Source organism: Bubalus bubalis, chromosome 19 (genome assembly GCF_019923935.1).
Source record: "Bubalus bubalis isolate 160015118507 breed Murrah chromosome 19, NDDB_SH_1, whole genome shotgun sequence".
NCBI lineage: Eukaryota > Metazoa > Chordata > Mammalia > Artiodactyla > Bovidae > Bubalus > Bubalus bubalis.
This window is the reverse complement of record NC_059175.1, coordinates 46,341,428-46,629,785: the sequence shown is the minus strand read 5'-3', so window position 1 is coordinate 46,629,785 and position 288,358 is coordinate 46,341,428. Positions and strand designations below refer to the sequence as shown.

The 288,358-nt window shown below is 35.6% G+C and overlaps 1 protein-coding gene across 1 annotated transcript; it reads right to left on the bottom strand.

The window, feature by feature from the left end:
- Window positions 1-50,870: 50,870 nt before the first annotated feature.
- Window positions 50,871-190,090, bottom strand: CDH9 (cadherin 9). The gene is made up of 12 exons (XM_006073952.4): window positions 189,831-190,090; window positions 136,172-136,448; window positions 85,700-85,994; window positions 77,601-77,720; window positions 76,816-76,983; window positions 73,935-74,122; window positions 72,721-72,974; window positions 59,200-59,336; window positions 58,601-58,722; window positions 56,858-56,975; window positions 56,519-56,770; window positions 50,871-51,845 (listed from the first exon to the last, which is right to left on the bottom strand). The coding sequence occupies exons 2-12, from the start codon at window positions 136,397-136,399 to the stop codon at window positions 51,358-51,360; spliced, it is 2,370 nt and encodes a 789-aa protein (XP_006074014.3). The 5' UTR covers window positions 136,400-136,448; window positions 189,831-190,090; the 3' UTR covers window positions 50,871-51,357.
- Between the last annotated feature and the right edge of the window lie 98,268 nt (window positions 190,091-288,358).

The following is a 288,358-nucleotide window of genomic DNA, read 5'->3' as shown; positions in this document are numbered from 1 at the left end:
TGTAGACAAAGATTTAAAACACCCTCTAAATTATGAAGATGTAAGGCAAATATGCAGTCCTTGCCAGTGAAGATTTGTGTGTAGGTATAGGTATGGAAGATGTGTGTTTATCATTTAACAACATTTGCATATGGCCCACTGCCATCTTGAACTGAGTGTCCCAGAGCTGAGGTGATGGGCACAGCTATTTGGCAGTAGGAACTCTGGCCTGAAGTGCCGGGAAAAGTCCTCTGTAACCAGCACCCCATGAGCAAGTGAGAATGCAAGCACAAAGGAAAATAAAAAAATTAGGCTTTATTTTATTACCCAGATTCTATTTTAAGCTCCTAATAATTGTTAATGGGTTTGCTTGGGATGATGTTCCAGAGGGAGTGTTTCCTCAAAAAAGTTGGATTGCTAAAGAAGTTGGGTTGGTGTTAATAAAACTGAATTTGGTCCACAAAAATACCAAGTAGCCTTTGCCCATTATAGTAACATTCTGAACAGAGGAACCACATTTCCTGGAGTAGAGAAGGTGTTCATCTCCATTGACTGAATGGTCTCAGTTGCCATTTAGTGACATTTGTTTTATCTTGAACAAAGGTTCCTCAGATTTCTCTCCTCCCTGCAAGTTACTGAATTTTAACTTCTCCTAAATTTAAGCAAGAGCTGAAAGCTCATCTGGGGAACTGACTGACTGCAGAGAGAGTGGAGCCTTCAGGCTCCACTGATCATTTCCCCTTGCTTGCACAACTTTCTGCTATAAGATTTTACTGATTTTTGTTGCCCCTTTGGTAAAGAATGTGCCTACAATGCAGGAGACCCCGGTTCACTTCCTGGGGCAGGGAGATCCCCTGGAGAAGGAAAAGGCTACCTACTCCAGTAGTCTTGGACTTCCCTTGTGGCTTAGCTGGTAAAGAATCCACCTGCAATGCGAGAGACCTGGGTTTGATCCCTGGGTTGGAAGATCCCCTGGAGAAAGGAAAGGCTACCCACTTTAGTATTTCAGCCTGGAGAATTCCATGGACTGTATAGTCCATGGGGTCTATACAAAGAGTCGGATACGACTGAGTGACTTTCACTTTCACTTTTCCTCACCACATAAAAGTTCTTTTTTCATTTGATTTTGAGATGCTTGTATATTTCAGAGATCCAGGAATTCTCCCTTTGTAGTAGTTTTACTGAGAAAAGTATTTCCATATTTCTGTTCAAATTTATATGTATTTGACACTACACTGTAACTTGAATTAGAAAGCAAAAAGGGGCAGAATCAGCTCAGTTTAGTTCAGTCACTCAGTCGTGTCTGATGCTTTGTGACCCCATGAATGGCAGCACATCAGGCCTCTCTGTCCATCACCAACTCTCAGAGTTCACTGAAACTCATGTCCATCAAGTTGGTGATGCCATCCAGCCATCCTATCCTCTGTCGTCACTTTCTCCTCCTGCCCCCAATCCCTCCCAGCATCAGGGTCTTTTCCAATGAGTCAACAATCGAAACAAATGTTTATTCTGAGAAAAAAACCCAAGCTCATTTCCACAGACATTTCCCTGTCCCTTATTTATGATACATCCTGCCCTGGGCCTAGAATGCTGGGCCAGGTGGAGAACTGCTTGGATTCCTCTCCATATTAGCAATTGAGTTAGGAACCATTTAACACTGAAAAGTTGTGGAAAAGTCTTAGGCAAAACTTCGATTTCTTTTTTTTTTTTTCTTTATTTTTACTGTGGTCTCCACCGTCTTGGATAAAAAGATAAAAAAGCTATTTCTATCTAACTATTGATCTTCATAAACAGAGGCATTGAAGAGGAACGAAAACAACTACTACAACAGAATAGTTTGTATCACATCTGAATCTATTAATTTGTGAGGACAGGGAGATTCATATCACTCTTGGGAGAGTTCAGCGATTCCCTCTGTGTTGTGTAGGTGCTTGATTTACGCAAAACAAACATTTACTTGCAAACATGATAGGATTCCCCAAACATTTTTTGATTGGTTGCTAAAAGAAACCTAAAAATTTCTCTTTTGACTGATCATTTTCATCATGACATTATTTGGGTGGGTATTAAACTGGTGGGTATTAAATAAGGGCTCCCCCTGTGACTCAGCTGGTAAAGAATCCACCTGAAACTCAGGAGACCTGGCTTCGATCCCTGGGTTGGGAAGATTCCCTGGAGAAGGGAAAGGCTGCCCATTTCAGTATTCTGGCCTGGAGAATTCCAAGAACTCTATGGTCCATGGGGTTGCAAAGAGTTGAACACAATTGAGCAACTTTCGCACAAGCTGGGGATCAATTCTTAACAAGCTGTGGAATGGCTGAAAAGTCATGCAGGCATATAGACATGTAAAGATTTAAGTAGGGGATTCCTTTATAGTGGTCAACAATATGTTTCTTAGATATTAATCTCTAAGGCAGGAGGTGAAAAATGTACTGGTATTAAATCTCCATCTCATAATGGTAGAATGTATGTTAGGAAAGTGTTATGTTATTAAAGCCCAGGAAACATTCATGTTTCCCATGAAATCTTAAAAGGAAATGTATGTTTATGTTAACATAGACCAATGAATAGAAGTCAAACAGACTTGGATTAAGGTCTTAAAGTTTTCTCAGGCCTTAAACTCAAACCCTCACCTTAATATTTAATTAGTATGCTAAAGCTAAAAAAGTAACAAAGTACCACTAACTGGGTTGTTGTTCAGTGGCTAAGCCATGTCCTACTTTTTGTGACCTCATGGACTGAAGCTCACCAGGCTTCCCTGTCCTTCACTATCTCCTAGAGCTTGCTCAAACTCATGTCCATCGAATCAGTGATGTCATTCAATCATCTCATTTTCTGTTGCCCCTTTCTCTTCCTGAACTCAATCTTTCCCAGCATCAGGATCTTTTCCAATGAATCGTCTCTTTACATCAGGTGGCCAAAGTATTGGAGCTTCAGCTTCAGCCCATTCAATGATTATTGAGCTGATTTCCTTCAGGATTGACTGTTTTGATATCCTTGTAGTCCAAGGAACTCTCAAGAGTCTTTTTCAAAACCACAATTTGAAAGCACCAGTTCTCCAGGGCTTAGCCTTCTTTATGGTCCAGCTCTCACATCTGTACATGACTACTGGAAAACCACAGCTTTGACTATATGTACCTTTGTTAGCAGAGCAATGTCTCTGCTTTTTTAATATGCTGTCTAGGTTTGTCGTAGCTTTTCTTTCAAGGAGCAAATGTCCTTTAGTCCTGTATCTGTAGTAACTGTCCACGATGATTTGGGAGCCCAGGAAAATAAAATCTGCCACTGTCTCCACTTTTACTCCATCTATTTGCCATGAAGTGATGGGACTGGGTACCATGATCTTAGTTTTTTGAATATTGAATTTTAAGCCAGCTCTTTCACTCACCCTCATTAAGAGTCTCTTTAGTTCCTGTTTCCTTTCTTCCATTAGTGTGGTATCATCTGAATATCTGAGCTTGTTGATATGTCTCCCTGCAAATAACTGGATGGATTAAGCAACAGATATTTCCTGTTTCAAATTTGTAGAAGTTAGAATAGAAAATCAAAATGTTGATTTTCCTTTTTCCACATTCATTTCCTTCTGAGGAATGTGAAATACTAGGGAAAATATAATTAAAAGCAAAATATTCCCCCCCCCCAAAAAAAAAGAAAACATATAGGTTATTAGACAAATAAAATATTTTTATTATTTATTTCTTTTTGGCTGTGCTTGGGTCTTCGTTCCTCCCTGGGTTTCCTCTAGTGGTAGTGAGCGGGGTCTGCTCTTTGTTTCACTGTGCATGCAGACTTCTCACTGTAGTGGCTTCTCTTGCCGTTGACACAGGCTCTGGAGTGCCAGTAGCTGTGGTGCAGGGGCTTAGTTGCTTCATCGCACGTGGCATCTTCCCAGATCACGGATAGAGGCCATGTTCCCTGTTGGCAGATGATTAATATCCACTGCAACACCAGTTCCTACTTTTACTACTGAATAAGCACTCCAATACTTTGGCCACCTGATGCGAAGAGCTGACTCATTTGAAAAGACCCTGATGCTGGGAAAGATTGAGGGCGGGAGGAGAAAGGGACGACAGAGGATGAGATGGTTGGATGGCATCACCGACTCAATGGACATGGGTTTGGGTAGATTCCGGCAGTTGGTGATGGACAGGGAGGCCTAGCATGCTGCGGTTCATGGGGTGGCAAAGAGCTGGACATGACTGAGCGACTGAACTGATACCGATAATGAAGCATCAAAGTACAATATGATGCTCAACAGGTAATCCCCTCAGATGTTGCAAAGACAAAATTAAAAAAAAAAATCATTTGATGCAATCAAGCAGAAATAACCCATTACATACATGTTCTCAAGGTGAACAATAATTAGTCCTGAAGTAAGAGTATTGACAGCACCATTTTTCACACATAGTTTATTCCAGGCTCATCTGGTAAGATCAGGTGTTATCTAACTGGTGTTATGAAGACAAAAACAAACTTCTCATATTGCTGTAACATGAGACAGCTTTGTAATTTAGAAAAAAGTATCCAGTGCACCAGCCCCAAGCTTCCTGTATCCTGCATCGAACCATGGTATGGGGAGGGAGGTGGGAGGGGGGTTCAGAATGGAGAACACGTGTACATCTGTGGCAGATGCATGTTGATGTATGGCAAAACCAATACAATATTGTAAAGTAAAATTAATAATAATAATAAAAAAAAGAAAAAAGTATCCATAGAGGTTAAGCTCCTACCTTACCAAAAAATCTGGGATGTTGCAGTACTATCTCTTTAGAGGTATAGATTTCAGAGAGATGGCTCCCAGGTTTGAAAAAAGATATTCCTGGGTCATAGAGCTGACAAAAGGCTCATTTAGTTTCTGAAAATATTTACAACAATTTTAAGAGACAGTGAAAGAACTTATACTTGCAGGTTTTCTAAAGTAAATGATCTAAGAAGAGGACAGTAGAGGAAAAGTCTCCATCCTTCTTTATAAAGCAGAATTAAACTCTATTTGTTCTTACAGAGGGAGCATTCTGCTCCAAGGCTCTGCCTGCTTTGCAGATGACCATCATTGTTCTGTGTTTCTTCATAATCTTCCTTCATCCTTGTCTGTTTCTGTTTCCAAATTCCTGTTTTTTTATAAGGACAGCAGTTGTGCTGAATTAGAACCCAAACTAATAACCTTTTTTAATTCGATTACTTTTATACAGATTCCATCTTTAAATAAGGCCACACATGTAGTTTCTACAGTTTAGGATATATGTATAAAAGCCTTTGACTGTGTGGATCACAATAAACTGTGGAAAATTCTGAAAGAGATGGGAATAGCAGACCACCTGTTCTGCCTCTTGAAAAATTTGTATGCAGGTCAGGAAGCAACAGTTAGAACTGGACATGGAACAACAGACTGGTTCCAAATAGGAAAAGGAGTACGTCAAGGCTGTATATAGTCACCCTGTTTATTTAACTTCTATGCAGAGTACATCATGAGAAATGCTGGACTGGAAGAAACACAAGATGGAATCAAGATTGCCAGGAGAAATATCAATAACCTCAGATATGCAGATGACACCACCCTCATGGCAGAAAGTGAAGAGGAACAAAGAGCCTCGTGATGAAAGTGAAAGTGGAGAGTGAAAAAGTTGCTTAAAGCTCAACATTCAGAAAACGAAGATCATGGCATCCGGTCCCATCATTTCATGGGAAATAGATGGGGAAACAGTGGAAAGAGTGTCAGACTTTATTTTTCGGGGCTCCAAAATCACTGCAGATGGTGACTGCAGCCATGAAATTAAAAGACGCTTACTCCTTGGAAGGAAAGTTATGACCAACCTAGATAGCATATTGAAAAGCAGAGACATTACTTTGCCAACAAAGGTTCGTCTAGTCAAGGCTATGGTTTTTCCTGTGGTCATGTATGGATGTGAGAGTTGGACTGTGAAAAAGGCTGAGTGCCGAAGAATTGATGCTTTTAAACTGTGGTGTTGGAAAAGACTCTTGAGAGTCCCTTGGACTGCAAGGAGATCCAACCAGTCCATTCTGAAGGAGATCAGCCCTGGGATTTCTTTGGAAGGAATGATGCTAAAGCTGAAACTCCAGTACTTTGGCCACCTCATGCGAAGAGTTGACTCATTGGAAAAGACTCTGATGCTGGGAGGGATTGGGGGCAAGAGAAGTAGGGGATGACAGAGGATGAGGTGGTTGGATGGCATCACTGACTTGATGGATGTGAGTCTGAGTGAACTCCAGGAGTTGGTGATGGACAGGGAGGCTTGGTGTGCTGCGATTCATGGGGTCACAAAGAGTCGGACACGACTGAGGGACTGATCTCATCTGATATGTGTATATATATATATATATACATACATACACACACACACATACACAAATGTGGTTGCTCTTTAGTCATAAAGTTGTGTCCGACTCTTTTGTGATCCCATGGACTGTTGCCCACCAGCTTCTTCTGTCCATGGGATTCCCCAGGGAAAATTACTGAAGTGGGTTGCCATTTCCTTCTCCAGGGAATCTTCCCTACCTGGGGAATGAACCTACATCTGCTACATTGGCAAGCGGATTCTTTACTGTCTGAGCCACCTAGGAAGCCTCTCTCTCATATATATATATATATATATATATATATATATATATATATATTTGGGGAGGGGGGCAGAGTTAAGGCAATGGCACCTCACTCCAGTACTCTTGCCTGGAAAATCCCATAGATGGAGGAGCCCGGTGGGCTGCAGTCCATGGGGTCACTAAGAGTCGGACACGACTGAGCGACTTCACTTTCACTTTTCACTTTCATGCATTGGAGAAGGAAATGGCAACCCACTCCAGTGTTCTTGCCTGGAGAATCCCAGGGACAGGGGAGCCTGGTGGGCTGCCATCTATGGGGTCGTACAGAGTCGGACACAACTGAAGCCACTTAGCAGCAGCAGAGTTAAATCCATTACAGCATCATACAACCACCTGCAAAGATAAGAGACTGAAGAAATTAGCATTACACAAAGAGAAAGAAGAAACTGGTTGCTGGCTGGAAGTTCTGATCCAGCAGTAAAAGGAAAATTTTGTAGCCCATTTCGTCAGCAATAGGAAGTACAGAAAGATGAAAAGAGAGAGAAGGAAACAATTTCAGTGCTATTTACAAAAGAACTGGCACTTTTCTCATTCCTGCTACAGGAAAAGTGGAAGAAAAGAAGGGTTCTTGATCTTTCAGCTCAATGTTATCAATTAGTATAAGTAGCTTAAATAGAGATAAACTTTCGAATTTGCACCTAAAGCCTGGAAAGATCTGCAGTTCTTTCTGTAGATTGTCTCAAAATTGCAGCCAAAAACTTAGTTGATGAAATGTAATTAAGAATCAATTCTCTTACCCCAGAGTCCTGTGAAAACTATTCTGCCCTGAGGTAAGTGACCACTTGTTAGGGACAAGTATATTATAATCTTCTAAGGAGAGGATTTTTACTCATTACAAGATTGTAAATCTCCTTGTTTGATAAAACATAAATAAGGAAATTTGCCAACTTTTTATCAACCACAAACCAAGAGTTCTGTGTTTTCATATTGATATGTTATGGAGATACAATATGATGTGAAGAAATGTGAGGAATATCAATTAAATTTGCTATCCTATCTGCCAGTCCCTGGTGATTAAAAGAGTATCAGAATGGAATATTTTAAATCTACTGGAAGTACAGTTATATCACCTGAATTTTGAGTTAAGCCACAAATCATAGACCATTTGAATTAGATGCAGGGAGTGAGAATGGTGAACAGCCAAGTCTCCATTTCTTACAGCCAATTCTTGCAAGAACCATGACAAATTGTCACGTTAATTCCCTGCATATGAAATCTGGAGTTTTCAGTAGCCAATGCTTTTATGTTGTTCCAAAACCTTGAGTAGAATAATTCCCACTCAAGTTCTTATGGGAATGTCAAAATTGTGGATCAAATAAAGCTATGAATGCACTGGAAAGACAAAGTAAACATAAGTAAGAATGAGGGTCAGGATAACGGATAAATTAGAGGAGAAAGAAGAAGGATATGCAAGCACTAAAAGTGTTGAGATGTGAAAACCAAAGATTAAGAGCAAAAAAAGCAGATGAAGAGCAAACCAAAACCATAATAATTCCTAAAAGAAGTTATTTCAATCAAAGTTCAAATGGAAAGAAATGCATGTGCTTGAGTTATGTATTTATTTATTAAAAAAACAATATTTCCCAATTACTACAGTTTTTATGGACTAAATTTAAATAATCTGGAGTAGAACACTAAATAACATATTTTATTTTGGATTAAATTAAGTGCATTAACATTATATATTAATTTTATCATTGAAAAATACTTTTGAATCTAAATTAATTAACTATAAGTTCTCAGGTATCTCACAAAAAGAATAGAATTAACTATTAATATATGCAGTGTACAGTTTGATATGCTATTGTATAGAATGTAACTATTATACTAAAACAAACTGCCTGCTCTGTTTCAGATTCTTTTTTCTGGTATGTACTCCAAGTATAAAATGGTATAATATATGAGAAAGACATAAATTCAGAACAAAACAATTGACATCAAAGCATGACACAGTTCATTGTATGATTAATTAAAAAAAAATGATGGATCAGCAGAACTCAACAATCTGGTACATACAGTGTACAAAAAATACATATAGTATACAAAAACATGTTGAATAATAGGTTACCTGATGATAGTGTTTCCAAGCATATAATTAAAACATAAACTCCTCATAAAGAATAATTAGCTATTTAAAAGAGTAAGTTAGTTCTTCATTAATTTATTTGAATAGGTATATGTGATTCATCATTACCTAGAGGAAGTGTGTCAGAGGGCAATTTTATTAAACAATACATGCTCTGGCTTTGTAATATGTGTATGTAGATAAACACATACATACATGTATGGATCCACATACATATGAATGTATAATTTATACCTGGCTTGCTACATAAACTTAACTTTTCAAATTAAAAAACGTATTTACTTTCTAAATAAATTAATATGTATAAAAAGGCAACATGTTCGAGTTTTAAATAAATGAGATGGTGATTTTTGTTAGCCTTCACTTCCCTGCAAAGAACTTTTTTAAAATGGTTTCTGAGGAAAGATAATGATGCAGTATCCCTAAGTGAGTATCTCATCTTGAGAGAGCACAAGATTATAGTTTTTAAATGATAATGTGTTTGAATTAAATTTTGGCACAGTAATGAGTTTACACCATTCCACTCTTTGGCCTTGCTTCTTTCTCTGTTTTGTAAAGGAGGTATAAGGCTGTTAACAGCTAATATTGTCAGAGCAAATAATGGTAATAGAGACATCTTTTCTGAGGGATTTTGACAGAATCTGTACCATGGAAACAATCTCTCAGCAACAAAATCTAAATTGGGAAATAATCCCCAGGTCTACTTACCCTTTTTGCTTCTACTTTTGTGATTTTCTTTAAGCTCTTCTAATTCCCCACATTAAAGAAACTCCAGGGATAAAAATCTATGACTACATTAATGCGGTATTCTATTTGAATTAGAAAATCAAACTGCAGAATCAGGGCTTTGAATGTTCCCTTAGAAATAATCAAGAGTAGCACATTCATCCGAGATATGAGGAAACAAGTTCTAAGATGCCAGTGTGCATTGCCCAAGGCCAAGTAGCTAGTGAGTGGCAGAGCTTCCAGGGAAATGCAATTGTCCCTATTCCTTTGCAAAGACTATTGTACTTAAGCTGTAACAAAAACAGAATAAAAAATGAAGGAGTTATCCATACAATTAGGGATGAAGCATATTTTACAAAAATTGTATTAATTTTTAGAAAGCTTGATTCTTTAAAATATTTGCTTTATGAAACTTTTCCATTAATACTATTTAAAATTCATGTGATTAGAAATGTGATACTTAATTTAATAAACTTTAATGTGTAGTAAATTGAGTTTTTCAATATTACATTATGTATGTTATTTGTTGTAAAACACAGTAGAATTCCTTATATATAAGGAAATAATTATATTGTTCTCTATTGTAAAAGGAACTTGTTTTGAATTAGACCAAGACAATTTGAAAATTGAGCAATGATTTATGAGCAATCATTGGAATAAGTGTTTCCTCTATAGATAGATATACCATTAACCTAAATATATTTTGTTATTTAATTTTAATTTGCTTTATTTATTTATTTTTATATAACATCTATTTTCTTATATGAACAGCTGCCATCTGTTCAAACAAAAAAATGTTTGCAGAATCCTCTTTTAGCTTGTGCAATTCTGCACAATTGATTTCAGAATTGCTTCTGGCACCTTGCTTCTGTAGAGAAAAAGGAAGAAAAAAAAGCATGTTTTTGTTAGTCTAAAACCGGAATGTTTCTAATAAGTCTATAATGACTCTGTCTTTGGGACGTTATTATATATTCTATGGAGCATTATTGCTCTACATAAGTGTATCTGTGTACTTTTATTTAGCTATCCTCTCAGCACTATTTAATGGACATTCTATGAGCTCATTTTCAAGTGGACCTTACTAAAATAGGTTCTTCCCTGGTGGTTCAGACGGTAAAAGCCTCTGCCTACAATGCGGGAGACCCACGTACGATCCCTGGGTTGGGAAGATCCCCTGGAGAAGGAAAGGCAACCCACTCCAGTGTTCTTGCCTGGAAAATCCCATGGACGGAGGAGCCTGGTAGGCTACAGTCCACGGGGTCACAAAGAGTTGGACACGACTGAGTGACTTTACTCATTTACACTACTAAAATAATTGTGAACAAAGTACACTGCTGCTGCTGCTGCTAAGTCGCTTCAGTCGTGTCCTACTCTGTGCGACCCCATAGTTGGCAGTTCACAGGGTCTGCTGAAACTTGTGGAGTCCCTGTCTAATGAGATATCAAGTAATCAAGCAGATATTCACAAAATATGCAAATATATGTAAAATACCATAGCTCTGGTGAAAACAGTACATGTAACACTGAATCCATATGAAATAAATAAATAATGGACTTTGAATGTAGCGCTAGTAATAAAAAGCCCGACTGCCAGCACAGGAGATGTAAGGGACGTAGGTTCGATCCCTGGATCGGGAAGATTCCCTGGAGAAGGGCATGACAACCCACTCCGGTATTCTTGCCCGGAGAATCCCAAGGACAGAGGAGCCGTGTGGATAAACAGTTATTAAAACTGTGTTCGTCCCAACCAAATTTAATTCAACCACACTCTAAAATCCCCTTTCAAATATGACTCTTATGAGAATGAGTAATATGTCCATACATAAAAAAGAGTCAAACACACATGCAACTTTGAAATGGTGCAAAAGGAGCAGTTCTTTCAGAGAGACCAGGAAAATCTTCTCTGGAGATGTGACTTTTATGCTAAATTGGAAGGAAAAATATAATTTGACAAAGTGGAATAATGTGTGAGGCAAAGTTATCAGTGTCCCAGGCAATGAAGACAACTAAGTGCCTTTGAACGGAAGCACGTCATATTTGCAAAAATATAACAAGGACAAAATGGCTAATATTCAGAGAGAATGGGGAGTGTATCTGAGTCAAAACTGGAAAGGCATATAAGAGCCGGATCTTCTGTGTCATGTTAAATAATTTGAGAACAATGGGAATGCACTGATCTTTATTTTTAATTTAATTTAATTTTTAATTTTTGGGGATATGGAATAACATAAATAAGATTTAAACTTTGTGTAACTATTCCTGAATACAGAATAAATAAAATGGTTTGAAAGAGGCCAAGATGCTTGGAGGCAAATTAAAAGGCTATTGTAGAAATCCAAGCAAGATTTGGCAGTATTTTGGAAAAACAATGTAGTTTTGCATTTGGTAAAAAAAAAAAAAAAAAGGAGACACATTTAAACAGTGTTTAGCAGAAAGCAAAACTGACAGAAATGTGGCGATGGATTAATTAAGGAAGAATGCAGGAAAATATGATATTGTGGCTTCTGGCTTGTATCATTGTTGGGTTCAGTTGTCATTTACTAAGACAGGGAATGCTGGAAGATAATCATTTTTGATCGTAGAAAGATGGTGACTTATTTTGGTCTTGTTCAGTTTAATTTGTCTTTGAGTCAGCCAGGAAGTGATTCAAGCAGGCATGTGGATTGTAGGTCTATGGCTAAGAGTATTTTATGATAAAGAGTTTTATATATGGAAGTAGATTTGGCTAGAAGTAATTTTTAAAGTAATTTTGGCTGACAATATAGAACAGTTATTAAAACTGTGTTCGTCCCAACCAAATTTAATTTAATCACACTCTAAAATCCACTTTCAAATATGACTCTTATGAGAATGAGTAATATGTCCTCTATTCTGAAATTAGTGCTGATCTTTAAACTATTTAGGAACATATTTAAATTTTAAGTGAAAATTCCAATCTATTCGGGCACAAAACACAAGGTATCTGAATGGAATACTTCTATATACCTATATATTCAAGTATAGGCCAAAATAAAGTCCCTACTCAAGAGGAGAATGTGTGATTGATTTGCTTCATTAGTGAAGATTTAGGCTTGGGAAGCACCAAAGACATTTAAGTACTTCAAGTAGATTTTTAAAGACACTTCTGCTGAAACCCTAGATATCTGTAACTGTGTAAATAGTGCAATTTGGAATATTTCTTAGATATCACGCTGTGGGAACTGTCTGATATTTAAACTTATGATGAAGGCTTCAAATTGTATCTCTTAATACTTCATCATTGTATGAAATATCATTTGTCCCTTTAATGAAATATATAATAAGAGAATATTATGTGCAAAGCACTGGGCATACCATGAACTATAAGACCAGTGTTATAACCTTTGAATCACTTAGTCTATCAGAGTGAGACCAAGATAAAACTAATGTGCCAGAGAGTGTTACAGGAGGAGAACAAAATTCAGAGTCAAGTAACCTAAAAGAAAGGTAACCAAAAACAAAGAGTGGTAAATTCTACCTGGGGTCAATTCTACTCTACCAGTGCTTAGAGTCTTAAAAGGGTAAAAGGGAGCACATGCATGAGTGCATGCCTGCATGCTAAGTCGCTTCAGTCTTGTCCAACTCTTTGTGATCCCATGGACCATAGCCCGCCAGGCTCCTCTGTCCATGGGATTCTCCAGGTAAGAATAATGGAGTGGGTTGCCTTTCCATCCTCCAGGGGAACTTCCTGGAGGGAAAACTCCTCCAGGGATTGAACCTAGGTCTCTCACTTGTCTTACATTGACAAGCAGGTTCTTTACTACTAGTACCAGCTGGGAAGCCCCAAAAGAGAGTAAGTGGTCTTATTTTGGAAAAAAATTAATTTAATTCGATTTCAGAGATGCACTCTTAGATACCTATGTCACACCTTCTCTTCTATCCTTTATCATTTAAGACTTTTGTTTCCTTGTTTCAACATAACTTTAGCTCTCTTCCACTGAAAAAAATGGAACCACTGAGAAGAAAAATTCTACCTGCATTTACCACCAAAACTATCAAATCTATCTGAATCTGTTCTTTGTTTTCCTTCTTATGACAATGGATCACTGTTTTCAGTCTTTCTTAAGGCAAAAATATCCACTTGTGGTTTGTATCCCTTCCCTTCTTTATCATCACTTCAGAACTTATCTCTGCTTTCTACTTCCTCTATTAGCAAGCTTTTGTTCTTCTGAATCATTTTTATCAACAAATACTTGGCTTTAATATCTCCCAACTTCAAGACTCTCCTTTGACTCTGAACACCTTCCAATTAACATAAATTTTGTTGACTTGTCACTTAGAGAAAATGATTTAAATTTGATTTTTTTTAAATTTTCTGGTTTAGTTTTCCCTTTCTCTTGCAAAACCCATTCATTCATGCTTCATTCCCCCATGATTCCACTGACATGCTCTTGAAATCATGAATAGACCCTGGATGCCAAATTCAATGGACAGTTTGAAAACTTCATCTTTCTCAACCATCAGCAGTGTCTGACAAACTGATCTTTATTTAGATAATCATATTCAGTCTCTACAATTTTAAAATGGTCTATACACTGATGAGCTGCAAAGTCATATCTCCAGCCTGAAGTCTACTCATTAACTCCATGAAAGTATGTCCTTATGTCTTAAGGACTTGTAGTTAGATGCCTAAAAAACACTTTAAGCTTAATGTGCAAAAAATGTAACTTTTCATCATCTCTCAATAAACTAATACCTTCTACAGTATTCCAATTTCATGAAAATGACACTTCTACTTGCCCAGATCAAATGTGGCAAATCATCCTCAAGCCATCTCCATCATATTTCATACCAATACATCAATGACATTGATGTCCATTGAAATGTACACCTTGTCTGACCACTTCTTCCCACCTTCACTGCAGCCATCCTTGTCTTTAACACCTAACTTGATTCTTCGAAAATACATTGCACAATATTGCTCAAAAATTTCCAGGGTTTCCTAATGCTACTCAGACTAAAATCTAAATTCCATGTGGCACTCTTTCAGCATGTATGGATCTGAGCCACGGCTATGCTTATAACCTTATCTCTTAACTCTTCCTCTTTGTCACTTTCATTTTGACACACTGGATTTCTTGTTATTCCAGAGATCATGCCATACAAATTCCTGTTTTGGTGACTTTGCATTGGTTTTTCTCTCTGCCTGGGAAACATTCCTCTGGGATTTTCAAGCATTTTTTTTCCTCTCATTTTTTTAATCTAATGTCTGTCTGCTCTAATATTACCACATCAGAGGGACTTTTACTAATACCCTTATATAAAATAATACACATTTACCAAAAAAAATACTTTTCTTGCTTAATTTGATTTATTTTCTTCAATCAACCTTCCATTATACTCCTCAATATCTATATATTTGTTTTTATCTATTGATTAGAATAGAAGCTGCATACACTAGATTATGACCATGGTAAAGTTGTTCATTTTTATTCATAGCTGTATTAATGATACATAAATTTGAGTGTAGCACATATTAATCCCACACTATTTTCCAAATAAATAATTGACTGAAAAAACAAATGGATGAATAATAAATGAAAGGAACAATGTGATTCATTTCAGAGGTTATAGAAAACCCAAGTATGTCTAGAAATATGCAAACATTAAAATACGATTTCAGAATATAATTAAAATGTGTTTGCACAGGAACAATTTAGCATGGATAATCATTGTTTTTCCAGATAAGGAATCAATTACTGTTTTTCTATGTTCATTTATAAAATCTTAAAACTCAATTTTATTCAAGGTTTCTTGATATAAATGAGTAGTTCTGAGTGTCTGTCATATGTTTGGCATCACAGTAAGTAATTGGTATACAAAAATCAATGAAGACTACATATCGTTGACTAGGGAAAACAACCATCATACAAGTTTCTATATAGAAAAATAAGTCCTATGATTGGAGAGAGTAGCTTTAAAGTAGACTTAATAATCATTTCACATGGTCTTTATTGTAGGCTTTGCAGACTTAGCCATTAGATAAACTATTTACTTAAATCTTTTTTTTTTTTAAAGCATTAAAAATTTTGATACCTAAAAGGGCCCCCAAGCAGTTCTAACACTGCCTCAATGGTCTTGTTTCTTCAAGTGGCACAGATTGGAAAAGTCTTTAGCTACAATTTTCAAAGCATAAGCCTATATCTTTAATCTTATTAACAAAAATTCAGTATAAGAGTCTTTTGTTTAATGCCTGTGACTACATTTATCTAAAAACTGTGCACTACTGAATGCTGAGACATCTGCCAATGCAAATCTTAGATTATGCTGGACCATTTAAATCTTCATGGGGTGAATCATATAAAGTGAAAAGTGGAAGTATTCTTATTGTGTTTCCCTCCTTCCCTGAATCTAAGCATGTCTTTGATCTTGCTCAGGAGCTATAATTGGGACACTTTAGAATTAGTTGACCAGGAGTTTCATTGACAGGGGAGTAATTTTGTTTCCTGAAATTCTGATCATCCTTTTGTCAAAATCATCCTATTTTTCAAAGCATCATTTTTTTTTTAATCCAAATATAACGAATGGAGTCCTAAGGAAAATACATAGTGTTCTTACTGTGTAAAAAGGGGTAAAGTAACCATACTCCAAAATAAAGTAACAAAGGGATCACAGTACACTTGAGAATATCTATTTTTCATTGGTATTATTACATAAAGTAAGATGAAGATATAAGAACAAAAGTTCACAATAAGTGAGAGAAGCAAAATCTTCAAAAAGCAAAAAGAAAGCATGAAAAAGAAAGAGCAAGGGACATACAGTGTTTATAAATTTTCTCAGTAAGTGAAATGAAAATTTAATGAAGCTAATCAGTTTTACACACTGAATCATTTCAGAGAAATCTTTTGCTTACAAAGTATAGAGAAATGGGCAAAAGTCAGACCAGGAAAGGAATACAATTTGATTGAAGATGGCTCAGAAAGAAGAAAGAAACTTACTGAAATCATTCCAAGCATCTTTTCTGACCACAATGCAGTAAGATTAGATGTCAATTACAGGAGAAAAACTATTGAAAATCCCAGCATATGGAGGCTAAACAATACCCTGCTGAAAAACCAACAAATCACAGAAGAAATCAAAAAAGAAATCAAAATATGCATAGAAACAAATTAAAACACAACAAGCCAAAACCTACTGGACCCTGTAAAAGCAGTACTAAGGGGAAGGTTCATAGCAATACAGGCTTACCTCAAGAAACAAGAAAAAAGTCAAATAAATAACCTAAGTCTATACCTAAAGCAACTTGAAAAGGAAGAAATGAAGAACCCCAGGGTTAGTAGAAGGAAAGAAATCTTAAAAATTAGGGCAGAAATAAATGCAAATGAAACAAAAGAGACCATATAAAAAATCAACAAAACCAAAAGCTGGTTCTTTGAGAAGATAAATCAAATTGACAAACCATTAGCCAGACTCATCAAGAAACTGAGGGAGAAAAATCAAGTCTACAAAATTAGAAATAAAAATGGAGAGATCATAACAGAAATGCAGAGAGATCACAACACAGAAATGCAAAGGATCATAAGAGACTATTATCAGCAACTATATGCAAATAAAATGGACAACTTGGAAGAAATGGACAAATTCTTAAAAAAGTGCATCTTTTCAAAGTTGAACCAGGAAGAAATAGAAAATCTTAACAGACCCATCACAAGCACAGAAATTGAAACTGTAATCAGAAATCTTCCAACAAATAAAAGCCCAGGACCATATGGATTCACAGCTGAATTCTACCAAAAATTTAGAGATGAACTAGCACCTATCCTACTCAAACTCTTTCAGAAAATTGCAGAGGAAGGTAAACTTCCAAACTCATTCTATGAGGCCACCATCAACCTAATACCAAAACCTGAAAAAGATGCCACACAAAAAGAAAATTATAGGCCAGTATCACTGATGAACATAGATGCAAAAATCCTTAACAAAATTATAGCAAGCAGAATCCAACAACATTTTAAAAAGATCATACATCATGACCAAGTGGGCTTTATCCCAGGGATGCAAGGATTCTTCAATATCTGCAAATCAATCAGTGCAATACACTACATTAACAAATTGAAAAATAAAAAACATATGATTATCTCAATAGATACAGAGAAAGACTTTGACAAAATTCAACATTCATTTATGATAAAAACTCTACATAAAGCAGGAATAGAAGGAACATACCTCAACATAATAAAAGCTATATATGACAAACCCACAACAAACATTATCCTCAATGGTGAAAAATTGAAAGCATTTCCCCTAAAGTCAGGAACAAGACAAGGGTTCCCACTTTCACCACTACTATTCAACATAGTTTTGGAAGTTTTGGCCACAGCAAACAGAGCAGAAAAAGAAATGAAAGGAATCCAGATTGGAAAAGAAGAAGTAAAACTCTCACTGTTTGCAGATGACATGATCCTCTACATATAAAACCCTAAAGACTCCACCAGAAAATTACTAGAGCTAATAAATGAATACAGTAAAGTTACAGGATATAAAATCAACACAGAAAAATCCCTTGCATTCCTATACACTAACAATGAGAAAACAGAAAGAGAAATTAAGGAAACAATTCCATTCACCATTGCAACAAAAATAATAAAATACTTAGGAATATATCTACCTAAAGAAACAAAAGACATCATATATATATATATATAAACTATAAAACACTGGTGAAAGAAATCAAAGAGGACACAAATAGATGGAGAAATATACCGTGTTCATAGATCAGAAGAATCAGTATAGTGAAAATGAGTATAATACCCTAAGCAATATATAGATTCAATGCAATCCCTATCAAGCTACCAATGGTAGTTTTCAGAGAACTAGATCAAATAATTTCACAATTTGTATGGAAATACATAAAACCTCGAATAGCCAAAGCAATCTTGAGAAAGAAGAATGGAACTGGAGGAATCAACCTGCCTGACTTCAGTCTCTACTACAAAGCCACAGTCATCAAGACAGTATGGTACTGGCACAAAGGCAGAATTATAGATCAATGGAACAAAATAGAAAGCCCAGAGATAAATCCACACACCTATGGACACCTTATCTTTGACAAAGGAGGCAAGAATATACAATGGAGAAAAGACAATCTCTTTAACAAGTGGTGCTGGGAAAACTGGTCAACCACTTGTAAAAGAATGAAACTAGAGTACCTTCTAATGCCATACACAAAAATAAACTCAAAATGGATTAAAGATCTAAATGTAAGACAAGAAACTATTAAACTCCTAGAGGAAAACAGGCAAAACACTCTCTGACATACATCACAGCAGGATCCTCTATGTCCCACCCCCCAGAATATTGAAAATAAAAGCAAAAATAAACAAATGGGACCTAATTAAACTTAAAAGCTTCTGCACAACAAAATAAATTATAAGCAAGGTGAAAAGACAGCCTTCAGAATAGGAGAAAATAATAGCAAATGAAGCAACTGACAAAGAACTAATCTCAAAAATATACAAGCAACTCCTGCAGCTGAATTCAAGAAAAATAAAAGACCCAATCAAAAAGTGGGCCAAAGAACTAAAACAGACATTTCTCCAAAGAAGACATACAGATGGCTAACAAACACATGAAATGATGCTCAACATCACTCATTATCAGAGAAATGCAAATCAAATTCACAATGAGGTACCATTTCATGCCAGTCAGAATGGCTACTATCCAAAAGTCTACAAGCAATAAATGCTGGAGAGGGTGTGGAGAAAAGGGAACCCCCTTATGCTATTGGTGGGAATGCAAACTAGTACAGCCATTATGGAGAACAGTGTGGAGATTCCTTAAAAAACTGGAAATAGAACTGCCATATGACCCAGAAATCCCACTATTGGGCATCACACTGAGGAAACCAGAATCGAAAGACACGTGTACGCACCACAATGTTCATTGCAGCACTGTTTATAATAGCCAGGACATGGAAGCAACCTAGATGTCCATCAGCAGATGAATGGATAAGAAAAAAATGGACCAAAGAACTAAATAGACATTTCTCCAAAGAAGACATACAGATGGCTAACAAACACATGAAAAGATGCTCAACATCACTCATTATCAGAGAAATGCAAATCAAAACCTCAATGAGGTACCATTTCACGCCTGTCAGAATGGCTGTGATCCAAAAGTCTACAAGCAATAAATGCTGGAGAGGGTGTGGAGAAAAGGGAACCCTCTTACACTGTTAGTGGGAATGCAAACTAGTACAGCCACTATGGAGAACAGTGTGGATATTCCGTGTGGGGAGGAAGGTGGGAAGGGGGGTTCAGGATTGGGAACACATGTACACCCGTGGTGGATTCATGTTGATGTATGGCAAAACCAATACAATATTGTAAAGTAAAAAAAAGAAAAAAAAAAGATGCTAATAAAAACTAGCATGTAGGTGAAAAAAGAAAAGAAAAAAAAGAGCTGCCTTATGACCCAGAAATCCCACTGCTGGGCATACACACTGAGGAAACAAGAACTGAAAGAGACACGTGTACCCCAATGTTCATCGCAGCACTGTTTATAATAGCCAGGACGTGGAAGCAACCTAGATGTCCATCAGCAGATGAATGGATAAGAAAGCTATGGTACATATACACAATGGAGTATTACTCAGCCATTAAAAAGAATACATTTGAATCAGTTCTAATGAGGTGGATGAAACTGGAGCCTATTATACAGAGTGAAGTAAGCCAGAAAGAAAAACACCAATACAGTATACTAACGCATACATATGGAATTTATAAAGATGGTAACAATAACCCTGTGTACGAGACAGCAAAAGAGACACTGATGTATAGAACAGTCTTTTGAACTCTGTGGGAGAGGGCGAGGGTGGCATGATATAGGAAAATGGCATTGAAATATGTAAAATTTGTTTGAAACAAATCACCAGTCCAGGTTTGATGCATGATACAGGGTGCTCAGGGCTGATGCACTGGGATGACCCAGAGGGATGGGGAACATATGTACATCCGTGGTGGATGAAAGTCAATGTATGGCAAAACCAATACAATATTGTAAAATAAAATTAATTAATTAATTAATTAAAAAATACATCTCAAAAGAAAGAGTTTTACAAACTATCCAGGGAATACCTTGAAACAAAATTGAATATCTACACTTTTGCTATGATATATTTTTTAATTTATGTAGAATATATAGTATTTAATATAAAGACTTGATACATTTGAACATATATTTAACCATAAACTAAGTTCTTCATATTATATTCTATATTGGGTAAATAATATAGTATATTTTGGTTGGCTTAAACTGGGAACTTATGTCAATTAAAATAAGCTGAGCAAATAAATTTATTTTATTATTTTCCTATTGTCCATGGTAATCTGCATATTTGGGTTATTGATATTTCTCCCGGCAATCTTGATTCCAGCTTGTGTTTCTTCCAGTCCAGCGTTTCTCATGATGTACTCTGCATATAAGTTAAATAAGCAGGGTGACAATATACAGCCTTGATGTACTCCTTTCCCGATCTGAAACCAGTCTGTGGTTGCATTTTCAGTTCTAAATGTTGATTCCTGACCTGCATGCAGATTTCTCAAGAGGCATGTCAGGTGGTCTGGTATTCCCATCTGTTTCAGAATTTTCCATAGTTTATTGTGATCTACACAGTCAAAGGCTTTGGCATAGTCAATGAAGCAGAAATAGATGTTTTTCTGGAACCCTCTTGCTTTTTTGATGATTCAGCGAATGCTATCAATTTGATCTCTGGTTCCTCTGCCTTTTCTAAAACCAGCTTGAACATCTAAAAGCTTATGGGTCACATATTGTTGAAGCCTGACTTGGAGAATTTTGAGCATCGCTTTGCTAGCATGTGAGATGAGTGCAATTGTGTGGTAGCTGGAGCATTTTTTGGCATTGCCTTTCTTTGGTATTGGGATGAAAACTGACCTTTACCAGCCCCATGGCCACTGCTGACTTTTCTAAATTTGCTGGCATGTTGAGTGCAGCACTCTCCCAGCATCATCTTTTAGGATTTGAGAGAGCTCAACTGGAATTCCATCACCTCCATTATCTTTGTTCCTGGTGATGTTTCCTAAAGCACATTTGACTTTGCATTCCAGGATGTCTGGCTCTAAGTGAGTAGTGATCACACCACTGTCATTATCTGGGTCATGAGGATCTTTTTTGTACAGTTCTTCTGTGTATTTTTGCCACCTCATCTTAATATCTTCTGCTTGTGTTAGGCCCATACCATTTGTGTCCTTTATCGAGCCCATCTTTGCATGAAATGTTCCCTTGGTATCCCTAATTTTATTGAAAAGATCTCTAGTCTTTCCCATTCCATTATTTTCCTCTATTTCTCTTCACTGATCACTGAGGAAGGGTTTCTTATCTCTCCTTGCTATTCTTTGGAACTCTGCATTCAAATGGGTATATCTTTACTTATCTCCATTTCTTTTTGCTTCTCTTCTTTTCACAGCTATTAGTAAGGCTGTGAAATGAATAGTTCTGAGTGTCTCTTTGCTTTTTTGCATTTCTTTTTCTTGGGGATGGTCTTTCTTCCTGTCTCCTGTATAATGTCATGAACCTCTGTCCATAGTTCATCAGTCACTCTATCATATCTAGTCCCTTAAATCTATTTCTCACTTCCACTGTATAATCATTAGGGGTTTGATTTAGGTCATACCTGAATGACCTAGTGGTTTTCCCTACTTTCTTCAATTTAAGTCTGAATTTGGTAATAAGGAGTTCATGATCTGAGCTGCAGTCAGCTCTTGGTCTTGTTTTTGCTGACTGTATAGAGCTTCTCCATCTTTGACTGCAAAGAATATAATCAATCTGATTTCAGTGTTGACCACCGGTGATGTCCACGTGTGAAGTCTTCTCTTGTGTTGTTGCAAGACGGTGTTTGCTATGACCAGTAAGTTCTATTGGCATAATTCTATTTGCCTTTGCCCAGCTTCATTCTGCACTCCAAGGCCAAATTTGCCTTTTACTCCAATGCAGATGACACCACCCTTATGGCAGAAAGTGAAGAACTAAATAGCCTCTTGATGAAAGTGAAAGAGGAGAGTGAAAAAGTTGGCTTAAAGCTCAACATTCAGAAAACAAAGATCATGACATCTGGTCCCATCACTTTATGGCAAATAGATGGAGAAACAGTGGAAACAGTGGCAGGCTTTATTTTGGGGGACTTCAAAATCACTGCAGATGGTGAGTGCAGCCATGAAATTAAAAGATGCTTGCTCCTGGGAAGAAAAGTTATGAGTAACTTAGACAGCATATTAAAAAGCAGAGACATTACTTTGCCAACAAAGGTCTGTCTAGTCACGGCTATGGTTTTTCCAGTAGTCATGTATGAATGTGAGAGTTGGACTATAAAGAAAGCTGAGTGCCAAAGAATTGATGCTTTTGAACTGTGGTGTTGGAGAAGATTCTTGAGAGTCCCTTGAACTGCAAGGAGATCCAACCAGCCCATTCTAAAGTAAATTAGCCCTGAATATTCATTAGAAGGACTGATGTTGAAGCTGAAACTCCAATATTTTGTCCACCTGTTGCAAAGAGCTGACTCATTTAAAAAGATCCTGATGCTGGGGAAAATTGAAGGTGGGAGGAGAAGGGGATGACAGTGGATGAGATGATTGGATGGCATCACCGACTCAATGGGCATGAATTTGAGTAAACTCTGGGAGTTAGTGATGTACAAGGAGTCCTGGTGTGCTGCAGTCCATGGGCTTGCAAAGAGTCAGACATGACTGAGCGACTGAGCTGATCTGAACTGAACTAAATTGCCTATAGTTGTCATGGAATAAACCCTTTATGATGAATAACAACTTAGTTTCACTTTGGAGAATTTTTCAGGCCTGGAATTGGTGATTAATTAAATCAATATGCATTTTCTTATTTTTTCTATGAATTTTAAGTTAGTAATTTTAAATAATTATTTCATGTGCACAGATTGTCAGAGAGCCATCTGAAAAGGTGAAAGTAGACTTTTGTTGTCAATTAATGCAAGTGTTTTACTGTGAACCTGACTCACATTTATAGTGTTAGTTGATATATGATATACGTCTAAGAATTCAGAACAAGTCAGTCAGAATTTCAGGTGAAAATATCAAGAGAAATATTACAGAGCCCCACATTTACTTCTGAGGCAGATATTTGTCTTAATGATAATGATATTATGAAAAATGTTTATGGGTTAATGCAAAAAGTCTGATTTTACATGAGATAGGAAATGATTCTATTAAGCTGATATATGCAGTAACTTATGCATACTTTGGGGAAAACTTTTCTTTCAACTGAACTTGCAGAATCCTTTTGTCTTCTTAAATAAATACATTGGAACCCTTCCTTAAATAAATAGCAATAAAATCCCGTGAACCTCAAAGGATTTTACTTTTGGCCCTCACTCTGAAGTGTAATGGGCCAATCATTTTGCCCTGGACTTCTGATAAATTCACCACATGGGAAAAGAGTAAATTTATTTGAATCAGATCTAGGAAAAATATGACTATGGCTTTTAGTGTTCAGAGGTAAGTACATATCTCTTAGGTGCTGGAAAACAGTCTTGCCCTTACCATAACCTCTATATATTTTTTCTTCCTGCAGTATGATCTGACAGCAAAACTGAAATTGATTCAGTCCACAATCATATGCATATCCATTCAGCTTGATCACTTAAAATCATTGTGTTTGATGGTATATATCTAAAGAGAGAACAAATTGAATGGACATTGTCTGCTTTTTTTCTTTATTACTTTAAGAACGTTGTAATAATTACTAGCTCTTGAGAAAATGTATTAGGACTATCCTCTCATGTGTCTTATATTGAATTAATAAATTCAACATTATTTAAATAAATATAGTCAAAGAAAGCTATAGTTTTTAAATGAGTAGATTAAATGTTGGGTGACATGTCCATTCTCAGCACTGAAATCTTGACCTTATAATATGCTGGCATAGTGTGCATATCTTCATTGAATATGCACATAATTCTTCCTACACTGACCACAGACTATTTGCAATGGGTCTATGAATAGATATTTCATGAAATATATACTTTGAGATGTTCTGGAATGAACTATTTCAAAGTTTCATAATTTTCTCCAAAGTTTCCATTTCAGCCCTTCCCATGTAATACTCAGTAGAAAACATAAGCCTAGAACTAGACACTCACTCAAGTTCTTCTGAGAAATCTAGTAGGACTGCTGAATTTGCATGATTTAGTTTCATTCTCTCCAACCTTAAGAAACACTTCCAGATATGCTTGGAGCTCCATTGTGTCTCATCTTCTCAGAATTTTCTCCAATCTCAGTTCTTTCCTGTGCTTTAACTCTCAAATCTTACTCACTTTTATTCTTGTTCTCTAAGAGTTTACTCTTCTCTAAGATGTTAAACTGGAAACCCTACCAGAGGCATGGTGATATGAATAATGGTGTGATATCAACCCCAAGTACAAATTGATAAATTGTCAGAATTGTTGCCCTAACAGTCTGACATCAGTCTGAATTCCCTTAGATAGAAACTTCATGCTAAAACTTATGCAATGAACTTGCAAAGAAAAGTTAATAGCAATGATTTTTCTGGAGACAAATTGTTGTGCTTTATCCAAAATTTCAGTATGAAAAGGCAAAAAGATAGGACACTGAAAGATGAACTCCCCAGGTCGGTAGGTGCACTATATGCTACTGGAGAACACTGGCCCATGAAAAAGAAATGCAAAAAGGCAAAATGGCTGTCTGAGGAGGCCTTACAAATAACTGAGAAAAGAAAAGAAACTAAAGGCAAAGAAAAAAGGAAAGATATACCCATTTGAATGCAGAGTTCCAAAGAATAGCAAGGAGCGATAAGAAAGACTTCCTCAGGGATCAATGCAAAGAAATAGAGGAAAATGATAGAATGGGAAAGACTAGAGATCTCTTCAAGAAAATTAGGGATACCAAGGGAATATTTCATGCAATGATGGGCTCAATAAAGGACACAGATGGTATGGAGCTAACAGAAGCAGAAGATATTAAGAAGAGACAGTGAGAATACACAGAAGAACTATACAAAAAAGATCTTCATGACCCAAATAACCATGATGGTGTGATCACTCACCTAGAGCCAGACATCCTGGAATGCAAAGTCAAGTGGGCCTTAGGAAGCAGCACTATGAACAAAGCTAGTGGAGGTGATGGATTTCCAATTGTGCTATTTCAAATCCTAAAGATAATGTGAAAGTGCTGGACTCAATATACTATTAAATTTGGAAAACTCAGCAGTGGCCACAGGACTGGAAAAGGTCAGTTCTCATTCCAATTCCAAAGAAAGGCAATACCAAAGAATGTTCAAAACCCACACAATTGCACTCATCTCACACTCTAGTAAAGTAATGCTCAAAATTCTCCAAGTCAGGGTTCAACAGTATGTGAAGTATGAACTTCCAGATGTTCAACCTGGACTTAGAAAAGGCAGAGGACCCAAAGATCAAGTTACCATATCTGCTGGCTCATCGAAAAAGCAAGAGATTCCAGAAAAAAATATCTACTTCTACTTTATTGACTATGCCAAAGCCTTTGACTGTGTAAATTACAAGAAACTATGGAAAATTCTACAAGAGATCAGAATACCAGATCACCTTACCTATCTTATGAGAAATTTGTATGCAGGTTAAGAAGCAACATTTAGAAGTAAACATGCAACAGCAGACTGGTTCCAAGTCAGGAAAGAAGTACGTCAAGGCTGTATATTGTCACCATGCTTATTTAACTTATATGCAGAGTACATCATATGAGATGCTGGGATGGATGAAGCACAAGCTGGAATTGAGATTGCCAGGGAGAAATATCAATAACCTCAGATATGCAGATGACACCACCCTTATGGCAGAAAGTGAAGAAGAACTAAGGAACCTCTTGATGAAAGTGAAAGAAGAGAGTGAAAAAGCTGGCTTAAAACTCAACATTCAGAAAACTAAGGTCATTGCATTTGGTCCCATCACTTCATGGCAAATACATGGGGAAGCAATCAAAACAGTGACAAAATATTTTGGGGGGCTCTAAAAGCACTGCAGATGGTGTCTGCAACAATGAAATTAAAAGATGCTTGTTCATTAGGAGAAAAGCTATGATCAACCTAAACATATTAAAACATATTAACCTAAGCATATTAAAAAGTAGAGACATCACTTTGCCAACAAAGGTCTGTCTAGTCAAAGCTATGGTTTTTCCAGTAGTCATGTATGGATATGAGAGTTGGACTATAAAGAAAGCTGAGTGCCAAAGAACTGACACTTTTGAACTGTGGTGCTGGAGAAAACTCTTGATAGTCCCTTGGACTGCAAGGAGATCCAATCTGTCAATCCTAAAGGAAATTAGTACTGAGTATTCATTGGGCAGACCAATGTTGAAGCTGAAACTCCAATACTTTGGCCACCTGATGTGAAGAGGTGACTCATTGGAAAAGACCCTGATGCTGGTTAAGACTGAAGGCAGGAGGAGAAGGGGACAACAGGGGGTGAGGTGGTTGGATGGCATCACCTACTCATTGGACATGTATTTGAGTAAACTCCAGGAGTTGGTGATGGACAGGGAGGCCTGGCCTGCTGCAGTCCATGGGGTCACAAAGAGTCAGACACAGCTGAGCGACTAAGTTGAACTGATCCAAAATTTCATCAAAAATATTTAGAAAAGAAGCAGGATGGAAAAGTCTCTTTTACAAAGTAGGTCTAGATCGAAGGACTAAGTGGGACCTTTAGAAGAGACTGGGAGGTATCCATGAAATTTCTTAGACACTGTGGTCTGAACTTTGTTCAGAGAATAGCTATTATTTTGGCTACTGATTCACTAAAATCATTTATCTTTCTCCCTAAAATTATATCTAGATGCAGTTGCCAACTTCCTTTACACATGGCTGTTTGTTTACATTCTGGGCACCACAGTGTGGACAGGAGTTAGATAAAATACTTTCACACATTTCCCCAAAAGTTCCTCCTCTCTCTTTCTTTGTCTGTCTCTGCTTCCTGTCCAAGTGCAAAGGTTACTATAACTGTAAAATAAAATGGCCTGATTTATTTCATTTAATGGCTGTATGGAAAATCACCTTCAGTATAACCACTTTGAACTGATGAGCATTAAATGAACTTCACTTGTTAAGCCATTGGGATATGAAGACTCTTTCTTCCTTGTTAACAGAAGTAATTTTTGCCTAAGAAATTCAGAGGGCATAAGATTTATACTGATGAGATACTTTGAAAAAGCTGTATTGGGGAAGCCTTTTGCTACATCTGGAAAACAAATATTTGTGGGCAAAGTTCAAAGTGTATGTGTGTTTGTTTACATGTACCAGATGTGAACCACACAGAGAAAGAGCTTTTTATAGCAATCTTCTTACCTCCAATTTTCTTAACTTTTTATCATCCAAACATGGAAAGGTCAGGACTACTAGCTACCCACTGAGGGAGGAAATGAGAAATATGATGGGACTAAACTCTATAACAAATGATCAATCCACAGCATTCTGCCTTGACCAGTTGAGAGTATTTGGTGTTAAAATGAGTTCATAGTTTCAATAACTGTGAGGAATAGAACATTCCAAAAACCTATATCTGAATTGTCATTGTTGTTTACCCATTAAGATATATACAACTCTTTTGAGACCCCATGGACTATAGCCTGCCAGGCTCCTCTGTCCATGGGATTTCACAAGCAAGAATAATGGAGTGGGTTGCTATGCCATTCTCCAGGGGATCTTCCCAACCTAGGGACTGAACCCGTATCTCCCACACTGGCAACTTAATTCTTTACCACTGAGCCACCAGGGAATTGTCACCATATTTTCAATGTTTATTCAGCTCAGTTCAGTTCAGTTCAGTTCGGTCACTCAGTCAAGTCCGACTCTTTGTGACCCCATGAATCGCAGCATGCCAGGCCTTCCTGTCCATCACCATCTGCCAGAGTTCACTCAAACTCACATCCATTGAGTCGGTGATGCCATCCAGCCATCTCATCCTCTGTCATCCCCTTTTCCTCCTGCCCCCAATCCCTCCCAGCATCAGAGTCTTTTCCAATGAGTCAACTCTTCGCATCAGGTGGCCAAAGTACTGGAGTTTCAGCTTTAGCATCATTCCTTCCAAAGAACACCCAGGGCTGATCTCCTTCAGAATGGACTGGTTGGATCTCTTTGTAGTCCAAGGGACACCACAGTTCAAAAGCATCAATTATTCAGTGCTCAGCTGTCTTCACAGTCCAACTCTTGCATCCATACATGACCACTGGAAAAACCATAGCCTTGACTAGATGAACCTTTGTTGGCAAAGTAATGTCTCTGCTTTTGAATATGCTATCTAGGTTGGTCATAACTTTTCTTCCAAGGAGTAAGGGTCTTTTAATTTCATGGCTGCAATCACTATCTGCAGTGATTTTGGAGCCCAAAAAAATAAAGTCTGACACTGTTTCCACTGTTTCCCCATCTATTTCCCATGAAGTGATGAGGCCAGATGCCATGATCTTCGTTTTCTGAATGTTGAACTTTAAGCCAACTTTTTCACTCTCCTCTTTCACTTTCATCAAGAGGCCTTTTAGTTCCTATTATCTTGTGGCAAATATTTACAAGATAGAAATCGATCTCTTTATCATATAAAGTCTGAACTAGTATATTGATTTGTAATTTACACTTAAATATATATTTCTAGTTTTCCTGCATTAAATCCAGTGGAAAAAGCAGAGTATCATTCCAGAGGCTAACCACAGGAATCCTGCTCACATTCAAATGGTTGGTGTCAGTAATTTGGCCACACTTAACTGCAAGAAACACAGAAATATGACAGTCATTGTTCATTACCATTTGTTAAGCAAAAGATTACTACATTGGAGATAGACAGTAATAGATATTAGACAAAAAACAGTAGTTACAACCATATTTTACTACATTAATTTAAAAAAAAGCAATTGCATTTATATTATATACCATGACTCACCTTTCTTTAATATACCAACTAAATAAATAGAATAAAAAGATCCATTGTTTATCAATTCTCAAATTTTTATATGGAATATTTTGTCTTTCTCTTTACCTTTCATATTTTGAATCATAGTAACATGGTTCTACTGATACTATTGCACTGATTTGTTGTTGTTCAGTCACTAAGTCCTACTCTTTGTGACCTCATGGACTACCATATGCCAGACTTCTCTGTCTTTTGCTATCTCCCTGAGATAGCTCAGGAGCAATTGATTGCTCAAATTTGTGGCATCACCAACTCAATGGACATGAGTTGGTGATGGACAGGGAGGCCTGGCATGGGGTTGCAAAGAGTTGGACATGACTGAGTGACTGAACTGAACTGAACTGAACTGAGTCAGTGATACCATCCAACCATCTCATTCTTTGTTGCTCTCTTCTCCTCCTGTCTTCAATCTTTCCCAACATCAGGGTCTTTTCCAATGAGTCAGTTCTTTACATTAGGTGGGCAAAATACTGGAGCTTCATCTTCAGCATCAGTCCTTCCAATGAATATTCATGGTTGATTTCTTTTAGGATTGACTGATTTGATCTCCTTGCTATTCAAGAGACTCTCAAGAGTCTTCTCCAGCACCACAGTTTGAAAGCATAAATTCCTCATAAAGTACTCAGATATTTTTATGGTCCTACTCTCACATTTGTACATGACTACTAGAAAAACCATAGCTTTGACTATGCAGACCTCTCTCAGCAAAGTGCTATCTCTGCTTTTTAATACACTGTCTAAGTTTGTCAGAGATTTTATTCACACTCATAATAACAAAACAAAATCTCCTGTTTTCAGCTCTTGCTCCTTATAATCTTCCTGTGTTATAGCTCTATTGAGTACAGTTGTCAAGGTGACAAACAGAAACTGAATATAAGCTAGGCATTTGTTCATTTGTTGGTGTGTGTGTATGTGTGTGTCTGCATGTGTGCATGTTAGTGAGAGTGTGTGATGAATAGGATACTAAAGCTGGATTTCCAAAAAGAATTTACAAGTATGTGGCATTTCATATAAATTGTATGAGGATTGCAGTGTCACTGAGAATAAAATTTAGTAAATGTCTGAAAGTTAAAATTACTCCTAGTCTATATTTGAAGCATAATAAATAGATACTGTTAATCATATCCTTTTCTATAAATTGCAAAGAATTGAACTAAATTATTTAATAGTTCTGTTTCTTGGTCATAGTGAAGTGAGGCTGTAACAGAGAGATACAACAATAATTTAGTTACTTAAAATATAGCGATTTCTTTCTCTTTCATATTATAAATCAAGGTCAGTATTACAGTCAGTTGATAGTGCTGCCCCACAAAGGCATGGCACTTATTCTTTATGATCTCCAGCTCCATGAATTCTGGCTTATATATGCGGCTAGAATATCTTCATAATATAAATGATAATATTTAACTTATTCAAGAATGGTTTTCATCTTTAGATTCCATTATTTTATTTATTCTTAATGAAGCAGGTTTCGGGGTTGACCACAGCAAGCAGTTTAGAAATTATGATAGCTAGCTGGTAAGCTTTCCCTGGGTTATTATACAGTAGCTACATCTGAAAAATTTAGGGGCAAACTTACTGGAGAAGAATTCCAACTTAATTATTTATTAACTGTGAGAACCAAAGCAAATTATCTAATTTGTGTCTGCTTGCTTATACCAGAAATGCATGTCCTAGCTCAATGATAGATTGAATCAATTAATAGATTTAAAAAGCTGAAAAGAGTAGCAAAGCCATAGTCAATATTCAATAAGTATTATTGACTATATTGTCCACTAAAATAATAAACACCTTGAGGTAGGGTAACAAATAAGGTAAGGTGTCATCTTTTTTGTTTACTATTCTATCTCCAATGCCCAAAGTTGCTGGTATGGAGTAAGCACTAAGATATTTCTTGAGTTAGTAACTTTTCAGGTATTACACTAAAATATCTTTCATCACTTATATATTTGTGAGCACAATGAATTCAAAACTTAAAATATGATTTAATCTCATTGTTATAGCATGAAATTTATAAGCTAACAGAGTAGGATGAATTTAATTAGAATGCTGTATCTGCCATTCCTTATAGTTTTATAATGTGTGAGTCTCATTTATCTTACTAAGAAAATAGGATTAATACAAGCACATGTCTCTAATATTATCTGTAGGATCGTATAATATGATATACCTAAAGTGTTTAAGATGATGCTTCAAAAATGATGTAAACATTACTAGCAGTATTGTTACTAGTATCATCATGTACCTTTGGGATCATCATTAGATGTGCAGGGGTTCTCTTTATGCTATAGTTGCTATGTTAACATTCACCCGGCCTACTTTATACTTACGTTGTTTTGTCTTTCATTAACTTTTAAAATGCTTGTTTCCTCAGTAGACATCTTTCATACCATTTTATATTCCATCTGCTCTCACTGGTATATGACTGCAATGAATGCCAACTGGTGATTCATCCTAGTGATTTAGAGAAACAATGTTCTTTAGATATAAAATCAAGTAAGTGTTTTGTCTGTGATGAATGACTCATGTCTTACTTCCTTAAAAGTGATATTATTTAACAGGGCTGCCACTCAGTAACCTCTCAGAAATCTGGTCTCCTCCAAATATCCTCTTCATTTAAATGAATTATTTTTTGTCATCATGTCTTAGAATAGCAATACTTCTCTCAGGCTTTTGTTCACTGATCCTGTAAGCACAGTTGCTAGAAGTTTTCAAAGATTATTTTGCAGTTATTGTCTTTTTGTTGATTCTCTTGCTGACAAAGGATAAGTCAGTGAGTTTGACTTTATTATTATTATTTAGTATATCCTTTTAGTGGAGGCAATCCTTTGGAAAGATCTGTGTCTGCCATTTAAGTTTCTCTCTACAAAATCACTTTGAATACCCTCTTAATTTTAAGAGGTAAGGTTTTTCTAGTTTGTTCTACCCTTTGAGAACAAGGAACATTCATACCAAACATTTTCATTCAGATAACCAATAAATGTATATAAACTAATTCCGGACTCTTGGTATGTACTATGTGCTAAAGATAAGCAAATGAGGATTTTATCTGTGTTCTCCTGTAGCCTCCACAATGGTGTAGTAGATGGCCATAGAAAAATAAAATGTAGCTAGTACCTTCAAAGCTTATATGAAAAGGATCTAATTTATTAAATTTTTAAAACCAAAAGGAAATATATACATCTCACCTGGGATATGAATTCAGTTTAATTTTGAACTTCATGAATGTACCATATTTTTCTGTCTGTATTTTAAGATAGCCTATTACCAAGAAATACGAGTTGTTTATTTTAGATATATAGGATCATTCTCTCATATTTTCTACTGAAATGGTGCAATGATGAATAAAGTACTATATCGCACTAAATTATCAAAATACAATATTTTTTGAGAATATATTAACTTCAGACTCTAGGAATATAATAATCCTTACATTTGTTTTACAAATTTACTAATATCAGTGTTATTTTTAGTTTTTTAGATGCCTCCAGGCTGTTCTCCATAGTGGCTGTATCAATTTATATTCCCACCAACAGTCCAAGAGGGATCATTTTCACCACACCTTCTCTAGCATTTATTGTTTGCAGATTTTATAATGATGGCTGTTCTGACAGGTGTGAGGTAATACCTCATTGTAGTTTTGATTTGCATTTACCTAATAATTGGCAATGGAGAAGGCAATGGCAACCCACTCCAGTACTCCTGCCTGGAAAATCCCATGGATGGAGGAGCCTGGTAGGCTTCAGTCCATGGGGTCGCGAAGAGTCAGACATGACTGAGTGACTTCACTTTTACTTTTCACTTTCATGCACTGGAGAAGGAAATGGCAACCCACTCCAGTGTTCTTGCCTGGAGAATCCCAGGGACGGCAGAGCCTGGTGTGCTGCCATCTATGGGGTCGCACAGAGTCGGACATGACTGAAGTGACTTAGCAGTAGCAGTAGCAATAATGGGCAAAATTCTCCATTCCAAGCTTCAACAGTACTTGAACCGATAACTTCCAGATATTCAAGCTGGATTTAGAAAAGGCGGAAGAACCAGAGATCAAATTATCAACATATATTGGATCATAGAAAAAGCAAGAGAATTCCAGAAAAAGCATCTACTTCTGCTTCACTGACTATGCTAAAATCTTTGACTAGGTAGATCACAGCAAACTGTGGAAAATTCTTCAAGAGATGGGAATAAAAGACTATCTTACCTGCCTCCTGAGAAACCTGGATGCAGTAAAAGAAGCAACAGTTAGTACTGGGCATGGAACAACAGAGGGTTCCAAATTGGGAAAAGACTACATCAAGGGTGTATATTGCAACCTGCTTATTTAACTTACATGCAGAGTACATCATGCAAAATGCCGGGTTGGATGAAGTACAAGCCAGAATCAAGATTGTTGTGAGAAATATCAGTGCAGATGACACCCCACCCTTATGACAGAAACCAAAGTGGAACTAAATAGTATCTTGATGAAGGTGAAAAGGAGAGTGAAAAAGCTGGCTTAAAACTCAACATTCAAAAAACTAAGATGATAACATCTGGTCCCATCACTCCATGGCAAATAAAAGGGGAAACAATGGAAACAGTGACAGAATTTATTTTGCGGGGGGCTCCAAAATTACTGCAGATGATGACTGCAACCATGAAATTAAAGGACACTTGCTCCTTTGAAGAAAACTGACTAATATGACTAACCCAGACATCATATTAAAAAGCAGAGGAATTAATTTGCTCACAAATGTCCATATAGTCAAAGCTATGTTTTTCTAGTAGTCATGATGTGAGATTTGAACTCTAGAAAAGGTTGAGTGCTGAAGAATTGATTCTTTTGAACTGTGGTGTTGGAGAAGACTCTTGATACTCCCTTGGATTGAAAGGAGGTCAAATAAGTCAATCATAAAAGGAAATCAATCCTGAATATTCATTGGAAGGACTGATGCTGAAGCTCCAATACTTTTGTCACCGGATGCCAAGAGCTGACTCATTAGAAAAGATCCTGCTGCTGGGAAAGATTGAGGATAGCAGGAGAAGGGGATGATAGAGGAACAAGATGGTTCGATGGCATCACTGACTCAATGGACATGAGTTTGAGCAAGCTCCTGGAGATGGTAAAGGACATGGAAGCCTGGCATGCTGCAGTCTATGGGGTCACAAAGAGTTGATCATGACTGAGCAACTGAATAACAACAACAATAATGGACAATATTGAGCATCTTTTCCTGTGTTTGTTTGCCATCATATATATGCACTGTATAAAATATAGATAGCTAGTGAGGAATCGGAGAAGGCAATGGCACCCCACTCCAGTACTCTTGCCTGGAAAATCCCATGGACGGAGGAGCCTGGTGGGCTGCAGTCCATGGGGTCACTAGGAGTCAGACATGACTGAGCGACTTCACTTTCACTTTTCACTTTCACGCACTGGAGAAGGAAATGGCAACCCACTCCAGTGTTCTTGCCTGGAGAATCCAAGGGACAGAGGAGCCTGGTGGGCTGCCGTCTGTGGGGTCGCACAGAGGCGGACACGACTGAAGCCACTTAGCAGCAGTAGCAGCAGCAGTGAGGAATCACTGTCTATATATAGCTCTCCACTGTATATAGCACAGGGAGCTCAGCTCAGTTACTCTGTGATTACCTAAAGGGATGAGATAGGAGGGTAGAAGGGAGTCTCAAGAAGGTGGGGATACATGTATACAGGTAGCTGATTCACTTTGTTGTACAACAGAAACTAACACAACTATTGTAAAGCAATATACTCCAATTAAACAAAATGTTATTGCTCTAACACTAAGATCTAATACTTCTAGTTTCAGGTTTAAAAATAAAATAAATTAAAAAAATAAAAAATAAAAAAATAAAAATAAATAAAATGACTTTTTTTGGTGTAGAATTTTTTTTTGAGTATAGAATAATTACTTAATCTTAGTTGGAACTTAACAGTGTTTTACAATGATAGGCTTCTATACATGTAGGATAATTTTTTTTTCTTAGATCTCTTTTATTATTCAGAATGTTATTATACCTGATATGGAAGTTTTTAATGCCATCCCAGACATATGGATATGCTCAGTAGCTCAATTGTGTCCAACTTTTTGTGGCCCTATGGACTGTAGCCCTCCATGGCTCCTCTGCCCATGGAATGTTCCAGGCAAGAATACTTGAGTGGGATGTGATTTTTTATTCCAAAGATCTTCCTGACCCAGGGATCAAACCAGCATCTCTTGTCCCTCCTGCATTAACAGTGGATTCTTTACCACTAATGCCACCTGGGAAGTCGCTTCCCAAACATATAGAATTGAAAATAAATTGCCAACTTTATTATAGAAACTGAAATCATAAGATTAATATGGATTGACTATTCTGGTAATATGGTTTTTCAAAAATAATTTGAAATTGTCTTCTCTTCAGATTATCATTTGATTTATAACTTATATGACAATTTCTTTTAAACTCACTGAAGCAAAGTACAATCTATTAAGTAATGCATTCAGGTTCATAGGAGATAATCTGCCTTGGGTTATGACAATGCTCACCATGATTGGGTCCTTTGAAATGGGTTGACACATTCGGTATTCAGCTTGTGAAGAATCCCTTTAGGAGATTCGTGTGACACCTGTTTAGGCCAATTGACTCAGTGACCTGCTGACTGAACAGTTACTAGGTATGTATTGAACAAGTTTTATTTTTTTTCCTTTTTTTAATTTAAATTTATTTATTTTAATTAGAGGCTAATTACTTTACAATATTGTATTGTTTTGCCATATGTATGCGAGACAGCAAAAGAGACACAGATGAACAAGTTTTAGAGTAAAGCACTGTGTTAGAGTTTTCTGCCAGATGTTAGCAGAGAATTCTTATGGAATCTCAGAGATAGAATGAGCATATCTATCTCTTCCAAGGACTGAGCATGTTTATATGGGTAACCCATGTCTGAATCTGCTCAATATTTGTGGGTAATGGGTATAAAGTGCTTATATTTCTAGATATTTAGGTTCCTTTGAAAACCTCTTTAACTTCTGCTAATTAATTTCAGTGGTGCCTTTCATCTCTAGCTTTCCAAGGCTGTCAGCATTACTTATTTTGCCAGTAATGATAATGTAAAATCTTTTGAAAGCAATGCAAAGAAGTGAATAAATCATATATTCTGGACTCAGGATGCATTTTGTTTGAATCCTCAATCTTATTCCTTTTAATCTCTGTGATTCTGAAAAAATAGCTCTCTGGATTTTGGTTTCCATAAGTGAGGAACAGGGATAATAATAATACTAATCTCATAATGTTTTCAAGAGGAATAATTGCATACATAGACATAAAACAGCACTATGCCTAGCACATAAGTTTATCCAGGAAACATTGTTTTGTTTTTTAAAATGTTTTAAAAGGTATTTATTTCTTTGGTTACACTGGGTCTTAGGTGTGGCATGGGGGACATTTCATTTTGTTGAGGTATGAGGACTTCTCTCTAGTTGTAGCATATAGGGCTTCACTTGTGAAACAGGGGCTCTAGAATGTGGGCTCCATAGTTGTGGTGCATGGGCTTAATTGCCCTGCAACTTGTGAGATTTTAGTTCCCTGACAAGGGATCAAACCTGTGTCCCCTACATTGGAAGGCAGATGCTTAACCATTGGACCACCAGAGAAGTTCCTAGAATTTTATCTTGACCTATAAATAGGGAGGAAAGGAAAATATAGGATAATGATAAGGCTTTAGCTATTTCTATTACATTTTATTTATTTAAAATACAAAAAGAGAGCTGAAGAAATAAGTTCAAATATTAACTTCAGGTCAATCTTTTTTTTTTTTAATTTTATTGCTTTTCTAACTTTTCATTTGTATTGGAATATAGCGAGTTATTAATTTATATGTATAGAGTGTCATTTATATTAGATGGAACTTGCACAAAGGTCTCATAATAGACCTTTTTTATTGTCTTTCCAGATAAATTTTCCAAATTTCTTTGATCTGCTGTGTTGACCTGTTCTGTTTTTCAGGATGCTAAAATCTAGTAGTGTGTGACTGCATCATTGGGCTTCCGTGTCTTTTAGCTGCTGAGGGTTTAACCAATGGAAAGCACCTGGAATAGCTAAGAAGGGAGAGATGCCAAAATATTGTTGCCCCTTTCCCCTTGACATAGGTGTGGTAATAGACAAATTTCTCTACCCACAGGTACTGACTAGGAATGCTATTCTAAATTCTGTTCCTGTCACATTGTTTTCCTCCTTATTCTCTTTTGAAATGGTAGAGGGTCTACTCATTGTCATTGGTCACTGGGCACTTCATTCTCTCTTATCAGTCTTCTAATTATGTCCACTCTCACATATAACCACTTTCTTCAGTTAAACATATTTAGTATATTGGGTGTGACATCTTTTTTGATAAATTAGATATAAAAGGAGGACAAAAATGTGTCATTAAATATTAATACCTCTGTGATGCTAAGAGACTCATAAAATGTCTTTACTCTTCAATCACCAAGCGCATATTCTTGATGTAGCTCTATGTGCTTAAGATTCCAGGGAAGCAGAGGGATGACATGAGATTTCAGAGGTTACAGAGGATCTTCTTTATGAAAAATTGATATTTTAGCTTGCCTCCTCAATGTGCAGGGTAGGAGATAAATTCTCCTTAGTGCCTCTGATTTTTTTTTTTTATATATATAATAAGCCACTCTAAAACTTAGCACTATAAAACAAAAGCATTTCATTTAGATCACTATCCCATGGGTTGTCAATCTGGCCTAAGTTCAGTGTGTGGGCATTTTCATATAGGCCTTGATATCGTTTTCTGGACCTGGTCCCAATACTGGGGTATTTGCTGGAATAGCCGGATGCTCTGTTCCTATGAGTGTGACCTCTTACCCTCCAGAAGGTGAGCCAGGCTTGTTCAAGCGGGGGAGGTGTAGTTCTCAGGGAGAAGGCAGAGCTCCAAGTTCTCCCTCTCGAGGAATAGGCTTGAAAGTTGTACTAATCCCTTCTTTTACATCTATTAGATTAAGTTGAAAGTCCGCTTTCAAGACATGGGGACACAGATGAAAACTCTGGTTTGAAAAGATGTAGAGAATCTATGTCCAATTTTTTTTTTCAGTCTATCATAGTCCTACCTCCCACAGTCAGATGAAGTGTTACTTCAAGAGAATCAAGTAAAATTCACACAAACAGGTTGGAGATATCTTTTTTTTTTTTTTTTTTGAGTTTTGTTAAATTGTCTTTATTTTTTTTTTTAATTTTATTTTATTTTTAAACTTTACATAACTGTATTAGTTTTGCCAAATATCAAAATGAATCCACCACAGGTATACATGTGTTCCCCATCCTGAACCCTCCTTCCTCCTCCCTCCCCATTCCATCCCTCTGGGTCGTCCCAGTGCACCAGCCCCAAGCATCCAGTATCGTGCATCAAACCTGGACTGGAGATATCTTTTAAAAAGACAATCTGGCTTCCTTTGACTCCTTCATTGGATGCTTTCTCAGCTTCTGAACAAGAGATTTGCTCTAGTGCTGTTGTTATCAAGGCAGAATAGAAAAAAATGGGCCAAGAGACTTTTTAGGGAATATCCAACATGTATCTCCTGATTTTGAATGGTGAGAAAAATTCTGGAGGCTCTTTCTACTACTGCTTATATTTTTAAGGCTATGATACTGAAATAGCCCATGATGGTGGGAAAAGAACAAAGTTTGGGATAACTATGCCTGTGGAAAAGATGGTGGCTGCCTCTCAGTTTCTCAATCCCACTGCCTTCCCCACTTTCTCCATGACCTTCACAGGGCAAAGAAGGTTATCTCAGAATTTTTGAAATACCATATGAAGGAGCACAGAAAGCACAGAGAATTTGCCTGAATTGAAATGACTAATATCCTTAGAAAAGGAGATCATTAGATTTGTGAGTATGAAGACAGTTGGTCAAGTCACTAAACAATTCTAACATAATTGCCAGATAAGAAGATGATTTGATGATAAATTTTTTTATGTTGTCTTGAGTTTTTTAATTCCTTTAGATGTGATATTAAACTTTTAATATTTAAAATTGTCTCAGCACAAAAATGTGACCATCATTGTCTTAGTGGGAATATATTTTGTATTAGACACAAAGTTATGGAGGTTTGAACCCTATTGTTATGTGCTTGCTTCTAAAACACATGTGCATGATAAAGTCCATCTTGAACGTCTACATCTTGGTATAGTATGAATTTTAGTTAATGGTCTTAATAATAACTTTTGTAATGCTTATATTTTTAAAGTATTTGTTTTTATTTTCCCTTGAAACTCCATATGAGATGCTAATGTGAGTATGATAAAATGCATAGTCTGATATATATCAGATATATATGCTTATACTTTATCTATTTGCCATTTGAAATTTTATAGTTGCTCCAAGGAAGTAAATTTCTAAGAAGTTTCATCAGGATTTTGATTCCAGAATTTATTTTGCCCCCTTATACTTGAAAGAGTTATAATATATACACAAGCATGTTCCTTTTCATTACATACATTTTCAGAGCTGAAGATTTCTCCTTTGGCTATGTATATTACTGAGTAAGCTAATGACGATAGACACTTAACAAATATAAAAAAAAAAGACATAGTAAAAAACATAATTTAAATAAGAGAAGCAAGGTAAACCAAGGGAAGGAGGCATGTTCTTTCTTATTTACTGTCTCCTTGCCTACTTATTTCTCTTCTGTCAATACACATTGATAGGCTTCATTTTCACAAAGAACATTTGTCTAGAAAGATGGTGAATGCTGTAAGAGAACATGAGAACTTTTATATGCGCATCAGTTCAGGTCAGTCTCACAGTCATGTCTGACTGTTTGCGACGCCGTGGTCTGCAGCACGCCAGGCTTCCCTGTCCATCACATACTCTCAGAGCTTGCTCAAATCCATGTCCATTGAGTTGGTGATGCCATCCAACCATCTCAACCTCTGTTGTCCCCTTCTCCTCCTGCTTTCAATCTTTCCCAGCATCAGGGTCTTTTCCAATGAGTCAGTTCTTCGCATCAGGAGACCAAAGTATTGGAGTTTCAGCTTCAGCATATTATTACCTAAATTGTTGTCATCTTGGTTCTCTGTGGATTCATACTTATTTTTCCAAAGTTGATTTTCTTTTAATTGGAATTTGATTTTAAGTTAAAATATAATGAGGTAATTTCCCTTTCCTCATAACTGAAGCATAAGGATAAGCTTTCTCCCTTTCATCTCAAAACAGTATTCTAGTCTTAAAAAAAATTCTGAAAATAATTAACATTTGAGGTTAGCCACGTATTTTTTAGCTTGGGGCTTTTCTTTTTGATCACTTACATTTACTGCTTTTCTTCTTGGAACCTTATGTGAATCTGCAAAAAGAGCTTTTCCTTCAAAGAGGAGCAGAATTTTCTCATAATCTTAAATTCACATCCTTCATCCCAATTCACATAGATGTTTTGCCACATATGCAGAAATATATCAACAATAGATGCCTAAAATTATGTACACATTTGCTTTTCTTCTGAAATAGTATTTTATTTACAGGCTTCTATTGCCTGATGACGTGCATATTTATTCTTAAAAGGAAGATGAATAGACTATTTAGAGAATAAATAGAACATATTTTTTGTTACGCTGCTGAAAATAGCAAATCACACTAATTAATTAATTTGTCATAAATGAACTCACAGCAAGAAGTTTAGCTCTACTAGTTTCAACTGAATTAGAGTCAGTTTTTAAATCAAAATTTTCGGGAATTCAGATCACTCTTCCATTTAACATAGATTTGCATTTAAATATCTTTCAACATTGTTTCTAAATTATTTGTTATTCAGTGAGAAAAACTGATGGTTATTGCACTAAAGTTTTAATGAATAAGGTTGAGAATATTTAATATAATTTTGGTGATAATAAGTATAAATAGATTATTAACAACAAATGCAGAATATGATTTTTCACAGTTGCTGGAAGGTTAAAGAATTCATTTTACAGACCATGAAATGGAAATAACTTCCCCAATATTTTATTAACTAATGCTTAGATTTGTATAATCAACTCCATTTTTCAGAGCATGTCTCTTTTCTTAGTGACACTAGATCGACATTTCCATCTGTTCATTAGGTTAATTCAATAAATAATACCCAGGTAAGAACTAGATCATACGATGATTAGTTCTTGATAAGATGCCTTATTTCATTAAGCAAATACATCAACATCTCTGAAACTGGAACAAGTGTGAATCTGTTTGCTTTATTTTTTTATAAGTTAGATAGTTTATTAGCATGATGGCATCAATACAGGAAAACAAGGGGATATTTAGAGAAGTCTAGCTTCACAAATAGCTGTTCCCCATTGATTAGACAGTTGTACTTTAAAGTATGCTTTTTCCTATGAATATTTAAATCTGAGTATACAAACACACTCAGATAATGTATGAGCAGTCCCGTACATTTTCTAAATATTCCATTATATAGATGCCAACAATGACTTGGAATCAATATGTGAGCTTCTGATAATTTAGCACAATATTATTTTAGCTTTACCCTTGGCAACATTTGGAACTTTGCATCAGTGGAAAGCTGTCTCAGCACTTGAGAAATATTTGGATTTAGACAGATTTAAAACATGCTGGGAATATGGGTGTAGGTGGTCCAGAAGGGAGGGCCATCAAGGGCTACCCTGGCTTACCTCAGTGATTTAGATGACTACACATAGCAATAAAATAGATAAATGAAAACATATAATTTATCCAGCAACCAGAGAAAGAGGTATGCACCTAGTGTCAGCATTATCCATTTCTCTTCTTTCATCCTAGTAGGAGGTGCTTAAGTTTCAGATTGCCCTCTTTAGAATTAGTATGGCTAAAGGCAGAAATGATGTACAACAACCATTCCTGGAGTTGGATTTAATTGTTTATAAGCCCCATATTTGGTTGTTCCACAGATTAACTCAGAGTGGTCTTTCAAATATTTCAAAGCATCATGTCGAAATTTAAAAGGTAAGGGCTCACTCTGACCTCAAATCCTTGTTCTTTCATTGTGTTTTCTCTGCCCAAATCCTGTGCAAGGAAACAGAACAAACTTCCCACTCTTACCTGCCTTCAAGTTCCTTTTAACAGAAGATTCAAAATAAACTATTTTAGCTTTTAAGGAAAAGTAGAACAGATATAAAAGAATTCTATACACATTTCCATATTACTTACTGTCAAAGGCAAAGTAATAACAGAACATACATAATTCTGCATGTTCTGATTGGAATTTCTCCCATCACATGTAATTTTCCCACTTGAGAAATGAACAGCAGAGATACTGTTCACATTTTCGCATCTTAGTTTTGCTCTCTGTGAGTTTTTGAACATTATCCTAGCATTTTGCTACCTTTAAATAATTAATGGAATATGTATTGACTTATTTAATTATTTTTATAAAGTAGAGATTATAATATATATTGTTACTTAATAGTAAACTTCCCAATGATGAAAGTTTCAATTGCTCCATCCACCTATCCTTGATGTTCATGCCATTAAAGAATGATAATGAAGCACGAAGACCCACTATAATTGCAAAATAAATGTTTGTTGTATGTACTCTACTGAACTGATTGTTTTATACTGTAACAGACTATACATTTTTAATATTTTGCTTTAATATATCGCAGTTTTGCTTTACTTTGCTTTTGTCAGATTTAGATGGCTTCAGTTTCAATATTATCATTATCTAGAACTTCTCTGTGTAATTTTAGACACCTCCAAGTTTCAAAACCTTAACAGACCACTTTGAATATATATATATACACACACACACACATATATACATATTACTCAGAATATTATTCAGACATAAAAATGAATAAAATCTTCCTAACTACAACAAATGGATGGACCTAGAGAGTATTAGGCTAAGTGAAATGTTGGAACGAGAAAGATAAATACTATATAGTTTGACTTTTATGCGGAATCTAAAAAATGTAAAAACAAATGAATAAATATAACAGCACAGAGTCATAGATACAGAGAACAAAAAGGTCATTGCCAGAGGGGAGAGGTTTGGCTTGGTGAGTAAAAACATAGTTGAGAGAGAATGAAGTACAAGTTTCCAGTTGTAAAATAAATGCATCATCGGTATAAAGTCTACAGTGTAGGGAATATAGTCAATAATTACATAATATTTTCATTTGGTGATAGGTAATAGACTTATCAAGGTGATCATTTTTAAATATTGAATCATTATTTTGTGTTATAGAAACTAATATAGTGTTACAAGTCAATTATACTTCAAAAACAAAAAAATGAAGAGATCAGATTGTGATTATCAGAGGCAGGAGGTAGGAAATGTGGAACTGGATGGAAGAAATGGCAACCCACTCCAGTGTTCTTGCCTGGAGAATCTCAGGGACAGGGGAGCCTGGTGGGCTGCCATCTATGGGGTCACACAGAGTCGGAACAAAACTGACATGACTTAGCAGCAGCAGCAGCAGTCAAAAAGTACAAATTTTCAATTATAAGATAAGTGCTCATGATACAATGTACAATACGATAAATATAATTAACACTGCTGTACATTACATATAAGGGACCTTGTGCATGGCCAGGCCAGCGCCAGAGCGAATGGGGAGTGAGGAGCAAAAAAGAAGTGACACCAATTTCTGGGGTTGCAAAGGGTGGGACACGACTGAGTGACTGAACAACAACAACATTACACATAAAAATTAAGGGACTAAATTTTAAGAATTCTCATATCAAAAAAGTGTTTTTTTTCTATTTATTTAATTTTGTATCTATATAAGATGACAGATGTTCACTAAAATTATTGTGGTAATAATTTCATAAAGTATGCAAGTCAAATCAGTATTCTGCACATCTTAAATGTATACAGTACTGTATGTTAATTAATCTCAATAAAATTGGAAGAAAATATAATGGAACTATAATATAGATATAATTAAGCGATGTCATCACTAGGTAGATATATTGGCCAAATTACTTTAAATGTGCTGAGAAGGAGCAAGGAAAGCAAACTAACATGGCATATAAGAATCAGGACTTAACTGTGAAGAATATATCCTTGAATGACCAGTTTGATCAAGAGAGAGGGTACCTAGATACACTTAGTGCACAGGACAATCAATCCACCCCAATGGAGTGGTTTAGTGACAGAAGGTGGAGAAGGCAATGGCACCCCACTCCAGTACTCTTGCCTGGAAAATCCCATGGATGGAGGAGCCTGGAAGGCTGCAGTCCACAGGGTCGCTGATTGTCGGACACGACTGAGTGTCTTCACTTTCACTTTTCACTTTCATGCATTGGAGGAAATGGCAACCGACTCCAGTGTTCTTGCCTGGAGAATCCCAAGGACGGGGAAGCCTGGTGGGCGACTGTCTATGCGGTCGCACAGAGTCGGACACGACTGAAGCGACTTAGCAGTAGCAGTAGCAGTGACAGAAGGAAAGATTTCTTCAAGGACTAAAGTTGGTCCCCTACTTTTTGTGCTTAAACTATTGACACAGAATTTGGAGTTAAACTAGCAATACAGACACACAGAAAACCAAGAAAAATAGCAAGGAAACTATAAATCATACCATACACTGTTTTGAGTATATTGAAATAAATTACAGTGAAAACAGAAGCCACATTTTTGTGAAAGTATATTTATAATATATATTATTTAAAACTTATTGCTATCAAAATTATATATATATATATAATTTTGATAGCATGAACTGGCAATTTCTGAAATGAACTGGTAATAAACATTAACTCACATAAACATTAGAGCAAGAATACTTAATTTCACTACTAAATTATTCAAGAAAATTTAGAGGAAATAATTGAAAGTATCTAGAATTTTAAATGCTGGCAGTAATATGGTGATTTTTATTCATGCTTTCAACCTAAGTTAACTAGCAATATCCCATCAAACAACAGCAACAAAGAGTGCTAATCAGATGTTGGTGCATTGCTATTTTGAAAATACAGATTTAAATAATTTGTGTTTCTATTCCATATAAATTGCCTTCAAGTGGTGGTTCTTCAAAAATATTATTACTAAGTTTATACATATTTAAATCAGAGAATGTTTTCTTAGATTTAGTCAGTTACTTTCACCTTCACTGTACTACTGAGGTGCCAGAAAATAGTCATCTGAGAACAGTATAGTGATTAGGAGATTGCAAAAATAATTAAAACAGAAGAAGAGAAATGTATTTACTCCTTTGCGTTGGCTTCTGTTTTGATTGGCACATTTGGTACTGATGGCCTAAAATCTAGTAAAATCTCACTACAAATTTCTTTGAGAAGCAAAGATCATTGCATGTAATTTTAGTTCATTGCAAAGCTTTTTAAAAGCAAAAGTGCTGTCCATCAGCAGATGAATGGATAAGAAAGCTGTGGTACATATACACAATGGAGTATTACCCAGCCATTAAAAAGAATACATTTGAATCAGTTCTAATGAGGTGGATGAAACTGGAGCCTATTATACAGAGTGAAGTAAGTCAGAAAGAAAAACACCAATACAGTATACTAACGCATATATATGGAATTTAGAAAGATGGTAACAATAACCCTGTGTACGAGACAGCAAAAGAGACACTGATGTATAGAACAGACTTATGGACTCTGTGGGAGAGGGAGAGGGTGGGAAGATTTGGGAGAATGGCATTGAAACAAGTAAAATATCATGTATGAAACGAGTTGCCAGTCCAGGTTCAACGCACGATACTGGATGCTTGGGGCTGGTGCACTGGGACAACCCAGAGGGATGGTATGGGGAGGGAGGAGGGAGGAGGGTTCAGGATGGGGAACACATGTATACCTGTGGCGGATTCATTTTGATATTTGGCAAAACTAATACAATTTTGTAAAGTTTAAAAATAAAATAAAATTGTAGTTGGAGAAAAAAAAGCAAAAGTGGAAAAATTATTAATTTTTTAAAAATAATTTTTAAAAGGTCTTTTCAAATAGTGACTGATGATGATCAAATGAAATTCAGTAAACAGTACTTAGATTTAAAACTCTAGGCTATAATCAATGTCATGTTGAAGGCATACACACTGTCATAAATTTGAGTATAATCATTTTTGTTTACATTTGTTTTATTTTAATCTTCTATGCATTTATATTATTTTATGCAATTAGATATCACATCTAAACATCTGACATTCCACATTTGTAAAATATTTGCTGCTTTTCAACAAAGTATAAGATACTAATCTAGACACATGGGATATTTTATTGAATATAATATATGAAATACCTTTGTTACCCAAAGGTACCAGTCATTGCTGGAGGAGGTTATCAAGAGGATGTGACTGCAGGTTGACCTGCACACTGGACTGGGCAATTGGAGGCTCTACATATATTCTACACCCTTGGAAAGCACCTTCCGCTCACCATCCCACATCAAGATGCTGTCTTAAAAACACAGCTTTGAGAGAGTAAGATATGTTGATACCATCTGGAGTGAATACATGACTAGACCCAGGTAAGTCTTCTATAGCAATGTCTAAGATTTTGGTGGGAGAGTGAGGAGATCTACTTATCTTACAACTGCAAAGGGAGATCTCATACATAAAATCCTTGGTTATTAAAACTGCCACCTATTAATCTGGACTTGCTTGCCTCTTTATTCAGTATCTCCTTGTCTTACATGCTATGAACTAAAAAAATAATTCTAGTGGAAATGAGCAGACAACAGTTAGATGACAAACAAATTGGGTATAATGTTGAACATTCGTATTTGCTGAGAAAATGTTAACTTTAACATAAGTGTGGAAAGAAGAAATGGGTTAGAAGGACTGCAGTTTTAAATACTAATAGATTGTTTAACAAGAGCTTCCCTCATAGCTCAGTCAGTGAAGAATCTGCCTGCAATGCAGGAGACCCCGGTTTGAGATTGTTTAATATAGTCCTCATCTAGAAAGTGGCATCTGACCACTTAAAGGAAGTTACTCTGTTAACTTCATCTATATCTGGGGAAAGATTGTTCTAAAAGAGTGATCAGTCAGTTCAAAGGGAAAGAGCTTAGCATTTTTAAGGCATAACAAGAAGCCCAGAATAACTAAAGTGACATGAATTAGGGAAATAGAGAAGAATAAGATCAAAGAGATAACATGGTTCTCAAATGATATATCATTTGGGAGGACTGACTCTCACTTTGAAGAGCAGTTGATAAATTTTGAATCAAGAGATGAGATGCTCACACTTACCTAATTGAAACAAATAAGCAAAAGTAAAAAGAAATGCAATCCATTTTGACTTTCAAAGTAGATGGCAGGAGCAAAACCACTTAGAAGCATATTGCAGTAGTCTAGGTAAAACTTTTGTTGTTGTTCAGTCGTTCAGCCGTGTCTGACTCTTTGTGACCCCATGAACTGCAAGATATCAGTCTTCCTTTTCCTTCACTATTTCCCAGAGTTTGCTCAAACTCATGTTCATTGTGTCTAAAAGATAAGACTTTTATACCAGGATTTTATCAGGAAGTGTGATGAAAAGTCATTATATTTTAAGTAAATTTGAAGGTATATTCAATAGGATTTTCTAAAATATTGAATATGAATGAGAGGGATGAAGGATCACTATAAGGTTTTGGCCTGGGCAAGTAGATGGATCAATTGCCATCAACTTGCATAAAAGAGGTAGAGAATAGGACAGATTTAGGAGTGGAAACTATAAGTTAAAATATGGACATACCTCACTTAATTAAATGCACAAGTGGAAATTTATAATAGCTTTATATATATATATTTGGATTATAAAAGAAGAGTTAAAGATAAGTGGAAATTTGGAAATTTTCCATTTATATTTGTAATTATTGATACATCTATATCAAGATAGAGATATGTATTTTATCCTTAGAAAAGAACATCAACATTTAAATAGAGGGGAAAAAAGGTTCAGGCTTGGATTACTCCTAAATACAGAGTTAGAAAGAACGAAAAGAGTAAAGTATTAAGAAAGCCCCAAATAATGAAGAATCTTGGGAGCTAATTGTGGTACTTTATCCAGAATAAAGGGAATAATCGACTGGGACCATTTCAACCCTGGCTAAGGTAAGATGCTGTTACTTTTTTTTTTTTCTTATTTATTAGCTTGTTTTTGTTGTTAATGATATTTTCTTTACTAAGCTTGATTTTTAAGCCATTGCATTCTATTTCCTTTGTCAGATAACAGGATTGAATGTGAAAGCATTCAGATTGTGTTAAAGTTCTAACAATGTAGATGGGTTCCCCTCAATGAAAAATATTCAGATATGAATATAGACAGATATTATATTTTTCTGAAAATTATTGAACATTAAAATAAAACAATGATTAAGCTTTATATTTGGAAAATGGTTATTCAAGTGGATTTTAATTTAATTCTACCTCAAGAGTAATTAATTATTTTTTTGAAAAGTAAGCACATGTTGTGTTAATTTTCTTCAAATAATACCAATGCCACCATCCAAGAGAATCAAGTAATGGAAACTAATATTATCAAATTTAATGTGTGCATTTAGTGAAATCAAATTAACCAAATTCAATAGGGTAAATATTATCAATATTTTCTTATAGAAGTTAGAAAATTTTTTACTTGTCAGTTTGGAAATTATAAAATCTGATCTGACTCTCAAAGGCATTATTTACACTGTAGGAATTTTAAGGATTACTGGAAAATTGTAGTAAGAATTAATATTACACAGACCTGGTAATTTCTTTGATTGAATCTGACCCTCTAATTTATAGCAGACACAATCATATGTCTATTTAAAATATGAAGTCTGTAGCTCTGTCCTTATAAAGACTCCAGTAATTTATCCGTGATTTTCAGATCAAGGAAAGGAAGAACCCTAAAACTGAATTCATTATTTAATTGCTGAAAAATGTAGTCAAATTAACAATTATTTGTAATAGAGCTTAAAAATTCAATATGTCTTTTCTATTATCATTATGGTTTTCTCACAGCAATTATAGATCACAACTCAAGCTTGGTTTATTGTGGTTTTCTTAGTATTTATAGCATGTAAAACCAGGCAGCGAATATAACTGCCTAGTCCTCTGGTTCTGATCTCACATAATCTCTTCTCTCTGAAGCAGACGTTACTCATACTGTAATTATGGCTCTCCTTAGAATATGTTTGCTTATTGTCACTTATCCTTCTAGTGATTATAGAATAAAGTGATTATGAGGCATTAATAGATATCAAATTCATTTTTTCTGACTACCTTAAGCCACTTATATAATCCTCCTCAAATATTTGTCTGATTTATGCTGGAAAATCTCTAGCAATAGGGAAAGGAATTATTTTTAAGTGAAAACTAATACTTTCTGAACTAAAAGTTTTCTGTTTTCTGGGCAATTCCAATGATAAGAAAATTTTCTCATATTATTTAAAGACCCAGTATATTTTTGTTTTCTTAGCATTAAATTAAATATTTAATACGTGTTAGCTATTGGTGGTAAAGTTATTGAAATAGTCTTTGTCTTTAATATTTTTCAATATAGTAACATAATAGAATACATAAGGATCTGTTTATAATTTAAATGTAAGCTATTTTATAAGACTTGGTAACAGACTAGTCAAAGCCAAACTTTTATATAAATTCCACCTAGGAAACACCCTGTGCATGACATTTGCTCTTCAAAGGAGTAATACAAAAGAAAGAAAAGGGAAATTCATGACACAGAAACTGGGTATCATGTAATCTCCTCATGAAGGTTGTTTTAGTTTGGGTTTTATTCTCCAGCCTAAACTAGGGCAAGTTTTCTGAATTGCAGTCTTTCAAAATTTGCAAATGATTATTACACACAAATTTCCCTCTCTATTTCCCATGCCTTAGGGTGTCCATATTCTGTTTTCTGGACAATCCCAATTATTAGCAAAATTTTACATTACTTAAGTTTTCTTATCTCCAATCTACATGTCACTCATTTTAAGATTTCCTCAAGTACAATGGCTTCCAACCTCCACAATAAAATTATCAGCCAAAAAACACCAATAATTTATTAATACACATTTTAAATATTACCCATATAATTAATATATTCCATGAATTATCTAATCATAAAAAGGAAAGTCAGAACTATAATTTCTCATTCTGAGAAATATACTATTGTTGAAGGAAGGTTTAGATGTTTTTAGGATCAACACATTACTGACACATACTTTACTCTCAGATAAAATTCACTGGTTGATCCCATAGGAAAAAAATATACAAAACTTTAGTTAATTATTCACAGATATATTTATAATATTTTATATTCCAAATGTCTCACATCCTAATCAATGGGTAGACATCAGTGGCTAGATAAACACTTGTCCATATTTGAGAACTGGAAGCAGAAAAATCACAATTTGTACCAAAGTTTTTTATAGTCCCATGATATTCTAGTTCTAAATTACATGCAACAATTTAGCTGCTTTTTCCCTGAGTAAATCATGTTTTATTTTTAAAGATGTTTAAAAAATGTTAAAAGCAATATCAGAAATACTAATAGGAATCAAATAAAATGAAATTTATTTTTATAAAGACTATTTTATTTCATAAAAATACAAAAATATAAATATACATTTATAAAAATATGAATGAATTAACACAAAGACATTCTTCAACTAAATAAATATGGCAGTAATAGTCATTCCTATTTCTTTAGGGATATATTTTTTATATTAATTTACAAAGCAGTTGCACAATGTTTCATTTAATAGTAAAGGTGACTGCAAGTCAGTTAAGAAAACATTATTTATAAAGTTCTTATATCTAAGAAAAGGCACAAAAAGCCTTTTATGTATATTTTATTGATTATTGATGTGATATACTTTTCTTCAGAGATTGTTAGGCAAAGAGGGTGAACTGATTATTATTACTTTTTAAAATCTATGTCATTCATATTCATTCACAGAAACTTACTGATTAAGCAAACTCTTACTAAGACAACACCTACGTATTGTTTGTAATTTTAACTTTTTAAACATTTCCTCCAAGGAAGAGAATGCAGGCCACTCCATCTAGTAGCAAAGAGAGTACTTCCACTGACATCCATGAAGTCATGCCATAATCAATCTCGGTCACTATCATCACCCCCATACATATCAGCAAGTTTTTTAAAACGAGGCCCCCAGTCGCTGAGGTAATCATAATCTTGGTTGCAATCTACTGTAAGAGATTCCAGAGAACTGAGGGAATCCGCTATGGAATCATTCCCTTCATAGGCGTAAGTTGCCAGTGAATCATAAGGAGGTGCACTTGGATCTGAGTCATTTTCTTTTAGTCTTCGATGGATAAAATCTTGTACGTCAATATTTTCCCACAGAGGTACAGTCCTCCTTATCTGAAAAATTGTTTCAGGCATTACATCCCTTCTAAGTTTATTATCTTCTCTTGCTTCTGGATTCCTTAAAGTGCCGATGTCAAAAGCTTGGGTATCTTCTTCCCCACCGCCTTCATCGTTATAGGTCACGATGTTGTCCCGGACATCGTCTTTTGAAATTATCAGAGGTTCCTTTTTTCTTTGCCTCTTCAGTGCAGCAAAAAGCACAACTAAAACTATTAACAAAAACCAAATATAACAAAGAGAGAGAAAATTGTGAGTTTCCATAATTCAGGCTTAAATACAGCATGCTCCTATGTTTGTGACCTTGATGTGGTGAAAGAGGTGTTAAGTTCATTTGGATATAAAGACTAACTACCCTGTACAAATACAGCATGATTTAGGCCAAAAACTGGATGTACTATATTGATAAAACAAAACAAAAAAGCAGATAATACAGTGCATTTTACTTGCTTTTGAGACTCAGTCTTCTATAGGGCTCAGGCATTGAAAAACTTTAATTATGGCTAATGCATTTAGCCAAATGAGTATATAATATCTGACTTTTCCTCAATGCACATTTGTCTCAAAATATTAAAATTCTAAAACTACAATCATTATTATTACAAGAGAAATTGAGCATAAATTTTATGTTTTCTTAATGACTCAAGGGGATATATGTAAAACATTCAAATGTATGCATATATATACATAAATGCCTTATATGCATATATGTGTCATATGTATGTATATACATGTAAATATGACACAGGTAAATGTGTGTCATATGTATTGTATATACATAGGTATACACACATTATAGATATGTGTATGTATATACATGTAAATATGACACATGTACTGGGACGACCCAGAGGGATGGAATGGGGAGGGAGGAGGGAGGAGGGTTCAGGATCGGGAACACATGTATACCTGTGGCAGATTCATTTTGATATTTGGCAAAACTAATACAATTATGTAAAGTTTAAAAATAAAATTAAAAAAAAATTTTTAAGTAAAAAAAAAATGACACATGTAAGTATATGTCATGTGTATTGTATATACATATGTATATACACATTATAGATATGTAAATGGCACTCCAGTACTCTTGCCTGCAAAATCCCATGGACAGAGGAGCCTGGAAGGCTGCAGTCCATGGGGTCGCTAAGGGTCGGACACGACTGAGCGACTTCACTTTCTCTTTTCACTTTCATGCATTGGAGAAGGAAATGGCAACCCACTCCAGTGTTCTTGCCTGGAGAATCCCAGGGACAGAGGAGCCTGGTGGGCGACCGTCTATGGGGTCGTACAGAGTCGGATATGACTGAAGTGACTTAGCATAGCATACACACACATCTATCATGGTTTCATCCATTCCCGTTATTGACCTGGTTTTGAAAGCCTGCTTAAAATCTGAAATATAATTCTATATGCTACAATATTAAATTCAAACTTACACTCATCCTTACCTTCTATTCATCTTACAGAAATTATCTTGTTTCTAAGGACTTTCTTGACTTATACAGTTGTATTCAAGCTTCGAGGCTGATATGTAAATTGTGGCCCCTCTGCATACACTATGAACCCTCTCCACATATGATATGCCTTCTTATTTCTTTTATACTAGTGAAATTTAAACTATTATGCATATATTTGACAACAAACATTTGCAAGATAAATACATTTATAAACTAAAAATTACATTTAAATATGTAAGACAGACTATTTGATTTCCAACAAAGTATGTTTTCCATTGAAATGGATAAAGTCCATAATTTTATATATAAGAAAAGTTAAAATTATATAAAGAAAAATTTCCCAAAGCATACGTATACATTGCTGGGGAGAAATAAGAGAAAATTTTCTCTCACTTTAGGAAAGTTCAAGTGTTTTTTTGGTATTACTGATGTTTCACTGAAAAATAAGAAAAGTGTTGGCTCAAATTCTTTCATTTTTTTCAATCTTTTTTTGAGATTATAGAAACTGATTTTCATTAAGACTGCACTTCACCATGGCCCTGATGCCCCTGTAACTCACCCTTAAGGCCTGTCCAATGCTATTGTTCTATTGACCAATGCACTTTCCTCAGCTTCTACTAATTGGTAGAAAGAATACAAAAAATCATTAGAAATATCTTAACTAACCTGCACCAAGCAGGCTTTTGGTGTTGAGCCATATTCAGAGTCATGCTGGACACATAAAAAAAAAAATCCATTAAAAATGAGACATATCTTTATTCTCTCCTATTAAAGGATGAGCATGTTAATTAAATCCAATATAGGTCTGAAATCCACCAATCTATTGAGCTATGAATTAGAAAAAGAGGGGTTCTTTCCAAGTTTAATATTGAATGAATTAATTTACATGTGTGTACTCAGTCACTCCGTCGTAGCCAACTCTTTTTAACCCTATAGACTGAAGCCTACCAAGGTCCTCTGTCTGGGATTCTCCAGGCAAGAATATGGGAGTGGGTTGCCCTGCCCTCCTCCAGGGGATCTTCCTGACCTGGGGATTGAACCCATATCTCTTACATCTCCTGGATTGGCAGATGAGTTCTCTACCACTAGCACAACCTGGGGAGCCCAAACTAATTTATAAATTTTCTATATGTGTAGCACAACTGTATCGTCAAATTGCTTTAAGGGTTTCTTAGGTAATGTTTATGCATTTTCACAAACAGCCTTTAGAATCTGCTCTGAGTATTTTCTCCTTTGCCAGGTCAAAATTACCTGCTTCTTTTCCCAACTGAGGTTATTAATCTGGGGTATGTGAATGCAATTCAGAGAAGCTAGGATAAGGAATAGAAAAAAAAAAAATGCATCGTTATTTTTACTAATTTGTAAACTGAATGTAGCACTTCCTGTCATAAATATCAGCATAAATTATAGTGATGGTAAGTACAGTGACTATCAAACTAGTAGAAATCATAGATACTTTATGTTAGGACATATCACAAATAATCATTAGACTTGCACTAACACAAAGCATATAAAGGCACATTTTGCTTTATGTTTTTTGTTTAATTTGGATAAATATATTTCCTTTTGTATTACATGTTTTATTTAATAAGTTTAAATTATTATTCTAAAATGGTCCATAAGTTTCATTTTCACTACCAAAGGTGTTCAAGGAACCAAAGGGGTTAAGAAGTCCTGCCCTAGGTTTTAACCCCTGCCTTGTGTCATGGATATAAACAAAGAACTACATTTCTTCAAACTGTGAAAGGATAGGCCTAAAATATCATGGCCCTTGTTATATCACCACCTTGCAGAGCCAACTCTCCTAACTACAGAAATATAGCAACTATATGCAGCCATTAGTATAAGGCTTGAAATAATGGCAAGTGCTTAAGAAACTTTAAAATAAAACCTTATGAATTACAACACATTCTGACTAAAAATAATAGAAAATAATTCCATGTTTAGATAATAATTGAAAGGTAAAATATAAGAAATGTGTGCCCTCCATATTGCCCAGGTCAGAAAGATGGCAAACTTTTCTGAATAAAAGAGCCTTCTAGAATTTCTGCATAGAGATTTAGTTAGTGTTATGATATCTAAACTTACTTTGGCAGATTAATATTATTCTCTCATATGCATGTCTTTTTGTGCGTATGTATTATATTAATATTGAAATTAAAAAAAACTCAAAATGTACATATTTCCATCTTGTCCTAAACTAGAGAAGTAGAACTATTTTAGCAAATAAAACAGCATGATATCAGTAGCACTGAGCTGAAAGGGTAAGCCAAAATTTAATCTCCATAGGGATACAAAAATATTTTACAGAGGAGTTGAAATTTCTAACAGCACGTGGACATGCAGACTGCTGCTGCTGATGGTAGTAGTGTGTATGTTCAACATCACTCTGATAAATTGTTTTTCTAAATAGTTGGACCATCATAACTGGGACAAATGTTTTGCCCTCATTTGAATCAGTTCCCTGCTGAAGTCCTGCAAGAATATCTGGCCAAAGGGATTTCATCCAGATAGGTTGAAGGGATTTGCAGTGAAAAGGAGCCAACACATAGGAGCATTGGAACATAAATTTGGCTAGCGCTCTTGCCCTAAGGATTCATTTTGGATGAGTATTTAATGGAAACAAGTTTGGGGGGAATGTTTTATAGTGGAACAACCGTTTAATTGAATTAAATTGTTGTCCTGTTAGGGCATACTCAAATAAAGCATTTGCAATTGGAAGCATGACTTTATTTAGAAAATATTGCTGAACTAGGTAGGTATGGCCACAATATCATAGTGATATTTTAAAAAATGAACTTAAACATTTTCTTTGGTGGATTGAAACTACATATAACAAATTTTATGAAAAAATGTCTATACTATTGTCACAACTTAAAATGTGCTGGTTAATTCCATATGTGAAATACATGGTAATATTAGGAATATTATTTGTAAAATAGTCTTTTGTTTTGAGGACAATGGTTCGAAAGGTGAATTCTAACAAAGAATAACCTGGGTTTGAATGATAGTTAGAACACTTTCTGAATGAGTGACTTTCTGTAAGTTATCTAACCTTCTGTACAAGAATGAAAGTATCTTATAGAGTTGACATAAAAATTTAATTAATTATTAAATGAAATACCCTTTGAAATGTGACAATATTAGTTCACACTAAACTCTATACATATATAAAATGTACTTTAAAATATCTGTATATATCATGTTATTATATCCTTGTTTTTTGGTCTCTTGTAAGCTAGACCTAGCCTTCATCAAAAATTCATTTTTTTTTAATTGGAAGAACTATTTTAATAAAAAGCTCAAATTTTCCCTCTTTAGCTATAAAGAAGAGTGTTTTTCAGTCCACAATCACTGGATAAGGAAGAAGAGAATTCCTTGAATTGAATGAGTATATCTCAGGGGCACATCACTCTGGGCACACTTACCAAGCAGTATGATGACACAGAGAAGGATAGCAATGAGAGCCCCAGTGCTCAGCCCAGCAGAGAGGACCAAGGCTTCGGCATTGCAGGACTGCATGTTTCCTTGATTATCACAAGCACACACACGAATGGTGAGTGTGCCAGTGCTGCTTTGAATCGGATAATCATTGTCAAAAATTAAAATTGGCAGCAAATATGTGCTCATTTTGTTGCGGCTATACCCATCTTTTCGAGTCATGATTCCTGCTGTATTATCTGTTAAAAAAAAAAAAAAGTCAGATCAGTCTTTTAAATTTTGCCTCTTAATGTTCCGTAATATTTGTCTTTAAAAATGCTCTGTACCTTTATTGTCTACAATGGTGAAGTTTGGATTGAGGGGGAATTCTGGCACTGGTTCAAAAAAGAATTTGTGGCCTCGGGGAGGATCATCTTTGTCCATGACACTGACAGTCTGAATCAACTAAAACCGAATAAAAATCAATTAAATAGAGCACAAAAAGCAACTCTTGTTATTAGAAGACATTTAAAATCAGCGTTTGGGCTTTAAATATATCACTGAAACTAAACCCAAAAAATTCCATTTTGAGAAAAATTTCCAGAGTTTTTTATAGCTCTGTCTAATGCAACTTATTTAATGAGGAATAAAAAATGTCAATCAAGTCTCAGTTTGCAGAGCACCTTTATGAATCATTGTCTGCTTCCTGGCCACTATTGTATCCAAGAAAAGAAATCCAAAATTAGACCTTTTGACTTGTTAATATATACTACCAGTCCATTTTATTATCGATTTGTTACCAACATCTTGCCTCCACTAGACAATGATTGTTTCAAAAGCCAAGAACATAACAGATGGATTTTTTTTAAAGTGATTATCACAACCACTCCTAGAGATTAAGGAAACTATAAATATAGTTTTGGAAAAATGAGCAATATGCCATATAATACCAGGAAGCAGAAGATTTTAAAGCTTTGGGGTGCCTTAATTACAATAAGATTGCATACTTTATTCAAAATGTTTGCTCTTCTTTTTAATGGTAGCTGCAAAATTTAGAATATATGAAAAGCTTTCTAAAGTTTTGTAATACACTGTTGAATTTGAGAAATTATAGCACCTCTCAGCTGTGCTCCCTGTAGGTCAGAGGTGTGCCACTGTGGGAAGATGGAACAGCAAATGACAGGTTGGGCAGTGAAATGCTAAGTGAGCATTTTATCGTGGATAAAATACAAAGCCACACATCGGGGTGCCTGTTTTCCAGTCCTGGGTCTGCCATCTGTGTGATTTGTAATCACAGTCATTTAATTACCATTACTTTCAAATCCTCTTCTACAAAAACAAATAGTTTCACCACTTCCAGGTATCACAGTCCAAAATTCTGTAATGAAGAATTAGCAGTGCTTTGCAGTAGTTTAATGTATCCTTCATTGCGGTTATTGTGTATTCTCTAAGTCCATACCAGGGGGCTCAGTGATAAAATACTATATTAATGTAAAAAGTGAACATATTTAGCATTTTCATAAAATTACTTTAGTGATGTCTCAAATATTGCTTTCTAAGATGACCTGGTAACTCTTGTACAATCTTTTTTATCTCACTAATATTAAAGCTGAAAAAACTGACAAAATATAACTAATTTCAAACCAAAATGACCTGATTGAGCAACTGAAAGTGGCAAATATAATCAGCAAGAAATTATTATGATTTCCTTTATATTAACACAGGTCAATTTTATTTTCTTACTTCATGTTTTGTTTAATAATATATTTTCATCCCATTCATGATTATATATCACTACCAGTATAATTATGAATCCAGGTAGGAACTTTTTATATATGTGATATCTATTATGTACCTGGTATATAAATTAAAGCATATATTCTAATTTTCCTATTATATCATGGATTATATAAAATATTTTAAAATTCATATTTTTAAGATTATTGTGAGTTGTTTTGTATGGGAGATAAAGAACTGACAAAGTGAATTGACAATAGTTTTCATGGAAAAAACAAAGCCCAAGTAAATTAATGCAATGTCATTTGCCTTGGTGAAGAGGAAACATTTTTTTTAAGTTTATAATAACTTACCTGCCCAGGTTTTGCATTTTCACAAACATATGTTTCATAATACATGGCAAATTCTGGAGCGTGGTCATTTATATCTAGAATTCTGATGAAGACAGGAATGTGGCTACTTTGTTTTGAGTTATCTGCAGTGAGAACATGTGTAAGATTTTAGTCTCATTTACAGAGTAGCAGTGGTATTGTTTGCCCCATTTGTAACTTAGCAACACATCATTTCTAGGGTATTCATTTTTTGATTGGATTGCTGATGTATATCTCAGCTTTCTTACATCGTTCAGATGAAAAGCATGATAGAATGAAGAGAATATAATTGAGAGTGAATATTATTGGTAAGATACTCTTTTCTTAGACTGATTATTTTATGATTAGATCATGTTTTATTCTAGATGTAAAAGAATGTAAAAGATGTAAAAGAAAACCAAGTTTAAAATGAATGAATATTTGGTAATCCTTAAAATAACTTAAAAATCCAACACACTCTAAGTAATTTCTCTCAGTTCAAATAATAAAAACATCCCACTCAGGAAAAAGTTTATTTAATGCTATTATTTTAAGACTTTGGTGAAAAATAATGTGTTCAGATGGATGTATTTCCAACTTACTTATTTCTGTAGCTGTGACGGTTATATTATGCCAAGGAGTAGATTCCCTGTCTAGAGGCTTCAAAGTGAAAATAGAGCCATTTTCTGAGTGAATACTGAAAATCCGGTCCATGTCAGTATGCCGATCAACAGAGTACCTAGCAGGAAAGAGACTCATCATTCCAGGCACTGTTTTAAGATTACAGCTCATCTACCATTTCATAAAGTTAGAGGCAATTCACGCAATGGTCTGATAAAGGAGACAAGTGAAATACTGATGATTTTCTTGAATTTTTATTTAGTGCAATTTTCATTTAGACAATTTGATACATTTGACTGATTTCATTATTACTATTCTATGATTATGTGTGCTTCAGAGTCATTATTGACATTTGTGAGTCCTTGTGGCAGCTTTTAAGTGAGTTTTTAATAGCCACTTGATTTATTTATCCTATCATAAACCTATTACAGTACTTGAGACATATTAAACAGCCATATTAAATTTGATAGAATCAATTCCATTAGATAAATTGAAATTAAGTTGCAAATAACACATGAAAATGTGTGTCCACAGAGTCCTTATAAGTGGATATTCAGAGGCTATTGTAAAATACATGGGTCTTGAATGGATCTCTTCAAGGATTATTTCAGCTGAATCAAATGTCCTCCTCTACTCTCTCCCTGTAACTTACTTCAAATAAAAACTGAAATGACAAAGGACCACAGAATTACATGACTCTCTCTCATCAGGTATGTATGTAAGATGTCAATCTAAACTTTGTATTATTTGGTGACTGGCAAAACAATGCCCACCCTCCTCTAATGGATGTCTATCGCCTAATCCCTGGAAGCTGTACATAATTTACTTTACATGGTAAAAGTAACTTTTCAGGTGTGATTAAGGTTAAAGACATTGAGATGGGAGATTAAACTTGATTATTTGTGTGTGTTAGTCACTCATTCTGATTCTTTGCAACCCCATGGATTGTAGCCTACCAGGCTTCTCTGTCCATGGAATTATTCAGGCAAGTATACTGCAGTGTATTGTCATTCCCTTCTCCAGAGGATCTTCCTGACCCAGGGATTGAACCCTGGTCTCCCTCATTGCAGGCAGATTCTTTGCTGTCTGAGCTACAAATTAATCCTATGAACCCTTAAAAGTTGAAGAAGAAGGCAGAAAAGTAAAATTCTAGCTTACATGAAAATCCTTTAGTTACATCAAGCCATGTTAGACTGTACTAGTTATCATTTTTGCATATTTTAAATTTCTGTTGTTGAATGTTTAATTGAACCATGTAAGAACCTAAATGCATCTCACATGTTAATGGAAATCTTTGTAGAACAGATTCTGATTCAGTAGATCTAGAGTGTGAACAGTTATTCTGCAATTCCAACAAGCTTAGGTGAATGCAGGTTGTAAGTCCATTGACAAGGTTTTGTATAACAAGGTTATAGACCATGAGATAAACTGGTCAGAATAAGGACAGCTAAGAGAAGAACAACAGCAGAGAACTAACAGACAAATCAGCATCAAGTGGCATCCTGATTTTTCTAGGTTTCTATTAAAGACACTTAGCAAAATGAACTCCCTTTTAATCTGGTGAATTTGTGAATTAACAACTCCGATTATGATTCTATAATATATCCATTATTGGGCACTTACCTTGACAAAAATTAGTAATAGATATTTAGGTTTCTAACATTGTGAAACATTGGTAATTTTTGACATATTGGATGGAAATGGATTTATGTAAAGGCTATGTTTTTATGTTTGGATTGTTATAATAAAATACACATAACAGTCTACTTTTATAAGAAATATGGTTAACTTAAGGGATCCATTAATAAATTCAGATTTCAAAAATAATTTTAACTATATAGTATGTGATGGTGCTTATGTCATTTATTTTCTGCTAAATTTTATAAATTTATTATTTCAAATCACAAATACATTTCAAAGTGAGTATTTGGGCATGGGGACATATACCTATTAATGTATATATATTGGATTTCATCTTAAGATAGAATAACTAAAAGCTTTGTATACTTGTTCTCAGATTTCTTTCTGTACTTCACTTCCCAGATATGAAACCACGTCAGTCACCTCCTTGTTATCCTTTGGACATGTTGTGCAATGGACAGTAGAACTATATGGAAATGGTAGTATCCCATTATTTTTGCAAATGGAGTAGGAAATGGCAACCTATGCAAATATTATTGCTTGAAAAATCCATGGACAGAGGAGCTTGGTGGGCTGCAGTATGTGTGTGGGTCACAGAGTTGAACATGACTGGACCGACTGAGCGACTGAACTGAACTGAACTGAAGCGACTGAGGACATTTTTACAATAATTATGATTGTAATTTTTATACATAGTTGTGTATGTATACATGTATGTGTGTGTATATATATATATATTATATATTTATATTTCTTAGAGACGAAAGTTATGTTGGGTTATAACTAAGAATTCATTGTCAGCAAAGGATCTGAGATAGCTCGTTTTTTTTTAAATAAACATCAGTATATTAAAATCAAGACTAAAAGTCATACGAAAAGTTTTCTTTTTAATTTTTATTGCTTGGTGGTGGCTGTGGTTTAGTTGCTAAGTCAGGTTCAACTCTTGTGACATCATGGTCTGTAGCCCACCAGGCTTTTCCATCCATGGGATTTTCCAGGGAAAAATACTGGAGTCAGTTGCCATTTCCTCCTCCAGGGGATCTTCCAGAGCCAGGGATTTACATGGAGTCTCCTGCTTTGCAGGCAGATTCTTTACTGTTGAGCCATCAGGGAAGGTCTTTTATTGCTTAAGTACTGTTAGAGTGAAGCAAGATAGAGTGTTTTCTATCTCTAGGTTTCAATTTTCCTAAAATTTAGCCCTTAATGTAGCCTGAGAGTTACTGGAACATTAAAAAAAAAAAAATGTTTTTCCTAAAATACTTGGACCAAATTTTACTTATCAATACAAACAATCCTAAAAGAAACACAAATAAAGTAAATAAAAGAGCACAACCCATCTAATCTATGTGTTGAATGAAACTCAGTTCATAATATTCACTTTTATATTTTTATCCCCATCATTGGAAAGTTCAGTAGCTAACTGTAATCTGCTTATTGCTGAATAGATCTCTGATTTCTTCCTATCATTTACATGAGAGATCAAGAGGAAAATAAAAATTTCTTCGTTCCCATTGTTACTTGCCCTAGAGATTTGTGTGAGAGTTTCTGTGATTGTGGAATAATTAATAATTCTTATATTACATAAATCTAGCTTTGACTTGGCACTTGTGTGGTATCAAAATAAGTCCGTGTTTCTGGCTGCCCCACTCTTAGGTTCAACCCTGAAAGGTACCATCTTCAAGTTAAGAATTCATGAAGAAGAATCACTTTGATGATTTATAAATAGTTCACTTTAATATTAACACTGCAAACTTCTGGGTATGTATTTATAAGTTTGCCCCATTGCAAATTTTGTCTTGCAATTTTTCAAAACCCAGAGATAATTTTCATTTATTTAGCAACCAATGTTCTATTTTGAACACAGAATGTGATGTTCTGGTTTACCTATTAATAATAAATACACCAGATTACAACAAACGACCAAAAGGAGTCTGATAAACAATGTGAGACAAAACTGTCTCTATGCCTCAGCAGATGGTTTAATAAAACACATTTTTTATTGTCTCTTTATATTGAATTTTTAATAATAAGTTTAGAAAATCATTGGCATGATTTTTTGAATGAATATCTTATGCAGAAACAGGAGCCAATCATACAAGCAGCAAAAATAACAAGGTCAAAAGGTCACAAAAAAGCTGAGACTGTGGAACCTAAGACCTAGTTCTAGTTCTAGCTTGTTTTCTTTGTTGTTGCTGTTGTTTGTTTGTTTGTTTTTCAAGTACTACAATTAAGGATCAAACACATACATGTATATGCATGGCTGAGTCCCTTTGCTGTTCACCTGAACCTACCATAACATTATTAATCAGCTATATCCCAACATAAAATAAAAAGTTTAAAAATAAATAAAATAGATAACAAATAAAGACCTATAGTTGTCACAGGGAATTCTATTTATATTCTGTAATGACCTAAATGGGAAAACATGAAAAAGAATCGATATATTTATAGGTAGAAGAAAATGTGCTTCCCTGGTGGCTCAGACTATAAAGAATTCTCTTGCAATGCTGGAGACCTGGGTTTGCCCCCTGGGTTGGGAAGATCTCCTAGAGGAGGGCACAGCAAACCACTCCAGTATCCTTGCCTGAAGAATCCCCATGGACAGAAGAGTCTGGCAGGTGACAGCCCATGGGGTTACAAAGAGTCAGACAGGATTGAGTGACTAAGCACATCATCACTCTTCCATACACCTGAAACTAATACAACATTGTTAATACTCCAACGTAAAAAAAAAAAAAATAAAAAAAAAATTCTTAAAAAGAAGCAAACACATAGAAGATCCTTGTATTTTCACCTACTACAAAAATGTCAGTTAAATTACAGATACCAGAACAAATCAACAAATCAGAAACATGCAGAAATATGTCAGGGATAGCATTCCTTTCCCTTTTCTGTATCCCAGGTACATCTTCCATTAAGTCAATATACTTAGGCTGTGAGTTTGCTAATCATTTTTTCAGCTACTGCTTTCCAGAAATGTGCCTTCCAGCTACAAATTGAAACCTTCCTTGAGAATGTGGCTATACTGCTTGAACAAATAATTCATAACATTTTTTGGAAATACCAGTGATGTAATTTTGAAATTATCATTATTTTACTTTCAGTAATGAAATCAAATATTATGAAAATACTAATATATATGAGGGCACCTAATCCAGTTTATGGTGGAATCATGTACCTTACTGTGATATAACTAAATTTCTCACCAGCAAGTTTGTTTTGTACTTCTCTGCATGACTGCTGTAGAGCTGAGTTTTTCTAAAATTTGTTGAATTTTAAATATGTTGAGCATAAAATAGGTGTGAAATGAGACAACATACTCTTTCAGAAACTGTAAAGCTATAATCAACCTTAAAACTAGGAAATCCAGAATAACTAATGAGGTGACACAGAGTTGACAACAGCTGCTAATTGTAACCAGAATCTTATGTTGCAAGTGGCAGCTGTATTTCAGAAAATATGTTTCACGGACAGATTTACTGTGGGTGGTAAATTACTTCCCAAACTCTCCCTGGTAAATGTTTCTCAATGATGTTTATCATAGCCTATTCAGGCTCTAGGGATCTGTCATCCTTCTCAAGGATTCAGACAAACAAAAGAGTCAAATATTACAATGTTGTCTTCTGGTTTTAATTACTGATCGTTTTTCACACTGTAATTGAATATCTAAAGCTTTTTTTATGTACATTTTTATGCTAACAAGATGAGTTTAATATTATATTTTCAGGCATGGCCCTATATTTTATCAGATTTGGCAGCATAATTTTAGAAGCATAATTTCAAGTTCATTTGTTCCCCAAATATTTTTCTTCCCTTTGTCACAATTCTTGAGATTTTACAGGTAAAACTACTGCTCATTGTTTTTTTAAGATGTAAGTACCCTATAAAAGTAAATATTTCTGGTAGAACTATGAATTTAAAAATATATCAGCTACTTTTATGTATCATAATAAAGGTTGCAAGTTTTACTATCAGTCTCTGACCAAGAATTTTTTCTCCTGAAATTGTATCATGTGGAAATTATCAGATATAATGTGTGAGATATAGACTCACACACTATGAGTCAGATATGACTGAGTGACTTTCACTTCACTGCATATATATGTGTATATATATACACATATATATAGACAATAGAAGTTTATTAAGAACGGTAATTACATTAGCAAATATTTACAATTAGTAAAATGTATAAATCCATAAATGTTATAGTACTTCTACTCAATAATAAATAATTAGGAGATTGATAATTTGTTTGAAAGATGAAATACTTGATGGAAATAGAATAAATAGCACTGGTGTATCTACCTAGGGGATAATTATAGACATCTTATTTGCTGTAAAATTATCTGTGCAATACATTTTTCTAAAATGAATGGCTATAATTATATAATCTTGAAAACTTGAAAGCTTGAAAAGATATGAATGTTCTCACATATAAAATAACAGGGACTATATTTACCACCTGTTTCCACACTAAAAGCCAGATGAAATATACGAAACAATTATTTTTGAAGTATTAGATACCAGGAGACAGAGAGGCTAGTTCCTGGGCAAAGAGGAAGAAATGATGCAATCCTCCAAAGTGGCTTTGGCCTGGGAGGGTTTCTAGGTAATAACGCAGGAAGTGGGAGCCCAGGTGGAGCCTGTTAATCCCTTGAGTTCAAGAGATGATTCTGAGGGTCCAAGGAGACTAATGTGGGCTACAATTTTCTGGGTAGAGGATTTCAGGGGATAGAATTTCACAGAGAACCACATAAATATGAAAAGAATCCCACTCAACTCTTCAGCTGAGTACTGGTCAGAATACACATGAGAACAAGTAAAATCTATGGCTTCTAAAGATGTAACCAATTATAAGGTCTGGCGGGAGCAAAATTGAACTGGCATGTGTCTGGAAATAATTCTCGTTCCCACCAGCCAAAGTGGAAAATTCATCATTCATGGGGCTTTGTTGGACTACTCAGAAATGTCTTACCTGATTTATGGGGCAAAACCAGTTATAGACAAAGGGCTGCTGAAGCAAAAGCTAAAAGGTTTAAGCTATTTCCAGTAACTTAGCCACACATCTGAATACAGTTCAAGAGTATTTATAAAAATGTAAAGCTGTCACACACTAAACACAGTATAAACACAATATTTTTTGTGCAATCATAAATCACAGGTAAGTATGGAATGGGAAATGTGACCGCAAACAAAAATTTGTCAACTAAAACTAACCTGGATATTACACAGTTGACAGAATTAGCTGACAATGATATTTTAACAGTTATTTTAAATGCATTCTGAATATTTAACTTGGAGAAGGAAATGGCAACCCATCCCAATATTCTTGTCCAGAGTATGCTATGACAGAAGAGTCTGGTAGGTAATAGTCTGTATAATCACAAAGAGATGAAAGAATAAGGATACACACACACACACACACACACATACACATATAATATATATATATATATATATATATATCCTTCATAAAGCTTCTAGAAAAGAAACTAAAGCCTGTGAGTTGAAAATCATCCTATGATGGAATTAAAGCAGGTTAGGTATTGCAAAAAAAAAAAAAAAAAAGAATTAGTAAACTTTAATAGAAGAATGAATAGGAACTATTTAAAATGACTAAGGTGAGGGAGATTAAAAAATTAGAGCACCAGTGAGCTGTGTTGCACTTTAAAGAGACCTAACATAATTAAAATTAAATGATCTGAAAGAGAGGAAGGTAGGGCAAAATTATTGAAGAAACAGTGGTTGAAAAGTTTTCCAAGTTTGACAAAAGCCATAAACTCACAGATCCAAGAAGCATAATAAACTTCAAGTACAAAATATATGAAGCATATTATAGAAAGTCACATCATAATCAAATTGCTTAAAGCTTTTGACAAAATTTGAATGCATCCTAAGAAACAACTAAGTTATTAAGACAAACTAAACATACAGACATTTAAAAATATTTACGTTAGGATCTAGAAAAAAGCAACAACTACCCTCAATCTAAAATTCTATACCAGCAAGAAAAGAATGATAAGATTAAAAAAGGAAATATTGAAGAATTCAAAATAAAGCACAGTATTAATCCAAACAAGGCAGAAAATAGGAATGATGAAACAAAGAAAAGATAGAGCAATTAGAAAACAAACAGAAAACAAGCATGAGGTATATAATAACTGAGATAAAAAATACACCAGAAGGAATCAACAGGTTATGTGATACAGAGGAATTGACCAGCAATCTGGAAGATAGAGTAGTGGAAATCATTGAAGATAAATAGGAAAAAGGAAAAAATATATATAAAAATAAAGAAGGAAAACTTGCAAGACTTCTAGTATAACATCAAGCACCATAAGATTCATATTTTGTGGTCCAGAAGAAGAGAAACAGAGAAACAGGAAGAGAGCATATTTGAAGACATGATAGCAGAAAAATTTCCTAACCCAAAAAGGAAACAGGCATCCAGGCCAGGAAGCACAGCGTCCAAAACAGGACCAATCCAAAGAGGACCACACCAAGACATATTGTAATGAAATCAGAAAATTAAAGAGAGGCTATTAAAAGCTGGAAGGGAAAAGCAACAAGATATATATAAGGGAATGCCAATAGGCTATCAGTCAACTTTTCAACAGTTACTACACAGGACAGAAGAGAGTGACACAGTATATTTAACGTGATGAGAGGAAAAGCCTACAAGCAATAATATGCTCCCTGGCAAGATTTCACTGAGATCTGATGGAGACATCAAAGGTTTTATAGACAAGCAAAAACTAAAGAGTTCAGAACCATAACACCAACTTTAAAAAAAAATTTAAAGGGATTTCTCTGAGTAAAAATGAACAGCAGAGCTAGAAATGTATAAAAAAAATCTCATTTATAAAGGCAACTATACAGTAGAGGTGGTGAATCAATGATGTATGACATTAGTAGAAAGGTTGAAAGACCAAAGTGGTAAAATAAAGCATATATGCAACGTAGTTAAGGGACACATAAAACAAAGTGACGTAAAATATGATGTCAAAAACATTAAAAGTAGAGAGGATTTGTGGAGTAAAAATGCAGTGCTGGCTGTTAAAATCTGTTTGAACTTAAGACATATGCAGCTTAAAATTTATATATATATATATGAATCTATAAAAATTTATATATATATATGAACTGATATATATATATATATATATATATATAAACCTCATGGTAACCACAACCTCATGATAACTCCCAACAAACAAAAATTCAGGAACAGATGTCTTCATAGCTGAATTCTACCAAACATTTGTAGGAATTAAAACCTATCCTTTTTAAACTATTACATAAAATTTTAAAGGAATGGATAACTCTGAATGCATACTAAGAGGACAGCATCATCTTGAACCACTCAAATATCCGTAACAGATACACTCATGCAAAAGAGAAAGGAATCCAAACCAAAGACTGAAGGCAAACATAAAATCAGAAAGCAGAAGAGAAAAGGATGAAGAAAGGAACAAAACAGCACTACAAAACAACCCCAAAACCATTAATAAAGTGACAGTAAGTACATAGCTATCAATAATTACCTTAAAGGCAAATGGACCAAATGAAAACAAAAACATAACAATACAAAACCTTTGGGACACAGTAAAAGCAGATCCAGAGGGAAGTTTATAGCAATGCAGGCTTATCTCAGTAAACAAGAAGAATCTCAGAGATAACCTAATTTTACACCTAAAGTAACTAAGAAAAGAAGAAAAAATAAAATCCAAAGTTAGTAGAAGAAAAGCAGTTATAAGAAGCAGCAATACATGAAATAGACACTAAAAAACAAGCAAACAAAGAAACAATAGGAAAGATCAACAAAACTAGGAATTAAGTCTTTGTAAAAATAAACAAAACTGATATACTTTTAGCCAGAGTAATTGAGAAAAAAGAGAGTGGGTCCAAATTAATAAAATTAGAAATGAAAAAGATAAGTTACAACCCACAACACAGTCCTCGATAAAACTAGAAGAAAAAAAAAAAATTCCTTATTATGGACAATGGAAAAGACAAGGAAAAACTAAACCAAATTCTGAGGGACAAAAGCCATGGGTTGCTTTTTGTACAAGTTCATCCTTGAGGCTCTGCTATGTACTACTGAATTCAGTTATATTAGTTTATGAATGTGAAACCTTGTTAATTATCTCTAAAAACCAGGCCTAGAAAGCAGAATATATAGGTTAAAGAATTGGCTGTGCATTCAGATCAACAATAGTTTGAATCCTCAGCCTGCCAGTTATTTGTATAGGGTCCTTGGTAAAGCTCCTTAAACTCTTTGCATCTCTATCTCTATTTATTTTTAATAATATAGATGTACATGTCAATCCTGAACTCCCGATCTATCTCTCCTCTTAGGCTTCCCCTCGAGAAACCACAAATTTATTCTCTAAGTCTGTGAGCTTCTCTGATGGCTCAGGAAGGAAAGAATCACTTGCAGTGCATGAGACACTGGAGAAGCGAGTTCAATCCCTGGGTTGGGATGATCCCCTGGAGAAGGAAATGCCAACCCGCTCCAGGTTTCTTGGAGAATTCCATGAAAGGAGGAACCTGGTGGGATATAGTCCATGGGGTCGCAGAGTTGGACGTGACTGAGCGACTAACACACACACACACATACATATGCATAACTGAATCACTTTGTTGTACACCTGGAATTAATACAATATTGTTAATCAACTATGTTCTAATATAAAATAGTTTATTTAAACAATATAGGTGATCATGATGTACTTGCCTTATACTGTTGTGATGAGATTTAAATGATCTGATACTTTGGATAGTTCCCAGTTTATAGCAAGGGCACAATAAATAACAATTACTTTATAGAGAAAAAGATAGACAAATATTTGAGTTTCATATCATGAATCTGATGCCACCATTTGAATAGAAAAGCATTTTGTTGCTTATCACTTGATTCAATGAAAAGATTAAAACCTTTGTGTAGAAAGGGGTGTTAAAATGATTAAACTTAATACAATCCTTGATGTTATCTAAATAAATAAACAAATATCCTTGGCAACATGGAAAATCAGCTTGCCTTTCTCAAGTTAATCAACATTCATTGAATTCCTATATGCAAGATATACCAAATGAAAGAGAAAGATTATTAAGAGGCTGTCTCCTTTATACTGCAGAATATCAGCAGCAGGGGAATTCAGTTCAGTTCAGTTCAGTCCCTCAGTCGTGTCCGACTTTTTGCCACCCCATGAATCGCAGCACGCCAGGCCTCCCTGTCCATCACCAACTCCCGGAGTTCACTTAAACTCACGTCCATTGAGTCGGTGATGCCATCCACTCATCTCATCCTCTGTCATCCCCTTTTCCTCCTGCCCCCAATCCCTCCCAGCATCAGAGTCTTTTCCAAGTAGGGCAATAAATTGTTCTTAATCTAAAACAGTCAATATCCTGTCACTTGTCTAAAATTTTCTAACAGGGGGTATTGTTAACTGACAAAAGGTGAAATCAATGACTGTTAAAAACATAAATGTGGAATTTTAAGCATAAATATTTGGTATCACAAATACTAGGTCTAAATGAAGGCACATCTAACACTGACTACTATGTTTTTGGAAACTGCAAAATCTATCAAGAATAGATATTTATCGAGCATTTATAGCTATTGGTATCTACAGTCCCTTATGCAATTTTTCCCCTTATGCATTTTTATATACATGGTGAATTATTTCTATTTCAATACTGCAAAGAACACAAAAACACTCTGAACTTCCTTTTGTTACTTAAAAAAATAAATTCACATATAAGAGATGCCAAAGCCAATCAGCCACACTCAATTTCAATAAAAAATAAATAAACATAATTTTGAATGTAAACCTGCTGGGACATACGTGTAGACCACTGGAAAACTAGATTACTTATTTCATTTTAAAAGGTTTGTTTTATACAACATGATAATATAAAATTAATACTCTTTATGCATGATGATATAAAAGTACAAATAATCTTTCATTCATTGGTATTATGTTTTAAAATTAATGTTGAATAATATACAAATATATGATTTGAACCTGAACGAGAGAAAGTTACATAAATTCTTTTCTAATTAACCTGAAACTAGACAAATTGTTCAAGCTAAACTCTGAGTACTAAGTATGGATTAAAATTTCATGAATTGTTTCTTTATTTTAAAAATATATTAATTAACCAACAAATTAAACTCAGTGTATATTTAGTGCAAAAAATGTTGCTTTGTAAATTAACATGAATAGTTATTACATCTAAATGTAATGCCTATATATTTAGAGTTGCTTTCATTGATTTTCTATGTATGATATATGACATGAATTGTAGGAAATTTGGGCATTCCAATACATATTTAATTATTTAGTTTCCTTAATTAATATTAAAATGTAAAAATTGTATGAATATAGTTCATTTTACAATGTGGTGTTAGTCTCTGGCAAACAGCAAAATAGTTCAGTTTATACTACATGTCAATATATATATTCTTCTTACACATTCCCATCCATTATAGATTATTACAAGATATTGAGTATAGTTCCCTATGCTACATGGTAGGTACTTGTTAGGTAAAAAAATTAAATTTTAAGTAAAGTATAATTTTAGGTATTTTATTATCCTAGTCACACATTAACAAACAATATAGTATTTGTTCCTTTAGTCTTCTTTGTCTTCATCAGCATACCTACCCATCTTCATCCACCCATCCTATTTATCAGTTAATATCACAATTACATTTATATTCTCCTTAAGCATAACTTGAGCTTCCCTGGTGTCTCAGATGGTAAAGTATCCACCTGCAATGTGGGTTCGATTCCTGAGTTGGGAAGATCCCCTGGAGAAGGGAACGGCTACCCACACCAGTATACTGTCGTAGAGAATTCCATGGATAGAGTAGCCTGGCAGGCTATACACTCCACAGGATTACAAAGAGTCGGACATGACTGAGTGATTTTCACTACATTTCACTTAAGCATAATTTATGGCACATTCGAAAGCTTTGAAATGGTTAATACAATCTTCAGATTTTGAGAAATTATTACACTATTCTGCACAAATAATATTAATTTTTAATAGTTTCACTGTTCTCAAATATCACTACTGTCTTTACCAATCCTGTGTGTTTTTAATAGAATATAGTTGATGTTTTGTTTCCCAAAAATTTTTATGTAAAGTGTGCCTAGGGACTAATTTCATCAATTTTCCAGTTATCTCTTAATAACTTTTCTAGAACATTTTTATAGAAAATTTTATTTAGATCTCTTATTATTTGAACTATGATTTATCTAAGAAGGACAGTGAGATAAGGATTACTTCAATAACTAATGGATTAAAACATGGACACAGGAGCCAGATAGCCTGAACCTCAAACCAGCTTTTCCAGTGACTAATTTTTTAGCATGCTATTTAAATGTTCAGTACTATAGTCTTATCATCTGCAGAAAGATAAAATAATAGGAGCTGCATTTTAAGTGTGATGTGCGTGTTTAGTTGCTCGGTCGTGTCCGACTCTCTGCGACCCCATGGACTGTAGACAGCCAGGCTTCTCTCTCCCTGGAGATTCTCCAGGCAGAAATACTGGAGTGGGTTGCCATGCCTTTCTCCAGGGGATCTTCTCAACTCGGGTCAAACCCAGGTACCCTGCATTGCAGGCAGATTCTTTACCATCTGAGCCACCAGGGAAGCCCAAAGTGTGATGAGTCAAAGGAATCAATATATCCAGAGCACTTAAAAGGCAGCACAGCTGAGTCTTTGTTATGGAAGCATTTGGTCTTATTACTGTACTTGATCACATAGTGTACATTTTTTTCACACAACTTGTAAATAGTGAGTGATTGTTATATATCTTCAAACTTATATTTTCTCAAAACACTTACTTTATTAAATTGTTCATGGCATCTGGGTCATATGCTGTCACCTGTCCAATGATGCTGCCTTCCTTTACATCTTCATCTACTTCTATCAAATAATAGACTTTACTGAACACAGGAGGCTCATCTATATCTTCCACAGATATTTTAACCACAGCTGTGTCTTTGAAAGGCCCCAGGTGTAAGAATCGTGGATCAGGGTGAGTGTTACTTGCATCCACTTTTAAAGTGTATAGCATCTTGTTTTCAAAATCTAAATTCTAAAGTGAAATGAAGTAAGAAAAATTAGTATAACATAGCAGACATAACAAGCAGAGAAAATATCAAAATGTAATAAACACCCCTCCAGTAGTTCTAGTAATTTTGGTTAAATAAGTTTCCCAATTATTGCTTCATGGGTATATCAAATGTTAGTACATTTTTAATTTTGCCTTACATGTTTATAAAGAGTAGTTAATGTAACAGTATAACATTAATATTTATTTGCACTTATTAATACATTTTATATTTTGGTGGTCACAGGTAAATGAAATATCTAATAAATAAACAGGCTATTTATTTATTACTATATTATGTATTATTATTTTAAAGTTATAAACATTTGAAATCAGCAGAAATATAAAGTTGAGATTTAGCAGGCTATTCATATAAGTTGCTTACATTTGTAAATGTACATGAAATAATAGTGTTGTTGTTGTTGTTTAGTCGCTAAGTCCTGTGTGACTTTTTGCGCCCCGTGGAACGCAACACACCAGGCTTCTCTGTCCTTCACTATCTCCCAGAGTTCACTCAAATTCATGCCCATTGAGTCAGTGATACTATCTAACCATCTCATCCTCTGCTGCCCTCTTCTCCTTTTGCCTTCAATCTTCTCCAGCATCAAAGTCTTTTCCAATGAGTCAGCTTTTCATGTGAGGTGGCCAGAGTATCACCATGGCAAAATAATGTCACGGAGAAATATAAAAATGACTTTTGAGATTACTTGATCCTAGTTGTACTTTTTGTTTACTCTAAGCAAGAGCTGTTGAAGTTTTATAGCAATTTTAAGTGTCAGTGATAAAGATGCTTAACTCACTTGAAGAAAAATCACAACTATTCCCATTTATGTGAAGGACAGAAGCATATAAAAGATGGAAGAAATAATCCTAGGCTTTCTTACCTAAAAAGCAAGAATAAACCATAAAATGCTCAATGAAAAAATGAAGACAGCAAGAAGAAACCTGTTTGACAGTTATAATCCCTTCCTGTGTATCCTTGTCAGTGAAGATATCGAACATGTCTGCTCCATCTCCTTCGGCAATGCTGTATTCCACCTCAGCATTTTCCCCCACGTCAGGGTCATTGGCTTTTATCCTTCCAAGAGGAGTTCCAAGAGGTACAGACTCAGGAGAATGAAATTGATACGTACCTGAAAATTAAATCAAAGCTGTTTCATCTTTAGATAACAAAAACTTTCATTTCCTCTGCTCTTTTTATTAAATTAATTTTAAGTTAGGAGAATTTTTCATCATATTGAATTGTAAGCTGTCAAAAATTTATAGATTTATTAAGTAGGGAAAATAATTTATAAAGGCAGAACTCTCTCATTTTGTAAATGAGAAATCTGTTCCAGAAAGAATAAATGGATATCTCAAGGTTATTTAGATAATAGATGGTAGTTCTGATATTAGAATCCAGAACTTTTTGACTTAAGAGGGGAGGAAAGCAATTGTTTACTGCTTATTTGAAGTGTTCGGTATTATCATTACACATTATTCATTTGCTAAATTATTTAGAACATACATTCATTCTTATATTCTAACTCAAGGACAGAAAAAAATAAATCCTTTCATGACAAGTTCACAAGGAGATCCAACCAGTCCATTCTAAAGGAGATCAGTCCTGGGTGTTCACTGGAAGGACTGATGCTAAAGCTGAAACTCCAATAATTTGGCCACCTTATGAGAAGAGTTGACTCACTGAAAAAGACTCTGATGCTGGGAGGGATTGGGGGCAGGAGGAGAAGGGGACGACAGAGGATGAGATGGCTGGATGGCATCACCGACTCGATGGACATGAGTTTGAATAAACTCCTGGAGTTGGTGCTGGACAGGAAGGCCTGGCGTGCTGCAATTCATGGGGTTGCAAAGAGTTGGACATGACTGAGCAACTGAACTGAACTGAAATTATTTAGAACATATATTTATTCTTATATTCTAACTCAAGGATAAAAAAAAATAAATCCTTTCATGACAAGTTCTTTCTTTATTTCCTTTTCTTTTTTGCTTGTTAATGTCTTTTATTGGGATATGAATGTTTCTGTCTCCTGAAATGTTTACATTGTGTTGTCCCCAAAAGCATTTAAGTTTGTGAGGGTTTATTTAAGAGATAATTGGAAAATATCACAATAAATATTAATGAAAGTTAGAAATGTTTTTAAACATTTAATATGTGTTGATGTCTATATAAGGCCAAAGGCCTCTATGTTAATTCATTTAATTCTAACATTCATCCTCATAGAATGAAGGCAGGTAATATTGTCCTCAGAGATAAGGCTCAAGGAAATCACCCTGTAAAATTGGGAAATGCAGAAGGCAAAACTAAGTCTCTCTAACTTCAAAGTCTGTTCTCTTTCCAATTTGCTTGGTTCTTAAGAAGAGAGACTTCTAAATCCAGCTACCGTGAATTTGAATTCTCATCACTGGGCAAGTTAGTTAAATTCTTTAACCCTTAATTTCCACATCTATAAAATCGAGATGATGATAGCAATTAACTCCTATGTTTGTTAAGTAGATTACATGAAATTATGTCATTAAGATGCTTAGTTCATTTCTTAGTTCAAGATCATTTCCACTATTACTATTACAGTTCCAAACCTTATGCTAAGAATTATAGAGTGGGAAGTCATTTGAGAATTCATCAGATCATACCCTTTCAGTTTATATTTAAGGAAACTGAATTCAAAGTTTAGATTTATGTTAATTAAGCTTATAATTCATATTCTCAGTGAAGTTTATTTTTTAACATTTATCGTATGTATATGTCCACCATCCAGAGCTGTATTATTAAGTATTCAAATTTGATTAGCTTGAAAAAATGCTTTATTGCATTGGAATCAATGTCAGAAATTGAATTGTCAGGGTCCTTAGTAGAGCATTTCAAGAAAGGGCCCCTTATGTTTTTATTTACTGCCAAATGGAAATATTTGCAGCAGAGAATCAGTCTATATTTATAGGTTCTCATGGCTTACAAAGAATCTATAGTTTAACATGCATACCTAAAAATGGCTACAACTGAAAGGCTATAGACTGGTGTAATTATTCACAAGTAGGTAACAGATACCAGAAAATGTTTAACATAGCTCAGATGTCATCACAACCAAGGTATTCCATAAGGCTATGGGCGAATAAAAAAGAAAAATGTGGCCAATTAAACTAACTTACATTGATTTTAATATAGTATTTGATTTCAGAGACATTTAAACATCAACAAACCTGTTTTATAATTGGATAAAAAAGGAATTATAGTTTTTATGTACAAACAAGAGAACTGAGGCCAATTACAGACATGGATTTGAAACCAAGTGGTCAGCCTTGAGAGTCCATACACATAAGCAGGGAAAAGATAATCACAAGAACTAGATTATCATAGAAATGTTGGGAAAGCTAGGCTGGAAAATTTTATAACTCTTCAAAAGGTAGGAAAGGATAATTAAAGTTGCCAAAAAGAACCTCATTTCCTTGTTGTCTCCATTAACTACTCAATGATAAAAATGATCGTAGTCACTTTGAAGTGATGCAGTATTAACAGCTCAGACGTGTCTGAATCTTTGCATCCTATGGACGGTAGACCACCAAGCTCCTCTGTCTATGGGATTTCCCAGGCAAGAATATCGGAATGGGTTGCCATTTCCTCCTCTAGATTGTCTCGCAACCCAAGGATCAAACCTGCATCCCCTGCATTGCAGGTGGATTCTTCACTTTAATATGAGGGAAATTGTGACATTCTGTTGAAGGAGGGTTTGTGGATTCATCTGTATGCATAAACTAGGAGCAAAAACATTTAACTGTTCACAGTGTGTTTGAGAAACTTTCCACACGATATCACTGAAAACTCTCTTACTCTGGGGAAATCGAGGAGGATTGTTGTTGACATCTGTCAGAGTGATGTTGACTGTGGTGGTCCCAGAAAGTCCTCCCATCTGGCCTCCCATGTCTTTGGCTTGTATAACCACTTGGTACTGCTCTCTGTTTTCTCTGCTCATATCTGGTAATGCAGTTTTTATTACACCTTTTGGAAAAAGTAGACACATATTTTGCAATTCAATCGAGTTTTAAAATTAAGCCATGCAAGATCCATTTTACAGAAATTAATCAGAACATGCAGATGATAACATGTCAGTGGACCTAGATAAATCTTTCAATCCATAACCAATTTAACATTAGTCACAGAACAGGCAAAAATTCTTCCATGGACAATTGTTTAGGAAACAGGTTTTGCTAAATCAATTTAATTACTGTTTTGATAAATCAATTTAATTACCATTTTGATTAAAAAAAAACTAACTTGAGCCAAAAACTTTAGATGAGTCAGCTTGTTTAATATTGATGATTGTCACATTTTTTAGGTTTTTGTAATTTCTAAGACACATAATGTGTTCAATCTCTACGAAATTCTATATTTTACATCATAAATTTAAACTCAATTAATATTAGTCTCAAGGGCTAAGGATTCAAATCTTTTTCAAAAATAGGAAATCCGCTTCTGTTTTCATGGAGTAAGTATCAGGAATAAATAAAAACGCAATACGTAAAAGATTGATTTTAAGTATATAAAAATCTAAAAATTAACTGTGCATCCAGATGTATTACATAATAAGAAAAAGGCCAAGTATTAAATGTTATTACCTGATTCTGGATCCACTGAAAAATATGGCTGTCCTTGCAATATGCTATAGACCACTTTGGCACTATTTCCGTAGTTGGCGTCATCTGCATCTGTTGCAGTCACTTGTATAACAGATGTACCTACATGAATTCCCACCCAAACACAGATACTTAAATACCTGGAAATTTGAAGCTATCTTTATGAAAACATATTACTGGGAATATGGTATCTTAGACCATGGTGCATTTTTCAAGATATTTGTTTAAATTATGCTGCTAAAATCACTCATCTTACATTTTTTTAAATTTTAATATTCCTGAATAATATTGTTATTGGGCTATCTAAACAATCAAAAGCAAAATTTATCATAAAGGTGACTATGCACTGTTTGGTTGAAAATTTTATGACAAAAAACAATTTTTCACTAAATACAGTGCTCATGCAATTCTCAATTAATACTTTTATTGCTAACTGGAAGTGTGGACTCAAAGATAAATCCAACAATGAAAGCACTCTTGCTGCTTTTATTCTAATAAATTAAATATATATGGTAAATTTAATGAAAATAAAGGGGCCCTTTTTTCATGAAGAAAGAAACAAAAGACATAAAATTGCCAACATTTTTGGTATGCAAGATTTATATGTGCGTTGTGTCTGTGTTTCTTTTTAAAATGTAGTTAACATTGTCATATATAATCATACCTATTGATATGCTTTGTATTATTTTCTACACATATGTAAATCAGTAGATATATCCTTCCAGAGTTAAGAAAGTGTATAATTGTCTCATATATAATACTATAATCTACCATTACTCTTGGTTACATTTTATTTTGTAAAATTTCAATTATTTTCTCTTAACTTCATCACACGTCATTATTTTTAAAAGATAAAAGAACTTTAAGGGAGCTAGTTTCAGGAGCTAAATATAATGTAATATATTGATGGACTTTTTCTCTATTTTCTAGAACTCTATAGAGATTCAAGGCATGATTCTAAAACTACCATTAAATAAATCCTACATGTATTCCTTGAGCAAAATGAGTTTGTAGAGCATTTTCTAGTATATTACATGCAGTTTTTCAAACTGTTGACTCTGATTCTTACATAGATTTTGAAATTCTTTAGAAAAAGTGAGTTCCATGTTGGTTCTGTCACCTACTTTAATATCCCACATACATTACACAGGCAGAGCTTGTGTAATGAGTTGTAGTGAATGCTTCTCAAAATTTGTGTGTATATGCAGACTATAGAAACTAATATATTGCACATTAAGATTGTACTAACAACTTTATTTTTCATCAATATATCTGAATGCATGAATTTAGCAAATATTTTTATATTTTCTCAAAACTAATTAACATGAGAACTTGATCTCTTCCTCTTAAAGCCTCTGTTTTCCTCCGCTGCAATGGAATTTGCATATCTTGTGAGAGGACACATTGTAACTTAGTCCTGCTGCTAAGTCGCTTCAGTCCTGTCCGACTCTGTTGGACCCTATAGACAGCAGCCCACCAGGCTCCCCTGTCCCTGGGATTCTCCAGGCAAGAACACTGGAGTGGGTTGCCATTTCCTTCTCTAATGCATGAAAGTGAAAAGTGAAAGGGAAGTTGCTCAGTCATGTCCGACTTTTAGTGACCAGGTGTACTCTTTTATCACTTAAAAAGCATCCTCTTATATTTGAGTTAGACCAAAGCAGAAATCTTTAAAGTGATTTCCACCCACAAGAACATTCAAAAGTTCAATTAGAGCTGTTTTCTGATTTATGTTTATTTTTATATAATCTTTTGTGCATATATGTTAGATTATTGTTTCCATACTTAAGGATTATTTGAAATATGAATTATTAAACATAACCAAGATGCTAAATTCAAATTGTTACTTCACTGGTTTCATAAATTTCTTTTCCTAGTAGATTCATTTTGACTGTGGTTATCATTTCATAATAAGTAAAAACACACCTCTATACTTTTGTGACACTTTTAGTATTTTTTGTTGTTAAGTTTGGTTCTGATCATTTGTTCTTTATCATGGGTATGTGATCTTTGAATCTACCCAAAACTATTTAACCTAAAAGCATTAAATAAATTAAGGAATGGAAATAAATGTGGTTAAATGCCACAAACACCCGTACAAAATATTGTTCCCCTTCTCAGAAGGAAACAGCAACCCACTCCAGTATTCTTGCCTGGAGAATCCCAGGGACAGAGGAGCCTGGTGGGCTACAGTCCATGGGGTCCCAAACAGTCAGACACGACTGAGCGACTTCACTTTCACTTTCTCAGAATCATAGTAATATTTAGAATGTTGTTAAACACTAATGAATACTAAGAGCATATCGCTAATATATTACTTATACTAGAAAAATGAACAAATGAGAAATATATAGTGTTCCAAACTTTAGGGAAAGGTCAGCTTTTTTTCTGGTTTGTTTGTTTTCTATTTCCATAAATGTAAGACTATTTCACAATTCATATTATTTAGTAATAAAATTAGTTGTTTATCTGCTTTTGTCCTAATTTTATAAATATTAGTTTATAAAAGACTAAAAGGGACTACATGGATTTTTACAGCCCTCTAGATTTTTGCAGCTATATGTTTCATTTATTCTCAAATAATTTAAAATAAATATTTACTTTTTTATTAAACAAACATTAAGTAAAATGTAATGAAACCTGAATGACAAATTCATGTCATTTGTTGCTTGTAGGTTTTTTCCTGTGTGATGTAAAATATCCTAAGGCAAGGACTTTTGTCTGCTTTTGTTCAATATTTTATCTCTAAAGCCCAACAGAGTTCCTAGTACAAAGTCATAACAAGATCTAACATTTACAAAATGCTTAATGTAGACTAGGCAGAGTTCTCAGTGCTTCATTTATGTTATTATTTTATCCTCATGATAAACTTGGGATGTAGACCTTGGGCATATTGAGGTTCCTCATGATCACATAGCTAGTAGGTGATAGGATGGGATTTGAGCTAGCCAGTCTGAAGAAGCTTCAGTCTAAACACTGTACTTACTAAATGGCCTGTCCGGTCATATAATTGAACACATTATTGAATCTACAGGCAGTGTAGATAGAAAAGATAGAGCCCTAGATTAGGACATGAAGCATCCATTGATGAGTTAATTGAGTGATCTGTGAAAAGCTACCAATACTTTCTTTGTTGGGGGTGATGGTGTGGGAGGTAAACTGGATAAGTTTTTGAGGGACCAGTTGGGGGAAATACCCAGTCATGAGAAGCCTCCAAATTTACACAGTAGGAATTTGCCTTGATGGAGATGAATGCATGCAAATATAGAAAGTTGATAGATAATCTTTAACCAAAGTATAATGGTCACAAAAAATGGAAAACATAAAATATAGGAATCTGCTACAAATATCTAAATCAAAGTGTATCCCATTTTCCTTCACTATATAGCCTCATGTATTACCCAGATTAGTGTTCTGATTAGAAGATGCTAATGTGTTTCAGATTTCAAGAGTTAATTGAAATCATTTGGAATTAATTGGAATCATTTGAATTTAGCTAATAACAAAATGTTTTGTGCAGATATGTTAGATTATTAATTGTTTTCATACTTAAGGATTATTTGAAATATGAATTATTAAACATAACCAAGATGCTAAATTCAAATTGTTAATTCACTGATTTCATAAGATTTATTTTGCTACCAGATTCATTTTATTTTGAGGTACATGATTCTGAGAACAAAAGTGAAATATGGCTTATGATTTTGACAGAAAGAAGAGGCAGAGGGAAAAAGCATGCAGAGGATTTGGTGAGAGAGAAAAAGAAAAGACAAATGTATGAAGAAATAACAAATAATCCAATAGAAGGGAACACTCTAAAGGAGAACATTGGGCTACAACATTGGAAAGAAAGATAAAATGAGAATAAAGAATTTATATACTTTATTATCTTAGGTTTGTGGCTGCTAAGTCACTTCAGTCATGTCCGACTCTGTGTGACCCCATAGATGGCAGCCCACCAGGCTCCGTCGTCCCTGGAATTCTCCAGGCAAGAACACTGGAGTGGGTTGCCATTTCCTTCTCCAATGCATGAAAATGAAAAGAGAAAGGGAAGTCGCTCAGTCGCGTCAGACTCTTAGTGACCCCACAGACTGCAGCCTACCAGGCTCCTCCGTTCATGGGATTTTCCAAGCTGGGAAATCTGGAGTGGGGTGCCATTGCCTTCTCTGATCTTAGGTTTAAGTTGCCATAAAAGTTAATAGCAGATTTTCAATTTTGGGGTTTAAATTAAAATCATTAATATAGTGAAAATAAGCTTACAATTAATAATAAGTTTATAATTAAATAATTATGAATTACTTCATTTAGAGAGAAGGCATTCTTTCTTATGTGATTGTATTTAGGCTTTAGCTGTTAACATATGGGCTACACATAACCTGACAAAGTTTCTAAATATCACCCTTTATATTTCTCCGTAAATGATAATTTGTATAGGTAAAAGCAGAGAAAATCACATCTATAAACCTATAATGAGTTAATCTTTATTTTCCTTTAAATCAGGTAGAAGAATTGCAAAGGAAAAGCACAAAAATATATACATATATACAAGAAATATATATATACATATATAGATAAATAGATCTAAATTCTTATTGTAAAATACAGTTTCTCCTTACCTTATTTAGATTTAATTTTTTGAGAAATTTGAATTAAAATAATAAGAAAAAAAATTCTACTTTCAAAGAGTCAACCTAATAAAATTAGAAGTTTTCCAAAGTACATTTTGCATAATATTCATAACTATTTTATAGTAGAGAAAAATAGGAAGGTATTTAAATTATCCAGCTATTTCTTCATTTTATTAACTTTTTTTTCCTTTTAAAAGATAGTGTAGTAACAATTTGTCTCTGTATTTTTTTGAGCAAGTCAGTTTAATTCTTTTAGACTCATTTTTACTCATTGAGTGGTAATTAAACCAAGTAAGTATCTTCCACACATATATATATATATATGATATTTATAATATGCACATTTCTGTTTAAAAATGCATACACATACAAGTCTATGAGTGGGGCAAGGAAGAATCAATTAGTGCAATAATGTCAATATTAGTAATAAAGAATAATAACTATCCTCTATAAAGGGGCAGGTTTCCCTGGTTAGCTCAAATGGTAAAGAATCTGCCTAATGCAGGAAACCTGGGTTCCATCCCTGGGTTGGGAACATCCCCTGGAGAAGGGCATGGCAATCCATTGCAGTATTCTTGTCTGGAGAATTACATAGGCAGAGGAGCCTGACGGGCTACAGTCATGGAATCACAAAGAATCTGACACGACTGAATGACTAACACTACTCCTCTCTCTATAAATGGGATCAAGTTTCACCTGTAGTTCTTAAATCTTTGTTTATCAGTACCAAAATCTGCAATTGGAGCCATACAGCCACCACCTATACACTTTTCTCAGTTTTGTTGTAATTGTAGACATGCAGGTAATGTTATTGGCAATGACCCAAATTCTTGTATTTAAGGTTTACAGTAATTAGAGATTGTACTGCCCATAATTTAAAGCTTATATAAAAGACATACAGATTGCTTTACATGAAGGGCTTTTTGGACAAGATAATCTGCAAGCCTTCTCATATGTATAAACTTATATATTCTATATTTTAATATAGGTTTGAACAAGTGAAAGTTTTGTGAAAAATAAATTAGAGAGGCACTTAGTCTAGTTCTGATCTTATCACACACTTGATAATATTAATAGAATCTAGATGATATTAGCATTTCATCTAATACTGATGAATTAGTATTTCATCTAATTCTAATGAATTTCATCAAGTTCAAAGATAGTCTTTGAATTTGAATTTGGTAGATAGATTATAAAAACATATTGAGTAGAAGATAATATCCCATTAAATAATCTAAAATAATATAGGAGAAAATACAGGTTGAGTTTAAATATAAAGAGTTTCTGATAAGTAAATATTCTGTTTTTAAAGATGAAATAATAGTGTGGAAATTTAAAAAGTCTTTTGGTTTTAAGTCAATTATCCAAATTTATTACATTTAAATACCTCTATCATATTAATTATACTTTTTACTTCTATGAAAGTGAAAGTGTTTATTGTTCAGTTGTGTCCAACTCTTTGCTACCCCATGGACTAGAGCCGGCCAGGTTCCTCTGTCCATGGAATTCTCTAAACAAGAATACGGGAGTGGGTTGCTAGGCCCATCTCCAGATGTTCCTGACCCAGGGATCAAATCTGAGTCTCCTGCATTGCAGACAGATTCTTCACTGTCTCAGCCGCTAGGGAATAGACTGCTATTGAAATGGCACTCAGGTTCAGTGTATTTTTGCTTGAAATGAAAGGAATGGTGTCAGCAGTTTTAGACATCTTTGCTTGCATGATTTTGCATAATCGCATATCCTATAGGTATATAAAATCTTTCTGGAGAAAAACAAGACATGAAAGTTTTTGTACTATTGGAGCTTCCCTGGTGGCTCAGACAGTACAGAATTTGTCTGCAATGCAGGAGACCCAAGTTTGGTCTCTTGGTGGGGAAGATCCCATAGAGAAGGGAATGGCAACCCACTCCAGTATTATTGCCTGGAGAATTCCATGGACAGAGGAGTCTGACAGGCTGCAGTCCATGGGGTTGCAAAGAGTCAGACACAACTGAGAAACTAACAGTTTCACTTTTTGTATTATTATGTGTCAAAACATCTGACAAAATAGCATACATACAAAAAAAAAAAAAGAAAAAAGTTTTACAATTGTTGAAGGGTATTAATCAGAAAACCGAACTGTAGAGCATACATCAATAGAAAGCTGAAATGGAAAACATCATTTTAGATGTATCTTTACCTCAAATATAAGCCTACAAAGAAACATGCTGTATATCTACATTAGCCCACTGGTCAACTTTTATGGACCAACCCAGTACTTTCCATGTAACCAAACCAAGCTAACAGATATTTTAAAATCTTACAAGAAAATACAACCACTCATATTTCATCCTAGGCTTTATGATTTCACAGGACTCCTTTCCAATTTGATTAGTGCTTTTCATTTATTGGAATTTATACCTGAAAAGGCAGATTTTTCCCCTCCTCAGGTGAGATTTCACCTCAGTTTAGAAAAAATAAAAACTTCTTTACAAACTTTTGGTTATTCTGGCTAGATGACACACATAATTAAAAAATATTTAACATCAATCACTCAGCAAAGGTGTACATAAGTTTGTTTTTCTTCTTTTATTTAAGACTGACCTAGATATTAATTACAACAATGTCAAAATTATATACGTGATTTTGAAATAATATTCAATTAAATATCAAAATTTGAAAATCAATCTCATGTTTTTCAGTGTTTTTATTAGAAATATGATTTGAGTCAGCTTTTACCATCTCATTAATAAATTTAACCTTACATATAAATATAGCTAAATGTAGTGACCTTTACAGATAAAAATATTGCATAATAACAAAAGGCATTTAAAATTATGGGCAGCCTTAAAGAATGAAATGATGAGTTTCAGTTTTTAGGACTAATCATGCTGTGTGGAATATAGCTAAAATAACATGAAAAAGGATTAGAATATTGTTGATATGCTGCCAGGTTATTTGATCTTAATTCATTTACTTAATCTTTCTGAATCCAAGGTTCCTAATTAACAGAATGGGGATTTAAAATTCTATTTCTCATGCCTATCACATGAAGTTGTTTCAATGATCAAATGAGACTATCAAAAGAAATTTGTCAAATGCAAGCATTTGTTGTTATTATGCAAAATAATGCAAGCAAAACTTTCTAAAACTGCTGACACTGTTCTTTTCATTTCAGGCAAAAATACACTGAATCTAAGTGCCATTTGAATGGCAGTTGAGTAGAGGTAAAGATTTGGTTGAAATTCAGTGGAATAATTGTTCTCCGTAATCATCTTAAATATCAGTTACAAAATAGCAGGAAATGTTAAGAAACACAACTGAAAATCATTAGAAGTGAGTTAGCTAACACTAATTAGTAGTTTCAGTTATAGCTCTTATCTTGAAAGAGATCACATCTCATAACTGTATGTCTGTAATAACTACCTTAGCAAAAAATAAAAACAACTTACTTTACATGAATTAGCATATACCTACCGACTCCAGACATTTCAGGAACACTGGCAGTGTACAAGTCTTTTGTGAATTTTGGTTCATTGTCATTGATATCATGAATTTTAATTATAAATTCAGATTCAGGCTCCACCTGCCGCCCGGTCTTTCTGTCTATAGCCTTGGCACGAAGAACGTAAAGGGACTTTTCTTCTCTGTCTAGTTTCTTTGCTGCATGAATATCTCCTGTGTTTTCATCTATGACGAACAGACTGCCAGCCCCATCTCCTGTTAGTATGTATTTTAAATTTCCATCTCCTTTATCTTGGTCAGTGTGAAGCTTCAGGGAGGTAGAAAGGAAGAGTCTATAAATATACGCATTGTTATTACAGAAAAAATAATTTTGGCAAATATCAATTTATCTCCACATAACATCACTAGAACAATGATTGAGGTGGTTATCTTAATTTTCACTGTGGAGAAATTAAACATTTTAATTTTATCATTCTCAAAAACACACATATATTAATTTGAAATAAAGTAAAATGTATCTTCAAAACACAGTGCTCATACAATTTTTTTTTTAATTGAATACCACCAAGATTTAAATGCCTGGCACATTAACAAGAAAATAATCTATTAGTCTAGATCTTAAGTGTAAAATATTAATATACTCTTGATTACACTTAAAATCACTGAACTCAAAGAGATAATGTGAGGAATTTCAAATCTTATTATGATAAGGTTAGGCTATATGCCATAATTTTAAACAATGTAACTTCTCTCAGTATAATATTGCTTCCAGATACACAGGCTCTGTCATCAGAGACTGACCAGAGATAGAATATTAATCTTAACCTCACAGATTTTTCTCTATATGACTTTAGAAGAGTACTCTTTCTACCAGAATGTTCTCATTTTTTTGGAAATGACAAATTTTAAGGACATTTGAAATTTCAAGGGATATAAAACTCACAGAGCTTTTCCATTGGCCATCTTAATAATCTTATGTATCTTCATTCTATTCTTTCTGATCTTAAAAGTAAACTTCTTAGTATAGATGGTTTTTCATCAAGTGTTTAAAACAGACACATGAATCGTGTATCAATATTTACAGAAACTTTCAGTTGGAAAAATTCCTAATGGTTTTGCAAAAGTGAAAGAGTTAGTCTCTCAGTCGGGTCTGACTCTGAGAGCCCAAAGACTGTGACCCCAAAGCCTGTCAGGCTCTTCTGTCCATGGAATTCTCCAGGCAAGGATACTGGAGTGGGTAGCCATTCCCTTCTCCAGAGGGTCTTCTGCACCCAGCGATCAGACCCAGGTCTCCTGCATTACAGGTGGATTCTTTACCATCTGAGCCACAGGGAAACAATGGTTTTTCAAACCTAACACTATTCTGTACCTTGAGTAATTTCCAGCCTATCCCCTGCTCTATTGTCCTCCATCATTTAGTTTGCAATTCCCAGTACATTCTTATTCCACCTATCTTTGGTATCTTATTACATCTTTGAACTATTTGAGCACTTGAATCTATTTTTTATGGTAGCAAAAATTACAGACTTGGGATTCATACTTTACTCCTTCTTTACTTTTAAGCCCAACATTAAAATAAATATATGCAGACTTTTCTTCTCTGAAATATCTCCCCGCCTATTCATCTGTCTCCATCTCTATGGCTACCACCCTGCACTGGTCTTATCTGGACCAATGCAGCAGTCTTCGGATTGATGACTACTTCCCTCTCATTCTACTCCAAACAATTTTCTGTACTAAAGAAGTTGATTTTTCTACATCACAAATGTAGTCATACTACTTTGTAGCAAAAAAATCTCCAACCAGGTACAGTACCTAAGAAATATAAATGTAAAATCTTAGAAATCAGGCTTAGTCTAATGCAAATTTCTGTTATATTAGGCAAATTTTCTGTATGTATGTGTATGTGTGTGTTTAGTCTAAGGCACTTCTATTAAAAGGGGATAATATTCTTTTATAATAATCTTTACTTTTATTGTTATTCTATTTGCTTGGACTCTATAGCCTTATTTATGCATTAATCATAATCTTGTTTCGTCTCCAGATGTGCTTCTGTCACCTTAATCCACTTTGCTATACATTCTATACATATCAATTGCTTTGTTTTACCTTGTTTTGTTTTCTTCATTTCTCAGAAGGCTTGTTCTAGCTTTTATACCTGATGCTTGCAGATGTTTCTCTCACCCTTTAACACCCTTCCTCTTCTCTACATTTTCCCCTAATTAAATGTTTATCAAATTTCATTTATAATTTTTATTCTTAGGGATGCTTTCCTTAACTCTCTGTTCTAAAGAGTCTAGTCTAGACAGTTAAGACACTTTGTGCTTAATCACTCAGTCGTGTCCAACTCTTTGCAACCCCATGGATTGTAGCCCATCATTCTTCTGTCCATGGGGATTCTCCAGGCAAGAAACTAGAGTGGGTTTCCATGCCCTCCTCCAGGAGATCATCCCAACCTAGGGATCGAACCCAGGTCTCCTGAATTGCAGGTAGATTTCTTACTGTCTGAGCCACCAGGGCAGCCCAATACACATTTATACACAGCAAAAAACAAATTTGAGATATTGTTCAATTATCAATATTGTCAAATATATTCTCAGGCTGAAACAAAGGTAACCCAGGGATAATGCTACAATTTATTGAAAATTGTGGAATATTAAATACTGTAGTGTAAATATTGTGCACTATGTCAGGGACCCCATCCCATGTTTATATTATGGAAATTATTAATAAGTAGCCAAAATAAAAAGCAGGAACGGGTTTATAGTATAAACTTTCAGTAGAAATTTTACATATGTATATACAAATGAAAATTAATTTTGATTTTTCTAAATTCTTCCTACTATTTTCCATACATTTAACATAAATAGAATAATACTATAATAAATATGGTGTTATACCTTTATTTTTTGCATTTAATAAATGTTTAACATTCTGTTGTGGTTATTAAAATGTGTAGGAAAATGAACCTGTATCTATCACACTGAATTATATATGAATCTACATCTTAGATTCAATCATTTATGGGAACAATTTACTCTTCAAAGATTTTATACTCATTCAAAATATTTTGAAGTCTAGAAAACAATTTATGTTGGATAGAAGCTATATATATTTTTTATATGATACTATATTCAATTTTTAAATTTTCAAGGAAAATGCTGTATTATATCATGCTGTTTGGACTACCAAAGGGAAATTAAAATATTCATGGAAATACAAAACTATCAGAATAGGTATTTTGTCTGAAAATATTAAATTTTAGTTACAAAATAAATATTTGCAATAAAACATATGATTATTTTAGTCATTCATATATTGAAATCATTACATTCAATTATGTAATAAATCATTGAAATAATTTTATTATTCTATTCCTACCTGTTCTAATCCGTTCCAATATTTCATAATATTCCTTATTCTGTTAATTTAAAATTCCACTTTAAAAGAATTATTTTACACAAAATCAAACACATTTTAATGGCTTTAATTCACAATTTCATTTTAAAAATGAAAATTTTCAAAAGTTATTCTCTGGTGAAATATAACAGAAACAAAAACCACTAAATTAAATTTTTCTTTATGTACATTATTAATTTTTAATTATATATTTAGAATTGATATAAATCAATAATAAAATGTATTCTACCATAGCTTAAATATAAATGACAAAAATAAACTTCAAAATTAGCATTTTTAGGATCATGACAAAATAGAAAATTTAAAAATATTTTTTATCTATTATAAAGCAAAGCCAACATAAAATGCCTTAAGAAATGAGTGCCAAATGTAATTATTTTCTCCAGACATCAACAAACCAAGTAGTCCTCACTTCTTCATCATACCTTTCTTGCCTCTTCTAGACTTAAATAAATACACTGAAAGCAAAATAAATTGTGGATAAATATCTCAAATGCTATTTTTTCCCAATAGTATTAGTTTTTCTCTGCTACAATATTTTTTACTTTCAAAAATTTGAAGAAATTAAACATACACATGCAAAATAGGCTAAAATTTTAGACTGATAATTACTTTTATAAATCAATTTAAATATTTGGTTTAACATAATTCTGAATGTATCTATGAGGATACTTCTGGAAGACATTAACAACTCAATCTGTAAACAGACTAAAGTAGATTGTCCTTTCCTTTTTTTTTTTTTAGATTGTCCTTTCCTAAGTGGTGTCCTCATCTAAAGCTGAATAAGGGACAATTACTGTTTCTGTGTGTTGTCTTCTATTCAGATTGGAAGTTACACCATTGATTCTGGTTTTCAAGTATTTGGAATTGGACTTAAACCAGTACATCAACATTCTAAGTCTCCAGTTTGCCAACTGCAAATCTTAGGACTTTTCAGGCTCCATAATCATGGGAGCCAATTTTTACATATATATGTTTATATGATAATATAATACAAATACATATTTGTCTATAATATATATATATGTTTATAATATAATAAAATAATAAATATATATATTTCCAGAGAAAGAATTGCTGCTACTGCTAAGTCGCTTCAGTCATGTCCGACTCTGTGCGACCCCATAGATGGCAGCCCACCAGGCTCCCCCATCCCTGGGATTCTCCAGGCAAGAATACTGGAGTGGGTTGCTATTTCCTTCAATGCGTGAAAGTGAAGTCGCTCTTAGCCACCCCATGGACTGCAGCCTACCAGGCTCCTCCATCCATGGGATTTTCCAGTCAAGAGTACTTGAGTGGGGTGCCATTGCCTTCTCCATATATACATTATGTATATATAAATTATATTTTATGTAAATAAAATCTGTATTTGTCTGGGTTTTCCTGAGGAAAATAAAGGGAGAATAGTCTTAAGGGAGATTGGAATGTTAGAGTAGCTTTGTTATTTAACATCTACTCACCCACACTGAAAGGGTACAGAAAACATCTTTCATCAGTATTGTGGGATACAAACCTATGAGGTAGCCCAGTCATCCTTGAAGAGCTTTGTTATCACTGTTTTCTGTGATACAATGGACCTGCTATCACTGAACTGGGAAACCTAAGTGCTGTGGGAATAATTGGATCCCAGAGTGACAGAGGTTAAGTGCACTCACCTGGCAAAAGATAGGTGGCAGGCTTATCATAGTGGTCAGCTGAGTCAAACAGCAGAATAGTTTGACTCATATAGATCTATGGCATTGGTTAACTGATTACAGTGTTCCTAAAAGTGGATAGGAGGGCTACTAAATTCACACTTAACCTATAAAAGCCAAAAAGTTCAAGGTCAAGAGAGCAAAGCACCAACATGAATCATAAAAACAGAATCAATCAGTTCCCAGGCTTGAGCCAACTTACAGACCCAGAATCCCTTGAACAAAAGGATGCCAAGTCTTCTTGAGGAAGGATCCCAGTATAAACCAAACATTTCTTATTCTTTCTCCAAGTCTTCCCCAAAAAAACCCTATGCCTTTTTTTTTTAAGGAGAACTGTACACTGGGGATGGAGAAGGCAATGGCTCCCCACTCCAGTACTTTGCCTGGAAAATCCCATAGATGGAGGAGCCTGGTAGGCTGCAGTCCATGGGGTTGCTAAGAGTCGGACACGACTGAGCGACTTCACTTTCACTTTTCACTTTCATGCATTGGAGAAGGAAATGGCAACCCACTCCAGTGTTCTTGCCTGGAGAATCCCAGGGATGGGGGAGCCTGGTGGCTGCCGTCTATGGGGTCACACAGAGTTGGACATGACTGAAGTGACTTAGCAGCAGCAGTGCACTGGGGATAAGAAAATAACTGAACAGTTTGGTATTATTAGACATTGAACTGATATCAACTCCAGGAGAAGCAAAGTATCAGTGTGATCTGCCAACCCAAATAGAGGAGTATGAAACTCTGGTGACCAATAGAGTTTTGCCTGCAGTTCATCTCATACTGTACCCCATGTGTCCCCAAACCCATCTTGTGGTAAATAACACATTGTCACTTCTGGCCCATCCTACAACCAAAAAAATAGCACAGTGGGTTAGTGGGCCTCTTCAGATTTTGGAGGCAGCATATTTCTCATTTGGGTGTTCTCTCCAAATCCATTTACCAAGTCACCTGAAAAACTGCTGGCTTTGACTGTGATAGGTCTGGGCTGGTTTGCAAGCTACTCCATCACTTTGGCCGTATAACCCTATAGATCCAGAAGTTCTTAAAGTAGCAGTGGCAGGTAGAGATTTTGGTTGGAGCCTGTGATAGGTGAATTGCATTACAGACCCTCCTGATTTTGGAACAAGGCCCTGCCATCCTCTGTGGATAACTAGTCTCCCTTTGAGAAAAACCTCTTGGCTTACTACGGAGGCTTACAAACTAATTTCTTAACCCATGGAGTACCAAGTGACCATGCAGTCCGAGAGGCTCTTCACAAACTGTGTGTTATCTGACCTATCGAGCCATAAAGGTGAGTGTGCATGACAGCATTCTATCCTCAAATGGAACTGGTTCATATGTGATTAGGCCTGGACATACCCCCAAAACTCAAGTAAAGGGACAGAAAGAAGTGACCCAAATGCCCATGGTCCCCACTTCTGCTACACTGACTTCTCTACCCAGCCTGCATTTATAGCCTCATAAGTTCCTTCTTCAGGTGACAGAAGAAAAATCTTGGGTCTGGTTTAAAATGTTTTCTTCATGATTTTCAGGAATCACTGAAAGTCGGACTGTAACACTACAATCATTTTCTGAGACATCCTTGTAGGATAGTGTTGAAAAGAAATACTCCCAGTGGACAGAACTTCAAGCAGTGTGTGTATGTGTGTGTGTCTGTGTATGTGCCACACACACGTATATAACCTATATAACATGTTATATGTTTTCTGTTTCTCTGAAGAACTCAGAATAATACAACATTTCGAAGCAAAGTTTGCAAAATCAAAGCAAATTCACTTATAATCACCTTTCCTTTAAAAATTAAAAATAAAGGTCTATTAATTGTTTGCTCACTTAATTTTTTGTTGAAAGTGCTTCTAAATGCAAAAGTAGGCCATATTGACCAACTCTTATAAATAATACTTATACATCCTTAAAATTATATTTGGAATTTTCTAACATTCTGCTCAAACTTTAGTGAGGAAAGCCAAAGAGCTCTTCCTGAGAGTTGCTAAAAAATAATTAATAACAACTACAATATATCTCTGATATTTTAATAATGTTAAAATACATCTTCAAAAACAGTACATTGTGTGTCAGTCTTAACAGTGGCTTTTTGCATATTTCTTTCAGATAAAACAACTTTTTAAATTTACTTATATTAGGTATTGGCTTCATGACTTTATGTTAATATCCAGTTCTATAATAAATAAAACCTAAATAGAAAGCCACTGATATGCAATATATTTACACCATAAAGATTTCTAGCTTAAGCTAAAATACATTAGTTGGACTTATACTCTCATAGTAAGCAAGTAAAAATCTGGACAAAATATATGAAGTTTCTGATTATAAGAACTGAAGAGCAGAGGGGAAGCAACAGAATAAGATATAGATTCACTCTAGCATTTGTTTGGGAAGAGCTTTATTGTAGGAATGTGTAGCCTGTATACAGAGACTAGCAATACTGCAGAAAAAACAGAGATCAGAATCCAGAGCTGCTATTGTGGCATGAATTTCCTGGAGAGGATACACAGAGGAGAGAACCAGAGAACCACAGAAGGGCCTAACCAAGGTAACTTTGTAAGATTCCTGCTAAAATTTATAGTAGAATCTTAATCTGTACATATACAGGGAGGAAGGCCCAGAAAAAGACATTTCTGGGAATCTAAGATTTTAACAGATAATGTCAGCCACTGCAAAGAATGGGAAGAGACAGGAGTTTGGACACAACTAGAATAATTCATCTTAAGTGAGTATCTTGGGCATTAAGACTTGAGAAAACCCATGCCTCAGGAGAAAGGAATGTGTTCTATGAATAAAAAAGCACATTCTAAGAAGAAAAGACTAACAAAGACCCATTCAAATAGTTTCTAGAATCAAAACAACAAGACAGTGTATCATCTATAATACCCACAATATAGTAATTTAAATTAATTAGTAAAGTAAAAGAAAAAAAAAATATATATATATATATACACACACACACACACACACACACATAATATTACATGGATAGATAGATATAAATAGATAGATAGATAGTGGCTCTCCAATTGGCTCAGCAGTAAAGAATCCACTGCCAAGCAGGAGAAGCAGGTTTGGTCCCTGGGTCAGGAAGATCCCCAGAAGAAAGAAATGGCAATCCATTCTAATATTCTTATCTGGGAACTCCCATGGACAGAGGATCCTGGCAGGTTATGATCCATGAGGTGGCAAAGAGTCGGACACGACTGAGGAGATGAGCAACAACAAAATCAGGGGAAAAATGTTATATATACATACACATATATATGTGTGTCTGTTTGTATCTCCATCTCAATGGGAGGAAACAACTCAGACATGTGAACTAACAAAAGTATATGTACTTAGAGAACCAATTAATATACATGTAGTTAAAAAGACAGGAAAAAGTATGGCAGAGAATAATTTTTAAAAGAGATAATGGTGATCATTCTCCAAGTTAGTGATGGGCATTGAGCCATATATCCAATTTCAGTGAATTTCAATGAAAATAATTACAAAAAATGTAAATGGGGGCACACGAAGGTTAATCAATGAAAACTAAGTTTTAGAAAATAAATTGATGTTTCTTAATTTTTATGATTTCCTCTTCAGTTATTGAGAAGTGTATTATTAATTTGCAAATGTTTTCTTATTATTTTTATCACTTTTAATCTGATTCTATTGTGAATAAAGAGATCTTTAAAGCATCCAAAAAAATAAACATATGCTCAGGGAATTAGAATTATTGAAATGCAAAATTGTTGAGTAAAATAACTTTCCAAAATAAAGAAATAATAACATTTCAGAGAAAAATGCTGAGAGAACTAACTATAATAGGACTTTCATTGCAAAAAATACTAAGTGGGTATCGTTAGGCTGTATAGAAATAATACTAGGTTGAATCCTTGACATAAGAAATGAGGAGCCTTGGAAAGGGAAAAACAGTTGGTAAATATGAGAATTTAGACATATTCCTTAAAAATAATTGATTGTTTAAATCTAGGATAATAGCAATGTATTATGAGGTTTCTGCTGCTGCTGCCAAGTCGCTTCAGTCGTGTCCGACTCTGTGCGACCCCATAGACGGCAGCACACCAGGCTTCCCCGTCCCTGGGATTCTCCAGGCAAGAACACTGGAGTGGGTTGCCATTTCCTTCTCCAATGCATGAAAGTGAAAAGTGAAAGTGAAGTTGCTCAGTCATGTCCGACTCTAGCGACCCCATGGACTGCAGCCTACCAGGCTCCTCCATCCATGGGATTTTCCAGGCAAGAGTACCGGAGTGGGGTGCCATTGCCTTCTCCATGAGGTTTCTACAGCACAGTAAAAGTAAATTATATAGAAATAATCGCCTAGTGTGTAAAAAGTAACTGGAATTGCACTTTTACAAAGTTACAATGTTTTGTAATAAGGCCATCATATTCTATTTGGATATAAATTAAGGATGGATACTTATCTTTATCTTTTAATTGTTCTATAATCCTTAGCACAACCACTATATACTATAAGAAGATAAAGCTGAAAATATCAGAGTGAAATTTAAACTATAGGGGAGAAAAAAGGGAAAAGAGAGACAGGAACACTGTTTCATAAACAAAGACAAGAAACAAAGAAGGAGTTAAAAAAAAGAATAAGTAGAACAAATATAATACAAATAGATCAGAACATATTAATAGACTAAAACCTCAAGTAATAAAGAGATTATGAGAATCCACTAAAAAATACTTAACTATTCGTATATTCCAACAGCCATTATTTCAATTTAATAGTACAAATACATTTGGAGTAAAGAAATAAAAGCATAAGAAATAATAATTTTAGGGGTATATGTGGGGCTATATTAATACTAAACAATATAAACTTTGAGAGATGATAATGAGGAATATTTTATAATGATAATAGGGAATTATCTTAAAAATATGTAACAATAACTATTGTGAATGGAACTAAAAGAAATTTTAGAACTACACAAAGGTAAAAGTCTCTCAGTCATGTCTGACCCTTTGTAACCCCATGGACTATACAGTCCATGGAATTGTCCAGGCCAGAATACTGGAGTGGGTAACCATGGCCTTCTCCAGGGGATCGTCCCAACCCAGAGATTGAAACTAGGTCTCCCGCATTGCAGGAGGATTCTTTACCAGCTGAGCCACCAGAAAAGTTCAAAATACATGAAGTGCATTTCATAAAACTTAAAGTCGTAGACAAATTGAAATCACAGTTGAATTTTATTATGGGAATGATCAGGTTTTATTTCTTCTATATATAATCGAAATTGTGACATTTTAGAATAGATGATCCCATTGAGTCATTATGCTGTCCACATATAATTAAAACAGCAAATAACAATTTAGGCACAAAGAATAGGTAGTTCACTTAATGCTGTACACTCATATTAATACAGAAAGTTCCCTACATACAAACAAGTTCCATTCAGACTGTGTTCTTAAGTCCTTCAAGTAGGTGAAGCATGAGTCCCACCCTTTAAATGTTGATAGAACATAGTGGCTTTCTCCCAAGAACACACTAAGGAAAGGGAAAAAATAGAGTATCTTTACAGAGGAGACACTGTACAAACACTAAGTCAACTAAGTTAACATTGACAGTAATACATCATTTTAAAATAATACCCTTGACATGATGTGATGAAAAGGCACTTTACCCCGCTTTACCCCTGTGGTCTTTTTCCCCAAACCACAGTCCTAGTATAATCTTGAAAAAGAATATGGAATACATCCTATTAGAGGAACATATTACTAAAGACATAACATGGACTCCTCAAATCTTTGGAGGTAATAAAAAATGAAAAGAGTCTGAGAAACAATCACACAACATAGAGAAGCCTAAGGACTATGAGGACTAAATGCAGTGTGGAAAAGACAAAAGATACTAGGTAAAAAATTCAGTTTGGTTCAGTCACTCAGTCGTGTCTGACTCTTTGCAAGCCCATGAACTGCAGCACGCCAGGCCTCCCAGTCCATCACCAACTCCCGGAGTTCACTCAAATTCACATCCATTGAGTCGGTGATGCCATCCGGCCATCTCATCCTCTGTCGACCCCTTCTCCTCCTGCCCCCAATCCCTCCCAGCATCAGAGTCTCTTCCAATGAGTCAACTCTTCACATGAGGTGGCCAAAGTACTGGAGTTTCAGCTTTAGCATCAGTCCTTCCAAAGAACACCCAGGACTGATCTCCTTCAGAATGGACTGGTTGGATCTCCTTGCAGTCCAAGGGACTCTCAAGAGCCTTCTCCAACACCACAGTTCAAAAGCATCAATTCTTCAGGGCTCCAAATAAAATGTAGACTTTAGTCAATAATAATTTGTCAATATTGGTTCATTAATTGTAGGAACTATGCTATAGGAGTGTAAGAGGTTAATAAAAGAGAAACTGGGGGTAAGGTATTTGGGAACTAACTGCTGTATCTTTGTATCTTTCCTGTAAATTAAAAACATATTCTAAAAATATTACAGGAAGTCCACTACATATGAACCTTCAATTTGTGAACTTTCAAAGATGAGAACCATTGATTCTATCCATGTCAAGCAAGAGTGAAATTGTAGCTTGTCCTCCATCTCCTATTGCTGATGATACTTCAGCTCTACAATCTCTCAACTGCTTTCCCTCCTCCTGTCAGTAACTCTTCTTGCCTGTTCGTTCAAAGTTGCTCCTGTTTGCCAGCTATTGTACTGCGCTGCTGTACTTTTCAAAGTACTATACTGTAGGATTAAAAAATGTTTTATTTATCTTTGTGTTTCTTGTGTATTACTTATGTGAAAAGTATTATAAGCCTGCATTGTACAGTACCATGAAATAAGGGGGCTTTCTGGATGACTCAGCAGTAAAGAATCCTCTTGCCAATGCAGAAGGCACCAGAAATGCTGGTTCAGTTTCAAGATCCCCCTGCAGGAGGAAATGGCAACATGGTCTGGTATTCTTACCTGGAGAACTCTATAGACAGAGGAATCTGGCAGGCGACAGTCAATGGGGTCGCAAAGAGTTGGACATGACTGAGCAACTGAGCAGGCATGCATGCACTATGAAACTAGCTGCATCTATATACAGTTTATTCTGAGATATATGTGTGTGTGTATATATATATATATATATATATATATATATATATACTTAGAGCCATAAAATTAAAAGATGCTTTCTCCTTGGAAGAAAACATAGACAACCTAGACAGCATATTAACAAGTAGAGACATTACTTTACTAACAAAAATCTGTCTAGTCAAAGCTATGGTTTTTCCAGTAGTTATGTAGAGATGTGTGGGCTGAATCATAAAGAAGGCTGAGTGTCGAAGAATTGATGGTTTTGAACTGTGGTGTTGGAGAAGACTCTTGAGAGTCCCTTGGACTGCAATGGACATGAGTTTGAGGAAGCTCTGGGAGTTGGTGATGGACAGGGAGGCCTGGCGTGCTGCAGTTCATGGAGTCGCAAAAAAATTGGACATGACTGAGAGACTGAACTATACTTGGATATTTTAAAATACTAATTTTAGCACTTAAAGAACAGAAAAACAAATACTAGTAAAGATATAAAACATTTGGACAGTGCTATTTACCAAATCAATAGCAATAATATTGTCCTAGAACAAAATCTAATATGTGCATAATATACATTTTTCAAGTGCACGTGGGGCATTCATCACATTTTGCTATGTACTACTGTGATGAGCTGGAATTAACCAACATCCCACAGCCTATTTATGTCTAATCTGTATTATATGATTCCTTCCCCTTCTCTGTATAATGTGGGCTTGCAAGGTGGTGCTAGTGGTAAAGAATGCAGGAAACATGAGAGACTAGGGTTCAGTCTCTCACTTGGGAATTTCCCCTGGAGTAGGAAATGGCTGCTGCTTCTACTGCTGCTGCTAAGTCACTTCAGTCGTGTCCGACTCTGTGCGACCCCATAGACGGCAGCCCACCAGGCTCCCCCATCCCTGGGATTCTCAAGGCAAAAACACTGGAGTGGGTTGCCATTTCCTTCTCCAATGCATGAAAGTGAAAAGTGAAAGTGAAGTTGTTCAGTTGTATCCGACTCTTCGCGACCCCATGGACTGCAACCTACCAGGCTCCTCCATCCATGGGATTTTCCAGGCAAGAGTACTGGAGTGGGGTGCTATAGTATTCTTGTCTGGAAAATTCCATGGACAGAGGAGCCTGGCAGGCTACATTCTATGGGACCAAAAAGAGTTGTAAACATACTATAAAGAGGCGATACTATCCATATCAAAATTCCAATAAGTATTTTTAATAACAAATTGACAACGAAATTTAAAATAAACATGAGAATGCAAAAAAAGTAGAGTAGCCTAGACAATTCTGAAAACAAAAGCAAAGAGAACTTATGTTACTATATTGCAAGATTTCCTACATAACTGTGATACTGAAACCAGTGAGGCATTAGAAAGACTAATAAGAACTATAGAAAATGTGGAAGTAAACTCACAGATATAGTCATTTGAGTTTAAAAAAAGGTGTCAATGCAATTTCATTGTGAAAGTATTTTCAATACATCCTGCTGTAGCAACTTGGTTATAATTATTTTAAAAAGATAAGAAACTCCATCTATATATCACATCATCCATAATAATTAATTTGAGATAAAGACATAAAAGAACTATACAAAAAAGATCTTGATGACCCAGATAACCACAAGGTATGATTACTCACCTAGAGCCAGACATCTTAGAGTGCAAAGTTAAGTGGGCCTTTGGAAGCAACACTACGAACAAAGCTACTGGAGATGATGGGATTTCAGTTGATCTGTTACAAATTTTAAAAGTGGATGCTGTTAAAGTGCTGTGCTCAATATGCCAACAAACGTGAAAAACTCAGCAGTGTCCCCAGGACCAGAAAAGACCATTTTCACTTCAATCCCAAAGAAGAGGGATTCTAAAGATACTCAAACTACTGCACAATTGCACTCATTTCACATGCTGGCAAAGTAATGCTCAAAATATTCCATGCTAGGCTTCAGTTCAGTTCAGTCAATTCAGTAGCTCTGTCATGTCTGACTCTTTGTGACCCCATGAACTGCAGCATGCCAGGCTTCCCTGTCCATCACCAGCTCCCAGAGTTTACACAAAATCACATCCTTTGAGTTGGTTATGCCATGTAACCATCTCATCCTCTGACATCCCCTTCTCTTCTTGCCTTCAATCTTTCCAGGCATCAGGGTCTTTTCAAATGAGTCAGTTCTTTGCATTAGGTGGCCAGAGTATTGCAGTTTCAGCTTCAGCATGAGACTTTCCAATGAATAGTCAGTACTGTTTTCCTTTAGGATTGACTGGTTGGATCTCCTTGCTGTCCAAGAGACTCTCAAGGTTCTCCAACATCACAGTTCAAAGGCATCAATTCTTTGGCACTCAGCTGTCATAAAGTCCAACTCTCACATCCATACATGACTACTGGAAAAACCATAGCTTTGACCAGACAGACTTTGACTTTGTTGGCAAAGTAATGTCTCTGCTTTTTAATATGCTGTCTAGGTTGGTCACAGCTTTTCTTCCAAGGAGCAAGCGTCTTTAAATTTCATGGCTGCAGTCACTATCTGCAGTGATTTTGGAGCCCAAAAAGTAAAGTCTGCCACTGTTTGCACTGTTTCCCCATCTATTTGCCATGATGTGATGGGACCAGATGCCATGATCTTCATTTTCTGAATGTTGAGTTTTAAACCAACTTTCACTCTCCCCTTTCACTTTCATCAAGAGGCTCTTTAGTTCTTCCTCGTTTTCTGCCATAAAGGTGGTGTCATCTGCATATCTGAAATTATTGATATTCCTCCCAGCAATCATGATTCCAGCTTGTGTTTTATCCAGGTCAGCATTTCTTATGATGTACTCTGCATATAAGTTCAATAAGCAGAGTGACAATATACAGACTTGACATACTCCATTCCCGATTTAGAACCAGTTTGCTGTTCCATGTCCAGTTATAATTGTTGCTTCCTGACTTGCATACAGATTTCTCAAGAGGCAGGTCAGGTGGTCTGGTATTCCTCTATCTTTAAGAATTTTCCACAGCTTATTGTGATCCAATATCAATAACCTCAGATATGCAGATGACACCACCCTTATGGCAGAAAGTGAAGAGGAACTAAAAAGCCTCTTGATGAAGGTAAAAGAAGAGAGTGAAAAAGTTGGCTTAAAACTCAACATTCAGAAAACTAAGATCATGACATCTGGTCCCATCACTTCATGGGAAATAGATGGGGAAACAGTGGAAACAGTGGCAGACTTTATTTTTGGGGGGGCTCCAAAATCACTGCAGATGGTGACTGCAGCCATGAAATTAAAAGACGCTTACCCCTTGCAAGGAAAGTTATGACCAACCTAGATAGCATATTGAAAAGCAGAGACATTTCTTTGCCAACAAAGGTCCATCTAGTCAAGGCTATGGTTTTTCCAGTGGTCATGTATGGATGTGAGAGTTGGACTGTGAAGAAAGCTGAGCGCCGAAAAATTGATGCTTTTGAACTGTGGTGTTGGAGAAGACTGTTGAGAGTCCCTTGGGCTGCAAGGAGATCCAACCAGTCCATTCTGAAGGAGATCAGCCCTGGGATTGCTTTGGAAGGAATGATGCTAAAGCTGAAACTCCAGTACTTTGGCCACCTGATGCGAAGAGTTGACTCATTGGAAAAGACTCTGATGCTGGGAGGGATTGGGGGCAGGAGGAGAAGGGGATGACAGAGGATGAGATGGCTGGATGGCATCACTCATTCGATGGACGTGAGTCTGAGTGAACTCCGGGAGTTGGTGATGGACAGGGAGGCCTGGTGTGCTGTGATTCATGGGGTCACAAAGAGTTGGACATGACTGAGCAACTGAACTGAACTGAACTGAACACAGTCAAAGGCTTTGCCATAGTCAATAAAGCAGATGTAGATGTTTTTCTGGAACTATCATGCTTTTTTGATAATCCAACAGATACTGACTATTTGATCTCTGGTTCCTCTGCTTTTTCTAAATCCAGCTTGAACATCTGGAAGTACACTGTTCACGTACTTCTGAAGCCTGGCTTGGAGAATTTTGAGCATTACTTTGCTAGCGTGTGAGATGAATGCAATTGTGTGGTAGTTTGAACACTGTTTGGCATTGCCTTTCTTTAGGATTGGAATGAAAACTGACCTTTTCCAGTCCTGTCACCACTGCTGAGTTTTCCAAATTTGCTGGCATACTGAGTGCAGCACTTTCAGAGCATCATCTTTTAGGATTTGAAATATGTCAACTGGAATCCCATTACTCTCACTGGCTTTGTTCATTGTGATGCTTCTTAAGGCCCACTTAACTTCGCATTCCAAGATGTCTGACTCTGGGTGAGTAATCACACCATTGTGATTATCTGGGTCATGTAGATCTTTTTTGTATAGTTCTTCTTTGTATTCTTGCCACCTCTTCTTGATATCTTCTGCTTCTGTTAGGTTCATACCATTTCTGTCCTTTATTGTGCCCATCTTTGCATGAAATTTCCTCTTGGTAAGTCTAATTTTCTTGAAGAGAACCTTGGCTTCAACAGTACATGAACTGAGAATCTCCAGGCATTCAAGCTGACTGTAGAAAAGGCAGATGAACCAGAGATAAAATTGCCAACCTCCACTGGATCATAGGTGAACCAAGAGGATTCCAGAAGAACATCAACTTCTGCTTCACTGAATATGCTAAAGCCTTCAGCTCTGTGTTTACAACAAACTGCAGAAAATTCTTAACAAGATGGAAATACCAGACCACCTTATCTGCCTTCTGAAAAATCTGTATGGAGATCAAGAATCAACAGTTAGGACCAGACATGGAATGATGGACTATTTTCCAATTGGAAAGCAGTATATCAAGGTTGTATACTGTCACCCTGCTTATTTAACTTATATCCAAAGTACCTCATGCCAAATGCTGGGCTGGATGAAGCACAAGATGGAATCAAGATTGCCAGGAGAAATATCAGGTATCTTGGTTATGCAGATGACACCACCCTTATGGTAGAAAGCGAAGAGGAACTGAAAAGTCTCATGATGAAAGTGAAACAGGTGTGTGAAAACCCTGGCTTAAGACTCAACATTCAGAAAACTAAGATCATGGCATCTGGTCCCACCACTTCATGGCAAATGCCTCTGGCAACAAGGGAAACACTGACAGACTTTATTTTCTTGGGCTCCAAAATCACTGCAGATGGTGAGTGCAGCCATGAAATTTAAAGATGCTTGCTCCTTGGAAGAAAAGCTGTGACAAACCTAGACAATGCATTAAAAAGTAAAGACATTAGTTTGCCAACTAAGGTCTGTTCAAAGCTATGGTTTTCCCAGTAGTCATGTATGGCTATGAGAGTTGGACCATAATTCCAAAGAATTGATGTGGTGTTGAGCTGTGGTGTTGGAGAAGACTCTTGAGTGTTCCTTGGACTACAAGATCAAACCAGTAAATCCTAAAGGAAATCAATCCTGAATATTCATTGGATGGACTGATGCTGAAGCTGAAGCTCCAATTTTGGCCACCTGATGAGAAGAGTTGATTCATTAGAAAAGACTCTGATGCTGGGAAAGACTGAAGGCAGGAGGAGAAGGGATTACAGAGGACAAGATGGATGCATGGCATCATCGACTCAATGGACATGAGTTTGAGCAGTCTCCAGGAGATGGTGAAGGATAGGGAAGTCTGGCTTGCTGCACTCCATGGGGTTGCAAAGAGTCGGACATGACTTTGCACTGAACAGCAACACAGACATGAATGTGATAAATGGAAAAACAAAAGAAGAATATTGGAAAAAGAAACCATGGCTTTATGACAAAAGGTAGGCAAATATTTCTTATAAAGAAACAATAGACCTCACCAATAAAGAAAATAAAACAATAGTTTTGATTTAGTAGATGCTAAAATATAGTCATCAAAAGACAATGTATTTTGATGTTATATGGTTAAGTGCATACACATTAACTATGGTTTTGTTTTCTTGGAGAACTGTCCTTTTTTTTCATTAAGTATTGTTCCTATTTATTCCTGATAAGAATATTGATCTGATATTTGCTGTGATTGAAATTGATATAGATAATTCAAAGTTTGATTACTACTAGCTTGGAATATATGTATCTCTTCACTTTAAACTTTTTGTATACTTATATTTAAAGTGAGTTCATTTTAAACAACATCTAGTGATATTTTGTATTTATTAATCATTCTCTATCAGTGGTATATTTAAGTCATTCAAACTTAGAAGTTTTATTGATATAGTTTGTTTAATATTTACCATATTCACAATTATTTCTACTCATATCCCTGGTTCTTTGTTTCTTTTCTTATATGTTTAATCTTTTTCTGCCCTTTCTGGTTATATTGAATATTTTCTGTATTTTCTCTCAACTCTGGAGAAATATATTATAATCCTTTAAAAAAGAAAGATAAACTGAAGTTTAAATTCATATTACTCAGTGAAACAAGGTAGTCTGAAAAGATTACACACTATATGATTTAAATATATTTTATTCTGTGAAAAGGCAAAACTTAAGAAATAAAAATATAGCAGAGGTGCCAGGGTCTCGGGAAAGTAAGGGATGAATTGTGGAAGTACGTAGGATTTTCAAATTCCACTGCTTTGTATGTCAAGGGTCTTCCCAGGTGGTGCTAGTGGTAAAGAACCTGCCTGTCAATGCAGGAGACATAAGAGATACGGGTTCCATATCTGGGTAAGGAAGATCCCCTGGAGGAGGGCATGGCAACCCACTCCAGTATTCTTGCAAGGAGAATCCTATAGACAGAGGAACCTGGCAGGCTACAGTCCATGGTGTCACAAAGAGTCAGACATACTGCAGCGACTTAGCAAGCACAACACACACTCTGTATGACACAGTAATGGTGGATTCTTGGATCCACCTGTCAAAACCTATAGAACTGTATGGTACAAAGAGTTAACTAATCTAAATGATGGGCTCTAGTTATATACAATGTTACAATATTTGTTACATCAATTTTAACAAATGTATGACACTATTGCATGATGTTAATAATAAGGTAAGCCATATGGAGTGAATGGAGAGGGAACTCTTTTTGATCCATTTTCAGTAAACACAAAAACTACTTTAAAAAATAAATTATTTTAATTAAAAACAAAACAACAAATACAAAGCCATAAAAAAATCAATGTAAAGAAAATAAAAATCAAGCTATAGACTGGAATAAAATATCTGCAGAATTACATACTTTAGGAAAGATATCATCTCTATAAAATGAAATACTAGGAATCAATAAACGAAAGACAAAGAATCTAACCAATACAAAATGGATAAAAGAACAACAGGCATTTCATAAAAGTAGTTGCTTGAACAGTTAAACATAAAAATATTTTCAACAATGTTATTCTTTATCAAAATGCTTCAATCTGGAACGCTTAATACTAAAATATTCCACAACACCTGAAATTGAAAGCTATATTGACAAAGATAAGCTATGCAAAACATTATCCATAATGAAGGGTAAATTATTTTATCAAAATGAGTCTGATAAACTCATTTTGCAGCTTTTAATAGAGTCAATTACATAGTTATCTAAAAACAGTATATGCACTCCTTGATATGTACCTGTGTATGATAATGTGCACTTAAACATTTGTTTAAAGTTTTTATACTGTATTCTTCATATTTATTTTATTTTATCAAATTGTTCAAAGATATTTTATTCAACATAATCTGATCATTAATAGGAGAATTGATAACAAATTACATATATCCATAAAATTGAACAGCACTCGGCATTTAACTACAAGATGCTGATGCATTCAGAAACATTTATGAAATGCAAATATAGTACAGTAACTAAAAAATGTCATATATGCAAATGAAACATACAAATGAACATCTTGTATGAATGCATTTATATAAAGTTCAAAATTAGGCAAAACTTACTTATGGTGATAGTAAATCAAAGCATCAGTAGGTTGATTGGAAAGATCAAAGTGGCACTTCCAGAAATGATAAGAACTCTATACTTTGTTCTGAGAAGTGGTCACAAATGTATGTGTGTGTGTGTGAGAGAGAGTACATGTAAACATATATGACATCACCAAGCTGTTAAGAATAGATAGTTGTTCTTATGTCTAACAGTTTTATTTTCATCGTATGTAAATTATGACTTAAAATCACTATGAAATGGTGTTCTTTAAACAAAACTGATAGAAAACAGAAGCTCAAGAAGGCAATGGAATGCTGGGGCAGTGCTCTAGGTAGATTTATGTGCTGTGCTTAGTCATTCAGTTGTGTCTGACTCTTTGTGATGCCATGGACTGCAGCACACCAGGCTTCTCTGTCCATGGGGATTTTCTGGGCAAGAATACTGGAGTGGGTTGCTATGCCTTCCTCCAGGGGATCTTCCCAACCCAGGGATTGAACCCAGGCTTCCCACATTGCAGGTGAATTCTTTACCAACTGAGCCACCAGGGAAGCCTAGTTAGATTTATAGAGCTAGTTATTTTGATTCACAAAATGAAAGGACATGTCAGGACTCAGTCAATCCCTGAAAGGTTGAGAGGTAACAAATTCCCGTAGCTCCCTACAAAATGTCTCATATGTCCAGAACTTCATCCAATATCAACTGAAAAGGAAGTGATTGAACATGGTTGTGGCTGAAGTTTCCAAGAATGAAGACATAGCTGATACCACACAACCTCTACTGGTAGCCCTAAGGGTTGCAAATATGAGTTATGCAGGCCTGACACCAGTTATTATTTCAGTTTTTCTAATCATGTAACAGACATACATCAGAGAATACAAGTCAAGCATTAGAACAGCAATTTTCCGTCAATGTGGCCTATATGGGTGTATTTCTTCTCTTCAAGCTACACAATTTTTACACTGTTACTACTGTACTGAAAGAGTCAGGGAGACATTTTATGAATCTATCAAAATACATATAACATGCAGAGATTTTCTCTAATCAATAGGCAATAGAAACGCTTGTTATTAAAAACAGGTGGCTAAAAAGACTATGGTTTGTCTTAATCATTCAAATGAACATGTCCTAACTTTGGGTATGAGAAGAAGTAATGCAAGATCCTCACTGAAATTGTTTGTAGAATCTAGTGGAATTGAAGGAATTGAAGGAATTGAAGGAATTGAAGAGTTAGGGACATTCAATTATAAAACACTCCAACTTTTCATCTAAGAAAAAATTTTCTTCCATTACTCCTCCAGTGATGCCAGACCCATTTTAAAATGTTGAATGTCTAAAGAATGCCTAAGATCTGATTTTGATGTTATTGAATTTACTGCACATATTTCTAAAGGTATTTTGGGATCAGTCATAATATCAACTCTTGTGGCCCAATTATGACTACCTATGAATGCAGTTCTATTACCAAGTAGCAAGGCTTGGCCTATATTCTCTACTTTTCAAATTCCTCATCTGCCTAGAGACAGGGATGAGAGTAACCAAGTGTTAATAAGACTGCTTTTATCACCAGCTCTATAGGTCCATAAGGAAACCTACTAAGCTTAAAAAATCATTCTTAGGTGGAAAGAAAAGTGATAAGTAGAAGCAGAAGACACAATAAATGAAAAGGTTTATCTATTAAAGGACTATAACACTAGAGAGTGATTCAAGTATGCAGTATCCAAATGAGCATCTCAGCACAGGGGAGGAATACTCTTAGTTATCCTCCTCCTGTCTAATGATGACCAAAGACAATAAGGGGAGAAACCTCAGGACTTGTTATCCCCACAGAAGAAAGACTGAACTCCTGCTCATTCCTTTGTGGTAACAACATATATGGTGACTTGATAAGCACCAGCCCCATTGTTTCAAATATTATGTGGGTGTGTTGGGATCTTGTTTGCAGAGTCTCAGTAGGATTGAAATAATAGCCCTAGAACATTGTCAGGATGATGAAAAAGCCTTTTTTTAACACCAATAAAGGCATTAGAAAAGCTATTTTCCAGGAGACCAGGAATGATTGGAAATTGGCCTCAAGAGAAAACAAAGCTCTAATTATATGGATTAATTTAATAATAACTTTAGCAAAGCTGCCGACAGTGGTGGCAGAGGGCTTATTCATTACAAGCACAGGGGATCAGATACAATCCCTGATGGGTTTAAAGGTCAGTGACTGTGTGTCTTACAGAACCAAGCAAAGGAAGTTCAATTGTGTGAATGCTATATTAAACTTTAGGGAATAGTGGTTCATCAGAAAGAAGTGTGGTATTTACCATTGCTTTCTAATACCCTGAATATCACAACTAAAATAATTGCAAGATTCAATTCATTGGGTTTGAATAAACAGAGGAGCAAAACTGTGCCATCCCTATTAGGTATATATAAACAGTGTAAAACACTGACACCTGGACACTGACATCCAAAACACTTTCCTATTATTGTTGGGGTACTGTTAAATTCCCAAATCAAGTGTATCCCAGAATTCACACCATAATGTTCTTCAGTTACCATCTCATCAGTCAAACAGTATGGTACATGGGGAAATTACTACATTAATCTCTATGACAAAGCTATACAAAGAACAAGTGCTTCAAAAATAGATTTATAGAATTAAAACCAGACTTGTGTAAATGATAATTCTTCAGAATGAGAAAAGATTTTTATGATCTTAATTGAAGCCACCACTTAACAAAGACCTGTGAAAACTTTGTCCAGAAAAGGAAGTAAAGTGGACCTTATAAAAATTAAACATTGAATAAAGGCTTACATCAGCATATATAAAAAACTCAAATGATTGTGTTCACTGAATGATAAGAGTAATTGCACTGACAAAAAATGTTAAAATAACTCTGAAGACATATGATGCTTAACAAGTTTCGCAAAGAAAATTCCTATTTATAAGTTAAAAAATCTCATTCATTGTCATGTTAGTAAGATTAATCTTTGTAGAAAATATAACACAAAATGTAAGACAGAAAATGAAAATGCGTCTATAAAACATACAGTGTGGAGATAATGACAGAGGACAGAAGATGACTAACAAATAGTTCACCTATAAAACGTTCTCTTTAATGAAGAAACACTCCTTAGGATGAAAGAACATGATCTAATCTCATTGCAAACTTGCTAAGAATAGATATCCTAAAAGCAAACTAATGGGGTTTAATAGGAGGAGAATACTTACCTTTAAAATGCTTTACTAGACTATACCTGGTTTAGTGTTGCCTTTGGTATTAAAGAATCTATGAATAATGTAACATACTCTCTGGAAAATACCATGTAAGCTATATAAGTATTAAATGGAAATGTTTCATAAACTAATTACACCATGTTTTATAAAACAAATGACTGTCCTTTTTACCTTGACCTATTCTTGAGAAGTAGGTTTGAGATGCATCTTTTAGGTATCTTGGAATCTTCACTAAGTGCCCTGCACCTTTCCATCTGTATTTTAGCATAGATTGTATGGTGTCCTTAAAACCATCAGTGATCGGACAATTCCCTATCTTAGCTTAGAAAGAGAAGACAATCATTTGTCATTTCTTAATCAGTGACATCCCAAGGCTATTCTCACAGATTCCATTTTTATTGATTCAAATATGCCTACAAAACTTTCATCTTCAATGAATAGGTTCAATTAAAAAAAAAAAAGAAAGAAAACAATTCCCCTTAAGACTAATGTTCAGGGAATTAACCCCAAATGTGTCCATTTCTTAAGGAATGAACAGATTAAGGAAAGAATAATTAAAGTTGAACAGTAAGGCAGTTTTCAAAATAATAAACTAAAATAAATTATGTAATTAGGAAGTGTGTTATATAATTGATATTCTATGGTATCTATACACTGCCTGCCAAGATTCTTCACCTTAACTTCAGTGTAACCTCAGTGTTTATAGAAGCTTTTATAATTCTGCTACACATTTCCTCATTTTTACTAAAAAACATTAAAATTCATACTCAGTAATATATCAAACATTCTTCCTTAGAAAACCTAATGAGACAGTAATTTGACACATATAGGCATTATATAGTTTTGATTCTATTATTGCAGATTAAATTTTAAAATTTGACTATCATTCTATTAAATTTTTTCTCTATTATACTTCAAAAATATTTTTAAAAGAAAACTTAGGCACCAGTGCACTGCAAGTGTGCTCATAAAGGATTTTCTCCTAGACATTGCCATGGATACTACCTGAAAGAATTTGTCATTATAATAAAAATGTCCATATCCCTGTTTTCTATTTATATTTTCTCCCGAAGTAGTTTACCTATTTGAATGTCTTTACATACCAATTTATGCAAATGGTATCACATGTGATATCTCCATGCTAAATTTTCCACTATCTTTTCAAACCTAGCATTGAAATGACTGCCTTTCATACCCATCAGTGTGACAAATAGGCCATTTAAAGCTTTATATGGCCCCATAGGAATTGTCTGTTTCTCTCTGAGTTATTCCCTCCTCATCCCCTCACTTTGCCTTTTCCAGTAGACTCCATTGTGGTCAATAGTGCAAGGGATCATGACAAAGGTATTTCCTCTCTTTTTCTCTTCCCCTTCATTCAATCTGTCTTAGTCCTATGGTGACTTTTTTTTTTTTTTCTTCTGTTAACATCTTAGTTCTGACCACTGCTGTTGATCGATCATCTGTAGTATTTCAGTGAATTGCTAATCAGTCTTTTTGAATCTCCTTCTCCTTTAGAACCCATGTTCCACACAAAAACCAGACCAATTCTTTTCAAAATAGAAGCAGTTATGTGAAAATCGCTTGGTTAAAGCACATTCATGTCTTTTCATCTTTTGATTGTGCTAAATTACACGTACACACACACACACAAATAAAGGCAAAAGGTTACCATGGCTTTCAAGAACCCACGTGACCTTGCTCTTTCTATCTCTCCAGATTTATCCAGGCATTATTTTCCTCCTTGCTCACTGTAACCGTACTTTCTTTATTCACCATGGATCTCAATATAATTGAGCACAACCCCTTCAATTTGGAGTGACAGATAAATTACTGTGTCCAAGGTCATGCTAACATTTTACTGCAGAATGTTATTTAAGCCACAATTTATTGACTCTTCATCATTGTTCACTCCTCTTACAAGTATGTAAATTTCAATTAACAACAACACTTTCCATGACTTTCTTCATTTCTGATTAATTAACAATTTTGAACATTAATTCTCACCCTAACTAGACTTAGAGAAATTTAGAGCTGAGAAGTTTAGAGCTTTTGTCTTTTTGGTAACTACCTAATTTTTCCCATTCTTGGAAAATTAAATCACCACTCTTTGGATCTTAAAAACCCACCTCCTGAGGTAAAGGTAGATAATTTTAATGTTATAAAGAATAATAAATGATAATTTTTAAATTATAATAACTTAAGCAAAGGTTCATGAAATCAAATGCTGACTGTATTATGTTTGTCATTATAAACTTCAAATTAAGTAACAAATTACAATGGGCTGTTAGCACATTACCATAACAAACACTTAAACACTTGTTATGGCTTCCCATGTGGTGCTAGTGGTAAAGAATCTAACTTTCAACGCAGGAGACACAAGAGATGTGAGTTTGATCCCTGGGTTGGGAGGATCTCCTGGAAAAGGAAATGGCAACGCACTCCACTATCCTTTCCCGGAGAACCCCATGGACAGAGGTGCCTAGTTTGCTACAGTCCATAGGGTCTCAGAGTCGGACATAACTGAAGGGACTTAGCATGTATGCAAACAGTCATTGTAAACTAAAACCAAACATCAGTAGTCTATCATTCAACTATTCTGTTCTGTTGCTGCTTTAACCATTTACCATAGTCTTAATGACATGAAGTAACACAAATTAATTATCTTCCAATTCTTACAGTTCTCTTAGTCAAAAGTCTAAAAGGTCTAGCTAGGTTAAAATCAAGATTCCATCAAGGCTGCATTCCTTCCTGGAACATAAAAGGGAGAATCCATTTTCTTGAGTTTTTAAGTTTCTTTTGCTTGCTTGATTCCTTGGCTTACAAGCTTTTCCTTCATCTTCAAAACTAGCAATGGCAAGTCAAATTATTTTCACATGGTATCTCTCTGAACTTTCTTTTGTGGTTGCATCTCTCTCTTTCTTTGTCCTTCCCTCTCCCTCTGACTATCAGAAGGATTCAAATTTTCTTTTGCCATATACTGTACAAAAATCACAGATTCTCAGCATTAGAATATAGGCAAATTTGGGACCATCATTCTACTTATCACATATTGTCAGGTACAGTTTATTACACTAATTATTCTACTGTATAATATATATATATATTATAGTATATATCTACTATATAAATATCTACTATATTATGTCCTACTATATTAGTAAATATACTATTTATATATCATACACTAAGCTGCACTAAGCATCAGTAGAGTGTAGTGAGTGGTTCAAAATATGTTCCTGAGAGGCAGACAGACTGGACCCAAATCCTAGATCTGCAAATTGGTATTGTGTGACCTTAGTAAGTGACTTAACATCTGCATCTCCATAAAATCATCCTAATACCAGCAATCACTTTTAGAATTGAAGAATAAATTCATTAAAATGTAGGAAAAACTTAGAAAATTTCCTAGACCATGGTTAGTGCTCAATGAAATATTAGACATAATCATAGGCATAATTCAATGAAGTTGTCCTTCCATGTCCTTTTTCTAATTTATCTGAATACATTTAATTAACTTTTTATTCTTAATCCATAGTTTTAAAATGTCCTTAAAATACTATAGTGGGATAAATTGAGTAATTTCTGTACATCTGATCCTTAAATTTCATTAATTTGTCCTTCAAAAATATCCTTTTATTTAACTGAATTTTAATATAACTTTTACATATATTTAGTGGATTTTAATATCAAATATAAAATTTTAAAAGGAGTAAACTTCTCTTTGAAATTTGTAGTCAGGTTTGCTGTAGGAGTGATATTGAGAACATTTTATATAGTATTGATGAGAAACTTTTACATATAAATGAGAAATGGTTCTTTAAATTTTTAAATATTTTTATTGAAATATTTGTAATGTTATGCCCATCTCTGTGGTACAGCAAAGTGAATCAGTTACACACATATAGATTTTTTTCAATATATTTTATACATTTTTATTGTGATTTATCACAGGATATTGAATAGAGTTCCCTGTGTTATCCATCCTGTTTGCATCTGCTAATCCTAAACTCCCAGTCCTTCCCTCTTCCACCTGCCTCCCCAATGGCAACTGCAAGCCTGTTCTCTATGTCTGTGAGTCTGTTGCTATTTGAAAAAATTGTCTTAAAAACATGTTGGGAATAATAAAGTCAACTTATTTTTGTTGTCAAATTGATATTCCCATAAATATTTGAAATTACTTAAATATGTTTTTCTTTGGTGGCATATTTAATGCACAAATACAGGCATGCTGAAGATTTCATGCTATACAAATTTATGCTTTCTCTACTTCAAATTAATTAATACATTCTGACACCTCTGATATTTTAAACAAAATACATTATTTTACATGTAGATTCTATTTAAAGATTATCTCAAAGTCATTTGGCTTCCCTAGTGATTCAGTTGGTAAAGAATCTGCCTGAAATGCAGGAGACCTGGGCTCGATCCCTGGGTTAGATCACCTGGAGAAGGAAATGGCAACCCACTTCAGTATTCTTGCCTGGAGAATTCCATGGACAGAGAGGCTGGCAGGCATGCGTAGTCCATGGGATGGCAAATAGGACATGACTGAGAGCCTAGACTGAGAGACTAACTTTCTTTTCACTTTCAAAGTCATTGAGACATTGAGTTTAAAAAGATAGATTACAGAAGCAAATTTAGTTTCTCATTCTTTCTCACAAGCCAAATGAAATATGAAAAAAAATACTCAAGTGAATGAATTTAGAGTAATATTGAGAACAAAGATGAATGCATTAGTTAATTCTAGCCAAGTCCTAGAGCAGAGCAAATAAGGGAAATTTACTAACATGATTCTGTAAAAAAAAAAAAGAGAGATCCAAAGAAAAACAAAAAGAACACTCTAGTGAGGAATGGAGAAGCTTGTTTAATTTTTGTTTCATACACACACACACACACACACACACACACACACTAAACCCTGAGATTAACAGAAAAGTGAAAATGAGAAGGTTGAATATTGAAAAACTTAATCAAATAATATTTTAGGCAATGGTATCATTGATTGGTTGATTTTAGTTACTCTTCTTCCCTAACCAACATGGGGGAAAGAGGCAGTTTACCTTTAGAATGAAACAAGAGATCTAAACAAGAGATTGAAACAAGGCTTTCTAAAAAAATCAGAACTATATCTTACACTAGTCTCCCTTGATTATTTAAGGAAGCAATGATCTCCTTGTTTGCCCTTATGATTCCCACAAGTGCCTCCTGAGATAAAGCCTGTTATTCTGTAGAGATCTTTCATATGCACAGAGGGAAAGATCACCTACAAATTCAGGAATAGTGGCTATAATAATATACATGAATGTGAACAGACAAAAATGCTAAGTTTGAAGAAAACTGGTGACTTAAAAGTAAGCAAATAAAGATTAGAAAACTGTACTCAGGAGATACTGTATCAGTACAGTGAAAACAAATTCACTTTTAAAAAATCTAAATTGTACGTTTACTATATTCAGAACTTACATACACCCTAGTAAAATATTTTACTATGAAAGTAGAACAATTAGAAATCCGGAAGTTATCTATTTAATAAGAACCTATGCAAAAATATTAATAAGAGTGACTGGACAAAAGTATGGGCAAAAGAGCATGGTGCCAAAAATTAGCTCAAGATTGATCAATGGCTTGAGTTTAAGAGCTAAAAATATAAAACTCTTAGATGAAAACATAGAGGTAAATCTCCATTACCTTGGATTTGGTTGTGGACTTTTATACAGGACACCCTTACAAGCAAAAAAAGAAGACTTAGATAAATTGAATCTCATAGGTAAATAAAAATAAGCAAATATAAGCTGTTGTGCATCAAAAGACACTATCAGAAAAGTAAAAAAAAAAGTAGCCTACATAATAGGAGCTTATGTTTTTCAAAACATATATTTGAGAGGTGTCCAGTATTCAGACTATGTAAAGAATTCTTGTACTTTAATACCAAAAGATGATACAATTAAAAATTGGGTAAAAGACTTGAACAAATTTTTAAATCAAAGATGATGTATGGAAGACCAACAAAATATGAAAAAGTTTTTGTAACAACCATAAGTTAAAAATATAATTTACCGTATGTCCAGAATTTTCACTCCTAATGGTATATCCTCCCAATCTGAAAGCACGTATTGAAACAAATACTTGTACCTAAATGTTCATAGCAACACTATTTACAATAGCAAAAAGTGGAACCAGATTCATTACTGGATGAATGGATAAACAAGATGGGGTATATTCATATAATGGAATATCACTCAATTAGAAAAATAAATTTAAACTGATCTCATCTACAGTGTGGTTGAACCTCAGAATTATTATTCCAAATTAAAGAAGCCAGAAATAAAAGAAGACATTGTATAGATTCCATTTATATGAGGTATCCAGAACAGGTTAGTGGTTGACAGGGCTGGAGGTGTGGGACTAGGTAGTGACTGCTTTGTGAATATAGGGTTTATATGGAGGGTAATACAATCGTTTTGAAACTAAATAGGAGTTATGGTGCACACTGAAGATGAAATAAATTCCACTGAAGTATATACTTCAAAATGATTGATTTTTATATTCACAATATTTCCAAAATGTTCTAAAACTGATAAAGTGATGAAACATAAGAATTAGGATCCTTTTACTTTTGATTTTCTTTCTCCTCTGTTATCATTAAATTTCATACCACTACATGAAGAAAAGATATCCTAAATGCTTCCAGTGAGGAGATCACCTGCTCAGGTATGTTCTCATCAACAACTTTGGACACTAAAAGATAAAGGAGTGATTGATGCTGTTCATGTTCCAGTTGAAGTTATTTTGAAAATAAATTATATACACAGTAAAGTTATTAAACAGAGGATAAAATCAAGAAAATTCATTCATAGACACAGAGTTTACCTTCCATATGTCATTATAAAACAATTAAAAAGTTTAGACATCACATTAGACTTTCCAATGGATAATATAGTTATGTGAGGCTTTATGTTGAGAAAGATATTGATGCATCTTTGTCAGTATAAAGAAGACAACCAATTACTTAAAAAAAAAAAAAGTAAGTTTCTGGAGAGTATTAGTAGTTCAATTACGAAACAGACTGAAACTAAAAGGTAGCATGATTTTAATGACTAGTACATATTAAGAGAAGTTTCCCTGGTAGCTCAGTTGGTAAAGAATATGCCTGCAATGCAGGAGACCCTGGTTCAATTCCTGGGTCAGGAAATTTTAAGAGAAGGAAATTCACATGATCTTGAAACTTTAAAGTTTATTCATTTGTTCTTTAGGTGACATACATTTTCAAACATACAGCTCCAGTTTTAAGCTGGGTATCAGCTGGTATCGTTTGATCTTTTGAAATTTTAGATAAAACTTCACTGGCCCCTTTTAATGTCTTCCGGAAATGCAAAGCCCTCTCCATTTAACTGAACACTTTTATCAAAGATGCCTATATTCTGTCGCTTTTACTCTTTCCCTCTTGTGTGTCTTCCAGATAATCCCATTTATAACACTTTGAAGTAAAAAAAGAGAAAATTAAATAAGAAAAAAATTTAATCCACTTAATTTCAACCCAAGCTAATTAATGAGCCAACCAATATTAAGTGAAACAGAAAACCAAATTCTGTTTGCGGAGCTGAATAAAGAATTTCACAAACTCTCAAACACACAGAGAAAGTTTATTTTAGAGGATAGAGATACAAAACTTCCAGCATAGACACTGAGAAGGGGTGAAATACCTGCAAAAGCAGTAATAAAAACAGTTTATATCTTTATTAGAATTGATCTGTTCATTTTTGTTTGGCTCAGAACCTGATGTACGTAATTTCTGACCAAGCAGTTAAATATCACAACATCCAGTTTATCATTTTTATGGCTTCTTTGGGTTTCCCGTTTCTCAGTTTCTCCAGACATTGAGTGCCAGCCCTCAACCCTTTCTCAAGACCCCAGACCATTATTTAGGGACCTGCTGCTGCTAAGTTGCTTCAGTCGTGTCTGACCCCATAGACGGCAGCCCACCAGGCTCCCCCATCCCTGGGATTCTCCAAGCAAGAACACTGGAGTGGCTTGCCATTTCCTTCTCCAATGCATGAAAGTGAAAAGTGAAGTCGCTCAGTCGTGTCCAACTCTTCGCGACCGCATGGACTACAGCCCACCAGTCTCCTCCGTCCATGGGATTTTCCAGGCAAGAGTACTGGAGTGGGGTGCCATTGCCTTCTCCATTTAGTGACCAGATGTATATTTAAAAGTTAATGATCCACCTTGAATTTTCCTCCTTGATAATTTGGACAGCAATTACCGATTGCTTTGTCCTGGATCTGGATGTTTTATGATCCTCAGACCAGAGCAGCATTCCTCTGAATGCCTAGATTGGAGCAACAAGTATAGCGTCAGGCTAATGGAGCAAAACGCTTATGTGAGAAAATGAGGTGAAATTTAAAAAAAAGAACTGAGGCCCCCAATCTTACACTGACTGCCTAATAATTCTACCTCATAACTACTAACAAATCCATACATAATTTTAACTTTGTTGTAGAAGATTATATTTATTGCGTGGAAGACCTAGCACAGAGTCACTCTGACCACTATACAGAAATTTAGTACTATGCGTTAATTATCTTAGAGTTCCTTTTGCTATCAAATGTAAGCTTTTGTTATGAACTTTTATTGACCTTTCATCAAAGCAGTTAGCCTTCTGTCACTAGTGGTCTCCTTACCTCTGTGCTCGACTGTTGTACTATTCACCAAAATGAGCAAAAAACTCCCAAACTTTCCTATTTCTAAAGCTTTTACTCCATATCTAATCTGTTTAACAATTTTTTCCAAACAAGAATTATTTTCTTAATATAAAAAACCCTCATAAAAACTAAGTCAATATGTTTCTACAAAAAAAAATCTGTTCTCTTTATACAAGTTAATCTGCAGTGATTTCATGAGAGCATAAAAGTAAAAATTTACCAATGTTATTATTTACAAATATAATCACTATGAGATATATATATATATATATATATGTACTGAATAAGAATTGATGATAGCTCAGTTAATCATATTAGAATTGATCATTTACAACGATCAGTAATAATATAATCTACAGCATTTTGACTTTTGTCCTTTTAAAGAAATAGTGCTTATTTTGCCTAGAGGAAAATGAGCATACAATAGAACCCAAATAATTTAAATCCCTTTGTAGGATAGCAGCTCATTGAGCCTCTGGCTCCAGTCCCCTTTGGAGTGCTCTCTGTTGGACTACTTTTAAGTCTATTTTGGAGAAATCACTTATATCTCAGACTCCCTCAAAATATATACAGAAAATAAGTCTAAGTACAAAGGCAGTGAATGTCAGTTCTGTCTTTTCTGGTTTGTGGTGACAGCAACTGTTCATTGCTGATATTTGAACCAAAACAGAGCATTACAGACCAATTATTACTTATAGATTGCTGCAAAGATGCGACATTAACACCAAATCAATCGTCACTCAGTCATTCAATCAAGAGCAACCATTAGCCTTCTTACAAATGTTTCTGAAATACAGAAACTGAGGAACTTTTACTTCATTATTGTATATATTATCCTAGAGTGATGGACACAAATGCAAGTTGAACTTTACCATGTATCATCTGATCATTACTGCATGTTGGTAATTACTCCTTTTAAAAATGATACAATATTTCACTGGACATTATGAAGTGATCCCTAGAGATCACTGGAATATATATATACATATATACATATACATATACATATATACATATATATATATATATATATACACATTCCAGGTCCCTAGAAGTGATCCCTAGAGATCACTGGAATATATATATATATACATATATATATATATATATATATATATATATATATATACATTCCAGGTATCTTTTTAGGCATTAGGAACCCAACAATGAAATACATGAATGAAAATGCCTACTGAAGGGAACCTACATACTAGTAAAGATAAATCATGAAACAGTGAATGATACTCAAATATGTATTCTAAACTACACCCAGCCTTTTAAATATCTATACTATTTCTTATATTCTTCTTTTATTTTTTCACTACATGCAAATTATAGACACTCTGTCTAGTCAAGGCTATGGTTTTTCCAGTGGTCATGTATGGATGTGAGAATTGGACTGTGAAGAAAGCTGAGCACTGAAGAATTGATGCTTTTAAACTGTAGTGTTGGAGAAAACTCTTGAGAGTCCCTTGGACTGCAAGGAGGTCCAACCCGTCCATCCTAAAGGAGATCAGTCTTGGGTGTTCATTGGAAGGACTGATGCTGAAGCTGAAACCCCAATACTTTGGCCACCTGATGCAAAGAGCTGACTCATTGGAAAACACCCTGATGCTGGGAGGGATTGGGGGCAGGAGGAGAAGGGGATGACAGAGGATGAGATGGCTGGATGGCATCACCGACTCGATGGACATGAGTTTGAGTGAACTCCAGGAGTTGGTGATGGACAGGGAGGTCTGGTGTGCTGCGATTCATGAGGTCGCAAAGAGACGGACACACAGAGCGACTAAACTGAACAGAACTGAACTGTGTGTCAGGATCTGTGTATTTACATTTTAGTGCAGTGTGAAACATACAAACAAAGGGAATATAAAATGATGTTATTGAAGTATATATAGAACTGTGTTGAGGGAAGAGGGGAGATTTGAGGAAACCTTTTCTGGAATTGGTGATGTATGAGGTAATTATGAAATATGAATAGGAGTTATATCCAGTTAATGGCAAACAAAAGAGATGGGAAATATTTCAGGACACTTAAAAAAGAACCAACCATTTACAAAACGCTGGAGGTATAGTTAGTTAAGTCGCTTAGTCATGTCCGACTCTTTGTCACCCGTGGACTGTAGCCCACCAGGCTCCTCCATTCATGGGATTCTCCAGGCAAGAATACTGGAGTGGGTTGCCATTTCCTTCTCCAGGGGATCTTCCCAACCCAGGGATCGAACCCAGGTCCTCCGCATTGCAGGCAGACGCTTTAACCTCTGAGGCAACAGGGAGGTATAAGAAGCATAATCTGATCTGAAGATAGTAAGGATTTTGGTATGACTAGTCAGTCCAATCTTTGGCAGGGGAAGCACCTAGAATTTAAAAAGAGTGATGGGGTCAAGTCTGGACAGGATCTCACATCAGGAAAAATTGGATACATGTTAGTACTTTTACTTACTATGAAATGAACATGTGATGATGATAAAGAATTAAGATAACCTGAAATGGCACCCCACTCCAGTACTCTTGCCTGGAAAATCCCATGGACGGAGGAGCCTGGTAGACTGCAGTCTGTGGGGTCGCTAGGAGTCAGACATGACTGTGTAACTTTCAAGTAGACAACCTGAGCGACTTCACTTTCACTTTTCACTTTCATGTTTTGGAGAAGGAAATGGCAAGCCACTCCAGTGTTCTTGCCTGGAGAATCCCAGGGATGGGGGAGCCTGGTGGGCTGCCATCTTTGGGGTCGCACAGAGTCGGACACGACTGGAGTGACTTAGCAGCAGCAGCAGCAAATATAAAAACAAAGTGAATATAAAGATAACATCTGTCCTCACCTTATTGATATGAAATATAGTCTAATATATCAAAGGTATAAATATGAAATATTAACTGGAGCTGTCTGTCCCCCTAAAACTTTATCTCCCATACTTTTCTTTCCTTTTTTTTTAATAGTAAATAATTTATCTCAGATAGCTTCTCATATAATTTAAAGTAGTTCCATATACTCATTTTACATTGTGGGGAAATTGTTCATTCTTATGTAAGCAACATTCAGTGAATGGATGTTCAGGTTGTTTTTGTTGTCATTGGCTATTGTATACAGTGGTATACTAAATGCCCATGTGCATATATCTTCAAATATTTCTGAGGTTGTATCTAATGGGTACATTTCTGGTGGGAGAATCACAGCATCAACTATTAACTACTATTTTGTCTTTTGCTATTTTTGGATACTGATAGCTGAAATACACTTCAAATCCCTTGCCAGGTCTCGAACTTTGTCATCTTTACAAGGCTCACTGGAGAACTATATTTAATAGTTGTTTTGATATTATTTTTATTATTGTGATTGAAGTGAAACTGTTCTTATGTTAATTGAACAGAAAAGATTTTAGGATGATGATCATTTAAAATTTTTAAAATAACAGTGTGACAAATTAGAGCAAGGAAGTAAGCAAAAGCAGAGATTCCAACAATGTTGTGAAAAACATTGAGCTTTTTCCCTTGGGTATATGCTTCTGATATCTATGTCACTGGACTATATGAATTAAGTAAACATTCATTGTAAACCTTAGGTGTCATACAGCATAGTGCTAGAACTAACAGATATCAATGCATAATTATAGAGTTCAATTATATTGTGTTAATACTTTAAAATTTAAAATTTCCTTTGCCTAATATATATTTTCTTATTTATTTTAATTCACTTTTTTCCTGTTTTATTGGCATATTTTAACACATATTTCCTGTTTTGCTGACATCAAGAATCTTAGATTTATATTTTTCTTGTCTTCTATTGATGGGTGGGATACAAATGTATATACATATATATGTATGTGAACACTAAATACATATACATCTTTTTCAAGGTAAGTCATAGTCTCAACTGTCTTCATAACAAAACCCATTTTAAAATTTAAGTATTTCTAATAACACTCAATAACCTCAGATATGCAGATGACACCACCCTTATGGCAGAAAGTGAAGAGGAACTAAAAAGCCTCTTGATGAAAGTGAAAGAGGAGAGTGAAAAAGTTGGCTTAAAGCTCAACATTCAGAAAACGAAGATCATGGCATCTGGTCCCATCACTTCATGGGAAATAGATGGGGAAACAGGGGAAACAGTGGCAGACTTTATTTTTGGGGGCTCCAAAATCACTGCAGATGGTGACTGCAGCCATGAAATTAAAAGACGCTTACTCCTTGGTAGGAAAGTTATGACCAACCTAGATAGCATATTCAAAAGCAGAGATATTACTTTGCCAACAAAGGTCCATCTAGTCAAGGCTATGGTTTTTCCTGTGGTCATGTATGGATGTGAGAGTTGAACTGTGAAGAAGGCTGAGCGCCGAAGAATTGATGCTTTTGAGCTGTGGTGTTGGAGAAGACTCTTGAGAGTCCCTTGGACTGCAAGGAGATCCAACCAGTCCATTCTAAAGGAGATCAGCCCTGGGTGTTCTTTGGAAGGAATGATGCTAAAGCTGAAACTCCAGTACTTGGGCCACCTCATGTGAAGAGTTGACTCATTGGAAAAGACTCTGATGCTGGGAGGGATTGGGGGCAGGAGGAGAAGGGGACGACAGAGGATGAGATGGCTGGATGGCATCACCAACTCAATGGACGTGAGTTTGAGTGAACTCCAGAAGATGGTGATGGACAGAGAGGCCTGATGTGCTGCAATTCATGGGGTCACAAAGAGTCGGACATGACTGAGCGATTGAACTGAACTGAACTGGATAACACTCTGAATTTTTAAATTAAAATATAGTTAGTAAATCTTTAATTTTTAATATTTTAAGAAATGTCAGGTTTTTGCTTCAAAAGAAATGTCACAAAATTAAGCAGTCACTGACTTTTTCTTTTTATGTATAATTGGAATTGTAGTTACAGACCTTAAATTACTGTTCAAACTTTTTCAAGTAGTCAGATGAGTAAGCAACCAAAAGACACAATATTTTACTGTAAAGAATAAGCATTATAGATTTATTTATAGTTCTTTTTTTAAACAAATTACCAAACCTAGAAATATATGAACAGTCTTATGGACTCTGTTGGAGAGGGAGAGGGTGGGAAGATTTGGGAGAATGGCATTGAAACGTGTGTAGTATCATGTATGAAACGAGTTGCCAGTCCAGGTTCAATGCACGATACTGGATGCTTGGGGCTGGTGCACTGGGACGACCCAGAGGGATGGTGTGGGGAGGGAGGAGGGAGGAGGGCTCAGGATGGGGAGCACATGTATACCTGAGGCGGATTCATTTTGATGTTTGGCAAAACTAATACAGTGTTTCAGGTTTAAAAAAAAAAAAAAAAAAAAAAAAAAAAAAAAAAAGAATTATATGAGAAAACGCAAACTCACCACACACACACACACACACACACACACACACACACAATATACATGACATATGTGGTTTCACATGCCATGTAAATGATTTTTCCAATATTGTATTGCTTGGATATTTATGACTAAGCTTCATTGTTCAAGTTATACCATATTTACTTGGCTTGTTAGCCTAAAATAAACAGAAAATAACTAAATCATTGCAACAACTCCAAAGCAGTATGACAGAATAATCGAGTACACTTTGAAGCTTTTTCATTAGTAATCTTCATTTTATGCATTCACTGAATTTTTCCATATATTTACATAGAATAAGCCTTATTTACTTCAGAAAAAAACTCACTTTTGCAAATTTGACCTTGTCTTGTATACCTGTATACATATAAATAAGATGATTTTTCTCATAAATGTTGCAAGTCCTACAGTAATTCAAATGTCTACTGTGAATATAATAAGAATGGTCCTCTTCACATATAATTCAAATTGAATACTGACATAAACTTTCATTTCCTCTACATTTTCTGATCCATAGCGAGGAAAAGAATGTTACCAAGTAAAAACCTCAAAAAATGCTTCTGACATAGAAGAGGCCATTCTTATCACAATTCACACATTTCAGCTACCTTTTATTCTATGAAATTCCTTGTGACATAAATGCAAACTCTGCTTCTTTTTAGGTTTACGCAAAGCTAAAAAGAGAGTCTCTATTTCTAGCCTTGACCGGAAAGTCAGAAAAGAGAATGTGTACTCTATGATTCCAGCATTATTCACCATAAAAATGGTCAAGATGAAGCACATAACCAGGAGTGAAATGACATGAGAGAAAATTAGGATTCACTCATCAGTCATATTATATCTCATAGAATACAAGTGAAGGTTATAGCCTTGAACACATCATTTTAAAGAGGCAATTTTTATACTCGGGGGAGTGTTAAATACAGCAATGTATTATCACTCTCACTATTTTATTCCAACTTTAGAGAAATACTTGTTTAGTAGGAACAACTTGAAACAGTATTATCCATTGTGCTCTCAGTGCATAAAATTCATTAAATATAAAAACCTGTGCGTCAAAAAGAAAGTTTAGATTGAATCATTGTTTTATATCATATTATTTGTATATGTTGCTAAATTCAACCACACACTTAAAATGCACTAACCACAGAATTCACTTTAGATTATTTGCTTACAAAGTTTAATATATTTACAAAGAAAGCTGTTCTTATTTCTCTAACACATGTGTGTGTTCATGTGTACATATGCCTGTACTATATTAAGATCATTGAAATTGAAAAGTAATTATTTTTTAACAGCCTGCACACAAATACATACACACAGAAAGAAATACAATTGTTCTATGATTTTAAAAAATGCTATAAAATATACAATAATATCAAAGGGAAAACAGTAACTTCTACATGGCAGATGGGTAAATCGATCATAAAGAGTGATATCAAATATAGACCTTTTAAATTGAATAAGATGATAAGCAGGGAATACAATGGAGAGTATAAATAAATTGCGGAGGGATGGATATTAAATGGAAAAATAAAGAGTGATTATGCCATGAATAATAGTGAATATTGGGCTCCCTAGTGGCTCAGTGGTAAAGAATTCACCAGCTAATGCAGGAAACAATCCCTGGATTGGGAAGATCCCCTGAAGAAGGAAATTGCAACCCACTCCAGTGTTCTTGCCTGGGAAATCCCATGGATAAGAAGAGCCCGGAGGGCTACAGTCCATGGGATTGCAAAAAAGTCAAAGTTGATTTAGCAATTAAACAACAACACAGTAGTGAATATTCAACTGTTAAGAGCTTTAAAAGAATGATGATCTCAACATGTGAGCATTTTTCCTAAGTAAGAACCATTTAAAATGTTTTGGAGAGGATAACATTGATACTCATAATTTAGAAAAAGTACTCTGATTAGGTATAGAAAAGTAAATTGTTAGAAAAAAAACCAATAGAGGGAGTAATCGGACTTTTTAGGAATTTAATAGTATAAGAAAGCTGACTAGAGACTTTTAAGAGACTGAATATTGACAGAAGCAACACATATGTCAACACACCTATGAATTTGGAAGATAAATCAATAGAACCAATTACACAAGAGAAATAAACAGAGGAGACATCAATGATAAACTCAATGCATTGACGTCCCTTGAATATATTTTGTATTCCTTTTCTACTGTATGCTTTTCCCTGTGAGGAAAAAATGTTAAAAGTATTCTTGCCAGGACTTGCAGCAACATGGCCAAACACTTAAAAATGTCTTCTGGCATGGCACTTGTGATGCAGGTGCAGGAAAAAGTAAACTACTAAGGAGTGAGAACGCTGAGTCTTATTCGTAGGACTGCTAACTGCAGCAAAGTAATATTATGCTATGCTATGCTAAGTCACTTCAGTCGTGTCCGACTCTGTGTGACCCCATAGACGGCAGCCCACCAGGCTCCCCCATCCCTGGGATTCTCCAGGCAAGAACACTGGAGTGGGTTGCCATTTCCTTCTCCAATGCATGAAAGTGAAAACTGAAAGTGAAGTCGCTCAGTCAAGTCGGACTCTTAGTGACCCCATGGACTGCAACCTACCAGGCTCCTCCGTCCATGGGATTTTCCAGGCAAGAGTACTGGAGTGGGGTGCTATTGCCTTCTGTAAAAGTAATATTAAGTGTATATATATATATATATATACACACACTTATATATACTTATATATTAAGTGTATATATATATATACTTATATATTAAGTGTGTGTGTATATATATATATATATATATATATAATCTAACTTTGAAATTATGTCTGCTCTCTATATTAACATATTTCATGATTTCAGGTAATGGTTTAAGAAATTGGAAAACCTAAGTTACCTGAATTAATGTGGAAGAATCTTTAGGTATCTGATTGCATAAATATATCATTTATTTTGTACTTTAGCTTATAGTCACTTTTATAACATCTATTTTAGATTTTACTCTTTTACTTAAAAAGTTCCTTGAAGATTAGCAGTGCAAGGCATATATATATATATGTATATACACACATATACATATATCCAGAGAAAGCAATGGCACCCCACTCCAGTACTCTTGCCTGGAAAATCCCATGGGCAGAGGAGCCTGATAGGCTGCAGTCCATGGGATGGCTAAAAGTCGGACACAACTGAGCGACTTCACTTTCACTTTTCACTTTCATGCATTGGAGAAGGAAATGGCAACCCACTCCAGTGTTCTTGCCTAGAGAATCCCAGTGACGGGGGAGCCTAGTGGGCTGCCGTCTATGGGGTCGCACAGAGTCGGACACAACTGAAGCGACTTAGCAGCAGCAGCAGCAGCATATATATATCAACTGTATTGATATACAGTTAAGAAAATTTAAACTCATCAAAAGCATATGATTATAGAACAATAACTATCAATTTCAACTTCTTTCATTACCAAAGTTTTGTAACAAGTTTCAGCGATCTGAGTGTGTCTCTCTACCTAATATACCTTCAATAACATGTTAAAATATTTATTTTGTGAACATTTTTTATTGTGATCTGATTTTCTGTTTTAATGTGTTTAACATGAATAAATTTAAGATTAAAACAATGCTTATAATGTATCTTTACTTTTTAAATTATGTTGAAAATTAACACAATAACATGTAAAGTTTATATTATTTCAGTTCAGTTCAGTTCAATCGCTCAGTTGTGTCCGACTCTTTGCGACCAAATGAATCACAGCTCGCCAGGCCTCCCTGTCTATCACCATCTCCCAGAGTTCACTCAAACTCACGTGCATTGAGTTGGTGATGCTATCCAGCCACTTCATCCTCTGTTGTTCCCTTTTCCTCCTCCCCTGAATCCCTCTGAGCATCAGAGTCTTTTCCAAAGAGTCAACTCTTTGCGTGAGGTAGACAAAGTACTGGAGTTTCAGCTTTAGCATCATTCCTTCCAAAGAACACCCAGGACTGATCTCGTTTAGAATGGAATGGTTGGATCTCCTTGCAGTCCAAGGGAGTCTCAGGAGTCTTCTCCAACACCACAGTTCAAAAGCATCAATTCTTCGGTGCTCAGCTTTCTTCACAGTTCAACTCTCACATCCATACATGACCACAGGAAAAACCATAGCCTTGACTAGATGGACCTTTGTTGGCAAAGTAATGTCTCTGCTTTTCAATATGCTATCTAGGTTGGTCATAACTTTTCTTCCAAGGAGTAAGTGTCTTTTAATTTCATGGCTGTAGTCACCATCTGCAGTGATTTTGGAGTCCGAAAAAATAAAGTCTGCCACTGTTTCCCCTGTTTCCCTATCTATTTCCCATGAAGTGATGGGACCAGATGCCATGATCTTCGTTTTCTGAATATTGAGATTTAAGCCAACTTTTCCACTCTCCTCTTTCACTTTCATCAAGAGGCTTTTTAGTTCCTCTCACTTTCTGTCATAAGGGTGGTGTCATCTGCATATCTGAGGTTATTGATATTCCTTCTGGCAATCTTGATTCCAGCTTGTGCTTCTTCCAGCCTAGTGTTTCAAATGATGTACTCTGCATATAAGTTAAATAAGCAGGGTGACAATATACAGCCTTGATATACTCCTTTTCCTATTTGGAACCAGTCTGTTGTTCCATGTCCAGTTCTAACTGTTGCTTCCTGACCTGCATATAGGTTTCTCAAGAGGCAGGTCAGGTGGTCTGGTATTCCCATCTCTTTCAGAATTTTCCACAGTTTATTGTGATCCACACAGTCAAAGGCTTTAGCATGGCTCAATTTTAACTATCTTGCATAATATATTTTAAAACTTAATTTTCTCCTTTTTTGCTCCATTTTGTTAAAATCATGTTTGATGTTAAGAAAAGGCCATCTTTAATGAGCTAAATAATGACTTATGTACCTATGAAAATGAATAAGTAAAAAGGCATGATATGTGATTTATTTTTCTTTTTGCAAAACTTCATTAATGACATTCAGTGGGTTTAGAAGCTATTCGCCTGTTCAACTTTAGCTCTATCTTGTGGTTAATCAGTGTAATGATTATAACAGCTGATGATACCCTTACAGTCCGGTGCTAAAAAACCTAGATTACTATCAACATGGAATTGAATGCTAATATATACCAGACACTGAACTAGCGGGGGTTGGGGGGAGGGGGAATCTATATTTTCAAGGACTAAACCAGCCTGAATAGATAAAATGGAACTATTTTTACAAAATGCAGTAAAACAAAATGGTAATATTTATGTTTATTTTACATAACTGTAACATACACAGTAGAAGAGTAAATAGTTTAAAAGATACAGGCTAACTATTGAAACTTGACTTTTGCCTGCATGCTCTCATTGATGTACTGGTAGATTGAGTGGAGCTGTTCAAAACTTCCCTGGAAAGAAAGGTCATTTATCACTTTTTCTTGTGGGGCATTTGATGTGTGAATGGAAAAGCAGAAATGTGACTCTAAAATAGACTTGCTGGTCCAGACAAGGCGTGAATAGAAAACACTTGCAAATGGTCATAGCAAATTTCCTTTCGAAGGTCTGAGTTCTTTTCCAGGAAGAAAACAGTGAGCCATCATGTTTCTTTACATGTCAGAGAACTTTAAAATGCCAAGGACTGTATTCTTTAAAGTGGCATATCACAGTAAGGAACTGATTCACACTATCACTTATGATGTAAAGCATTCTGACAGTCTTACCTAATATAATCAACCATGAAACAGAAATAATAAGTATACATTTGGGGAAAAGAGTTTACTTTGACTTAGAACATTTGAAACATTTTTAAGTCTTACAATATTATAATAAATCTTACTGGTTCATGAAACATGCATAGTCACATCATGAAGCATTTTCTCAAAATCAGTCTTGATATTTGGCATTTTATCCTCACAGGTAGCTGCACTGTACAAATATATCCACTAAGAATAATTATGAATGTATGACCCCAAGAAATATACAAACAGACAAAACTGCTTGATGACACAAACCACCAAGCAAAAGAGGTGGTACTGCAAAGCCTATGACTCTGAGTTAAATTTCTGTGGCCTAAACCACCACATTATTACCAGACTTTTCCTCTGAGGGCATTTTCCAGTGATAGAGTTAGGAATATTTAATTAGACCCCAGGAAGGAAGAAGTAATATCACTGGGCTGAGGAGACAGTGGTTGGAGTTTGGGTTTGCCAGAGTAGACAGAAACCGCAGAGCACAATCTTAAGGAGGAGATAGTAACAGAAAATGGAACCCTCAAGTCTCTGTCAACATCTCTAAGTTGATGTCTAAACTTCACATGAACAATATCTGACTTTAATAAACAGTAGAAAATGTCAGCAAGAAGGCTAAGGAGTTGTGGATTTCATCAGTAGGAAATGGAAGAGTTCAATATTGCCAAGTTATTTTGGATTTGCAACTACATCAAACCTCCTATAAAGCTCAAGAAGAGACAAATCCTAGAAGTAATGACAAACTGAAATGGTTCAGCCATACTATAAAGCAAATGAGTGATAAAACAAATTGGGTAAAGTAAAAACTTTCTTTTTCAAAATACTTGACCTCTATCTGATCATTTCATAGGCCCTTTTCCAGGAAGTATCTAACATCTTTTCCCATAATCTCATCTTCACTCTTTTGCTTTAAGTCCTACATCAGGTGCTTCCTCCTACATGAAGCCCATCTTCATTCTTCCCAGCTAGAATCTACTGTCAAAGTTATGAAGTCATCTATCAAAACTGTATTTATGGCAGAATTTTAATTATTTTTGTTTACTAGCTTATTTCCTATACACAATATGTGACCCTTGGGCTTTGAATTTGTGTTAGATTGTTTTTTTTTTATTTTCTCAAAGTATTTGACATCATATATTTACTCAAATTAACATTGAGGTGCTATCTCAATAGATTTTCATTGAGTGTTTATTAATCTGGGTCCTGAGAGATTGACACTATATATCACAAAAAGAGCAGAGAAAACATCAAAGAAATATACTTTATAATCACTTTTACTCCAAAATAATTACTACCTTATAAATTATACTGTAAATGGAATCAATATTATATATTTTATAATTGTTTACAACATGTTTATAATTAAAATAGCAATCTTACAACACTATAATCTCCCATGCCTGTAGGACTTTAGTTTTGTTATATATTTTCTTTCTGTATATATTGCAAATTGCTTTATACATTGCTATCATTTATTATTTAGGTATTTTATTACCAGTTTAAAAGCAAAAGATTTTTAAAAAATCATGTTATATTAAGTGATTCCCATTTCTAGCCATGCTTTTTATTTTCATGTGTAGACCTTAATTTCTGTATGTTGTCATTTCCCTTAAAACCAAAAACTTCCTTTAGCATTACTTCTAGTGTGTTTGCTGGAAGCAAAATTTTTTAGCTCTTTTTAATCTGAAAATGTCATTATTTCACTTTTATTTTTGAAAAAAAAATTTTTATTGAATATTGAAATATCAACTGATCTGAGGGGTGAAGGGTTGGGAGGTCCAACAGGGACAGAAGGGATGTATGTGTACAAATAGCTGATTCACTTTGTTATACAGCAGAAGCTAATACAACATTATAAAGCAACTATATCCTAATAAAAAAGAAAGAAATAGTGTGCAACAATTTCTGAGAATTAAACATTAAATTAAGTCAAGGGAAAAGTCTGTTTACTGCGGTGATAGCAGTGGTAGAGGGCTGGGGTATTCCAGTTCCGGTGGTGAGGGGACTGGTAGTCAGAAGGAAATGACAGCACTCTATTGTAAACGTAGAGTTGTATAGAATTCAGTATGAAATAAGCCTTTGTAGACTCTCCTGAGCACCTCATCTTAATGCTTAGTATTTTTCTCATATGTTCTCAGTTTTAAACAATGAATTTATAAAGAGCATTTTGGGATATAATGTGCCCATAGATCAGATGCAGTTGCTACCTGGACTGCATCATAAGTAATGACATTTTAAAACCTTTGTAAAGATCATTTATTTAGATTCAGAAAAAAACACTATAATGTTCTATAACCATTTATCAAATAGCCTTCAGGAAATTTCAGACTTTATTTCTGTCTCTGTACAAATCATACCGCCATCTCCTACCTAAAAGCCTAAGAGAAAATTGCCTACCCAAGAACACTATTTTATATTTTCTTGGGGGAAAGACACATATTTAGTGACCACATCAACCTGTAAAAGTGCCAAAGAGTTATTCCACCCCCTGATAAATGTAAATCAGATTCCTAACCATTTGACAATCGGTACTTCTGTTTTGCTTCATTTTTGTAAAAACCTACATCAATAGTATCCAGCTGTAACCAAGAGTTTCATGAATGTTAAAACTCTTTTCTAGTTTATAATTTTATGATTATATTTTGGATGATTTCAGCTATGGACTAGTACATGTTTTTGAATTAAACTATAAATAATTGAGAGCTATTTTGTAAAAAAGATAACTTGAATTTAGATGGTGACTATTAAAAGGCAGTTCAACAACTTCCCTGAGAAAAGTAAGCATAAATATTACATATCTTTGAATTAAAATATATTGGTCAATTAAGTTGATATATTAAAATTATTTTATGAATACTAAAATTTTGTTCAAAAATAATAATTGTCAATAATTGCTTTATCTGTAAATTTATCTCATCATGCAATAAATGTGTTCTAACAGCCAAATATTAAAATAATACAATTAACTTCTGCTCATTAAGTGTAGACATATGATCAATTGATTATTAATCCGTAAGTATGGATTTTTCGAGATCTAAACCTAATATATAAAAAATCAATTGTGTATGAAGTTTCTCTACAAGAATAGTAGGAACCTTTGCTATACTTTTTCTTAACTTTACTTTAATTATTCTCTTGAGCGATATTAGTACTGCCCAAGTATTTCAGTCACACATCTATTCACATTACTGAGAAATCACATGGCTATTGTTATGACTTTGTAATCTTCAAGAATAAGAAGCAAAGGTTTCCCTCATTGAAGAAAACAGAATCAGTAAACCTCAGCTTGCATTATTGTGGGAAAAAAAAATGCTTTTTATTTCAACATGTCTGACTTTTCTCTTGTATTACAAAGACATGAAATGACATAAGAAAATATTCTACAACATTTCCTTATAAAAGTATCCTCACAATGTATCCCTTAGTCCTCCACTACACCCTGACACTGAAAGCAAAATGATCATCCCAGAACTGTGCTCCACTCATGATGAATTTGTACACTAGTTCAACAGGGATTCACATCCCATGATGTATAAGAAAACATCACAGCATTGAATTTTCAGCATTTCATAGTAGTGGTCTAATTTCACCCTACTAAACTAGCTTTTATTTAGGGGTGTGTGTGTGTGTGTTTGTTTCTTGCTGTATGCAATCCCAACCCTTAGATTTATCCACATGAAATTTTAAAAATTTGTATTAGCACTTCCTAGCTACAGACTCAGCTCCCTTCCTCCACAATCCTAGAAAACAACAGGAATTTGGAGTTAAGAAATCTTAATGACATTTTAATTTAACCTAACAAGAATCTGAAGTTTGGGAAAGTTAGCTGACTTACAACTTTTGCACTGTTACTGAATGGCACAATCAGGACTGAATCTTGTAAGCTTTATGTTTGGTGTGTGTACACTTGTATATTTATTAAATTCCACAGCTGCCATTTTGTTTGTTCTAAGACTGCTGCTGCTGCTAGGTCACTTCAGTCGTGTCCGACTCTGTGCGACCCCATAGACAGCAGCCCACCAGGCTCCCCCATCCCTAGGATTCTCGAGGCAAGAACACTGGAGTGGGTTGCCATTTCCTTCTCCAATGCATGAAAGTGAAGAGTGAAAGTGAAATCACTCAGTCGTGTCCGACTCTTAGCAAACCTCATGGACTGCAGCCTACCAGGCTGCTCTATCCATGGGATTTTCCAGGCAAGAGTAATTGAACCCTAGATTTTACATCCAAGGATCAGATACACTTCTAAATTTCTATAATTCTATATCAGCTATAAATTAATATATCTTACCATATTCTGTGATACCTAGCTTCTGAAAAATAAGAAGAAAAAAAAAAAAAACCTTTGAAAATTTCTTCCCATTAGAAGCTCCTATTTTTTCCCAATCTTGATGCACGGTAGATACAGTAGGTCTTCACTCAGGGTACTGCCACTGCAATGGATTCTTGAAGATTCAGTTTAAGTTTACCCAGGGAAACCAGAGCAAGGTGGTCAAAAAGACAATATGTCTTGTGTTCAAAATATTAATCTGTCATCATAACTCAAGTGTTTGACCAAGTTCAAGGGTGAGAGCTGAGCTAGCTGTATATGCAAGTGAGCAATAATGTCAAATGCTAGGAGAGCAGATTAGGAGAGAATTTACAGAGCCTTAAGAGTTTAAAAGACACTTACTCCTTCGAAGGAAAGTTATAACCAACCTAGATAGCATATTAAAAAGCAGAGACATTACTTTGCCAACAGAGGTCCGTCTAGTCAACGCTATGGTATGGATGTGAGAGTTGGACTGTAAAGAAAGCTGAGTGCTGAAGAACTGATGTTTTTGAAATGCGGTGTTGGAGAAGACTCTTGAGAGTCCCTTGGACTGCAAGGAGATCCAACCAGTCCATTCTAAAGGAGAGCAGCCCTGGGTGTTCTTTGGAAGGAATGATGCTAAAGCTGAAACTCCAATACTTTAGCCACCTCATGCGAAGAGTGGACTCACTGGAACAGACTCTGATGCTGGGAGGGATTGGGGGCAGGAGGAGAAGGGGATGACAGAGGATGAGATGGCTGGATGGCATTACTGACTTGATGCATGTGAGTTTGAGTGAACTCCGGGAGTTGGTGATGGACAGGGAGGCCTAGTGTGCTGCAATTCATGGGGTCGCAAAGAGTCGGACACAACTGAGCAACTGAATTGAACTGAGCTGAAGAGTTTAATAGGGCTTCCTGGGTGGCTCAGGTGGTAAAGAATCTCCTTCGATGCAGGAGAACTGGGGTTCAATCCCTGGGTAGGGACGATCCCCCTGGAGAAGTAGATGGCAACCCACTCCAATATTCTTGCCTGGAAAATCCCATGGACCAGAGGAGCCTGGTTCCCTACAGTCCATGGGGTCACAAAGAGTTGGACACAACTGAGCAACTGACACAACAGAAAAGCTTGATAAATGCTAAGGAGTAGTTGAAATCACATTTTTATAATGAACTAAATAGGTGGTGACAGCATATCTAAGACAAGGTCTTCTTACAAAAGAGATAAAGTAGTTTTTCCAAACAGTGTTTTATTTTGTTGAAGATTTTCTTTCATATGAGTGTTGTTTCCATTGGTAATATAAAAACATTTGACACATAGTTTTGGTTTGAATATCCTCAATGGAAAAATTTTGCTATTTTAATGTGTTTTATATTTTGGGTTCATGATCTTGTTGAAACTTGTCCATGATCAAAGTGAGGTTATTTTCCCAAGTACCAAGTGACAAAATATTTTATTAAAAGTAATTTAATAAAAGCAGGTCCCACTTCACTATTTTTTGACAGATTATAGAACTAATTAAAAATGAACAAGGAGCAAGAAGATCTAAAGCATAACGTATATTTTTAAATGTCAGTGCAGTAATGGTGATCAGTTAATTAATGTGCGATCAATATTTAGAAGTATTTCTGTTTATGGCTAAAAATAAATGCTTGTAGAGGAGCCTTGATTACCTTAAGATTACTAGTATCTCTTTTTATCTGTATCTATTCTTCTGTATCTGTGAATCTCCAAGGATAAATCCCTTTGTGCAAGGCCCCATGAACTGAATCTGTCCTTTACACATTGCCTTAGGAACAGAATCATAAGGCAATTTCAAGTCCTCAGACACAAACATTTGTCAGTTGAACTTGTAATATCCTGATGTTAGTTATTAAATATAGTGTGAGAAGTGATGTTAAATGAGGGATGTTGGAAGGTGCCATGTGACTAACCTAAGGCAAAATAAAAGGGAAAAAAGAGTCAGGAAGTGAAATGCATGGAGCAAAATGAATATGACTTAAGGAACCAGAGGAGAGAGATATCAAAAGAAAAGGAAATAATAGGTTAAAAGAAGTTGCATTTGAAAAAAAAAATATCTACTGCCACATACAGAGAGTAAAGAATTAACCAAGATTTTGTCTATTTCACCAATATTTCTGATCTAATAGCAATAAGGATAACTTTTGTGATACTGGGTACTTTTCATGTTTTCCTTTTTGTCTGATTCTATCAGATTTGCCCAAGTTGCCAGTGAGTCAAACAATGTTTATATCATTAGAGTCACTTCTAGTGTCTTGTGCCACAAATAAAAAATAAATAAATACATGACTAATGGGAAATTTTAGTATTAATAATTATTTATTTTGTTTTCTGCTCAGAATTTGAAACTATCTCAGCACTGGGCACAAACTGGGGGATAATTCACAGTGAAAAAAAGGAATTAGTGTATGTGTGGAATAGAATGAATGTGATCGGTAAGAGGACAATAGATAATTAGAAAATTCTGGATGGCAGAAAGAATATGTCACCTATTTCAAGACACAGCAGAAAGAGGAGTGAGGCAATAACTCTATTTTGTCGAAACTGTATACAAGAAGGGGGTTATGTATTCCCTGCTGCCATTTGGTCGTGATTGTTAATGAGCAAGTTTTCACTTGCTGCAACTGGAATGGAATTAAGTCTGTCTAAGGGTAATGTCTTTTTTCTAGTTCTTTTTTTTTTTTTTTTTCTTTTCTTCTTCTCTCTGCTTTAAATCCTTTGGTCTGGATTATAGGCAAGATATAGTTCATTTTGACTGATTAGGAGACAGAAGCATCTAAAAGTATTCAAATTACTTGTTTTTCATATACAGCATACTATTCTTAATTACAACAAATTATTCATCAGCAGAGACTAATATATTTTAGTAACAATTGTATATTATACTTTTATTTGCTTTGCCTTATATAATGCATCAAATTATTTTTACTCATGACTTAATCTTTGAAAAATCTTTTAGATACATGCACATGAAATTATATCATATTTAGCTGATTAATAGTGAATTAAGTCCACAAATAGTTTGTTCTTTGAGGCTTACTATGAATACTGACCTAATCTAACTACCTAAATAAATCACATTCCCCACATTATCCTACTGAATGAATTGACAACATGATACCTCTGCATATTGCCATTAGTCAAATACTTTAAAATAATTATTAGTGACATGGAAAATTGATGTAAAAAATAACTATCACTTTCAACTTCTAGACTTATCATATAAAAACTCTTACCTTGCCTACGTATTGTGTGTCTGTACCTGTATACTCTTCCAACAAGAAGAACTGATTCCACATCCAGCCACGCTTGGTACGATGTAGCATTTTACCATCATCTTGTGTCAGACCCACTATCCTTTCACTCGGTAAATCACTGCTACCTTTTTCTTGAAATGGGATAGCATCAGTTGTATGATACATATAGGTCCAGATGAATAGTGATAGGCAATGATAAGTCCTCATTATCTGTGGCTTCTGCAGGAAAGCAAATTCAATGTACTGTCTTTTTCACCTGAAAAGTAGTAGGAGAAAAATAGTTTATTAGACTGTGTTTCTTTTCCATATAACCTGTAACCTGCAAAACTTTCCTGAAGTTATATTATTTAGATGTTATAAATAATATATTGACATATTTTTAGATATACATCAATGGATTGTCATTAAAAACTTATATTGATAGTAAAGGAGAAGTATATAGAAAACATAAACAGAAAACAGTTGAATTACTGCTACTGTATTATGACATGTACATGAGAATATATTCATATTTTAAAATATTCATTATTTTGAAAAAAAGTAAGCTCTATAATACACCAAAGATCATATTGAGTTCTTAAAGTCTCAAGACCAATGAAAGTGGAATATTTATTAATGTATAAATATATATGAACAAGAACACTATTTTCTGTCCACAGTCTACCAAATTTTATAAGCTGTTTCTCCTCCAGCACCTCTTTCTCTCCTTTCTCTTCTCTTTTCTTCTGTAACATGTTAAGATGTTGCCTCAAGGCAAATTAAATGATACCAAATATACTTTGGATTGTGCCTTTAATTACTTAGCAGTGTAAGGTTGATCCTTTACAGTCAATAACTTTTTTCCCAACTATCAGTTGAGTAAGTGAGGAGAATGTCCTCTCCTCCTGTTCTTTTATACTATCCTGTTTGATATTATAAAAAAACCACATATTTATTTCAAATAATAGTAATAACAAAAAGGAAAATACAAAATTGGTATTGAAAAATAAGATAGGCAGTTTTACCTATGAGATAATTTGATCCAGAATTTTGAAATGTTTTAGTATTTAAAAATTAATTTTATCTATTAGTACTTTGCTTTAATTTGAAACATATACAATCTAGAACATTTGAGATGTTGTTACTGATTATAATGATTTGAAAAGCAAGAAAAACCCATCTCAAACTAGTACAGGTAAAAGTAAATAAATAATTCATTAGATTATAACATCAAATTAAGTGTGGAAAGGAGAGGATGAAAGGAGAAGCAACTGGGCACTTTCTGCTCATGAAAACTGAGAATTAGGGCTTTGGGTACTGGAGTTCTTTTTTTTTCCCTTCTCTCTCTCACACACACTTTTCTCTGGCTTCAACCTAAGCCTTCTCAACCTGATGAAATCTGCAAATACATGAATTTCAGACTCAACATCTTCCAATTAAGAAAGCAACTGATAGTCTTTTCTATTTTGAGTTTAAAAAACAAAAAAATCCTAGAAATGGACTCCAATTTACCTGGCCTCGGCCAGATGTCCAGTACTAGACTATGTACCGTGGATTTAGTTGCGGTTATTAAGCCTTCCCTGGTGGCTCAGATGTTAAAGCGTCTGTCTACAATGTGGGAGACCTGGGTTCGATCCCTGGGTTGGGAAGATTCTCTCCTGGAGAAGGAAATGGCAATCCACTCCAGTACTATTGCTTGGAAAATCCCATGGACAGAGGAGCCTGGTAGGCTACCGTCCATGGGGTCACAAATAGTCTGACATGATTGAGCGACTTCACTTACTTACTTATCAAGTCATAAAAGTCATATATAACCCTCATGCTTGGCTTATCCCTTATTATCTGAGACTTTTGGATACTTACCTGCATCATGAGGTCTCAACTACTTCTTTTATAAAAGGAGAACAATCATTACCTGTCTCATAATGTAGTGGTATTTATTTTATTTTGAACATTTATCACAAAGTCATAGCTATTTATAATACAAAGATTAAATTTTTACAGTAGCATATACCTATGAGAACACTGAGGTGTGAAGAATTAAGTAATCTGACAAAATTCATACAGATAGTACATGTTGGAGTTAGTTTTTAGATTCTCAGCTTTAAACTAATTTTTACATAATACATGTAGCTCATAGTAAATCAGCACAGTGCTAGCATACAATTCCCCAATATGTTAGTGTTTTCGTTATCAATCAATGAGGTTTGCTCCCAATGTATACCAATATAATAAAGATGGATACTTGCTATGGTACAGACCTTGTCCACCTATATGTACTCTAATTTCCATACTTATTATTTAAAAAAAAAGTTCTTACTTAACAAAATACATATATGTAACCACAGATCTACACACTCAGAATGAGAGAACTCAAAGTCATGTTATTATTTTTTACTCTGAAAGCATGGGTGGTGATAATTATTACTGATGGGAGAAAATTTCACTTATTGAGGTTTGAGAAAGTCATTCTGGCTTATACCTGATTTAAGTTGAACTTTATGCTAATTAAAAAAGCCTACCTGTGGTCTATTGAACATACATTGCAAATCTGTTTTAACCATTTAAGAAGAGAGTACATTTGAAAACCAAAATGGAGTAATTGCGGTTTAGTCATCCAAAATGGACATAGTTTCAGACATGTTCCTGCATCACCGAGAACTTGAATGTCCTGATTTCAGATTCAACACCACCAGTCATTCTCAAATTAACATCCTATAGTAGCCGCAACATTATGGTTTCAAGGTCTTCCCTTTTAACTCTGCAACCATTTTGGACACCAACTTATCCTTGCTTAACAAGTATCCTTACTTCTTGCAGCTCCAATCCTAGTTCTTGATGAGCAGTTTATGTAATTTTTAATGCATAAAGGTTTTTGCCTTTATCAGTCATCACCATTTTGTAGTCCAGCAAAACACAATTCAAGTTCTTGTTTCTGTGTCTCTGGAGCTCTTGTGCTCTGTTTGGCTCAGAGAAAACCCTTTGTTTTTCCTTACAATAGATTGTTTATTACTTCCATCAACAACCTCATTATAGATTGTTCATTGATCATTCCTGTTGACTTTACATAGCTAGTAGTAATCTTGTAAACTACTGAAAACTGGGAAATTTAACCACAACCCATAAAACTGTGAAATAAATTTCAGAACAGTACAACAGCAAATAATGCATGGAAAACATATAATGAAAGGTATCTAATGGTCAATAGTTTAGAATATGCCCCACATTTTATCAGGGATGAAAGTGTAAGTGAAGTCACTCAGTCATGTCCAACTCTTTGTGACCTCATGGATTGCAGCCTACCACGCTCCTGTATCCATGGGATTTTCCAGGCAAGAACACTGGAGTGGCTTTCCATTTCCTTCTCCAAGAGATCTTCCCAGGGATTGAACCTGGGTCTCCTGCATTGTAGGCAGATTCCTTATCATCTGAGCCACCAGGGAAGTCCTTTATCAGGGATGGTGTGGTAGAAAATGAGCAGCCAGAGAATCTCAAGAATAGCTGTTAACTCACTTTGATAAATAATCACACTTCCTTAGTAGACTATACTGGGTACCCTGGTTTCTTCCCACTGGGAGATTTCCATGAGAAATTGAAGAGCATTCTTCATTTCCTGTCGTTTGTTCTGTGATATCTACTTTAGGTAGCATGTAAGTCTTTAAGCTGAAAAGTTCAGTTGTATTAGATGGAGCCAAAGACTTAGGCAGAGGCCAGCATTCCATAGGTCTCTATAATCTATCATAAGAAATTTGCTTTTGTTTCAGTGCAAAATGGAAAGCACTTATGCTTAGAAAAGCTCATGCTTAGAAAAGACCAATTTGGCTACAGATTGGGAAACAGGTTAGAGGATAGGAAATGGTTTGGGGAGACAGTCTATCACTGTAATCCAGAAAGTGATGATGATGGCTCACAGAGAAGTGGTTTGAAGTGGACACTGAATCTCTGCTCAGATAGCATTTGATTCTTTAATATGGCCACATACACACACTATATGCACTGCAATTTTGTATGCTTTGCTTCTAATGGCCTGCACCTGCTACTCTCTTTGAAGGACTTCCCTTGGTTACTAGAGACACTTTGCCCACAGGCACAGGGAGCCCAAAGTGCCTGCAAGTTTACAACTGTCTCTCATGGAATCCCTGAGCCACTGTTTAACAGGTGCAGAAATATTAAAAACCAACATGTTATTTGCATCCCGCAGCTCCCCTAAAGAATCATGCTGAGCCTGGACTGACTGAAATAACACCCTCACTTAGATTCTTTTTCTTGTCTTGTTTTCCCACTCTCTCTCACACTTCCTGACCTGGAAGCAATCTGTTAACCAATCACTTGCACCCAAATCCTTGCCTGTTTCTGGGGAAATGAAGACCAGAGCAAGATCTTCATAGTCAATATTCAAAAGAGAATGTTGATTGCATTGATTTAGTTCAGTTCAGTCGCTCAGTCATGGCCGATTCGTTGTGACCCCACGGGCTACAGCACACCAGGCTTCCCCATCCATCATCAACTCCCAGAGCCTGCTTAAACTCAAGTCCATTGAGTCAATGATGCCATCCAACCATCTCATCCTCTCATTCGCTTCTCCTGCCTCCAATCTTTCCCAGCTTCAGGGTCTTTTCCAATGAGTCAGTTCTTCATATCAGGTGGCCAAAGTATTAGAGTTTCAGCTTTAGCATCAGTCTTTGTATCGATTATAAAGTATTAAATAAAGGAGAAATCAATTATAATTCCTAGATTATTAGTTTGTGAACTAGGCAAATGATTGAACAAAATCTTGAGCCACTTGGAGTGTCATTTATATCGAGGAGGGGAAAGATACATTAGAAAAATTGTTTCATTTTTCTCCTTGTTCTTGGTCAAAATTAAATCTTTTTTTTTTTTTTTTTCCTACTGCTACTACTAACATTTCAGCATAATAATAGGAAGCAAAGTTATTCACTGGTCTACTGACTTTATATAGTTTAATTTATATATTTATGCAACCTTTTAAACTAAAGTCTTCTGTAACTCCTCATAGTTTTCATATTGAAAGGAAACTGAGGCACAGTTTAACTGACTGCACAAGGTCACATAAATAGCAACAGAAAGGCTGAAAACTAAAACTAGGCATTCACTTGCAGTTGGGTTCTACTGCTCCAGAAATAGACTACTAACATCTGTGATGCTGGCAACTTACATTCATTCCAACTTGCCTTCTGTGTTGTGGGCACTGTGCTAAGTCTTTTTTCAAACACAGTTTCTATAATTCTCCTCATAACCATATTACAAGGAAAGTATGACCATACGAGAAAGAGGGATAAACTGGAACTGAAGTAACTTGCTAATATCACAGAAAGTCAGGCACCTGTGGGAAAGTGAAAGGGTTTAGGATTTGAATTCTGTTGGACTGATATCAGGGCTCCTGATATTAAAATTGTACTGCTGTAAAGTAATATTACTGCCCATGCAACTTACCTGGAGGCCTCCTTTATGATCTTTAAATGCTTGCATAAATCAAGGTTTTTCCTTACTCACACTCTGACCTTGAACAATGTTACCTGGTTCATCCATAGTCAACTCCTTCTCATTATTTTCAATTTCTATGTCATATTTTGCTTTCTTTCAAAATCTTCCAAAATAAACTTTTCAAAAATAGCTTAGCCAACTTCAGTCTCTATTGATTTCCTTCATACCATCCATTTATTTCTTTCATATAATTTACAATGATTTTAATTATGTATTTCATTTAGTAGATTATATGTTTATTGACAGTTTCCTCTAGTTATAATGGATGGTTGTGGGATATTTTGTGTCCTGCATGAAACAATTATTGGCATACCATAGGTACTTAATATGTATTTGTAAAATTAAGTGATTAGTTGATTCATGCCTAAATTGGATAATCCTCATTTGAGCCTGGGATCAAATATGAGATTGATGATATCTGATTGCATAAGTATCTAATAAAGATATGGAAAGAGATTAACTGGGAGGAAATGTGCTTTTTAAAAGAGTTCTGGGTCGTCCCAGTGCACCAGCTCCAAGCATCCAGTATCGTGCATCGAACCTGGACTGGCAACTCACTGGGATGACCCAGAGGGATGGAATGGGGAGGGAGGAGGGAGGAGGGTTCAGGATGGGGAACACATGTATACCTGTGGCGGATTCATTTTGATATTTGGCAAAACTAATACAGTTATGTAAAGTTTAAAAATAAAATAAAATTAAAAAATAAAAAAATAAAAAAATAAAATAAAATAAAAAAACAAAAAAAATAAATAAAAAATAAAAGAGTTCTGGGGGGAAAAACTCTTTAAAAAAAGAGTTCTAGTGTTTTTTCTAACAAGTAAAACTCAAGCTGCAGTGAAGTAAGACTGATATTCATAAAAGTTTGCATAACATGGGATTAAGTATGAACTTCACAGTGATTGGTACAAATTATAGACTGTTTGAACAGTGAAGCCCTTTTGTTAAATATCTTCTTTATTTTCCTCATGATTCTAAGCATAATTCATTCACCTTTAGGAAAAATTAAATGTAACCCCTTGTGTGGCCATTTTAACATCTGTACATTCCTCAGCTCTTGAACAATAGCGCACATCATAAAGGGTTCTGTTGTATTTGTTTTTAAATTTAGCAAGCTCTTATCCCAAAGGGTTTATTACAAATTCTTCATAGCCTTTATTTACTCAATAGCAACAAGCTGATTACTAAATTTTCTATGGTTAATTATCTCTATCAGCCTAAAATACTCTGCATTTTAATCACATTTTTGTTGATAAATAAAAAACATCAGATATATTATGAAGTATAATATTTTAAGTTTGTTTTAATCTTGATTTTGTAATCAACAAATTCACTTGAATGTGGTTAACTTTAAAAACAAAATTATTTTATTATCATTCCCTTGTTCTCTTAATTATATTTCAATTGCATTTGAGAAAAATGACTGTTGGCTATTTGTGAATCAAGAAAAAATGTAAATTATTGTAATCAAGTAGGATGTTCATATAAAACTACCAGCCAGATTTGAATTATATCATTATTTCTTATCCTTAACTCAGACAAAGGAGTTTCAAATTTCCAACCATATTTTTCAGGCAGTTTCTGAGATAAAATGTACACACAAAACAAGATTGATTTTAGTATCTTATTTTAAGATTTGTAGTCAACAACTTACTTCCACACACATTAGCATATTTATCTAAAGAAAAACAAACAAACAAAAGAAACAACAAATAAATCCCTGGGTTATGGTCCTATATTCTGAATCCTTTTCCAGATGAGATATATAAGGTTTGGAGAGATAAAGAAAACTATTATTATTTCTGATTACCAGTTACTTTGTGGATTTGGCAAATGGCATAAATTTGTTGTTTTTTGCTTGGCTTGTGATCTTTCCAACACACTATTGTGTGTTTGGTGAGATAAGTCTAATAGTTTAGCTAGTTAAATGATGCATATACAAAGAATCAATACTATGAATGTGAATAGACACCAAAATTACAAGTCTTGTAAGTCTTGTAATCAAGGATCTATTGAATAGGGACATATAGGATTATACAATCTGAAGACATGTAAACAATCTATTGTCAGAATCTAAGAGAAATAATGGAGAAGGAAATGGCAACCCACTCCAGTGTTCTTGCCTGGCGAATACCAGGGACAGAGGAGCCTAGTGAGCTGCCGTCTATGGGGTCGCACCGAGTCGGATACGACTGAAGCGACATAGCAGCAGCAGCAGCAAGAGAAATAAAAGAAAATAAGAGAAAATGTAGAGTGAAAATAAGAGAAAGTGGAAAGTGAAAAAGTTGGCTTAAAGCTCAACATTCAGAAAATGAAGATCATGGCATCTGGTCCCATCACTTCATGGGAAATAGATGGGGAAACAGTGGAAACAGTGTCAGATTTTATTTTTTGGGCCCCAAAATCACTGCAGATGGTGACTGCAGCCATGAAATTAAAAGACACTTACTCTTTGGAAGAAAAGTTATGACCAACCTAGATAGCATATTGAAAAGCAGAGACATTACTTTGCCAACAAAGGTCCGTCTAGTCAAGGCTAAGGTTTTTCCAGTGGTCATGTATGGATGTGAGAGTTGGATTGTAAAGAAAGCTGAGCGCTGAAGAATTGATGCTTTTGAACTGTGGTGTTGGAGAAGACTCTTGAGAGTCCCTTGGACTGCAAGGAGATCCTATCAGTCAATTCTGAAGATCAGCCCTGGGTGTTCTTTGGAAGGAATGATGCTAAAGGTGAAACTCCAGTACTTTGGCCACCTCATGCGAAAAGCTAACTCATTGGAAAAGACTCTGATGCTGGGAGAGATTAGGGGCAGGAGGAGAAGGGGATGGCAGAGGATGAGATGGCTGGATGGCATCACTGACTCGATGCACATGAGTCTGAGTGAACTCTGGGAATTGGTGATAGACAGGGAGGCCTGGCATGCTGTGATTCATGGGGTCACAAAGAGTCAGACACGACTGAGCGACTGAACTGAACTGAACTGAAGAGAAATACTGTCTGTAAGAATAGTGTTCTAGATTAAAAAATAAATGATAATGGATGACTCTCTATGATTTCTGGAAAACACATCAACTTTCAAACAAAAGGAGATAGACAAGCATATTTTTCCCCAATATCAGTCCCCTAAATGGGACCAAAAAGATCGACACTTACATGTGACCTTCTATTACACAGATGCCCCGTTTATAGTTGGCCAAGATACTACTTATCTGTTCGGTTGAGGTACCCCCCTATAATATAACAAGATAAAGAAAAAAGAGACATGTTGGGGGGTGTTATTTTGGACATATTTTAACTAGGGGACCTGCCTTACAAGTGAATCATTTTAGTCAGGGTCAGAGATGGAAAAACTGTTAAGAGACAGTCATGTTCACAACTTGTTTAAGACTGTTGGCTAGTAAACAATTACTGGAATTTGATATCACAAAGAGGGACAGTTTTTGTTTCTGTGTTCTTAAACACTCAAAACTGGACAAAAAGACTTTCAAGTTGGTGTGGCAAAATGACATAACATGCAGCATAAAATTGGACTATACTAAGACTAAGGGAAATGCACACCATTTAATTAGCATAAGCACATACAACAACACTTTCACCTGAGGGAAGAATAAAAAACAAAGAACAACAGTGGGTCTATGAAAATGCAGGAAATCAGATAAAAAGAAGGCTTTCCATAGGAAATGATAATTATGCCCGTATAGAAGTTAAAAGTCGCCAAACTCAACACTTCTTACAACCTGTGAGCCACTTGTTTTTCTCTTCTTGCCCTTCAAATTTCTGCTGTTACATTTTTAATTCACCAATAAAGAATGAGAAGCCTTAGGCCCTCACTCTCCACACTAGTAAAAGCAGAACTCCAGAACTATGCACTGGCTAGCTAACTTACTCTTGCTCTCTCTATCTCTGTATATGTGTGTGTGTATCTCTTTCTCTCTCAACTCCTCCCCCCAGGAAATAGGTATGTGCGCTCAGGTGTGCCATGTGCTTTCCAGGAGTTGTGAGAATAAACCTCTGGGCTTTTTCCTTTTTTTCAAAGTTTTTTGATTTTTGGTGCTGAGAGTGTTTTGCAATCATAAAAAGAACTGTAAGGGATGATCTAGCCATGACATTGCTTATCAGTAGGCTCAGACTTGGAGAAGGAAATGGCAGCCCACTCCAGTGTTCTTGCCTGGAGAATCCCAGGGACAGCAGAGCCTGGTGGGCTGCTGTCTGTAGGGTCACACAGAGTCAGACACGACTGAAGAGACTTAGCAGCAGCAGCAGGCTCAGACTGGCACAAAATGTAGGCGAATGGGTAAACAAATCAGGATATACCTATATAATATTATTCATGGGCAAAAAGAGCTATCAAGTCACTCGCACAAAATTTAGAAAACAAATGTCTTGTGATAAGTGAAATGTTAAAATGCAGCGTTCAAGTTTGAAAATACTGAATCATGAAAACTGAATGACAGTCTGGAAAAGGCAAAACTACAGACACAATAGAAAAACCAGAGGTTGCAGCAGTTTGGGAGGAAGATAACAAGGATGAATAGTGGTACAAAGGGGAACTTTTGAACAGTGAATTCTGTATGATAGTACAACAGTGGCCTATGAGACATTATACATCTGTCAAAACCCATGCAACTTTACTCAAAGAATTAACTTTAATTTATGCACTTGAAAAAAATCACTTAGGAATTGAAAACTGCAGAGGTTGAATCCAAGAAGGAATGCAGACTACTACAAGAGAATCTAACATTGAAATTGTATGAAACCACCTGAGTGAAGGGCGGGGGAGGGGAGAGAAAGGTGCTGCTCTAAACAACTTTGGGAATGAGTCTCTAAGACTAAATGGAAAGAAACTGAACATATGCATTGCCTTCTAGCCAATAAGGTTGTTTCTTCCAAGAATATAGGTTAAGAATTATGCTGCTCTACATATATACTGAAATTGAACAATTAAGTAATTGGATTGCAGATACTGGAAGTCACATTTCTCACTGTTGTTGTGAGAATTTATGGATAAGCAAGGAAATGGGTCCCTTGGACTTCAAGGAGATCAAACCAGTCAATTCAAAAGGAAATCAACCCTGAATATTCATCAGAAGAACTGATACTGAAGCTCTAATACTTTGGCCATATGGGAAGATGGGATGGCCATGATGGGAAGAATTGACTCATTAGAAAAGACCCTGACGCTGGGAAAGATAGACAGCAAAAGGAGGAGGGGGAGGCAGAGGATGAGATACTTGGATAGCATCACCAACTCAATGGATATGAATTTGAGCAAACTCCTGGAGATAGTGAAAGACAGAGGAGTCATGTGTGCTGTAGTCCATGGGGTCACAAAGAGTCAGACATGACTTAGTGACTGAACAACAAAGGAAAGGAGAACAGCATGATCCATGTGGTAACAGATTAGAATTGGAGGCATCAGTGAAAACTTATGTACTTTAATGTAATCACAGATGTTTATATATTGAAATATTCATAGATATGGGTTACACATATGAGGTACATGTATATGTAGCCCTTACTTTATTAGTTGAGATGGCCTGCCAACAATACTATCCAGTACCAATGAACTCACCTAGTATACCGATCTTAGTTTCTAATACCATTTTCCAAATTAAAGGAACTGGGGCTTCTTGGAGAAATGTCTGATTATAGAACTAGCGCAGGAAACATACAAGATAAGCCTTTTGTAGTGCCAGTAAGTGACTGGTAGTGTTAGTTTCTCAGTTCTGTCGTACTTTTTGTGACCCCATGAACTGTAAACTTGCCAGAATCCTCTGTCCAGGGGTTTCTCCACACAAGAATACTGGAGTGGGTAGCTATTTCCTTCTTCAGGGGATCTTCCCAACACAGGAACTAAGCCAGAGTCTCCCACATTGCAAGTAGATTTTTTCACTTTCTGAGCCACCAAGAAAGCCAGAAAATGAGTCAGTGCTTAAAATAACACACACACACACACACGTGTGTATATGCACACACACACACACACCTCAAACATTCAGTTCAGTCACTCAGTTGTGTCTGACTCTTTGGGACCCCATGGACTGCATGCAGCATGCCAGGCTTCCCGTCCATCACCAACTCAAACTCATGTCCTTTGAGTCAGTGATGCCATCCAACCATCTTATCCTCTGTCATCCCCTTCTCTTCCTGCCTTTTCCCAGCATCAGGATCTTTTCCAATGAGCCAGTTATTTGCATCAGGTGGCCAAAGTATTGGAATTTCAGCTTCAGCATCAGTCCTTCTGATGAATATTCAGGACTGATATCCTTTAGGATTGACTGGTTTGATCTCCTTGCAGTCCAAGGGACTCTCAAGAATCTTCTCCAACACCACAGTTCAAACATTACACCATCCCCAATCAATTCCTTTAACCCTACCCATGCCATCTTTTGGGGCCTCCCTCGTGGCTTAGTGGTAAAAAATTTGCCTGCTGTGCAGGAGATGGAGGTTCAACTCCTGGGTTGATAATATCCTCTGGAGAAGGATATGGCTACCCATTTCAGTACTCTTGCCTGGGAAATCCCTTGGATTAGAGGAGCCTGGCAGGCGATAGTCCATGGGGGGTCCACAAAACCAGACATGACTTAGCAACTAAGCAAAAAGAACAACAAAACTTTTAAGTCCTTCACATTCATTTAGTATGTTGTTTCCTGAAAATATCCTGACAGAAACACTGGGGAAAAGGTAAAAATGAACTAATTGTCTAAGACTACAACTTACATGTAATATTAGATCATACATGAAGTCATCAAAAAATCCACTTAGTAATTCTTTCACCAAATATGTACAAAGTGCCTACTTTTTTTCTAGGCATTTTTCTAGGTCAACAGAACTGCAGATTCCTTAAAGAGTTTCAGTTCAGTTCAGTTCATTCGCTTAGTCATGTTGGAATGTTTTTGACCTCACAGACTGCAGCCTGCCAGGCTTCCCTGTCCATCGCCAACTCTTGGAGCTTGCTCAAACTCATGTCCATCAAGTTGGCAATGCCATCCAAATATTTCATTTTCTGTATTCCCCTTATCCTCCTTCCTTCAATCTTTTCCAGCATCAGGGTCTTTCCCAATGAGTCAGTTCTTCTCATCAGGTGGAGTTTATAGTCTAAGGAGTTTATATTCTAAGAATATGTTCTACATATATAACATGAGAAAATGTGCTTATGACACATATCTGAAGAGGTTACTGAGATTACAAGTGATTTATTGACTAATATTTAATCTATCAGGAAAATGAAATAAAATTATATATTTCAAATTTTTAATCAGTGGAGAAAGGTGTAAATGAATTTTATATTGGTGGTTTCATGTTAGCTTCCAGTGAACATCAGAAGCTGACAGATGCAAGTTAATAAGTGTCTCACATGCACCAGCCTACACTAAGTATTTCTCACTTAAGGAAGAGCACAGTGTTAAAAAGTGTCCATGTTTAAAACTATATTTGATTTTACACAGCTTTTCTCCCAAAGTAGCTCTAGAAAGCAATAGTTCACACCAAACTGCTGGCCAGCTTATGTCTTAGGGCAGACCAGGAGATTCCAGGATCAAGTGGGTGGTGGAATATGCTTGGAAGTACAGACGAGTACTTCCATAAGTAGTTATGGAAGAACAAATTACAAAACAAATATGCAAGCACTTATACTAATTACCATATACAGATACAGATGGGAAATTAATAGTTTAATCAAAAAATGTATATTATGGATTTCAAAGGCTTTACCAGGTAAAGTTTCAGACGGTAAAGAATCGGCCTGCAATGCCGAAGACCTAGGTTCCATTCCCGGGTACGGAAGATCAATTGGAGGAAGGCATGGCAACCCACTCCAGTATTCTTGCCTGGAGAATTCCCATGGACAGAGGAGCCTGGCAGGCTATAGTCCATGGAGTTTCAAAGATTCAGACATGACTGAAGTGACTTAATACACATACAGGGATTTTAAACAGGAAATTTAACTTCTTTTTTTTTTTAAATTTTATTTTATTTTTAAACTTTACATAGCTGTATTAGTTTTAACTTCTTTGTTTCATGAATCTTTCTATCAATCTGATAACAATATTTTAATGCATGAATTAAGAAATAAGATGTATAGTATTAAATGAAGATCAATTTTATTAAATTACAACTATTAATCTATTTTAAAAAAACTGATTATTATAAAATTGAGCTTCCTCAGTGGTGCTAGTGGTAAAAAATCTGCCTGCCAGTGCAGGAGACACAGGTTCAATCCCTGCATCAGGAAGATCCACTGGAGTAGCTAATGGCAACCAACTCCAGTATTCTTGCCTGGAAAATTCCATGAACACGGGAGCCTGGCAGGTTACACTCCATGGGGGTAGCAAAGAGTCAGACACAATTGAGCACATACACTCACACATATGATAAAATAATGCATATGCTTCTTAAATAATACCATAAATAATAAGATCTAGTAGCAGATCTGATTGGTTCCAAAGTTTACAAAGAAAAAATGAGCAAACATGATATTTAGAATGTTATTTTATTTCTATTAATGATAACGTCACAGATACCTCTAAAACTTCTGTAGATTGATACCTATAAACACAAATTTGGGAAACGTGAAACTTCAATAAACTTCTTTGGGCTCCAAAATCACTGCAGATGGTGATTGCAGCCATGAAATTAAAAGACGCTTATTCCTTGGAAGGAAAGTTACGACCAACCTAGATAGCATATTGAAAAGCAGAGACATTACTTTGCCTAAAAAGGTCCGTCTAGTCAAGGATATGGTTTTTCCAGTGGTCATGTATGGATGTGGGAGTTGGACTGTGAAGAAAGCTGAGTGCCGAAGAATTGATGCTTTTGAACTCTGGTCTTGGAGAAGACTCTTGAGAGTTCCTTGGACTGCAAGGGAATCCAACCAGTTCATTCTGAAGGAGATCAGCCCTGGGATTTCTTTGGAAGGAATGATGCTAAAGCTGAAACTCTAATACTTTGGCCACCTCATGCGAAGAGTTGACTCATTGGAAAAGACTCTGATGCTGGGAGGGATTGAGGGCAGGAGGAGAAGGGGATGACAGAGGATGAGATGGCTGGACGGCATCACTGACTCGATGGACGTGAGTCTGAGTGAACTCCGGGAGTTGGTGATGGACAGGTAGGCCTGGCGTGCTACGATTCATGGGGTCACAAAGAGTCGGACACGACTGAGCGACTGAACTGTACTGAACTGAAACTTCAGTAAGAAATTAGTATGGATAGTAATGTAATGTTTCCCAGTTTAAATGTATGGACTCCATATTTTAAAGTAACAGGATGTAAAATTTGAAAAAAAAATGTATTTATATTGACTTTATAGATGTAGGCAGAAGAGTAGAATAAACAGCAATTGTGAAGAGGGATATGGGTTAATATCCTGAGTTTGTAACTTTTTATGAGCATAGAGGAATTTATTAACTAGTCTTTATTTTCAACATATCTATAATAGGAATCATAAGTCTATCTTAAACAGAAGGTATAAAATCATATGCATAAAGAAACCTTGAAATATAGTCTATCTGTGTTAATTAAACTCTTTCATTCAAACTGACCTATTGATTAGGTCATTATATAATTATATTACATCAGTGTACAATAATGAAAACAACAGAATGGGAGAGACTAGAGATCTCTTCAAGAAAATTAGAGATACCAAGGGAACATTTCATGCAAAGATGGGCAGAATGGTATGGACCTAACCAAAATGGTATGGACCTAACCGAAGCAGAAGATATTAAGAAGAGGTGGCAGGAATACACAGAAAAACTGTACAAAAAGATCTTCATGACCAAGATAATCACGATACTGTAATCACTTACCTAGAACCAGACATCCTGGAATGTGAAGTCAAGTGAGCCTTAGAAAGCATCATTACGAACAAAGCTAGTGGAGGTGATGGAATTCCAGTTGAGCTATTTCAAATCCTGAAAGATGATGCAGTGAAAGTGCTGCATTCAATATGCCAGCAAATTTGGAAAACTCAGCAGTGGCCACAGGACTGGAAAAGGTCAGTTTTCATTCCAATCCCAAAGAAAGGCAATACCAAAGAATGCTCAAACTACCACACAATTGCACTCATCTCACACACTAGTAAAGTAATGCTCAAAATTCTCCAAGCCAGACTTCAGCAATACATGAACTGTGAACTTCCAGATGTTCAAGCTGGTTTTAGAAAAGGCAGAGGAACAGAGATCAAATTGCCAACATCCCCTGGATCATCAAAAAAGCAAGAGAGTTCCAGAAAAACATCTATATCTGCTTTTGACTATGCCAAAGTCTTTGACTGTGTGGATCACAATAAACTGTGGAAATTTCTGAAACAGATGGGAATACCAGACCTCCTGACCTGCCTCTTGAGAAACCTATATGCAGGTCAGGAAGCAACAGTTAAAACTGGACATGGAACAACAGACTGGTTCCAATAGGAAAAGGAGTACATCAAGGCTGTATATTGTCACCTTGCTTATTTAACTTCTATGTAGGGTACATCATGAGAAATGCTGTGCTGGAAGAAGCACAAGCTGGAATCAAGATTGCTGGGAGAAATATCAATAACCTCAGATATGCAGATGACACCACCCTTATGGCAGAAAGTGAAGAGGAACTAAAAAGCCTCTTAATGAAAGTGAAAGAGGAGAGGAAAAAGTTGGCTTAAAGCTCAACATTCAGAAAATGAAGATCATGGCATCTGGTCCCAACATTTCATGGCAAATAGATGGGGAAGCAGTGGAAACAGTATCAGACTTTATTTTTCTGGGCTCCAAAATCACTACAGATGGTGACTGTAGCCATGAAATTAAAAGACACTTACTCCTTGGAAGGCAAGTTATGACCAACCTAGATAGCATATTCAAAAGCAGAGACATTACCTTGCCAACAAAGGTCCATCTAGTCAAGGCTATGGTTTTTCCAGTAGTCATGTATGTATGTGAGATTTGGACTGTGAAGAAAGCTGAGTGCCAAAGAATTGATGCTTTTGAACTGTGGTGTTGGAGAAGACTCTTGAGAGTCCCTTGGACTGCAAGGAGATCCAACCGGTCCATTCTGAAGGAGATCAGCCCTGGGATTGCTTTGGAAGGAATGATGCTAAAGCTGAAACTCCAGTACTTTGGCCATCTCATGTGAGGAGTTGACTCATTGGAAAAGACTCTCATGCTGGGAGGGATTGGGGGCAGGAGGAGAAGGGGACGACAGAGGATGAGATGGCTGGATGGAATCACCAACTCAATGGACATGAGTTTGAGTGAACTCCAGGAGTTGGTGATGGACAGGGAGGCCTGGTGTGCTGCAGTTCATAGGGTCACAAAGAGTCGGACATGACTGAGCAATTGAACCAAACTGAATGTGCAATAAAACAGTATGCATTTGTCTAGAAAACTTATAATATGAGGTTTGAGAAGGTCAGTGTAAACTATCACATTAACCATTTTACAGGCATAAGCACATCCACGGTTTACTATAAGTGTTAACCTGGAATCTATAGAGGTAAATTCTATTGTGTTCCATGCAGATCTCATCGACCATGCCAGTCTACTTACCAGCCAGCTGCTGTGAGGTCTGGCTACTAACTGCCTACAGCTGTTCCCTTCTGAGAATTCTTCTGGACTGATGAGAACCATCAAGCTAGGAAGTTGTCTTCTTTCTCTTTCTCTCTCTTGCTTTGTTCCTCCCTTACAGTTTCCTCCTGAGAAGCACATTTTCAATTTAACACCCATACCCAAATCCGAGTCTCAGTTCCATGACTGATTCTAAGGAACTACCTACACAATTGGTCTGAATGAGCCTTTAGCATGTTAGAAGTAATCCATTCACCTATTCTTCAAATATTGTCTGGTGCCTAATGTTGCCAGGCATCAGCATGATTCAGGTGCTTGAGATACAAACAAAAGCATACAGAAAGTGACAAACACTATCAATAAACACAATGAATGTGAATAACATATAGTAGATAGAAAGCATTCAGAATTATTGGAAAAGAAAAAAACTTAGAGCAATACAGTGGGATAAGAATATAGAGGCTGGGCAAGGGAAGGGAAGTGACATTCCAGGTTGGTCTTATTAAGAAATCATTATTTGAGTAAATATTTGAAGAAATGGGAAACATCCAATTAGATATGTAGGAGATGTTCTTTCAATCATACACATACATGCACATGCTAAGTCACTTCAGTCGTGTCCGACTGTTTGCGACCTATGGACTGTAGCCCACCAGGATCCTCTGTCTACGGGATTTTTCAGGCAAGAATACCAGAATGGGTTGCCATTTCATACTCCAGGGGATCTTTCTGACTCAGGATGAAACCCGCATTTCTTATGTCTCCTGCATTAACAGGCAGGTTCTTTACCACTAGCACCACCTAGGAAGCCCAATCATAGTAATAGCCAAATCAAAGGTCCTATAGAAATTTTGTTGCTCAGTCATGTCCAACGTTTTGTGACCCCATGGACTACAGCACCCAGGCTTCCATGTCTTTCACTATCTCCCAGAGTTTGCTCAAATTCATGTCCATTTTGTTGATGATGCCATCCAACAATCTCATCCTCTGTCACTCCTTTCTCCTCCTGCCCTCTTCTTTCCCAGCATCAGGGTCTTTTCCAATGAGTTGGCAGTAGTGTGACTGGTTTGTTTCATCTGTGTCTATCTCAGAGAAATAAGAGGGGAGAGTATAGAAGAGGACAGAGAAACTGAGTGTGGGTGGAGGGAGGTTCTTGTAGCCCAGAGAGGAAAGCATATGAAGGAGAAGGTAATGACATCAAGCTAAGTGATCAAAAATATGGGGACAGGAAGCTGTCCATTGAACTGAAATCACAATCTTCACTATACAATTAATATTTTGCAATGCTTTTATTAGTAAATGCAGATTACATTTTACCTGGATTATTCAAATGGTCTCTAAATATGAAAAAAATTCAAGTGGTCTAGCTTTTAATTACTAGAAGGTGCTACAATATTTCTTATGAATATATTTGCAAATGTCTTAATACCTGCAATGATTTTATGTTTCCATAGAGTCAACCTTGAAAACTTTTCAAATGTTAAGACTCAGACTGTAACAGGTCTCATTATTTGAGGACATGACCTCTGAAGCACAAATGCCCGGTTTCAACTTCTAGCTAGGCAATCCTGAATGTGTTATTTAGTCATTAGCTCCCTAGTTGCCTTAGTGTGAAAGTTGTATTATCATTTTTTTAGTGTTTTGTGTTACATTAGTTTATATACATAAATTAAATGGAATAGTGCCTCACTACTGTCTTGAATGGGCTAGTTAATACAATGATAACATTATAGTAAAATAATAATATGTACCTCACATACACACAGCATTTTATCATGAGGTCAGTTAGTGAAGGTTGTTCTACCTCAACTTTATCAGAATTTCAGGCTGAAGGAGACCTGCTCCAATCTCTGATTCCACTTTTTCCAAGGAAGGAAAAAAGTAACTTTGGCATTCAGTCTCTTAAAATCTCCACCTAGTATTGACACACATCAATTCCACTTACTTATCATTGACCAAATCAGGTTTACTTTGTCTAACTTCAAAGTTATTAGTGAGGTGCCTTCTTATAAAACACTCAGAAATATTTGGTAAGTAACAAGGATAATCATTATGATTAAAGCCCTAGCTACCAAATGTAAGGCTGATTCTTCGTCCTGGAGAAAAAATATACAAAAATAAAATTTATGGGTCATATACAGACTTGTCATCAAGTTCAAAAAATACAACTTATGGGTCATATACAGACTTGTCATCAAGTTCAAATTGAGGGAGACAGTCTGTACACCAAGTCTGGATGAAGTGTCTCATGACCCAAGACCTATGAACTAAAATAGGGTATCTGTTCCCCGACACATGCAATAAATAATGGTGACATAGGGGCAATACAAACATAATAAATGTTTTTCTTCTGAAAGCCATGGTAGTTTTGAAATCATGTTTGCATGTCCTACTATCCTGCCAGTGGGAGAATCAGCCCATTGTCAGACAGTATTCTTCAAGTCTGATTCCTGAGATGGTATCCCTTGTCCACTGTTCTTTGCAGCTCTTCACCTTCCCAAATTCTTTCATATCTATTGACCTCACTGACCACATCTTAAGAAACCTGCATGGACCTTGAAAGTTTAAAAAAATTCTTAGTGAGCTTATGGACCATGGGGATTGATAGTCCAAAGATCATTTTAACAATGAGATCTGGGTTTTTTGGCCTGGGTTGTTGGTTTGGGGGCAGTACAACTCTTAAAAACAAAATGTTCTCTGTCTATTTGGCTCCATTAAATTTCATGTGCCAAGAGACACTCCATAGGGTATTTTCTGTTTATACACAATTAGATTTTCTATACTTATTTATTTATTTATTTTTACTGTTCCACATTTCTTGTTATTTGTCTACTTGATTTTAGTTTGTTTAATCTCGTTGGGCTTTACAGGACAAGCCACAGTCTTAGTGCCTTTAACATGAAAAATTTTGTCCAAGTAAAAGGATTTATTGGGAACCAAACACTTAGTTGGGTCCTGAATATTTTGCTGTAGAGTCAAGCCACACAAAATGTCTGTTCTCTTGCTCTCTATACATCCTCAGCTAGACCAATGCCTGCTTCATTTACATTACACTCACATGACTGACCTTCCTACATACTCCAGGCCCCAGATAATGAATGCTGGTTCTAACTTTAGATCATAACATCTCCACCATGATAGCCTATCAAATGGGTGATGAGGGGCATGCCCCTCTTTTGGTTTCGCTGGTAACCAATGAGCCAAACTGCCCTCAACTCCCCCTATAACTGGCAATCTCCCCTTTCCACTCTGGTGTGAAGACTGCCATCATGTCCTACCCTCCGTCTGCCATATATAGTGAGTTGTGGTGTCAGGACCTTGGTTCAGACATATAAGATCCCTCATCTGTTAAATGACTGATGTCTCTGATGCTGACTCTGGGCTTTCTTTGGTGTTAAAGCTGGGCAAGTACAGGCCTTGTAGGTCTGCAGGGTACAGCTGAACACTTGCTTATATAATTCATTCAGAAGTTTAAAAAATAGATGTATGACCATTCTGTTGATTTGCTTTTGCTAGAAAAGTTTTAATCAGCCATTTTCACACAAAATATTATTTCTCTTTTATGCAAGAGTATCAGAAAGTTGCATCTTCTTCTCAACCTGCTGGTACTCCATTCATGCCATCTCCTTTTCCTGCCAGCAAACTGGCATTGAAAAGTGAAAGTTGCTCAGTTGTGGCTGACTCTTTGCGACCCCATTAGTCTATGGAATTCTCTAGGCCAGAATACTGGAGTGTGTAGTCTTTCCTTTCTCCAGGGGTTCTTCCTAACCCAAGGTTCAAACCCAGGTCTCCCGTGTTTCAGGCAGATTCTTTACCAGCTGAGCCACAAGGGAAGCAATAGCTCTCTGAATTTATCTGTTTTTTATAGTACTTGGCTGACACAGCCATGACAAGTACACTCTACTGATACTCTGTTTTTCCACATTTCCACTCAGGCTACAAGCTCACTGGGCCCAGAATCTACCTTCCAAGTTATCACAGGTGATAGTTTTGCCAAATATTACACCCATGAATGAAATTAATTTCTACATTTTGAGACTCTGACAAGGCTTTCTTGACTGCTGAATGGCCAGGCTTTAAGTCAGTGTTACAAATTGCATGGGTTTTTGTTGTTGTTGTTGTTGTTGTTTGGACAGCATGAGTTCTAGCAAATATTTATTAATCAGTCATATTGTTCCATGGTGCCTTGGAGACAAATGCTTATTCTTGCTCAAGAGATACAACACTGTGGTTTTCCTGGGAGGCTGTGATAAACCTTGTCACCAGAAACCCAAAGCAAAGGACGTCCCACCTCCATGATCCAGGATTACCAAGAGAAGGAAGAAGGAAAATAGGGCCTCTCAGGCTGGCCCCTAGGCTGTACACACAGAAGAGGAACACTCACCTGCATGCATATTTTAATGTGCAAAACAAATTCCATAGTTACGTTTAAATTCAGAGGTTAGGAAGGAGGACAGTCTAACAATGTATTTGGGAGAAAGAAATCCAGAAATATTTGGTCAACAGTCTGGATGATTGCTTATGAGAGTGCTCGTTACATGTTGCATTGTGTTCACCAAAAAGATATATTCAAGTCCTCACCCCGGCACCTATGGATGTGAATTTATTTGGAAATTGGGTCTGTGAAGATGTAATCAAATTAAGATGGAGTCATTCTGAATTAGTGTGGGCCTTAATCCATCATGACTGGATTATAAGAGAAGAGACTAATGTAGAGAAAAAAGGACCCTGGAAAGGCAGATATAAATACTGGAATTGTGCTGCCACAGAACAGCCTACCGGAAGCTGGAAGAGATAAAGAAGTATGCTCCACTAGAGTCTATGGAGAGAGTAGAGACCTACAAATACCCAGACCTCAGATAGCTAAGTTTCATAATTGTAAAATAATAAATAATAAATTTAAGGTTTTTTTAAGCTACCCAGTTTATGTGAATTGTTAAAACAGCCCTAGGAAACTAATACAGTGCTAACTAAATATTAATATTTATTATCAATTTGTAAGATTTTCTTCACTGTATATGGTAAAGGTAAGAGATTTCTTTTTGATGCTTCAATATCAATGAGAACATAATATTCAGTGAAGGGAGTTAACATAAAGCATTTTTAGGACCATAAATTGGAATTGTTTCAGAAAGCTGTGCTACCTATTGGTTATCAGAGTGTAACTTTAGGTAAGACACTAACTTCTCTCTATGTCTTAGTTTCTTAATTTGTAAAACTTAATAATAATACTCATGCAGTTGTTGCTAATTCTCATAAAAAGCTTAGAAAAATGCTCAATTAAGTTTAGCTATCTTTAAATTACATATGAGTCTCTTTTTTCAGACTATTATTCAAAACCAGAATAGGCTTTTCCTGTCTTTATATTAAATTATCTTGCACAGAGCAGAGGAGATTAGAAGTATATGTTGAAGGATTAAATACTTTAATAGACTTAAAATATTTAATATTTAGTATATGGAATTACCTAGAGTGTACCTTCGGAGAAGGCAATGTCAACCCACTCCAGTACTCTTGCCTGGAAAATCCCATGAACGGAGGAGCCCGATGGGCGGCAGTCCATGGGGTCGCTAAGAGTTGGACACAACTGAGCGACTTCACTTTCACTTGTCACTTTCATGCATTGGAGAAGGAAATGGCAACCCACTCCGGTGTTCTTGCCTGGAGAATCCCAGGGATGGCGGAGCCTGGTGGGCTGCCGTCTATGGGGTCACACAGAGTTGGACACGACTGAAGTGACTTAGCAGCAGCAGCAGCAGCAGAGTGTACCTTAATTTCTTTTATATTTCAAACTGAAAATATAGTGTGATATTATGGAAGAAAACTATATGAGGTACTCTGATATCATTAAAATATCACATCATATATGAAATGTAGCAAATTGCATTTATGCCATTTTTATTAAAATCTATTATTTTAAGAACATATACACATGCTCTTTTTTCAGCACATATGAGTGAAAATACTAGCAAAAATTCATTTATATTCTTGAAATGTAGTATGAATTAATCTCTATCAGATCAACAATAAAGATTTCTTGGCACTGATGCCAATTTAAATGTTACTATAGCAATCACTATGGTAATGTTTTCAATTAGTGTTCACAGTCACAGCATAACATGAGTCTAATGTACCACTTGGCAGGTTCATAATGGATCTACAGATTATTTAATTTTACCAGTCAATAAAATCTAAACAGGCCAAAAAAAAAAATGAAAAAAGCATCGACCATGTACTGTCCCTAATTTTTTAATTTCAAGTACTCACTAAACTTTACAAATAATCTAGTGTAAAAATACATTAGCATTGTTCCCTTGCAAACCACCTGCTAAAACACAATAAAGTTACAAAGAAATTGCTTCATATGTCATTAACGGACACTGATATTAAAAATCCAGTGTTTATTTCATCTGGAAAGTTCATCTGAAAATAAACTCACATATGATAGGTAAGTCATTATTGTGAAATCTTATGGAAGGAAGGAAAATGAAGATAATAGTGTTATTTATTATTGTCATATCTAGCATTTATGAAACACATCTTATACCCCAGGCACTGTTTTAAGTGCCTCACAGTTTTGGTAATGTGTCTGTTCAGTTCACAAACAGTTCATTATACCAATTCTAGTCCACTGGGGTTGTGTTGCACTGCCATCTTGAAGTTCTTTATAGCTCTTTAGCCACTGAAGTTTGAGTGGATGTGATCTCTGGTCTTTCTGGAAGAAAATTTATGAACTGCTAAATAATCCTGCTACTATGTGTTTCCCTTTGCCATACCAAATAGCAGGACTTCCCAGTAGGACCCAAAATGAAGACCACAAGGAGCTCCCTGACATCCCCCCTAGGAAAACTGTAAACAGGGGGAGAGACAATTAAAATTTTTGTTTGCGCTCCCTGAACACCTTAGTCCTTTAGGACTGATGAATTTATCTTAAATCACATAACAGTCACAATGAAGTATTATATTATTCCTACTTTACACACAAAAAAATGAAAGGTTAGAGTGTTTAAATAAATTGCCCAAAATAAACATCCATTAGGTGATAAGGGAGAAAACTGAAATCAGCTCTGAGAGCTGACAGCTGGTATCTGCTCTGGCAACTAAGAAAAGGTTGTGGTTTCTTCTGCTGAGCACAAACAGTTTAACAGAATGCCATCACTAGATGAGCTCCCTCTATGAATGAACAAGACAAAATTCTCGGGCACTAGGCACCCTCAAAATGACCAAATATCTTCCTCTCTTAGTTACTATGTCTTTATCAAAAACATCTTCAAACTGTTTTCCCAGGTACCATGTAGAAAGTAACATACATGTACAGAATTGCCTCAATTTCCTGGTATTACCTAATCTAGTGCTGATCCCTGCTTTTATCAACACAGTCCAAATGCCCCAGCATACCCCCAAACTCTATGGCAGGCTTATCTTAACTCCCTCTACCCCAAATATCTCCAATTTCCCCATGATAGCACTATACCTTGCTGCAGGAAGTTAATATGCCAAATTTTGACTAAAACTGTGTTCCTGGCTGTCCTTTAGGCATTGGGCTGAAAAGTGAGAATCGAGGTTTATACCTGGCGAGTCTGGTTCTATTGTCCACCACACAACAACTATGCTGTCATTGAAACAGAGCAGTATGAATTTTGAGAATCAATGAGTTTACTTAGTTTAGTTCCTTTCTTAATATAATTCCATGATAGATAGTTTTTACTTTAAATAAATCAAAGGGTAAGATTAAAACAATATTACTGTCAAAGAACTGTTTAAATTGTCAAAGAACAGTGTAGTAAAACTGGCACAAATATGACATTTTGGGGTATGTATGTATGAGTGCATGTGTGTGTATACATACATACGAATTTATAAGGAAGGTTGTTAAAGAACAGACTCAGTTCTTACCTCAGTGCCCAACCTCAAGGGCAGGGGGCTGAATAAATTATACTCTCAGCTCATGGACTGTAATTATTATCAGATCATACAAGGACCTTCTCTTGTTTCTTGATTTATTTTTATTTTATTCCCATCTGCCATTCTCACCTCCCCCAGTTTTCTTAAGGATTTTTCAATAAATAATATAACCTGGGAATCAAAGTGTTTTATAATAAAATTAATTAACCTCATCATGTGCCCTAAGATTAGTGTAGAATCATGGTCTGATTTGGAGGAAGAATAATGGACTAAGAGTTCAAGTGACTCAATGCACTGAGTCTGTACATTAAGGAAGGGGATGTTAGGGAACAGCTAACTATAACAGACAATTTCAACACGTTATCTTTCATTCTACACATATTGCACATAATTGGATCTCATTTTTAAGGCACTGTAACATTAAAAATGCTAAAAATTTAGTTAGAAATACTGCACAGCCAATGAGGTTAATAAAGCTTTGAAGTATCTCTTAATCCACTGAATCCCAAGCAGAGAATATTTACTATTTTCAGTTTAAATTATCATTCATGCTACGTCACTTCAGTCTCACTATTAATCTTTATTATGCTATCTTTTCTTTGCTATAAGAGAAACTCCAAGAAGTAAAAATAGATCAGAAATACCTTCTAAAGTCAGGCCCTGTTGAGCTTCTTATTCCTCCAGCTATTGATCCTTCTCTGTAGGAAACTATTTTAAGTAAGATATATGATAAGATTAATTTATTTTTAATTTTTTTCTCTATATATTTGCCAAAGGAATATATGCCTGCTGCTTAAACAGTGCCATTAAGTATCAGAGATATGAAATACTAAATATAATATATTCGGTTCATTTCAGTTGCTCAGTCATGTCCAACTCTTTGCAACCCCATGGACTGCAGCATGCCAAGCCTCACTGTCTATCATCAACTCCAGGAGTTTAGCCAAACTCATGTCCGTTGAGTCGGTGATGACATCCAACCATCTCATCCTCTGTTTTCCCCTTTTCTTCAACCTTCAATCTTCAATCTTTCCCAGCATAAGGGTCTTTTCAAAAGAGTCAGTTCTTCGCATCAGGTGGCCAATGTATTGGAGTTTCAGCTTCAGCATCAGTCCTTCCAATAAATATTCAGGACTGATTTGCTTTAGGATGGGCTGTTTGGATCTCCTTGCTGTCCAAGGGACTCTCAAGAGTCTTCTCCAATATATTAACTAAAGTCAAGATGTCCTCAAATGTTTATCGCTTAGGAAGATACTTATTACTAGATATAAATTCTAATATATGCTCTGGTTTCTTGAGCATTAATAGTGATTCCCAGAATTAATTCATATTTCCATTGCATAATATTATAACTACATACTCTGCCAAACACTTAACCCAGCTGTCTTTTTTAATAGGATTCTGCTTATTAAGCATATGAGGATCACCTGTGCCAACACTGCACCTCAGAACATCCAGTATATCATTATTTCCTAATAATAACTTAGAGAACAACTACTTCTAGTCCATGATTTCATCATCATAATCTAATGAGACATCATCATCATCATCAGAACTAATGTAAGTACATAAATAGGAGGACTGAATAAAGACAAATTCAATGTGCACTAACATATCTTTGTATTAGTGAGATAGTCTCTCTGTGTAATTTCTGCATATTTTACAGGCTTGAACAGTTTATTATTTTCCTTAATTAAACCATCTTTAGATACTGGAACATTTCAATAAATCTATAACAGAGAGTACAGGTATTTGGTTAGCCACTATTCATAAACTTTATCTTGGATTTTTCCAGAACACTGATGGACTATCAGGTATGGGTTTTCACCATGCTTTCGAAACTCATTTCTGTTAATACAACACAGGATCTGAAATCAGTAGACTAGTAGATAGAGCAGCGGGATGCAGTTGAGAAGGACTTTCATTCAATGAAAAAAAAATGTACTTATCACAAAATGCTACTGTGTGTACACAAGTGGGGATATGTACACAAAAAGGTTAAACATTGTGCACTTTAGAGTCTACCATCATTTCAGAAAAGGAATTTATTTGGCAAATAAACTTAAAACACATATGATATTTATCTTATAAGATAAGAATGCTTATCTAAGTTTAGCTATTTGTGAACTTTGAATTTTTCAATGGTTGTGGTAAAAATATCTGAGGATTTGATTCTATCCGTTGTAGAATGGTTGGTCACATAATTTTCCCCGGAGTTGTTTTCAGGTCGCTAAGTCTAATGCTGGGAGGGATTGGGGGCAGAAGGAAAAGGGGACGACAGAGGATGTGATGGCTGGATGCCATCACCGACTTGATGGACATGAGTTTGAGTGAACTCTGGGAATTGGTGATGGACAGGGAGGCCTGGTGCACTGCAATTTATGGGGTCGCAAAGAGTCGGACACGACTGCGCGACTGAACTGAACTGAACTGAAGTCATATCCCATTCTTTGCGACCCTATGGACTGCAGCATGCTAGGGTTCCCTGTCTTTCACCATCTCCCAGAGTTTGCTCAAACTCATATTCATTGAGTCAGTGGTACTATCTAACAATCTCATCCTCTGGCATTCCCTTCTCCTTTTGCCTTCATCATTCCCAGCATCACTACAAAGCTAGTGGAGGTGATGGAATAACAGTTGAGCTATTTCAAATCCTAAAAGATGATGCTGTGAAAGTGCTGCACTCAATATGCCAGCAAATTTGGAAAACTCAGCAGTGGCCACAGGACTAGAGAAGGTCAGTTTTCATTCCAATCCCAAGAAAGGCAATGCCAAAGAATGGTCAAACTACTGCACAATCACCCTCATCTCACATGCTAGTAAGTAATGAGCAATGTTGAGCATCTTTTCATGTGTTTGTCAGCCATCTGTATGTATGTATGTATATCTTATTTGTATAATGTATATCTTATTTGGATAAATGTCTGTTTAGGTATTTTTCCCACTTTTTGATTGGGTTGTTTGTTTTTCTGGTATTGAGTTGTATGAGCTGCTTGTATATTTCAGAAATTAATCCTTTGTCAGTTGTTTCATTTGCTATTATTTTCTTCCATTCTGAGGGTCTTTTCACTTTGCCTATAGTTTCCTTTACTGTGCAAAATCTTCTAAGTTTAATCAGGTCCCACTTGTTTACTTTTGTTTTTATTTCCATTATTCTAAAGACCCCCCTGGTGGCTCAGATGGTAAAGCGTCTGTCTACAATGCAGGAGACTTGGGTTTGATCCCTGGGTGGGGAAGATCTCTTGGAGAGGGAAATGGCAACCCACTCTATTCGTGCCTGGAAAATCCTATGGATGGAGGAGCCTGATGGGCTACAGTCCGTGGGGTTGCAAAGAGTCAGACATGACTGAGCGACTTCACTTACTTATTCTATAGGAGGTGGGTCATAGAGGATCTTCCTTTGATTTAGGTCATTGAGTGTTCTGCCTATGTTTTCCTCTAAGAGTTTTATAGTTTCTGGGCTTACATTTAGGTGTTTAATCCATTTTGAGTTTATCTTTGTATATGGTGTTAGAAAGTGTTCTGATTTCATTCTTTTACATGTAGCTTTTCAGTTTCCCTATCACCGTTTATTGAAGAGGCTGCCTTTGTCCTATTGAATATTCTTGCCTCCTTTGTCAAAAATAAGGTACCCGTAGGTGCATGGGTTTGTTTCTGGGATTTCTTTCTTGTTCCATTGTTCTATATTTCTTGTTTTTGTGCCAGTACTATATTGTCTTGATAACTGTAGCTTGTAGTGTAGTCTGGAGTCAGGAAGGATTCTTCCAGCTCCATCCTTCTTTCTCAAGACTGCTTTGGATATTTGGAGTCTTTTGTGTTTCCATATAAATTATGAAATTTTTTTCTAGTTCTGTGAAAAATGCCATTGGTAATTTGTAATGATTGCATTGAATCTGTAGATTGTGTTTTGTAATAGTCATTTTCACAATATTGATTTTTCCTACTCAGGAACATGGAATATCTCTCCATCTGTTCATGTCATCTTTGATTTCTTTCATTAATGTCTTATAATTTTCTGTGTACAGTTCTTTTGTCTCCTTAGGTAAGTTTATTCCTAGATATATAATTCTTTTTGTTGCAATGGTGAATGGAATTGATTCCTTAATTTCTCTGATTTTCCATTGTTAGTATATAGAAATGCAAGTGATTTCTATGTATTGATTTGTATCCTGCACTTTGTTAAATTCATTGATTAGCTCAAATAATTTTCTGATACTATCTTTAGAGTTTTCTACATACAGTATCATGTCATCTGAAAACAGTGAGAGCTTTACTTCTTTTCTGATCTGGATTCCTTTTATTTCTTTTTCTTCTCTGATTGCTGTAGGTAGGACTTCCAGACTATGTTGAATAATAGTGGCAAAGTGGACACACTTGTCTTGTTCCTGATGTTAGGGGAAATGCTTTCAGTTTTTCACCATTGAGAATGTTTGCTGTAGGCTTATCATATATGGCCTTTACTATGTTGAAGCGGGTTCCTTCTATGCCCATTTTTTGAAGAGTTTTAATCATAAATGTGTACTGGGTTTTGTCAAAGGCTTTTTCTGCATCTTTTGAAAGTATCATATGATTTTTAATCTTTCAATGTGTTAATATGGTGTATCACATTGATTGATTTGCATATATTGAAGAATTCTTGCTTCCCTGGAATAAACCCATCTTGATCATGACAAGCTTTTTGATGTGTTGCTGGATTCTGTTTGCCAAAATTTTGTTGAGGATTTTTTCACCTATGTTCATCAGTGATACTGGCCTGTAGTTTTCTTTTTTTGTGTGTTGTCTTTGTCTGGCTTTGGTATCAGGGTGATGGTGGCCCCATAGGATGAGTTTGGAAGTGTTCCTTCCTCTTCAATTTTTGGAAAGAGTTTTAGAAGGATGGGCATTACTTCTTCTCTAAATGTTTATAGTATTCTCCTGTGAAGTCATCTGGTCCTGGGCTTTTGTTTTTTTGGAGATTTTTTTTTTTTTTTAATCACAGCTTCAATTTCAGTGCTTGTAATTGGGTTGTTCATAATTTCTGTTTCTTCCTGGTTCAGTCTTGGAAGATTGATCTTTTCTAAGAATCTGCCCATTTCGTCCAGGTTATCTATTTTATTGACATATAGTTGTTCATAATTCTTATAATCCTTTTTATTTCTGTGTTGTCTGTTGTAAAGTCTCCTTTTTCATTTCTAATTTTGTTGATTTGATTCTTCTCTCTTTTTTTCTTGATGAGTCTGGATAAAGGTTTGTCAACTTTGTGTATCTTCTCAAAGACCCAGCTTTTAGTTTACTATTGTTTCTTTCATTTCTTTTTCATTTATTTCTGCTTGGATCTTTATGATTTGTTTCCTTCTACCAATTTTGGGGGTTTTTCCAGTTGTTTTAGGTGTATAGCTAGATTGTCTATTTGATGTTCTTCTTATTTCTTGAGGTAGGATTGTATTGCTGCAAACTACTCTCTTCCCACCATGATCTCCTCCCTCACATCCCCTCAATCCATCTCTATGCAGTCAAGAGCAGCCCTTGCCCTGGGATGGCACCAGAATCCCTAAAAGCCAGCATCTAGCTTCTGCGCCTTCCAGGTAGGCATCCCTGTCCAGGGTCTGTATGGCTGCGGCAAGGACTGTCTGGTTCTCATTCCATTTAGGCTGCCACAGATCACCTGTTTCACATTCAGCTTTAAATGTTTCTCCTCTGACTCAGACAATTTCCCTGATGTGGGGATCTGACCCCTGCTTCAATTCCCTGACCTGCAGAGGGCAGGTTCATTCTTACTAACACTCCTGTTTTTCCCCCTGGTTCCTTTGAATCCTACCGAGTTTTGCATGGTTCTATATATTCTTTTCCATTGGTCAGGTACTCCTGTCTGCTCTCAGTTGGTGTTCTGCATGCACCTCTGCGTCTGAAGGTGTATTCCTAATGCATCCTTGGAGAGAGATCCACATCCACCTACTCCTCTGCCATCTTGTTCTCCTCTCTCAGCAAGTATTTTACTCCCCTGTTTCAACCTCATCAAAAGGCTCTTTAGTACCTCTTCATTTTCTGCCATTAGAGTGATATCATCTGCATATCTGAGATTGTTGATATTTCTCTTTGCATTCTGAAATCCAAGAGTAACTTAAATCCATTGTGGAAATCACTCATGAAGTAAAATTCTATTTTTTTTTTTCAATTAGCTGTCAAAAAATGCGTTTAAGAACCTAAACTTAGGATACACTAACTTTTTATGTATGGAGTTTTGGTGAAATTAAGAGACAATTAGGGAAGCATAAAGTTACAAAAATACATCATACCTTAATCCATAGAGAAGACAGACATACTTTTATTCATTGGAATTAATCCCTGATTGTTTTCCAAAGGGTTGAATGAAGATCATTTGGAGTTTCAGTCCCAGATTGTTATCAAGTTCTGTCATTAATTTCTTCTCTTTGTCTCCTTCAACATGATGAGCTTCAAGCTTAATAAATACAGGAACTCATTATTTATAAACTGTTATTATCTTCGTTCTATTCTTTGTTCTTTGATTTCTGACATACATGTGTCAAAGTGCTTTTCTTAAAATATTTTTCTGCCAAATATTACTTTTATCATAATAGACACATTCTTTTTAGGTATATTTCATCAAGACTCATAAAGGAATGCATATGAAAAACTATTATGGGTCTCTTATACAGAAATAAATTGGGCCTCAGAAGGATCAAATCACTCCTCTAGGACTGGAGTTAGAGCATGACTGGGTTGGAATATGAAACCACATGGTATCATTTCCAAGCACATTTTTGTAAATAAAGTATCATTTACTTGTTTGGACCAGCCTCTGGCACTGCCACCTAGATCAGGTTCAAACCCTGCCTAATTTTCAAAATTCCATTAGTAATCTGTGCTACCATTTTAATCTCAGAACCAACTATTTCTAACACATATGTTCTTCCTCTTTTGATGTGTTGTGACAGAGATTATATTATCTTTGTTTTTTTTTTAATTTTATTTTTATTTTTAAACTTTACAATATTGTATTACTTTTGCCAAATATCGAAATGAATCCGCCACAGGTATACATGTGTTCCCCATCCTGAACCCTCCTCCCTCCTCCCTCCCCATACCATCCCTCTGGGTCGTCCCAGTGCACCAGCCCCAAGCATCCAGTATCGTGCATCAAACCTGGACTGGCAACTCGTTTCATATATGATATTATACATGTTTCAATGCCATTCTCCCAAATCTTCCCACCCTCTCCCTCTCCAACAGAGTCCATAAGACTGTTCTATACATCAGTGTCTCTTTTGCTGTCTCGTACACAGGGTTATTGTTACCATCTTTCTAAATTCCATATATATGCGTTAGTATACTGTATTGGTGTTTTTCTTTCTGGCTTACTTCACTCTGTATAATAGGCTCCAGTTTCATCCACCTCTTTGGTTTTTATAATAAAGGCTGGCATTGGCTCTAATAAGGCTGAAAGACAGTGATTCTAATTTTTATTCATTTTTTAAAAGAAAGTTTAAGATTCATTATCTTTCTAAAAATTATTTGAAACAATTATTATGTTACAAATGTCATAAATGAGGATAACCAAAAAACAAACAAAAAAAAATAGAAAGCTATTCAAAGTGATTTGGGTTTCTGTTTATTTACAAGGCGAGATAAAGAAATTTGGTTTTCACATACTATATACAGAATTTTTCTCAAATTTATACCATCTTCACTTAACCACACAATAAGCATAAACATTTAAGTACTTTTATATATACCCAAAATTAGGAGGGAAAACAGTATAAAATACTTTTGATCTTTGGATAGTGATTAGTGACAAAATATCATTGACAAAGTTAATAGAATAATTTTTTAGATTATCTAATTTGAGGATGTGATTTGTCCTCATGCACAGAAAGCCTTGTAAGTCATGTAGATAAAGGTTAAGTGATGGTCTTGTGATTTCTAATGAGAAACTACAAATGCTCATGTGTACTCTTTAATAATGTAATTTTCAAAAATATTGGCATCTCTAAGATAATATTAGAGTAAATTATTTTGTTGTTGTTGTTTAGGTGCTAAGTCATGCCCAACTCTTCCGTGATCCCATGGACTGTAGCCTGGGAGGCGCCTCTGTCCATGGGATTTTCCAGGCAAGAATACTGAAGTGGGACGCAACTTCTGCCTCCAGGACATCTTCCCAACTCAGGGATCAGACCCATGTTTCCTGCATTTCCTGCACTGGCTAGCAGGTTCTTTACCACTGAGTCACTGGGGAAGCCCAAATTATTTCATTTAAAAAAAAACAAAAAACTTTTTCTATAGTCTGAGAAGAATTGAGGATTTGGGGCTTGCAAATGACATTTATTGTCAAGGCAATATCTGTTGGTTAGTCAGCAGGCTGAGAGCAAAGGAAGAATTCTTAGAGTCAAGTTCTGGGAAATTGCATGGACTATTTTGATTCATCAGTGAACTGCAGAACTTCCCACGTGGCTCAGCAGTAAAGAATCGACCTGCAATGCAGATGTGAGTTCAATCCCTGAGTTGGGTAGATCTCCTGGAGAAGGAAATGTCAACCAAGCCAGTATTCTTGCCTGGATAATCCCATGGATAGAGGAGTCTGGCGGGCTATAGTTCATGTGGTTGTAAAAGAGTCTAATACAACTTAGTGACTGAACAACAGCAGTGAAGTACTCTGTTGTAATTTTTCTTCCCTGATGTCTTTTGTTCCTTAACATAATCTTTGTTCTTCTATCTTTCACTGAATGTGTGTGTGCTCAGTTGTTTCAGTCATGACCGACTCCTTGCGACTCTATGGACTGTAGCCTGCCAGGCTCCTCTGTCCATGGAATTCTACAGGCAAGAATACTGGAGTGGGTTGCCGTGCCCTTCTCCAGGGGATTTTCCCAACCCAGTGATCAAACTCATGGCTCCTGCTTTGTAGGTCGATTCTTTACTGCTGAGCCACCTGGGAAGCCCATCCTTCCCTAAAGGGTGTTACATTATCATTATTGATATTATTATTAATTACTATTATGTCCTAGAATTAGTAGGGCTGAGAGAAAACAGCAGAGGCCTATTGGGGCTGAGATTTGGTCAGCTGAGAAACTTGATAAGGGATTCTAAGTATGTACTAATGGGTGAAACTCAGAACTTGGAAACACTCCCAGAAATTTTAAGGAAATATTTAGAGAGATGGACTCAGTTTGGTGTAATCATGAAAGCTGGAACTAGGATTAAGTATAGGTTATGAAAGAAAGCCACAAATATGAAGACTTGAAAAATGAAGCTAAGAAATATAGATGAGAATACAGATGAGAATATAGATTTGAAGATACAAGTTTTATACAGATTAGGAAACACATATAAGTGATATATACGCTCATGTTTTATTTGGAGAAATCATACTTTAAAATCTCAAAAATTAAGTAAATGCTATTTTTTAAATGATATGTTGTAAAACTGTGTCAAAATATATCTTTAACTTTAAAATGAAGTGTTCAGTAAATTAGCATTTAGCTATGTAAAAACAGTCCAGACATAGATTTGATTATTTTTGTTATAAAAGTAATTTAGATGTTTAATTTTATGCAGGAATAATGAAATAAGTACTGTTTCAAATATAAAATGACAGTAGAAATGAAAGCATATTAGAGCATTTCCTTGTAATTTTCATATTGCAATCTGGACCAACCAAAAGAGGGCGCTAAAGCATTGTGCTACGTAGCTTGGTTTTTTTATATAGATCAATTTCACTTAGGAATGGAAGGGATGTGTTTAGATGTAAATTTAACTAGGTCTGATATTGACAAATTAACATTGATATATTATGCAAACTCTTAAAAAAATGAGCCTTATAAAGAGAGAAATCACATAATCTTCAAGTAACTTGAATCACATGATTTTTATCTATACTTGTATGAAAGTGAAAGTGAAGTCGCTCAGTCATGTCCGACTCTTTGCGACCCCATGGGCTGTAGCCTACCAGGCTCCTCTGTCCATGGGATTTTCCAGGCAATAGTACTGGAATGGGTTGCCATTTCCTTCTCCAGAGAATCTTCCCGACCCAGGATCGAACCCAGGTCTCCCTCATTGTAGACAGATGCTTTACCGTCTGAGCCACCAGGGAAGTCCCTATAGTTGTATAAATAAGGCCAATAACATTGAGGTTGTTTTCATCTACATGAATACAATTAAAATAAAACAAAATATGATGGATTTTAAAAAGGACACCAAAAGTATATATTTTACATAACCAGTGATATCATTGGCAAAGAGATCTTATATACTAATAATATGTGAGTTTTATCCAGGACAGCTACTACCCATTTTCCCCACAGACTAGGGCAAGATACCATTATTAATAAAGGTTCATTGCCAAAGAAAAAGAGAGTCTGTAGTTCCTTATTACAAAATGTTACTTTACAGTGGGATTAACTTATTTAGTGTATAGCTTAATTTCCTTCTCCAAAACATCATAAAGAAATCTCTAAGTCCAGTAGGAAATCACAAAGAGATGAAATACTTTACCTATAAATAATTAATTTTCATGTAAATAGATTGTGAAAGCAAAATGTTTAATTGACTATCAAATACTTGTAATGTTATGCTTCCTCAAGACATTACATTGAAACAGAGGGTGTTGCTCCTTTGCGATTTGGGAGAACTTATCTTATACATTTATGCTTTTACTACTCTGATAGCACTATAAATAAAACATAGTTAAGGGTAATAAATTCTTCTAGGTTTAAATGAAGGGTCTAACATCTGAAATGCCTGACATATTTTTTGACATAAACCAATGGTATGATGATATCCAAGGACAGAATTATTGAAAGATATCAATATTTAAGTCTAGAAGAAATAACTGACCTATATTTCTTCCTTTAAATCTAGTCATTTACAAATTGAGTGTATTTTTAGGAATTCATTTGATATTAGAATTACATATTCTTTAAATGAATCCAATTGTTATCTTTGAAACTGGGAAACTGACATACTTTCTTTTTCCCAAAGATTGAGCTGTTATGTTAGCAAACTGTTCCATTTCAAGCAATCTTTGCTACAATACAGAAATAATAAAAATAAAAATAATGCACACACACACACACACACACACACACACACACGTGCTGTGCTGTGCTTAGTCACTTAGTTGTGTCCAACTCTTTGGGGACCCATGGACTGTAGCCTGCCCCGCTCTGCTCCTCTGTCCATGGTGAGCTCACCAGGCTCCTCTGTCCATGGGGATTCTCCAGGCAAGAATACTGGAGTGGGTTGCCATGCCCTCCTCCAGGGGATCTTCCCAACCAGAGATTGAACCTAGGTCTCCCACATTGCAGGAAGATTCTTTACCATCTGAGCCACCAAGGAAGCCCAAGGATACTGGAGTGAGTAGCCTATCCCATCTCCAGGGGATCTTCCTGACCCAGGAATCGAACTGGGGTCTGCTGCATTGCAGGCGGATACTTTACCAGCTGAGCTACCAGGGAAGTCCATATATAAAAATACATAAATAGTGTTAAATAATTTTATAACTACAGAAACATACATATAAGTTCAATCAAATGAGTAGATTACATTATATCAGTTATCTGAACAAAAAACAAGATAATTTATTTAGAAAGCTATGTATTTCTACATACATAGTGTATACAATAAGCTATGTATAGCTTACTGTATACAATAAGTTTTATACAAATACAATAGTTGCAAATATGCTTGAAAAAATACAATAGTTGTGAATGTGCTTGAAAAAACACAGAATGTTTGGGGCTATAAACATGATAAATTAATACATTTCTGAATATTTGTGACAATAATAAAATTCAAACTCATATTTTTTAATGCAAAGAAAGTCTTATATCAATGTGAAAAACTTAGGCAATATGGAGAATATCAATTGAACACAAACTATTACTCTAGTACTAGAGTGGACATCAACACAGAGGGATCCACATCTCAGGAAAGGCCTTCAAAAGGACCATGCATAAGAGCACAGTACCAGGTTTTTGGGTACTTTCAAACTGTTTTATTTCTATTGTTCTGTTTTTTATTTCCCTACAAGATGGAAGCTTGTTAGAGAAATAATAGAATGTTAAATATTAATATAACTGTTTTCACAAATTTAATTGACTTCAGAACTGAAAAGGCCCTTAGAAGTCTTCTTATCTCCATCAATCATTTTCAAAATGAAGAAATTCCAAAGTGGTAAATGAATACAGAGTGCCTATCTCCAGTCTTTTTAGCCCCATCTCTTGTTCTTTTAACTAGATTGTAATGTAATTCCAACACATAAAATTTTAGAAAGAGTTAGCCCTACTTTCATTCTTGCAGACAGCAGAGACAATTGGCATAAGGCTATTTTTCCTTCTCTATATGCAGAGTTGATTAGTTTTATCTGACTTGTTCTGTAGGGTTTATAGAGAAAGTCAGGCCCAACTACAGTGGTGAAATAAATGGCAGTCATTATTTATGTCTGGTTATTCATGCTTACTAATATGCCATATTTTACATGTAAAGGGTATGAATCAAAACTGATTTTTAAAAAATATAATGATTTACATTGATCAGTCATTCTTAATCACATGACTTATCCTTGGAGACCTAGATTCTATCCTTAGTTTTCTTGTCTAGGATCAGTTTAAGCAAGTTTTTCAAGGTCTTGGTATCCTTCCCTAAATGTCTGTTAGATTCCTTCTTACTGTAATAGTCCCTGGTTACATTGAATCAATCTTTTCTTAATTTAAAATCTTCTTTCCAAGAGAAAGATCACATTTTATAGCATAAACTTTTTTATTTAAAAATAGCATTAAAAATCATTATGACAACTTGGCCCTATTTTTATTAATAATGAAAACTGTAGAAGTGTTTTTCTAAGACCAATGTATTTTTCATGCATTTTCAAACATATTTTTCATCCTCTGATAATTGGGAGTTTTTTTAGTGCTCTGTGCGTTTTCAAAGTGTGATTGCTTACATAATTTTAAACAACATTTCTTCAATGTTTCCAATATGTTCTTATTGTTACTCCTACTCTCTGCTTTCATGATTGATGATATGGTATTTTTAAAAGTCAGTGAAGATTTCTTTTGAAAAAATATGTTGCCTAATCAAGTAAAACCCTAGCAGGGCAAAAGCATCTTTTCAGTCAATTATTCGAAGGTACAATTATTTTTCATTTTCTGCTTTATTTTAAAAGTTTAGACAGAAAAGTCCTGAAACATGTACAGAATTTTATAACTACATTTTTCCAAATACAAGGGTAAAATTCTCTAAAAACAGTATTAGAAACTGACAGTTTGAGTATTTTGTGAATATAACAAGAGTGTTAGCAAAATTAATATTTATTAAATGGTTACTATATAAGCACTTTTGAGGGAGGAGGTAGATGGCGACCCAGGGTAAAACAATGGGACGTTTTTCCCCTGTGGACCAGTACACCAAGATAAGAATAGCAGGACAACTGAGAGAGAAGCCTGGGCCCTGCCCAGATAGAAGATAAGAGACCACATATTTCTCATTCTCAGTCAGAAGATCTTCCTGACTACACATGTGCAGAAAGGCTCCTTGGGGTTCAAAAGGGGAGTGATGTCAATTGATGACACTACCCATAGACCTCTTTGGTAGAATCCATCTTGACTAGGTGATATGTACACACATATGGGAGGATCCTGAGTTATACCAAATATGGACTCTGAACCAAGCAAGTCAGAATTATTGGTCAAGAAAATGTGGAAGAAATGCCTCATAAAAGTAATTCAGGCCACCACAAGGGAATGACAGCAATTCTCTCTCTGAGCCCACCTGTGTGTCTGCCCACCCATATGTCTATCCACATGTACTGTACTTTTTTCTCTTGTAATAAATACTTTACTGTTTTCACTACTTTCCATCTTTGTGGGAATTCTTTTCTGCAAAGCTGAAAGGCCAAGACCCTTATGGGGTCCAGTGACTAGGATTTGGTGCTCTCATTGCTGTGACCTGACCTCAGTCTCTGGATGGGAACACAAGTCCTGCTTCAAGCCACTGCAAGCCAAAGCCTCCAGAGATCACTTTGATATATGCATTATCATAACCCCTCTTGCAATAATTTTAATGATTCAATTGTCCATATTTTCACCTGAGGAAATTTAAGTTTAGGAAGATAAAATAAGTTTCCTGAGATCACACTGGAGGCAAGAGATAAAGCTGGTGTTTCTGGCTTAAGAATCGAAGCTCTATTACAGTTAGCACTTAAGTAAATATAATTTGTTCCCTACTCTGTAGTTCAAAAGAATGGCAGGCAGATTTGTATTGGGAAAGGGAGAAGCAGGGATATAGGAAATATAAAGTTAGCATCAAATCAAAAGTTATAAATAACACACCTTCCAATATGGTATATGAATCAGTTTCATAATTAAGCAATGTAGAACTTATGGAAGGAATTATTTAGCAAAGCACAATTCACCCAATATACTTAAACCATTGTGTTTCTTTACTGAAAACATCCAATAACTTTTTATGATATAATCTTAAAAGTCTAAACTGGGTATGTTTTTATTTTTGTTTTATAATTGCAAATGAAATTTTAGCCAAAATGAACACAACTTTGCAAGATAAGAAGCATATTTTCTACATGTCATTTGGATTGAGAATCTTGTCATTATAATTGTTTACTTTGCACAAATGGTGTAATCTTATACATGTACATTGAGTACTGTGCTGACAGGTGCTTTTAAAGAAGGGTGTCCAACCAATCCTTGATGAGGTCAAAGGTCAATTTCTCCACAAATACATTGTATATCAGGGATCCAAGAGAATATGACTAGGATCAACTATACCAGACTACCTTACTTGCCCCCTGAGAAACCTATATGCAGGTCAGGAAGCAATAGTTGGTACCAGATATGAAACAATAAACTAGTTCAAAATTGACAAAGCAGTATGTCAAGGCTGTATATTGTCACCCTGCTTATTTAACTTCTATGCAGAGTGCACTATATGAAATGTTAGACTAGATGAGGCACAAGCTGGAATCACTATTGCTGGGAGAAATATCAACCTCAGAAATGCAGATGACACCACCCTTATGGCAGAAAGTGAAGAGAAACTGAAGAGCTTCTTGATGAAGGTGAAAGAGGAGAGTGAAATAGATAGCTTAAAACTCAACATTCAAAAACCAAAGACCATGGCATCTGGTCCCATAACTACAAGGCAAATAGATGGGGAAAAAGTGGAAACAGTGACAGATTTTATTTTCTTGGGCTTCAAATCACTGTAGATGATGACTATAGCCATGAAATCAAAAGATGCTTGCTCCTTGGAAGTAAAGCTATGACACACATAGACAGCATAATAAAAAGTAGAGACATCACTTTTCCAACACAGGTCTGTCTAGTCAAAGCTATGATTTTTCAAGTAGTCATGTACAGATATGAGAGTTGGACCACAAAGAAGGCTGAGCACCAAAGAATTGTAGCTTTGAACTTTGGTACTGGAGAAGACTTCAGAATCCCTTGGACTTAAGATCAAACCAGTCAATCTTAAAAGAAATCAACCCTGAACATTCATTAGAAGGACTGATGCTGAAGCTGAAGCTCTAATATTTGGCCACTTGATGTGAAGAGCCGACTCCCTGGTAAAGACCCTAATGCTAGGAAACATTGAGTGCAGGAAGAGAAGGAGATGACAGAGGATGAGATGGTTGGATGGCATCACCGACTCAATGGCCGTGAGTTTGAGCAAACTTCAGGAGATAGTGAAGGACAGGGAAGCCTAGTGTGTAGCAATCCATGGGGTCGCAAAGAGTCAGACATGACTGAGTGACTGTACAAAAACAACAACCTAATTTTGTTGGTGCTCAAAATACTGAGCACCAACTAAAAGATTGTCTAGGGTCCTGGAACAAAGAAATAAGAGTAATACAATTATCTCTGAAATTTTAACCACAGATTATCAAAAAAGAGGAAATGATTCAAATGTATTCTTTTTAATGGAGGCTATTATACAGAGTGAAGTAAGCCAGAAAGAAAAACACCAATACAGTATACTAATGCGTATATATGGAATTTAGAAAGATGGTAACAATAACCCTGTGTACGAGACAGCAAAAGAGACACTGATGTATAGAACAGTCTTATGGACTCTGAGAGAGAGGGAGAGGGTGGGAAGATTTGGGAGAATGGCATTGAAACATGTAAAATATCATGTATGAAATGAGTTGCCAGTCCAGGTTCGATGCACGATACTGGATGTTTGGGGCTGGTGCACTGGGACGACCCAGAGGGATGGTGTGGGGAGGGAGGAGGGAGGAGGGTCCAGGATGGGGAACACATGTATACCTGTGGCGTATTCATTTTGATATTTGGCAAAACTAATACAATTATGTAAAGTTTAAAAAATAAAATAAAATTTTAAAAAATAAATAAATAAAAAAAAGAGGAAATGAGTAACAAAAGAGAAACTGTAAATGTGCCAGAATCTAAAGGTAAGCATGACATAATAAAGTGATGAAAGTGGAACATGTAGGACAGCAGATCCTCGGGAGTAGAGAAAAAATTCAATCACATAATTAGACTCTTTCTTTTAGAAATTCTAGAGAAGTTTGAAAATCATGTTCAAAATAATCACACAGATAGGAATGTATCAACATTTAGAGACATTCAAGACAATTCTAGAACAGATCCTGCTGTCCCTAGTGCCTTCAAGAAGGATAGAATTTCCCTCAATATTTAGGAAAAAGGAGGATCAAACCTATTATGGAGTTCATTTTTCCCCTTTGGAGAATTGTAAGGTAACTGTCCCTTATTATAGATACAGAAATATACAGAGATATATACAGATATATATATGTCCTCCTAACAATAAGATACTCTTTCCTGCCTTAGTGTCAGTGAATCTTCAACTTATAACCAGGAGAAAAAAGAGAAATAAATATATTGGACACTAAGAATTAATATTTATATATTCTACAGTAGTCTGAAATTCCTGCCACTATAAAATAGTAACATTTAATAAAAGTCTAGCTTTGTATACATACAAAGATGACTATTATGTCAGAACCATTGATTTCATGAAGGAAGAAAAAAATTGGAGAATGCACATTGCTATCAATAGGTGAAAAATGGAAAATGTCAAGTTCACATTTTTATTATGAAGTTTATAAGCATCTAAGTATATATAATAATTTTTATAAATTAAAGCAGTTATATCAGAATATTATTAAAAAAGGGCAAAATTTCAACATACTAGAACTTTAGAACTTGCCATTCTTTCTACCTAAAATGATGTTTTTTTATATTTCCATTCAGAACCAATTTAAATATCACCTCAAAAAAAAGCTCCTGTCTACCCTAATAAGTTCCACCCCATCCCCCTCAGTACCTCTCTATCCCACTGCCTGTTTCCTTAGCATTCATCAGTACCATGTTTATCTTATTTATTATTTATATTACTCCCCAAGAAAGTACAATCTGATGACTAGAAACACTTTGTTTCATGTTTACTGCAATAACCTTAGCACTCAGAAAAGTGCTATCTGCATAGTAAATATTTAATAAATATAACTAAATAGTTTCTATATTTTATGACTATTATCTCCATTTTACATGGATTAAGAATAAACCATCAAATCAGTAATATTCATCACAAAGATAGCTTACAAGTTAATTTTAGTGAATGTCACAAGCCTGCAATCATTATTACCATTTTTATTTGAACTATATTTTTCAAATCATAGTAAAATTCTTATACAAGTAAACCATCTTTATAAACTCTATGCACTTTAAGGTCAAGAATGTCATTCATTTTATAGTTATTAATGTAATTCAAAGAATAAAAGGTAGAAGACCATAAAAATGATAGAAAAGGAAAATTAACTACCTGGCTAACATATGTGATGATATGAGTTACTATGAAATGTTATTACCATTGATTTAAAAGACTTTCATAACTCATTCACATCGTCAAGATCCATGTGTAACGTACTCATGCTAACTTGAAGCAATAAACTTTATAGTATTCAATCTATGACTGCAAATATTCTATCTTACTTTAAATATGGTATAAATTTATACCAAATAATTTTTAAAAATGTAAAATATTGTCATTGTATGCTCTGTAAACTTAAGAAACTATGTGATAAATATGCATATTTATATTAATAATGTATGTGACTTTCAGATTTACCTTATCTAATTTCAAGAACAATGAAAGTAGTCATCAAATTAAGCTAGGTCACTCATGCTTTTCTACATGGAAAGTTTCAATACACTTTACCTAGATATAACGAACCTGAGCAATAACATTCTTAATAATAATAACAGTGGTTGTTATAGTATCAATAACATCTCTTCATAATATACTGTCATGTAAGTATTGCTAATATCTTTACTCAGGAAGTTCCAAGAGCCCTGAAGCATTAAAAATCTTTTTCAACCTCATATATGAAGTATATAGTAAAACTACTTTTATATTTTAAATGTATGACTCCAGGACTTTGCTTGACCTTATGGCCATAAAATATTACCTATCTAAACTTCCTGCTCATTGCATTTTACTGTATATGAGAAAATTTGTACCCAGAACAGAAGATAACTTACCAATAAGACAGAACCTGTAAATGGAGCTGGGGAGAGATTGTATATTTACTTCCACCATCAGCCAAGTGCATTTTTGCTATTATTTTGATAAACTTGTATGCTAACTACAAATATTTTAACTTATAAACTGTTAAGCAGTCCACAGCTTTGTCAGGTCAATATGAAAAGTCCATAAATATCATGAAAGCTTTGGTCTTTCTTCCAGGGAACTCACACCAAATCATAAATATTTTTATAAGGATTCCAGGATAGTTCTGATTATTTGAAATGTATACTTTGTTCCCTTTAAGGCTGTGAACATACTTTTAAGATTCAAAATATAGCAGAAAAAATTAAAATATATAAACGAATTTCTGAAGACTCAGATCCAAGGCTGAGAAGTACTGATGTATTTCTAGACATGATGAAGGGTGAGTTAGAGGTAAGGGAGAAGGGGTTACTGAGATATATTCTTAATTTACAAGATTATAGTTTGTGGAATATCATTAATTAAACATACTAGAGAACAGACCAAGACTGGGATTGACATATATACACACTGATATGTATAAAGTAGATAACTAATGAGAACCTGGTGTGTAGCACAGGGAACTCTTCTTAATGCCCTGAAAAGAAAGTGAAAACAGAAAAGAAAGTGAAAGTGAAAGTCACTCAGTCGTGTCCGACTCTTTGTGACCCCCATAACTATACGCAGTTCTCCAGGCCAGAATACTGGAATGGCTAGCCTTTCCCTTCTCCAGGAATCTTCCCAATCCAGGGATACTTAATGCCCTATGATGATCTAAATAGAAAGGAAATTTTAAAAAAGAGGGGTATATGTAAAAGGAAAAAAAATTAAACATACTGTTGGGTAGGTGAGCAATTTAAATTTCTTATCTTATTAGGGAAAAGAGATATGAAAGTTTTCATAAGAAGACTGGTTGAAGGACAAGACAGTAAAAGATCAATGTAAGATATGACTAGTATTTTATCTCTTAGGATTTGGTATTTTGCCTTGTAACAGAATTACAAATCATAAAGACATTTTTTTCTATGTATGTCATTCGAAAGCAGTGAAGAAGAATAGAAAAATGGCCTTGGATTAACTTGGAAAGCAGCTTATAAAAGGGAGTTATAGTCCTACTTATTGTGTACTCCCTATTTCATATTAGGATTATTGATTTCAATTTTGGGATAATATCAAACAAGAGTTCAATTTGCACAGGGCAACTGGAATGGAATAGCAGTCTATAAAATGTTACTTATTTTAAAACTGAAGTAATGAGGCCTGTTCACACTGAAAGGAAAGTACAGGCTGGACAATGTTTTCTTTGAATATTTTTCTTTTAATACTTTTACATAATGGTGAAATAAAAATTAATACCAAGGAAAACTAAGAAAAAATAAAGAGAGACAGCAAAGATAAATGTTGCCACTTATGGTAAGAGGAGATTCTCTAACAACTGAAGCTGTTTGGAAATGAAAGTAATTTCCATGTGATGGTCTTCCCAGAACATGTCCCACAACAGCACAAGAAGGTAAAGTTGGGAGAAGTGGAATGGCAGAGAAGTGTTTCTATCAATAAAATCGTCCATTGAATATATTGACCAATTTTTATTAGCATCACATCTAAGGAGCTCCTTGAGTTAGAAAAGCTATTTTCTGTTACAGTTCACTGAATCATCTCCCTGAAAAGCAAGGCAAATTAATAATGAAAAAGCACTTGTGGTTAAACATATTCTGTCTTGGAATTAGAGAAGGTGTAGGGATAGGAAAAACAGAAGGTGTAGGGGTAGGTGGAAGGAGCAAAGCAGTAAACAGGGAAACAGAAATAGCAGAAAACTAAAACTTCAATGAAGGTAAGAAAGCTAAAGTAGTTAAAAGCAGCAAGAGAAACAAATTATTATAGGTCATTGCATCAAAAAAAAATCTGCCTACTATGAATCACTACAGATTTACATTCAATTTGGTAGAAATCAGTGGGAAACGTACAACTAAAATGAAGTCTATTTTAGCCCCAGACAATTCAGAATTCAAGCAGAAGTGAAAGGTTAAAAGAAGATGGATGTGGATCATTTTTTTTTCCTCAGAGATAATAGTTATAGTTAAAGGAGAAATATATTTAACACTTTCAGCACAATGCATGTCACCAAGCATATTAGAAAATTAATGCATTATATATAGTTATATACTTGCATTATATATAGTTATATACTTGCTCAGTGGCTAAGTCATGCCCAACTTTTTGTGACCCCGTGGAAGGCAGCATGCCAGGTATCCCTGTCTTTCTCTATCTCCCGGAGTCCTCTCAAATTTATGTCCATTGAGTCAGTGATGCCATCCAACCATCTCATCCTCTGTCACCCCCTCATTTAATGTATCTTATCAGTGAATTTATTCTTGAGAACATTTTAATCACATGTTAAAGACAAAAAGTTCTTTACATAATCTTAAAATATGGTTACTTTCCTATATATTAAATAGGTTAAGAAGCTACTTTTAGTGGGAATTTCCTAGCCGTCCAGTATTGTTGCCTGAGGAATCCCATGAACAAAGGAGCCTGGCAGGCTAGTCCATGGGGTCACAAAGAGTTGGACATGACTGAGCAACTGAGAATGTATGCACCGGTGACCAGTGGTTTCACTGTGTGCTTTCACTGCCCAGGGCAAACTGTGTGGCATGACCAAAATATATATATATATATATATATATATATACACTTTTAGTAAATTAACTAGTTATACTTAAAATTTTTCTAATCTTGGGGATAAAGATCAATTTCATATGCGTTCCATTGACATAAGTAAAAATACTGGATGAAAAGTAATAAAAACATTAAATGATTACATTTAGAAAAATAATATAAAGCTGTAATTTTAATAAAATGTGTATCACTGATAGTTTATAAACATCTCATTTATAGAAAGTCATTGAATTGTAAGACTATGTGTCTAATTTCTAGTTACTTATTTTCTAAAATCTGTTTCCAAATCCATATTTTACATAAAAATATTAGTTATAAATACATAAGGATATGTTTGTCAAAACCCATAATCTAAATTAAATTTTCATTCTGGGGTAGAATTTACTCAACACTCTTTCCATTTGGGTTGCTTACCTACATTTTCTTATTGTTTTAGAAGAGTGCAGTTTAAAATGTGTGTTTGTTGCTCAGTTGTACCCGACTCTTTGCAATCCCAAGGACTGCAGCCTACCAGGCTTATCTATCCATGGGATTTTCTATGCAAGGATACTGCAGTGGTTTGCCATTTCCTTCTCCAGGGGGATCTTCCCTACCCAGGGATTGAACCAGGGTCTCCTGCACTGCAGGCAGACTCTTTACCAACTGAGCTACCAGGGAAGCCCATAATTTAATATGGTTATGAAGTATAATGCAAGACATACACAATTGACATATTTATCATGAAGTAAATTTTATTCTTCCATGAAAATGCTTAAAGCTCAATTTCAATGTAAAACTGCAATAAATACAGTTCAGTTTTGAGTGAAATGGAGAGGAATCTCTACGCCTGTGTTTAAATAGAGTTACAGTGACTCCAAAGATAATGCTTCATTTGTCAGTACCAAACCATAAGAAGGTTTGGGGAGACATCAGACACGCATGATAGCATCATTATTAAATTATTGTGTGTCTCTGCTACTGAGGCTCCCATTGAATCTCATTACTTTTTTAGTCTCCATTCTGTCATTTGGTCCCCATCAGTTTCAGTATTCATCTTTGAGCATTTGTAATTATAAACTCAAGTAGTTTCCTGATATATATTTATTTTAAAAATTCTATTAGAACAATTGCCCACTTAATTTTCTGAAATCAATTTTCTAAATTTCCAAAATTGAAATTTTCTTATTCAAATAAAACAATCTTCCATATTTAGCTACTGAAAGCAAAATTTAACATAGGTCTCAAGTCCAAAGTAGTGAGCTTGAGACACATCATACATATATATTCAGTATATATATAGACATTTAAATATATAGACATAGATAGCATTGATTTTAAAAATCTTTATTTTAAAGAGTTAAAATAACTCTATATTAAAAATTTTAAGCTTATTATTGTTATTCACTATTTTATTTCAATAGAGCTCCCTATTCTAAACTGACCAAAGTTAATTTTAATTATATAAAAAATATTTATTTCCTATATGATAACATTCTTCATTGTTAATGACTGTATCAGGAATCTTAATCTAAGTTAAACATATAAGAAAGATGATTTTCATATGTATTATTACAATAGTATTAATTATTTAGTCTTCCGAAGATTTAAGTATTATCAGAAATATAAACCTGAATCTTATTTAATGCTCTTGTACTCAAAAAAGTGTAACTGAATTGAAAATACATATAAAATGTCACATCATCTAGATAAACTGACAAGATTTAGGGGGGAAGGAAAAGTATTGCTTTTATTATAATAGTTAAACCTATTTCAACCCTGCTCAGTGCATGCATAGTTAATTTGTAATATGCTGTTATAAAATTAACCTTAAAGGACTGTAAGTAATACACATATTTATCCTTCACTGATTTATTAAATTATTGTATATAAGTTATATGACATAAATCAATGGTATTTAATCTTAGTATCATATTTTTAATATAAAGAAAATTTGGATAAGCAAATAGTTCATTTACCCAATAATACAAGAAATATAAAATGGCTATTGACACACTCAACTATGGAAAATGACCAAATAAATCATTACGTGCTATGGCTATATTTTAAATAAATAATAAAGATCTTATTTTCCAATAAAAATAATCTAAGTTTTAACCAATATGGCTTGAGATAGCATTAAAATTCCTACTTTATTTTCTACCCACCATACAAGTGGGTAAAGAGACTATAATTTTATGAAGTCTTCAAGAATTTTGTACATTAAATGGAAAGTGATTATTTCTAGTTATGGTCTTAAAAAATGTACGTGTAACTCTGCCTATCTAAAAAAATCAGCCATAAACATGAACTTTGTTTTTAAACTTTTCCAATATTAAAATGTAGTTTTAACTCCTATTTTATCATTTGTTCATAATATCCATGATTGCCAATAAAACAGATTTTTACTGCTTAATATTACACCATTCTACTAATTTAAAGGCTATAATAATTTGTACATTGAAATGATCATGTTATTCCTTTCTATTTTTTTTTTATTTATTTTATTTTATTTTTTAACTTTACAGCAAAAGAGACACTGACGTATAGAACAGTCTATTTTTTCCATTATATATTTTTGGGTACACAAAAACACATGTACACAGATCTACCTATATATACAGAAAAAGAAATACATACAGATGGAGGTGTATAGATAAATATATAAAGATATAGATAGATAGCCCTGGAGGAGGGCATGGCAACCCACTCCAGTATTCTTGCATAGAGAATCCTCATGGACGGAGGAGCCCGGCAGGCTATAGTCCATGGGGTAACAGAAAGTCAGACATGACTGAGCAATTAAGCACAGTACACAACATAGATAGATAGATATTACTTTGTAATTTGACCTGTAAATGTTCTCCAGTGTTTCATCTGTGGTTAATTACCATTACAGTGAAAAGAGATTTGAATTGTGAAGTGTTTATAACACACAGATGTTAATATTTTGAAAAATATTTCAAGCAATTATATTAAATCATTTCAATAACCTGTTTTGCTAGGAAAAAAAATAGATGATAAAGAAATTATTTGTCTGAAGGAAAACACCCTTTGAAAACTTATAGTATTGAGGGCCTAGTTCATAAAAGCACTGTATTTCACATGATATCTTTTATCACAGGAAGTGAATGACTGGTGTTTATTTGCTAGATTACACACTGATATGCATTGTTGTCATCCTTATTAAACTTCCTTCCTGTAAATATTGTTTCCTGCTTTTTATGACTTTCCTAAGATCTTGTTTCAGTAAATATGAGGAAAATGTCCACTATTCATTGGATACTCTATTAATAATACATAAAGTGTAGTGATTTTTAACATATTCCAATATAAATTCTACCAGGTGTATCTATTTCTTACACGTTCACCTTCAAACTCAAGAATCAAATAACAACTACTAGCCACTACTATCTCCATTCTTTCCAAACTGTTCATCTCAGACTTTGATATAAGGAGTAGGTTTTTTAATTAACGCTTACAAAACAACCATATGCTCTGGTGTTTCATTGATTAATCAGAAAAACCAATAATTATCTTGCTCATGAATAGAAATATAGACTATGAGTACAACCATTCCTCCTGAAATTGATTTATAATTTAGCAAAGTGATTGAATATGGGCAAAAAAGGAAAACCTTGAATGTCACTTTAAGAAAATAGTCAGGTCTTCTCCCTTCTTCTTGTCCCCACCTTTTCTCTTAAAAGTAAATTGTTGTTCAGTTCTTAAGGTGTGTCCAACTGTTTGTGACCCCATGGGCTGTAGTATAAAGACATATGTATTATACACACACACACACATACCACAGCAACAATAACCTCATGAGATTTCCATTTGCTCGTCATAAGTAGTAAGATCCATTATTATGACTTTTATGCTTTGGGAGGTGTTTCTTGATAGTGTTAATATAAAATGTCTTGGTTAGGCTCCAGAGAGCCTTCTTTTATTCAGGCACTTTGCATTCTTAATGTGGCTATAAGACCATCTCTTAGTAGTAGTAAATTTAGGAATAAGTACATTAACATATTAGGACTGCTATGAAAATGTATAAGAGTGCTATAAAGATACTCTCCTCACTGTGCATTCCTTGCCTTATTTTATTGATGAGGATAATGGTAGTTCCAGGCAGAGGAATTTGAAGTGACTTATAAGAAAAAAAAAAAAAAACTTTTCAGGATGTTTAAAACAATCTAGTATTTTCAGCTAGTCACTCTGTGTGTGTGTGTGTGTGTGTGTGTGTGTGTCTGTCTGTGTCTGTGTGTGTATCCCTAATATGATTCTCATGACTCAACTTTCACATAATGTTCCCACGTAATGATATATTTTCACAAAATGTTGACAATTTTCATATATAATTCGACATCCTTGGTTATATAATCTGATTTTTCTAAACCTTAGTTTTCCTGTGCAGCATCAGAGTTGGAGGTGGTTAAAATCCCTTTTTTAAAGTTCTAGGATTTTATGTTAACACCTAAATAAGATGATAAGATGTTATAGACATTAAGAGGTTTGAGGGGGGTATATTTTAAGACAGCTCATTTTGAAAACAGATATGCAAGCTACAAAGAAAATGATTTCTTTACCTTAAGAAGTATTTTATTCTACAATAAAAATAATGTATTCATAAATTTACATTAGGTAAAAACAAAGCTAACTAAGACCAATACCCTTTGGTACCATTTAGAATATTTTCTTCTTTCTTAAGAAAACTTAAGTAGATAAATTAGCAAGTAAAATGCCTAAGAACCTAACCAGAGCTTTTATAAAAGAAGAGAATAATATATTATGTGTGTATATATATATATATATACATATATATATGATATATATATATGTGTGTGTGTGTCCTTGAAGTCAGAGGTGCAAATATTTAAAATATCACATTGAACATTTTTAAAGTATCATACTCTGTTTTTTAAAAAACATTAGATTTATTTATACTTTATATTTAAAATGCCTTTGAGAGGACAAAATTAGTATTAAAGAGTATAACAAGCTAATGATCTAGTTTATTGAAGCATTTGTATTAACACTAAATAATTATCCATCTAGTCCATTCACTTTCATAGAGAACAAGTTACAGCCAATGTTTATTCATGACACACATTCATATTTTTTTAATTAACAGAGCTTAATTTATATTTTCATGTGTACAATATATTTCCATATTACTCACATATTTTATTGTAATTTTAAGCATTGTCCAAAGCATTCTGATTAACTGCACCTCCAGATTGTGCAAAGATTATAGGGAATGCATGTCTGCCTTAGATCACTACTGATGTCTATAAAGATGTAACTCAGTAGAAAAAAAAAATATCAGATGAAGTTTTATTTAATTCACATTTGGGCCATGTACCAAAGAAGGGACATTAAACTGACTAAACTTTGTGTGTATGAGGGTCACAGTAAAATACCAAATACCCAGTGAAATCTTTTTATGCAAGGTGACATTCAGAAGAGCTTCTGATTTAACATGTAATGTATCAAGTAGAGCAACATAACATTTAAAGACATAATTTCAAAGCTAACTTTGATACCATAATCTTTTATACATAGGCAGTGGTACAAGACATTTTTATTTCAATTATACAATGAGTATAATAATGGTGGTATAATTATGTGAAACATTTCAAAATTGTTCTTAAACTATAAATAGTATAATAAGGGGAAAATCATTTTTCTATCCTAGAAAGTAATATGATCTTACATGATTTGCTTTTTCAGTCCTAACAAACCTTTCTGACTTAAAGTTAGTGAATTCTTTCTAAATTGATACTATTCTGCTTCCTCTGAAGCATTTTTCTATTCATTATTTCCAGAATTAGATTTGCTCATATAATGAGCTTTATCTTACATTTTCTCATGTTTCAAAACAAATACAGAGATGACAGTATTTCAGCACCTCAGCATATATCTATTAAGTGCATACAATTATTTTGTTCTCTTCATTTTAGAAAACTTCAGTTGAATCCATAATATGTTTGATGACAAGACCACAAATACACGCTGCTGGTGTTGAGTCCCATTTCTCTGCTGCTATGGGCTGGAATAGCATGTTATTTCATTTTCTTTATTTTTCAAAAAATATCTACCATTCAATCCTGTATTAAGAAGTTTTGTAGTTACACAAATTATGTCTACCCTTGACATAGCACTGCCTAGGTAATGAACCAGTGTCTCAGTCTGAAAATAGGATCCATCCTCTATTGAATGCTAGAGGTTTTTAAGTTGTACTTTTTTGCCAAGTTAAGAACATTGAATGATCAAGTTCATTCTTAGTTAATGGCTGAAGATGGGCAACATTCTAATTCCACAGACAAGTAGAGAGCCACATGAAGATTTCCTCCTGTCATGCAAAAGTTACCACCTTTGTCAGTTACAAAAATCACTCATTTTTTTATGCTACAGATTTCAAAGCCCTTGTTAAAAAATCTTGATTATTAATCTCATAGATATATAACACAATATTATATTACAAGTCTCCCAGAAAAGACTTCCAAAAGTTGATAATACAAATAAATGTGAACTTTACCACAGGTGATCACTGTTCCTTTGTGCACTTTTGTTATTTAAAATAGATTCTGAGAACATACACTGTTAACAGCATCTAAATGTAAGTGCTATAGAATATTGATAACCTTTTAATTAAAATTCATCATGGCTTTTTAGAGACTAGCATGCTTGAAAATATAATTGATGTGAATGGTTGAGTATGCAAGGTAAAAAAAAAAAAATGCTCCATTAAGTCATTGCATTTTCCATATCACTTCAAATAAAACACACCAATTTTGCCTTTGAAACTCCCTCCTGTGGTTTTCATCCAGTCTTTATTACATTAAGATACATTTGCCCAGAATAATGGAGAACAATTATAGCCAACAGATGTACACACTCAGAATGTTGACCTGAGAGAGAACCACAAATATGTGAAGAAACCTCCTTCACCAGGTAAAGTGATCACTATTATCCTGGCATCCTATGTTTATCTATATATGTGGTATTTTTATTATTTCTATGTCATTTCATTTTAATATTAAAAATAAATCACTTTTTAAGACACGATCAAGATGGCTTTGACAGTTCTGACTCAAATTATGTAAGCAAAAGTTATGAGAAAAACAGGAGTCTATTTCAAATTAATATAATAATAGTACACACAAACAAAATTAATATGTGTTTGAAAGCCACCCAAATCAACATGATGTGAAGTTTAGCTTTATTTTTTTAATAAAGCTCCATATGCAAATTTGAGCACTATAAAAAGAGCTTTGGTGGTATTAGTTTTGTAAAAGTGAAATAAGAAGCAAACATTGCAAGTTTTTCCCTGAGCATTTTAATACCTTATCCAAATACTAAAAAATGTACTCTTACCTGCTTTCAAATGTTGAGAGAGAGAATGAAAGAGCAAAATACAGCAACTAAGAGAAAAGCACTATTTGTATTATTACATTACAAGAAAGCAAAAATTAAAGAGCTTATAATGTCAAACAAAGTAAATGACATTTACCTTGTTCCGTAATGAAATTGAGTTTAGCCCTGCTCAGCGCTGACAATTCCGGTGTTGCTTCTCTCTCATTCCTTCCCTTCTCTTTTTATACTATCTTCTCAGCTGAATCTTCCTGAATCTCAGTGTGCCTTCCTCTTAGAGCGAGCATCACTTTTAACTCAGACAGGCAGGAAGCTGAAGCCAAAGGAACTCTCTATCTGATTGGTTTCCATTCAGCGTTTCTGATTAATAAGAGACGTCCCTCACATAAGACGATATTGCCGCTGATGGCGCTGCAGGGCTCCAGGTTTGGGCTGGGAACTAAAGACTCTTTAGGCACGGCGATTTGCAGGCGAATAAAGTGGGAGGGCTCAAAGAGGGCTTTGTCAAAGACTCCCATTAGAGAAAACAACCCAGTGTTTCCGTCTCCGTTAATCAGCTCTGCTTAATATGTTTGCAGTTGGGAGAGAAAGGTCACAGCATGTCTGTAACCTGTAAATCATCTGTAGCAAATATATATCACATGGACAGTTCTGATACTCAAAAGGAATTTTGTGTACAGTCCCCACAGAATTCATGACTATCTGTTTCAATTTCAAAAATTCAAGTTCAAGAAAAAGAATCTAAATTCTATTTATCAGTAATCATGAATTTTTATCTGTGTCTCTGAGTTTATAGACTAAAATAATCTTTCATTAACAATAATTTAACACATCTAATACCTTAACATGATTTTTCAGTAAAGAGAATGATTTTAAATGATTTCAGATTTCTATAACATTTTGCTTATCTTTTGATAATGCAGTTGATGTATTTTCACCTTTCTTGGAAATGTCCACATATAATTGTGACCATAGCAACATGATAAAAACTAGATATTCCACCTGTTAGATTTGCTGCTGTACATTGTACAACTATTAGAGAGGGTAAACTATAACAGAATCAAATCCTGTTTCAGAAGAGAAGTTTCTTTAGTACTTCTGGAAATGGTACAATAAGAGAAATATTGATTTGTAGATAAATCTTTCTGAAAAGAAGTTCTAGTAATAGTTGTATGAAATGCATAGTGGGAATATGGCTCACTTTATAACGGCTTGTTAAATCACAGTAAGTAAATAGCATATGTGCCAAAAATATCAATATTCTATTTGATGCTTCAAAGGAAAACTGACAATAGAAAATAAAAATAAAATTGCCACTTCTGCCCCCCCAGTGGTGAAGCTTATCCATGAAGTGCAGATAATAGATCTGCCTATCTGAGCCATTGTTATTTATATGCATTATAGAAATTCCTTTCTTAAAAAGGAAAACAAATACTTAAAAATACAGTTTCACTTGTCCCAAAATAAAATGTGACATAGCTAATGCATGATAATTTAAGTAGTACACAGTTTTTAAATACTTGTGAATTTAAAATGTAGGAAATGGACACCCCCCAGCCCCCCACCAAGAGATGGTTAGATAGGATTACCTACTCAGTGGACATGAATTTGAGCAAACTCTCCTGGAGATAATGGAGGACAGAGGAGCCTGGAGTGCTACCGTCCATGGGGTTGCAAGGAGTCTGATGTGACTTAGCGACCGATGGACAACAACAAAAAGGGACTTAACTTTGTTCATCTACAAATGAAAGAAGTGAAAGAAGAAATAAAGTATATTGTCCAGGACTGGATAGATCCAAGTGGTTAAGAACAGCTTAGTGAATTTTTCACGGAGGCTAAGAGAGTTTTCTTGAGGCAAAGACACTTAATATAAAATTCACATTCTCCTTTATATTCATTTCTTCCGGGTCTACTCGTTCCTTTAAATAAACATATTATAAAAGTCTCTCTGCTAATGCTGATAAAGTAATGCTTGTAAAGTGGGAAAAAGGAACCAAACAAAATATTTTATCATAGCTTAAGGTGAATGTTAACAAATAAAAGCTTTAAATCCCTAAAGTTGCATGCATTTCATTTCCCACTGAAACCCAACTGTAGGGAAAGGCTGTTTTGTGTGAATTCACAATCCAACAAAACATTCTACTGCCTGATTTGAAGTTAATTTTACTACTTCTAGAGGTGGGAGAGGGGAACTTGCCAAGTAAAAGAATGGGTATTATCTTACTATCTCAGAAATCCTCTATCTTTCACTCCTTTGTCATAGTGATTTGGAGCATTTGAAAACAAGGGGCCTAAACCTTGGGATTACTGAAAATTACTTTATATTATGTGTATGCCGCTGCTGCTGCTAAGTCGCTTCAGTCGTGTCCGACACTGTGCGACCCCATAGATGGCAGCCCACCAGTCTCCCCCGTCCCTGGGATTCTCCAGGCAAGAACACTGCAGTGGCATGCCATTTCCTTCTCCAATGCATGAAAGTGAAAAGTGAAAGTGAAGTCGCTCAGTAGTGTCTGACTCTTAGCGACCTCATGGACTGCAGCCTACCAGGCTCCTCTGTCCAGGGGATTTTCCAGGCAAGAGTATTGGAGTGGGGTGCCATTGCCTTCTCCTTATTATGTGTATAGCTATCTTTTCAAATATAAGTAGCATTCTGCATCATATAAAATAGCTTTTGATATTAGTATAATGTTTATAAATATTTAGCAAAAAGTTTGCACAAAACTAGTTATCATCATCATTATTAACAGTAGTAGGAGTATATTTCCTTTTCTAGTAAATGTAAAATGTTATTTGAATTATTCTTTTCAATATTACTTTAGCTCGAATTAGCTTTTCTTAATTGTTTAGTACTTTAAAAGTACTACCTTACTGCAAAAAAAAAAAAAATCCTTTTTTTTTTTTCTTTTCCTTAGTCTTTGAATATACTGTGCCTTCATACCTGGGGACTCATCTATATAACATAATTCAAAACAATTGACTTACTCCTGTATGATATTGTGGTATATAAGAAATATATATGTATATATTGACTCATCATCCTGGTTTCTGGCACAGAGCTCCTTAAAATCATTGGAATTGTCTAAGAAGTAAGATCCAAAAGGTACCTCTTCCTAGGTTAGTGAGGTGACTACTAAACTGCATCTAAGGATGGGGGCTGGATGACAGGATAACTGACGCCAAAATCTCAGTCTCTGTTCACCAGTGCCAAACCGAATTTCAGAAACAGAGTTTTGAGTGAAGTAGAAAAGAATAGCTTTATTGGTTTGCCAGGCAAAGAGGGGCACAGTGGGCTTCTGCCCTCACAAAGTCCCAACCCAGGGGGATTTAGTGAGAACTTTCATGACAATGCTTTAAGTAGAGGGATGCTGAAAGATTGGCACTTCCCAGGTGGTTCACTGGTAGAAAATCCGCCCTCCAGTGCAAGAGCCGCAGGAGATAAGGGTTTGATCCCTGGGTCAGGAAGATCCCCTGAAGGAGGAAATGGCAACCATTTCAGTATTCTTGCTGGGATAGTCCCATAAACAGAGGAGCCTGGTGGGCTACAGTTTATGGGGTTGCAAAGAATTGGACATGGTTGAAGTGACTGAGCATGCACAGTCTTCTCAATTAGCTTTTCTGATTACTTTAAGGCAACGTGAGTGGAAGGACGTGTCTTTCTCCGGTATGAAGAGTGTTAACCTCTTTGTTGTTGTTCAGTCGCTCTTTGCGACCCCATGAACCTCAGCACACCAGGCTTTCTGTCATTCAACATCTCCTGGAGTTTGCTCAAATTCATGTCCATTAAGTTGGTGATAACATCCAGCCACCTTATTCTCTGTTGCTCCTTTCTCCTTCTGCCCTCAATTTTTCCCAGCATCAGGGTCTTCTCCAATGAGTTGACTCTTCATAACAGGTGGCCAAGTTATTGAACCTTTGGCTTCAGCATCAGAAGCATCACATTCCAATGAAAATACAGGGTTGATTTCCTTTAGAATTGATGGGTTTGATCTGCTTGTTGTCCAAAGGACTCTCAGGAGTCTTCTCCAGCACCACAGTATGAAAGCATCAATTCTTCAGTGCTCAACCTTCTTTATGGTCCAACTCTCAAAGAGGTTAACCACTTAAAAGAGGTTAATTACGTTGTTATGTGTATCCTTCGAGGTCATGCCAGGACCCTACCTCAAGACAGCACTCTTTATTTCCTGGCTTGTTCTTCCATAGTCTTTGCCTCACTCTCCCTTCCTAAATTAGCAACTACTTGATTCTACCCTTTGGAACTCGAAAAAGGTCATTAAGGCTAGAGTCAATAAACAGGGGACAGAAAGATTTCCATGCTTAGGAATCCCACAGGGCCCTGCTTGAGTTCAGAACATGTGATTATAAGAGTTGGAGATTTTAGTCCCACTTCCCTGATACAGGAAGGGGAGAGAAGTTGGAGATTGACTCAATGGCCAGTGTCTGATGATTTAATCAATTATACCTATGTAATGAAGCCTCCAAATAATTGATGCTTTTGAACTGTGGTGTTGGAGAAGACTTTTGAGATTCCCTTGGATGCAAGGAGATCCAACAGTCCATCCTAAAGGAGATCAGTCCTGAATGTTCATTGGAAGGACTGATGTTGAAGCTGAAAACTACAATACTTTGGCCACCTGATGCGAAGAGCTGAATCATTTGAAAAGACCCTGATGCTGGGAAAGATTGAAGGTGGGAGGAGAAGGGGATGACAGAGGATGAGATGGTTGGATGGCATCACCGACTCAATGGACATGAGTTTGTTTAAACTCCGGGAGTTGGTAATAGACAAGGAGGCCTGGTGTGCTGCAGTCCATGGGGTCGCAAAGAGTCAGACATGACTGAGCAACTGAACTGATCTGACTTATTTCACTAAGTATAGTTTTGTCTGAATCTATTCACATTGCTGCAAATGGCAAAATTTCAATTTCATCATTTTTTTATCCATTCATCTATTGATGGGCACTTGGGTTACTTTCTTAACTCGGCTATTGTAAGCAATGATGATATGAACATTTAGAATTTCCCTGGTGTCTCAAACGGCAAAGAATCTGCCTGTATCTTTTCAAATTAGTGTTGTTTTTTGTTTTGTTTTTTCCAGCTGTATACTTAGATATGGAAATGCTAGACTATATGGTAGTTCTACTTTTTAGTTTTTGGAGGAGTTTCCATATTGTTTTCCATAATAGCTGCACAAATTTACCTTTCCCCCAACAATGGGTAAGGGTTCTTTTGTTTCCACATTCTCTCCAGCATTTGCTACTTTTAGGCTTCTTGCTGACAGCCATTCTGACAGCTGTGAGGTAATATCTTGTTGTTTTGATTTGCATCGTTTTAATAATTAGTGATATTGAACATCTTTTAATGTGCCTGCTAGCAATCTGCATTTCTAATTTGGAAAAAAAAATGTGTATTCAGGTACTCAGATTTTTTTTTTTTAATATTGAGTTGTGTGAGCTGTTTCTATATTTGGAAATTAACTTATTCTCTGTCATATAATTCAAAAAAATTTCCCCCATTTTGCAAATATTTTCTCCCATTTCATAAGTCATCTTTTGGGTTTTGCTATGCAAAAACTTTAAGTTTAATTAGGTCTCATTTATTTATTTTTGCTGTTAGATTTTGTTTTATGAAATAGGTCAAGACTATTTGTATGACTTATGTCAATGAATGTTCTGCCTATGGTTTCTTCTAAGAGTTTTATGGTTTCAGGTCTTACTTTTATGTCTTTAATCCATGTGGGGCTTATTTTTGTATATGACATGAGAAATACTCTAATCTCATTGTTTCACAGAACTAGAACAAATAATCTTAAAATGCATATAAAACCACAAAAGATCCTGAATTGCCAAATCAATCTTGAGAAAAAGAACAAAGTGGAAGTATTATCTTCACAGATTTCACACTATAATACAAAGTTGCGGTAATCAAAACAGCATGATATTGGCACAAAAAAGGACACATGTATCAATAGAACAGAAAAGAGAGTCTGGAGATAAACCCAAGTACATATGGGCAATTAATCCATGGCGAAGTTGGAAAGAATATACAATGGTGAAAAGACACTCTATTCAACAATTGCCATCATTTTTAATAAATTCAGCAATCACTTAGATTATCCAGACAACACATTGACTCTTCCTTGCTTTGATTTTCCTATTTTAATTCTTCCTTGAATCTTATGGCCACCATTCTAATTCTCCTTGTGATCTCTCCCCCACTGACCTCATATTTTCTTTCAATGTTTCTCACCCCTTTGTGATTTTTACTTCTCAGCTCACTCAGGTTTGATCCCAGGGCCCATTATCAAAATTATTTATTTGCATATGCTCTTGTTCTACTCTTGATTCATAACTGCATATACTCTGCCCCTTCTAGTGAGCAATAAGCAATACTTTTCTAAAGTATTGAAAAAATATATATAAAATAGAGGGGGGTTTACTATCATGTTTGTGGTAATGAAACATGAACTATGGACAGACTCTGGGATCTTGGATTGATGCATGTACCAAATAATGCAGCAGAAGTAGAATTCTGGATTCATTATTCATGTTGATCTTTGTTTTTCATCATAGTTTGAAGAACTTCAACATTTTCCAGTATTTATGTAGATGATGAAAATTTAGGAAGTTCTAAGAATCCTTGAAGTCTTTCCTTGGATATTCATAAACCATGCAGAACATGGATGACTTATATGAGTTCTTTATTATTTTTTTTAAATTCTGCTTATATTTATAACTGTCACCTGATTGTCACTGTTATTATTATTGCAACTGCTATTGCTATCACTCATAAAGATACAACTGATTATCATAATAGCAATGGCTGACTAATTCCATATTTGCATTAATAAATACAAGTATTTTACAAACATCTCAAATTTAGAAGATGAATGTTGATTTCACTTGATATAAGGATACTGACAGTCAATGAAATTGTCAAAATTTACTTAGCTAGGCAGTTGATAGAATCAGGAGTAGAAACCAGTTATACTTAAATTTAATGCCCATTCTGTTAAGCACTATACAGTCTCCTTCAACTGCTCATTGGCAACAAAACACATTACGACTCTAGGCACTGATGGCCAAACATAGCTGTAATATTGTGTATCCTTTGGAAAGATTTCTCATCCACCAAATTTCTATACAGCATAGAATTATACCTAAAATGTAAATTTTTACTATACTTATTTTATGATATATAACTTAGGAAATGTGTATCTACATTTAGAATAAGTTTTAGTAAGGAATTAGGTTAAAAGAACACAACAATTTATAAATGATTTATAAGTATTAAGCATATTTTAAAGCTTTTTATTATTTTTTCTGGCTCATGAGTAAATCTTTGGAAATACTTAGAAACGCTCATCCAGATTATGTTAGTCAGATAAGTATTCTGAAAATAATGTGTTATAACAAAAATTCCCTTAACACCTACATTAGAGAAAGATATATTTTAAAAATCCCTAGATTTTTACTCATCTTTGTATCTCTTTAGCATATGAAATAAAACTAGTTAGCCAGTAAATGCACTTTATATGTTTCAAACAAAATGAAAATTTAGTAAAAAGTATTGTTATTTATTTTCTTTTTTACTTAAAATAGTATTGGTATAAGTGGGCATATAACATAGTATGCTTATCCTAAAAGTCAAACAGAGATCACTCAAAAACGCTCAAATAAAAGAAAATTTCTAGTGCTATATTTTAGCATGTAACTTAAGTCACCAACACATTTAATTTTAAATAAATGGGATTATATCCTGTATATTATTTTTATCATGGAAACCTTACTTTTTTTTATACTTCTTCTTTTCCCCTTATTTTTCTTCCTCTCTGCCCTTCTTTTCTTTTCAAACCCCTTCTTTCAATGTAGGTACTAACATTAATAGCTTCATACAATTTTCTGTACCTTCTGTGATCAAATTTAAAAATCTATCTATTCATATTTTAATCTGTATATCTTTGTATCTATGCATTTATGTCTCTATCACCTATTTATATCTATCAATCACTCTGCCTATTAGTATTTTAATTAAAAATAGACCATATATTTTATTACCTTCTCGGAAACCTGCTTTACCATTTAATATATTGTGAAACATCTCTAGAAGCCAAATGATGAGCCATGCCGTGTAGGGCCACCCAAGATGGATGGGTCATGATGGAGAGTTCTGGCAAAACATGGTCCACTGGAGAAAGGAATGCAAACCACTTAAGTATTCTTACCTTGAGAACCCCATGGACAGTGTGAAAAGGCAAAAAGATTGGACACTGAAAGATGAACTCCCCAGGTCAGTAAGTGCCCAATATGCTGCTGGAGAGCAGTAAAGAAATAACTCCAGAAAGAATAAGAGACGGAGCCAAAGCAACACCACCACCCAGTTGTAAATGTGACTGGTGACGAATGTAAAGTCCAATGCTGTAAAGAGCAATATTGCATAGGAACCTGGAATGTTAGGTCCATGAATCAAGACAAATTGGAAGTGGTCAAACAGGAGATGGCAAGAGTGAATGTTGACATTTTAGGAATCAGCAAACTAAAATGGACTGGAATGGGTGAATTTAACTCAGGTGACATTATATCTACTATTGTGGGCAAGAATCCCTAAGAAGAAATGGAGTAGCCATCATAGTCAACAAAAGAGTCCATAATACAGTACTTAGATGCTATCTCAAAAATGACAGAATGATCTCTGTTCGTTTCCAAAGCAAACCATTTAATATCACAGTAATCCAAGTCTATGCCCCAACCACTAATGCTGAAGAAGCTGAAGTTCAATGGTTCTATGAGGACCAACAAGGCTTCCAAAACTAAATCAATAAAAGATGTATTTTCATTATAGGGGACAGGAATGCAAAAGTAGAAAGTCAAGAAATACAGGAGTAAAAGGCAAATTTGGCCTTGGAGTACAGAATGAAGCATGGCAAAGGCTAGTAGAGTTTTGCCAAGAAAACACACTGGTCATAGCAAACATCTTCTTCCAACAACACAAGAGAAGACTCTACACATAGACATCACCAGATGGTCAATACCAAAATCATATTGATTATATTATTTGCAGCCAAAGATGGAGAAGCTCTATACAGTCAGTAAAAACAAGACCAAAAGCTGACTGTGGCTCAGATCATGAATTCCTTATTGCCAAACTCAGACTTTAATGGAAGAAACTAGGGAAAACCATTAGACCATTCAGGTATGACCTAAATCAAATCCCTTTTGATTATACAGTGGAAGTGAGAAATAGATATAAGGGATTAGATCTGATAGAGAGAGTGCCTGAAGAACCATGGACAGAGGTTTGTGACATTGTAAAGGAGGCAGTGACCAAGACCATCCCTAAGAAAAATGCAAAAAGGCAAAATGATTGTCTGAGGATGCCTTACAAATAGCTGTGAAAAGAAGAGAAGTGAAAGGCTAAAGAGAAAAGAAAATATATACCTGGATGCAGAGTTCCAAAGAATAGCAAGGAGAGATAAGAAAGCCTTCCTCAGTGATCAGTGTAAAGAAACAGAGGAAAACAATATAATGGGAAAGACTAGAAATATTTTCAAGAAAACTACAGATACCAAGGGAACATTTCATGCAAAGATGGGCACAATAAAGGACAGAAATTGTATGGATCTAACAGAACCAGACGCTATTAAGAAGAGGTGGCAAGAATACACAGAAGAACTATACAAAAAAAGGTATTTATGACCCAGATATTCATGATGGTGTGATCACTCACCTAGAGCCAGACTTCCTGCAATGCAAAGTCTAGCGGGCTTTACAAAGCATCTCTATGAACAAAGCTAGTGGAATTCCAGTTGAGCTATTTTAAATCCTAAAAAAATGATGCTGTGAAAGTGCTGCACTCAGTATGCCAGCAAATTTGGAAAACTCAGCAGTGGCCACAAGACCCGAAAAGGTCAGTCCTATTTCCAATCTCCAAGAAAGGCAATGCCAAATAAGGCTGAAACTACCATTCGGTTGCAATCATTTCACACACTAGCAAAGTAATGCTCAAAATTCTCCAAGCCAGGCTTCAACATTATGTGAATCCTGAACTTCCATATGTTCAAGCTGGATTTAGAAAAGCCAGAGGAACCAGAGATCAAATTGGCAACATCTGTTGGATCATCAGAAAAGCAGAGAGTTCCAGAAAAAAAATTCTATTTCTGCTTTATTGACTATGCCAAAGCCTTCGACTGTGTGGATCACACCAAACTTTGGAAAATTCTTCAAGAGATGGGAATACCAGACCACCTGACCTGCCTCCTGAGAAATCTGTTTGGAGGTCATAAAAGCAACAGTTACAACTGGACATGAAACAACAGACTGGTTCCAAATCGGGAAAGGAGTACACCAAGGCTGTATATTGTCACCCTGCTTACTTAACTTATATGCAGAGTACATCATGAGAAATGCTGGGCTGGATGAAGCACAAGCTGAAATCAAAATTTCTGGGAGAAATATCAATAACCTCAGATATGTAAATGACACCATCCTTATGGCAGAAAGCAAAGACGAACTAAAGAGCCACTTAATGAAAGTGAAAGAGGACAGTGAAAAGTTGGCTTAAAACTCAACATTAAGAAAACTAAGATCATGGCATCCAGTCCGATCAGTTTATGGCAAATAGATGGGGAAACAATGGAAACAGTGACAGACTTTCTTTTCTTGAGCTCCAAAATCACTGCAGATGATAACAGCTGCCAGGAAATTAAGATACACTTGCTCATTGGAAGAACAGCTATGACAAACCCAGACAGCATATTATAAAGCAGAGACATTACTTTTCCAACAAAGGTCTGTCTTGTCAAAGTTATGGCTTTTCCAGTAGTCATGTATGGATATGAATGTAGGACTATAAAGAAAGCTGAGCAATGAAGAATTGATGCTTTTGAATTGTGGTGTTGGAGAAGACTCTTGAGAGTCCCTTGGACTGCAAGGAGATCCAACCAGTCCATTCTAAAGGAGATCAGTCCTGAATATTCATTTGAAGGACTGAAGCTGAAGCTGAAACTCCAATACTTTGGCCACCTGATGCGAAGACCTGATCTATTGGAAAAGACCCTGATGCTGGGAAAGATTGAAGGCAGGAGGAGAAGGGGACAACCGAGAATGAGATTGTTGGATGACATCACTGATTCAGTGGACGTGAGTCTGAGTGAAACCCTGGAGTTGGTGATGAACAGGGAGGCCTGGCATGCTGCAGTCCATGGGGTCACAAAGAGTTGGACTCAACTGAGTGACTGAACTAAGGTGAATTGAACTGATTGCTTCCAAGGTTGCTAAATATTTTATGTAATATTTATTAATTTTTTAAAGTTTACATTTATATTAAATTTCTCAAATGCAATTTTTGAATTTGCCTTGCTTAGTGAAACAGTAAAGCCACTTGTTTTCAAATTTTTTTTATTTATTTATTTTGCCTATGCTGAGATCTCAGTTTCCAGGCTAATGATTGAAGTCATTCCCCTGCAGTGGCAGCTCAGAGTCCTAACATTTGAACTTCTAGGGAATTCCTGTTTTTAAACTTCTGAATTTTAGTGACTACACTCTTCTGCTATTTTCTTCACTGGGATATGTTTCATTTGGGTATCAGGAAGGAAGCTTATATATATGTGTTCACTTCTCAGAGTAATGCAGGCTCTATGTTTAGGTTTGAGTTTATTGATTTATAGAAGAACATTTATAATATGATGGCATTTGCTCTACCAAACTTGAAAAGAAAAATATGAATTGAGAAAGTTTGATATTGAAAAGCATGGTATTAACAGTTTAGTTACTGAAAGCAAGGATTCTTAAATCAAAGAAATTTGTTATAAACAGTATCTCAAAGCTTCAAAAGAGGAGGCTGCTCATACAAATAACAGAAGCTGTAGAGAATTGAAAGAAGAAAAATGTTTCCTCAACAATGAATCTAATAGCTATTCTATGTGTGTCTAATGTTTTGATTTCTTTAATAGCAATTTCTAATTGGTGGTTCATAAGGATGCTTCCATCCATGCCGTTAATATAACTTGTCTTGCAAATCTTTCAGCTGCTAATGTCCTTTTTAACTTTTTTCCCAAGTCTTTTAAAGATAAATGTAACTTGTATTATAATTATTTTATATTTTTAGTTTTTTTAAGTTTTATATATTTTTAAATTTATATAACATTTGCAAAATTTTATATTATGTATTTTACAAAGTGTATGATATATCAACATATTCTGAAACATTTTACATAGTAGACATATTATATATTGTACAAAAATTATAGTTAACATATTTTAAGATACTATACATATATCTTAAATGCATAGCCAAAAAAGGATTGAAAGGTCTGAGTTGAACAGTGACTTTAAAATCATCTCCATAAATAAGCAAACCTTTAAAGAATATCTTCACACACAGTACTTTGCTAGAAGCACAAAACGCCAGAGTGGAAAGTTTGAGTTTCTTAAGATATGATAGGGATAATTTATACCCTGCAAAGTGAAGGTGACCTTGAGTTTTCTTTGAAATCAATAAAAAGGAAAGACTTTTGACTCTTATCTCCTGCCTGTTAGCATCTAAAACTGGTTGGAGTAACTAGATCAATGGTACTTGACCCTGTTCATGCATGAAAATCACCTGAGGATAGGTTTCTCATCCTGAGATTCTGCCTTAGTTGTTCTAGGCTGAATACAGCCCAGATCCTGGCAGTTCCCTTGGCTTCCCTGGTGATTCCAACTTCCCAGCCACAGGCTTGGGAGCTGATCTGAGAAAAAGCTTGCAGATTCACTCCTTGGTTAAGTTCAGGAGAGGGCCTAAGCATTTGCTGTCTTGACAGCTCCAAAGACTCTAGGTTCCACTGCTTCCAACATGATATGCAGTGCTCATGGTAGATGTAATTTTTCATACTTCCTTAATGAACTCCTTATTGTTCATTTGTTTTAAATACTTTGCATATACCATTCCTTCTGCCAGGGAACTCTTGCCACTCTCAGCATTTTTTTTTTTTTTTAATCTTTCAAAAGAGTTTAAATGTCATGTCCTCTGTCAGGGTAAAGGTAATGATTCACCACTCCTCTTTAGATATTACTAATGGGCATATGTTTCTTTCTGTCTCTCAGGGAGAAATAGACCCTGCTACCTCTATCACAAAGCCATTTCCTTAGAGGCTAAAATCTAGTCTTGTTTACACATTGTGGCATTACCACCACATACATTATTACATGCCTGCCACATAGGTAAGCTCATAAAAAATGATTGTCACTCAGTTGTGTCCAACTCTTTGTGATCCCATGGGGTGTTGTCCACCAGGCTCCTTTGTCCATGGGATTTCCTGGGCAAGAATACTGGAATGGGTATTCATTCCCTTCTTCAAGGGATCTTTCCAACCCAGGGATCAAACCCAGGTCTCCTGCATGCAGGCAGATTCTTTACCATCTGAACCACAAAGCTTATAAAAGGGGCCCTCTAATTTTTAAATTGGCCAATTGATTAATATATAAGACCTCAATTTTTTTTTCTAAAAGAAAGATCTGTCTTCAATCATTGTATTATCTGTAAAATATAGCTAACTTATATATACAGCATAATTTAACAGATAAAGCTAGAATAACATAGACATGTATTTATTAAAAATACACATTTAAAGGTAATGTAACATTAGTCATGGAGAAGGCAATGGCACCCCACTCCAGTACTCTTGCCTGGAAAATCCCATGGATGGAGGAGCCTGGTAGGCTGCAGTCCATGGGGTCGCGAAGAGTCAGACATGACTGAACGACTTCACTTTCACTTTTCCCTTTCATGCATTGGAGAAGGAAATGGCAACCCACTCCAGTGTTCTTGCCTAGAGAATCCCAGGGACGGGGGAGCCTGGTGGGCCGCAGTCTATGGGGTCGCACAGAGTCGGACATGACTGAAGCGACTTAGCAGCAGCAGCAACATTAGTCAAGCTTTGGTTTTATAGTTTCAACTATTGTGTATGAAGATTAGTATCTTAGTAACTATATATTAACTTTTGGTCTTTAAATGAAAAATGCACACAGGAATTAAAAAAAAAAAAAACACCATTATACTTACCCTTCGTTTTGCTTTAAGTATGATTCATGTTATTCTTTAATGACAGCTTGAAAAATAACCATGTTTGTTACTGCACTAGGTACCTTCTAAATTTACCTCATCTGATCTTCTTTTCTTGTGTGTGTGTGCTAAGTCACTTTAGTCATGTCTGACTCTTTGGAACCCTATGGATTGCAGCCTGCCAGGCTCCTCTGTCCATGGGATTCTCCAGGCAAGAACACTGGACTGGGTGGCCATTTCCCTCTCCAGCAGATCTTCCCAACCCACGGATGGAAACCATGATTCTTACATCTCCTGCATTGGCAGGTGGATTCTTTAGCACTAGTGCCAACTGGGAAGCACCAACTGAATTTTAGAAAAGGTCAAATGTAAAAACCAAATCACGCAGCTCATAGGTAGCTCAGCTGTGCTTGAACCCAGATCTGTTTTACTCTGATACTTTTGTTATTTTTAGTGCACTGGACGCAAGAACATCAGATGACATATTCTGAGTGCACTTATCTGGCTTCACCCTTTGAGAGAATGGGTTTGATAATTTAGATAATAATTCTGTGTTTTCTGTGTGAATCTGAGAGAGTTACCCAACCTCTTTCAGCCTCAGTTTTTCTTTTTTTTAATATAAATTTATTTATTTTAATTGGAGGTTAATTACTTTACAATATTGTATTAGTGTTGCCATACATCAACATGAATCCGTCACAGGTATACACGTGTTCCCCATCCTGAACCCCCTTCCCACCTCCCTCCCGATACCATCCCTCTGGGTCGTCTCAATGCACCAGCCCCAAGTATCCAGTATCATGCATTGAACCTGGACTGGAGATTTGTTTCTTATATATATGGAATTTAGAAATATGGTAATGATAACCCTGTATGAGAGACAGCCTTAGTTTTCAGACAACAAAGGAAGAAAGGAGCTCTATGAAGGCCCCGTGGGGCAATAGCATTGCTATCAGTTCAGTTCTGTTCAGTCTCTCAGTCGTGTCCAACTCTTTGCGACCCCATGAATCGCAGCACACCAGGCCTCCCTGTCCATCACCAACTCCCGGAGTCCACCCTAACTCATGTCCATCGAGTCAATGCTGCCATCCAGCCATCTCCTCCTCTGTCACCCCCTTCTCCTCCTGCCCCCAACCCCTTCCAGCATCTGAGTCTTTTCCAATGAGTCAACCCTTGACATGAGGTGGCCAAAGTATTGGAGTTTCAGCTTTAGCATCAGTCCTTCCAAAGAACACCCAGGACTGATCTCCTTTAGAATGGATTGGTTGGATCTCTTTGCAGTCCAAGGGACTCTCAAGAGTCTTCTCCAACACCACAGTTCAAAAGCATCAATTCTTAGGCACTCAGCTTTCTTCACAGTCCAACTCTCACATCCATACATGACCACTGGAAAAACCATAGCCTTGACTAGATGGACCTTTGTTGGCAAAGTAATGTCTCTGCTTGTGAATATGCTATCTAGGTTGGTCATAACTTTCCTTCCAAGGAGTTAGCGTCTTTTAATTTCATGGCTGCAATCACCATCTGCAGTGATTTGGGAGCCCCCCAAAATAAAGTCTGACACTTTCCCCATCTATTTGCCATGAAGTGATGGGACCAGATGCCATGATCTTAGTTTTTTGAATGTTGAGCTTTAAGCCAACTTTCTCACTCTCCTCTCTCTTTCTTCAAGAGGCTTTTTAGATAACTGCCTTAAGTGACTGATGTCAAATTTGTAATTTTGACTTTTAGGACGGACAGAAGTACACCTACAGGGATATGGCCCTCGTCTAGTTCAAGCATTCTTCTGGTCCCAGTAGCCAACTTATATCATCCTATTTGACACTGGCTATTTCTCTACTTTGGCTACTGGGTCAAGACTAAACATCTGGTTTTACATCATTTCACTGACAGCTGAAGTCTCAGGTGCCTGGTGTTTTTACTTTGGGATTCCAGAATAACATTGAGAGTTAACACTGACTAAGCCTATGCATGGAATACTAACTCAGTTATGCCAAGTGTGGAAAAGACTAGATGATGGGGAAAAATTCACTCTTGCATGTAGAGAAGAATGCAACACTGTTAAATAGAAAATCTAAAGGAGAAAATGCAAATGATATTTACTGAACCTTTGAAAAATGCAACATGAGAAAACATCTCCTAACCAGTAGGAAAGCACAGAAATAAAAAAATGGGGTAATAAGACACTAGTATTAGATTTGTACTTTATGTAACACACATTGTTAGAGTATGGCATGGTTCTGCTGGGTATGTCAGTTTCATATATAATTAATTATATTTAATGTGTGTATGTGTTTACAGCAATTTGAGTTACCTTTTTACAAATCCTGTGTGGCAATCTTTGTGTTTTAAAGTAAATATTTAGGGACTTCCCTAGAGGCCCAGTGTTTAAGAATCCATTTTTACAAGGCCAGGGACACAGGTTCGTCCCTGGTCAGGGAGCTGTCCCACATGCAGCGGAGCAACTAAGCGCATTTGTGCTTCAACTACTAAAGTCCAGGGTCTCTGGAGCCCAAGCACCACAACTGCTGAGCCTGCGAGTCACAACTAGAGAGCCCTAAGCTCAGTAACGAAATGTCCTGCATGACTCAACAAAGACCCCTCATGCTGCAAGTAAGACCTGATGCAGCCAAATAAATCAGCAAAGTGAATGTTTAGATAATTCATGTATAGCTAATACAGTTGAGTTCAAATCTACCATATTGCTCTTTGTTTTCTGCTTGTCATTTTCTCCTTATTCTACCTTTCTTGCCATTCTTTATATTGTGCTGTCTATAGCTTTCCAAGATGTACCCATGGTAAGGAGTCTACCTGTCAATGTAGGAGATACAGGTTTGCTCTCTGGGTCAGGATGATTCCCTCGAGGACAAAATGGCAACCTATTCCAATATTCATGCCTGGAAAATTCCATGGACACAGGAGTCCAGCTGGCTACAGTCCATGGGGTTGCAAAGCCATTCTTTATATTAGTTACTTGAAAAAATTTTCATTTATTTCATGTTCCATTTTCTACTAGCTCTTTCATTATACTGTTTGTTATGATCTCCCACTGGTTATCTTAGAAACTGAAAATGCAGTTTTAACATATTAGAGACAACAATATATATATATATATATACATATTTTATTTCCAGAGACAGCAAATTAGTATTTTTAAAACATGTAAAACAATGGAAAATAGAATTAAATAGAATAACCTCATGCACTGTGCCTACATTTTGTGCAATTGTTACCTATTCTACATTTTTAATAAAGCACAAGTATTTAGTATTACTTCACACAGTGAAGAGAATTTTATATTTAGTCATGTATTTACCATTTTTAACATTGCTTATTCCTTAGATTTATCTGCTTCCACCTGAGATATAGCATTTCCCATAGTGGAGGTATACTTGAAAATAAATCTCACCTTTTGTTTTTCTGAGACTATTTTTATTTCATCTTTATTTTTGAAGGATATTTTTGCTTTTTATAGAATTCTTTTTTAACTATTCTCTCTTATTTCATTACTTTTCTTTGCCTCCTGCTGAGACAAAGTTTCTGTTGAGAAGTTGGTTTTCTTTCTTATTGTTAATTATGAAAGATAATATTTCTTTATCTCTGGGTGATTTTAAAATTTATTCTTTCCATTTCATTCTCTGAGATTTGGTTATGTTTGTCTTAGGTGCCATTTTTTCTGTGTTTGTATGGTTTATTTATTCACTCTCTTAAACACGTGGTTTGATATCCATTTTTATATTTGAAAAATTATTTTTAATTATTTCTTTTAAAAAATGCTTCTAGCCCATTCTCCCTCTTTCTACTTGTTCTAGGACCTCAATCACATACATGTTAATTTTTGTATCATATGCTGCAATTCTCTTATATGCACTCTCTTTTTCAATTTTTTCTCTGTGTTTCAGAAAGGATATTTTCCCTTGAATAGTCCTCTAGTTTCTAATCCTATTTTTTTGTTTGCTAATATCAGCCTGGTGTTAACTTATTAAACCATTTTGTCAACTATTTCCTCTATTTAAAAAGCTAATCTTCACTATTTTGATGCTTGAGCTTGTTTCAACATCCGCGTTATTTTCAAGTGTAGTTCTGTTGACAGTTTCACCTCCTAAATATCACTTGACTGTTTTATCTCCTAACGTGTCTAGTTATTTTTATTGCATACTGAACATTGTGGATAATATGTCCTGAGAATTGGGATTATACTGTCTTCTTCTGAAGGGTATTGATATTTGTTCTGATAAGCAGTCTTATCCCCATGGAGCTCCTTGATCCTGTGGAAACTTGATTTTAGGCCCATGAGAACAAATTTATTTCTGTTTGATCTTGTTCCTACTGCATTTCAGAGCTTCAGCTGAATACTCAAAATCTTCACTGTTATGTCCATTCTGACTGGGTTCATATACAAATATAATTCAGCACTATGAACTCTCTGATTTTTCCATTTGACTCTGTCTGCCAGCGTTTGCTCTGTCCTAGGTAGCCAAAGTTTTCCAATGAATATCTATAGTCATGAGTATCAGCAGAATTTTTATATACATTTTGAAGAAAACTTGTATGCAGTTTTTGCCTGTCTTGGGTTCTTTCTTCAAAACTTTGTTGCCATGTCTACCTTAGTGCCCAATCTCTGTTTCATCTGCGTAGCAATATAGCTCCTTTCTTTGCACACTCCATTTTCCTAAGCACCTTTGGAAAACAGGCCCAGGAAAAAAGCTAAGATAAATGTGGAGCTCACTTTTAATGCTTTCCTTATCTCAAGTATCATAGCCCTGAATTGGCTATTGTCCTAGAGAAAAATTGGTGTCTCAATTAAATTAACCTCAAGTAGGGAAGAGGTAATTCACAGATCTGCGACTGTTACGTTTTTATTTTTTTCCACAGATGCCTTATGTGAATCTTTATGGTATAAAGTCTCATCTCTTGCACACATGCCTGAATCTAAGCCATGCGCTCTTATTTTCAGGTAGCTGAATATGGCAGTTTATTTTTTACTTCCTTATGTTGGTTGGTTTCTCTGTCTAGAAAGCTTCTAATTCAATTTAGTCTCTCTCTCCCTGCCCATGCTACCTTCAGACTCAATCTACCTAAAGAAAACATACTCAACTCTTGAGACATAGTTCAAATATCACTTTTTCTTTGAACTCTTTCCCTCCATGTTCAAGCAGAATTAAAAGCTTCTTGGTATATTTTTCAAAAGTCACTGAACATAATATATTTAATATATCACATACTGGGCTATATGCTTTTAAAGCAGATCATCAGATCAGATCAGATCAGTCGCTCAGTCTTCTCCGACTCTTTGCAACCCCATGAATCGCAGCACACCAGGCCTCCCCATCTATCACCAACTCCCGGAGTTCACTCAGACTCACGTCCATCGAGTCAGTGATATTTTTCCCAACTGTTTGTTCTCTCTCTTCAACTGTAACATGTGCATGGAAATGAAGGTAATTAATACTTGTTAGGTAAAGAAGAAATGGCCATGTGAATAAAATGTGTAATAACACATTTGATTTCATAAGCAATATTGATATGATATGCTTAGTGCATTAGGTAAAATATCTCTGATTATTCTAACCACATTCCAAGTAAGATTAAAACAAATGACTGAGGAAGAAAAAGTTTCCATAATAGGTAGTCATGAGTTTAGTAACCAGTAGTCTGTTTTTCTGAATCTAGACTTCATATTCTTTCCAGTAATCAAAGCTATTAATTCTTCATTTGAATGGATATTTCTGCAAAATTATTATTTTAAAATACACAGATGATATACGGCAGTAAGAAATAAGAGAAAAAATTTTAATTACGTGTTGTAATCCAGATTAATAGGATGGAATCATTAAAATAGATGTAATCTCTCAATTCACATATGCTGCTGCTGCTGCTGCTGCTAAGTCACCTCAGTTGTGTCCGACTCTGTGCAACCCCATAGACTGGCAGCCCAGCAGGCTCCACCGTCCCTGGGATTCTCCAGGCAAGAATACTGGAGTGGGTTGCCATTTTCTTCTCCAATGCATGAAAGTGAAAAGTGAAAGGGAAGTCGCTTAGTCATGTCTGACTCTTAGCAACCCCATGGACTGCAGCCTATCAGGCTCCTCCATCCATGGGACTTTCCAGGCAATAGTACTGGAGTGGGGTGCCATTGCCTTCTCTGTCACATATGCAGACATATACATACATTTATACATTTTTAGAAAATATGCATTACTAATTTCTTAAAATATTATCAAAATCTCAAGAAAGAAACATAACATTTTTTAAAAAAACGTAGTATATTCAGAATTTTCCACATTAGGAAGCACATATGAAAAATATGTTTGTATAAGTTGAAGTAGTAAACTTGTGACTACTTTACCATTAAAAATTTATAGAACTGTAAACTATATAACCAAGTGATGTCTTATAAATCTTTATTAACATGTACACATAATTTGAACCAAAATTTTCTCTGAAAGCTAAGTATGGATGATTTATATATACAAGTATAAAGTAATTATTTCATTTGAATAGCAATTTATACCATCTAGGTAAAATCATTCTTTTGTTAATCACTAATTTAGAAGTAGAAAAGACACTTGTGACAATGTATTTAATCACTGCAACAGTGAGACAAATTTAGGCAGAATTATACATCTCTATTTTTCTATTACTGTGAAAGTGGAATTGGGCTCCTCACTGATATTACATTAGATGACAGACTTATGTTTTCTGTTTCAAAGAGATTTTATCAATTACAATTAATAAATGAAACAGTTTCCAGTTTCAGAAGACTGAGAGTTTTCTCTTGCCATTATATAATACTTCTTATTAAACCAAAAATGCAGAAATACATTTTATAAGTGATTGTCTAAATTAAAATACCAAACACACTGAGACTACACTTTCTATTACATCTATTTTTCAAGTAGTGGAACACAGTTTCTAAATTCTTTGTGCAGAAGTGTCACTGTCTTTCCCTTTTACTTCTTTCTATTGTTTACCTTCTTCTTCACTCAGGTTGATTTCTAGTTTGGGACACATTATTGGCAAATAGCAACTAACCACGAAATCATTGCAACTATGGTGGCAGTTTAATTTCTATGTGCAAATAAAAGAGATTTTCCAATTCCTTATGTATACCAACTTTTGTACTAAGGTACAAAATGTCACAAAATTATGTTATTCCAATACTTTTGCCACCTGATATGAAGAACTGACTCATTGGAAAAGACCCTGATGCTGGGAAAGATTGAAGGCAGGAGGAGAAGACAGCAACAGAGGATGAGATGGTTGGATGGCATCGCTGACTCAATGGACTTGAGTTTGAGCAAGCTCTGCGAGTTGGTGATGGACAGGGAAGCCTGGCATGCTTGGGGTCACAAACAGTCAGATGACTGAATGCCTGAACTGAACTGAATCAACTATTTGGAAACTAGGAAACTAAAAAACTAGAAAAAATATATATTTTTAATCTTCCTTCTCTATAATCTTACTGAAAGGACACAATCTATGTAGAATTCTATAGAAACAGCTTCTAAGATATAGATAAAGAATGAAACTACAATAAAAATTAGTATACATGAAAAGATGAGGTTGTATTAGCCCTATTTAGTTCTTGAAATAGCAAAATACCAAAGGGAAATATCTGCATATCTGCCTAGCTGCAGGCTGTCTTGCCCCCAAGCAAACAGGAATGCCTTTTCTTCTATATTGCATTATTTATTTCCAAACTGTATGAGACTGACCATTAAATCAGATCAATTTATATATAACTATTCTTCTCCGTTGTCTTAAAGGAAACAAGCATTAAACAGTGATCTACCAAAAATTTTTGTTAGTTTGAGGTTCTTTGTAGCAGAAATGAATATTGTGCATCCGGATACTAAAAGCTTATCAGCAATTATTATACACTTAACTTTGTCATGACTATTATAATTCAATTGAAAAACAGTTGAAATTTAATGTTCTAATGCTGTAAATTAAAAGCAAATTAGAGAACCTAGGAAATGTTTCTTTTATTCTAGATCAGGTAAATTCTCAAAGTGGAATTTAAATGTGAATTTAGTTTTGAGTGTGAGCTTCTACATTTATTGAAATCTCTAACTTTCCAAAGATTTTTATTTTATTTTAATTTTTTAACTTTAAAATATTGTATTGGTTTTGCCATATATCAAAATGAATCTGCAACAGGTATACATGTGTTCCCCATCCTGAACCCTCCTCCCTCCTCCCTCCACATACCATCCCTCTGGGTTGTCCCAGTGTTAGTGAGATTTTTTTAAACAATTATATTGAATGATCTCATAGCCCTTTTAAGTACTAAAGGGAAAAAATATGTTATTTTTTAAAATTTATGGTTAAAATAAATTTTATAAAATGGTTTCACATAAATTTTGAGTCCACAAAGACGTATTTTTTTAATATGTAATTGTTGTCTACCCAATAAATTTAGAAGGAAAACATTTCCAAAAATCTTTATAATTTATTAAAGTGAATAATAAATTCAGTCTATTGCTTCTTTCCTTTGATATTTTTTGTAATTTTCTCTCTTCTCACTTCACATGTGGATAATAAAAAGATTCCCCAAAAACAAAGACTGATGGGTTTTCAGAGGTTGAACATGTCAAATGTTGACTATGTTTATAACTACATATTTGAGTGTGAAAGAAAGAAGCTTGTTTGCTCCCCTTAATCAAATTCTATATTTAAATGGAGATTCTAAGATCCATATAGTCAAAGGTATAGCTTTTCCAGTAATCATATATGAGTGTGAGAGTTGGACCATAAAGAAGGCTGAGTGCCAAAGAATTGCTGCTTTTGAACTGTGATGCTGGAGAAGACTCTTGAGAGTCTTTTGGACTGCAGGGAGATCAAACCAGTCAATCCTAAAGGAAATCAGTCCTGAATATTCATTGGAAGGACTGATATTGAATCTCCAGTATTTTGGCCTCTGATGTGAACAGCCGACTCATTAGGAAAGACCCTTATGCTGGGAAAGATTGGATGCAAGAGGAGAAGGGGATGACAGAGGATAAGATGGTTGGATGGCATAATGAACTCAATGGACATGAGTTTGAGCAAGCTCTGGGAGTTGGTTATGGACAGGGAAGCCTAGCATCTTGCAGTCCACGAGGTCGCAAAGAGTTGGACATTCAGTTCAGTTCAGTCACTCAGTTGTGTCTGACTCTTTGTGACCCCATGAATTGCAGCACACCAAGCCGCCCTGTCCATCACCAACTCCCAGAGTTCACCCAAACTCATGCCCATCGAGTCGGTGATGCCATCCAGCCAACTTATCCTCCATCGCCTGCCTCTCCTCCTGCCCCCAATCCCTCACACCATCAGTCTTTTCCAATGAGTCAACTCTTCACATGAGGTGGCCAAAGTATTGGAGTTTCAGCTTCAATATCAGTCCTTCCAAAGAACAGCCAGGACTGATCTCCTTTAGAATGGACTGGTTGGATCTCCTTGCAGTCCAAGGGACTCTCAAGAATCCTCTGCAACACCACAGTTTAAAAGCATCAATTCTTTGGCACTCAGCTTTCTTCACAGTCCAACTCTCACATCCATACATGACCACTGGAAAAACCATAGCCTTGACTAGACGGACCTTTGTTGACAAAGTAATGTCTCTGCTTTTGAATATGCTATCTAGGTTGGTCATAACTTTTCTTCCAAGGAGTAAGCGTCTTTTAATTTCATGGTTGCAATCACCATCTGCAGTGATTTTGGAGCCCCAAAAATAGAGTCTGACACTGTTTCCACTGTTTCCCCATCTATTTGCCATGAAGTGATGGGACCAGATGCCATGATCTTAGTTTTTTGAATGTTGAACTTTAAGCCAACTTTTTCACTTTGAAATTAAACTGAACTGAAATACCTTTATTAAGAATTCCATGCATACATTTTATTCACACTCCTGTTTTGCTTATATGTTTTAAGATTTTTTTTAAATACTCATTTAATTATTTGGTTGTGTTGGGTCTTAGTTGCAACACACAGGATCTTGGTTGAGGCACACGGGTTATTTCATTACTTTGTGTGGGCTTCTCTCTATTTGTTGCATGTAGGCTCCAGAGCTCATGGGCTTAATTGCCTCATGGTATGTAGTATCTTAGTACTTCTCTATTAGGGATCAAATAGGCGTCCCCTGCATTGGAAGGCAATTTTACCCACTGTTACACCAGTAAAATCCCTAGATTTTTCTTAAGTATGATTATGGCATTGATTTTTTAAGAGAATTCTGTCAGCCTTTCCTTATTTTGGCTCCTGAAAGCACCAGTTTGAGTACATTGGTAGCTATCTCTCGCTCTTTCTCTATTTTTTTATTTTTTTTCCCCTTGATATTTTTTTCAATTGTCTCTCCTCACCTGTCCTTCTTCCTCTCTTTCCCACTCCTCTGGTCCCTTCCTTCTCTTCTCTTGTATGTAATTGTGCAACAGCTTTTGTATTTAGCTGTGATTGCTGGACATGGATCTGTGGCATTACAATTCCATTGATTGGATACAGAAAAAGTCAACTATTTCTCACTGATGAACATCTAATTTCTATCTCATGTTCTCCCACTACAGTTTATCAAGGTATATACCTACTGTTATCATGTTTGTTGGAATTCTAAAAGCAGATTTGATGTGTAAAGATTGTTTATACTGCCAGATATTTTCTCAAAAGTTTGTCACAATTTTCATTCCCACCATGCATGACTGAATTGCTTTCCAATACTATTGCTGGTACTAGAAATTACCATGTGTGAGTAGGTGTGTGTGTGTATGTGTGTGGGTGCATATCTGATCAGCCATTATGCTCTACCTCCTAATATTAGTAGGCAAACTTCATGCATGATTAAGCAAATTTAAAACAGAAAAGTTAGAAGTTTGGACCTTAAAACTGGACACACCTCACTTGCCATAACTGTAAGCAATATTTAGACTGTAGTTACTGTATTCAAAAGGCTGTTTTTATTTATCTATAGCTAATAGAAAGACATCACTGACGTGATGGATGTAAGTCTGAGTGAACTCCAAGAGTTGGTGATGGACAGGGAGGCCTGGCGTGCTGCGATTCATGGGGTCGCAAAGAGTCAGACACGACTGAGAGACAGAATTGAACTAAACTGAATAGAAAGACAGCTCCCAGTTGGCACAGCTGTAAATCCACCTGCCAATGCAGAAGATGTGCGAGACATGGGTTCAATCCCTGGGTCAGGAAGATCCTCTGGAGGAGGAAATGGCACCCTAATCCAATATTCTTGCAGGATAATCCTGTGGACAGAGGAGCTTAGTGAGCTACAGCCCATAGAGTCTCAAATAGAAAAATGTGACTGAGAAAACAATAGAAAGAAACCAAATGAATCCTTAATTCTGCATCTCATGTTAACAGAAAAACAGTGGATTCCCTTTTTTCAAAACTTTAGGTTTGCTTCTTTACTTATTTCCTCAATTTATTGCTTATAATTAGTAAACTGATTTTCCTATGACATGTGTTACCAAGATATTAAGCTAATTTTGTTAAAAATCATTTTTCCCAGAGTTTTGTGTATTATATGTATACTTTGACTACTATATGTATACTTTATCACATGACTGTCAGCTGGCCCCCTGCATCAATGGGGTCCAATCTTCAGGTACAGATACAGAGCACCAACTTTACCAAGTCATTATATAAGAGACACAGATTTTATATAACATCCACAGATTTTGTGTTGGGGATGGGTTCTGGAACCAATAATGTCAATTCCAAGGGATAACTGTATACTGAAAATGTGTTATCATTAGTCAAGTGCCACTGTAAATTACTTAGAGCCTAATCCCACTGGGGAAGTCGAGGATACAATAAAACACCTACATAGGCATTATCCTGCTGAAAGGGAGTGAGCTACAGGATGCCTCTTCTGTCTTCCTTCAGTCTTTAGCTGAGCTCTGCTCCTGAGGAATGAGTGTCCATCCCACAGTGTTTCCAGGCTGTTGAATGTGTAGCCAAGTGTTCTCAGAGAAAGCATTCAGACCAGTAGTAGAAAGTTTGATAGGTGTTCAAGGAAGATGTGGCAGTAGTGATTAGACCTGGTGACTGAGAATTAGTAAATACCTTACATGCCTTATTTAGAAGCAACTATGAAAAAGAGTAAGAAATATGACCCATGAAATCAAAAGCTAACAAAGTTTCTATGCTTCTAGTGGTCTAGGTTGAGTTTCAGACTCTCTCTACTTTTTTAAATTTAATTTTCAGTACTAAATCTTAACTCCTTATTTGTCACTTAAAAAACTGGCCTCACTATCCAAGCAAATAAACTCAGCAAGAATCATTAGACATTTCCACTCTATTAAATTAGTATTTCATTCCTTTATTCAAAAAGTGTAATGAACTTGTTTTATGCTGGGAACTGAGTTAAAATCTGAAGATACAAAAATGAATAAGACCTCCCTTGTCCTCAAGAAGATCATGCTCTAATATATAAACCAGTGAGAAAACAAAACTAGCACGTGTGCTTAGCACAAGATCAATGATAAGCAGAGAAAATTATCATGTGAAATAAATGACCTGTCACTGAATTCATGAACCAAATAATAAATTACCCATTGGCTAGAGAACCAAATCAGATAATTCATCTGGCTAAAATAATTCTTTGCCTATTCCTGGCATAGAGAGTAAAATTAAATTCTCTACCTAAGCCTGCAAGAAAATACGTAATCTGCTTCCTTCCCCTATTTATAATTTTTATCTAGTATCTTAACCTTCCTAGGTATAAGGAACTCACTTCCCAATGCAGGAGACATAAGATTCACAGGTTCAATTCCTGGGTCAGAAAGATACCCTGTAAGAGGAAATGGCAACCCATTCCAGTATTCTTGCCTGGAGAATCCCATTGACAGAGGAGCCTGGCGGGATGTCGTCCATAGGGCCACAAAGAGTCAGACACGACTGAAGCCGCTTAGTGTGCATGCACGTTCCTAACCTCCACCAGTCTCTTCTCAGTTTCTAGAACCAAGTAAACTAGTTTTCCATTTTCTTTTTAAATGTTTAGAATTTTCTTTTCCTATAGCTAAGGGGAAAAATAACCAAAAAGTTCATTTGATTTTTTCATAGAAAGATGGAAGATCTTATGGAAAACCCTGAAACAACTTTTTGGCCCACCCAATAGCTATGCTTGATTTATCTACACAATTTATTCCTCAAATTAAATTTCATTATCAAAGAACTTATTTTTCTAACCACTCAACTCAATAATACCTATAAAAATATTGGTGTTGTCTGGTTATTACTATGGTACATCAATTGACACCATTCAGGGGAACACTAGAAACTGAAGGTGGTAAACAAGCAGTATGTTTCAATGTTTTTTGAAAGAGAGTGGAGGACACTTTTGCAGATTAATTCTAGTAGGCCCTTATCTTTTGTAGGAAGAGGACACCACTGATGGCATGTTCAGAATTTGACAGTTATAATTTCAGACTTTCAAAGATTGATTTGTCAGCTCAGACAAACCTGTTATGCTAAAGTCAGAGCCTTGATAGAGAAAACATGAGACACTTAAATATGAGTTGGAAACACTTGGATGGATCTCAATAGAAATAGGACTCTCATGATTCCTCTGAACCATTAGATTCTGAAGAAGAAATGCATCCTTTCCTAATAAGAAGTAGCACTGCCAAGGGGGATCTCTTGTGCACAAGAAAAGAGCTACTCTCACCCTCCTTCTTATCTTGCAGGCCTATAACAAATATTGAGGCAAAGATGTGCAAGCTGGAAGTATTCTGGGACTAATGAAGGAAAGAAGTGATTACATATCAAAGTAGCTAGCAAGTGGGTAGCACCAGCGGGATTGAATTTTGAGAATGGATTTAGTATGTAAAATTAAATGTGCAAGAGTTCATTGATTTGAGAACACTTTTTTGATATAGAAGATTTAACTCCCTAGCAGTGAAAGTTTTAGTCACTCTGTCATGGCTGACTCTTTATAACCCCATGAGCTGTAGCCTGCCAGACTCCTCTGTCCATGGAATTCTACAGGCAAGAATACTGAAGTGGGCAGACATTCCCTTCTCCAGGGGATCTTTCTGACCAAGGTATTGAATCCAGGTCTCTGGCATTGCAGGCAGATTTTTTACTGTCTGAGCCACCAGGGAAGTCAACTTCCTAGCAGAGACTCCAGCAAGTAAGGTAAACTCACTACTAGAGAAGCTCTGAGAAGTCTGGAGTAAGTAATGGCCTATACTGAAAGAAGGTGAAATGCTTGAGTTCTCATCTCAGATGAAGGCGAAAATGACCCAAGGATATAAGCATGCAAGAATGGACACGTTACATAGGGTCAGAAGAAACACCAGAAGATTTTGTTTCACAGGAAGGCTCAGAGAAATGACCATTTACTAAGGCCACCAGGATTATGCTGGCAAGAGGATATCAGCTTCACTAAGAAGTCTGGTGTTGGGTCTCTGCTGCTGGCCAAGGTTAAGTTTGGGAGATATAGTTTCTTGGCTCATTAATAGCAAAGGGGATTTTTAAGTTCTAAAGCAACTGAAGCCAGACTGTAGGCTGCCAGGAGTCAGAGGGCTTTGGTTACTTTAACAGCCTTGGAGGAACAACCAAATAGCTTAAGGAGTTCAGCTTCAGATCATAATTCTCTATGTGATCAATCAGCCTAACTATAGACAACTGAAAAAGCTTTACCTTGTAAGTCTCACAGGGGAAGATGCCCTTCCCATAGCAGATTTGGTGCACAGCTAATGCACTGCACACATTTTTCATCAATACCTCTGGCAGCCCAGGCACCTCTTCCTCATTCTGCTTTGTAAGCCTAATATTGAAGTAATTGAGCAAAGTGATATCCTTTGGGAGGTCCAGACAAGCCAAACTCTAAAGAGTCACGGGCCTTCCCCACAATGTCACAGATTAGCACCAATATTAGTCTAAAGAAGACAAGGCTGATGATCTCCATCATACCTGCATTTAACCCACCAGCCTGGTTACAATGGCAACCAGATGAATCCTGGAGAATGACTGTAGACTAGAAAAAGCTAAAAGAGTTTGCAGTCCTGATCTCAGACTCATGCTGAATTTAATATCATTGCTGCTGCTGCTGCTGCTAAGTCACTTCAATCATGTCCGACTCTGTGTGACCCCATAGACATCAGCCCACCAGGCTCTCCTGCCCCTGGGATTCTCCAGGCAAGAACACTGGAGTGTGTTGCCATTTCCTTCTCCAATGCATGAAAGGGAAAAAGTGAAAGTGAAGTCGCTCAGTCGTGTCCGACTCTTAGCGACCCCATAGACTGCAGCCTACCAGGCTCCTCCGCCCATGGGATTTTCCAGGCAAGAGTACTGGAGTGGGGTGCCATTGCCTTCTCCGAATATCATTGCTAATGTCAACTAAAAGGGCTTAAAGTCTATGACATATTCTATTGATTTGGCAAATATTTTCTTTCTATTCCAACCAGTGAAAAGCATCAAAAATAGCTTGCATTCATGGAGTAGTCAACAATGTTCTTTTACTATTTTGCTCTATAGCTATGAAACTCTCCGGTTTTCCTTTCAAAATGATCTGGCTTGTCTGGACCTCCCAAAGAATATCACTTTGCTCAATTACTTCAATAATATTAGGCTTACAAAGAAGAATGAACAAGAGGTGTCTGGGCTGCCAGAGGCATTGATGAAAAATGTGTGCTTCAGAGATGAGAGACAAACCTGAGAAAGTTTCACAAGCCTTCACTTCCATAAAAGTAAGACATAAACTTTTACTTCAAAGTAAAAGAGAAACAGCATCTAGCATCTTGCATCCTCTAATACAAAGAAGGTAGTGTGACATTTATAGGTTCTCTTGGTTTGTAAAACCAGTACATTTCATAGCTAGTAATTCTGCTCTGATTCACAATCTAGGTGGCATGAAAGATCTGAGAAAGACCAAATGACAGTAGGTTCAGGCTATGACCCCATCGGCCCTGTTGTTTTTAACATGCAACCTGGCTGAGCCTAATGGGATTGTCAGTAACACGAAATATTGCAATGTGGAGTTTATGAAAAAACTCTGGGAGAATTGTTAACACAGGTTCTTGAAAATCTGAAGCAAGGCCTCAGTACCTGCATCAGAGGATCCTATGTTTCTTCAGAAAGTTCCTGGATCCTACTGTAGGTAGCACAGATTTCTGCTTACCAAAACTGAGCTGGCTATTGCCAGAGCAATGTGACAAATTTACCAGCAAAATAGACTAATGCCAGGCTCCAAGTTGGGCCAGGGGCCCACTCTGACTAGAAAAGGTAAATATTCCAGGTGTGGATGTAGCCTTATATCAGGAAGAACCTCAGACAGCACCCATCTAGGGGCATATAGGATATCTGAGCCATAGACATGGAATTCCACAAAATATATCACTTAAACAGCAGACATATTTCACAACAAAGGAAATGCTACATGATCCAGAAGTAGATAGCTTCAGAATAGCGAACTATAGGAGCTGATGAGGCACCAGCTTGGAGGCAGCACTTTGTGAGGTTGAGATGTCATTCTCTAGGATGTAGCATATTCACAGCATCAGAAGCATTTGAATGGAGCAGTGTTCCCAATTGGAAAGAATCGATGGGAGCATGCCTAGGTCTACATCCTCCGCAGGTAATGCCCTGACAACTGAATCTGTTGGGAGTACTGATTTCTGAACATGTCTGACCAAAATAGGACTCCTCTGATGGAACATCTTTGCTTTTGAATTTTCCATCGTGCTGGCTCAGACATTCTCAGAGCTTTATTGCAACCAGAGTTCTTTCAATATTTCAATAGTCATCAGCCATATTTCAATAGCCAAAATTGATCGACTAATGTGCACACATGTTAAGTCGCTTCAGTCGTATCTGACTCTGTGCGACCCCATGGACAGCAGCCCACCAGGCTCCTCTGTCCACGGGATTCTCCAAGCAAGAATACTGGAGTGGGTTGCCATTTCCTTCTCCAGACTTGTCTACTGTACTAGAGCAGAAAGTTCTATAGGAATTGTGCTGATATAGAAGTGTTGAAATAATCAGTAATGATCAATCAATATAGAAAGAACCTTTCAAAGAACATACTCAAAATACTAAAAATTATAAAAATTTTATATAGCAGATAAAGTTATATTAACTAAATCAAAGAAAATCACAATGAATTCAGATTGTTCAATCAAAAAATATTTAAATGAAAAGGAAAATGCCCTATAGTCTTAACAATTTAGTATCATCAATATTTAGCAGCATCAATATTTGATAACACTGCTCAGTTAGCATATGCAATACCTCATGTCTTTTCATCTACTGTTTTAATTGTGTATTTTCTCTCTCTCTCTCTCTCTCTCTCACTGATATTCCTTTCTACTTTTTCTACCTAAATACCTGCCACTTATTTTACAGCCTTTACAATTCCATCTATCCCTTCTCCAGCTGATCTTCCCGATCCAGGAATTGAACCAGGGTCTCATGCATTGCAGGTGGATTCTTTAGCAGCTGAGCTACAGGGACGCCTACAATTCCATCAGCAATGTAATTTTGAGTAAGATGATAAAGACTTCTAAGCTTCAGTTCTTATGTTGATAAAGTGTAGGTAATATTAACCCTTGTGATATTTTGAGGATCTGAGTTAAATTATAATCATTTTTCACTCGATACATTTTTTATGAAGAACTAAAGTGTAGACTCCCATGAAATATTTCAATGCAGAGTATACGGAAAGCTAAATTTTTGAGGCAACTAAAGTTGATTTTTGGATTTGCCTTAAATAGAAAAACTTAACCTTTTTAGTGTTACTTATTGGGGGATAGGGATGCCAAGAGAAAGGAAAATTATGATGACAATTTTTAAGCCCTGAACTCTGAGGCAAAAGCAGCACATGCCAATAGAAATGTCTTACAAATTGGTTGAGAGATAGGAAACTAAGCCTCATGTATAATAAGGTCAATTATTATAAGAAGGCAATGGCACCCCACTCCAGTACTCCTGCCTGGAAAATCCCATGGATGTGGCAGCCTGGAAGGCTACAGTCCATGGGGTCGCTGAGGGTCGGACACGACTGAGCGACTTCACTTTCACTTTTCACTTTCATGCATTGGAGAAGGAAATGGCAACCCACTCCAGTGTTCTTGCTTGGAGAATCCCAGGGACAGGGGAGCCTGGTGGGTTGCCGTCTATGGGGTCACACAGAGTCGGACACAACTGAAGTGACTTAGCATAATAAGGTCAGGGCCAGTTGGATGGAGGCCATAGTAGTGAATATTGGGCAGTAATAATTTGGGGTTGTGAATCAGTAAGAAACTTTGTGTTAAAGCATAATTAAAATCAAGTTTAATAGAGTACATCAAATTTTTGTGTTTTTTGTTTTGAACAGTTCTGGCTCTTGTTCATCAGTAATATAAGGTATAAATAAAGTCTTTATTTACCATGGATATAAATATGCTACTATGGAAACAAATTCAGAAAACATAATGGCTAATATTAGATGGGAAAAATTAGCTCACTGTACTTGAGGAATTTACTTAAAATAGTGGATTGCTATTGATATTAATGAAATCCACTAAGATATTTGCTTGGATATTCAATGGCCATTGCAGAGAATTTGGCCTGATAATATTTATCATCAATCAGTTGTATTGCTTTCTCATGAGCAAAAATGACACCAATAAATATGGAAATTTTATAATACACAAAGAGGATATTATATTAATTTTTTGATATTCTTGGGGTTCTTTTAAACTCCATAATTAGTCTAATATTTAATAATATAAGAATTAAATATTTGATAGTGTAAATTTTTAGAGTGAAACTTGGTATGCTAAGAAAAATTTCTAATTCCTACCTGATACATAATTTATTAAAATTAATTTTAATAAAAGTAAAACTCCCACATCATTTTTATAAACTGGTCTTTCTCATATATATCTATGTTAATAAATAAATAAATACAATTATAGTCCATAAATATAAATTTTCTTGAGCAAAAACAAAACTCTTCTAGATCATTTCCTATTTCTGATTTTCTATACCAGTATGCCTCTTGGATCACACAGGAACAAAATCCCTCTTTCAGTTGCATTCTCAATGTGCTAAAGAACACTTTTTTTCCCATGTGACTTGTTAATGGGATGTTAACAGTGAATAATAACAAAGGTTTGCATATTCTGATTAGAATAAAGAATATCAGCAGGCTAGAATGAAATATGAATATTAATACTACAATTGACTACTAAAATAGTCTCTAATTTACACAAATAAATGTACTTCAAAATAACTTTATGCAGACCTTTTGAAATGCTAAATTAAAATATGAAATAAACTGAATTTTCTGAAGAAACTTTTAACTTACACAATAAAATTTATTGAAAATGTCAGCAATGTACATCATGTTTGGCTGAGAGTATCTACTTCAGAGGCATGAAAACTTGTTTATATAAATATGTATCTTAACTAAATACATTTTTCCATTACAAATCTTACACAGAGTTATCAATATTAAACACAAAAATTAGGGTTACCTGATGGAAGTAGTGAGCTTCCCAGGTGGCTCAGTGGTACCGAAGCCTGCCGCCAAGCAGAAGACCCAGGTTCTATACCCGAGTTGGAAGATCCCCTGGAGAATGAAATGGCAACCCACTCCAGTAGTCTTTCCTGGGAAATCCCATGGACAAAGGAGCTTGGTAGGCTATGGTCCATGGAGCTGCAAAGAGTCAGACATGACTTAGCAACTAAACCATAATCACAATGGGAATAGTTTCAGTTTTTTTCCTTCTTATGTTATAGACTCATCAAATTGTACAAACTATTATCAATAGATGTGGATGATAGTATGCATCATTCATAGTGTGACATGCAATAGTATTCTCACTGAAGGATGTACATTAATCATTAATTTCATAGAACCAGAATCCTTTTAATGAAGTTTACACTTTGCTAGCAACAGGATCTACACTACTAAATTATCATTTCTCTGAATTAAAATATTAATAAATATTTCCAATGAAAAAAACATTATTGCATTTATCTCTTCACCATACATTTATTAAGTCCATAGTATGTGCCAAGAACTTTGTTTGGTACCAGTTACAGGGTAGTAAACAAAATAGATAGGGTCCCTTTGCTACAGATATTATTACTGGTGAGGAAGCCATCCTCTAAAACAGTTATTAAACTACTTGTAGTCCTTGGACCAATCTGGCCCAGCCCCTGGTTCTTCCATAAAAATATATTTTAACACATCCAATCTATAATTCATTTGTATTTTACCTAAGGCTGTTTCACTTGAAAAAGCAGAGTTGAATAGTTGAAACAAACAGCATATTGTTCACAAGCCCATAATATATACTGACTCTTTAGTAAAAGAACTTTGCAAATGTTTACTCAGGAATATAAAATATATCTGAAAAACAATTCTTAGTCTATATTTTATTAAATTAAAAAAAAAAAACTCTTTCCCAATATAATATAAAGAAGAAAAAAGTCAAAGACTTGACACTACCCAACTTTAAAACTTATATAAAGCTTAATAGTCAACACAGTGCTGTATTGGCAAAAGAATAGGAAAATAGATCAATGGAACACAACAGAGAGCCCAGAAATAGACCCACATAAATACAGTCAGCTGATCTTTGAAAAAAAGAAAATGCAATACAATGGAAAAAAGTATTTTCAACAAACGGTGCTGGGACAACTGGATATCCGCATGCACAAAAGTGAATCTAGACACAGATATTACATCCTTCACAAATATTAACTCAAAATGGATCACAGACCTAAATGTGAAATGAAAAAATTATAATACTATTAAAAGATAGCATAGGCTAAATCCTAGGTAACCTTGGAAATGATGATTTTTCAAATACAAATCAAAGACATATACCAAAAGAAAAAATTAATAAGCTCAACTTCATTAAAATTCAATTTTTTACTCTGTAATAGCCATTGTCAAAAGAATGACAACAAGCCATAGACTAGAAAAAACATTTGCAAAAGACATAGCTAATGAAGGAGACTGATAACCAAAATATTCAAAGAACCCATAAAACTCAACAATAGGAAAAGGAACAATCCAATTAAAATATGGATAAAAGACTCAAACAGATACCATTTAAAAGAGATATGCAGATGGAAAATAAGCATATGAAAAGATATTCAAGATCATAGTCATTTAGGAATTGATATTGAAACATACCTATAAAGATGACAAAAATCCAAAACACTGGGCAGTTTCAAATTCTGGAAAGGGTATGGAGTTACGAAAACTCTCATTTATTTTTGGTGAAAATACAAAATGGTATAGGCATTTAGGAAGATAGTCTGGTAGTTACTTAGTTAAATATGTTCTTATCTGTACTGCATGCATGTGTGCTATGACACTTCAGTTATGTCCAACTCTTTGTGACCCATATGATCCATCAATTGTACTTCTTGTTATTTATCCATAAGAGCTGAAAACTCATATCTCTTCAAAAATTTCCACATGTATGCTTACAGCAGCTTTACTTATAATTTCCAAAACTTGGAAGTAAACACGATATCCTAAAATAGATGAATACATAAATAAACTTTGGTAGATGCAGACAATGAAATATTCAGATCAGATCAGTTGCTCAGTCATGTCCGACTCTTTGCGACCCCATGAATCGCAGCACGCCAGGCATCCCTGTCCACCAACTCCCGCAGTTCACTCAGACTAACGTCCATCGAGTCAGTGATGCCATCCAGCCATCTCATCCTCTGTTGTCCCCTTCTCCTCTTGCCCCCAATCCCTCCCAGCATCAGAGTCTTTTCCAATGAGTCAACTCTTCACATGAGGTGGCCAAAGTACTGGAGTTTCAGCTTTAGCATCATTCCTTCCAAAGAACACCCAGGGCTGATCTCCTTCAGAATGGACTGGTTGGATCTCCTTGCAGTCCAAGGGACTCTTAAGAGTCTTCTCCAACACCACACTTCAAAAGCATCAGTTCTTCGGCGTTCAGCTTACTCTGTACTAAAATAAATATGATACCAAGAAATGAAAAGACATGGAAGAATCTTAAATGAGTATTACTAAGTGAAATAAGTCAATTTGAAAAGGCCACATACTGTACAATTTCAACTACATGACAGTCTGGGTAAAGCAAACCAATGGGAATAATAAAAAGATTAATGATTGCCAGGAGGTGTCAGGAAGAAATGAATAAGCATTGTGTAAAGTAAATTATGTGGGGTTCCATGGTGGCTCGGGCTTCCCTCCTGGCTCAGCTCTTAAAGAATCTGCCTGCAATGCAGGAGACCTGGGTTCAATCCCTGGGTTGGGAAGATCACCTGGAGAAGGGAAAGGCTACTCACCAAAGTATTCTGGTCTGGAGAATTCCATGAACTGTGTAGTCCATGGGGGTGCAAAGAGTTGGACATGACTGAATGACTTTTTCTTTCTATTTCTCTTTCCCTAGTGGCTCAGATGGTAAAGAATCTGCCTGCAGTGCAGGAGACCTTGGTTCAATCCCTGGGTTAATAAGATTCCCTGGAGTAGGGCATGGTAACCCACTCTAGTATTCTTTCCTGGAGAATCCACATGGACAGAGGAACCTGGAGGGCCACAGTTCATGGGGTTGAAAGTGTCAGACATAGCTGAGCAACTAAGCACAGCACAGCACAGCACATGATACTCTAATGGTGGCAACACATCATTATACATTTGTCAAAACCTACAGAATGTGCAATACCAAGAGTGAATCCTGATGTAAATTAAGGGATTTGAGTAATAACTTTTTAATTGGAGAAAAAAAGTAGACCCAGGTAACAGGAATTACTTTGTATAAAAAGATAATTTCTCTAATTTTTGTTGAATTATTAATAGTATACTACCAATACACTTGTAAAAATAAAAGTGTTTATTTCTATTCATTAACAACTGACAGATATCATTTTAAACACAAGCTATCTATCACAATGTATATAAGACTTCAAAAAAATATATGCATAGCCCCAAACAAAAACAAAACAGACAAAAAAATCAGTATCAAAGAACACTTTTCAATATAAACTATTAACATGCTTATCTTCATTTTGAAAATATGATGTATTTCCCTTTTCTATGCATTTACCTTTCATAGGGCTGATATTCACATGATTTATAATAATTCTCACTTACCGACAGTTCATTATCAACATCTATTTTAATTTGACCATGCCTAATATCTTACCAGTCACAAAACTTTTAGTATAACCGTATTTCATGGTGACTTATTAGTTATTAGTTAAGTTATTGTAAAAACTTATTTACTATTGAAAGCAAAAATATCTTCTCCATTTGAAGAAAGGAACAGAAGTGGGTAAAAAGCAAACACTTCCCTGATAGATCTTCATGACTGAATAAGGAAGTTATTTCTCTGGACTAGTCAATTATAGCCTGGTGGGCTGCCATCTATGCGGTCGCACAGAGTCGGACACGACTAAAGTGACTTAGCAGCAGCAGTCAATTATAATCTCATTAAATCTTGAAAATTATCTCATATAGTCATCATAACAATTACACTATATCTGTATGATAGAAGGAAATGGCAACCCACTCCAGTATTCTAGCCTGGAGAATCCAATGGACAGAAGAACCTGGTGGACTACAGTCCACGGGGTCGCAAAAGTCCGACAGGACTTAGTGACTAAGCACCACTGGTATTATTTTACTTTTAGTGATCAAGAAATAAAACAGAGGGACTAGATTACTTGGAAAAAAAGTTATTTTCTAGTGCTTGTAGTTAGAACTAAATATGTTACTCCGAGTCTCAGTAGTTCAAAAATCTCTATGCTCTTGACTACACTATTAACACTTTTATACTGGTTGGAAATTATCTTAATGATCCAATCATTGGAAAGCTACTCTTCCCACTAGAATTTTTTTGTAATATATATATAAAAAATTTCTAAGAATATACTATTATATTTCCCTCATTTAAAGATACTGCCTGAGAATTAAAATATCCATCTACTAGAGATCTCAAATAAATGCATAATTTGCAGATGGATGCTGTATTCTGGGGACTTCCCTGGTAGCTCAGAGGTTAAAGTGTCTGCCTGCAGTGGGGGAGACCAGGGTTTGATCCCTGAGTTGGGAAGATCCCCTGGAGAAGGATATATTCTGGAATATGTGAATATTCCAGAAGGACTATGATTAATTTCTCATTTCCTTAAATTTAAATTCTTGTATTATATCTTGGAGTAATAGGAATAGAGGTAGTTAGATAGGACTATATTTAAAAATCTAACAATTCAGAAAACACATAATCATATATAATGTGCTCATTGAAGAAGTCTTCTTAGCTTATATGTGACAGATTTCTTTTCTTGGAGTCTTTTGAACTATCATATAAAGTCCCTAAATCTTTGAATCAACTTTTGTCTAAAAGTAGCAGAATGAGAGTGATAATACTGTGACCTCCAGAGAGTTGTCATCATCACTGCACTCTACTGAGTATACTTTTCACTGAACTACGGAATAAATTCAATTTTCCAATTTGCAGAATGACAAGCTATATTCTCTTTTAAAAAGATGATGAGTTTATACAATGGAAAGTCATTTTCTTGTTTTTTTTCTAAAGGAACTCTTTAGAGACCTTTCGAGAATATTAATATACAGAAAAATGACTAGTATCACCATTTATACATCACCACTTTTTAGTCACATTCCTAGCTCTGATGATATTAACACTGACCCCTCCACTTCAGCAACCTGGGGATTGGGTTCCCTATGTTTATTCAACAGAGAAATTCTGAAACCAATGTGTAATTTTTCACTGACAATGTGAATCCAAAAAATAAAATGAATAAAATTGGCTATCAGAAAGATTTCTACCCTGGAAAATTCCTTTCACACAAATCCAAATAGAAACTCTGTTCATAATTTCTAAAGGAAGTGGAATTAAAACATATACTATTCTAGTAAAAGTAATCTCTTCATGTTTCATATATTCATTGTACAACTTGCATGGAAACTATGCCCTTACCCTGTTTGATATTGTTAGTTTCTGAAACATTAAATTATGCCTATCTATATTTTTATTGCTATTATTTCTAAAAGACAATAGTAGGTTATTTCATTTGATTGACAGAGGAAAGCTATCCAGAATTAATTCTTTTGATAATTTATTAAATAAATGAATAAAAGGTTATTTTAAAATGCTTTAGAAACTAAATCCATGAAGCTACTTAATTTTTAAAGCATTTTAAAGAAATACTGTTGCTCTATTTATAAAGCACTAACAATTTTGTATTATATATGTGGAGTCACTCAAAAACTAGGAAGTAGTTGAGACACTTAATATAGCTACAGATTTCCTTAAATGACCTAAGAAGGATCCCTATAGTGCTTACTGTCTTAAGGATTTATATAGACACATTAGATGATCACATCAGCTGTATTACATAGGAGCTATTATTGGCTTCTATTTCTAGTTGATAATTTTTTACACAGAAGTTAGCATCTTTTCAAGATCATACAGCTTATAAGTGGGAGCAAGGGATTTGAACCCAGGGAGTCTATCCCCATAATAAACTTTTTCCACCACTATATATTACTGCCTCGCTCCAAATACCGCAAAAACCATTGCTGAAGAGGTATACCATGCATTTCCCAACCAGAAGTTTAAAGTGCATTTCTCAAGCCAGTAGGTGGGGGGTGGGGGGCGGGGGGCTGACCTATTCAGTGTCTTATTATCAAACATTTATTGAGCAATTATTGTATGGTAGGAATGTGCCAAGGACATAGCAGTGAACCAGGTAATGCTTCAGTCCTCAGAGATCCTAGGTTTGAGAGATGCATTTTCTATCTTCATGTTTACCCAAACCACTATTCAAAGTGAACTATTCTATCTGCCACCACCAGATCAGGGAAAAAAAAAACCTGACACAGTGATATTTTTAAAAAATCACCATCTACAATGACAGAATCACAGCCATGACAAAATTTACAAACTAATAAATAAGCATCTCTTGAATATAAAATATACAAAACAATTCAAGGTTGCAATGAAATTCAAATATGTTTAGCATTCTTTGCATATATGGAAATATTTTCTCTTTTTCAATTATATTTGCTCTATCAAATACAGAGCAAAAAAATTCAAGAAGAAACTGAACATTAGGGATAATATATCTCTGCTTAAACTGAACATTTTTCTCTTGTGAGGAAATCTTTAAAAATTAAAGAAAAGCTTCTTTTATTCATGATATTTTTGCTTAATTTTTAAGTTCCTATGGCCTTCTTTCTTTATAAATATAAGTAAAACAGTGGTTATATTGTTGTTATTATTGTTCAGTCTCTAAGGCATATCTGACTCTTCATGGTCCCATGAACTGCAGCACATTAGGCTTCCTTCACTGTCCACTAAATCCTGGAGTTTGCTAAAATTCATGACCGTTGAGTCACTGATGCTATCTAATCATCTTATACTTTGCCACCCTCTTCTTCTTTAGCCTTCAGTCTTTCCCAGCATCAGGGTCTTTTCCTATGAGTCAGCTCTCCACATCAGGTGGCCAAGGTATTGGAACTTCAGCATCAGTCCTTCCAATGAATATACAGGGTTGATTTCCTTTAGGATTGACTGGTTTTATCTCCTTGCAGTCCAAGGCCTCTCCAGAGTCTTCTTCAGTACCACAGTTGGAAAGCATCAGTTCTTCAATGCTCAGCTTTCTTTGTGGACCAACTCTCATACGTGTGCATGACCACTGGAAAAATCATAGCTTTGACTATACAAATCTTTGTCGACAAAGTGATGTCTCTGCTTTTTAATATACTATCTAGGTTTGCCAAAGCTTTCCTTCCAAGGAGCAAGCATCTTAATTTTATGGCTGCAGTCATCGTCTGCAGTGATTATGGAGTCCAAGAAAATAAAGTCTGCCACATCTTCCACTTTTCCCCTTAATATCTGCCATGAAGTGATGGGAACAGATGCCAAGGTTTTAGTTTTCTGAATGTTGAGCTTCAAGTCAGCTTATTCACTCTCCTCTTTCACCCTCACCAAGAAGTTCTTTAATTCCTGTACACTTTCTGCTATTTGAGTGGTATTATCTGCATATTTGAAGTTGTTGATATTTCTCCCAGCAGTCTTGATTCCAGCTTGTACTTCATCCAACCTGGCATTTCACATGATGTACTCTGCATATAAGTTCAATAAGCAGGGTGACAATACACAGCCTTGACGTTCTCCTTTCCCAATTTTGAACCAGTCAGTTTTCCATGTCTGGTTTTAACTGCTGCTTTTTGATCCACGTACAGGTTTCTCAGGAGACAGGTATGGTGATCTGGTACTCCCATCTCTTTAAGAATTTTCCACAGTTTGTTGTTTCTATACAGTCAAAGGCTTTAGCATAGTCAATGAAGCAAAGTGGCAGTTTTCCTTGAATTTCCTTGCTTTCTCCACAATCCAATTTATGTTGGCATTTTGATCTCTGGTTCCTCTGCCTCTTCAAAATCTAGCTTGGACATCTCGAAGTTTTCAGTTCATGTTTTGTTGAAGCCTAACTTGAAGGACTGTGTTAGATATGGGTGAAGATTTCTATTTTTATCACATTGATATATAGTTCAGTTAAGAATCTGTCCCCAGCAGAATTACATTGACAACTTTAGAGATTTTGTATGTGAATTTGTTGTGGGTCCTCTATTTTGTTCTATATATTCTATTTTTATTTCTACCTTTATGGTAGAAAATGATGCCTCATTCTCTTAATTATTGTGGCTTTACAGTAAATCTTGAAATGAAGTGGTTAGGTCCTCCCCATTTGTTCTTAATTTTTCATTTTTTTTCTAGAATCTTAACTTTAAATATGTTATCTTTTAATTGTTGTAATATGTTGATTTTATATCCTGTGACCTTGCTAATTAGAGTTTTTTCTAATAAGTTCTTGGAGACTTCTTAGGCTACTCACATAAATACTTAATATCTATTTGTGTGTGTGTGTGTGTGTGTGTATATATATATATATATATATATATATATATATATTCTGAAAGAGATGGGAATACCAGACCACCTGACCTGCCTCTTGAGAAATCTGTATGCAGGTCAGGAAGCAACAGTTAGAACTGGACATGGAACAACAGACTGGTTCCAAATAGGAAAAGGAGTATGTCAAGGCTGTATATTGTCACCTTGCTTATTTAACTTATATGCAGAGTACATCATGAGAAACACTGGGCTGGAAGAAGCACAAGCTGGAATCAAGATTGCCAGGAGAAATATCAATAACCTCAGCTATGCAGATGACACCACACTTATAGCAGAAAGCAAAGAAAAGCTAAAGAACCTCTTGATGAAAGTGAAAGAGGAAAGTGAAAAAGTTGACTTAAAGCTCAACATTCAGAAAACTAAGATCATGACATCTGGTCCCATCACTTCATGGCAAATAGATGGGGAAACAGTGGAAACAGTGGCTGACTTTATTTTTCTGGGCTCCAAAGTCACTGCAGATGGTGATTGCAGCTATAAAATTAAAAGATGTTTGCTCCTTGGAAGAAAAGTTATGACCAACCTAGACAGCATATTAAAAAGCAGAGACATCACTTTGCCAACAAAGGTCTGTCTAGTCAAGGCTATGGTTTTTCCACTAGTCATGTATGGATGTGAGAGTTGGGCTATAAAGAAAGCTGAGCACATAAGAATTGATGCTTTTGAACTGTGGTGTTGGAGAAGACTCTTGAGAATCCCTTGGACTGCAAGGAGATCCAACCAGTCCATTCTAAAGGAGATCAGTCCTTGGTGTTCATTGGAGGGCCTGATGTTGAAGCTGAAACTCCAATACTTTGGCCACCTGATAAGAAGAGCTGACTCATTTGAAAAGATCCTGATGCTGGGAAAGATTGAGGGCAGGGGGAGAAGAGGATGACAGAGGATGAAATGGTTGGATGCATCACCAACACAATGGACATGGGTTTGCATGGACTCTGGGAGTTGGTTTTGGACAAGGAGGCCTGGCGTGTTTCGGTTCATGAGGTCACAAAGAGTCAGACACGACTGAGCAACTGAACTGAACTGATAATATATAATTAAGTTATTTTATTACTCAGGAGATTTTATGTCTCATAATCTGCATCTTTATCCATGGACATATTCCTTTTCTTGAAGTCCACCTTTTTCTGGTATTGTTGTAGCTATTCTGGTTTTCTTATAGTCAGTGCTAACATGGTATACCTTTATTTTCCTAATATTTGTATCCAATGTATCTATATTTATAAGCAGCAAACTGTGATATTTTTCTTTTTTTCTCAGGTATAATGACCCCAGCCTTTTAGTTGTATCATAGAGTAACAAATATAGATACATTATGGGTAGAAAATGGAAACTCAAGGAAAGATATTTCTGTTAAACATCCAAAATTCACTGTTCTTTACATGGTTGTATTTCAAGATGTACTATATGGCCTTTTGGGCTTCTCTTGTGGCTCATCTGCTAAAGAATCCACCTTCAGTGTGAGAGACTTGTGTTCAATACCTGGGTTGGAAAGATCCCCTTCAGAAAGGAAAGGCTATCCACTCCAGTATTCTGGCCTGGAGAATTCCATGGACTGTATAGTCCATGGGGTTGCAAAGAGGCAGCCTCGACTGAGCAACTTTCACTATCACTTTCAATGGCTTTTTATTGTCAACCAAGTGGTAAATTTAATATGTCAGGTGAAAATGCTTATGAAATGTAGTAAGCTATTAAAATAATTGAGGTATAGTATCTTTTTTTTTTTTTTTTTCTGACATGAGCAAAGCTGTACTTTATAGAATCAAACCAATTATGGCAGGAAAATGTGATTACAGAAAAAAAAAAAAAAACTGGCAACAAAAACAAGGAAAATATACTGTAATTGCCTACTGTGATAATAAGAGAAGGACCATCAACAACAAACAAGTAGAGGATTCTACTCAAAATAAGGTACTCCGATTAAAATTAGTTACTCTTAGCTCTGTGATGACCTAGAGGCATGGAATAGGAGGGGAAAGAGGGAGGCTTAAGAGGAAGTGGATATAAATATATAAATATAATAGCTGATTCACATTGTTGTAAAGCAGTTATGTAAAGCAATTATACTCCAATTAAAAATAAAATAATAGTAATAATGAAAAGATGAATTACTCTTGTGACCGTATAGTTTAATTTCATATCAGGATCCAGGTGGAGAGTATGCAGCAGGAACTGGAGAAGCAAGTCTAGGATCCCAGCAGTGAGGATGCAGATTTAGGGATGACCCATGTGGGCTCCCCTGGTGGTTCAGACTATAAAGAATCCTGCTGCAATGCAGGAGACCAAGGTTAGATTCATGAGTCAGGAATATTCCCAGGAGAAGGAAACAGCAATCCACTCCAGTATTGTTGCCTTGAGAATTCCATGGACAAAGGATCCTGGTGGGCTATGTCCATAGGGTCACAAAGAGTCGAATAACTTAAACTTCCTACTTCCATGAAGGGAAGGGAGCCAAGCTGAGAGTTTGTTCCATGTGTGCCCATCCTGACAGAAGCCTGTAGGATAGTAAGTTAAGTCATTCAGACTTGAGTCAGGAATCCTCATAACTCTGGCTCATTTTGTGATTCATTGTGGACAAATGAGCACTCTCAGGTGGCAAACTAATACTAAAACATGATCAAGTGAAGTGAAGTTGCTCAGTTGTGTCCAACTATTTGCAACTCCATAGATTTTAGCCAACCAGGCTCCTCCATTCATGGAATATCCCAGGCAAGCATACTGGAGTGGGTTGCCATTTCCTTCTCCAGGGGATCTTCCTGACCCAGGAATCAAACCTGGGTCTTCCACATTGCAGCCAGATGCTTTACTGTCTGAGCCACCAGGGAAGCCAAAACATGATTAAGGGGTTGGATTACTTATGGGGAAAAAGGGGCCAGAGGCAATACAACCAGTTTCAAACACCTAAACACAACTTACAAGCTGATTCATCAAGAGTAACTGCAGAGTTCATGTTCCAAATCAGACACACAAAGTCCTCTAAAGGAAAATGCTCATAAAATGTACTAAATTCATAAAATAATTGAGGTACAATAACAGTTGAAGAATTTTTGCATTCCAGAATTCTGTTTTTCATTTAGTTTTTTTTAAATAAAAAGAGCTGTAGAAAAAAATTAAAGATTAAAGATGTCAACTTCAAATAGTTCATCTTTATAAAAAGAGCATTTCTTAATTACCATAATTAAATGTTCTTACTATTTACTAAAACTCTATTAAACTCATTCCTAAAATATAAATACATGTTTGGTTTAGTCAGTTCATTCGCTCAGTCATGTCCACTCTTTGTGACCCCATGAACTGCAGCATACCAGGCTTCCCTGTCCATCATCAACTCCCAGCTTACACACATCACCAACTCCCAGCTTGCTCAGACTCAAATCCATTGAGTCAGTGATGCCATCCAACCATCTTATCCTCTCTCATTCCCTTCTCCTCCTGCCTTCTATCCTGCCCAGCATCAGGGTCTTTTCCAATGAATAAGTTCTTTGCATCAGGTGACAAAAGCTTTGGCTTCAGTCCTTCCAGTAAATACCCAGGACTGATTTCCTTTAGGATGGACTGGTTTGATCTTCTTGCAGTCCAAGGGACTTTCAAGAGTCTTCTCCAACACCAGAGTTCAAAAGCATTAATTCTTCGGTGCTCAGCTTTCATTATGGTCCAACTCTCACATCCATACATGACTACTGGAAAAACCATAGCTTTGACTAGACGGACCATTGTCGGCAAAGCAATGTCTCTGCTTTTTAATATGCTGTCTAGGTTGGTCATAGCCTTTCTTCCAAAGAGCAAGTGTCTTTTAATTTCATGGCTGCAGTTACCATTCACTGTGATTTCGGAGCCCAAGAAAATAAAGTCTGTCACTGTTTCCATTCTTTCCCCATGTATTTGCCATGAAGTGATAGGACCAGATGCCATGTTCTTTGCTTTTTGAATTTTGAGTTTTAAGCCAGATTTTTCACTCTCCTCTTTCACTTTCATCAAGAGGCTCTTCAGTTCCTCTTCACTTTCTGCCATAAGGGTGGTGTCATCTGAATATTGGAGGTTATTGGTATTTCTCCCGGCAATCTTGATTCCAGCTTGTGCTTCATCCAGTCCAGCATTTCACATTTTTGGTTATATAGCACTCTATTTTATAATTTGTTAATTACTTATAAACTATTCTTTCCAGTTTCTTAAACCAACTATTTGAATATTGTAAGTAGAAAAGTTAATGAAAATATAAGCATTTGTTTCTAGAGTACAGAAAAGATATAAATTATTTTTTAGTGTAGTATTATTTGAATTCAATGCACTTCTAAGTGGAGAAGGCAATGGCAACCCACTCCAGTACTCTTGCCTGGAAAATCCCATGGATGGAGGAGCCTGGTAGGCTGCAGTCCATGGGGTTGCTAAGAGTCGGATACGACTGAGTGACTTCACTTTCACTTCTCACTTTCATGCATTGGAGAAGGAAATGGCAACCCACTCCAGTGTTCTTGCCTGGAGAATCCCAGGGATGGGGGAGCCTGGTGGGCTGCCATCTAGGGGTCAGACAGTGTCGGACACGACTGAAGCGACTTTGCAGCAGCAGCACCTCTAAGAAGACATTAGTAATGTTGCTTTTGAATAATTTATATAAACTAATAAAAATTTTGAGCCACATTAATTTTCACAATTCTTTGTTTTTGGATTTATAAATTGAAACAATAATTTGTAAATAACTGAAATGTATAAAGGATCTTAATGTGTGCAATGATAATTTATAATAATTGTTAATAAAATGATAATGCTTATGTTTTTCTTATCAACTGGAGGCTTGATGAAATAAGTTTATTTGAGCAAAAATGCACTGTTGTAGACTTTCAGTCACTTTCAGTATGTAGATAGCCAGCATCTTGGAAATAAGGAAATAAGCCAGCACCTTGGAAATAAGGAAATACATATATTCTTTCTTAAAATCTATCTTACTAACAATAGAGCTCTTTTTCTAAAACTTTTAAAATATGGGGTACACATTTAGCTATTTAAGTGGTTTTATTATATCCCTTAGTCATTATAAATAAACATTCTATTCTTATATGGAAAGTCCTTCATATATATTTTTTCATTAATGTTAAAATTAATAAAATATATTCATATGATTTTATTCACAATATCTTTTAATTTGATAATTTCACTTAAATTACAAACAGCTAAAAAGTAGTAAGCAAACCTCTCAGATAGGAAAACTTGATGTAGTTTTCAGAGATAGAAAGAACTGCAGAAATTTGAGAATTTGCGACTATCTATACTATTTTTTCCATGTTGAGGCATATTTTTTCCTTTTAGATCTATCATGACATTTGAATAATCACATTTAAGAATTATTTGTATTAGTTGGGCTTCCCTGGTGGCTCAGAGAGTAAAGAACCTGCCTGCAATGCAGAAGACCCAGGTTCGATCCTTGGGTTGGGAAGATACCTTGGAGAAGGGAATGGCTAACTCTCTATTTGTTTAAATACCTTCTAGCAGTGTCAAAATAGTGATGGCACTCATTACAGTTAAAAGTTTGAAGTATAAGCTTTGATAAGTACTATTACTTTAACTATTGAGAAAGCATAGCTATAAACTCCTTAACAGCATTGCAGAATTAACATGTGATATTCCCAAATCCACCTCTGATTGGAAATCTAGAAAATGGCCACATCTTTGCTGTGTGCAAGAACTGCTGGCCACAAAGCATGTCATTGGTTGGACTTTGGTTTCCCAAATGCTGTTTGGCTCTCGCAGTATTTTCTGTGTTGGCAGGAGTTTAATTCTAATGGTTAATAGTAGTCAGCTTTAAGATGAGGACAATTATTTTAATTGCATAAACGTCTCCCTTTTTTTATTTTCAAATACATGACTTCTTACAAATCTCTAGTTCAAGGTGTAGCAACATGATAGCCAGTTATATTATCAGTGTCAAATTTATGATAAATTGTCTGGAAACTCGACACCAAATTCCCCTGTGGTTAAGACTGTTAGCAATTACTGGGTTGAATTCCTCATGTTTCTTATATTCATATTCAGAGTCAAATAAATATTATAATATAGAATAAGAAACAAGGCAAAGTTAAATAAAAACACCTGTCTGTTTCATAATACAGAAATACCAATGTCTATTTTCAAATAGAAACCTATTCACAAATACCTAGCAGCAATATGAAAGACTTTTAAAAGTCTGAAGAAAAAAAAAATCGAGTATTCATTAGGTAGAATATTTTATATTGCAAGAAGTATTTTTACTAAGCATAACGGAAAGTAATCCTAGTTTCATGACATGCATTTGCATCTAACCTAAAATTATTTCTTCATTGTACAGAAAGCTTTGATAAGAAACCTTATTTTGCTTTGAAATATGTAAATTAGTAAAAATTTCAGATCCAGAGTTTGAAAAATATTTCTGAATCTGGTCCTTAAAATGTTAGGTAATCAGCAATTATTTTTAAAAAAAGAAAAATTCTAACTCATCGCCTTGTACTGAAACCTTCTAAAGACTGCTTTATGAGTGAATAAAAGGTTTCTATTAATATTTGTCTTTGATTTTAACTTTATCATTACTTATGATCAAAACACCCTTATGGGCTGGGCCAACCAAGTGCTATTATTCACACTTACAGATGAAAGAGAGACCCAGAAAGTGTTACTTTTTTGTTGAAGATCATATTGTAAAGGGCAGAATCTGGACAATCTTCTGCATATTACTGAAAATGGCCAAACCAGAATGTTAGTATTTGCAAATGCTGGAATTTCTCTTCAATCATGGTGAAAATGCAGAAGAGAAGATTAAAACTAAAAGATAGCTAATATAAAGACTATAAATATAAATAGAGGGAGGAGTGTTATAAGGTGAAGTGATGTATGAAAATTTTTAGGACTCATCTTTACAAGATGAGGAAATTAAATCGTGTCAAGGGAGGTTAATTATTGCCAAGTACTTTCTAAAGAGACAACAACAAACCTTGTAATCACCAATTATTGCTAACTAGAAAATGTGCTTATTTGAAACATATTTTGAAATATTTGAAAAGTTGATCCAATATAAATTAAACTCCTAATTCAAATGCAGTACCTTGAATGAGTTTAAAGACTGAAGTTCAGGACTTTGTTTAAGTACAAAAGAAGAAAAAAAAAAAAAAGATCACCAGCAAGGACTGTGATATTTGGAATATTTGTCATTTTCTTCTGATAATGTCTTAAGAACCAACTTGGTGCCATAACATTTCCCCAATTCAAGTATTTCTTTGTAGGATCTAGTTATAGTCATGAACACACAAAAAAACCACAAGTAGCCAATCTGTTCTCCACATCTATCTGGTGGGAGTGTATCCTCTCTGTACTCAAAACTAGGTTTTTAGTCCAGGCAAGTGGTAGATTCTGCTAGAAATATTTCATTCTGGATTTACTAAATCCCAAACAGATTGCACTCTACCTAACTACCTGTCTACTGGTAATGGTATTAGATACATAGGTTTCTGTACCTAGGAATCTTAACAATGAAACAGTGACATGGTTTCCCTAATATTCTTTTTAAAAGCCTGTGTCCAAGCACCTTTATGAATATAAGACAGAAATTCTGACTGCTAGATAAATTATCCCAAGTTTTAATTATCAGTACATTTTTAAATATTGAACAAGCCAAACAAAACACTTGTTAGACATATGGAACTTCTTTCCACCCGTTTGTACCTGAATTAATTCTTAGGTACTCTGAGCTAGTTAACTAAGCCATCTAGAACAATGAGTCAAGTTGACTCAATTAAAAACAAAATAAAAATAAATTTCCATGGAAATAGAGAGCTGCATTCACACAAATGCCAAAATAATATCTTATGAATAACATTATTACAGTGAATACAAATGAAATCATGATTTGCCATTTGCTTAATTTGTGCTATTAAATGCTTGAGAAGAATGTCAGAAGTGTTTTTAAAAATGCTCATTAAAGTGATTTATTATAATCATGAGGTAGAATTAATATTAAAGGATTAATATGAATTAGGCATGTAATAGGGAAGGATTGCATGGAAAATTATAAGAGATAATATGACCCTAAAACATAGATTATAAATACTTTTATGAAAATGTCACTTAAAAGAATATGGTTATTGATAAAATGGAAACATATTCTTTCTTATAAATGTGTATGTAAACCTAAGGAATAAATACCAATAAATAGTTTCATATTTTTAATATTTGAAGTTTAGATTATAGCAATGTACCATAGAAATGTATATTGCTACATAAGCATTTATATCATGTTTTGTTTTCAAAGAAACTTTATCATTAGCTATTTATAATTTATGCTTTAACAGTGTAAGGACACTTATCTTTGCAGTATTTTTAAGAAGTATTTTATATTGAAGGCATAATAAACACTCTACATGTATACGTATTTTTAGTTTGTGATATTCAATGTCCATTGCCCTTGAATTTTATGAGGAATTTTTAGTCTAAAATATTCTATTCTCTATAATTTAAGAGTTTTGTTTCTAGGAGGCATCTTCACAAAGAAAGTTAAAGGGAGAAGTGAAAAATTATCTGCTGAATTTGGCTCTTGTGTTTTGAAAAGCATCTTATGCAAGCCAACTCAAAATTCTTCTATCATCTGCTAGAATAACAAGCATGTTTTCACATATTGAATGTTTTAATCCTATTTGTCAGGTTGTTAGCCTGTGTTTCCAAATCTCTGATTTAAACTGGCCCACAGAATCTCTGGTTAACTAAAGTCTAGCAAAAGGAAATGAGTCTCTGTCACCAGCCTGTTAAAAGGTCAACAAGAGTGACAGCTTCACCATCTCAATTGCAGATTTGCAGCTAAAAGCCAACTGATGTCAAGATTAAGTCAAAGCTGAGACCTCATCATAATAAACAGATTGTCAAAACAGCAAAGCACTGCATAGCTTAAAATTGGAAGCATAGGAGCCTGGCTTTGTATCAATTTAAGGACATGACAAAAAATGGGAGGGCTATCAAAAATCCAGTCTACTGCTGTGTCATTCTAACACTGCTCTTAATCTTGAAGGTTTGCTGGTCTTCCATACATAATTCCAAAGAGAAACATTGAGAGAGGAAAGACTGTGTATTCATAGGTCTCTTGCTTTCAATTATCTTATTAATTTTCATCTATGTGTTAATAAAAGGAGTAGAAACATGCAGTAGAAATTTGGCAATAGTGAAGTGAAGTTATTTAGTCATGTCTGACCCTCAGCGACCCCATGGACTGCAGCCTTCCAGGCTCCTCCATCCATGGGATTTTTAAGGCAAGAGTACTGGAGTGAGGTGCCATTGCCTTCTCCATTTCAAACAACTACTTAGGTCAAATTGTATGCCACACCTAAGATGCTGGCTTATTGTCGAGTTTGCCTTCCTTTGCAAAATTCAGTTTGTTTTCTATAGTCAACATGTTTGGGCTATATTAGACATTTAATTAACAACTTTAGAATTTTACACTTTCACATAAAAAGCTTTATGAGGTGGTTCTCACTTTAGAAAATCTTTAAGAATATCACTTGTGGTAAAGTTTTCACAGTTACAAAAATGAGGGTTATTGCTGATGACAGGTCTTTCTCTAAAGAACTTCGCATTGTGGTGTACTATACACGTACACCCAAGAAAACTTCCAATATGTCTTCTGGATAATAATTACGGTAAACTGGAAAACCCATAAGGGAGGCTTTTCTATATGTGTGAGAACAATATTTCCAACAAGAAGCCCCTTCATATAAATATATGGAGAATCATAAATTGACATATTTGGCAATAGGTAATAGCAGAATCAGCAAATGGAAAATAAAATGGTAGTGGACATGAACACTTAGAATGAAATAATTTTATTTGTGAAAATGAAAGTCACTCAGTCAAGTCCGACTCTTTGTGACCCCATGGACTATAGAGTCCATGGAGTTCTCCAGGCCAGAATACTGGAGTGGATCGCCTATCCCTTCTCCAGAGGATCTGCCCAACCCAGGAATCAAACCAGGGTCTCCTGCATTGCAGGAGGATTCTTTGCCAGCTGAGCCACAATTTTATTTGTAGTTATTCTTAATTAAAGCTGTGCTTTGGAAGTTAGATCTCCAGGACAGAGACATAATTTTAGAAAGAATTTTTTTTTTAAATTTTTGAATGAATGTTAGATATTGGGAATGGACTTGTGGATAGATGTGCAGTTATAAAAGGATGGCATCATTGACACAATGGACATATGTTTGAGCAAACTTCAGGAGATGGTGAAGGACAGGGAAGTGTGACATTATGTATTCCTTGGGGTTGCAAGGAATCAGACATGACTTAGTGACTGAACAAGAATAAATATCTCAAAATTATACAATTACAAATGGAAACTTGAGGTCATATTCTATAAACCTGAGGATACTGTGCAATGAGAAATCTTGTAATATCATACATGTATATGTGTAAAGGCAATGGCACCCCATTCCAGTACTCTTGCCTGGAAAATCCCATGGACGGAGAAGCCTGGTAGGCTGCAGTCCATGGGGTCACAAAGAGTCGGACATGACTGAGCAACTTCACTTTCACTTTTCACTTTCATGCATTGGAGAAGGAAATAGCAACCCACTACAGCGTTATTGCCTGGAGAATCCCAGGGGAGCCTGATGGGCTGCCGTCTATGGGGTTGCACAGAGTCGGACACAACTGAAGTGACTTAGCAGCATACATATACATATAATATACATATACATATACATATACAATAAAATACAAACATATATTGAGGTCATATAATGCACCAGGCTCTCTTCAAGGCTTTTGAAATAAGAACATAAAAAAAATTCCCATCTTTATGATATTTACATTCTCACAGTTAGCTCGGAAGTGGTAAGAGTTCTATAATATATAGATGACCTAATAGAAATTTGTATGACTTCTGGGGAGATGGGGCTTGGGAAAACTGCAATTTTAAATTGAATAGACTGTTCAAGGCAGGGTTGACTGAGAAAATATTTTTGTAAAGATTGACACAACTATCATAAAAATCTTGACTAATAATTTTAAAACAATAACAAGATTACCTTTAAATGCATAAAAAAGAAGCATAGATGGAAAAGAGCTGGATTAATCAGCAGATATATGTTAAATTTATTGTTTAATCAATCTAAGATATTATAGCATAATATTAATGGTAGTTGGTGGGTGTTCATTGTAAATTTCTTTCACTGTAAATTTCAGAATGTTTGAATGTCTTCAAATATTAGAAAAATTATAGAAGAATTTTCTCTGTACACATATATTCTATTTAAAACCTTTGTTCCTTTCTATGTTTCTCTGCCCTTAGGCCTATACCTCTAAAAATTGCATACGATAAAAGGTACTTTAAGCTTTATTTTGTGTTCTGTTTTGACAACTATTAAGTTACAGAAGTCATGTTTAGTTTTCCATGTGATTTTGTATTCAGAAATTCATTTCTAAACATTAACATTTTATGTAACTTTTTTTTGCTAAATTTTAGAACATGGATTAGCCAGAGCAGAAGCCTCAGATAAAGTCATACTGGAAATTACATTAGAATGAAGTTTGTATAGCAAAAAGACAAAACCATGAACTCTAGAAATGCACAATATCTTTTTTAAAGATATACAGTAATATCTTCCTAACCACTACCAAATATTAGATAATTCTTTGAAATAGAGTGACTTCAATAAGTCAAAGATAGATTTTTCACATTCCAAACTCATAATTGCTTCTTCCAGCTTATTGAATAATATCCCTAAAGTTACATGCCTATATATTGTTATCAATCATTATGTGAGTTTAAATAAAAAGAAAAAATTTATTATTATACCAATGAAGTTCTTAAAGTTAAAGAGACGCTAATTAAATACAGAAATTCCTAATTTCTAAAAGTTGACTGCATTTAGCGCAAGATAATTTGTATGTTTGTCCCTAGTGCATAATAGGTGCTCACTTTTGTTGAACTACTTAACTAAGTAATTACAGCTCAAAATATGGGGTATATAGATCCATCAATCAATGCATTTTTGTGTGTTTCTCTCATTACCATCCATCAAGTCAATGCATTTTTGTGTGTTTCTCTCATTACTATATATATATATATATATATATATATATTACACTATCAGTTTGTGCAAAGGCAGTGACTTCTTGTTTTTTTTTTTTTCTTCTTTATGTGATTTTCCTTTTTTCTTTCCACCCATTCCTCCTGTTAGCACAATGGGTTTCATTGTTTTTAAATGGAAGCTTCTCAAGAGAATATGGGGCATGATCATATTCTCATATTTTTAGCTAAATGTCAAATTTCTTTATCCTCTTTATACCTCAATTTACTTATCATAGAAAGTGGATATTATATTGACCCTGTGAAAGATTGACAATAAGATATAATACAAGGATCCCTTCTCGGAATTCTCAAGGTTGGTCAATTTTACTGAATTCTATTATCAACATCATATGAGACATAGAAAAAATTAAAAATAGCATTTTCATTATTTAAAATGGGTGAAAATGTTCTGATCCCTTCCAATATTTAAGCAAATATTATACATTAAATATACATTAATATTATCATTAGATAATAAACTAAAGCTTTGAATATGCCTAAATTCATTAAAGTATTGTTGGTAAGGGCTTCCCTGGTGTCTCAGATGGTAAAAAATTCTGCCTGAAATGTGCGAAAACAGGGACTGATCCCTGGGTTGGGAAGATCCCTTGGAGAAGGAAATGGCTACTCACTCCAGTATTCTTGCCTGGAAAATGTATGGACAGAAGAGCCTGGTGGGCTACAGTCCCTAGGGTCGCAAAGAATTGGAAATGACTGAAGTGTTGGTAAATAGGAACTTGACAGGATAGAGAAAGATGAGAGCTTCCCTGGAAGTTCCTCTTAGAGGAAGAAAGGCACTTTGCCCAAGGCAAAGTTTTATTCTCAGTTCAATTCAGTCTCTCAGTCGTGTCCAACTTTTTGCGACACTTTGTGCTTGAATCACAGCACTTCAGGCCTCCCTGTCCATCACCAACTTCCAGAGTTTACCCAAACTCATGTCCATCGAGTTGGTGATGCCATTCAGCCATCTCATCCTCTGTCGTCCCCTTCTCCTCCTGCCCCCCAATCCCCCCCAGCATCAGAGTCTTTTCCAATGAGTCAACTCTTCGCATGAGGTGGCCAAAGTATTGGAGTTTCAGCTTCAGCATCAGTCCTTCCAGTGAATATCCAGGACTGATCTCCTTTAGGATGGACTGGTTGGATCTCCTTGCAGTCCAAGAGACTCTCAAGAGTCTTCTCCAACACCACAGTTCAAAAGCATCAATTCTTCAGTGCTCAGCTTTCTTCACAGTCCAAATCTCACATCCATACATGACCACTGGAAAAACCATAGCCTTGACTAGACGGATCTTTGTTGGCAGAGTAATGTCTCTGCTTTTTAATATGCTATCTAGGTCATAATTTTCCTTCCAAGGAGTAAGCAGCTTTTTATTTCATGGCTGCAATCACCATCTGCAGTGATTTTGTAGCCCCCCCAAAAAAATAAAGTCTGACACTGTTTCCACTGTTTCACCATCTATTTTCCATGAAGTGATGGGACCAGATGCTGTGATCTGTTTTCTGAATGTTGAGGTTTAAGCCAACTTTTTCACTCTCCTCTCTCACTTTCATCGAGAGGCTTTTTAGTTCCTCTTCACTTTCTGTCTTATTCTCAGAGAATCCCATATCTAGTGACTAATTCTGCTGGGGATTTAGGTCCTGATCTCCTTGGTTTGGGATTGACATGTACACACTGATATGTTTAAAACAGATAACCAACAAAGACCTACTTATACTACAGGGTGCTTACTAAGTCTCTTCAGTCATGTATGACTCTTTGCAACCCTATGTACTGTAGCCCATCAAGCTCTCCTGTTCATAGGATTCTCCGGGCAAGAATACTAGAGGGGGTTGCCATGTCCTCCTCTATGAAAATCTTCTGGACCCAGGTATTGAACCCCACATCTTTTTCATTTCCTACATTGGTACTTGGGTTCTTTACCACTAGCACCACCTACGACTTGGGACCTGGGAATCCCATACAACTATGCTCAATATTCTACAATAATTTAAATGGGAAAAGAATTTGAAAAAGTATAGACATGTATATGTAGACACATGTATATGTACTGATGTGAGAATTGGTCATAAAGAAGGCTGAGCACCAAAGAATTGATCTTTCCAATTCTGGTACTAGCAAAGAATCTTGAGAGTCCCTTGGACTGCAAGGAGATCAAACCAGCCAATCCTAAAGTAAATCAATCCTGAATATTCATTAGGAAGACTGATGCTGAAGCTAAACCTCCAATACTTTGGCCATCTGATGAGAAAAGCCAACTCACTGGAAAAGACCCTGATGCTGGGAAAGATTGAGGGCAGGAGAAAAAGGGGGTGACAGAGGCTAAGATGCCTGGATAGCATTACCAATTCAATGGACATGAATATGAGCAGACAATGGGAGATACTGAAGGACAGTGAAGCCTAGTATGCTGCAGTCCATGGGGTCACAAAGAGTCGGAGATGATTTAGTGACTAAACAACAAATATGTATAACTGAATCATTTAACTGTACACATGTAACTAACACAACATTGTTAATCAATTATACTTTAATATAAAATATTTTTAAATTGAAAATAAAAAAGACTTGATTAATAGCAAAGTCATATATATATATATATATATATAAACACTCTGCTGTACAGTGTTAATTAACACAGCATTGTGAATCAGCTATACTTCAACAACAACAACAGAAATATCCATTCTAGCTCCCAAGTGGAATTTTGGACCAGCTGAGACTTTTGTTGCTACAATATTCAAATCCCAGCCTCCACCTTGTTCAATCCTACTTCCCCTCAATACAGGCTCTTTCTGAAAACAGGTCTCAGAAGATTACCTTCCCACTGACCTCAGATCCTTAGATCTTATTTTCAGGGAACTCAAGATGAAATATTCTGAACAAAACCAAAAATGTGATATTTCTAAGGATTTTTGAAAATTGCCATTATGTTTTATATAATGATTGATAACTACAGTGAATTTATATTTTATCCACAATATTGAGGGTGATGTTTGGCTGTAATTTTAACTCAGCTAGTACCAGGAGTGTGGCCTTCTGTGTTACTATAACTTCTCTAATTTCCTTATATGCATAATGTATTATTCATAGAACAAACTCATGATATAATGAACTAAATAATGTGAGAAAGAGTACTTAATGACTTTTCTAACTTAGGTTAAACATTCTGAGTTGGGACATATTTTAGTAGACAAACATAGGATACATGCTCATCTTTTAATGACAGCTAGTATTCACAGATGGAATTCTACAAATTGTTTGCATTTGAAAATCAATCTCAGTTTCAAGTCTAAGACAAGACGCAAAGGAAAAAAAAAAAATGAGCTCCATATTTATACATCTCAAATCAACTGAAAAAACTCTGTAACCTGTAGGTGGCTTAAGAAAAACCAATGATGTTTACTTTTGACATGCCAGAACTTAAGATGCATTTATGAATTCCTATTCTTAATACTTGTAAGAATAACCTTCGTAAGAAAACCTCATTGTTATGCTGTCAACATTCCATTGTAAGCTATAATGTCAAAGACCACATAGTTTTTTACAGTACTAGGAAATGCAACACAAAACTAATAAGCGAAGGGAACATCAAAAGCTTGTAATAAATACTACAATCTGATTGTTTGCAAAACCCAATTTTTCTCAGAAGAAGAAACAAAAATTACAGGTGAGCTATTACAGTATTAACTTCTTAACAAAAACCTTGCTAAATAATAGCTTCTGGAAAACTTTTGATTTTACATTTTTCTTTTCACACTATGTGATTCTGTACTCTATTTCACAGAACAATGCTCCACTGAACACTGTCACTCTTGCAAATGGTATGGTAGCTGTCAGTGATTTTTCAAAGAAAGCTGAAAAATATGTACATATCTTATTTTAATGTGTTCAAAACACATGGACCTTTTTGGTGTTAGGGAAGAGTAAAGAATGTGACCATAAGGTGAAGCATGTCTCATGCTGTGACGCCAAGCAGCATGAAACCTCATGCTTCATTAATGATTCTTCTTGTAGCAGCTGGCCAATGGATCATGAAAATGAATCAAAATATTAGGGATTTTTTTCTTATTCTCATTGTCTGTATTCACAAACAATTATGAGCAGTTGGAGTTCAGCTTTCAGTGGATAGTATTTCAGTTCTCTGCTTTTTAACTCTATAGTTTTTTACTCTAAAATCATATGCCCTAACACATGCATTTGTTACAGATAACAAACCTATTTGAAGATCTTTATGTGGTAAAAAATGGATGTTAAGAAATATGCTTTTCTTTTAAGTGGAGAAGTCCCTCAATTGTTTTGAAGTATTATAAATCAAACTACTATTATTAAAAGCAAATTGAGCACAGCCATCGTGTATCTTTTACAAAAGAACAAATCAAGACCGTAAGTCACAGTCGGGCTTCCCTGGTTGCTTGGATGGTAAAGACTCTGCTGGCAATGCCAGAGACCTGGATTCTATCCCTGGGTCACGAAGATCCCCTGGAAAAGGGAATGGCTACCCACTCCAGTGTTCTCAGAGCCAATGTGTGTGTGTGCTCAGTCATTTCAGGTATGTCCAACTGTTTGCAACCCTATGGGTTATACCTTGCCAGGCTCCTCTGTACATGGGATTCCATAGGACAACAATACTGGAGTGGGTTTCCATGCCCTCCACCAGGTAATCTTCCTGATCTAGGGATGGAACTAGCATCTCCTGCATTGCAAGGTAGATTCTTTACTGCTGAGCCCCTGGGGAAGTCCCAGTAATACAATACTTAACTTCGTTTTTGAGAATTAAACTGCAGTTATCTCCCAAGACCCTATAGGACCAAAAAGAACAGGAATTTAAATTTATTAATTTGATATTCCTAAGTATCTTTTATATCATATGATCCATTGCTAAGAATTCTGGGGTTGGATATATGTATTCAATAGCATCTGAATGAGTATACGTTTAACATGTTATGCTCCATGTGTCCATCGTGAAGAGTGTCCATCGTGAAGGGGAGGGGGGAAGCTTCATTGCATCAAAAATATAAATTACTCTCATTAAAATGAGTCCTTACAATTAGTCACAGTTCCATTTAAAGGTAATCTTGAATCACTACCAACTGCCATTTTCTTTGGTTGGGTAGTGGTTCAATATTACCTACTCTAGTCAACAATGTTAACCAAATAAATTACTTAACACTGAATTTAATTGCAGATTAAAATTCCAGTCTTATTTGTTCTTTTAGGGTACCATTTAGACTTTCTGAATACAGTTGATGTAATTTGTATTCTCAAATCACCATAATAGTTGTAACAATCAAAATAAAACTATCTTAAAAACAGAAAATAGAACTAGTTGATCAAAGAAATAACTGATGGGCAGAGCTTTTACTGCAAGGAAAGTAACTTATTTAAAGAATATCTGGGATATTTTGAAAAATAATAGTTTTCCTGCAGTCTATTTAATTTACAGAGTGTCTTAATCCTTGGAAATGCCTGTCTAAACATTGATATACTCAAGAAAAAATAAATACATTTAAAAGAAATATATTGTTTAAATGGATTGAAAAATAAAACAGAAATTAAGGGAAATTATTACCTACTATTCTAAAGTACTGGATAATTTTATATATCATGTAATCAACCATGTGATATTCTCACTAACCAGCAGACTCACTTCATACATCATTTTCCAAGGTAATCATTTTACACAGTGAAGCAGGACTACTTATTTCACTTGAATAGTTATGATTTAACTTTCATTTCTGTCAGCGTTAACCTTTTTGCCTAGATGAATCTCTCAGGTTAATTATATAGGGCAGGATTTTCCTTATTGAAAATGCCATTGAAATTTCTCAAATAATGAAAGTTAGTACAAGCCAGATGAAATCTATTAACAATCTTTCTCAAACTTCTTTACTTCCGATTGTTTTAGTTCTTTCCTTTTTTTTTAAAACTAGCATCATGTATAATTTCAAATAATATTCCTCTGTCCTGTATTACAAAACTGTTCTTATCAAGGTTGTCAGTGATTTGCAATATGAAAAATCTGTAGACATAATACTGTTTTTTTTTTTTTTTTTTTAACCTTACATGACCTACCTATGGCACTTAATGGGATGATCACAGTTTCCCTCTTGAAATACACATACTTCCTATCTTCTGACATCATAACATTGTCAATTTCTTACCACTAACAGGATTTTTTGCTGCCTTCTATTCATTGTGCTAGAGACACTCAGAGCTTCATTTTATATCTTGAGTATCACTACAGGGTACCTCCTTAAGCCACAAAATAATATCTATATGAATATGCCTTCACACTGTACCCCCTAACCCAGAAGAGTGTTCTCAGCTTCAGACTCATGTATACAATGTCCTACCGGACACCTCCTTCTTGTTGTCCCATACATTTCTTAAGTATGCCATGTCCAAATTTGATTTCCTAATTCTTACTCTACCAGAGCTCAGTTCCTTAAAGATACCACAACCTACACAGTTGCTCAAGTCTAAAAGTTAGGATTCACTCAAATAGTCTAATCTCTCAAGTCTCATAATGTCTTTATTTTAAAGTTTTGTTAGGTCTAGCCTCAAGCATAAATATAGGTATCCAATAATAGCCCTTTTAAAACTGTTGGCACATTAGTCAAAGCATTATTATTGTCTTAACTAAAGCAATGATCAGTGCGTTCTCTTAGCAAAATTATATTAGCATTTTCCGTGCTTCATTCTGTACTCCAAGGACAGATTTGCATGTTACTCCAGGCATTCCTTGACTTCCTACTTTTGAATGTCCGTCCTCTATAATGAAGAGGACATCTTTTTAGGGGGTTAGTTCTAGAAGGTCTTGTAGGTCTTCAAAGAACCGTTCAGCTTCAGGTTCTTTAGCACTACTGGTCAGGACATAGACTTGGATTACTGTGATATTACTTTGATTATCATGATAGCAAACACTGTCTTTCAACAACACAAGAGAAGACTCTACACATGGACATCACCAGATGGTCAACAACGAAATCAGATTGATTATATTCTTTGCAGCCAAAGATGGAGAAGCTCTATACAGTCAGCAAAAACAAGCCCAGGAGCGACTGTGGCTTCAGATAATGAACTCCTTATTACCAAATTCAGACTTAAATTGAAGAAAGTAGGGAAAACCACTAGACCATTCAGGTATGACCTAACTCAAATCCCTTAAGATTGTACAGGGAAAGTGAGAAATAGATTCAAAGGATCAGATTTGATAGGCAGAGAGCCTGAAGAACTATGGGTGGAAGTTTGTGACATTGTACAGGAGGCAGTGATTAAGAACATCCCCAAGAAAAAGAAATGCAAAAAGAAAAAATGGTTGTCTGAGGAGGCCTTACAAACAGCTATGAAAAGAAGAGAAGGAAAGACAAAGTAGAAAAGGAAAAATATATCCATTTGAATGCAGACTTCCAAAGAATGGCAAGGAGAAATAAGAAAGCCTTCCTCAGTGATCAATGCAAAGAAATAGAGGAAAACAATAGAACGGGAAAGAGTAGAGATCTCTTCAAGAAAATTAGAGATACCAAGGGAATATTTCTTGCAAAGATGGGCTCAATAAAGGACAGAAATAATATGGACGTAACAGAAATAGAAGATATTAAGAAGAGACGGCAAGAATACACAGAAGAACTATACAACAAAGGTTTTCACTAGCAAGATAACCACGAAGGTGTGATCACTCACCTAGAGACAGACATCCTGGTACGTGAAGTCAAGTGCAACAAAGCTAGTGAAAGTGATGGAATTCCAGTTGAGCTATTTCAAATCCCAAAAGATGATGCTGTCAAAGTGTTGCACTCAATGTGCCAGCAAATTTGGAAAACTCAGCAGTGGCCACAGGACTGAAAAGATCAGTTTTTATTCCAATCACAAAGAAAGGCAATGTCAAGCAATGCTAAAACTACAACAAAGTTGCACTCATCTCACCCGCTAGCAAAGTAATGCTCAAAATTCTCCAAGCCAGGCTTCAACATTATGTGAACCATGAACTTCCATATGCTCAAGCTGGATTTAGAAAAGGCAGAGAAACCAGAGATCAAATTGCCAGCATCCATTAGACCATCAAAAAAGCAAGAGACTTCCAGAAAAGGACATCTACTTCTGCTTTATTGACTATGCCAAAGCCTTTGACTGTGTGGATCACAATAAACTGTGGAAAATTTCTAAAGAGATGGGAATATCAGACCACCTGACCTGCCTCCTTAGAAATCTGTATGCAGGTCAAGAAGCAACATTTACAGCTGGACATGGGACAACAGACTGGTTCCAAATCGGGAAAGAAGTACATCAAGGCTGTATATTGTCACCCTGCTTATTCAACTTATATGCAGAGTACATCATGAGAAACGATGGGATAGATGAGGCACAAGCTGGAATCACAATTGCCACGAGTAATATCAATGGCCTCAGATATGCAGATGACACCACATTTATGGCAGAAAGAGAAGAACTAAAGAGCCTCTTGATGAAAGTGAAAGAGGAGAGTGAAAAAGTTAGCTTAACACTCAACATTCAGAAAACTAAGATCATGACATCCAGTCCCATCTCTTTATGACAAATAGATGGGGAAACAGTGGAAATAGTGACAGACAGTTTCTCTTGCCATTCTTTACTTTTTTGTGCTCCAAAATCACTGCAGATGGTGACTGTAGCCATGAAATTAAAAGACACTTGTTCCTTGGAAGAAAAGTTATTACCAACCTAGACAGCATATTAAAAAAGAGAGACACTACTTTGCCAACATAGGTCTGTCTAGTCAAGGCTATAGTTTTTCCAGTAGTCATGTATAGATGTGAGAGTTGGACTATAAAGAAAGCTGAGTGCCAAAAAATTGATTCTTTTGAACGGTGTTGTTGGAGAAGACTCTTGAGAGACTCTTCAGCTGCAAGGATTTCCAACTAGTCCATCCTAAAGGAAATCAGTCCTGAATATTCATTGGAAGGACTGATGCTGAAGCTGAAACTCCAATACTTTGGCCACCTGATGTGAAGTACTGACTCATTGGAAAAGAACCTGATGCTGGGAGACATTGAAGGTGGGAGGAGAAGGGGACAACAGAGGATGAGGTGGTTAGATGGCATCACCAACTCAATGGACATGAGTTTGAGTAAACTCCAGGAGTTAGTGATGGACAGGGAGGCCTGGCATGCTGCAGTCCATGTGGTTGCAAAGAGTTGGACACGATTGAGCGACTGAAATGAACTGAACTGAATAGAACTAATGCAATTGCCTTATAAGTATTTTCTCTGATTCCACTATTGCCCCTCTATATACCAATTTATTCACAGCAGCCTGATCTCATAGCTGCTTTGATTAAGACATGCCAGTTGCTTTTTTATATCTGCAGTACCTCAAATTCATTCTGTCTTTTTAAATTTGAGAGTGTTAGTCTTCACTGCCTGAAATGTTCAACTTATTTCTTCATGTAGCAGACACCTCGTCAAGTCATACTGATACAAAGCAAGGTGATTGGCTTTCCCCAATCAATAGAAATTGACCAGAAGTCAGACTAGAAATTCAGACAAGTCTTGCAGCCCCTGTCACAGCAGTGGGGAACAAAACCAAATAATAAATCTATGGCTTGCTCCCTGAAGTGGGTACTGAGCTGCTTCCTTATGTGGGGTGAGGGCAGAGATGTGTTCTGGGGTCAGGCTGGTGAGGTGGTTTAGGTGTCTTGCCCACCCTTTTGGTGGTATTGAGTGCAGGTTTCATGCACAGTTCCCTGCTTTTACTCCTGTGACCCCGTTTTTGCTCCCGATTCTTCAGAAGTAACGTTTGTTTGTGTCTTTTTGTATCTTGTGATTCAAGCTGCAAGCATCCTCCAACTGTACATGCATGCAGTTTCATCCCCTGTACATTTGTTTGCATTTCCTTGATGGAAGAGACATCTGTTCAGGTCAAGCACTGCAGGAAAGGGCACCAGGTCCCAGCCTATCTCAGTATCACCTACACTCATTTTATTCTGTGTATTATCATTTGAGGTTATTATTTTACATTCACTATTTTTATTACCTACTTCTCCTATTAGAATCTAAACTATATCCCAACAGGTAACATGTCTTGCTCTGAGCACAACCCTCATTCCTTGAAAAATATCTGATTAATACAATGTATCCAATATTCATTTTTCAACAAGACAAAAGAAATATTTCATTATGTTTTCTTTATATAAACTAAAAATCACCAAGCAAGAGCTAGTAGTCCTACATGTTAATCCCTGTTCTAATAATGATTGGTTTTTCTCTTATAAATCTGTAGAAATCTTTTCACTTCTCTGTGCCTCAATTTTCCTGAGGGATTTGGTGAAATTGTACTTAAATTCTTTTCCAATATCTCTATCTCAATGATTAAATGAGTCAATAAACTATAATATTTATTTTATATCTTATTTCATTTCTGCTCCCTTATATTTGAAGCACCACAAGAAATTTCATCACAGGAATATATGAAAAAGTATACGCTTAGTTGAGATAGAAATACAGTGTTCATGTTTTTATTCTCTATCCTTATAGTGCAGCTCTTTCATTTTCCACAATTTTCTAGACATGCTGATGCTTAATGTCATCCCTGTTATTATAATGTGAAGTTATTTTTATCTTTCTATTCTTTAAGACTTTCTTAATAGAGAAAGTCTGCCAATTCTCACACAGGCCTCTTTCTCAATCGTTTCAAACAACCTCTCAATGATTTTTCTCAAAAATGTAAATGGAATTGTACCTTAATTGTACACAAGAAGAAGAAACTTATGTGATGAGATGATTAAAGTGTCTAGTATGTGAGAGCCTTTATGCTTAGGGCTTTGTCCTCAGAGAATGAATTCACTCTTTTGTAAAGCTGGATACTTTCCTACCTGTGTCATTTATCTTTTAATCCATGTATTTGTTAAAGGGGAAAAAAAAAGCTTATAAAAAGAAGAATCACTTTTTCTCAAGCCTATGCACTTTTTCCATTAGGTTCAGTCTCATGAGTATATGACTAAGTGGGTTCAGCCTTGGGAAAGGACAATCAAGAATGTTTGTCATGCTGCTGTATTTCAAATTTCTGATTTGCCAGAGCTGTTTTACAGCTACTTCTTATTAAAAGAGAATCAAGAAGCTCTTTTTCTGTTTCAAAATATTCTTCAGACTAACTATGATTCACTAGCAATAAGCATTTCACATGATGCTGCAATCATTATCAAAAGATTTGATTTGAACTCACAGTTGGAAGCTTCTTTTGGTTTCTCAGTTGCCAATTCTGTCATCTCCACTACCAGATGTTAATCACTGTCACAGAGCATCAGATTAAAAAGTGGATGAAAGAGGAATATATGTGTGTGTGTGTGTGTGTGTATTCTCCATTACCCCACCATAGAGCAACCAGAACTTACACAGGACTGGGAAAACAAACTCTTGGAGGGCTCAAACAAACCTTGTGTACACCAGGACCCAGGAGAAAGGAGCATTGACTCCACAAGAGACTGACCCAGACTTGCCCATGAGTGTCACATAGTCTCCAGCAGAGATGTGGATTAGTGGCCTGCTGCAGGGTCCCGGCATAGGACATTTTGAAGGAGATCTCCATGATCTTCATTACCTCCATCATAGTTTGGCCTCAGGACAAACAATAGGGAGGGAACACAGCCCCACCCATCAACAGAAAATTAGATTAAAGATTTACTGGGCATGGCCCCACCCATCAGAACAAGACTTCCATAAGCCTCTTATCCTTATCCATCAGGGGTCAAATAGAATGAAAACCACAATCATAGAAAACTAATGAAACTAATCACAAGAAACACAGCCTTGTCTAACTCAGTGAAACTCTGAAGCATGCCATGTAGGGCCACACAAGACAGGTCATGGTGCAGAGTTCTGACAAAACATGGTCTACTGGAGAAGGCAATGGCAAACCACTTCAGTATTCTTGTCTTGAGAACCCTATGAACAGTATGAAAAGGCAAAAAGATAGGAAAAAGAAAGATGAAGTCCCCAGGTAGGTAGATGCCCAATGTGCTACTGGAGATCAGTGGAGAAATAACACCAAAAAGAATGAAGAGAAAGAACCAACACAAAAACAACATCCAGTTGTGGATGTGCTGGTGATGGAAGAAAACACCGATTATGTAAAGAGCAATATTGCATAGGAACCTGGATTGTTAGGTCCATGAATCAAGGCAAATTGGAAGTGGTCATACAGGAGATGGCAAGAGTGAACATTGACATTTTAGGAATCAGTGAACTAAATGGACTGGAATGGGTGAATTTAACTCAGATGACCATTATATCTACTACTGTGTGCAAGATTCCCTTAGAAGAAGGAGCAGCCATCAGAGTCAGCAAAAGAGTCCAAAATGCAGTGCTTGGTTATAATGTCAAAAACAACAGAATGATCTCTGGTGTTCCCACGGCAAACCATTCAATATCACAGTAATCCAAGTCTATGCCCAGACCAGTAATGCTGAAGAAGCTGAAGTTTAATGGTTCTATGAAGACCTACAAGGCCTTCTAGAACTAATGCCCCCAAAAGATGTCCTTTTCATTATAAGGGACTAGAATGCAAAAGCAGGAAGTCAAGAGATACCTGGAGTAACAGGCACATTTGACCTTGGAGTACAAAATGAAGCGGGTCAAACACTAACAGAGTTTTGCCAAGAGTACTCACTGGTCATAGCAAACACCCTCTTCCAACAGCACAAGGGAAGACTACACATGGACATCACCAGATGGTCAACACCAAAATCAGATTGATCATATTCTTTGCAGCCAAAGATGGAGAAGCTCTATACAGTGAGCAAAAACAAGACTGGGAGCTCAGATCATGAACTCCTTATTGCCAAATTCAAACTTAAGTGGAAGAAAGTAGGGAAAACCACTAGACCATTCAGGTATGATGTAAATCAAATCCCTTACAATTATACAGTGGAAGTGATAAATAGATTCAAGGGATTAGATCTGATAGGCAGAATGCTTGAAGAACTATGGAAGGAGGTTCATGACATTGTACAGGAGGCAGTGATTAAGACCATCCCTAAGAAAAAAGAAATGAAAAAAGGCAGAATGGTTGTCTGAGGAAGCCTTACAAATAGCTGTGAAAAGAAAAGAAGTGAAAAGGCAAAGGAGAAAAGGAAAGATATATCCATTTGAATGCAGAGTTTCAAAGAATAGCAAGAAGAGAGAAGAAAGGCTTCCTCAGGGATCAATGCAAAGAAATAGAGGAAAACAATAGAATGGGAAAGATTAGAGATCTCTTCAAGAAAATTAGAGATACTGAGGGAACATCTCAGGCAAAGATGGGCACAACAAAGGACAGAAATGTTATGGACCTAACAGAAGCCAAAGCTATTAAGAAAAGGTGTCAATAATACAAAGAAGAACTATACAAATCATGATGGTATGATCACTCACCTAGAGCCGGACATCCTGGAATGTGATGTCAACTGGGTTTTAGGATGCATCACTATGAACAAAGCTAGTGGAGGTGATGGAATTCCAGTTGAGCTAATTCAAATCTTAAAAGATGATGCTGTGAAAGTGCTGCACTCAATATGCCAGCAAATTTGGAAGATCCAGGCCACAGGATTGGAAAATGTCAGTTTTCATTCCAATCCCAAAGAAAGGCAATGCCAAACAATGCTCAATCTACCACAGAGTTGCACCCATCTCATATGCTAGCAAAATAATTCTCAAAATTCTCGAAGCCTGATTTCAACAGTACTTGAACCGAGAATTTCCATATGTTCAAGCTGGATTGAAAAAAGGCAGAGGAACCAGAGATCAAATTGTCAACATCCCTTGGGTCATTGAAAAAGTCAGAGAGTTCCAGAAAAGCATCTATCTCTACTTTATCAACTATTCTAAAACCTTTGACTGTATAGATCACAACAAACTCTGGATAATTCTTAAAGAGATGGGAATACCAGACCACCTGACCCACCTCCTGAGAAATCTGTATGCAGGTCAAGAAGCAACAGTTAGAACTGGGCATGGGACAACAGACTGCTTCCAAATCAGGAAAGGAGTATGTCAAGGCTGTATAATGTCACCCTGCTTATTTAACTTATATGCAGAGTACATAATGCAAAATGCTGGGCTGGATGAAGGACAAGCAGTAATCAAGATTGAGAGGAGAAATATCAATAACCTCAGGTTAGCAGATGACACCACCCTTATGGCAGAAAGAAAAGAGGAGCTGAAGAGCCTCTTGATGAAAGGATAAGGGGAGAGTGTAAAAGTTGGCTTAAAACTATGCATTCAGAAAACTAATATCATAGCATCTGGTCCCATCACTTCATGGCAAACAGATGGGGAAACAATGGAAACAGTGAGAAACTTTATTTTGGGGGAGCTCCAAATCACTGGCCATGAAATCAAAAGATTGTTGCTCCTTGGAAGAAAAGCTATGACCAACCTAGAAAACATATTGAAAGCAGAGACATTATTTTACCAACAAAGGTCTGTCTAGTCAAAGCTACGTTTTTTCCCAGTATTCATGTATGGATATGAGAGTTGGACTATAATGAAAGCTGAGCACTGAAGAACTGATGCTTCTGAACTGTGGTGTTGGAGAAGACTCTTGAGAGTCCCTTGGACTGCAAGGAGATTCAACCAGTCAATCCTAAAGGAATCTTCATGGGGAGGACTGATGCTGAACTGAAACTCCAATTTTTTGGCCACCTGATGTGAATAACTGACTCATCTGAAAAGATTCTGATGCCAAGAAAGATTGAAGATGGGAGGAGAAAGGGACAGAATAGATGAGATGGTTGGATGGTATCACTGATGAGATGGACATGAGTTTGAGATAGTTGTGGGAGTTGGTGATGGTCAGGGAAGCATAGATAGCATATTAAAAAGCAGAGACATTACTCTGCCAACAAAGGTCTGTCTAGTCAAGGCTATGGTTTTTCCAGTGGTCATGTATGGATGTGAGAGTTGGACTGTGAAGAAGGCTGAGCACAGAAGAATTGATGCTTTTGAACTGTGGTGTTGGAGAAGACTCTTGAGAGTCCCTTGGACTGCAAGGAGATCCAACCAGTCCATTCTGAAGGAGATCAGCCCTGGAATTTCTTTGGAGGGAATGATGCTGAAGCTGAAACTCCAGTACTTTGGCCACCTCATACGAAGAGTTGACTCATTGGAAAAGACTCTGATGCTGGGAGGGATTGAGGGCAGGAGGAGAAGGGGACGACAGAGGATGAGATGGCTGGATGGCATCACCGACTCAATGGACATGGGCTTGGGTGAACTCCGGGAGTTGGTGATGGACAGGGAGGCCTGACATTCTGTGACTCATGGGGTCGCAAGGAGTCAGACACAACTGAGTGACTGAACTGAACTGAACTGAATGGAAGGGAAGCCTGATATGCTGCATTCCATGAGGTCACAAAGAGTTGGACACGACTGAGCAACTGAACTGAACAGAGGATATCCTACATTAGGAGGAATATAGGTATATTCTATAGTCATAAAGAGGCTTCCCTGGTGGCTCAGAGGTTAGAACATCTGCCTGCAATGTGGGAGACCTGGGTTCGATCCCTGATTCAGAAAGATCCCCTGGAGAATGAAATGGCAACCCACTCCAGTGTTCTTGCCTGGAGAATCCCATGAACGGAGGAGCCTGGTGGGCTACAGTCCACGGGGTTGCAAAGAGTCAGACACGACTGAGTGACTTCACTTCATAGTGATAAAAATTGCTTTATTTGTTGTTTTTTATTGTTCTTTAGTTGCTCAGTGGTTTCTCACCCTTCTGTGACCTCATGGACCCTTGCTTGCCCGGCTAGTCTGTCCATGGGATTTTTCTGGGCAAGAACCCTGAAGTGGGTTGCCATTTCCTCATCCAGAGGATCTTCCTGACCCAGGGACTGAACAGAAGTTTCTACTTCTCCTGTAATGCAGTCAGACTGTTTACCGCTAAGCCACAGGGGAAGACAAAAAATTGAATACTCTTAATAATGTAATAGGATACAAATTTTTCTGTAATGTATAGCCTTTTGTTTATAAATAACATGAATTTCCTCTAAAGTATACGACTAATGTTCTCTTCAAAAGTGTATCACAATCATATGATGATTACTTAGTATGCTAATTGACTTTTTAAATTATTATCACAGATAGTAGAGGTTAATGGCAACAAAGAAATGATAATATACAGAAACACATGTATTAATTCCTTCTTACAAATCAAATTGCTTAGATTTCTATTGAATATGTGTATGTTTTACACTTTTCTCCATGTTCATAAGTACACACAGACTCATACAAATTGACACACACTTTTTTTTTTTATGACATGTTTAAATACATGCACTTGCGTGTAGTCACCAAGTTACATCTGACTCTTTGCCACACCGTGGACTATAGCACACAGAGTTCCTCTGACCATGGGATTTTTACAGGTAATACTGGAGTGGGTCGCCATTTTCTCCTTCAGAGGATGTTCCTGACCCAAGAATTAAAGCCACAACTTTTTTTAAAATTCATTCCTTTATTGATGGATGGTTACTTCCACATACTGACTCTTATAAATAATGCTACAGTGAATATTGGGGTGCATGCATCTTTTCAGAGCATGACTTTCTCTGGATAAATGCTCAGGAATAGGATTGCTGGGTCATACCCATTTACAGATATATTTTCAATATTTCTGTGGATGGAGGTGAACTCGGATAAAATAGAAATTTTATTTTTTATAAATTTTTTAAATTATGAAAATATGATAACACATTTATAGGAGACTTGAAAAATACAGAACAAGGTTATATATAATTTTACTATATATTGCAATTATTTTAAAGTAGATAAATTAAGATTCTTAATTGGAGTTTCAGTATCAAATTCCAAAATTTAATAGAATGAATATACAGAGAAATAGAAAGATACAGTAGACCTGAAAAACACTATGAAACAATTCAACATAATTAAGATTTATACAATTTTTACACAACAGTAGGATACAAATTCTATTCAAGTTCCCTTAGACTACAAACTAGGAGACACTGGAATATATCCAGAGACATAAAACCAGATATAAAAATTTGATGGTCTAAAGATCTTGAAATCATACAGTCTGTTTTCTTATCATTCTGGAATTATGTTAGAGATCAATATAAAAAAAATATTTGAAAATAATCCACATATTTTCAAGTTCAATGTGAAATTTGCCAAGAGAGATTTTTGACTTAACCATTGAAAGCTTAAATAAAATTAGAAGATAAAAAACACAGAGGGTGATTAAAGAGAAGAAAGTATTTATTTGAATAAGAAATTAATATCAAAATAAGAAATTAATTTCAAAGAACTTTAAAAACCCCATGTATTTGGACATTAAATATCCACTTTTTAAATGATGAATATAATTACTAAGCCATAACAAGGAAATATAAAATATTTGCAATAGAATAAAATGAAGAGAGATTTTATTAGAATTTGTTGCCTGCAGCTGAAGCTGCTTAATGCAATTAAATACAATGTGGAGTCTTAAATAAGATATGGAAACAAATAATGGGCTGCTGCTGCTGCTAAGTCGCTTCAGTCGTGTCTGACTCTGTGTGTCACTATAGACGGCAGCCCACCAGACTCCCCCGTCCCTGGGATTCTCCAGGCAAGAACACTGGAGCGGGTTGCCATTTCCTTCTCCAATGCATGAAAGTGAAAAGTGAAAGTGAAGTTGCTCAGTCGTGTCCGACTCTTAGCGACCCCATGGACTGCAGCCTACCAGGCTCCTCCATCCATAGGATTTTCCAGGCAAGAGTACTGGAGTGGGGTGCCATTGCCTTCTCCAAAATAATGGGCACTAGCATAAAATTTTGTGAAATTTAAACAAAATATGCACTTTAATTAATGATACTGTGCTGTGCTTAGTCGCTCAGTTGTGTCTGACACTTTGCAACCCTATGGACTGTAGTCCACCAGGCTCCTCTGTCCATGCAGATTCTCCAGATAAGAATACTAAAGTTGGTTGCTATGCCCTCCTCCACGGGATCTTCCCAACCAAATGATCGAACCCAGGTCTCCTACATTGCAGGCGGATTCTTTACCATCTGAGCCATCAGGGATGCCCAATAGTATTGTACCATAGGCTAATTACCTGTTTGTTTGTTTGTTTGTTTTTCCTTAAACATAGTATTTCTTTATATTCTCAGAATAAATTAGAAATTTCAAGCCTCATAAGCTTCATTCAAAAAAAAATTATTTTTAATACATAAGATAAACTTTCTAGACTTTTAGCCTTTAACACTAGATGTCAAAATACATGGAACTGTATCAAAAGTTTTGAAAGAATATAAATGATAAATCTAGCATTCTATTCATACTAAGCCAAACAAGTGGAATTAAAATGTCATAAATATTTTAACTAATTTAAAGTAGTTAATTTAAATATTTTAACTAAAGATTAATGTTTTCTAATATTTATATTATATATATATATCATATATACATATATATATACTATATATGTCATATATACTATATATATATCATATATACATATATATATACACACACACACATACATATATAAGCTTTTCCACTACATTTGATAAAGGCTTGAGAAAGAACATCAAAATGAAGAAAGGCTTCCCTAATGGCTCAGTGACAAGAATTCTCCTGTCAATGCAGGATTCATGGGTTCAATTCCTGAGCCAGGAAATTCCCACAGGCCTTGGACCAACTAACCTGTGAGCCACAATTATTGAGCCTGCGCTCTAGAGCCTGGGAGCCACAACTCCTGAAGCCCATTTGCCTTACAGCCCATGTTCTACAACAAGAGAAGCCACCAGAACGAGAAGCCCATGCACTGATACCTTGCTTTTTTTCATGAAGCTCTTCAAATTTTCTAAGTTTTGTAGTTTTTAAGTGAGTCACCTTGGTTTTCATGGTATTTATTTTCATAGATGTTAATTATTCCTAATACTTTTAATGAATCAGATATGTAATGTGATTTTAAAATATCAACATGACATAAACATGAAAAAAATTTTAATGAACAGGAATTCAGTGAACTTATTGCCTTCAATAATTATAGTATGGAATTTCTTTCTCAACTATGGTACATATGTATTTTATAAGTTTTTTTTTATCAAATAAATGTGACAGATACATATAAAAAACTCTAGAAACAAAAGACTGCAACTAGATTAAAGTAATCTAGAATACTGTCATAGAATGCTATTAAAGGAAGATTAGGAGCTTTTCCATGTAAAATATAAAGTAAAATTAAAATATTCACTTGCTCTGCCCATTTTAAAATCATTTTTTGGTCTTGATTTATATGAAGTGTTTATGTATGCTGAATATTAGCTCCTTATTGGTCATATTATTTGCAAATATTTTCTCCCATTCATTAGGTTGTATTTTTATTTTGACAATGATTTTCTCTAATGTGTAAAAGCTTTTAAGTTTAACTAGGTCCCATTCATTTAGTTTTGCTTTCATTTCCTTTTCTTTAGGAGACAGTCCCCCCCCCCCCCCCCAAATATTGCTGTGATTCATGTCCAAGAGTGTTCTGCTTATGCTTTCCTCTGGAAGTTTTATAGTATCTGGTTTTGCATTTAGGACTTTAAGCCATTTTGAGTTTAGTTTTGTGTACAATGTTATGAAATGCTCCGTTGATTTATGCATCTGGTTTTTGTGCCAGCACCATACTGTTTTGGGTACTGTAGCTTTGTAGTCAAGTCTGAAGTCAGGAAGCATGAATCTTCCAGCTCTCTTAAATGCAGATGACCAACAGGTACATGAAAAGATGCTTAACATTACTAGCCATCAGGGAAATGCAATTCAAAATCACAATTAGATTCACTTCATGCCTGTTACAATGGCTATCATCAAAAGGAACACAAATAACAAATGCTGGTAAAGATGTAGAGAAAAAGGAGCACTTGTACACTGTTAGTGGAAATGTAAATTAGTTCAGCCACTGTGGAAAGCAGTTTGGAGATTTCTCAAAAAACTAAAAATTGACCTCCCATATGACCCAGTAATTCCACTCCTGGTATATATAAATGAAAAAACACTGATTTAAAAAGATACATGCATGCCTATGTTCATAGCAGCCATGTTTACAGTGGTTAAGATATGAAAGTAAACCAAATTTCCCATCAACAGATAAATGGGTAAAAATGATGCAGTACATACACACACACACAATGGAATACTACTCAGTTATAAAAAAGTAACAAACTTTTGAAATTTGCAGCAACACAGATAGACTTGGAGGGCATTTTTCTAGGTTAAATAAGTTCTTCTCTAAAGATAAATACTGTATGATATCACTTTATATGTAGAATCTAAAAAAATACAAAAAAATAGTGACTATATAGAAATAAAGCAGATTCAGAGATATAGAGAACAAACTCGTGGTTACCAATGGGGAGAGGAGGGTAGGGGCACTACAGCATTGGTGAGGGGTTGGAGGTATAAGCTATTGGGTATAAAATGGGCTAGTGGATGTATGGTACAGCACAGATATAGACAAAATATAGACAGTATTTGTGATAACTATTAATGGACTATAACCTTTAACATTCATATTAAAATTTAAAAAATAAATGATATAAGAAATTCTGAGCAATTCTGGGTGGAGGGGATAATCAAGCAGTCATACAAATACTGAATATGAATGAAATATTGTTGAAATACCTCAGTTTCAGTTCAGTTCAGTTCAGTCGCTCAGTCGTGTCCGATTCTTTGTGATCCCATGAACTGCAGCACACCAGGCCTCCCTGTCCATCACCAATTCCCAGAGTCCAACCAAACCCATGTCCATTGAGTCAGTGATGCCAACCAGCCATCTCACCCTCTGTTGTCCTGTTCTCCTCCTGCCCTCAATCTTTCCCAGCATTAGGGTCTTTTCAAATGAGTCAGCTCTTCGCATCAGGTCACCAAAGTATTGGAGCTTCAACTTCAACAACTGGAAGGAGCTTCAGTCCTTTCAATGAACACCCAGGACTGATTTCCTTTAGGATGGACTGGTTGGATCTCCTTGCAGTCCAAGGGACTCTCAAGAGTCTTTTCCAACACCACAGTTCAAAAGCATCAAATCATTAGTTTAGATCTTATCAAATAGCATCAAAAGCTCAGGAAAATAAGAAGAACTCAAGATTTTACTGAGAGGTTCATAAATGCAATTGAATTGCATTTTTATTCTGAGCCATGCTTTCATTTAAAAATGCACATTAACTTCTTAAAACATATTACTTTAAAATTTTGTCTTAATCTAAAATGATTTTAATGAAATAAAAATTATGTATCATTTGAACTTTCTCCAAGATATTATTCAGTCTGTAAAACAATTTTTCATGTTGAACTTGAAAGGAAGATTTTCATTAAACTTGAATATTTAGCATCTTTTTTTTTTTTTCATTTAATGTCCCCTCCCCCCCACATTAGAGTATATTTGCTTTACAATATAGTTTTAGTTTCTGCTGTACAACTAAGTGAATCCGCTATATGTGTACACATATACTCTCCCTCTTGGACCTTATTCTAATGCCACCCCCATCCCACCCAATCCTCTATGTCATAACAGAGCACTGAGATTAGCTCCCTGTGATTTACAGCAGGTTCCCATTAGCTATCTATTTTACAAATGGTAGTGTTAGTACGTTAACTCTAATCTTCCAATTCCCCCCTTAAGTAGGCGCATTTAATGTATTTTCACTTAAATTCTGTTTTTACAAATGTCAGTATGAAAGTTTTGCTGGCTTCTTGTGTGGTGTGCTGGCCATTCTTCTATTTGCTTAAACAGACTCCCTTCTGACACGTTTCCATTAGGAGGCAGTGGCAGGGCCAGCTTCAAGAGTCTGTGACCTAGGCAGTAGTACAGGACTCTCTTAGAAGGCCCTTGAACTAAATTTAATGCTCCACTGTGGAAATTATTAATTAAACATTATTTTTTATGAGAAAATGGTGAGATATTTTCTGTATCCTTCATGTGTGTGCTCAGCCATGCCCAATTTGTTACAAACCAATGGACTGCAGCCTGCCAGTCTCCTCTACCCATGGAATTTTCCAGGCAAGAAAACTAGAATGGGTTGTCATTTCCTCCTTCAGGGGATATTCCTGACTAAGGGATCAAACCCATGTCACCTGCATTGCAGATGAATTCTTTACTGCTGGGAGATAAGTTAATTCTGCATTATACTTTAGTTGTTTTCCCAACCACTTGCTGTCATACATCCTGCTCTCTCATATTTTAAGATATATACTGACATGAAATGATCTTGTGGGATGATATTTTTATTCATTTATTGTATGCTTCCACTGACTTCATCAAACCCTGTGAGAGAAGAGCCTGGATTCTTCTATCTATTGATGAAACCCTGGTGCTTAGAATTCTGCTTGACTAATTGAAGATGCTTAAGATTTTATTCAATTAATGAATTAAATATTGCTGGTGTCAGTATCCACTTTCTGTCTATAGGAACAAAGTTTCTACAAGTTAAGAATTTTTTTTTTTTATATTGTGAATGAGATAATTCTTTTAATTTTGCTCTTTTGAATTTGACATTTCATAAAGGTTGACACCACCCTTATGGCAGAAAGTGAAGAGGAACTCAAAAGCCTCTTGATGAAAGTGAAAGTGGAGAGTGAAAAAGTTGGCTTAAAGCTCAACATTCAGAAAACGCAGATCATGGCATCCGGTCCCATCACTTCATGGGAAATAGATGGGGAAACAGTGGAAACAGTGTCAGACTTTATTTTTTGGGGCTCCAAAATCACTGCAGATGGTGACTGCAGCCATGAAATTAAAAGACGCTTACTCCCTGGAAAGAAAGTTATGACCAATCTAGATAGCATATTCAAAAGCAGAGACATTACTTTGGCAACAAAGGTCCGTCTAGTCAAGGCTATGGTTTTTCCTGTGGTCATGTATGGATGTGAGATTTGGACTGTGAAGAAGGCTGAGTGCCGAAGAATTGATGCTTTTGAATTGTGGTGAAGACTCTTGAGAGTCCCTTGGACTGCAAGGAGATCCAATCAGTCCATCCTGGAGGAGCTCAGCCCTGGGATTTCTTTGGAAGGAATGATGCTGAAGCTGAAACTCCAGTACTTTGGCCACCTCACGCGAAGAATTGACTCATTGGAAAAGACTCTGATGCTGGGAGGGATTGGGGGCAGGAGGAGAAGGGGATGACAGAGGATGAGATGGCTGGATGGCATCACTGACTCGATGGATGTGAGTCTGAGTAAACTCCGGGAGTTGGTGATGGACAGGGTGTGGTCAGGCCTGGTGTGCTGCGATTCATGGGGTCGCAGAGTCAGACACGACTGATCGACTGAACTGAACTGAACTGAACTGAACTAAAAGCTTGACATGTCTGTATTTGTTATCTTGAATGTATATTCTGTATGTCTTCTCTTCCTCATTCCTGTGGTTTCCATTATTAAAAAAAAAAAAGTGTATACCTCATTTTGTGAAATATTTCTCAAGATAACAGTTCAATATCCAGTAAAGATGACTCCCACCTCAATAACTCTATTAATATTTTTAAAATTTGATATAGGAATATGTAACTTCTGCTGGGTCTGAAAATCATACAATTCAGTACATTCTTCAAGAAAAAGAATTATAATCAGAAGCACATATGAATTTTGTATTATAAATTTCAAGAGATTATAACTTATTTTAAAATATCTTGGATATTATCATAGCATTTAGGGTATGGATAAGAATATTATTATTTTAACATGTTGAAGTGATCAAGGATAAGGTTTCAGTCATGCTAAGTGCAATGTATTTCCAAGTGATTCAGAAAAGAAAAAAAAAAAGAAATGAAAAAGAAAGAAAGGTAGATGAATCAAGTATGGCAATATGTCACAAAATAATGAATTTTAGTGAAGATTATGAAAGATTATATCTTTCAAAATATATTTAAGGTTAAATCTTTCACAGTACTCAGTTGGAAAATAGATGGTATTTCTGGCTTGATGTTTCCACAAAATTAAGTAATATTGTAGTGTAAATGGAAACATTAACTTTAGCATGAAACATGACTTCAGTCCTTTAATATATATTTATTATGCAAATGTTCCTGGGGACTATGCTAGATCCATAGGATAGTAACAATGAAAAAAAATCAGAAATGTTCCTTTTCCTCAAAAAATAATTTGTACACAAAGTAGGGAAAACATTGAATAGATACACAAGTAAGTATTCAATTAAAAATGTTACAAAAAAGAAACTTTTTTTGTGCAACAAAGGAAAATGGAGGTTGTCCTAATCTAAAGCTCAGCAAATGCTATTTTAAGGAAATAAAATTTGAACTTAAAGAAGGAAGAATTGATGTAGACAAGGACTAAGTAAGTTTCTAGTGGTAAACTCTTTTCCAGGCTGGAGGAGAGCAATGAAAAATCCCCATAGCACAAATTAGTGGGGTTCATTTGAGAACAAAGAAATCTAGAGTACCGGAACTATCAAAAGTAAGTAAGGAGAAAAGTGTTATAGAATGAAAGGAAATTTGGTATGCTAGACTTGAAATCATTTGAAGGCATTGTGAAGAAATGATTGAAGTGAGAGAAGATGATGTCTACAGAGAGCTGTGAAAAGGCCACTGCCGCATTCATGAAAGAAAGGAGGAAAGAGTTCTGTAGCAATCAGCGATGCCAACGGTAATAAACAAATAGGAATAGATATAAGAAATTTCTTTCAGTCAAAGATGACAGGACACAGTGATTGGCTATAGTAAGCACAGAAAAAGTTGTTGAGATATGAAAGTTAGATTTCAGGTTTAAGAAATTGGTTGCATGGTGGCATTATCCATTGATATAAGTAAAAACTGAAGGCTGACTTTTAGTAATTTAGGATAAAAATGTGTTTGCACCATTCAAATGGATGTGTTGAACAGCCACATCTGGGCATGATCCTTAGGACATAAGTCTGGGCTAGGGATAATCCTTTGGGATACATGAGCATGGAGGCTTGGATGCAACTTGTGTTCTAATTCCAATTTTTTTTTTTTTTTAATTTTATTTTATTTTTAAACTTTACATAACTGTATTAGATTTGCCAAATATCAAAATTAATCCGCCACAGGTATACATGTGTTCCCCATCCTGAACCCTCCTCCCTCCTCCCTCCCCATTCCATCCCTCTGGGTCGTCCCAGTGCACCAGCCCCAAGCATCCAGTATCGTGCATCGAACCTGGACTGGCAACTCATTTCATACATGATATTTTACATGTTTCAATGCCATTCTCCCCAATCTTCCCACCCTCTCCCTCTCCCACAGAGTCCATAAGACTGTTCTATACATCAGTGTCTCTTTTGCTGTCTCGTACACAGGGTTATTGTTACCATCTTTCTAAATTCCATATATATGCGTTAGTATACTGTATTGGTGTTTTTCTTTCTGGCTTACTTCACTCTGTATAATAGGCTCCAGTTTCATCCACCTCATTAGAACTGGTTCAAATGTATTCTTTTTAATGGCTGAATAATACTCCATTGTGTATATGTACCATAGCTTTCTTATCCATTCATCTGCTGATGGACATCTAGGTTGCTTCCATGTCCTGGCTATTATAAACAGTGCTGCGATGAACATTGGGGTACACGTGTCTCTTTCCCTTCTGGTTTCCTCAGTGTGTATGCCCAGCAGTGGGATTGCTGGATCATAAGGCAGTTCTATTTCCAGTTTTTTAAGGAATCTCCACACTGTTCTCCATAGTGGCTGTACTAGTTTGCATTCCCACCAACAGTGTAAGAGGGTTCCCTTTTCTCCACACCCTCTCCAGCATTTATTACTTGTAGACTTTTGGATCGCAGCCATTCTGACTGGTGTGAAATGGTACCTCATAGTGGTTTTGATTTGCATTTCTCTGATAATGAGTGATGTTGAGCATCTTTTCATGTGTTTGTTAGCCATCTGGATGTCTTCTTTGGAGAAATGTCTATTTAGTTCTTCGGCCCATTTTTTGATTGGGTCATTTATTTTTCTGGAGTTGAGCTGTAGGAGTTGCTTGTATATTCTTGAGATTAGTTGTTTGTCAGTTGCTTCATTTGCTATTATCTTCTCCCATTCTGAAGGCTGTCTTTTCACCTTGCTAATAGTTTCCTTTGATGTGCAGAAGCTTTTAAGGTTAATTAGGTCCCATTTGTTTATTTTTGCTTTTATTTCCAATATTCTGGGAGGTGGGTCATAGAGGATCCTGCTGTGATGTATGTCAGAGAGTGTTTTGCCTATGTTCTCCTCTAGGAGTTTTATAGTTTCTGGTCTTACGTTTAGATCTTTAATCCATTTTGAGTTTATTTTTGTGTATGGTGTTAGAAAGTGTTCTAGTTTCATTCTTTTACAAGTGGTTGACCAGAGTTCCCAGCACCACTTGTTAAAGAGATTGTCTTTAATCCATTGTATATTCTTGCCTCCTTTGTCGAAGATAAGGTGTCCATATGTGCGTGGATTTATCTCTGGGCTTTCTATTTTGTTCCATTGATCTATATTTCTGTCTTTGTGCCAGTACCATACTGTCTTGATAACTGTGGCTTTGTAGTAGAGCCTGAAGTCAGGTAGGTTGATTCCTCCAGTTCCATTCTTCTTTCTCAAGATCGCTTTGGCTATTCGAGGTTTTTTGTTTTTCCATACAAATTGTGAAATTATTTGTTCTAGCTCTGTGAAGAATGCTGTTGGTAGCTTGATAGGGATTGCATTGAATCTATAGATTGCTTTGGGTAGTATACTCATTTTCACTACATTGATTCTTCCAATCCATGAACATGGTATATTTCTCCATCTGTTAGTGTCCTCTTTGATTTCTTTCACCAGTGTTTTATAGTTTTCTATATATAGGTCTTTAGATTCTTTAGGTAGATATATTCCTAAGTATTTTATTCTTTCCGTTGCAATGGTGAATGGAATTGTTTCCTTAATTTCTCTTTCTGTTTTCTCATTATTAGTGTATAGGAATGCAAGGGATTTCTGTGTGTTGATTTTATATCCTGCAACTTTACTATAGTCATTGATTAGTTCTAGTAATTTTCTGGTGGAGTATTTAGGGTTTTCTATGTAGAGGATCATGTCATCTGCAAACAGTGAGAGCTTTACTTCTTCTTTTCCAATTTGGATTCCTTTTATTTCTTTTTCTGTTCTGATTGCTGTGGCCAAAACTTCCAAAACTATGTTGAATAGTAATGGTGAAAGTGGGCACCCTTGTCTTGTTCCTGACTTTAGAGGAAATGCTTTCAGTTTTTCACCATTGAGGATAATGTTTGCTGTGGGTTTGTGATATATAGCTTTGATTATGTTGAGGTATGTTCCTTCTATTCCTGCTTTCTGGAGAGTTTTTATCATAAATGGATGTTGAATTTTGTCAAAGGCTTTCTCTGCATCTATTGAGATAATCATATGGTTTTTATTTTTCAATTTGTTAATGTGGTGTATTACATTGATTGATTTGCGGATATTGAAGAATCCTTGCATCCCTGGGATAAAGCCCACTTGGTCATGGTGTATGATCTTTTTAATGTGTTGTTGGATTCTGATTGCTAGAATTTTGTTAAGGATTTTTGCATCTATGTTCATCAGTGATATTGGCCTGTAGTTTTCTTTTTTTGTGGCATCTTTGTCAGGTTTTGGTATTAGGGTGATGGTGGCCTCATAGAATGAGTTTGGAAGTTTACCATCTTCTGCAATTTTCTGGAAGAGTTTGAGCAGGATAGGTGTTAGCTCTTCTCTAAATTTTTGGTAGAATTCAGGTGTGAAGCCGTCTGGACCTGGGCTTTTGTTTGCTGGAAGATTTTTGATTACAGTTTCAATTTCCGTGCTTGTGATGGGTCTGTTAAGATTTTCTATTTCTTCCTGGTCGAGTTTTGGAAAGTTGTACTTTTCTAAGAATTTGTCCATTTCTTCCTCGTTGTCCATTTTATTGGCATATAATTGTTGATAGTAGTCTCTTATGATCCTTTGTATTTCTGTGTTGTCTGTTGTGATCTCTCCATTTTCATTTCTAATTTTATTGATTTGATTTTTCTCCCTTTGTTTCTTGATGAGTCTGGCTAATGGTTTGTCAATTTTATTTATCCTTTCAAAGAACCAGCTTTTGGTTTTGTTGATTTTTGCTATGGTCTCTTTTGTTTCTTTTGCATTTATTTCTGCTCTAATTTTTAAGATTTCTTTCCTTCTACTAACCCTGGGGTTCTTCATTTCTTCCTTTTCTAGTTGCTTTAGGTGTAGAGTTAGGTTATTTATTTGACTTTTTTCTTGTTTCTTGAGGTGTGCCTGTATTGCTATGAACTTTCCCCTTAGGACTGCTTTTACCGTGTCCCACAGGTTTTGGGTTGTTGTGTTTTCATTTTCATTCGTTTCTATGCAAATTTTGATTTCTTTTTTGATTTCTTCTGTGATTTGTTGGTTATTCAGCAGCGTGTTGTTCAGCCTCCATATGTTGGATTTTTTAATAGTTTTCCTCCTGTAATTGAGATCTAATCTTACTGCATTGTGGTCAGAAAAGATGCTTGGAATGATTTCTATTTTTTTGAATTTACCAAGGCTAGCTTTATGGCCCAGGATGTGATCTATCCTGGAGAAGGTTCCATGTGCGCTTGAGAAGAAGGTGAAATTCATTGTTTTGGGATGAAATGTCCTATAGATATCAATTAGGTCTAACTGGTCTATTGTATCGTTTAAAGTTTGTGTTTCCTTGTTAATTTTCTGTTTAGTTGATCTATCCATAGGTGTGAGTGGGGTATTAAAGTCTCCCACTATTATTGTGTTATTGTTAATTTCTTCTTTCATACTTGTTAGCATTTGTCTTACATACTGCGGTGCTCCCGTGTTGGGTGCATATATATTTATAATTGTTATATCTTCTTCTTGGATTGATCCTTTGATCATTATGTAGTGACCATCTTTGTCTCTTTTCACAGTCTTTGTTTTAAAGTCTATTTTATCTGATATGAGTATTGCTACTCCTGCTTTCTTTTGGTCCCTATTCACATGGAAAATCTTTTTCCAGCCCTTCACTTTCAGTCTGTATGTGTCCCCTGTTTTGAGGTGGGTCTCTTGTAGACAACATACGTAAGGGTCTTGTTTTTGTATCCATTCAGCCAGTCTTTGTCTTTTGGTTGGGGCATTCAACCCATTTATGTTTAAGGTAATTACTGATAAGTATGACCCCGTTGCCATTTACTTTATTGTTTTGGGTTCGAATTTATACACCATTTTTGTGTTTCCTGTCTAGAGAATATCCTTTAGTATTTGTTGGAGAGCTGGTTTGGTGGTGCAGAATTCTCTCAGCTTTTGCTTGTCTGAAAAGCTTTTGATTTCTCCTTCATACTTGAATGAGATCCTTGCTGGGTACAATAATCTGGGCTGTAGGTTATTTTCTTTCATCATTTTAAGTATGTCTTGCCATTCCCTCCTGGCTTGAAGAGTTTCTATTGAAAGATCAGCTGTTATCCTTATGGGAATTCCCTTGTGTGTTATTTGTTGTTTTTCCCTTGCTGCTTTTAATATTTGTTCTTTGTGTTTGATCTTTGTTAATTTGATTACTATGTGTCTTGGGGTGTTTCGCCTTGGGTTTATCCTGTTTGGGACTCTCTGGGTTCTTGGACTTGGGTGATTATTTCCTTCCCCATTTTAGGGAAGTTTTCAACTATTATCTCCTCAAGTATTTTCTCATGGTCTTTCTTTTTGTCTTCTTCTTCTGGGATCCCTATGATTCGAATGTTGTAGCGTTTAATATTGTCCTGGAGGTCTCTGAGATTGTCCTCATTTCTTTTAATTCGTTTTTCTTTTATCCTCTCTGATTCATTTATTTCTACCATTCTATCTTCTAATTCACTAATCCTATCTTCTGCCTCTGTTATTCTACTATTTGTTGCCTCCAGAGTGTTTTTAATTTCACTTATTGCATTATTCATTATATATTGACTCTTTTTTATTTCTTCTAAGTCCTTGTTAAACCTTTCTTGCATCTTCTCAATCCTTGCCTCCAGGCTATTTATCTGTGATTCCATTTTGATTTCAAGATTCTGGATCAATTTCACTATTATTATTCGGAATTCTTTATCAGGTAGATTCCCTATCTCTTCCTCTTTTGTTTGGTTTGGTGGGCATTTATCCTGTTCCTTTATCTGCTGGCTATTCCTCTGTCTCTTCATCTTGTTTAAATTGCTGAGTTTGGGGTGTCCTTTCTGTATTCTGGCAGTTTGTGGAGTTCTCTTTATTGTGGCGTTTCCTCACTGTGTGTGGGTTTGTACAGGTGGCTTGTCAAGGTTTCCTGGTTAGGGAAGCTTGTGTCGATGTTCTGGTGGATGGAGCTGTATTTCTTCTCTCTGGAGTGTAATGAAATGTCCAGTAATGAGTTATGAGATGTCTATGGTTTTGGGGTGACTTTGGGCAGCCTGTATCTTGAAGCTCAGGGCTGTGTTCCTTTGTTGCTGGAGAATTTGCTTGTTATGTCTTTCCCTGGAACTTGTTGGCCCTTGTGTGGTGCTTGGTTTCAGTGTCGGTATGGAGGCGTTTGATGAGCTCCTGTCAATTAATGTTCCTTGGAGTCAGGAGTTCCCTGGAGTCAGGGTTTGGACTTAAGCCTCCTACTTCCAGTTATCGGTCTTAATTTTACAGTAGTTTCAAAACTTCTCCTTCTGTACAGCACCACTGATAAAACATCTACGTTAAAGATGAAAAGTTTCTCTACTGTGAGGGTCACTCAGAGAGGTTCACAGCGTTACATGGAGAAGAGAAGAGGGAGGAGGGAGTTAGAGGTGACCCAAATGAGATGAGGTGGAATCAATAGTGGAGAGAGTGGGCTAGCCAGTAGTCACTTCCTTATGTGCACTCCACAACTGGACTGCTCAGAGATGTTCACGGAGTTATACAGGGAAGAGAAGAAGGAGGCAGGAGACAGAGGTGGCCAGAAGGATAAAAGGGGGAAATGAAAAGGAGGGAGACAGATCCAGCCAGTAATCAGTTCCTTAAGTGTTCTCCACCGTCTGGAACACACAGAAATTCACACAGTTGGGTAGAGTAGAGAGGGGTTAGGGAGGAGATACAGGTGACCTGGTGGAGAAAATTGAGAGTCCAAAGGGAGAGAGAGCAGTCAAGCCATTAATCTCGTACACTAGTGAAAAATGGGTCCTGAAGATTGGGTTCTTAAAGGTACAAAATTGGTAACAAATACATAAAAACAAAAATTAGAAATCTAGAGTAGAGTTTGGAATTTCAAAAATGCGATGTTAATGAAAAGAAGAAGGAAAAGAAAGAGAGAAAAAACGAATAAAGAAAAACAAACAAGGTCGTGAAAGTAATAAAGAAACTACAGGTACAAAATTGATAACTAATACCAAAAAGCAAAAATTAAAAATCTAGAGTAGAGTTTGGAATTTCAAAAATACAACGTTTAAAAAAAAAAAAAAAAGAAGAAGAAGAAAAATAAAGAGAGAAAGCAAACAAACCAACAAAAACAATGTCACAAAAATTATAAAGAAAATACAGGTACAAGATTGATATCAAATACCAAAAAGCATAAATTAAAAATCTTGAGTAGAGTTTGGAATTGCAGATATATGATGTTATATAAAAGAAGAAAAGAAAGAAACAGAGGGAAAAAAAAGTCACAGAAATTATGAAAAAAACTATAGGTACAAAATTGATAACATATATCAAAAGGCTAAAATTAAAAATCTAGAGTAGAATTTGGAATTTCAAAAATACAATGTTAAAGAAAAGAAGAAAAAGAAAAAAGAAAAAAAAAAAAAAAACCACGGTCAAAAAATTATAAAATATATATGAAGTTTGCTGAAGAAGAAAAAAAATAGGGTCTTTTTTTTTTTTTTTTGCAAAGTAATAGTTATAAAAGTGAAATTAAAGGACAATAGAGGACTTAAAAAAAAATTTTTTTTTTTTTTAATTTAAAAAAAAAAGGAAAGAAAGATTGATCGTAAAAATAGTAAAAATATATCTAGGTCTTTCTCTGGTTTTGGTGTGAGTGTTGTGGGTTCAGTTCATTTTTGGCAGTTCCTTAGTCCGACATATTTCTCAAGATCTATAGGCCCCTTCCTATGTAATCCGTAGTAACCACAGGGTTTTAATCTATGGCCTGTAGCTTCCAAGGCGTTTCCCTCTGTTATAGCTTCTTCTGTTTGCTGGTCTCTTCAGTGTCTGGTTCCCGCCCTGACACAAAGGGGATGGTTGAGGACACTATTTTTTTTTTTTTTTAATTTAGGCTCACTTGTTCAGCCGCGCTGTGGGGAGGGAGGGAGGGATGCTGCAAACAAATAACAGTGGCGTGCGGTCACAGTGCCTCAGCCACACTGGGTCTGCCCCCGCTCACGGCGCGTGTAGCCTCCCTGCCCACACTGCTTGGGCTCTAGGTTGTTCCACCGGGAACAATCCGAGGCCGGCCCTGGGCTGAGCTCCCAGGTCCAAGCCGCTCAGGTTCAGGCACTCGGGTAGTCCTCAGAGGCGCAGACTCGGTTGGGCCTGCGTTTTGTGTTCTTCCCAGATCCGAGCAGCTCAGGTGATGAGGTGTTTGGCGGGCGCCAATGCTGCGACTTATCGCCTCCCCGCCACTCGGTTATCTGGGTGTAAAACCGGCACACCTTCTCAGGCAGACGTTGACCGTCCAGACCCCCAAGAAGTTTTAGTTAGCAAAGAAGCCTGCTTACAGTTTTATAGATAGTGTCTCTCTGGGGCTGCGATTGCCCCCTTCCGGCTCTGGCTGCCTGTCACCGGAGGGGGAAGGTCTGCAGCCAGCTATCTCTGTTCAGTCCTTTGTTCTGTGCGCGGGCCTGGCGGTGTCTTAGGTTAGGGCTGGCTTTTCGCGTGGTAGATATCCCACAGTCTGGTTTGCTAGCCCAAATTATTTCGCTCAGATAGCGCTCAGGACATTCGGCCCGATTCTTACTCTAAGGGACACAGCCCGCGCCGCACTTCCCTGCCCAGCCCCCGCTTGCTAATGCCATGTGCAGGCGTCTGCGCTGCTTCTCCGCTGGGGGAGTTACCGTAGGGCTCACAATCCGCGATTTTTAATTGTTTATTTTTTTTCTCCTCCCTTTTATGTTGCCCTCTGTGCTTCCAAAGCTCGGCACAGATTCGGCAGTGAGAGGGTTTCCTGGTGTTTGGAAACTTCTCTCTTTTTAAGACTCCCTTCCCGGGACGGAACTCCGTCCCTCCCTCTTTTGTCTCTTTTTTTGTCTTTTATATTTTTTCCTACCTCCTTTCGAAGAGTTGGGCTGCTTTTCTGGGTGCCTGATGTCCTCTGCCGGCATTCAGAAGTTGTTTTATGGAATTTACTCGACGTTTAAATGCTCTTTTGATGAATTTGTGGGGGAGAAAGTGTTCTCCCCGTCCTACTCCTCCGCCATCTTGGCTCCTCCCCCCCTCTAATTCCAATTTGAATTCTGATTTTGAGACTTAGTGACTGTGCGAAGTTAGAAGATTCAATTATCCCATTTGATCCAAAGATTACTCATCTTTAAAACAGACTTGCAATTATATATGAGCTAAACCTGCTCTATTTTAACCATTGCTGCATGAGACAAAGCACAAATTTTTACAAAACAAGCAGAATGGCACTTAGGTTTTTGGACTTTTTGTTTTATTTGGCTTGGGTTTTGGATACTATGTAATCAATGATCAGAAAAGAGTGAATGATTACAATCTCATTTCTGTGTGGCTGTCAATTCTGTCTAAGGTGTAGGTGGCAGTCTGTCTCCCCAGCCAATACCAAGGGAAACAGTGATACATACAAAAACAAACATGAACTTCAACACTTTGTTTTGCTTTCTAGGCCAAGCAGAGGAACAAACAAAGCAAACAGAGAAAATAAATTCATTTAAATATTTTGTGTATAGTGCATGAAATTTATCAGTTGTCTCCTTAAATATTAAATCATGGTCTATTTATACTTGATTAAATATAATTCTGGGGCTTCCCTGGTGGCTCAGATGGTAAAAAAAATCAGCATGCAATGCAGGAGACCAAGATTTAATCCCTGGGTTGGGAAGGTCCCCTGGAGAAGGGAATGGCTACCCACTCCAGTGTTCTTGCCTGGAAAATTCCATGGACAGAGGAGCCTGGCAGGCTACAAGTCCATGGATCACGAAGAGTCATACACAATATATAACACAAATATAATTCTATATACTTGTTTCCTGTTTATATAAATTTTAAAAAGTGCAATTGCTACATTTACAGAAAGAGAAGGATGTGAAACACTTGGAAAGCACTACTATGTGCTGAATATTTGATGGAAGAAACAGAGAAAAACATACTCTAGGAAATTGTCTCTCTCTCTATATATATCGGTTTGGGGCCAGCTGGTGAAAGGGTAAGCGTCATAAATGACTTATTGTGCTTAGATTGTCACCCTATAAAACAGCCCTAACACATAGTTGAACCAGGAACACAACCTACTCTTATGAGGAGAGTAAAAAAAAATGAGTATTTCCGAGGGACAAAAAATGTATATTTTATTTCCTGTTTTCATTCTTATCAAGCACTACATTTCCTTTCACATTTTACACTTAGGAAAACCAGTGTAATTAACATCACATATTTATTCTTACTTCATTAGTGACATTTACACCTGCACTATTAAAAAATGTGCTAATGTTTTATTTATGATTTTTTATAGTCTTACTTATTGCCATTCACGTCATTCACATTTAACAAAGACAGGAACTAATAAAAGCTAGGTATTAGGTATTATTTATCCTTGTCCCTGGCATGATAACAGCTTTAATGAAAAAAGGAATAAAAACTTAGCTGTTGGTAATTACTCCAATCACAATTACTTCACAATGCAGATGGAGTATAATGCAGTCAGTTTTTATGCTGTGTCCTTCATGTATTCACATCACAGTGAAAAATACACAGAGCTGTCACTAAGCATAAGTCAAGCTGAACAAATGGATTTTTAATTTGCACTAGAAAATACAGTCAACCCACTGTACCTGATCTTACATGGAAGGACATTGCAAAGACATATGAGAGGTTAAAGCATTTAAAATAGTGAACTCAAGGATATTTGGTGGGGGGAAAATAGGTACTTAATGTGAAGCAATATAACAACACACCCACACATCAATCAACAAGAATATTTTGCTATGAAAATTCATACTAGAAAAGGGGCATGACAAAAGAGGTGCAGATTGAATGCAGATCAATATGCTTAAAAGGAGGCAATAATAAGTCCTAAAGAGATTAATGATTTAGATTAAGGAACCGATCTGAGAGAGTAGAATAGTTAAGACCATGCACTTGAAAATCAGGATGGCTGATTATTGCAATCATTAATCTGTTGAATCTGATTGAAGGCAGTCACAAAAAAAACGGCAAGTTCTTTTAACAAATGGGCCTATGCTGTTTGTGACAAATGTCTATAAATCAATGATGCATGAAAAAAAGGGCCTACACAGAACTAACTAGAACTAAAGTCTTTAACTTGAACTTGTTAAAAAATGCTATCATAATTTTAGAACACATTTAATATATTATGTTTAAATATGTTCTTTTATCAAAAGTGTGTTGCTTTTACAAAGGCAAAGTGAAGGTACATTATTTAAATTTCAGGTTTTTTTCTATCAAAATATTTCCTTAATCTTAGGATATACAGAAAAGTATAGTAGCATTGATACAAAATGCATAGTAAATAAATGTGTTACTAATATAGATAAGGCAATATGGTAGGTATTCTATATATCTTATCATATAACAATTATCTTGGAATGGGTATTAGTTTCATATGCAGGTGACAAACTGGGGTTCAGAGATTTTGAGTTGCTTATTAAATGCCATGAATCTATTTTAATCCAGATTTTCAGACTTCAAGCTTAATGCTCTTTGACTTAACCCACATTACCTTTTGAATGTGCTGAATTATGGGCTGAACTGTGCCCCTCCAAATTCATACGTTGGATTCTTAAACCCCAATACCTCAGAATGGGACAGTACTTGTAGATAAGGGCTTAAAGAGATACTTAAGTTAAAATGAAGTTGTTAAAGTGGGACTTAATCTACTGACTGGTATTCTTTTAAGAGTAAATTTGTACACAAAGAGACATTAGGGATGCTCACATACTGAGGAAAGATCATGTGAGGACACAGTGCAAACGGGATACATCTCCAAGCCAGGAAGAAGGGCCATAGAATGAAACACAACCGACCTGCTGACACCTTGATCTTGGACTTGTAGCATCCAGAATTATGGGAAAAGAAATTTCTCTGTTTAAGCCACACAGTCTATGTGTAAGCCACACAACCAACTCATTGGAAAAGACCCTGATCCTGGGAAAGATTGAGGGCAGAAAGAAAAGAGTGACAGAGGATGAGATGAGTGGATAGCATCACCAAGTCAAATGACATGAACTTGGACAAACTCCAGGAGATGGTGAGGAACAGGGAGGCCTGGCATGCTGCAGTCCATGGGGTCACAAAGAGTCAGACATGACTTGGCAACTGAACAACTATAGTATTTTGTTATAGCGGCTCCAGCAAAATGACACCTTCAGATCAAGAAAATAGATAAAACATTCTTAAATGTTATACCTTTTTACAGTCAGATAATTTTCATTTTTTGTGACAGTAGAAAGAAAACTAATTTTGAAACCCCATAGATTGAAATTGACTCTCAGCTCTCTAAATTCTTAATATCTTGGGCTACTGAACTGAACTGAACTGAACCCTTTGTTAAAGAATTCACCTTTAAATTTAAAGAATTCAGTTCAGTTCATTCACTCAGTCATGTCCGACTCTTTGTGACCTCATGGACTGCAGCATGCCAGGCTTCCCTGTCCATCCCCAACTCCCGAAGCCTACTCAAACTGATGTCCATAGAGTCGGTGATGCCGGCCAACCATGTCATCCTCTGCCGTCCCCTTCTACTCCTGCCTTCAATCTTTCCCAGCATCGGAATCTTTCCTAATAAGTCAGTTCTTTGCATCAGGTGGCCAGTTGGATTTCAGCTTCAGCATCAGTCCTTCCATTGAATGTTCAGGACTGATTTCCTTTAGGAGGGACTGGCTGGATCTCCTTGCAGTCCAAGGGACTCTCAAGAGTCTTCTCCAACACCACAGTTCAAAAGCACCAATTTTTTGGCACTCAGATTTCTTTGTAGTCCAACTCTCGCATCCATACATGACTACCGGAAAAACAATAGCTTTGACTAGATGGGCCTTTGTTGGTAAAGTAATGTCTCTGCTTTCTAATATATTGTCTAGGTTGGTCATAGCTTTTCTTCCAAAGAGCAAGCATCTTTTAATATCCTGGCTGCAGTCACCATCTCAAGTGATTTTGGAGCCCTCAAATCTTACACTCCAAAAGCGTATTGCCTTTTCCTTACTCATTTATCCCACTTCATGGATTCTGGTTCTAGTGAGCTGGAGCCTAGCCTTTAGCCCAAAAGAGCATATCAGTAAGTGAATCTGGCAAATTAATTTTTTTCTAGAAATTACCCCTGCCCAATCCAGGTCCTCATCCCAATGATATTTATGCACTTGCTCTCCTGTATCATATTACTCTAAGTCTGTGAAGAAGAGTTTTTTATGTCATACTATATAAGAATATTAAAAAATATTTCTGAGATGTTTATTGCCTGTTCATCTGTCAGGATCATTTTATTTCTTGTAGCATTAGATGAGATTTTTGCAATGTAAATAACCTGGAATTCCAATGATTGAAATGCCAATGATTTTTCTCTTCTTTTGAAAATTGTGTGGGTAATGTGGGAGGGAGAGAGAAACTACAATAGCCTTTACAAAAGCCTTCTTTGAAAACAATCTCCCAGATGAAAAAAGAAATTAGAAAATAAAATGAAATAGAAGATGCCCAATAATGAATTTAGAAAATGAATCATCTGTCTCAGCTTATTCCCGCCCTGCCCCAGCCAAAAAAGAAAATGCAAAATTAACACAGATGAACTTCCTGAAAGAACACAATTATTTGATCCACTTCAAGTTGATTGGAAAGACCACATGCTATAGTTCACAAAATAGAAAGTACACAAAATGACTTATGAACACTAAAATTCATAAAAAAAGACATAGGAAACCAGAATAGAGTTTTAAACACTAGCTACTCAGGATAAGTATATTAGTGGTTTTCATGCAAATTTTGAGATTCTAACCTGTATTATATTCCTTTAGAAACTTTAAACTTAAAATTTATTTACAGTCTTTGGAATTCAAAAGTAACTATCTGTCAGTTATGTTATTAATCAAAATCATATAGCTATTTCTGTGGAAATTTAGGTGGCATTTAGTAACTGAATATTATTCATACCTATACATTTTTTAAAATAAAGAACTAAATTCAGGGTTTGGACTTAAGCCTCCTGCTTTCAGTTATCAGTCTTATTTTTACAGTAGTTTCAAAACTTCTCCTTCTATACAGCACCATTGATAAAACATCTAGGTTAAAGATGAAAAGTTTCTCCACCGTGAGGGTCACCCAGAGAGGTTCACAGTGCTCCATGGAGAAGAGAAGAGGGAGGAGGGAGTTAGAGGTGACCTGAATGAGATGAGGTGGAATCAATAGAGGAGAGAGGGGGCTAGCCAGTCATCACTTCCTTATGTGCACTCCACAACTGGACCACTCAGAGATGTTCATGGAGTTAAACAGAGAAGAGAAGAAGGAGGAAGGAGACAGAGGTGGCCAGGAGGATAAAAGGGGGGAATGAAAAGGAGAGAGACACATCCAGCCAGTAATCAGCTCAATTCCAGAAAAATAAATGACCCAATCAAAAATGGGCCAAAGAACTAAATAGACATTTCTCCAAAGAAGACATACAGATGGCTAACAAACACATGAAAAGATGCTCAACATCACTCATTATCAGAGAAATGCAAATCAAAACCACTATGAGGTACCATTTCACGCAAGTCAGAATGGCTGTGATCCAAAAGTCTACAAGCAATAAATGCTGGAGAGGGTGTGGAGAAAAAGGAACCCTCTTACACTGTTGGTGGGAATGCAAACTAGTACAGCCACTATGGAGAACAGTATGGAGATTCCTTAAAAAGCTGGAAATAGAACTGCCTTATGACCCAGCAATCCCACTGCTGGGTATACACACTGAGGAAACCAGAATTGAAAGAGACGTGTACCCCAATGTTCATCGCAGCACTGTTTATAATAGCCAGGACATGGAAGCAACCTAGATGTCCATCAGCAGATGAATGGATAAGAAAGCAGTGGTACATATACACAATGGAGTATTACTCAGACATTAAAAAGAATACATTTGAATCAGTTCTAATGAGGTGGATGAAACTGGAGCCTATTATACAGAGTGAAGTAAGCCAGAAAGAAAAACACCAATACAGTATACTAATGCATATATATGGAATTTAGAAAGATAGTAACAATAACCCTGTATACGAGACAGCAAAAGAGACACTGATGTATAGAACAGTCTTATGGACTCTGTGGGAGAGGGAGAGGGTGGGAAGATTTGGGAGAATGGCATTGAAACATGTATAATATCATATATGAAACGAGTCGCCAGTCCAGGTTCGATGCACGATACTGGATGCTTGGGGCTGGTGCACTGGGACGACCCAGAGGGATGGTATGGGGAGGGAGGAGGGAGAAGGTTTCAGGATGGGGAGCACGTGTATATCTGTGGCAGATTCATTTCAATATATGGCAAAACCAATACAATATTGTAAAGTTAAAAAATTAAATTAAATTTAAAAAAAAACAAATTCAAAGAAAAAAATGATGATTTTCCTTGTAATAGAACTCCTGGAAAAGTTAAAGCTTATAAGTTCCTAAATATGTACCACAAGTGGGAAAGTATGTAAAACATTATTGAAGCTACCTTGAATAAAACTCAAGACTATAGGAGTTAATTTTTACACACTAATTATTGTAAATATAGAAAAGGCATAAGTACATATTTGTAAATCATTCTGCTCTTCCAGGGGATCTTCCCAACCCAGGGATTAAACCCAGGTCTCCCACATTGCAGGCTGATTCTTTACTGTCTGAGCCACCATGGAAGCCCAATACAAAACAAGACTCTTCTTTAATTATAAGAAGAATAACCCTGTGTACGAGACAGCAAAAGAGACACTGATGTATAGAACAGTCTTATGGACTCTGTGGGAGAGGGAGAGGGTGGGAAGATTTGGGAGAATGGCATTGAAACATGTGTAATATCATGTATGAAACGAGTTGCCAGTCCAGGTTCGATGCACGATACTGGATGCTTGGGGCTGGTGCACTGGGACGACCCAGAGGGATGGTGTGGGGAGGGAGGAGGGAGGAGGGTTCAGGATGGGGAGCGTATGTATACCTGTGGCAGATTCGTTTTGATGTTTGGCAAAACTAATACAGTGTTTCAGGTTTAAAAATAAAATAAAATTAAATTAAATTAAAAAAAAAAAAAGAGCACCTTGTACAAGACACACACACACAAAAAAAGAAGAATAAATGCTACAAAGGATGAAGTGTCTCTAGAATATCTTATTTAAACCAGATAACTAACCAAATGAAAGCATGATTTTAGAGATTATAGAAATGCCAAGATTATTGAGAACCATTTCACAATTTAATTTTATGATAGAGTAAAATGAGCTCAAGCTATGCTTTTATGTAAACTTTTAAACTTGGGTATATTTACGTGTTGGTATAATAAAGTTTTCTAGTTACAATATGTTACATTAGTTGCTTAGTTGTGTCCAACTCTTTGCAGACCCCATGGACTGTAGCCTGCCAAGCTCGTCTGTCTGTGGGATTCTCCAAGCGAGAATACTGGAGCGGATTGCTGTTCCCCTCTCCAGAGGATCTTTCCCATTGAGGGATTGAACCCTGGTCTCCTGCACTGCAGGCAGATTCTTTGCCATCTGAGCTACAGGGAAGTCCAGTTACATATCACTATCTTAATAATTGAGAACACTGTGCTACGAAACATACAACACCATCACACTGTTTTTAATGAGGAAAATTGGGGGGAAAAACATTGTTTTAAGATTTAATAATTCTTGAAATTAAAATAAAGTTATAATATGTAAAATAAGTTGATACCATGGCACTCTAAAACATAAGAGAGCTCAGTGATGTAGCAAAAGGAAGCCTAAAGTGGGAGTTAAGTCCTAGGATCTAGTTCTAGTTCTACCATCAGTTAGGTGACAAGGACATGTTAGTTGACAGTCACAGTCTTGTCATCAGAAACAGTAACAGATAACTAAGGTCCATTACAGTCTAGGCTTGTATAGTATATTCCTACTTCAGTAGAATATATTATTTATAAAGTTATCTCCACTTTTAATACACAAACTTCTGGTTCTAAGTTGATGATTTTAGCCTTCTAAATTTCCTCTGAATTAAAAATTATTGTACATCCATGAAAAAGCAACATATACTTCTTATAATATATTCCTCACTTGAACTGAAAATGAGGCATTGCCAATAAGATATTGCATTTATGCAAGAAGAATATATCTTTATAAGGAATATGTGGCCTTTATATATGTTTGACTACATTAATGCTTAATATTCTAAGAGCATTGAAAAATATAATATATATAAGATTACATTTTATAAATATTAAGAACTAAAATTTTATTCTGGTTTATTAGTGATATATAGCTTTTAAATATAACTGTTTTGTTATAATTGTTTCTTTCAAGTTTTTCTATTTTGGAAAAAAAAAAAAAAACCTCCTCCCTTATATGCTGTGTATATAATTAGATTTTGTCCTGTGCCTGAAAAAAAATAGTTATTATAAATTTTAATTATCTCAATAGATATTACAGTATTTCATTGTGGATTGCATGATAAGATTTTACTTTTTAGAATGTAGTTTATTGTTCCCTACACATCCTTATCTTGTATTTGGAGGGAGGCAGAGTCTCGGGTCACTTGCTTTTCATTTGTATTCTTGCAGAAATCTTTTAAATGGTTTTTTGTGTTTTTTTTTTACAACATTTCACATCCAAACTCATACATTTTACTCACAGAACTATTTCTCTTACATTTTATTAAAAAGCTATTTAATGAACCATGTCATTTTTCTGCTCATAAATCTCCAATGATTCCTTGATGCCTGCATCAGAGTCCAAACTCTGACCTATGGCTGTAATCGGACTCAGCACACCACTTAGGCTCTGGTTTTGTCCTTCTATCTCACCCATGACTTCCTATTCTATCCAAAATAAGATCAAACATAGTTGAATGATATTTAAAACCTTGCTCTGCAAGCATGTGTGCGCACACACACACACACACACACCAGTAAGATGACTACAATCTAACCTTCTTTATTTCTCATGATACTCTCTTTTCCTTTTCTTTTAAGACCACAGTGAATTTCCTACCAATATCCAAATCTCCTCAAAACATATTTGCTCTGTCTCTATGTACTTCACATTTTTATCCTTGTATCCTTACTCATCCAACTCTGGGGTTCAAAATCCTACATATACTTCAAAACGGGGCCTATATGCAATCTTTCTGTGACATTTGTTCTAATTATTACTGCCAGAGTTGTGCTTCCATGAGACTTTATTTTTTTAAAATAATTATTATAGCTACCACTAATTATTTTGATATCTTAGTGATAATTTCACTTGTCTCCACCAGAGATTGTAATCACTGTGAAAGAAGAAATTATTCCACGCATTTTACACTTCTACAATGTAATAATTCAAATGTTGAATGAATGAAAAGGAAGTACATATATTATTTATCTCAAACAATTACAGAATCCATATGATTTTATACAATCAAATACCTTTTGGAAGTAAATAAAACTGAAAACAATTATGGAAACTATATGTATTTCAAAAGAACTTCTTATATTTTATTTAGAGATGAAATGATGTTGACATCAAGATGATTTATTATGAATTCACTAGAGGACTGAAGAATGTACCAAAACTCTAGTCTTGGTTCTCATTAATTCACATAAATTCTTTCACCACTGGTTTTTACCTAGCACTCAAGATCTAGAGACATTGGGAAGGCAATGTGTTGAGTACCTCAAATCCAGACCAAATGTTCTGAAAAACTGCTTTGCACCTCCATCCCTTAAATCAACTATCATAACTCTTCTCCTCCTAAATCATACAGCTCCACTGAAGTCCTGGCTTTCACATTTCTGATAAGCCAGTCCATATGTCTCCAAATTTATCACTCACTACTTCCCTAAGTGAATTCTTTACTTTAGAAAATTGATTTACTTTTCCCCATAAAATAGGCTGCAAATCCCTGGCCTGACTCCATTGTTTACTTCATTCCTGCCACCTGGAATGTCCTTGCCTTTTCTCTCCTCTCATTAAAGTTGAACTCTCCATGGAAATTTCACTTAACTGGAGTAATCCACTGTGATATTTCTCTTCCCTGAACTCATAGAATTTATTACCTGAACTACTAATTAGTCAAACAAACTATGAGTACTGCATTGTAATTCAATCTTTTTTCCCATAGAAATGCTTTTTCTGCTCAAATTAATTTTTAGCAGTAATTTTTAAACTTTTCTATCTACAACATTTTCAACATGATACTTAACATACAGCTTTAAGTATATATTTGGATAAATGTAAGCATTTGCTGTAAAATATCTGAGAATAAGATTATTTCTCTTTATACTTTTATATGCAATTTTTTCAGAAGTAGCTACTGAAAATGAGACATGGACTCTGTAAAACAAGAATTCATTGTCTAACAGTAAGAACAAATAAATTGAAATCAAATAATGAAAGTCATAATAGCTGTGCATGCAAGCTATACTAAGGTTAACTTGAATAAATTTCATAAGTTTTGGAGGGAGGAAATGCTTGTGAAATTTTTAAATGAGTCTACAAATGTCATTTATCAGACAAGTAAGATGAGAAAAATAATTTGATAAGAAGTAACAAAAGTAAAATGAGAAAGGGACAAGAATAATCAAAATCAGATGGTTGTTTTGTTCAAAGACATATGTACTTCCTCACATTATAGTGCATTGTCTGGCACATAGGTAGTCAATAACTGATAATTGAATGAATAAAAGCATAGATTACAGGAGGTTTTTGCGGGGTGCAGATAAAATAAACTCATTGGACAACTTGTTGCAGACTCTTAAACTATATTATGTTGTTTATAACTCATCACATTCTTGTCAGATATGTATCTCCATTTTATAGTTGGAAGACTGAAGCCCATAGAAATGACCTTGATCTAGTTATAGGTAAGATGCAGAGTCAGGATTTATATTCAGGTTTATCTAGACCTTGATGGTTGGATGGCATCACTGACTCAATGGACATGGGTTTGGGTGAACTCCGGGAGTTGGTGATGGTCAGGGAGGCCTGGCGTGCTGCAGTTCATGGGGTCACAAAGAGTCAGACATGACTGAATGACTGAACTGGAACTGGATCTGGAATGTATCTTTACTATATATCATGTGCCTTCTCAACTTGACATGGAATTGTAAAAGAGGATCACTTATACAGGTAAATACAAACAATTAAGCCCCTGTTTGATTATATTAAGAACAAAGCCCAGAGGTAAAAGCAGATAGAAAAAAATCTGCTCTTTTTTCTATAGAAAATATCACATTGTGAAGCGTTGTGACTGCCAAGACATGAACTTTATTATTTAGAATGTGTTACCAAAATGAAGAATTTGAAGGAAATTTATGTATTTTAAATCTCACTATTCAAGTTGTGTGAAAAGGACTAGTGAGGGAAGTGATTGGGATGATTGCTGCTGCTGCTGCTGAGTTGCT

Excerpts from the sequence above, each read along its gene's own strand:
- CDH9 (XM_006073952.4), bottom strand. The coding sequence starts at position 136,399 with ATGAGGACTTATCATTGCCTATCACTATTCATCTGGACCTATATGTAT. Across the intron at positions 58,723-59,199 it reads CGTCACAGCTACAGAAATAA|ATAACTCAAAACAAAGTAGC; the intron begins GTAAGTTGGAAA and ends TTCTCACTGCAG. Across the intron at positions 56,771-56,857 it reads CACCATTGTAGACAATAAAG|ATAATACAGCAGGAATCATG; the intron begins GTACAGAGCATT and ends TTTTTTTAACAG.